At 40.7% G+C, this 252500-nt stretch overlaps 4 protein-coding genes across 6 annotated transcripts in view; all 4 read right to left on the reverse strand.

Moving 5' to 3' along the window:
• Positions 1–4287: 4287 nt before the first annotated feature.
• Trpm6 (transient receptor potential cation channel subfamily M member 6) lies at positions 4288–162433 on the reverse strand. Its single transcript, XM_027406549.2, has 39 exons — positions 162234–162433; positions 119846–119919; positions 115657–115695; positions 113231–113408; positions 109045–109258; positions 108382–108506; positions 101430–101604; positions 97267–97435; positions 96626–96749; positions 94173–94245; positions 93953–94053; positions 89431–89565; positions 88421–88474; positions 87223–87366; positions 84918–85052; positions 83115–83395; positions 81342–81570; positions 77687–77839; positions 73663–73809; positions 71386–71514; positions 69934–70185; positions 67376–67550; positions 67064–67178; positions 65816–66009; positions 61116–61248; positions 43881–45028; positions 42956–43065; positions 36527–36644; positions 34108–34199; positions 30163–30221; positions 28205–28230; positions 26315–26365; positions 24679–24744; positions 22154–22440; positions 21533–21615; positions 20607–20812; positions 15296–15347; positions 9373–9479; positions 4288–6145 (listed from the first exon to the last, which is right to left on the reverse strand). Exons 1-39 carry the CDS (start codon positions 162246–162248, stop codon positions 6012–6014), a joined length of 6102 nt encoding a protein of 2033 aa, XP_027262350.1. The 5' UTR covers positions 162249–162433; the 3' UTR covers positions 4288–6011.
• Positions 162434–171603: 9170 nt separating this feature from the next.
• On the reverse strand, positions 171604–177659 carry CUNH9orf40 (chromosome unknown C9orf40 homolog). Its single transcript, XM_027406550.2, has 2 exons — positions 177165–177659; positions 171604–172837 (listed from the first exon to the last, which is right to left on the reverse strand). The coding sequence occupies exons 1-2, from the start codon at positions 177507–177509 to the stop codon at positions 172676–172678; spliced, it is 507 nt and encodes a 168-aa protein (XP_027262351.1). The 5' UTR covers positions 177510–177659; the 3' UTR covers positions 171604–172675.
• Positions 177660–187743: 10084 nt separating this feature from the next.
• Positions 187744–220090, reverse strand: Carnmt1 (carnosine N-methyltransferase 1). The gene is made up of 8 exons (XM_027406551.2): positions 219706–220090; positions 213465–213660; positions 212545–212708; positions 201163–201303; positions 199913–200091; positions 197993–198106; positions 189235–189338; positions 187744–188550 (listed from the first exon to the last, which is right to left on the reverse strand). Exons 1-8 carry the CDS (start codon positions 219906–219908, stop codon positions 188449–188451), a joined length of 1203 nt encoding a protein of 400 aa, XP_027262352.1. The 5' UTR covers positions 219909–220090; the 3' UTR covers positions 187744–188448.
• Positions 220091–235614: 15524 nt separating this feature from the next.
• Positions 235615–252500, reverse strand: part of LOC100751894 (nicotinamide riboside kinase 1) — a 27034-nt gene continuing 10148 nt past the window's right edge. The window contains exons 5-10 of one of the 3 annotated variants that reach the window (XM_027406553.2): positions 248151–248298; positions 247992–248063; positions 247340–247446; positions 244135–244218; positions 240125–240176; positions 235615–236597 (exon numbers count right to left, since the gene is read on the reverse strand). In XM_027406553.2, coding sequence (XP_027262354.1) covers positions 240151–240176; positions 244135–244218; positions 247340–247446; positions 247992–248063; positions 248151–248298 — 437 coding nt within the window. In that variant the 3' untranslated portion in view covers positions 235615–236597; positions 240125–240150. Of the gene's footprint in view, positions 236598–240124; positions 240177–244134; positions 244219–246685; positions 247147–247339; positions 247447–247991; positions 248064–248150; positions 248299–252500 lie in introns of those variants that run through there. The other 2 variants (XM_027406554.2, XM_035441932.1) reach the window with 2 other exon arrangements.

The following is a 252500-nucleotide window of genomic DNA, read 5'->3' on the forward strand; positions in this document are numbered from 1 at the left end:
AGAGGTGGTGAGAAAGAGAAATGATGGGAAACCAGTATTCCCCCAAGCTGGCCTAGTTTTCCTGTGGCTCACAGAAGTGCTGTCTGGAATCCAACTGCCCTCTCTACAATCAGGCTGAGAGATTGCAGAATTCAGCTTCTTCATTCCCACCAGCAGCCCATTCACGCAGGGGAAATGAGAGAGAGAAAAAAAAAATCATCTTGGCACCAGTCACTATAGGTGCATCTGCCTTTCTTTGTCCTGGCTCTTCAAGCCATCTTTCTCACTAGAAATCAGCTTCTGAGACCAATGGGAACATTGAGGGCCAGGCCAATAAAGACATTGCAGGTTTCATACGTTCTGTGATTTCACTCTATACTGATAAACTAGCAAGGCACTAGAGGCTATCAAACTGTTGGGGAAAGAAGGAAAAGGCAGAGTTCCATGTGAAGGCAGAAAATTCCCCAGCGAGTCCAGTGCCAGGGTTACCAGAAACAATATACCCATCACCCTGCACCTCTCTCATGGCATGCCAAGAGAAACTGGCTGGCCTATGGACTTAAACAGATGTCCTGAATGTGCAAACTGAACCCATTAGAAGTAGAGATGGTGGTGGGAAATGTTCTACAAGTCCAGTTTGGATTTTCTTATCTGAAGGCCAAAATTAGACCCCAACTTTCAAATCTGTATTTCAGACCTTCACAGTATAGCACTAACTGTGCTAGCTAGGACCATGTAAATTACTGTATCAGTGATCTGCTGCAGGTTCAAATCTCAGCTCTCCCTGGATGGATGATGGCCATCAATGCCCTACTTATTTATAAATAGTGATTTTAGACCTATATAATACACATAATGGACTCAATGAATCAGATCATTGTATAGATATAATGCATTTTGCACACAGTACCTGTGAGATAAGGAACATTGGGTGTATCACCTATAATGATGCTGTCATTATGGTGATTTTCTGACCAATAATGAGCATCTATGCTGCAAATTCTTAATTTGTCTGGAAAAAAAGCTTGATGTAGGATCAGATTTCATCTATCCAATCTAATCTTAGTGTCAGTGCAGTATAGGAACACTCATAAAACATTTCTAGAATAGGACAGACACTGAACAATCAAACAACCCACCCTCACCCCTAGGATATATCTAGAAGTCCTCTAGAAGTAGACAGCATTTCATCTTACATTGTTTCCATCTGCAGCAGGTCTTCCAAACACTCTGCTTCCTCAGAGAAACCATTCACTAGGCCGGCCACCATCCATGACAGTTACCTCACCCATTGTGGACACAGACTTGGCCACTGTCCCTCCACCCACCACCTCTGCTTCCCCCAGTCTTCATCCACACATTTCTAAGGGTGATCTGGAAATTCTAAAACATGGCAACACACTGAAGGTTTCCTCTTGTTACCAAAGCATCCCAAGGCTCTGTGACCGGTTGCTTGGTTACCAATAAGATACAGAGCAAAAGATTCATTAGAAGCTAAAGTACAAGCCCATGATGCCAATGAAGAGTCCCCCCCAAATCCTTCCAACAAAAGGCAACTGTTATATGCACATTTAGACAGTCATTAGCAGAACAGTTTCTGCCATAATAATTGCAAGAGCTTTGTAACTAATTCAATGGATAGGATTTCTAAGGGTCTACAGTAAATGTTCCCTTGGAGGAGATGAAAGCTCAAAGGACTTTAGTTGCTAAAAGAAGATGTGGGTGAGTGAAAAACCAAAATTTTCTTATTACCAACCAGCTCTGTACTGACAAAATTTAAATCATGGCTTATAAAAACTTGGGGAAAAACTGCTTTGCAAGCATCAAACTCCCTATCTTCTTTCTATCTTTTCATGCCTCCAAAAATAACACCTAGGATGGTGCCGCTTTGGGATTGATTTCTTGTGCTAGGATGCTTTCTTCAGACAGAGGATGGCAGAACAAACAAGACAGGTAAGTCTAGAGCCTTCAAAGAGCAAAGGAGATCGGCTGGGAACTGGCGGATTTCCTGATTTGAAACTTTTAATCTTGAAACCAAAAAGGGAGCCATGAGCCTTTTCCCTCTAGAAAGGGAGAAAGAGCAGGAATCCTTTTGTGCTTGTGAAAGAAACAGGTCCACTGAGCATCATCTGTAAATACTCAATAACGATCACATCATGCCAAAATGAAAATCTCTCACTATTTATTGAACTAGATTCCAGGCTCCCAAGCAGTCTTTTAAGTGGGACTCTCTAAGGACCTTCTAAATGCTGTCTCAGTGTCATTCACCTTCATTTAGAAGTTAAGTATCTTCATCGCCATTTCAGAGTTAGGGGTTAACAGAAAGGTTAAACAAATTATATAAACTTATATTAAAAGTCTGAAATGAGAGAGACCAAGGTGTATGATCCCATGGGGATGGCATTCTTTCTATGAAAAATTAAGCAACATACCTAATTATTTTTAGGATAGTATATTTTATCTGTACATAGCACTCTACAAAGAAAAGGCAAAAAAATAATAATAACAATTGTGTTAACTGCACAGTGTCTCTTCCTGAATCCTTGCTATTTTCTGTCCCAACCCATGTGGCTTGAGATTTGAAATGCTATTTAAGTCTCAATTTCCTTCAGAAGCTAACCTCTGTGGAATAAAATGCTGTTAAGGGGGGAAAATCTTTTCTGTCATTTGACTTTAACTTATGATAAATTAGCTTCAACTAGTTTCTTAGAAAATTGCCCAAGAAATGACTACAGAAAATTAAATACCAAGACTTCAAAGAGGCAAACACACAGCCTTCAAATTCCGACCTCAGAGAATAATCCTCCCTTTCTCGTGCTTTGGTGAGATGCAAGTAAAGAAATCTTACTAGGGCATGGTAATGAACCATCTTTCAAATGACTTTTCTATCAATCTGCTTTTCAAAGGGTAATAAAGTGATGATTATTTCTAGGCAGTTTCTGGGAAGTTATCATCTCATTTTAATAGTCACCAGGAAAGGACTGCACTCAGGCATTATCACCAATGGTGATAAGGGTAAGAACTGGTTAAGAATTCAATAGACAAGGTATAGGTTGTTAAAAGCTATTTCCTAGGAAATTAAAACAGACAGACATCAAAAGAATCATACTGGGTCTTAAAGAGTTGGTAGTCATTTCCTTCTAGGTTAAAAATGTAGATATGATTTACTACCTAGTGAATGAAATTCACTATCATTTGAAGATTGTGCTATTTCTTTTTAAAAAATATTGTTGGCCTCATGTTGTGAGCCAAGTCTTATACTTGATCTGATGAAAAACATAAGAGGACCTGAGAAGGGCATGTGTCATTACTTCCAAACCCAGAGTTTTGGCTCTCATCTAAAACAACAGTCAGCAACAACAAAACATTCATTAAGTACTGACTGGATGGTTATTGGGAACTCTTGGCATTTGTTTTACAAAGTCAGAGTGAGGAATGCCCCAAATTATATTAAATCTCACTCCTCTGAGATGCGTGCCGCCTTAAGACAGCAAGGGGATGGGCACCACTCAGAATCCAGAGATGGAAAGTCCATTTGTCAGGAGACTCCATACACTAGATTACCTGCACAGGAAATTCCTGATCTCTTCTCAGACCCTCACATCCAGATCCCACCCAGAACCAAAGCTCTGCACATAGGAAAGGATTGTGTGGTTCATCTTCACTCAGAGGTGCTAGAATTTCCATGTCTTCTCATTTACCCTAACTCTTCAATCACAACCGGAGCCCACTGTTCTAGCAGGGAGGGTACAGGACCAGTCTCCAAATCTGACATCTGCCTGGAAGTCAAATATCTCAGGACTTAGTAGAGATCCAAACTTAGAACAAGAAGAGGAGGAAGAGGAGGAGGAGGAGAGGAGGAGAAGAGTGGAAGGAAGAGAGAGGGGGAGGAAGGAAGGAAGGAAGGAAGGAGGGAGAGAAGGAAAGGAAGGAAGGAAGGAAGGAAGGAAGGAAGGAAGGAAGGAAGGAAGGAAGGAAGGAAGGGAAAGAAAGAAAGAAAAGAGACATGAAGCTGTTGGAGAGCAATTATTTGGATCTCACCCCCACAATCTCACCAGTGCTGCTGCTGAGAAAGGATGCTTCACAAATAACCACTGAAGACCATTGGCTAAACAACCAAGCACTGCATTCTCTTGTGATCACAAGTCACTCAGTCAACACTGTCACATCATATGCAAGCAATCCCAGTGATCTTTGCCCAGCAGTTCTTTTTTTTTCAAATAATATTCTGTAGTTGTTTTTCTTAGTGTTTGTTTAAAAACAAAAAAGCACACCACAAAAGTTTGCAATCAAGTGTTTGTATTTGCTTTCAAGTTTCACTCCAGTTTACAGGTATTTTGGTCAATAAATTGGTGCATTTGGTTTGGCCCTTGCATAGGTAAACTCTGCCCTTTCTAGAGTTGAGCACAGCACTGAAGTGAGACCAACAGATCTCTTAATGATTTAGAGACTGGACAATACTGCTAAGCACCACCCCCCAACATTATTAATATTTTATCCTCACTGCCAATCACTGTCTCATGCAAGCGCATACTTAAGGGGCTGAGACAAGAGGATTGGGAGTTTGAAGGAAGTCTATGCTACACAGAGGAAGGAGGAGGAAGAGGGAAGAAGGAAGGGAGAGACGGAAGACAGAGATAAGAAATTGTCCAAGTTTCCCACCTCCTACCAATGAAACAAAACAGAATACAGATGCATCCTCAAAATCACATGAACCAAATACAATTTCTTTCCACCCCACCATGCAACACTTCCTCTGAAGTGCAGCCTAAGGAAGCAGGAGTCCAGATTTCTAAAGTAGACTTAGAAGTCAGTCAACGAATGTAAGTACTAAAGACAAAGATAAGCTGAAAATATTTAGGCCTAGGAAGTTTACTGCTGGCCAATGGGAATGCTAAGAGGGGGGTTCGGTAGGTGGAGGGGAACCATCTCTCAGTCCCAGGCTTTTCTGTTGCTAGTGTAAAACATCATGCTTGTTCCGAGGCAGGGCAACCATACCCAGCATGCAACAGGGAGCTGCCCCCAATGTAAGGTTGCTTCCAGGGACACCTTCCTTCAAGCTCCAGAAACTGATTAAGTGTTCAAGCCATCAGAATGCTGCAAAGGAAGAAAAAAATACATGCAAGACGTTTCAACCTGAGATGCATCTTTCCCCACAGGACTGGCAAAGGAGAATGTAGATATAATGGGATACAGTACCAAGAGGGAGAGAACGAACAGAGTGGCAATGGTCTCTACCTTAGTGTCCTGAGCTTAAAAAGTGAAACCTTTATTAATAGTTTGCAGGATTACATATCCTCATTTTTGCCTTTAAAAAAGTAAAGGGATGTAAGGAAAATTAATTTAGATTTGTCCTTTTCCTTTGTTCCAAGGAACTGAAAGAGCCCAAGCATCATGTGATTTGATGACATAATTCAAAGCATCTAGAGTCTACCAGTCTACTTGGACTTTTTAATGGCTATTTCTGCTCCAGCCTGGGTTAACAGACATTCATCCCAGTGTCTTCCCTATTGGTGCTATTCAAACCTTGTGCTGCTGTAGACGGAAGAGGAAATCACATATATTCTTAATGTATGCATAGGTATATGAACAACCCTTGGATGAAATGATGAGATGACTAGCAGTAGGGACAGAGTCTGCGAACATAGTGAAAAAATAAATTAATTCGTCCCCCAGTTCTTCAGTGCACAGCATTCTACTCCAACAGTTCCAAGCGGTCAGCTGAAGCAATGAGGTATAAATGAAAGTATTCCTGGTGGGCTCATCTGGTGTCTTCATGCAGAACCAGGAGATGAGAATGTATGGCAACATTCTGCTCAGAGGTCAATACCCAGGAGGAACCCTCCATTAGACACTGTGTCCTCTGGGCAACGAAAGATGAGGCTCAGGGGACACCTCCAGAGAGTTCCACATTGTAAAGCCATCCTGACAGAGATTCTGACACAGCCAGGGTCATGTCAATCAGTGTACATCACCTAGAGTTCAAGGCAAAAGGAGCTAAGGGACCTTTAGCCTCTTTCTCATCACCCTTTCTATAGGCGTGTGTGATCTTCCAGGGAACTTCTATTCCTGTCTCTTGCTGGAAGCCCCTCAGCTGGTTCAACGTTTTTCTCAAGTCCTGAGTTGCAATGTGCCCTCGCAAGGGAATAATCATTTCTTTTTAAATCTACAAAGAAAACAAGACAGTCTTAGTAGATGTCTTAGGATACATTAAATCATGCAGATGGACTGAACTTCAGGCTTAGTCAAAGTATTCAGGGAAGGCTCTGGCCACCACCTAGTGGAGCAAAATGTGTCTGACCAAAATTAAATGAGGCCCAAAAAAGACACAGTGTTAGTATTTAGGCATTTGTACTGGTCTGCCCTTGGGAGGCTCAGCTGGAGCCACTAAGAGCACCACTAGTGACTATTCACTACATTCCCTTTCAAAGGGGCCCTGCCCACCTCCCATCCTTCTCTCTCTTTCTCTCCTTCTCTCTGTTTTCTCTCTCTGCCTCTCTTTCTTCTCTCCCACTACTCCTGTCCCCCTCCCCTTTCCTCTTTTTATGATTCTTTTCCCCTAATAAAAAAAAAGCCCTCTGCTTGAACTCTATCTTTCTCTCCTGAGCCGCTTTTTTTTTTTTTTTTTTTTCAATTACAACACATGGGAACCTTAGGAAGGACCAGAGGGATGAGTCAAATTGCTGACTTTAGATTCCAAGGCTCAGCTTTCTAAAGAAAGCTGCCCACATCTCTTTGACGACCTCTAAAAGCTTCATCAAGCTGGACAGTGGTGGCACACACCTTCAATCCCAGCACTCGTATGGCAGAGGCAGGAGGGTCTCTGTGAGTTCGAGGCCGACCTAGTCTACAGAGTGAGTACCAGGACAGGCTCAAAGCTACAGAGGAACCCTGTCTCGGGAAAAAATAAAAAATAAAAGCTTCATCAATCAAAGGTCACATGAGATGTTTCTTAAGCCCTTCCCCTTCCATTTAAAAAGGAAATTGAAAGAAAATTCTAAAGGATCATCTTTGGGAGGAAACTATAAGGAAGGGAGCATTGAATGTTGAATACATCTTTCGTGCTGTGATTCACGAGTGGATTCCAGCCTGCAAATGTGGGGTTATTCGGATATTCATCACTTCCTGCCTCCCTCATTTAGAGCTCTGACCAACCCCAACCCCTTCCTGGCTTCCTAGTGACCAGTGCAGAAGACACCTGCTGTACATCAACTTCTTTGCCCATCCACTGTGAGCTCATTATCAAGGGCAGTTATAAGAGGATAGCCTTGCTCTTCGTTCTATTAATTAGTTAGCCTAACTGGGCTCAAGGACTGGGAGCTGATGGGTGATGGGTGTAGGGAACCAAGATTGTCACTCAGGGGTTGACTGTGCAGATAGTGTGTGTGAAGCCCTGGGCTCCACCTTTGGTGCCAAGAGGAAAACCTGATAGCTTTTGTTTTACTTTTTTATGTTAAATGGTGATTTTTCTAGACGAAAACATTAACATATATATAAGCATATATAATATATATTTAATAATATAACCAACGTTTACTGACCATATACATAAAATAAATCTTCACACCAACTTTGTAAGACAAGTACAATTATCTCTTGCTTGCAGATGAAGATACTGAAGGCCAAAGCCTTATAGCCAGTAAAAAGAAGAACTTGGGTATATTAGCCCTGCCCACCTGCCTGCCTGGATCTAGATTCAAAATTCTTATGCATTGCCTTAATGTGCCTCTGCCTTAAAAATAAATGAAACATGAAGACTTAAATGTACTTCTAATTCTATTCCCCAAACCAAACATTTTTATTCAATTGCCAATGATATGAAATGATAGTATTTCTTTATTTCCACTTCAATATTAATTTTTAAAACTAGAGTTTTAAAACTACAGACAGAGAAATCTGAGTGAGCACTCGAGAAATTCTTGCAGTTTGTAAATTATTCAACAATTTGAGTGAGTAGGGATGAGAGAATGTTAAAAGGAACAAACTTACATTTCACTAAAAAACAAAAACAAAAACTGGGTGGTGGGATGACTCATCAGATAAAGGTGCTTGCTGCCAAGCCTCATGACCAGAGTTCAATCCCCAGAACCCACATGGTGGAGGAAGAAAATAGACAATTCCAGCCTAGAGCCTACCATGGCATGCCTACATGAACCCTTAACCATACTCAGCAACTAACTGGGCACAAAGATTGGAAGCAATGAGTCTCCCTGGCCCCTGGCTGATCAGATATAGACCCAGGTCTTGAAGAATAGAAGCTGCTCTGTCCAGGCTACAGTGAGTCAGACTGGGCAGAGTACAATGCCTAAGGATGATGGTTCCTGAGCAGATTCTAGCACGAAACTGTGGGAGGATATTGTTTGTTTTTGTTTTGTTCTTTTTTGTTTTTTTGAGACAGGATCCCTCTGTGTAGCCTTGGATGACCTAGAACTCACTTTGAAGACCAGGCTGGCCTGGAACTCACAGAGATCTACCTGTCTCTACTTCTTGAGTGCTGGGATTAAAGGCATATGCCATCAATACCCAGTCAATGTTATTTTTTGTTTTGTTTTGTTTTTTATGTTGCTTAAAGAGGCAATACTATTGTTTACAGTAGCAGGATCTGGGACTAGTGAGATGTCTCAGCTAGTAAAAGGTGGCTCCCCACAAGCCTGGTGACTGCAATTTGATCCTCAGAATTGACACATTAGAAGGAGGAAGTCACATCCCCACAAGTTGTCTTCTGACCTCTTTGCAAGCCCAGTGGTGCTTGAGTACACACACACACACACACACACACACACACACACACACACACACACACACACACACACACTTCATCAAAATTCAGTGTATGAGGGCTGGAAGTGTAGCTCAGTGGTAGATTGCTAGCCTAGTATGACAAGGTCCTGGATTCTAAGGCTGCTGCTGTAAAACAAACAAACAAACAAACGAGCTAATAAAGGGTCAATTGTTACAGGATAAAGTAATGCTTTAACTGACAGTCTTTCCTTCCCTTTGGGTCACACCCTCTCTGGTGCCCAATGAGCAAACTGGAACAGGATAAAAATGCTACAGGCATGCAGTCTGCAAGCAAACAGGACCTGGGTTGGAAGAGAGGAATGGGGCCTTCCATCCCATTTCACTCCCTTTAAGTAGGTGGAACTTTTTTTGTGGAGCCACTGTGACAAGCATTGGGCCCAGGGTTGTTTTATCACATTTTGGCAGAACCTCAAGCAAATCCCTGTCCTTTAAATCCCTCCTGAGACTTGAAATGTTTCAGTCAGAAAGTCAAGCTTGTGAATGACTGCGAATGAGATAAAAATGTGGTTAAGATTTTTCGCTCGATCCTGAGTTATAATAACTGTTATTCTATGAAAGTTTCTCAGAAGAAACAGAGTCTCCGACGCTTACCCGGCAGCCTGAGCTTCCCACAGCAGGAGTTGCAGCGATGTTTTGCAATGAAGTTTCTAATTGCATCTTCCCCTAAATTGGCTGGTCCAAACACCATCCCTCTTGATCTAGAGGAAATATCAGAATATCAATTAGATCACAGCCGAGGAAAAGGGGTCCAACTAGGATTCTCTGAGATTGCGAACAGTATCCCATAGTAACCTAGCCACTTAAAGGAGCCAACAAAGAACAGAGCACTTTGGGGAAGTAACAATGTTAGGTTTGCAAATTTAAAATTCAAATGCACTTAAATCTTTGTACCCAACCCAAGACCTACTGTGAAACTCATTCCAACACTAATCTGATAGAAGAGTGAATTTTCGATGTGCTACATTAAAACAAAATATAGTGAAACCTTTTTTAATGCATATGGGGTGAGAGAATGACATTCATTACCATATGCTCTACTGAAACACCCCAAAGGTAAAGGATAGAGTAACTTTGCTACAGAACGCACCTTCTAAAAAGATGTGCACTGCGCATACCCAAATACTTTTTTGAAAATGACTCTCCCCAAACCAAAAGCCTCACTAGCCACCAGAGCCAGTATTCCTGGCTTTTTTCAAAGCCACTTTTGACTCTGCAAACTGGTTTAGCTGGGTTCTTCATGGGAAGTCAAGACAACTATTAGCCAAAAGGCTTTTAGAAATAGACCGCAGATACCCAGGGTACATAACAGAATTCATCACAAGTAGTCTCAGTATCTCTGAGACACGTTTTGAACATTCTAATATAAAGATCCTCTGCAGAGTCTAGGCTCACTGTTCACACAAGCATTATTGTGTAGATTTTGACCCTCCACCCAACACAGGACAGAACACACCAGGAGCGCCTCCAAAGAAAGTGTATGAAAGCTAATATTTTATTTTAATGACATGCATAGTGGAAACAGCGCATTTTAAAATCTGAACTCAATTACCGCTCTTAAATACCACGTCTTAAGAAAGAGGCGAAAAAAAATCCAGCCGACTATCACAAAGGGAAACAATAAACTTTGTTTCTGAGGAATGCGGTTTCTCAAAAGGGACATGGTGTAAAAATGGACTTTTTTTCCATCCGAGGATTGAAACATTTATCTCAATTTCCACTTCCTTTTGGCAGAAGAATAGTGGGTCTCTGAAGATGTGCCAAGCTCGGAATGAGGGCTGATGTCAATTTGATCTCAGATTGCCTCCCGCTCTGTGCCGGGGAGGTGGAGAAAACCTCTTGGGAAGACAGAGTGGAAAGACACTGGGGATTAACTTTCCTGGTCACTCAATGGCTCTCACAAAACACAGCTCTGGTGGTATTTACCCAGTAGCATAAGCCGCCTCTTGTTAACTCTGTCTCAATTTCATTCCAGCTGGTGAGACACTGCTTCAGTCAGGTGAAACCAAAGGTGGCAAAAAAAAAAAAAAAAAAAAAAAAAAAAAAAAAAAAAATAGCAGGATCACTCAGTATTTAGACCAGAACTCTCTGATCTGATAAGTGAGAGATGAGGGTATTTGTTCAGTCTTTAGCATAGAAGACTCCCTTTGGAGTCTCTCTGTGACCTCCCTGGAAAATTTCACTTGTTTGCATACCATACCAGCTATTTCTGTCCTTCCAGGAAGGTATGAAGATACCCAACTCAGATATATATTTTCAAGTAATATCTAGAAGCTATTTGTCTCTGAGAGCTTCATGAAAATGAAATGAAATAATCAAAATCACTATAAGATGTGTATGTCAGGGTCATGGGGGCTCCCGGAGCAGAGAGAGTGAAGGAGTTGCAGGGACATTCCATTTGCATGTACACCCCTCAGCATGCTCCAAGCTTTGCAGTTTCGGATAACTAAGTTTTCCAAGAAAACACAACTAGCTGTTTTCCAGATTTTTTTTTCACAAAACAGGAAAAGCAGGTGGTAGCTTGGGTCTACATACAAGGAAACGCTAATTAGTGCCATCTATACATAGTCACTAAAGAACATCTCATCACCATTTCTTTCTTGTCAAATGCTCACAACCATCAGGCAGTAGGCTAAAACGATACGGTCCCAAACTGCCAATAGATGAGGTACATCAGGGAGAGCTCGAGACAGTGGGAGGAGGCATGAGAAAGGATACCGGACTCATTCTACAAAGCCCTCATAACAACTGTTCCCTTCCATTGACTCTTTCACCTTGCAGGGATGTTGGAACCTTGAGCGAGCCTCAATTTTCCATTTGTAAACTAACACACAGAGTTGTTGCATGGGCAAACTCAGTCGCTAGAATCTGTGTATCTCAGACTGGAATTTATACCAGTTCACCAGAAGATTTTATGAAAGTTCAGATTCTGGTTCCTTAGGTATAGAGAAATCCAGAGACCATGCATTTCCAGCCTTGTCCCTGATGGTGATATTGACCCAGGGTTCACACTTTGTTTAATAGATTTTACACATACAAGGTTCACTGATTAGTTAGATACAATTCTAATGGAACTAATTGGTTGAGAGAAAATAAAACTAAAGGTCTCTGTGAAAACTAAATACCCAGAGTTGGTTGTTTCCACAGTGAAACCATTCCACCCATTTCAGGAGACACTATTCTCAAGTTATGGAAAACAAAGTTGATGTGATAATTTCAGAGGACTGCACTGAGGAACTTAAAAAATACAGGAGATAATGCAGGAAGAGACGACTGGAATTGGAGGGGGGGCATTTGGGAGACGATGTGAAAACCTAGTGCAGTAGAAACTCCCTGAAATTTTCAAGATTGACCCTAGGGAAGACTTCCAGTAATGGGGGATATGGAGCCTGAACTGGCCATATTCTATAATCAGGCAAGCTTTCCAGAAGCAGGACTGGGACCCCTAACCCAGCCATAAAACCTTCCACCTACATACAGTCTGTCCTGTCTCAAGATATGCTAGGGTAATGGTGGCACAGAACTTGTGTGACTGGCTAACCCATGACTGGTCCAACTTGAGGTCCACATCCCAAAAGGGAGTCCACACCCGACACTGCCTAGAACCCCAGGAACCAGAGGCTAGATAGCCTAGAGACTCACAATGTAACCAAAAATACTGGGAAATATTTCAATGAAATGATTACTAATGATATTCTGCTATACTCATAGATTGGTGGCTAGTCCAATTGTCACCTGAGAGGCGTCAACCAGCAACTGCTGGAAGCAGATAGACATCCATAGCCAAATACTGGGCAGAGCCAAGGGAACCCCACATAAGGAGGTGGAGGATGCAGGATACCCTGAGAACATGGCCCACAGAATCAACTAAGCAGGGCTCCCAGGGGATCACAGAGACTGAAGCAACAATCACAGACCCTATATGGGTCTGAGCTAAGCCTTATGCATATGTTTTATGGTTGTGTAGATGGGTGTTCTTGTGGACTCCTAACAGTGGGAGTGGGGGTGTCTCTGATTCTTTTTCCTGCTCTTATGACCCTTTTCTAATGGGTTGTCTTATCCAGACTTAATATGAGGGTTTGTGCCTAGTTTTATTTTAACTCATTATGCTATGTTCAGTTGATATCCCTTTTTAAGAGAAATGGGGGAGGAGTAGATCTGGGGAGAGGGAAGGTGTCAGGAGGCCTGGAAAGAGTGGAGGAGGGAAGAGAAACTGCAGTCAGATTGTAATGTATGAGGGAAAACAGAAAAAAATTACAGAGGCCAGGGCCCTATTCAGTCGATGCAATAGAACGCCAAGCATGTTTTTTTCTAATTCTGCAAGTGACTTTAATAGACATTGAAGCTCACTTTCTATAGAATGCAATTAAATACCTAACTGTCAAGTAGGATAATATAATCTTAGCTTTTTAAAAAGATGGAGTATTCAGGTCATATTAAGTGTTATATGCCAAGGTCAAAATTTAATGAACAATAGACAGAGTACACATAAACTGAGTTCATTATGTATGCAAAAAACTGAAAAATGTAAAGAAAGATCTCATATAAAAAAAAACTTCCTAATACAAGCCCTTGAGCACACAAGACTGCTGAAGAAATAATATGCTTAGCAGAAAACACTTCCGCTCTGCTAAAATAAAAAATAAAATAGTCCATTATACTCTCAAGTCCAACATGGACTCTATAATCAAATAAAAACCATAGGAATTGGATGCTGCATGGGAATCCTATGGGCCATCTGTCTCTTCCTCAGCCTACCCGAGCCTATAATAGCTAATAAGCTTTTAGTAGATGAGGATCTTCTTAGGGTACCTTGTAGATGAACCATATTCACATTCAGTAAAAATCACTCAGTGAAAGAATGGGGTAGTAAAATAGTGATTATTTGATGAGAACCAGGAAAAGAACAAGCAAAACTTTTACATTTTGTTGTGTCAGGAATTTCAACTTACTGAGTCCTACATGTTTTCTATGACCTGGCAACCAAGCATAAGCTCTCAGTTTGACTAAAAAAGTAAAAATAAAATTGTCAGCCCAGCATAGGTAATATAATCTCAGCACTAAGGAAATAGGGGCTCACCAGAGCTCAAGGCCACCACGAGCTACACAACAATGAGATGTCGTCATAATTAAAAAAGAAATTCTTTAAGAATTAAAAATGTCATTCGACGCATGGTTCTCAAAGTACCTGCAGGCCTGTGGCATCAACCTCTCTGGTAATTCTTAGAAATGAGGCTCATTTGGCCACACCTCAAAACAACTAGATCAGAAACTCTGGAGGCGAAACACAGCAATCTATTTCAACAAGTTCTCCTGGTGACCATGATGGCAGCTCACACACAAGCATTGTTGCTCTTCAGACTGATCACAACAACCACTGTTGTCCTCAATATTGATCAGTCACCAATCAATCACCACCACCCCCTCTTTGTATTCCACCTTAACAGAACGCCTAAGAGCCTTAGTGCCAAAAAATCACAAGTTGTCCTTGGAATTCAAAAGATGGGTGAATGATTCATCCCTCTATATTACTTGGTTCCAAATTAAGTTACACACTCCAATGATACCTCATATTTAAGCACTGTGGCTTTGAGTCCTCATCACATGGCTGTTATAGAAAGAACAGCACTTTGTGTTCTCTGCTCTTACCTGCTTTGCCTGTGAAGAGACTGCCTGGGCTCAAACCACCATTCCACAGTAAAGACAACAAAGGAAGTGGCTTCTGCTACAGCATCATTTTTTACTCCAAGCTAAACTTACACATTTTCCCCCTTACATTTAGACCAATAGAAAAACGAAAGAGTCAAATATGCAATGGAAGCTGGAAATTGCACTGTCCCTTATAATGTCTGCTCATGCTTACTAACCCAGCTCTAGAATTAAACTTATTTCATTCTCACTTTTTTACTCATTTCCTAATTTGAAGTGGCTTAGAAAATCTTGTTTTAAGTATAAGAATCTTCATTTAAGTCTAAAAATATTGTTTCATATCTATGTGCAATAACTGTTGGAAAACTTCTCTGGGATCTACTACACATATATGTTTAAAATTCCTTCAAGAAAGTAAAACAGTCCTCAGCTCACAATGTCCTGGCCATTTCCACTGTCTTATTTTGATTTTGAAAAAGTGCTGGGGGTCGATGGTTAACAGCACTGGGTGCTTTTCCAGAGGACTCAAGGTTTAATTCTTAGCACTCACATGGCAACTCACAACCATCTATAACTCCAGCTCCAGGGGATCTGATGCCCTCCCCTGGCCTCTTTGGGAACCAGGCACTCACATGAAGCATAAAAATACATGTGGGCATAAACATATATATATAATATAATAATAAATCAATTCTTAAGTTATAAAAAGCCATTAAACTTTATATAATCTATGCAAATAACAAAGCACTACATGATACACATTAATATATACAATTCTTATATTTTCTGCAGCAATTAAAAGTAAGGTTAAAAACATGAACAAACGGAATGCAATCTTCTAAGTTATATAGCAGGTAAGTCAACTCACTGTTTGTCTTCAGGTTTTATAACAGATGGGTCTGTCAAATTTTCTCCAACACCTCAAAAGAAGAAACAAAATTCATTAAGCAAATGGGGATTTGTTTTCTAAGAAATGCAGAAAAATAATAACCAAATTCTGCTTCCTTATTTTGAAGGTTACATTCAAGCCAGATGTGGTGACTCACTCCCGTAACCCCAACTAAGGTGGGAGAATTGCCACTAGTTCAAGGCCAGTCTGAGATATATAGTAAATTCTAGGCCAGCCTGATCTACAGTGTGAGACCCTATGTCATTCGCTCCATAGTAGGTAAGCTTAAAAAAAAAACAGCATAATTAAATGTGCTATGGAAATTGTTTAGGAAAGTTGGGAAAATTATTGAATCCAGTATCTCCAACAACAGCCCCCTCTGAATTAATGAACATCTGGCCACAAATTAGTGTTTTAATGGTGTTATAAGACTTGATGATAGTATTATCTGTCAATAGATCTCTGTATCTGCCATTCATTTACCAGTTGTATGCATTAAGACATCCAATTTTATTTTCTCTAATTCTCATGAAAGGGAAATATTATCCTCATATCCTCAATTTACATCTTATCCTCATTTACATCAATGAGTACATTGATGTTCAAAGGGATTGAGGAACTTGCCAAAGATGGTGTATCCCTTAAGTGGCCATAACAGGATTAAAGCTGGGGCAATGCTTGTGTTCCTCCCACTAGTTCATGGTCTCCTTAGATGGCCTCCATCAGTGCTCAGCAAGGGCAAGGCCCTGGGAGGTTTTGCAGATACAGCCTCTGTGCATCAAAGAGACACATCAAATGCTCTATCTATATACAGCACTTATAAACAGTAGAATAAAAAGGCACCAAATTCTTGATCTGAGAGCTGGCTCCACCTGTGTGTTCAGTTGAGGAAACTCTTTGAGGTGGATGCTTACGCTCTGTTCATTTTGGGGGATGTATCTTCAATAAAATTTAGTTTTGAAAGAAAAGAGCAAAGCCTCCAAAGACAACAGAGGTGCAGTTTAAGGTTGAACTTAATCAGAACTGGGTTTGACACCCAACCTCTGTGATGACGTGCAGGCAGTGAGGTGGCTAGTTCCCCCACAGTGACAACAGTTCAGGGATGCCAGTTAGACAGTGATGAGCCACCTAGGCACACCCAACAACTTCTGAGATTGTTTCCTGACCGGGGCTTTTGTTCTCTGCTTGCAAAATGCTAACTTTGTAGGGTGATTACTCAAAAGTTATATGGATTTTAGAATATTACTCTGTTTTGCTAATTGCTGGAAAAAGTGCATGTGTTGTTGAAGTGGAAGGGGCAAATTTCAAGGGACCCCACCCCACCTCTAGATAAAGAACTACAGAAAACTAGGGACTGCTGAGAGAGAGGGAGAGAGAGAGAGTATTGGACTTCTCCAGGGAAGAGCCCCCACATCAGTTAACTAATACCAATTGGTTCACCATTTGCAGGAGGGGACTGTTTCATGACTCTGTCAACCTGGTGAATGAAGCTAAGAGGCCCTTTCTAAAAACATTTTAGAATGTATGATTTAAATATATAACAAAGGAAATCTATGATCCTGAAAGGGATATATCAAAGCATTTTAGCTGCTGCATTACAATACAAATATGCGCTTCTTTATTAGTACATTCAACAACCAGCACTACCCTGGATCTTTTTTCCACGATCATATTTAACAATCGATAATTGCAAACAGTATTTTGAAATCTGCCTGCGTCACAAGGTGCTGTGTTAATATCTGCAGTTCCTCTTGCTGATAGTCATGGTGATGATGTCACTGTAGGTTGTGGTCTGGCTAATAATGGAAGATAGTGCAATCCAGTTATGGGCTAGTGGCAATAAAGTTTCTCATCAAAGTTTACAAACTCTCTGAGTGTACCTTTTAACAGCCCCTAGCCTGGCAAGTTTTCACATTGATTTTGAATAGGAAAAGAAAATGTTGGACTGAAACACAAACACAAGTTAAATGTACAAAGCATACCACACTGAGCCCTCATATTTTCAAAGCCACAGGAAGGAGCTCTTTGCACTTTTCTTGTCATCTAGACAAGGAGGGGCATCTGAGGGAGCCCCTGCTTCTCTACAACCATGGAGTGAACAAACAGAATAACAGGCAGAAGTGTATCCCCCAGCACCATGGGTAGACAGATTGATAGTTCAGTCTTTACCATTTTAATTAAACAGGACTGAACTTTAAGCCTGGAGTTTACAGCAATGACTCAAGTGTTAGGCCCATGTCTATATAAACTTAACTTGAATACACATTTTGAGGTGTTCTAATGGAAGAAGGGCTTTACAGCCTGTGAAGAGAGAGAGAAGGCCCCAAAGGCCAACCATTCAATGCCATCCACATCCCTTAGCCAGGCTAAGACACCAGGCTCTTCTAGCCACACAAGAACACCCAACCCAGTCCATTTGGTCTCAGACTCTCCTGATATTTGGAAAATAGAGAACAAGTAAGCATATTTGATATATAAACACCCTGATGATCTCTCTTTACTGATGTCATTATGAGCAAACACCCATACCCAGAGAATGTCCATGGAACTTTATCCAACTTGGCATCCCCAATGACCTTCTATTCCATCCATGTAAACAGGTTACCTCTTTGTAGTGACATCATTCATGGTGATGTGGGTGCTAACTTTTTGCTAGAAATCGCTTTTATTGAATAAAAAATTGAATACTGTATCTCCAAAAGTCCATTGAAAAATGGAATTAGAAAAGAAAAAAAAAAGCTAACCATCACTCTAATTTGAAATACAACTGTCTTTAATTTCCATTGCTGGGAATTAACTGTTGGACTTAAAATGTAATGATGATTATTCAGGCCCTCCCTTGTAAGACTTTTTAAGTGGAAAAAGACCAGAAAACTTCATTAGAGTTATAAATGATGGGAAATAGACCACACCTCTCCTCAGAGTTCAGCTTCCGGGAATGCTATGACTCTTTCTGAGTTAACAAGTTGTACCTTCTTGGAAGAATGGAAGAAGAGAAAGGGAAGGAGAAAAACAATCAACTGCCCTAGTATTTCTTCATCCTTCCTCCTCTCAAAGCAGTAACAAGTGGAGTCTGAAATGGAGAGGAGTCTCCCTGTGGTAGCCCTGGAGCCACTCGGCTAAGGATAGTGCCCTCATACCTGATGCTCAAATTCTACTTTAAAGGGCCATTCAAGGATTACTACTGACAACAGCAGGAAACATTTACTGAGGCCTTGATACATGTAGAGAACTTGCATTACTTGAGCTCTTTAATAATTTAATAACCAAATGACTTCAAGAAATAATATTATTTTTCCCATTTCCAACTGAGAGAGGTGGGGTTTAGGTGGTTGTTCCTCAGGGCATACAGCTAGTTCGAAGTGGAGACTGGCAGAAACCATCATCTTTCCAGACACTAGAAATGCTAGTAAACAAAGGGCATTATAAAAATGAACAAAAAAAATCTTAAAAATCACAATTTTCCTTTCCAGCCTTGTTTAGAGTTAACTAGTGACAGCATTATAACTTTATAATTACTATTATAGACTCATGTTTTTCCACGAATTCAGCCCAACAATTATCTAGCTCTCGGATAAGTTTCATGCATTTCATGACACCTATTCTGTGGTTCTGTGATGTCTGCTCGGGTCTTCTTTGAAGGTCAATGTTTTGACTTAGTTGACTTGCAGTGGCCTATTTCAGCAATTCACATAATTACTCAGGAAAAGAATAAAGTTAATTCCCTTTCCCCTCCAAGACTATAATCGCAGCATTTGTTCTGTTTAATGTCACTTTGGATTACTAAGAGACATAAAAATCCCCAAACATAAACATCATTAAACAAAACCTTATTCAAGTGAAATACAAAGCACACTGAAGAGTCATCATTAATTCCTTAAAGTTTTGCTTTGGTTGTTTGTTGTTGTTGTTGTTTCTGTTTTTGCTTTTTTAAACAACTCCACCCAAAATTCAAAGCAAAACACCAACAGTGGAGCACAGATGAAAACAATCAATGTCGGCCCAAACAGAACTATAAAACAGATGCCTCTGGCACCCCCACTCTGGGCGTGGAGTCATCAAGTGTTTGCTGGTATAAAAAGCTGAATTCTCTTGGACACACTAATTCAGTTTATATTCCTTCCTGAAAATTGTTTTTGAGCTTTAGAAATATAATACAGCCTTGAGAACACCAGGAATATCAAAAAGGCAGATGCACTTAGTAATATGTACAATGTTTTAAGTGTAGATGGATCCCTGAGCAGATGACACAGATTTCAAAGTGACTTCACAGAGTTCTGGACATTGCTCCTAATGCCCTCTGAGTGTCAGTTTCAGCATTCCCCAGCCTCCTAGCTTGGTTTTGCCAAGGACTGGAAAGGTAAGAAAATCAGAAAGAAAAAGAAGAAAGTTCAGGTTGTTTAAATATACCTTAAGATGGCCATTTCCTCTCAGAATGATACTCTTAAAGAAATCTAGGAGTGCAGGGAGGAGAAAACGATATGTAGGATGGGACCACTTAAGTCTGCTTCCTGCTTCCCCTTTAAGAGCTGTGCAACCCGAGGCAAGTTATTTAAACCTTCTGGTCCTAAATTCCCAATAATATATGCCTCAAGGTGCTGATTCTGGGATTAAATAAGGAAACTTTTATGACAGCTTCTTGGCCAGATCCCTTATTTAAATCCACAGCTCCAGTTCCATGAGCCCAGACTAAACTTGGGCCATAACACAAATTCTATGCCCTCCTTACAGGGAAAGCCTGCTAGAGACATGCTGAATGTGTGGGATTAGACATCCAGCAGGAGGTAGTGATAATGGGAGATACTCTGATGAAAGGTTTCCATTAAATAAGCCTGTACCACAGCCCTCTTTTGGAGCCAAGGACTTCCCTGAACTGTCATATCAAGGAATACATCAAAGAAAGCAAACTAAATCATAAATTGTCAAGGCAATAACCTCAAAATAATGAAAAATATCCAGAATTTAAGCTTTCCCATGTATGTAGATATGTGATTTAATTTTTCTGGGAAATAATAAGACAAGGCAAAGTGATGACACTGAAATGAATGGTACAAAAATCCTTCCCCATGTAGTTAAACATTTAAGATTTAAATAATTAACTTCCTGCCTATCTTTCACCCTCTATCTAAGCAGGAAACATCAGAGTGGGTACTCATGCTCATCATTGTGCAATGTCTCTGAACTAAATACCTGTATCTCTCTGCCAAGCCAGGTAGAGCAGCTCCACGAACCCACCCCAGTCTTTGCGTGATCTCTAGAAACTTTGCCTCCTGCATCTTCAATTAATCACCTTGCAAATCTAAAACCAGCAGTTCTCCCCGGGTATACTCATATGTCCAGTGAGAGAAAGCCAACATCAGCTCTTCCAGGGTGTTGGTGGGGGCAATTTCATCGCCATTGTTGTTATTGTATTTCCGGAACTCTCCTGTCATGTACTTCTCAATGGTTAACCATTGGTTGGCTGAATGGCAGTAGATCAAGAAAACTTCCAGAAACCTGTGATGGAAAAAGAAGTCAATGGTCCCCTAGAAGACAGCAAGCATAGCAGTTACCATACAGAGCACTCTGCCACACATATCATCTACCCTTTGGCCTTTCCATGGAAAGAGGGAACCCCAAAACTGGGAGGTTTGTTCCCAAGCTTATTCGCCTCCCTTTTCTTTGAGAAAACTTGTCAACTTATTTTATGAGTACCAGATCCAACTTTTCATTCTGGACTCTATAAAATTTCTTGTAAAATGGGAAAAAGGGCTTCATTCTAACTCCTCAGCACCAACTTATGATTTTCCTTGATAAATGAATACAAGCTTATCAAGACACCCAAGGGAAAATCATGAGGGTTCATGATCACAAACTTCCTAATTGGTTTAGGATGCTAGGTAAGCAACTAAGCTTTAAATAGATATGTTTGGGGGCCAAAATACTGCTGGGTGTTAGCAACTACACCCAGCATCTTCCTGTCTCATGTGACTGAAATGTTGGTCATCCATCTGTCTGAATGTTTTTTTCTGCTCACATAAGTTCAGGAACTTAAGCCCGGGTATGTCTGGAACATCTAACTATTGTTATACCAGTGTGTATAACTATGGAAGAAAGAACCCTGAAAAGGGTCATGGAGAACTTTCCCTTGGGTCTGATATTTCTCATGTCTAATGGCCTGAGAAGAGGTTAAATGGAATTCTTATAATGAAGAGCCACAATGCCAGGCTTACCCACCTTGGCGTGTAGGGAATGGTTTGTGGTTTGACTTGGTTGAAGGTATAGATGAGTTTTTGGGCAGCTCTTTGCTGTTGAATTTCCTTTAAAAAAGAAAAGAAGAAGAAGAAGAAGAAGAGCTGATTAAAGCGTGTGTGTATATATATGATATATGTATATCATATATATGTATGTATATATCAAACATGTGGTGTGTGTGTGATCCATATAAATTATCCATAATAATTGTAGAAAAAAGAGGTAATGAATTTTGGAGAAAACTTGGGGGAGGGAGGGCATGGAGAGAAAGAAAGGGATGCAAGCGTAAATGCAGAGCTCATGAAATTCTCAAAAAAATAAATAATGGCTCACTAACATATTCTTACTTAAAGATCAAAGATTCTTACTTAAAGATCAAACAGTTCCTAACTGCCCAACATCTAACATCATTTAGCTTCTAGTACTCTATACCCCAAAAAATAAATGTCCTAAACAACAAAAATAATAAAACTCCTCCACCACCGTCAAAAACTATCAAACTCCCTTTGGTTGAAGAAAAACCATTTTAGATAAGGATGTAGCCAGACCTCTATGTCTTTATTCTGTCCATCTTGGCTCTGGGTCTTTCAGCTTCAGACTTACCCTAAGGCAAAGATGAAGCACGGTACTCTCCTGGAAGATTTTATACCATGTCTGTACAACCTCCGGGAGAAAGGACTTCACAATGAAAACCTGCCCAGGCTTGATAACTTCATCCTCAGACCAGGTACTGATGACTCGCATGGCTTTACGGAGGCCCCCATCCATTTCCTCTTGGGACAGCACCTGAATCATGGCTGCTCTCCCATGCTGGGACCAAGAGGACATGCTCTTATCCAGAGTCAGAGGGGAACTCTCTTCAAGCTTGTAGATAGTCACTTCTTCTCCAGCTGCAATAAGAAATGAAAGCCAGTTCATTAAGATAGCAGGTCTGGGGTGTGATTGGTGCCCTAAAGATTGACTCTGAGTCAGTCAGTCCACTTGTCCCTGTGATCAGAGGAAGATGTGGCTAGCAGGAGCGGGAGCATGGGCAGGGCGCAAATCGGCCTGACTTGTCCTCGGATGAAGGTGGGGAGAGGGAGGAATAACGAAGCATCTAATGACATAGAAGAATTAAGTTGTACTTACTGTAAACTAATTAGACAAAAGTAATATTAAGGCTGTACGAATATGACACCACTGTTAGACTTTATTGGAGACATGATTTATAATTAAGGCTGACCTAGCAATCATTACATAGCCCATACTAGCTCCAAATTTCTGATCCTCCTGCTGTAGCCTCCTGAGTGATGAGATAATAGGCACATGCTATGACACCTGGCTCAAGACAACTTCATCTTTTTTGGGGTTTTTTTTTTTTTTTTTTTTTTTTTGAGACAGGGTTTCTCTGAGTAGCTTTGGAGCCTATCCTGGCACTCGCTCTGGAGGCCAGGCTGGCCTTGAACTCACAGAGATCCACCTGCCTCTGCCTCTCGAGTGCTGGGATTAAAGGCGTGCACCACCAATGCCCAGCAAGAGAACTTTATCTTTAGAGACATTTAACCTAGAGTTCATCATTACCAGTCCCAATAAAGGAGCAAGCATTTCTATAACTGCCCTTCATGTAATATTAACTATGCTGTGTACTGTTTGTGAGCTATATGTGTATCTTTGCTTTATGCATGAGCAACATGATGGATTTTGTTTTTGGGGTGTGGTTTTGCTTACATCTATTGCTCCATACAGTGTAATTTTAGCTCACCAATAACGGCATGGTTTTACCCAGTAGGAATCTCTCAGTACTAATGTCAATTCCTGAGCCTCTACTGTTTTCTTTTGTGCCCATTAACAAGTTATGGAAAGCCTCTATTTCCTTATTGGTAAAAGGGAATGATAACATTTGTTTCAGTGGTTTGTTATACAGATCACATATGTTATCGGGGTTACAGCAAACTAGGATCTCAGATACAGACTCGGCCCCACTTCAAAGGACTTTAGACACAACACATTGCTCAACTGCTACACAGCTCCCACTCTGAGCTTAGAGAGCAAGAAGGGATCATTGCTGGACTCAGACTTCACCGATACAGTGTCATAGCTGTGTAAGCAAAGTAATGAGCCACACAGAGTTCCCCTCAAAGTTGTAACTCACTGTGTTCTTATACCTTTACTTCAAATAGGCCTAATTTGCTGTTATCGCTGTTGCCACTGCTGCTGTTTGTTTGTTTGATTATTCTCTGTGAACATTGTATTAAGTTACCAGAAAGGAAGCCATCCATCCCCTCACCCTCGTTTCTAATTCCTTATCAATAATCATATCTGGAGAATGTGTGGTATATTCTCAAAAGTTTATTCTTGATGCCCATGTGGGTGCCACTGGAGAGCTCTTTGGAGTCCTAATTCCTCAAGGCTTCAGAGAAGAGTTATTGGTTTGCAAAATGAGCCAGAGAGCCAAGTGGAAGTAGGCATCTGCATAAACAATCAGAAGCCAACCTGGTCTCTCCCCATTGGAACAGTGTGGGGCGAATGAAGATGGAGGGCAGCGTAGGGACCTTTGTTATGCTGTCAACTGCTTGCACTTTATCCTGCTAGGCAGAAAAACTCGGATACCCTTAGCTAATGCCGACTTGTTTCTCTTGACTGTTCCAGCTTTATATAAAAAAAAAAACTACATTTGCCATCTGAAGAAAGAGCAATCCATGTACATGAAACAAAACAAACAAATACAAAACAACAAAGGGTTTCTCTGCCCATGCCTGTCAGCTTGCAGCATACGGCCGTGTAGTGCTTTCTTCTGTGTTCATTATATAAGGTTGGCTTGTTCTTTTCTTCCTTGTGCATGTCCAGCCTAGAATCACTGGATGCCAGGTGCAGCATCACGCTTGCTTCCCAACTGCTGACCCCTATAGGTCCCATCCCCATGGTCTGAGCGTCTGACCCTAAATGCTGCCCACAGTGGTTAACAAGAATTCCTACTTTGGGAAATGAATTTCCTTCATCCACCACATGGCCAAAATGAAATCTGTGAGTCAAGTGAAGCAACATATTTTTTGTTGTTGTTGTTTTGGAGGGGTTTTCGTTTGTTTGTTTGTTTGTTTGGCACATTCATTCTGCCCTCGCCTAACCTCCAGAAAGGGAAGATTACTCACCGAACAGCTGGATTGGTGTAAACGGTATGGTCTGAGAAAGCCTCATTAAATTATTCCTTTCAATGGCTACAAATAAAAACAGATTGACTACTTTAGGTCAGCACCGATTAAACTTAGAAAAAGCTCCACATATCAAAATACTCATAAATTCCAGAATATTTTATTCCAAATATCCTTTATTTTCTCCATTAGCAAAAATATTATAAATAATAGTTTTAAATATAAAATATGCCTTAGACAATAAGGCTATTTTAGTCTGGGGGAGACTTTCATGTGCGATTATATAACATGGTCTAAAAAGGTGCTATCTCCTTGCTCTCCCATATAGCAAATTAGACACTGACTCAAATACTATGCGAGTCTTTTTTTTAAATGAATTTGAATCTATGTTTCATATTCTCTGGTTTCCTTTTTCCAAAGCAAACCCAGTGCACAGTGGTCTGTGGGGACACCTACTGTTGGTTTTGCAGAGTTAGCCTTCTTTTTCCCAGAGAGAATGGAACACTAATTTTAATTAGAGGCAAGTGATCTGCATTTTCCTGCCAAGAGTCATAGCCTAACAGATCAGAGTCTGTATGAGTTACAGTATTCCTCGCCAGAGACTTCTCTACGGCTGGCAATTAGAGTCAAAATAACAGATTACTGCTGAGCTGTAGGACTCAGTCATAGGAGCCTCGAATGAGGAGGCTGAAATTCACAGAACCATTATTCACCACAGAGGAGGATTCAGGAGAGGACAGTCTATTATGGGACCCTAAACAAATGACCTTCATATGATAAGACTGGTAATTAAAGCCAGCAAGGTCTTTTTCACACTGACTGCTAGACTCTGTAAAAGCCTTGTCCTTGAGTTAGTTATCTCACCCACTGTGAGCAGTGACCATCCAGGAACCACACCAGGGCACAAGTCCAGCTGGTCTATGTTGCTTTGCATCTCAAAAGTATTTGCCTCTTAATTCTCCAATAGCCCTGTGGCAGACTGTCCCTCAGAAAGGGCAAGGACAATCACCCCCACTCTGAAGTGCTAGGAGGCATTGCTGAATAACAGAGTCGGCCCCTTGACATGTCTGTTTAATGGCCACTTTGCAAGGCATGTTTGTGGGGTTATTCTCTGAGGGGTGGCATCTATTCAGTGGTTATGTTCACTAAGGGAACTTTCAAGTTCACTGAGGACTTTCAAATCTGCCCTTTTCCCAATGCAAAACATTAGGATCAGACTGGGAAATGGCTCAGTGATAGAACGCTTGTCTAGCAAGGCTGTGGGTTCAAGCCTCAGCAAAGTAATTAAAAGGGAACCGTACAAAGGAAGTTGTTCCAAACATTAAGATATTTGGATTTTGGCTAGCACTGAGCTTGCAAGGAAGTTTTAGACACCAAGAGCATCATCTCCTTCAAAATGTGAATTTACCAACACACGCGCGCGCGCGTACACACACACACACACACACAATTTTTTAAGGTGAATTCTCTTACCCCAACAATTTGTTTTTCTGAGTCAGTGCCATGGTTGAGATATCTAATTATTCTGTTAGAGTGAACAGTTTTCTGAATTGAAGCTGAGGGATGTTCCTGTTTACAAGTGCAGGATTACACACATTTAGCTCAGCTGACCCATCTCTGCACACATGCTTCCTACCTGAATAATGGTGGTGAGGCTCTTGAGGGCTTTTCAACGAGGCTGAGATCTCTGAAATCATAGAAATGATTGGCACTTTAATTACTTGGCTGCAGATAAATACATGTTTGTACACTGCCTTCAAAGTTACTATTAAATGGCTTCATCAGAATAGCTTCTCACTATTCAGAAAAGCTTGCCCAATATCCTTTAACTCATTACAGCGCATGGTATCCTGACAGCTTCCAATCATCAGTGTAATATCTCCAAGCATATTTATACAGGGAATTGAAGAAAGACAGGTAATATTAGCCTCCAAGATGTATTTCCTCTGAACCAATTACATCTCTGGGTTACAGAAGGCACACAGCTGCCCATCATGCCATCCCAGAAGCATGATCCTTTAAGCTCCTTGCCAAGACACACCTACCCATGCAAAGACAATATTGATGCCAACTTATTAGCACACCATCTCACAGACTTAAACTAATGACAAAACATTAAGTATATGCCAGACACATTGGAGCAGGTGGCTAGTATCACAGCATGGGATTTGCTAAGCTAACCCAGGATCCTGTACTGGGAACAGCTCCTCCAATGTTAACCCTCACTTTTCTGTCTATTCCAGCCCTAAATCATAAGGCTCCAGGGAAATCCTTTGAAACAATTTTGCTGTTCCATGAAAATCAAAATTAAACTGGAGAAACTTCAGTCTCATGGCAGCAACTCCTTTACCCTACTAGAGTCAATAGCCAAGTGAGCCCAGGTTTATGGAGCGCTCTTGCTCCTACTGCCAGATAAAGAAGGGGGCAAGTATCCTTTGAGGGGCAGGCTGAGGATTCTGGTCAGCAGAAAAGGCTTCCATTTCTTAATTCCGTCAGTAATGTAGACTTTAAGCTCCCACTATGGGTCACACTAGGCATGAGAAGTGAACAGGACCAGGGGTTCTCCCTTCAGAAAAGTGAATGCAGTGTAGTAGAGAAAAACATGTCACTGTAATCACAACCATTTGCTAATTGATATAAAACTATGGAATACCAAGGTTTATGGATTTCCCTAATGCCACCTGGAAGATGGAATATCATGCTCATCCGATAGCGGCAAAGGTGAGTTTCAATCTAGACTTCAACATCTAAAGATGTTGAAATAATTTAGAAATTATTTAATGAGAAATTATTTAATGAGAAAATATTTAATTAAATATTATTTAATTATTAAATTATATAATTTAATAAATTATAAATGAAATAATTTAGAAAACACTGTTTTAAAACTTTTAATTTTGAAAACAATGAAAACATTCAAGACATTAGTGGTATTTATTTAACACATATTAACTGAGTGCTGATGGACTACATGCCCGACAGCACAGTACTCTATGTCAGAGAAAGAGCAAGAACACACAAGAGCAGCTGGCTATGTGACCAGGCCCTGTGGCAGACACTCAGGGCACAGCATCCAGGAAACCATATAAGAGAAAGCATGTGATTGACTCCTAGTGTCTGTAAAACATGATATTATCAATTGTTGCAGAGTCAAAATGAGTCCAGTGTCTCTGCTCTTATTCAGAGAAACAACAGGAAAATTACAGTCAAACCAGGTTATTCAAAGAATCTCAAGCTGGGGACATAGCCCAGCAGGTAAAGTGCTTGCCTAGAGTACACAACGCCCTGGGTCGAATCCTCAGTATCACAAAAATAAAACAAACAAAAATGAAAAAGCACATATCAGTCCTGATTTATCTGGGATATCTCTATTTTTCTACTGAATTTTCTACTTTGTATGTATATCTCAAAAACAACAACAACAAAAATTACAAAGTCGAGAACAACAAAAGTTGTAATAGGACAATGAACTCCATCATCAATAAGATAAAAAATTAAAAATAAATGTTTAAATATAAAAACTTACTGTCAGCTTCACTTGAGCTTCTTGTTCTGTTTGTGAAGAAAAATGAAATAATTTAGAAAACACTGTTTTAAAACTTTTAATTTTAAAAACAATGAAAAATTATACGAAGTAGCAATAGAGTACATATATATATGCATATATACTTTTTACTATATTTTATATGATATATATATATCACATATGTATATGAAAGGCTTTTCTCTGTCTTATCCTATTTTACCAATAGAGAAGTCTGTAACCATATAATTATTTTCACAGAAAAATTAATGCCAGTAGGGCATGTAAATCACTTATTATCTATGCCCCAAGCTAATTGAGAAATGGTGGTGTTAGTGGTTTTAATTAGCTGTGTGATCACACAACATATATAAGATTTAACTGTGTTTGTGTTGTTCGGGATCAATTAAACTAAAGGGTGCCTGAACTATGCAAAGCAGATGCCTACAAATGAGTCTGAGAATGTCTCTGGACAAGCCCACAAATCAGTTTCATTAGCCCACGTGGCCCCTAAATGTTCACAGGCTGAAATTAGCTCTCCTTAAATTGTTACTTGCCCTGCTCAAGTGCACAAGTGGCCACGGGCAAGTCTGACTAAATGCATTCAAAGAATATCTCCAGTATTTAAGGACCTTGGGGAAGAAAGGACAATTACAATTATTGTTTAATTTCATGCTGCAATAACCCACCACTCTGCATGAGCACAAACTACTGAACCTTTGGGAGAAGAAAGTCATGTGTCCTTTAAATCTAGAAACGGGCTACCATGGGGCTGTGGTGGCAGTTCCCAAGAAAGGCCTTGTCAACAGAGCTGAGGACCGCAACTGAAAGTCATCATCTACATTCTTTATTTCTACCTGCCTTCACAGGGGGTGATTTTCTCTACCCCCATGATTTTGTAGATGATTTGATGGTGTAACTAGAAAAGTAAGCACAGACACACACACACACACACACACACACACACACACACACACACACACACCATACAGGTAAAGTGGAAGCATCACCAGAACAGTGCTAAGTACCTGCAGCACTAGCTACTTGGATATTGACACAGGAGGATCCCTTGAGCCCAGACGTTCAGGGCCAGCCTGAGCACCATAATGAGACCATGTCTCTTGAAACAATTAAAATAAAATGGAAGCATCTTTACTTGGGTTGGGTTTCAAATTTCATTTCTCCAAATAAACAAGATTCAGGAATATCCTACAACCAGATTCCCTCCTTCCCTCTCTGCCTCAATCCTTGTCAAAGTAGATGCCTTGACAACTAGAATGCCACTGAAAACCAGGAAATAAAGATCAACCTCATTCTGTAAAAGGAACACACTGGGGGGGGGTGGCTTTTGAAATCTAGCAAACATGGTCTGGAGTGACAGCTTGGTGGCTAAGAGCACTTGTTGCTCTTGCAGAAGACTTATGTTCAATTCCAAGTATCCATCTGGTTGACCATAGCCATCCATAACTCCAGATCCAAGGGATCTTTTCTGGCCTCCATGAACACTGCACACACATGTATGCATAAACATATGCAGGGAAAACACATAAAATAAAAATAAATACATCACTTCTAAATACAGAGAATAAATTCAATCAGGCCTTTGGGGTTTTTTTTAAAGATAAAATACATTTATTTTACACTGTAAACCACATTCACAATCTTACTATCTGTGTAAAGATAGAATGGTCAATCCATGTATGGGTTTTTGATACTAAAAAGGAATTGTTCATTGGCTGTCAAAGTGTATGTTTTACCAAAATACTCTTTAAGGGACTTGGGTGAGGAACTATTACCAGAAACTGGAAAACTTGAAGAATATATTTTTCCATTCTTGTTAACATAAAAATAATAATAATGTTACCTCATATGCATTTTTTCTTACTATTTTGACCAAACTAAACTTTTATTGGAGGACAGAACCCAGAAGCTCTTGATGAGAGCCACACAGAAATACTCACAGGAAGTTCCTGTTGAGATTGCTGCTCCTGGGACTCCACGAAGGGTTTTCATCTGGGTCCTGAGCAGATGGAAACAGACATTAGGAGCACATACATCCCATCCCTTCAATGACTCATCAGCAAAGCACACTCTTTGCTCCTCTGACAGGCTCAGTGCCTCTCTTCAAACCAACAACGGAAACACAAGCTATAAAGATGCATAATGTCAACATGTAACCAGGATAGCTCCATAGGTGATGGTTTTAACCAAATGAAATTATTTTTATGGAGACATTGAAAGGAAAATGCAACTTTTATACGAACAGAGATTAATCAGCTAATGGTCTGAAAGAAGGAATGGAGGTCCAACTTGACAGATACAATAGATCATTTTTATCGTTAATATATTAAGAAACACATAGGGCAATAATGAGTATGGTAGTTTGAATGTAATTGGTCCCCATAATCTCATAGGGAATGGCACTACTAGGTGATGTGGAGTTGTTGGAGTGAGTATGGCCTTGTTGGAGGAAATGTGTCACTGTGGGGGCACTTTGAGGTTCCCTATGCTCGGAATACTGCCCAGTGAGTCAGCTGACTTCCTGCTGCCTTCTGGTCAGGATGTAGCAAGCTCAGCTCCAGCACCACATTTTGCATGCCACCACGTTCCCCATCTTGATGCTGATGGTCTGAACTTTTGACACTGTAATCCAGACACCCCAATTAAATGTTTTCTTTATATAAGAGTTGCCATGGACATGATGTCTCTTCACAGCAATAGAAACCTAACTAAGTCAGAAGTTGGTACCAGAAGTGAGGTATTGATATGATAGGCTTTGACCATGTGCTTGTCTGAAGGAATTTGTACTTTGGTACTTTGGGTTTGGAAAGCAGTGGAATGCTTTAAGCATGCCTAATGGGCCATACTAGTAGGAACATGGAAGACGGTGGTGCTAAGCGTTATTTGAACTATTGGGGGGGGTTGCTGACTCAAGAGGTTTCAGGGAAGAAAAATTTCAGTATGTAGCCTAGAGATTGTTCTTGTGATACTTTGGTGAAGAAGGTGTCTGTCTTTTGCCCTTGTCTGAAGTGTCTGCCTAAGGCTAAAATGAAGAATTTTGGGTTAATACCAGTGGCAGAGGAAATTTCAAAACGACCTCATATAGACTCTGTCATGTGATTTTTAGTGGTAAGTCTAATGAAGATTTACAACGAAAAGGAGCAAGCTGAGCTGGGTAAATTACAAAATGAAAATTTTGAGGAGAAAATGAGCACCAGTTATGTGTTCAAGGAGATAAAGTGACCAAAAAATGCAATAAAGGGAGTGGTAACCAAAGGGCAAGATCCCACCCAGCTAAATTTCCAATTTGTGAAAAGGAAATAAAGAAAAGTTTAGAGCTGGGTGTGGTGGGGCATGCCTTTAATCCCAGCACTGGGAAGGCAGAGGCTGGCAGATCTCTGAGTTTGACAGCAGGCTGGTCTACAGAGCAAGTTTCAGAACAGCCAAGCTTAGGCAGTGAAAGGCAGAAAGCTGGTGTGAATGTAGTTAGATGAGGGGACCATGTTCCAGCCCCAGCAAGCAACAGAACTTGGCAGCTTCAGCCACATGATTCTGGGTTTAGAGTTAAGGGTAGAAGAAAGGAATCATGGAAGAAAGCTGCTGAGGCCAGGCATGTGTCAAGGATGTCACTGAATGGAGGCCTAGTAGGGAAGCCATTATGTGAAGCTGTGAAGCTGAAGCATGGATTGCTTTGGAGAACCCAAAATGTTAGACATGCCCAAATTGTGGGATACCTGCTGAGGAGAGCTGCTAATAGCAAGTGGAACCAGCCCAAGAGAAAGAAATGTGCTGCAGTCAACAAAGCTGAATGGAGTTGGAGATCTGAAGAGCACTTTGACATCAGGCACGGAGAGACATAGTTTGGAGTTTGCCCACCTGGTTTCAGTCTTGCCTTGGTCCAGTATTTTCTTGCTATGCTACCATCCCTACATTTTGGAGTGATAATAAAAATCTTGTGCCATTACATGTTGGAAACATATGACCTGCTTTTTTATTTTGATTTTTACAAGTGATTACAGTTAAAAGATTGTATGAATCTCAGAAGAGATTTTGAACTGTGGACTTTAAAACATTGTTGAGACTGTGGTAGACTATGGGGACTTTTGAAATTGGACTAAATGCATTTTGCATTATGATATTGTTATAAGCTTATGGGGGCCAGGGAGTGGAATGTGGTAGTTTGAATATAATTGGCCCCCATAATCTAATAGAGAGTGGCACTATTAGGAGATGTGGCTTTGTTGGGGTGTGTATGGCCTTGTTGGAGAATGTGTGGGGGCAGGCTTTGACGTTCCCTATGCTCAGAATACTGCCCAGTGAGTCAGCTGACTTGCTGATGCCTTCTAGTCAAGTTGGAGCACTCTCAGCTCCAGCACGTCTGCCCTCACACCACCATGCTCCCCATCATGGTGATAATGGACTGAGCCTCTGAAACTGTAAGCAAGCCACCCAGTTCAATATTTTCTTTGTAAGAGTTGCTGTGGTCGGGATATCTCTTCACAGCAATAGAAACCTAAGATGATGAGGTACACCTCTGGCTGTGTCTGTCTGGGCATTTCCAGAGAGGATTAACTGAGGTGGAAAAACACATTCTGATGGACAGCAGCACCTTCCCATAGCTGGGCTCTCAAACTGAATTAAAAACAGAGAGACGAGAAAGCCTGCTGAGTTCCAGAATCCCCTTTCAGCTCCTTGGTCTACAGACTTGTGAGCAAGCATCCTAACTCTCTGCTACTCCCATCTCCCACTGTGCCTTCCAGACCCATGATTGACTGTATGCTCAAACTGCCAGCCTTAACTGCCTTTGGCCCCATGAGTTTCTTTTTGCTAGGAATTTGGTAACATCAGTCATTCCATCATCCTGTCATAAGTACACACCTGCTCCAGGTGATGGAGGGGCTAAAAAAAGTATCACACTGGATTTTCCTCATTCTATTTCCTGTTTATCCAAGTCATACTTCTTGAGATACAGTGTGCTCCAGACACTAGGCATTTTCCCGTGAGGTGTCTTGGTTGGATACTACCAATAATCTTATAAAGATAGCATTTTGCAATGATAGCACATGGCACTCCCAGGCTAACTGATATATACAGCCTTATCAGGGAAGATAGATTTGGGATTTGAACACAGGTCCTCCTTACAGTAATCCTCAAGTGAGCATTTTCAAATTCTTTTAGATGCCATTGCTACAAGAACACCTGAGGATATTTATACAGGCAGTGTTTATAGTGCCCAAGTTCAGTTATTCAAACCATGACCAAAATGAGTTTCCTTCCATTACTCTGTCACATGCCACATGTAAAGATGGCACTAAAACAAAGTATGTATTTGTAGGTGGTAGAAAAGCAGAATGCAAAACTAGACATCTAGGTATTAGAGAAATAGAGAGGGGCCTTTATTCTGCAATGCTTGAGTCCCCTCCCCATGTCTGAACACATTCCCACAGCCTATTTTAGATGACCAAACACACTAGAAATTCACTGTCTCCAACATCATTCATTCTATCCTTGAAAAGCTCCAATTGGTAAAAAGTATCTTCTCAAATCATCTGTGATCTGTCTTACAGTAATTCCTCCATGATTATCCTAGACCTGTCTCTGAAAAGCATCTTGGAGAAAACCCGTTTCTCTTAAATATGACAGTGTTCACATATCTGAAAAAGTGAGTTTCTTCTCTTGTGCTGGGCATCCCCAGGACAAGCAAACTGCACGAGGAGAAAGAGAAAAGACTGATGTGGAGAGGTTAGAAAACTAAGCCAGGAGTGACCTAAGCATGTAGTCCCCAAGGATTTCAATCCGAGGTCAGTAAAAACAGAGACCATTTATGGGCTGTAGCAATAAAGTTAGCAGAGACAAATGAAGTGTTACATGCACAAATTCTTAAAACACTATCAAAATATTTTTACCTCTTGAGCCTGCTTTAGGTAGTCACTGCCTTGTGTCATATGTTGTTCAATTTCCTTCATTTTCATTTTCTGATATATATAAGGTTCCAAATCTTGTTTTTAAAAGAAGAAGAAAAATTAGAAAGTGGGCTGAAATGTGTTACATTCAAATCACATTTCTCAAATAGAAAAATCTGGACACAGTACATTTATTTAAACAGATATAGTTTTCTCTATTTTTAGAAAGTTTCACCAAGTTTCATTTTTCCTTCTTTTTCCCCTTGTGATTGAAAACTGCATGTTCTATTTCTATTCTTCTATAGTTGTATTCACACTTATAATAACTTCTACTTCTCTTTTTTAAATGTATTTACTATTGTTGCAAAGCACGCACATGTGGCATTTGCACAAGGAGGTTAGAGAATAATTTTGTAGAGTCACTTCTCTCCTTCCACTTTTGCATAGATGCTGGGGATTCAACTCACGTCTCTGGATTTGCACAGTTAGCACCTCACCCACTGAGCCATCACACCAACCCTAACTTCTACTTCTCCATCAATGTCAGAAGTCAAATAATCCAAAGTAGCTTTCTATAACACACATTCAGTAGTTGTTTTTTTTTGTTTTGTTTGTTTTTTGTTTTTTTTTCATTCATTATCTCTTGCACTCGATTACCTGTACTTTAAAATATGTGTAATTTTAGTTGTAAATTAGTAATCCTTCCTTCATAAGGGCACCAAACACAAAAGTACAATAACAACAAAAGACAGAAAAAAAAATGAAGGCTATCTAAGAAGCTTAATTTTTATGCTTTTCTTAGAATGCATAATAGATGTTGTTTCATTATGTTTACACCTGGTACCTACAGAACTAAGAGTTGTAACAAATGTAAGTGACAATAATTAAGTTTTCTATGTGATTTTGTGCCATAAAAATGTATACAAGAAGTACAAAAAAATTACTGGCATATGATAAAATTATAATGAATATAGCTTCAATGACATAGCAGTATTTACAAAATATGTAAGAGTTTTTGGTTTTCTTTGCTTGCTTATTGGCTTGCTTTTGTTTTTATGAAACAATGAAGTTCTCATTATTCACCCAGACTGGCCTGGCAGACACAACCTTCTTGCGTCAGCCGCCTTCATGCTTGAGTTTGATATGTGGAAAGGTACAATTTCCAATTAAGTGTGAGTTAAGGCAAGATAACTAAACTCCTGAGCCATGCTTATAAAGCAACATCATTCCCATTGAATTTCTAATATTTCTTCTAACTTTGTGTTCACTTGATTCACACTGGCTTCAGAAAGGGCTCTGTATTTTAAATAGAAAACAGGGTTCACCTACTTTGGCATTGATGTTTTAGTCTGGATAATTCTTTGTCCTGAAACCTGTATCATATGTCACAGGATGCCTCATAGTATCCCTGGCCTCTTCTCACTAGATACCAAGAGCATTCCTCTTTATTGTGACAACAAAGCGTGTCTACAGACTTTGCCCAGTGTCCCCTGGGGAGGGCAAGGGGTTGGGGTTAATGTGAAAAACCAACCCTTAGTTGAGGACCATGGGGCCATCTGAGTGAGGAAGGTTTATAAAGAAGTACAGGACCCTGCAGTAACCAGTAACTACCAGTATTTTAAATTCAGTGTCTTAAGAAATTTCAAATGTGGTGTGTGTGTGTGTGTGTGTGTGTGTCCTGATCACATGATTTCTTCTTTTTTAAAAAGAAATTCTAGTGCCCAAAGTTCAAAGCTGCATTTGTGTGTGTTTCTGCTGACAATCTGTCTCATCTCACCCTGTCTCTCATATGAGCTCATCCTCACATATTTCATTAAGTGGGTCCACATATAAATACCCCATGTGGGCCACAATAAATAAGCTTTAAAGGTTCTGAAAATTAAGCAAACTCCCCTCCCTGTAAGTCAGACTGAAGGACCCCAATTTAGGGGAAGCACTCTTTGAATATAAAAGATTACCTAAATTTTAATATTTTATTTCTGTATCCTGATAGCAATTCCTTTAAGCAAATAAAATTTTGTCTATACTAGAAGCATTACTAAGTAGCAAAGAACTGTTCCTCTTAGAGGCTTCTGCCATCTCCTTACCTCATCTCTAAACGTAAGTTCAAAGACCACCACTGGTCTAAACACCACATGCTAGACCAATGGCTCTCAATCTTCCTAATGCTGTGACACTTTAATACAATTCCTTATATTGTGGTGACTCCCAACCATAAAATTATTTTTGTTGCTACTTCATAACTGTAATTTTGCTACTTTTGTGAATCATAATGTGAATACCTGATATGCAGGATAGCTGATATGTGACCCCTATGAAAGGGTTGTTCAAAAGGTCGGGACCCATGGGTTGAGAACTACTACCCTAGCTGACCTACAGGCTTCTGCCAGATGTTGGGGTCCAGGGCTACAAAAGCACATACTTATCTGACTGAAGTTGGATACAGAGAGCCAGTTCTTGTTGTACTTTTCAGTGATGTTTGTTTCTCCTGACTCTGAATTCAATTGGTCATTTTGATAGCAGGCATTGACTGTTATCACCTGGAGAGAAAGTCACTTGTAGGAACACCATGACATTAATCTAACAATATTTTGCATTATGATAATCGAAGCACACAGTGGAAGACAGTGATTAGCCTTGGCCACAGTTTGAATTACCTGGAACTCTTACAAACCCCATCAGTCAGGCTAACAGGATACACACATCTGTGTGCATTCTCTTTGTGGTCATGATTAAGAACCAGCATATGGTGTGGGACCTGAATAAGCATCAGAATCACTTAGGGCTCAGGACCAGTCACTGCCTTGCACCCTCAGGATTTCTATTCAAAATGTCCAGGGGAAAGATGAGATTCAGATATCTAAGGTGGTCCCAGGGGAAGCTCATGATGCTGATTTGAGATCATATTTCAAAAACTACTAATATAAAGAAGGGAAACAATTTCAGTTGAAAGTACTTGCATTGCAATTCTGCCCCATCAGAACATGTGCGAACTTAGAAAATAGTTTACTATTCCCATTCTTCATTGTCTCCAAAGTATACCATGACAGTCTTACCTCTTTCCCAGGGAGAGACACAGGCAAATTGGTAAATTACAAAGCCATACATAAATGAAAATTTGAGTACTTGAGCTCAGGTGGAATTCCTAGTTGAACTGAGACCATTTGAAATATTCTAAAATAAATCTCCTAAAATGTTTATCCCATGGTATTCCAACAGGCATTTTCTGAGATAGTAGCCTTCCTTATCAAGCTAACTGTCTCCCCTAATGGATGATTTTACATAATTGTCTCTATCATGTCTCTTTGCTTCTGCTTCTTTTCTAACTTAATTTGGAGTCATGTTTCCATATGAATACTATATTTACATCATTTCCAACTTCCAACTCCTCTCATGCCTCCACCTCCTCTCAAACTCATGACTTCTTTAATTATTGTTACATATATATGCATACATATACACATATTTATACATACAACATGCTGAGTCCACGTAGTGTTGCTTGTGTATATATCTGTTAAGGGTTGACCAGTTGAATTATGTATTGAGGGCTTGTCCCTAGAGAATACTGATTGTCCCTCTCCCCAGAGTCATTATTTGCCTGAACCTCTCCATCTAGGTGTCAGTCCTAGTAAGATATGCTCCATCCACACTGGCCTAACAACTGATGTCATTGTGTAGGTCTTGTTTAGACAACAATATTTTTGAGATTTCATGAATGCAATATATAGAGGACACTATCTCACAGAAGACATCTTGGTCCTCTGGTTCTTACAACCTTTCTGCCCCCTCTTCCAAAATATTCCCTGAACCTTACGTGTTGGGGTTGTGTTGTTGATGATATCTATAGTCTGGGGCTGGGCAACCCATGGTTAGTTGTTCTCTGCATTTTTTCCAGTTATGGGTTTCTATAATGGTTTCAGTCTACTTCAGAAAACACAGAGAGAGAGAGAGAGAGAGAGAGAGAGAGAGAGAGAGAGAGAGAAAGGAAAAAACTTCTTTGCTGAGGAATGAGAAATAATGTATTTCAAGTTCTAAAAGATTGAAGATGTCAGCATAGAACTATCTGCGCCAGCAAAACTATCTGCCATAGTTGGAGAAAGAAAAACTTTCCAAGATAAAAAACATAGTAAAAGGATTCATGGCCACCAAACCAGCCCTATGAAGATACCTGGAAGCCATACTCCAGGCTGAAGACAGGAATAGGCATCCAAGAGAGAACAGAAAAAGAACAAGGTAAAATTTCTAAAACACAAAATAAGGCTAACAACACAAATAGCAAAATAGCAACAATAACAATAAAATTACATCAATTAACCTTTCAATAATAAATATAAATATCAGTGGCTTCAACTCCCATTCACCTATAGTTAGTAGAATGGATTAAAAAACAAAATCCATCTTTCTGTTTTCTACAAGGAACACAGTTTACCTTCAAAATAGGTACCATCTTAAAGTTGAAAGATGAAGATGAAAAGAAGTATTATACAGGGAAGTGATGGTGCATGCCTTTAATCCCAGAACTCAGGAGGCAGAAACAAGTGGATCTCTGTGAGTTCCAGGCCAGCCTGGGCCACAGAAGTTCAAGGACAGGCTGCAAAGCTACACAAAGAAACCCTGTCTCAAAAAAAGAAAAAAGAAAAAAGAAAGAAGTATTCCAAGCAAATGAGATCAGGAAGAAAGCAGCTGTTACTATCCTACTATCTAAAAAAATCAAAATCAAACTAAAACTAATCAGAAGAGAAATTGTAGTCAAGCGATCAATTAACTAATAAGATATTGTGATCTTAAACAAACATGCCATAAACACTGGTGAGCTCAATTTCATAAAAAGCATAGTACTGGATGTAAAAATGCAAATAAACTCTAGCTCAATTATAGTGGGTAATTTCAGTACCCTACTTTATTTAGTGATTAGGTCATTTGGAAAATAAAATAAAATAAAGGGAGAAACATCAGAGTTAAACGACAATGAACATCAAATAGACTTAACAGATATTTATAGAATATTCTACCCAAAGACCAAAGAATATACACTCTACTCAGCATCCCATGGAATCATCTCTAAAATAGACCACATGAGATACAAAACAAATCGAAACAAATTAAGAAAATTGAAATAACTCTATTCATTCTTTCTGACCACCAATGCAATAAAGATTAAAATCAACACCAAATGAATCCCCAGTAATTACACAAACTCATGAAGATTAAACAACACATTAGTGAATGATGAATGGGTCCAAGAAGAAATGAAAAAGAAATTAAAAGATTCCTGGTACTAAATGAAAATGAAAACAAAACACAAGAAAAACATCTGGGACACAGTAAAAGCTGTCCTAACAGGAAAATTTATAGCTCTAAGCACTTACATTAGGAAAATTTTAAACACACAAATAAATGACTTAGTGACACAACCTAAGAATTTGGAAAGAGAAAGAACAAACTAAACACAGTGGATGGGAAGAAATAATAAAAATCAGAGCAAAAATTAATGAAAAAGAAACAAATAAAATAATACAAAGAATCCATGAATCTAAGAGCTGGTTCTTTGAGAAAGTAAACAGGATAGACAGGCTCCTGACCCAACTAACCAAAAGGAGGAGAGGACCCAAATTAACAGAAGCGAAAATGATGGGGAAATATTACAACAGACACAAAGAAATTCAGAACATTATAAAAGAATACTCTATTAAGTAAAAAATAGAAACACAGACAAATTTCTAGATTCATGCAAACCACTTAAACCAGCAACTTAAACAGACCCATAACAAATAAAGATATTAAAACAGTAATAAAAAGCCTTCAACTGCTTCTTACTATTGTAATAAAGAGAGCTGAGTGTTTTTTCAGTTTATTCAGAAAAAGAGATCTGTGTAAATGAAAACGAAAATAAAACACATGAAGACCATGAAATGTGAATTCTTGCAAAATTAGGTAAGAGTCATTCTGACAATATATTTAAAAGATTCACTGGACTAACATGAAAACGCCAGAGTTTGTATTCATGAATGCCTGCATTCAAAAACAAATGATAAAATATTTACATGTATGAAATTGTCAGTGAATAAATGAAAATATTCTTTCTAAATACTGGGAATTCCCAAATCATTAGCCAAGTTTTTTAACTTAAACTAGAAAGAGAAAATCAAGTCAAATCCAAAGTAAATTGAACAAAGGAAACAGAATTGAATTCCAGGAAAAAAAAATCAATAAAATTGAGTTGTTTTGTTTTGTTTTTTCAAAAAAAAAAAACTTAACAAAACAGATTAAAAAAAAAACCTATATTCAGGCTGGTCATAAAACAAAGAAAGATAGTATAAATTTCAAATTTCAGAATGAAAGAGACAGTGTCACAGAGACTATTAGAATGAGGCAGGTGGCACACACCTGTCATCGCTCAGGGACACTGAGTCACATGACAGGAGCATGAGTTTCTAGCCAGCCAGGACTAAATAGTGATTCCCTGTCTCACGACAGAGCTGGAGGAGGGGGCAGGAGAAGGGGGCTATCATATACAACACTACGCCAAATAATAAGATCCACAGACCCTTGGCCCAACTAACCAAAAGAAAGGAAAAAGATGACCCAGATTACCAGGAGCAGAGATGAACAGGAAACATAAACAAAAATGGGTAAAGTCTTTAAATGCAGAAATGATCAAAGCCAACTTAAGAATCTGACAATCTAAATAGCCCTGTGACTATAACAGACACTTAATATGTAGTTAAAAACTTTCCCACACGGATGGTTTTATTGGATAATTCAACTGAATATGTAAAGTTGAAAGATTAACAACTTTTTACAAACTCACACAGAAAACTGAAGACATATACCCAATGTAGCCAATGATCATGGGATAATTCTGATATCCAAACCAAAGCTATGACAATAAAGGAACTAAAGACAATGCCCCAGGAACACAGATGCAAAAGACTAACAAAATAAATATCAAATGTAAACATGCATAGGTGGGCAAGTGGCATTTATCCCAGTAATGCTGGTTTAATGTCCAAAATATTAACTCTGATATTATAAAATCAATTAGCAGGGTAAAGAAGAAAACCATCTAAACTGGTGTGCAACAATATTGGCAAATATCATATTTATTGATGAAAGACAAAGTATTTCCACCAGGAGCAACAAAAGTAAAAACAAAGGCCGTGGGTTCTGCCTCTATTATAGTTCAAGAGACAAAAATGGGAAGATGCCTGCTTTCATCTCCTTTATTTAACACAGTACTAAGTGTTCCAGTCAGTGTAATCAGGCAAAAAAAAAGCTAATAAAATATATCCAGTTCAAAAATGAGGAATTGAAACTATACCATCAATATCATCACTAACCAAAAACATTACCAAAAAGCTTTCGAAAGCAAAATGAGTTTGGCAAAATTATGAAATATAAGATCAAGACTTTACACACATACACACATGTACAAACATGCACACAGAGGGAGATTAAAGTAACTACAATTACAATAAATTTTAAAACTTTGATATGTGTTTTCAATACTTAACTACCCATGTAATGAGAAACACTCAAGATCGGAATGCTAAAAAACACAAAGAATTTCCAAGAAAGGGTTAAAAAAAGACCTACTAGCTAGACATACATCACTTCCAATGGATCAGACACCTAGTTGTGGATAAGATGTCAATTTTCCCACAACTGGCATGCAGATTCAGAGCAGTTCTATTCCAAATCCCAGAAGGCTTTGGTGTAAAAGCTGAAATCTGAGACTAAATTTATATATAAATGCAAAGAACATAAAATAGCCAAATCATTTCTTGAAAAACGAAGGATTTCTTTTATGTATGATTTCACAACTTATAAAGTTTCGGCAGTTGAGATAGATTTAGTATTGGCATGGAGATAGACAGAAGTAGAGCCACACACACACTGTGGGTCTATATAGTCAATTAGCTTTTGACAACTGTTAAGGTAATTCAATAGAAAAAAAAAAAGTCACTCTTTTACCAAAAAAATTATAGAATTTTTCGATATTCATGTGAGAGAAAAAAATCCAATCCTTTTGTATCCCCATATACAAAATTTACCTTAAAATGGGCTCTAGAGCCAATGTAGAAACTAAAAGTATAGAAATCCTATCAGAAAACAAGTCTTAGTGATACCTTGGGTTTGGGGAATGGGGAGAAGCAAACCTTTCGCTACAAAAGGAAAAGTCAAATATTTGATCAACATTCTAAAGCTAAATGTACTTGGGACACTAGTGATGACTTGGAAGGGGTAACTTGCCAGTGGGAAAGGGGGTTTACGGAAACACCCAACCAAAGACTAGAACACACAGCCAGAGTTTACAATTTCATAGGAAGCAAACAAATCAAATTTCTGCATTCTGTAAAAGACCCAGACAGGTGAGTCCAGATACACGCATGGAAGGTCTCCCAAGAGCTTGAGGAGACACTCACTACCCTCACTGCGGTGCACACTACAGGGCCACCAGTGTGCCCAAGACAAGACTGAGCACATGCAGACAGACGTGAAAGCAGGAAAGTGATAAACTCACAAGCCATAGGTGGGCACAGAAAGCCATGTGCTGATTTACACACCACGGGATGCTGGCATTCCTCACCCTTTCCCAAGCACTTGCCAAAGAGAAATTAAAACAAATGTTCGTGGAAGGACTTGTACACAAGTGCTCACTCAGGATCTCTTGTACTAGCCCAAACAGGAAACAATGTGAAGGGCTTTCAGCTTGTGAACAGGTAAACAAGTCAAAATGTGTGCCTTCACTCCTGGTACAATGTTACTATGTGTCCAAGGGGATCCAAGGGGAGATGCCACTGACTCAGTTGCTCAAACCCTAAAGTACAATGGGAAGAGTACTTACTGGCACCTGGAAGCCCTGGGTCTTCCGCTTTTTCTTTGACAGGTTCCTGTTCTTTGTTAGGAGTTTTGCTTTGATCCATGTTGATCCAGTCTCCGAGGATCTTGAATGGCCTGGAAGGGAAATGGCGAGCATATGAATGCTGAAGGCAGTATATGGAGACAGTTTTGCATTAAAGTGGGGGCTGGGATAACAAGAAGAATGTTATTAGATAATCACAGACATCTTCAGAAGAGTAGCAATGCAAATGACCACACTTTTTAAAATGTTTGCCCCTCACCCAGCCATAAACAGATGTTTCTATCACATCTCACCCCTCAAGATTCAGGAATCATGCAGGAAAAAAGGGGGAGGTGGAAAGGAGGACTGCAATAGACAGAGATGATAGGTGACTCCAAGGAAACAGCACTTTCCAGACAAAGCAGGGTTAATGCACATATGAACCCACAGGGTCTGTGATAGCATGCACAAGAATTGCACAAGTTCATGAGAGAGAAAAAAATGCCAATAAGAAGGGGAAGTGGACACTAAGTTTCACCCCTAACCAAGGAGCTATTGCAACTGATTGCTACTGAGAGTTGGGGAAGAATCTCTTTTCCCCATTGGAGTGAGACTAGCTAACAACCAAACCCCAGGCAGGGCGAGTCCCCCCATCAGGAACAATTGGCCACCACAAACAACTCCTGTTTTGTTTCAGGTTTGGTTTGGATCTGGGTTTTTTTTGTTGTTGTTGTTTTGTTGTTTTTTTGTTTTTTGTTTTGTTTTTAGAGAGAGAGAATATGAAATTGTGGGGGTAGGGGGAGATCTGGGAGGAGTTGGGAGATGAAAGAGAATATGACCAAAATATGTTGCATGAAAAGTTTTAAAAATAAGAAATCATGGGTGGAGAAAAATATATATACGCAAATTTAAAGCATTTGTTCCTTACCATTGTTCTTCCAGATCTTCCTCAGTTTCTCCTCCTTGTGGAATCTAAAGCTATGACTCCTAACGAGAGGTCTGTCTTTGCAGAGAGGATTGATCCAAAAAGATCTTCTTGGCTGGGTCCATGATCCTGCCAGCACTGAGCGTTCACTACTACACGGGGCCAGTCTTCTTGAGTTATCCAGTCTGGACCTGCTTCCAATCCGCAGCGGGCATCCTCTACCTGGAATGGAGTCACTGTTGCAAGTGGAGGGCAAACAGGTTTTCCACTTTTTTTTAAAACTAAACACATCAGTTTCATCACTTTCCGAAAAGGCCCAGTTCACATAGCCACCATCAGCTTGCATGCTGATGGCTCCAGAAGGGAGAGAGGTCATTGACACGGGAGCAGGTATGCCACTAATCGTGAGTGGATCTTCTGCCTTGTCATGTTTGTCTGACATCTGTGTGACTGCCTCATGTTGTTCCTGGTGTTCTGCTACCAATGCCTGGTGGGAGGCAGCAGGGGTTGGCACAGGCAGGTGGATGGTGATATCATGTTGGCATACATGTTCCAGTGCCAGGCCATCTATATCAGGCTCCTCAGATGATCTGAAAAGAGGTGGAGGTTTTTCAAAAGAGAAAGGAGGTTGCATTTCAGAAGATGGTACCAGGAGAAACTGACCATACTTCGAGCATGCTTGCCTGACATGAGACATCCCAGAAGCAACTGTCCTTGATTCCATTTCTTGTTCCTCCTGGTCTTCTCTTACATGTGAGGCCTCTCTCTTACCGTGTGTAATCTCTAAGAGGGCACCTGTCTGCACTCTTGGGGGAAGCTGGCTCCTAGCAAGACTCCGCAGCAAAGAAGGGGGCATGCTATAATACTGAACTTTCTGCTTTCCACAGCTCTCCATGCTGCTTAGAACATTTGCACAGATGACGTTGGTCCAGCTGTGGGGAAGCTTTCTACAAGCAGAATGCTTTCTATTGGCCAGAAGAACCTCATCTTCTTGCAATGTGTCAACAGCTGAAAGGACCTTTAAGGTGTCCACAGTCAGGGCGGAGAGATCTTGGAGGTGTCCCACCTGACTGTCTAAGGATAGCAGGGAATCCTTTATGAAAGACACTTTTTCATTCATTTCTTTCAGTTGGAAGAACATCTCTGAAACCCTAATGGTGCAGAAAGGAAGAAAACCAATAACCATGTTAGTCTGTTGGAATTGTTTCTGCTGTCTTAGTTTGTCTTTTCCATCCATAAATGAAAGCTAAATTTTATCTTCTTCCCAAAGCTAAGCCTGCCTCCTATGTTCTTCTCTCTCAAACACAGTATACATTCTAATCCCAGATGATCTTGATTTCCCCAGTCTTCCCACTACAACTCCAGGGAGGAATACTGAAAATCTATATTCCCAGCCTTCGTATCTTTCTAACATCTCAGGACCAACTTTCCAGCTGCCTGCAGGTCACCACTGCCGATTATCTGATGGATCAGCCCATTGTTATTCACAAATGTATTCTCTTTTGCATGACCAACATTGGAAAATCTTCTATTGGACAATCCTAGTGGGAGAAGATCCTGAGACAAAACCAAAATGATTGCGACAGAAAACTCCTCCAAAATAATGTGACAGACTTTTATGATCCCCATGGAAGGCCTCACTCTCCCTGGGGAGTGGGAGGGGGGTCGTAGGGGACATGGGAGGGAGAGGGAACTGGGATTGATATGTAGAATAAGATTGTTTCTAATTTAAATATTTTTAAAAATTAGGAAAAAAAAGAAAACACCTCCAACCCCATAGTTCAAATATACTTCTCACACTCCAAATAAAGTCCATTTTAGGAGATCTATATTCATAAAAGACATACGGCAAATATTTTTAATTATTTTAAATACATGAACTCAAATTATGATAGTTAGTCACTGATTTATGTAAAAACATGGCACATTCTTCAGTAGACTCATTTGAGAGTAAACTGCAAATAAATTGAACTGAGATAACATTTCCCTTCACAGAAAGGGAAGAGAAGAATAAAATCTTATTTGCTAAATGATTATCTGTACATATCACTGTAAACATCTCCAGTGGGGATGTTTTGTTTCAAAAAAAAAAAAAAAAAAACATATGTTGACATCTTAACCCAAGACCCTTATTTGGTTCTTTACGCAAGTAATCAAGTTAAAATTATGTCATTTGCTAAACCTTAGTTGAAGACAAGCAGCATAAATTTGAAAAGTCCTTTTGAGTCCATATACTGTTATGTGTGTACATGCTTTCAGAGGCTGACCATTCAGTCTTGTGTGCTCTTCCCTGGGGAAGACTCTTTCTCCTGCTGTCAGCCTTCCTTAGTTGCCTGTAGCTCTTTATCTCAGGTTGAGGCCTCCTGGGCTTTCCCTTTCCATATTACCATGTCTATTAAAGAAAAAGAGGGCACAAGTTTGAAAGAGAGGATGGGGCAAGGTACATGAGAGGAGGTGGAGGGAGGAAAAGGAATGGGGAAATTATGTAATTGCATTATCTCAAAACCAACATATATAGATTAGATATATCCCCAAAAGGTTCAAAAAGGAAGAAGAAAATGGAAAATCTCAGCACAGACAAACACAGAAAGAAGAAGATGTGAAGACATGTTAAGAGAAGATGGCATTGGCTCCAGAACTGTGCAAGAAAGAATCAAGAACTACTACCACTCACAAGCAACCAGAAGCTAGTAGGGCAAGGAAGGACTCTTTCCTAGGGACATAAGAGAGTGTGTGGTCCTGTGACATCTTGATTTTGAACACCTAGCTTCCAGACACATGACACAGTCAATTGTTTGCTGATATGAAACGCTGAGTCTGGGCTACTCTCCCTACAGTAATGCTAAGAAAGTAATGCAGTTACCTAAGCATAGAGAGATGTGGTGATTAATTTTAATCATCTGCTTGATGTGTAATTCAGAAATACCTGCACAGAGAGTTTCACTGAGGGATTATCTAGATCAGGTTGTCCTGTGGACACATCTGTTGGGGATAATCTTGATTATGTTATTAGAGGTGGGAAGAGTCACCCAGTATAGAGGGCATCTTTCCCTACTCAGGGATCCTGGAGTAAGAGTGGAGAGAGCAAACTAAGCACCAGCCTGCATGCACTTAGTCTCTGCTCTCTGCTCTCGACTATGGATATGACTACTTCAAGGTCCTTCTGCCCTGCCATCACTTGACTGCCCGATAGAATAGTGAACCAAATCATCCCATTCTTCCTTAAATTGCTCTTGTCTAGAACAACAGCAAGAAAAGAAATTACAAAAGGCATCAGGTTTCATTACTTAACATAAAAGCATAATACAAAACTTCAGAAACAAAAACATATCGACTCTTGGGCTGGAAAGATGACTTAGCAATTAAGAGCACTGGCTGCTGTTCTAGAGGACCTGGATTCAATTCCCAGCACTCACATGGCAGCTCACAGTCGTTAACTCCAATTCCAGGGGATCTGACACCCTCACATGCAAGCAAAATACCAATGCACACAAAATAAAAACAAGTAAATCATTTAAAAAATATTGTCTCTCCTCTCTTATGATGGCTAAAGTTATGTTTTAAGTTTAAATTACTGTGCTTAAGAGATCTATAAAACAAAAATGCCTATAACCTGCAAGTTTTGCCCAAAGACAGATAACTTCCTTGAATGCTGGTGGGGACTATGGTTCACATAAGATAACAAGCCAGATGTTTTCACTTCTGTAAACAAGCTTGGTTGCCCCAACTGTTCAGGATGTGCTTGCTTACATGCTTACATGTAGGCAGAAGTTATATAGGCACAAAGTACACCAGGATGTATGCTTGTCCTTGATTGGATGGTGGGTAATATGTAGCCTAGTGGGTTTTGCTTTTATAAGCCTCTGACTAATGTAATTCTGTGTCATACTCTGGGAATCTCTGGTATGAACTTTGCCAGTGTCCATTGTTCTGGCCAGTATTTAATAAATACTTCAAATTTGGCTCAAAAATTGTGGTAGTAGTCTTATTCTCACCTGGTGGGATTAACATCTTCCGGATGCCCCCAGGGAGATTAGACCACCCACCCAAATTCCAAAGTTGGACTTCTTCACTCCAGGATTGCAAGGTTGAAGGGCGGCCTCGTGAGGGGCATTGAAGCATTCCATGGCTCTGAGGCATGCTTTTGGTTTCACAGACTGTCAGAGTGAACTGCTGTGCTGAGAAAAGCAAGCATCTAAAGAGGCCTTCCCTGCTAAGTCATAAATTTTCTATGACATCTGGTTCTGTTGGGATCCCAATCAGGAATGTAGAAGACTTCAAGAAAAACCAATACCCTGCTATCCAGGGCAAAAGGCAAGACATCATACCATCTGCCTAGTTCTAATTGTTTGGATACTGGGAGCCAAAATGGAAATCAGTCAGATGCAGTTAAATGTAGTTTTGTCTACCAGTTTTGTGTATGTGGATGGTTTCTAGTGTGTCTTTAAGTTTTGTTGCAAATGTAGGAACCCAGACAGAAATGGGTCAGGCTCAGTTGAATGTGTGAGTGATGGTTGCACCACATGTTTTGTTTCTGAATGGTCTCCTTTGAGTGCATAGGCTTTCTCTGTTCTGTGTTTATTGGTTTTGTTTCTGTTGTTTCTGCCACTGCTGCTGGCCACCAGCTACCACTACCACACTTGCCATGGTTGCTTTGATGGCTAGTTTCAGAATGTCTTATCTCTGAGCTTTTGTTCCCTGGATTTGGTCTAGCATGTGCCACCGCACCCAATGAAATCAAGTATACTTAATAGATGGCACTCAAATCTTTTCAGAGATCTCCTGAATATGGCAACTTAAATATTTGATGGAAAAAGCTTCCTGAGATAGACAAATATACCAGATCCTAGAAGCAACCCTAAGTTCTCCAATGAAAACCAAAACAAACTGTGCATAGACCCGGATTGTGGTGACGTTAACCACTAGGGAAAACTTCCTCGTGCCTCACCAGCTGCCAGTGCCCTGCACAAACTGTGAACACTGTTGGATTGACTGTCCTACCTAAGTCAAGGTAGGACAATTTTTCCAAGTTCCTCATCCACAGGAAATTCTCTCAGACCTTCTGAGTCTGGCAGGCAAAGGCCTGTGCTATCCTGTGCAGCGGCTGAAGATGTAATGCTGTCCTGTGTAACAGCCAAAGATCTACAATCTCTGCCCAGCAATGAAGTCATGGAGACCATAGGAGCCTCCCAGGTAGCTGGTGCATCTCCGTCATTTTAGTCACTGCAAAGGCCATTTGGTTTATACTTCCTGCTATAATTTATCCTTCTCAGATCTTCGATGGTGTTGATGGCTAACAGTAGCTTTGTCAGTCTGGCAGCAGCAGACAACCAGCTCCTTCCCCAAGACTGCAAGCTACCTTCTTAGTTCATTTCATATGTAACACTCAAGCCTTCATTTTTCTAGAGCTCCTAGATCTCCTGCTGAGAAAGGCAGACAGGTTTGCCTTGCTAATAGGTTTCATATTCAAAGAATAAAAAGGTTTCAGGTATAACTTTTTACTATTCCTTATTTTTAATAAAAAGAAAAAACTTGTTTGGCAATGACTGCTCTCAGTAACTAACCATTTGTGCCTTGTGGTAAATGATTAGTTGGAAATAAAAAGGGTTTAAGATGTGTAAATGCAAGTTATAAAAGTCTAAGGACGTTATTTAAGGTATGTGAAAAATGAAAAATGTTTCAGATTTCTTTCCCTCTATGCTATTGTTAGGCAAAGGTTTCAAAGGTTCAAAGTTTTAACGTTGATCAATGGAGTTATGATAAGATGGTAAAGTACTGACTACATCATAATCACAAGCTCAAGAATTTAAATTTCCCGTGGTTGTCTTCTAAGTACAGACTTAAAGGTCCTTCTCATGGGGTTGAAAACATCTCTGTCCAGCCTATACATCCAGCCCTCTGGAAAGAGAAAATGATACTCATGGTTTTTAGTTCAAAGCCATAGCTTTTGCTGTGACTCAAAGGGATGAGGCTACTCCAGCTGTTTTACAGACACCTGTTAAAATGTTGCAACGCAGATTTCAGTGCAGATTACAAATAATGACAATGTTAATATATCTAAAACTTTTATCTCTGTTGTAAACAAAAAAAAAGGGAGTCATAAGACTTGGATCCATGACTCACAAAGTCTTAGGGCTCCTCCCCTCCCCCGACTGCCAGGACCGTGAAACTGGAAGTTCCAAATATAAGATTCCCTTTAAGTTTCTTAACTTTAACTTCTACCCTCAATCTATATCTGTCCCAGCAGATTTCCACTTGGCTAAGAGACATCATCCAGGAATTAGCTGAGAACTACAAACTGCTCCAAAAGTGATCTACAATAAGGAAAACCCTGGACTTGCTAAAAGCTGATGTGAACCAGTCCAACCAATGTGATTGTTCCCTGTGTCTTAAGCTGGTCAGTTAACCATATGCTTCCGATGAAGACCCCCTTTGCTCTAATCCCCTCTTGGCCTTTGACTGGCATTCCAGCCTTTCTGGACCCTGACAACAATGTGCTAATTTCAACAGGAAGTAGTTACAGAAGAAAGTACATCACCCACTATCCTCAAACAAAGGCTGGAATATTAGGTTCAAAGGAAACTTCCTGCAAAGGGGGACAAAATGGCTACCTATTGTGCCTGTTGTCATCCCAGGAGTCATGCTGGCCTCCAGGCTCATTATCAAAAAGGTACCTTTTAAAACTAAATAGATCCAGATCCATCAATAGATTCATTAGCTGAAATAGTTCTTCAATGTGATTGGGCATTCAACCTGTTCTGTGAAGAACAGGTTGTATGGCTTTAAGGAAAGAAAAAACTGTTTCTATGAAAACCACTTAGGAATCATTAGAGATAATCTGACTGTACTCAAAAAATAAACAAAAAAAAAAACAAAAACAAAACAAAAACCAACAACAAAGGACAAAAGACATGATTGGCTCCCATTCTCACTTTCAGGCTCCTCCTAGATAGTAATACTGATGCCAGCTTAACAGATCATCCTAGTAGGAGCTTGGAAGATGGTAGTGCTAAAAGCAATGTAAGCTATGGAGGTCCAGCTCAGGAAGTTTCAGAAGGTAGCAACATTAGCAACTTAAGTTTTGCAAAGAATGGGGCTGTCTTTTGTCCTTGTCTTAAAAATCTGCTGGAGGCTAAATTGAAGTTTTGTATAAATTTTCTTGGCAGATGTATCAAGAAAACCTAAAATTTATTGTTTGGTTATTAGTAAGCCACTTTTATGAGGGCTTTCAAAGGGCAAATGGGGCAAAAAGAAAAAATACAAAATGTAAAGTTTGAGGAGAAAAAAGGCATCAGGAAATCTAGTGTTGGAGCCCAGGTTTGTTCTGAGAGATGACAGGCTTGATACAGTAAGAAATAAAGGGGGTGATATCCTCAAGAAAAAACCCACCCAGCCAAGCTTCCAACATGTAGAAAGGAATGTTTGTGAAACAGGAAAACATCAACAAATCAAAAGCTTATGCAAATATAATCCAAGGAGGAAGAGGTTCCATCCCAAGCAGGCAAAAGTACTTGGCAGCATAGGTCACAAAGAATATATGAGTAAAGGGGTTGTAGACTCTTCTTCCACAATTAAGTAAAGCTGCTGAGGCCATCGGTGGTGCATGCCTTTATTCCCAGCACTCGGGAGGCAGAAGCAGGTGGATCTCTGTGGGTTCAAGGCCAGCCTGGTCTACAGAGCGAGTGCCAGGATAGGCTCCAAATCTACACAGAGAAACCCTGTCTCTAAAAAACAAAAAACAAAAAAAGAGAAAAGAATAGAAAAAGAAAAGGAAAAAGAAAGAAAAATAAAAAAGAGTGTGGACTTTGGTAGCCCATTCCACATAGAGGCCAAGACACACGGGGGTGGGCCCAGGCCCTATCCCAAAGGATACAATAGACTTTGATGACACCCTGTGGAAGGCCTCACCATCCAGGGGGAGCAGAAAGACTATGTGATAGGTAGGGTTTTAGTTGGGAAGGGGTGGTAGGGGGGGACAGGAGGGAGAAGGGAACTGGGATTGTCATGTAAAACAATCTTGTTTCTAATTTAAATAAAAAATCTGAAAAAAAAAGATAGAAAGAAAGAAAGAAAGAAAGAAAGAAAGAAAGAAAGAAAGAAAGAAAAAGAAAAGCTGCTGAGGCCAGGCATGTGCAGGGGAGTCCTGGCATGGAGGCCCAGAGAGGTCATTGCATGAAACCATGAAAGTAAAGCCTGGATTGTATTGGAGACTCCAAGACACTGGAGATGCCAGAGCTATAGGATATCTGTCAAGGAAAGCTGTGGACAGGGAACAGATCAAGCCGAAGAGAGAAAAGTATGCTGTAGTCAGCAAAACTGGAAGAACCATCTAAGCTCTGCTATCAGACATGGAATTACAGCATTTGGAGTTTTCCTTTTGAATCCTGATGTTGCTTTGGCCCAGTATTTCCTCACTATGCCCCCTTTCCTCCCTTTTGGAAGGGTAATGTATCTTCTGAGCCATTGTACGTTACAAGTATATAATTTGCTTTTGACTTTATAGGGGGGTACAGTTAAGAGATTACCTGAGTGTAAGAAGAAATTTTGCACTTTTAAGCTGTGTTGAAACTGTGAAAGACTATGGGGACTTTGGAAGAATTCATTTTGCAGTATAATATTGCTGCAAGCCTGTGGGGGCCAGAGAGGACAACTTAAAAATGGCTTCCATAGGCTCATATATTTGAATACTTGGTTCCTAGTTGGTGGAACTGTTTGGGAAGGATTAGGAGGTGTGATATTGTTGAAGAAGGTTTCAAAAGCCCATGTCATTTATTTTCTTATCTGTGTGTGTGTGTGTGTGTGTGTGTGTCTGTCTGTCTGTCTGTCTCTCTCTCTCTCTCTCTCTCTCTATATATATATATATATATATATATATATATATATATATTTCTCTCTCTCTGCCCCCTACTGGTGAATAAGGATTCAAGCTCTTGGCTACTGCTCTAGCATAATGCTTGGTTGCCTTCTACCATGCTCCCTGCCATTATGAACATGATCTTACCGTTTAAAACTATAAGACCCCAATAAACTTTTCTATTAATAAAAGTTGGGAAATTAGTATTCTAAAATTTATATCCCTTAATAAACCAAAATACATTTGTAAATCATTAAGGAGTAAATGAAATGAGGGGGTAATTCCCCAAATACAAAAGGTAAGAGAAAATGGTAAAATAAGGAAGCTCATTTGGCAATAAGAGACAAAAGTGAGATGATAATGATTTCCTCTATATTGTAACATTTTTAAAATTATTTACAACATATAAGGAAGCTGTAATTTCATTATGTTAAAATGACAAATGTTCCTTACAAGAGAAGATAGAATTATATACAATCATTAAAAGTGATAATTACATTGTTGATAGTTACTTTCTTTGGCTATTTCTGCTGGTAGGGACAAAGCTGTGGATGTCTTATGTTCTGTCTTACATGTTTTTAAAAAGTTGGCATATAGTTTTCTAAGTAAAGAAATAAAAACTAAGATATTAAATAAAGAATAATTCAGGGGGAGCTGGAGAGATGACTCAGTGCTTAAGAGCACTGACTGCTCTTCCAGAGGGGACCCATGTTTAGTCACCACACCCACACAGCTCACAACCGCCTGTAACTCCAGTTCCAGGGAATCTGACACTCTCTCTTCTGGCCTCTGCAGGCATACTTACACATGCACATGAAGGCAAAATAAATACTTTTAAAAAAATATTTCTGCAACCAGAGAGACGAATCAACAGTTAAAGAGAATAGACTGCTCTTGCAGAGGACCCAGGTTCAGTTCCCAGCACCCAAATGATAGCTTACAACTGTCTGTAACTCCAGTTCCAGGTGATTCAACACCCTCTCTCTTGAACTCCTTGGACACCATGCACACATGAGTGATACATTAATACATGCAGACACGGCATTTATGTACATAAGATGAAAATCTGTGATAATGAGATGAAACTGAAAACCAACAAGAGAGGAAACCCAAGCAGTGATTTCATAGTTGTATGGTCATCTGCAGTCTTGAAAAACAGTCCCATTCTACCTTGGGGCTGGGAGAAGGAGGAGCACTCCACAGAGAAAGGGCACTCAGTTGTAGCAAGCATTACTCAAACCAGTGCTCAATTTCCTGCCTCTAACACACACCTAAAAGCACAGGACACATGCAACCTCCCACCCCTTCTTTCTGAGAGCATTATAGATAGGAGCTTAATGAATAAAGCAGGTGGGTTTTTTTTCTATTTTCATTGTATTCTATAGGAGCAGAACCCTTTCTGGCTAATTTTGTATAAAATCCAACTTCTGTAACTCACCAGTGGCTTAAAACACATTTGCTGACCTGAAATCTAAAACGTTCGAACCGGCAAGGATGGTGTAGGAAAGAGCACAAAGTATATGTATATTTCCTTCCAAATATGCTTAATTGGAACATCTCCATCCAGTGCCCTGTTTCATCTAATTCAAAAACAGTACAGTCTGAGCAGCCGTAATGGAGACTCATTAAGTTCCATTAGCTGCAGACACACCGAATGGATACAATAGGATCCAGCTACTATTCACGGCAACAGGTGGCACGCCACAATAGAACCCTGTTAGACAAATAACCTGGTCACCTGAAATGGGCCCTCTTGCTTTTTACGGGAACTCATTTTCTAAAACACGCTGTCCTGTGAAGCATATTTTAATTATATTCCTAGACCACTGGCTGCATTAATTCAATTGTAGCTTTTCAGTCATTCTGACACATAAAACAAATTCTTGCTATTGTGGTTTCCTCTGTGCAAGGTCTGAGTGGAGGAAAGATGGGCCCAGTGACTGTTTTACCAGTGGGGCCATTAGCCAAGATGCTTCAAAATGAGATAATAAGAAACACAATGATAACCGCCTGAAAGTCCTGTCATGGAGTGCTCGCTATGAGCAAAGCATTCCATGGAGGTTCTGCTCTCACTGTCTTCTTTTCACCACATCACAACTCTGTAAGGTGGGCATGACTACCATTCCCATCACAGCAAAAGGGTTAGGTCATGTATCCAATGTCACGTGGCTGAGCATCAAGCCAGCCAGTCGACATCTGACCCACCATCACAGCCAGCCAGCTCCCTCCGAGAATCATCTGGAATCAAAGCACATTTTTCTGGGGAATCCTACATGAAGGACAAGCCCCTGGAGATGCTCACAGATGTTGCTCAATAAAGCCGCAGCCAGACGTGAATTCACTGAAGTTAAAGCTACACAGTGCAAATAGGGTGCACACGGTGCTGAAGCTTCCACAAATCGTAGAAACCATGGCATTTCCCAGACACAGTACTGAATGTGCTGAAAGGGACAAGGTACCACAGGCATCCTTCTCCACAGACGGGAGAAAAAGGACATCTGGCAAACACTGAGATGACAGCACCAGCAAATATTCCTGCTCTGAACTTAAAGGCCTTAGCGCTTTCCCTCTGTTCATGCCCCAAAGTCATTTCATTCTAAAAGGTAGATGGTTAATCCTTCCTTTGGAGGTAGGCAAACATGCAATGACTTCTAAAATCTCCTTATCTCTTAAAACCATTGCTCACTTATTCCCATAGCACCCCTCATTGTGAGCTCCTCCAAAACAGCCCCAACAAGGATGGCAATATAGAAAAATCATTGCCATGGGGGCTCATTCTAGGAAGAAAATGTATGATCATTGGAAGAAATTCTATTAGACATTCGGAGACAAGTTCAAAACCCCATATTTCTCAGTAGCCACACAGTCACTTAACATCTATCCTCCCCTCAAGTCTAAGAGAAAAGTGTCACATCAGGGTCAGAGTGCTGAACATATTATGGCCATCATCACCAAAGTACTTGTTTCTAAATCTCTTAGGTTCTTGGGTTCTCAAGTTCAAGAGAAAGATGGTACATGAGGGTTAGAGGACTGAAGGTCTTAGGACCATCACCACTGAAGTACTTGCTATAATCCCTGGTACCCAGGTTCACACTCAGTATTGCCTTGACTTTTAATTACTACCCCCTGTGAACACCATGTGCACTGCCTGGGCCTTGCCTTTCCAGTCTTCTCTGTAAGTCCCTCTTCTGCCTGCTTGACAGATGTTAGCACTACAACTCTCTGGCACTAGCTGCCTGCTTTCTACTTTGCTTCTCTGTCATAGTCTCTGCTGGAATTGGCAGCAGACTCCCATAGACCCTCTCCTGCTCCAGTTACAAGTTGCCCAGGGCTTCAGGTTCATTCATTCCAAGCCTGGTGGCTGTATCATATGTATCCCATGGTCAAGAAATATGAGCCCTGCTGCTTCTCCACATCGTTGGACACACTTTCCCTAATGACTTCACCTGTGTGGGCCAACACCTTTGTACACACTGTCTCCTAATGGCACCATCTTTCCCTGACGACTCCACCTGTGTGGATATGAGGCTCCATCGTGCCCTTTGGCTCCATCCAATCCATACTATACTTCATGAATTGTCCCTTTGTTCCATCACACTGTCACAGCCTTGGCTACACACCTTCTCTCACCTGGAATTCCTGGTCCCCAACTGACCTCTCAAATTCACATACTAATTATCAGGCTGACACGCCTTCCCATATCACAGAGTGTCTGGATTCCTTTCTTAGCACAGATAGAATTAGGGGCTCTCACTGACCCTGCCTTCATTCATCATCTCAGTGGGAACTTCTCTGACCTTATTTTATCTCCCTCCAGGACTTAAAGGGGGATTTGTGTTTGTGGTGATCAGTGTTGATCATCAGTTTGACAGGACTCAGAATCACCTGGAAACATATCTCTGGGTTTACCTTTGAGAATGTTTCCAGAGAGTTCTAACTACAGAAGAACCATTATGAATGTTGGTGGCACCATCCCATGGGCAGAGGTCCCAGACTGAAGTGAAAAGGAGAAACCAAGTTGAACACCAGCATTCATCTCTCTCTGCTTCCTGGCTGTGGATTCCATGAGCTGCCTCACTTTCCTGCTGTTATGCTTGCTCTTCTGTGAAGTACTATAGCCTCAAACTTTGAGCAAAAATAAGTCCTTCATCTCTTAAAATGCTTCTTGTCACTGCAATGAAAACTAAAAAATACAGTATTTCAAAAGAAATTTTACTCCTAATATTTGTGATTTATTTTTTCAACTAAGTGGCACTGTATCTTTCTACCCATCCATGCATGGCTTATTCCTGTTACCAGGGTGATCCACACAGCTCTAAGAAATTGGCCTATATCTTACACCTGTCAGAATGGCTAAAATCAAAACCACCAATGACAGTTTCTGCTGGAGAGGATGTGGAGAAAGGGGAATGCTCCTCCATTGCTGGTGGGAGTGCAAACTAGTACAGCCACTTTGGAAATCAGTATGACCATTCCTCAGGCAAATGGAACTCAGTCTACCTCAAGATCCAGCAATTCCACTCTTAGGCATATACCCAAAGGATGCACATTCACAAACAAGGACATCTATTCAACTATGTTCATAGCAGCATTATTTGTAATAGCCAGAACCTACAAGGAAACTAGATGCCCCTCAACCGAAGAATGAATTTTTTAAAATGTGGTACATTTATACAATGGAGTACTACTCAGCAGAAAAAAAAAATGAAATCTTGAAATTCGCAGGCAAATGGATGGAACTAGAAGAAACCATCCTGAGTGAGGTAACCCAGTCACAGAAAGACAAACATGGTATGTACTCAGTCATATATGGATATTAGACATAGAGTAAAGGATTAACAGCCTACCAGGCTACAATGCACACCTCCAGAGAAGCTATGAAACAAGGAAGACCCTAAGAGAGACACAAATGGTCCCCAGAGAAGGGGAAAGGGGACAAGATCTCCTGAGCTAATTGGGAGCATGGGAGGAGGGGAGAGGGAGTTAGAGAAAGAGGGGGAGAGAAGAGGAGGGAAAGGAGGACATGAGGGAGCAAGAAGATTGAGTAAGAGGAAGAATAGAGGAGAGCAAGAAAAGAGATACCTTAATAGAGGGAACTATTATAGGTTCAAAGAGAAATCTGGCACTAGGAATATGTCCAGAGATCTACAAGGATAACCCCAACGAAGAATCTAAGCAATAGTGGAGAGGCTACCTTTAATGCCCTTCTCCAATAATGAGATTAATGACTAGCATAAATGCCATCCTAGAGCCTGCATCCAGTAGCTGATAGAAACAGAAGCAGAGTTCCACAGCTAAGCACTGAGCCAAAAACCTAGAATCCAGGTGTAGAGAGGGAGAAGTGATGAACAAAGGGGTCAAGACCATGATGTGGAAATCTACAGAAACAGCTGACCTGAACATGTTGGAGCTCACAGACCCCAATCAGATAGCTGGGGAGCTAACATAGAAAAGAACCAGGCTGATAGGGAATGTACTGTGTGTGTTCATCTTATTGATTATTGAATAAAGTACTTGTTTGGCCAATGAAACAGCAAGTTAGACAGGACTACGTAGAGTAAAGGATTAACAGCCTACCAGGCTACAATACACACCTCCAGAGAAGCTATGAAACAAGGAAGACCCTAAGAGAGACACAAATGGTCCCCAGAGAAGGGGAAAGGGGACAAGATCTCCTGAGCTAATTGGGAGCATGGGAGGAGGGGAGAGGGAGTTAGAGAGGAGTTAGAGAGGAGTCAAAGAGGATTCTGGGAAATGTAGTAGAGAAGTGGTGATCCAGGCAGGAAGTGACAAAGCAAGGAGACTCATATTTAAAGAAGGAGAAACAGGAAGTGTCCCCTTTTTCCCCTCCGCTATTCCGCTAGTGGCGCAATGTGATCCACAGGCAATAAGGCATCCAATAAGATAAGTCTTATAAAATATATAGATTTATGATAATTGAGACTGAGCTAACAGATGAGAATCTTAGTCATTGTCCAAGCAGCCTTGTACCTAATACAAGTCTCTCTGTGCATTAATTGGGGCCCTAACTCGGGCGGGCAGCTGGCATAAAGCGCACACATGGCGATGGGCCTCCGCGGCTTATGGCGGGAAGATTTATCATAACACCAGGCTCCGTGAACATGGGTGTCAGCTAGGAGGCCTGGGCAGTCTATGGGGCCTCTGGCAGTGGAGCAAGGATATATCCCGAGAGCATGAACAGACTTCAGGAGCCCATTCCCCATGGAGGGATACACTCTCAGCCTAGATACACATGGAAGGGCGTAGGCCCTGCCCCAAATGACTTGACAGATTTTGATTGATTCCCTCATGAAAGGCCTCACCCTCCCTGGGGAGTGGATGGGAGATGGGATGGGGGGGTTCAGTGGCGAGCATGGAGGACGGGAGGGAAAGGGAACTGGGATTAATATGTAAAGTAAGATTGTTTCTAAGTTAAATAAAATTTACTGGTCTTTGCTGTTGAAAAAAAGAAAGAAAGAAATGGGCCAATGTTCACAACTATGTCACAAAGAAGACGACTAATGTTCAAAGCAGTTCAATACGTTTCTCCAAGAGCCTAGAGTTATAGGAGTATGAGCAGAGCTGTGTCCTGGCTTTGCCAGCTGCTAAGAAGAGCAGATACACCACATAAAGCCCAAAGCCTAGCAGGACCACAGTATTGCATAAGCATAGCAATCAAGAGAGCAAATGGAGGAGAAGGGGAGTTCAAATGGCAATGGTCTGAAGAGATAGTTGAGGTAAATTACAACTTCATGGGTCCACAATTACCATTTGATAGTCAACATTTTCTCAATATTAAATTTGACCTGGTGTTCAACCAGCTACACAAACACATATATAAATATATTATAAATAGAAAAGTACAGGATTACATACATAAGACATGCCTACTATAAGCCGTTTAGAAAGTTCCTAGCATAAGTCTATTTTAAGTGAAGTTGTGTTTAAGAAGTCACATCTATCTCTGTGATTTGGGGGCATCAGAAAAAAACACATATAATTAGATTAAACATTCTATAGTCAGTCTCATGTTTATTCAAAAGTGAAGGGATATATTTAACTTCTGTCAATTTGCTTCTACTTGCAAGAACAATTTCATTTCTAAAAGTCCATAAAATCATGTGCACACTTCCACACTTTAACACAATGCCATACATATGCAATTATTATAGTAATATATCCACTAGGCTTCCTAATACATTCCCTTTCTCTAACACATCTGTCCTCATTGCTCAAACCTACCCTACCCCCTTCCAGAATCTTCAGGAACCATAAGCCATCTTGAGCCAGTGTGCTCACTGAAGTTCCCCCACAGGCTTGTCCACTGCCCATATTCTATTCTGGCCTCTTATGGTAAAACCCAGGCAACTCATATCCAGAACCATGAAAATTTATTTTGTCATTTCCATATATAACAAAGGCAGATCACCGTGTCTCCACCCCCATCTATCTTTCCCTTCAGTCAACCTGCTCACCTAGGCTGTCCTGGTTGCTAATTCGACCTCTCCTGTTCTCTCTCTTTGGCAGTGAAGTTGTCTCCAGCCACAACACCAGCAAATGGTGACCAGAGCCTGCTACAGAAGTCCACCCCTCAATCAGCCATTGCCCTCCCTCTGCTGGGTTCTGCAGCCACTGCTAGACCAGCACAGGACCTGCAGGGACTGTGGGTGTCACTTCGCTGAGTATATCACTCCACCACATGGCCCTCCTTGAGACCTCTTCTCTTCAAACTCCTGACAGCAACCTTCCTGGACGAAGCTATGTGATGTAGAACAATGCAAACCACAGGCTGCAAGTTCTCTCTTCTCTGTGTTTCCTTTATCCTTAAACTATTTCATTTTCTTCACAGATTTTTATTTTATTGTTTTTTTTTTCTAAGACAGGGTTCTCACTCTGTAGCCCTGGCTCTCCTGGAACTCATCATGTAGACCCATCTGGCCTCATACTCACAGAGATATGCCTGCCTCTGCCTACCCAAGTGCTGGGATTAAAGGCGTGTGCCATGATGTCCATCTCTTCAAAGCTTTTATTACTAACCGACACTAATGTGTGTGTTTCTTGGTCTGCTTCCTTGATTATCTTGTGTTTCCTGCTCCTTTGTTTCCCTTAACTCCTCCACATGCAAACAATGGAATGAAAGTCCATCAGACAGGGACTCTTGTCTCCTGTCTCCACTGACCCCTTGGAAATGGAAGACTGTCCAGACCACAGTAATGTCCAATAAATAGATACAGATTCCATAAATCATATTGCAACACATGCTTCAAGTTGTACAGAGCTTAGACCTCTGGGGTTTGAAAGGGAGCCTTTCTATTCTTTTAGAAATTCTAGAACGATCATGTTGTTTGGTAGCAGTTTTGGAAATAAAAAGAAATATACTTCACCTTTCTGATGTCACTCGGATTTGTTCCTCAAAACTACAGTTCAGACCTTTCGTCTTCTCATGGAAATATTTTTCCACACACTGCTCCTCAAAGTCATGAAGCTTTTTCAGGTCCTCCTCAGTGAGGTAGAGCTCTGTGGAAATAAGCGTGACACATAGAAAGGACCATTCTTGGAGACTCAGTAGGGAGTGTGCCATTTCCTGATGTGGATTGTGTCCCCCATGGGTCATGTGCGGGAATCTTGGCCCACTGGTAATGCTGAGATGGTGGGACCTTGAGTGATTCCTAGATGGTGGAGACCACCTCAGGAATGGATTAATGGGCTGGTCACATAAAGCTAGATGCTCCTAGTTCTTCTACTTCCTTGCCTCACATCTCTTCAGGCAATGTTCTCCATTCCCCTTCTTGCTTCTTTCCCGACCTCATCTCCCCCTTTCCTACCTCATACACTTGCACTACAGTAGCCCTTCCACCATATTGTAATGTGACCAGAAGGCCCTCACCAGAGGCCGACCAGAAGGAGACTACAATCTTGGAATGTCGGCCTCCAAATACAGTAGATCCTTGAATGAAGGAGATACAGGCACTGATGGGCTTGCTGTCACAAAATCTGCATGTAGAATTTGGTTTCCCAACAATCTACACTGGCCAGACACGATAACAATAACATAGGTGATCAAGATGTCTTTACATGATAAATGTATTCATTGTATATGGTAAAATTATGAGAAGTCACTTTTGAACTTTTCAAAATTAAGAAAGGGGGTGGAGTAATAGTATAGTCTATAACAATCCTAGCCATGCAGGCATGAGGACCTGCATTTCATTTTCAGACCCCACATAAAATGACGTGGTGTGGCGGTGCTTTCTTTCAGTCCCAGCACTGGGGAAGCAGATGAGCTGCTCACACAGTGATGAGCATTACACAGTGTCTTAAGCAGATGAACTCTAGATCATTCAGGGGGCAGCAGAAGGTGACTATGAAGTGTCACATTACTACTACAATTAATATAATACAATTGCAATTTAATACTGTGTCTTTGTATTTGTTTACACTTCACTACAAGTGGTACTGCTGGTGTTCTATGATCATGATTTTTCGGCATTTTATGGGACAAAATGGTAAAATACATTATTGTCTATGCATGCATTCTATGTACTCATACTGTGGTGATATGTGATAACTTACGGTTTATTAAAGCTTGCCGGAGGATACAGAAAGCAAAGCTAGCCACAAGCCATAGAGGTCAGGCAATGGTGATACACATTTTTAATCCCAGCAGCCACACTAGCAAAACCATGGAGGTCAGGCAGTAGTGGCACATGCCTTTAATCCCAGGACTCAGGAGACAGGCAGATGGATCTCTTTGAGTTCCACCCTGACCTACACAAGAATGAAGAGTAACAGAGCTCACGCCTTTGGTCCCAGCACTTGGGATCACACAATTTCAATTACTGCACTAGGAAGATGAAAACAGGAGTAATATAGCTGAGCAGAGAAAGGAATGTAAGGCAGGAGGAGACAGGAACTCAGAGCTTTTGCCTCTGAGGATTTGTGATAGCATTGTCTCTGAGGATTTGTGGAGACAGGACAGCCCTTTCAGCCTGAGGGAGAGGTCAGACCTAGTGGCTGACTGCTTTGCTTCTCTGATCCTCAACTTAAATCTAGAACCCAATACCTAACTCTGGGTCTTTTGTTTTTCATGTTACAACATACCTTTTTCTATATGTATTTGTGTGTCTGTGTGTTCATAGGGAAGGCAAACATATGAAACACACATGTGTGCACATGCATATAGAGGTCAGAGGTCAACCTTCTGGTTGTGTTTCTGAAGTCAAGGTCTCTCACTAACCTGGGACATACCAATCTGTCTGGGCTGAATAGCAAGAGAGTCCCAGGGATGCCCCTTGTCAGACTGAGCAGGGCAGGACTTCTGAAGAGAGCTACTGACCACGGTCAGTCAGCACAGCACACCTTCCCTGAAGTAATTAATTCATTCATTAAAGGGTACCTCACCCAGTGGCACTGAGACCAACTCTGTCCTTCATGCAACCTCAGCATTCCTGTTCATACACTGCCTTGGCTCTCAGTGAGTGAAATCAGAAATCACCTTTAAATGTGTTCCTAATACTTGGGAAATATCAAGAGGATGTGATGTCACTAAGAGGATAACATTGGAAAGTTCTTTCATGACTTCACTTAAGTCAGAAGAAAATCAAATGTTACATTTCTCCATAATTTATTAATAATGCAAAAATTTCTTTATTTTCCAATCTAATGAGCAATAAGACATTAGTTTCAAATTGAAGATGTGTTTAGCTATAAAATAAATAAATAAATAAATAAATGTGCCCACAACTGAAGCACAAAGTATTTTGTGATTTGTATGGTGTGGAAGAATCTTTTAGACATTAAATGAAATGATCGTTTCCCACAGTCCCCATCTCTGATGTCCTATAAGCATGAAGCTTTTCAGGCCCAGGCATACAACAGCAGCCACTCCCTAACCCCACGACTCCCACACACCTGCCAACCCCCGCCCCAAACTTGGAGAATGCAGTTCCTGAGATTATCCACCAGGTGGCACTGCGGGCCCATGTGTGCTCCGCTCGATCTTTAAACTTTTTAAAGGGGAGGAAAGAGGCCAGGAGAAAACTTTTGAGTCAGGCATTCTCAAGCAGTGCCCAGACCTACACACAATCAACACACCTATACACATGACGTATAAATGAATAAGTGATTTAGAAAAAGAGAATCTGCTGTGGAAAACATCCTATAAACCGGAGAAAGGCTCCGCCACCGGAACTGGCCAGGTCTAGTTAGCCCAGGATCTTTCCTGGGGTTGCACAATGTACTGAGTCACTGTGGCTTTCCAATGAGAGCCAGGTTCAGCTCACTATCAGAAATGGAAAATTTTCAGTACGTGCCTCCACCTCAACTTCGGTTGTGCCTTTGTGTTTGCTTATTTGTGTGTTATTTTGGGTTTTTTGTTTTGTTTTAGTTTGGTTTGGTTTGGTTTTTTGAGACAGTATCTTGCCATGTAGTCCAGGTCTACCATGATTCAAGTCCCCCCACGGCTCACCTCTCCCCACCCTGAGCTAGAATGACAAGCTGCTGGTGGCTGGCTCTTTGCTTCCTTCTAATGGCCAAATCACTTGAGAAGAAATAAGGAGTATCATTAGGTGTGCATAGCAGTGTTCAGTGTATTATCAGGTGTGTATAGCAGTGTTCACTGTATCATCAGGTGTGTGTGGCAGTGTTCACTGTATCATCAGGTGTGTATGGCAGTGTTTACTGTGTTGTATCATGAGACTTCACTACAGTCTTCACTCTACACTACAGTCTTCACTACAATCTGCCACCACACCAGACAGTCCTAGTGAACACCCCAGCTCCAATTCCACACAACTACAGGTGGGGAACATAGTGAACTGTAATGTAAGGACAGAGTTGTCTGCTCATATACAAATGTAATTGTTTAATTATCAAAATAGCAAATAATAGTAATGTTTTCCCCAGCAGAAAAATACTAAAATAGCATGTCCTTGAAGTGTGTTATGTGATTTTTAAATCTGCTATCTAAGTTGCTGAGTTTCAAAGGAGTCATTAAAAGAATTTTGGCTTGGGATTATATGGCTCTAAATACACTTTTGCCTTTTGTACCATGTATTTATGGAAAGTGATTCCTAGCACTGACAATTACAAAATCAAAATGTCCATAAACACTGAGGACACTCTATACCATTAAAAATAAAATAGTCAACATTAAATTCTTTGTGCAAAACAACAAGCACATCCATCTCATCGTTATGTAAATTAGCTTTGTCTTTAATAAACTGATACCCAAGGATTTTTTTAAAATTTTTAATATGTTGGGTATTTTGCTTGCTTGTGTTATCACATGCATGCAGTGTCTATGGATGCCAGAAGGGGGAGTTAGATCCCTTAGAACTGGACTTTCAGATGGTTGTAAGCTGCCATATGGGTGCTAGGAATCACACTCAAGTCCTCTGAGAACGGCCAGTTCTCCTAACCACTGAGTTATCTCTACAACCATGCCCAGGATTGCTTTTAAATAAATGTCTTCGTGATTTGTTATTAGTATGTACCTCTTTTATAGAAGTACATACCCTGGGTCACACCCGGAAAAAAAAAAAAAAGTAAGTATCCTGATTCAAACAAAGCAAAATGAGAACACATATTTCCATGTTCCTGCATTTCATGTTGATGTTTTGAAAATAAGAAACATCCTTTTCGGACCCTCTTCTGTCCTAGGATGAGGAACCAGAGCTGTGATTCTGGCAGAGCTTGCTTCTTTGTTTCCCTGGACCCAGGCCTTTCGAGTCACCTTTTTACACAACAGGGCAGTAAGTACAGGTCAGGTGATAACTCTAAGAGGTACTCAGAGGAGTTCCCAGGTCAGCAGAGAAAAGCCAGGTTTTCTAAAAGGTCTAAAGCCTCCTTGAATTCAATCTCCTGCTTCTCTCCTTCAACATACCATTTAACAGGGGCAAAAATACTCTTGAGACCCCAGACAAAGGTGAGGGTCTGCAGCCTGTCTGCTGAGAGCCTTGATGCTGTGCCCTCACTGGAATGACCAGGCTCCAGTGTCTCCAGCCTTTATCTTCCTCCTTTCTTTACTCCCTGTGTCTCAACCCTTTATTTCCTTCCCTCCTTCTGTTCCACCAGAGAAACTTACTTAGCCCTACATCACCCTCTTCTTGGTCCTGTGGTGTTGGACGGCAGCATAGACCTCGGAGGAGCAGGCACAGGTGATTCAGCAGGATGAAGGGTGGGGGTAGCCAGGGCTTCTGGTGGTAGGTCATGATGTAGCGATAGCGATTGTATTTCCAGAGTTTATTGGAGATGGATTTTATATCTAAGTAGATGTTGCTGCAGGTTGAGAAAGGAGAAAGAGAGAACTGTTTAATATGGGACCCTGAAATGTGACAGACTCTATCTTCCGGCTCTTCTGATTGGTTAACAGTCATCAGCAGTCAGCCAATAAGTATTATCCACTTACAAGTTTTCTTTCATCAAATAGAGTAAGCACTTTTTACAGCTAAGTGTGTTCACTGGAACAATGAACAAAAAGCAGACATTGAAATCAGAGATTAGAAAAATGACAGCATTTTAGGCAGGGAACAGAAACTGCCCCATGTCACTCAGCACTGCATATGAGGCACCTTTGCTTGTCATATGTGATGCTCTTTTCCAAAACACAATTCATCCTTCATTATAAACAAGGGTGATGTCTTCTATGCTGTTGGCTTTATAAACATATCCCTCATAGGCAAGAAGCAAGCACTGCGACAATAATGCTAGCTAAACATTGCAACAGAATCATGTGAATGAAGAAGCCATAGGAGAGCGTTTGTCACCAGGAGGGTCAGTGGATTGATAAGCCCGGAGTGTCAGCAGAGCTGGATATAGAAATGTGACTTCCAGATATACATACAGGAAACTGAACACGAACGTGAAAAAGTACAAAAGAGAAAGGAAAAGGCGCAAGGTCTAGGGCCAAGAACTTTTGGGTGTGAAATGGTGAAGTTGAGCCAGAAAAGGAGACTGGGAAGAAGAAGCTGACTGTGAGAGAGAAGAAAGGAGGTGAGACAGACAGGGGCCACATGAGGAAAGCACACATAAAGCTCTTTGTGAGCCGTCAGCTCTGACCATCATTCAGCAGGACTCCGACTACACGGTGACAGCCCAGATCTTCTCTCCCCCACTTCAGTTACCACTTCCGCTATCCCTTATGGTCTAATGGTCTAAGAGTTCCAATTCTTTCCTACAAATAATTTTATGTCCTTGCTTTAAAGCCACAGTAACATAGCATGGGACACACGTAAACAAAGGTCATATACTCAACTCGCAGAGGAATATGTTCAACTTAGCTGCTCCTATATTTTGGTAAACAAAATGGCCATAGTTAATGAAAGTTACCTACTTGAAGCAGGCAATCAGCAGGTTCACCATGATGATGTACTGAACAAAGAGGTAGACAGCTTGCAGGAATGGAGTCAGGAAAGAACCCGGAGGGCAAGACGTTTCACCTGAACAAACTACAAACAAAGAGTTTAAGAGTGGGATGAGATAAATCACAGCCCTGGGGCCCTCTGTAAATATTTGGCCCCGTAACTCACAGCATGCCACACACTTTACATGTTTAAAAGATTCTCGTGAATTCTCTCCAGATCTGTTTTTGCTCTGAGTGTCTACAGGGGTTCTGTTTCTGCATGAGGGCAAACCCCGTATGTACCATCTATCTCTGAAGCATAGACTTCTCCATACATCATCCAATATGGCTCGAATACAATATCTCGAGCCAGGCGCCATGAAGGAGGCTCATGTGGTGAGAGGATGGCTTTGCGCGCCACGCCAAAGCTCAGCAGGACAATGGCCATCATGATCACAATGTAGAACATGTTTGCTGCCTGCAAAACAGCACAGCACAACCAGAATTTACCACACATCAAGCCCTAGCAGTCATCACTACACACTAGAGGCAGCAGACAGTCTAGTCGGTGGCTAAAATGCCTCCATCCAAAACAGCTGAGTTGTCTCTGGCTAAGCTCTTTCCTTTTTCCCTACACGGGATGTGCTTTAGGTTGGTGACATCTGTGGAGTCACATGATGTGCAGAAATTACAAATACTCTTTCTAGAAGCAGCCATCAAATGCTAACTGTTTTGACTGACTAGCCCCCAACTTATGACCAATTAAATCAAGGATGTGGTTAGAAAATACTTTAAAAGGATAAGACATTCGAATTATTCCAATGACTATTCCCAGAATTATGTCCCAGAGTTCCCAGAGCCATGTAGTATCAAGAGAATTGATTATATCAGTTTCCCTCCATCTTGCAAAATTCATCAACTCAACCCACTTGTTCAGTGTGGCAGACTCAGAAGTCACCAGTGTTTCCATTTCCTCCACATTTCTTACCTTACTAAGTGGTAACTACAAGATCCAAGTAGCCAGTAGTCTTGAGAGTGACAATTGGGACTTTGCCCAAGCTGTTAAACAGTGCTAAACTCTAACTATCACTGTTGTTGCTGCCCAAGGAGCCCTGGAAGGGTCAAAGTGGCATGGCTACGCCACACAAAGGGGGAAATTCTGCATCCTGGAGTCAACACTTGGAAAACCCATCATACCCAGCTTCAGGGAGAAAATACCTTGTGCCAAATCACTGAGATATCTCACACAGCTCCTCTATTAAATGTGATGTTACCAAAATCAGAGGATGCATTTATGGTAGAAGAGAAAAGTAGTAAAGGTAAAGAAAATCAGAGGGCTGGACTAGGAATCAGCAGTAGAGCGTCTGCCTTGCCTCTCATGCACGAGGCCTTACGTTTGATCCCCAGTCCTGCTGGGAGGAGAAAAAGGATGAGAGAAAGAGGAAGAAAATAAGAAGCAGGGAGAGATGGAAGTAGAAGCAGCAAGGTCCATCTTGAGGCTCTTCCAGTCCTTTATTTCTAAACTACCCCTGGTCCTCCAGAGCACTGCCTTTCCTGTATTAGAGAAGCAAATGCCAATATAACAGTGATGTTGTGCATAGAGAGGGTAGATGTTTGGGTATTTTCAAAATTCCAGATGGCAAAACCTGGTACAATGTTCAGCAAGCTCAGTGCATAAACTAGAGCCAGGCCACCGACTTCAGAAGGAAGCATGGATCCCCACATACGCTCATGAGGAATTTACTTAATGTCCATTTCCTTGTACACAAAAGTAGATAATACTACTTATTTAATTAAGTTGCTGCAGGCATTATGAGTTAATATATACAAAATACCTAGTACAGTGTGTGGTCCATAGTGAATACTACTTAAGAGTAAGAGAAAGCCAGTGATAAAAGAATTAATTAGCACTTTCAGAGAAACGTTTGGCCTCATACAAATCAAAGACAAACGTGACTCAATCTCATATAGTCAGGCCTCACCAAAGGCTAAACTAAGTGTTCCTATTAACTACCCAATGTGCTGTCCAGGCCCACTTTACATACAAGTTTATGTTTAGCCCAAAATGAGTCTATATGCCTCTAGAAACAGTTCAGACATTTGACTAGTTGGTTAGGGAGATGGCTCTGTTAAACTGCTTGCTGGACCTGAGAATGCACTCCCAGAAAGTATATAAAAGCCAGCCACAGTCTGGAGAGACAGATGGCTCCTGGGAATTTGCTAGGCAGCCAGTCTAGACAAAACAGAGCTTCAAGTTCAATAACTAGCACCTGTTTCAAAAAAATAAGGTCAAGAGCTATGGTGGTTTGAATGAGAATGGCCTGTATAAGCCAATGTATTTGAATGTTTGGTCCCCAGTTTGTGGAACTGTTTTGGAAGGATTAGGAGATGTGGCCTTGTTGGAGGAGGTGTGCCACTGGGGGTTAGGGGCTTCAGAGCCTATACCATAGTTAGCTTTCTGTCTGCCTTGTGCTTGTGGATTAGATGTAAGCTCTCAGCTCCTGCTCCAACAACATGCCTGCCTGTCTGCCTGCCTGCCTGCCTGCGTGTCTGCTGCCGTGCTCTCCACCATAATGGTCAAGGACTCTAATGCTTATGGAACCATGAGCCCCCAAATTAAATTCTTTCTTTGATAAGTTGCCTTGGTCATATTGTCTCTTCAAACAACTAAGACGAGTGCAATAGTGAAGGGAAACCAACATTGATTCCTGCCCTCTACACAGGCAAACATGAGTGAGGGCACCCAAAAACAAATACGTGTGCACACGCATAGATCACAAGAGAGAAAGTTTAAGTATGAGATATGAAACGTGGCAGTAAAGCCAATGGGGCATTTGTGTAAAAACATGAGGCTTACATACCATTTTTGCAATCATGGTCACATATGGACCTGCATGTTGGTTCACTGCAAAGAAGTCCATGAGCCGAGAGAACCAGAATATGATGTCTATGCAGTAGATGAGTCTTCCTGCAGTGTGCAAAGGGGGGTGTCCCCACCGTAAGCCAAAACCAACTGAAAATAGGCCAATAGCCACAGTTTCTATTAGGTTCCAGTATTCACTCAGCCACATCTTCACCTTTTGAGTAAACTTGCTTGGTTCTGAAATGCATATCTAAAGGGAGAAAGAGGAAAACTTAAAGAAGGGTACAGGGCTGGGGATTAGGTAGAGTGGTAGAGAACTTGCCTCCAACATACAAGGCCCTGGGTTTAAGCCCCAAAACCACAGCCAAAGGGGAATCCCATCAACATCATCTTTGTAAATTTATTAACCTTCACTTAAAGAGTAAAACAATTCCTACCAAATTTTACATCAACACCAGGGCATTTCTGAGCTCAGCACTGCAGCGGCTCTGCCTGTGATTCTGCTTCAGGAGCTGAGGGCAAAGAATGCTGATGGGAAACCCAGCAGTCCTGTGAGCTGGTCCTATTGCTGCTACTGAGTGAGCTCTTGGCACACCACTAAGAACATAATGTGGAAACTTACTACTATAAGAAATGCCCCTTGCAATGCTATAGCAGACACACCGCAATGTAAACAGTAAGCATGTTTACCCTAAAATACAAAAACAGTGGTAGAATTCAGATAGTGTTTCTCTGTTATGAACTTCATTAGCAGACGATGCAGTGTAATTTCGAAGAAGATGCTTACTGAGCATAGAATGTTGGCGAAATTACCACTGGAAAGACAAATGTATAGACATCCAGAGACATGCACCCATAGCTAGGACAGTCAAAATCATAACTACTTGGAATTATATTTACAATTGTATTAAGAATGCTAACTTTTAAGTGACCAGTGGCAATGTAGAAATGAAAATGTCGAGTTTTGTTTCTTTGACTCCTGGAAAACTCCCAGAAGGATATTTGGCTTCAGTTTTCTAAGGTGTTTACTAAGAACTTCCTCATGTCATGGGTGTATTCCTTACATATTGTGCAACTTTAGCCACTCATGTGTCACTCTGTTGGGTAAAACTGACAATGTGTAGGTAAGACTAGGTGATTAAAAACCCATGTGACCAAGAGAGTTACATCATGGGAAGCAAACAGTTGGAGAGTTCAATAGCAAATAGAAGGCATTGCCTATTTCTCTGAGTAACAAACACAATGAGACTGTGCTCCAAAGTTCAGCAGAAAGTATTTGGTAAGGATAAAGGAATGAAACCAGAAACTTTTCCCCAAGCAAGCTTCTTACAGCAAATTTGGAATCAGTGTGCTCTCTCTCTCACACACACTTGACATGAGTCCATTTTCATTTCCAGGACTTAGAACACCTCTTCCAGGGGTTCGCAGAAGACACAGAAGGAGCACTCACCTCCCTGACCTTCTCAATGGCATTGGTGAAGATGTAAATGATGACAAGCCACTCTTGCACGCTGGGTTCGGGCTGCATCTCCACCAACACTGTGTAAGTGAACAGCATGAGGAATGCCAAATAAGCCATCTGTGAGGGACACACATTCCCTGGACGTGAGCTCAAATGACCATGAGGGATGCCAAGCAGAGCTCTGCAGACAGAGCCCAGAAGCAGCATGCTTCTACATGACAACATAAAATATAACTTGAACCATCTTCTGATCATTGATGGCTCGATGTCAAGGAAAACGTAAGTATCTACAGTCTAGGAACTAAAATCCCTGTTTGCCAGTAAAGGGAGGAGATGCTATCCTATTAGCACTACTCATTGCAGCATGCACACCAGCAAGCTAGTAACAGCCTAGGAAAGACCCTCACGTCTTCCCTCCAGTTTCAGCTTGGAAAATACGTATGCCAAGACAGCCAGATGAACAGTGTCAGTAGATGGATATCTTCACAGTAAGCTGGTATTCACTACCACTAGAGTGTTAGTTTATGATGATTAAAATGTTATTCTGGCTAGAGAGATGGAAAGATGACTCAGCAGTTAAGAACACGTACTGGTCTTGTTTGAGCAACTGAATTCAGTTCCTAGCACAGCTTACAACTGCCTGTAACTCAAGTTCCAGGGTGTCTGGACCTGTCTTCTGGACTCTAAGGGATACCTACATGTACAAACATACATGAAAAGCAATCAAGGATAGCACTCTGGCATTCACATACACACATGCACAGCTGCACACACACACACACACACACACACACACACACACACACACACACACACATATGTACACATGAAGAGATTACTAATCTAGGTATAATATACAAAGTAACATAGTCGACCTGTTTTCAGGCAGAGTGTTGAGTTACATGTGCACACAGACCACAGCATACATGTGGAAATCATAGGACAACTTGTAGGAGTCAGTCCTCTCCTTCCACCTTGTAGAGTTTGAGGTCAAACTCAGGTTATCAAGGTTGGCAGCAAGTGTTCTTGCCTTGGAGCCATCTTTTTTAAGCACCTCACTTTATTTTTTGAGTCGTGGACATTCACTGAACCTGGAACTCACTGATATAGCTGGACTGACTAGCCAGCGAGCTGGAGGGATCTGTCTGTTTCTACCTTCCGAGTGCTGGGATCACAGAAATGTTGCACCAGGCCTAGGCTTGAACATGGATGCTGGGGATCTGAGCCTGGGTCTTCATGTTTGTGCTGCAGGCACTTCACCAACTGAGCAATCACCCCAGTCTTAGACTCAATATTTAGAAATGGGTAACTGTCATCCAGAGCTGTGTATTTATTATGTGTAGCAAGTATGTGGATGTAAAGTCAATATTCTGAGGTGCTAATATTATATATATTTAGATAGACATCCTGTTATAATCACACTTCAAATGATTTTGGAATATAAATCATTGGCTGTGATCAATCTATGTATAGGTAAACATTAGAAAAATAAGTACTACCAAATAAATGTGAGAAATGTTCAATACATGTATGCTTTCTCTGAATGGCCACTACCCAGAGCAGATCAGAATTTGATCCCACAACCCATGTTCTCAATAGTCCTCTTAAACTTAAAGCATATACTATTAAAGGCCAAAATTTAAAAAATAAAATTACTCTTACAAAACAATTGGTTCAAGTGATGATTTTTATTTATTACTTATTTATTTTGTCTGAGAAAGAAAAAGAACCCATCAGCTACCATTCATCTTTACATTCAGGGCTGTTAAGTTCATTGAACCTAAACATTCCAAATGCTCAGTCTTGGCTATGCTGAGTCTAAGCACTCCAAGAGAAAAACACACTCTGAGAATGGTCTCACACCTGTAATCCTGCACTCAGGAGCAGACATGAGACGACTACTGCAAGTTCAAAAACCAACCTAAACTCTATCTACCTAGTGAGTTCCAGGCTGGCAAGGGAAGACGGTGAAAGTCTGTGCCAAATTAAACACAAGACAAAGAAGAAAACTATCCAGGATGGTAGGGGCAGTGAGAAAAGGAGATGTTCATTCAGTCTACACACACACACACACACACACACACAATTTTCTTGTCTTCTTCCAACCCTCCCACCTGCCTACTTTGTTATCTTCCTCCCCCTTTTTTTAAAAAATGAAATTCCTACACTTTTATCTCAGGTTAGCAAATGAGACATACCATTAGTAACATTATCATAAGCTAATTAATTAATAATTATAATTAACACTATTGTAATGAGACCAACCGTGTAAAACCAAAACTTGACAAAGGGAGCACTGTAGAACTCGTAGACTCTCCTTGTCCAGGGGAGGCTCTGGGGCCCATGTCTTAAGTCAAAGTGCAGATTTTCATCCAGTTTCTCATCAGGGCCTCTTTCCAAATCATAGTTTTTCTGAAAAATACCAACAATGTTGTAAACTAAAGGATGTAACTAAATGGTAGAACTCATGTATTATTTGTGTAAGATCCTGGGTTCAATTTCCAGATCCTCTGTCACTACTAAGAATAATAAACAACAATACATATATATATATATATATATATATATATATATATATATATATCTCCCACCCTCCTGCTTTTTGAGATATGGCCTTACTATATTTCCCTAGCTGGGCTGGAACCTACAGAGATCTGCCTGCCTCTGTGTCTCTTGTACTGGTATTAAAGAAATGAACCCCTGAAGGGGGAAGTCCTTCTGTGTATATTTTGTCTTACTGGTTGATAAATAAAACACTGTTGGCCAATAGGAAAGCAAGATAGGGGAGGCTAGTAGTCGAGGAGGATTCTGGGAAATGTAGGAAGGACAGCAATTGCCATGTGATCCCAGGAAGATAGGATGCTAAGGCCAGCATCCTCAATAAGTCTTTATAAAATACATATATAAATGGTTATGGTTGATAATTAAGACTGAGCTAGCAAATGAGAAATACCATCACTGGCCATCAACATTGTACATAATATAAGACTCTGTGTTATTTAGGGGGCAGCAGAACTCAGGTGGTTGGTGGGAAGAGTTATCTTTACACACCCCCACTGCCTGCCATCATTATTTCTAGCTAAGACAGCTAATCTTAGTTACCAACTTGACATATCTGAGAAAAGGAACTCTCCAGTAAAGAATTGCCTCATCAGATTGGCCTGTGGGAATGCCTGTGGGGTACTTTCTTGATTGCTGATCTGTGTAGGAAGGCCCAGCCCACGGTAGGCAGTACCACCCCTGGGCAGGTAGACCTGGGTTGTATAAGAAATGTAGCTGATCTTGCCATACATCATTAATTTTCAGTTATGTTTGCTTTCTCTCTCTTGCCCATACCTCCTGCTCAACTGGCTTTTCATTTAAAAATCCCTCTTTTTCTTTTTGCATCTTTTGCTACTAATCTTGCCTGGCACCTTTATCCCTTCCAGTCTTGGTGGCCATGCTGGTCTATGTTCTCTTCAATTCTAGACTGTCTTCTTATGAAACTATCCTGTGCAATTAAGGCAATGACTTTCCCACAGCAGCTTGTCTCACTGTTTCCCTGGTGAGTAAACCAAAATGATGTTCTCTTACAAGACATACAAGAGTCTCACAACCGGCTTTTCATGTTTCCAGCCATGCTGGCAAACACCATCTGCTTGTCCAGTACCCGCCATAACCACACGTCCAGGCAAACTGCCCCACTTACCATGCTTATCACCCTCTGCCTCATTACTTCCTGTCTCTGTGACCTAGTTACAGTTTCATGAAGTTGTCATCAATCCCTAATCCTCACCCACTGGCCTACTGCAAACAGCCATTCCTCTTTCTCCAAGAATTTTCCATTCCATTGTCATCATATAGCATTTTCCTGGGCTAGTTTAGAGGTCACACTTTAAGAGATTAGCAGTTGAGTAACTTAAATTTCTCTTAACAAAATTACTGTGCCTGTGGAAATTTACAAAAAGAATTTTCACTTAGCATGAAAGTGTAGCCATGCAGTCCTAGCTACTTAGGAAGCTGAGATGGGGGAATTACTTGTGTCCAGAAATTCAAGGCCATTCTAGGAAATACAGCAAGACAGTGCAACACTCATGTGAGGAAGAGAAAGACGGAGACAGAGAGATGGAGAAGTTGGTTCAATACAGCTTCAGCTCCCCACAGGAACAAGAAGACTCTTCCCTTCTATAAACTTACTACCACAAAGACACATTAAACCACATCTGTTTAGATTGCTGCCTCCAGCTTTCTCCCACAGTGTAAACCATGTATTCCTCTGCTAATCAATTACATTTACCTAAGTAGTATTATGAACTCATATAGATTATCAAATCTGCCAGAAAAAAAAATAAATAATGATTGCAGGGAAGTGGGAATGGCTAGTGTACTCAATAATTTTTTATTAAAATGAATACAAAGAGTAGGAACAAAATCGATTTTTATTATCACAAGCCATTCATAACAGAATACACTTGAACAACTCTTTCACTAAGTGTTTCAAATTGAAGAATGCTAAGGTTTCATGGATATTTTTCTGATAATAAGCCCATCATGACAGAGGCCACATCTGCCTTAGTGTAACTATTGAGTCAATTCAACAATTGATACGGCCACATCTAAACCACCTAGGCAGACAACTGCTACAGCAGGACACAAGTCAGGGGGTTTCAAGAACTTTCTGTATTTTTTTAATATTAAAGGCACATTTCCTTCCATTCTGTGAAGGAACTGTGTCCCCTTTGAGAATAGTTCCAAGAGTAATGCACCAGTTCCCACAAAACCTTCAAGTGTTCGTGAGTCCACCATTCTACAGAGTGAGTGAGAGCTAAAAGTAGAATTGTGTCATACCACTGGCAAACTATCACCTATGTCCTGTGAGATTTGTGAGTACCTTCTAAGGTGATGTACAGCTTTCTTCTTTGTTCTGCTTCAACTACCAAACTAAACTTGGCATGCAGAATCAAGCAGGCATACATCCAAGCAGAGTACCCCTGCACCAGGCCTGTGTGATGTCACTAGGGGTGGGGACATCCCCGCACTTCTTCCCTTTGCTGTGTTTGGACCTGAGACCAGTGACTAGCCCAGAGATTCCTCATGCATTCTACAGACAGTAGACGGTATTTGGCTTCCTGGTTTCCAGGGATTAAAGATGGAACTAGGAAGAAGGAAGGAAGGAGAAAGGGGAGAGAGAAAGGGGGATATACACACACATAAGCAGAAGCAATAACTAAAATCCTTACTGACAGGGATGAGGCAGATCTCTGGGGCTTCCGAATGCAGATGTTCAACCAGTCACCAACAACTGTTAGCCACAAAAGTAATCTTCATTTAGTATTTGGAGAACAAAGACTGTTTAAATAAATGTGCCAAGTGCCAGAGAAGATATTTACCACACCTTGGGGCAAAGGCAGCTTTTGGAGCAGTGGTCATCAGAGTGGGAACAGAGAGCAAAGAGAGCATTCACAGCATCCTGGACACCTGGCTGTGGCAGTCAAATGCTGGGGAAGTGGCTCCCAGCCCAGGGGAGAACACACATCCAGAACCCACCCACAACCACTGGTGGTGAAGGATGAGATATGTGAGAGGGTCAACAAAACTCTTTTGTTACGTTTGCTTGAGAGGTACATGTGTATCACAGCATATGTGTGGAGGTCAGAGGACAACCTGTTGCAGTCAGTTCTCTCCTTCCTCCGGGTGAGGTCAGGTATTGAACTCAGGTTGCCAGGCTTGGCAGCAAGTACCTTCACCCACTGTGCCATCTCTCTCAGGCCCGTCAACACAAATTCTAAAGGCATCTTTACAGATGAGAACCGTAGGGGTGTGTGGCAGCGTTAATGGAGACTTGAAGTAGTAAGCTGACCTGTTCCGCTGCTCTCAGAGCAATGCTGACACAGTTGTTGGACATGATGACTTTGTCTTTGAAGCAGAAATGGGATACTTTGTTTACATGCTCTACCTAACTGGTATATAATGAGATGGAGATTACACAGAGAGAACTAAATGCTTGATTGATGAATCAGCCCTGGGCTTTTAGAGTAATGCGTAGCCCCAGGGTATTTTGTAACTTCACTGGACTGAAACATTGGCCAGAAATTCAAAGCCATTCTGGGAAACATAGCAAGACAACAACAACAACAACAACACACACACACAGGTGTGTACAGGGGGTAGGGTTAATAAATACCCTGTTAATAGTAAAAAGGCAAACACTTTGTTTAACAGATGCCTATTTACAGATAAGCTCCATGCTTGTGCGTCTCCACACACTGTTATGCCATGGAAACTCAATTGACTACAGAGGTGTACTAACCTCATAAGCACTTTCCTTGGTGTTGTTGAGTCCCTGGTCACTGTAATTCCACGTAAACTGGAAATCCTGGGATTGTGGGACATGGGACATCTCAGCTTTGCTCTTAAATTCCAATGTCAAAATCATGGGAGGTAATAGGATACTGATGATTATCTGCAAAGGAAACAAGGCAAAAAAAGGGTGAGCAGAAGACAAAGGACGCATGCACTATCTCAACAACAGATGGAGGAAAGAGCATTGTAGATAGTCGGATCCAGTCCTGGCTCAATTTCCGTCCCAAGTCTACATATATTTTAACTCAACTATTTCAGTTCTACAAAGGTGTCCCTTAGCTCTGTGCAAAGGTGAGGTGTTAGTGCACAACTGTTTGCAAAGGCAAAAAAGAAAATAATACTAAAAATCTAAGGGTCCACCTGTACAGCAATAGACAATATGGAACAACCTAACAGTAGAATACAATGTTCACATTAAAAAAAGGAAAATGGAAGGGCTGCAAAGATGTCTCAGTGAACCAAAGCCCTTGCTGCTCTTGCACAGGACCTGAGTTCAGTTCCCAGCACCTACATGTCAGCTCATTAGAGTCTATAGCTGAGTCCTCTGGAAAGGCAGGCAGCCAATGCTCTTAACTACTGTACAATCTCTCTAGCCCTGACTTGAAAGTTTAAAAAATACATATGTCACACTTGTTTCCCCTGGAAAAACCTGTACTTGAGTAGGAAGTTAGAAGTATTATTTTTGTGATGATTGCATTATTTTGGTTGGGCGTTGGTGGCGCATGCCTTTAATCCCAGCACGAGGGAGGCAGAGGCAGGTGGATCTCTGTGAGTTTGAGATCAGCCTGGTCTACAAGAGCTAGTTCCAGGACAGCCTCCAAAGCCACAGAGAAACCCTGTCTTGAAATACCCAAAATACTAATACTAATAATAATAATAATAATAATAATAATAATAATAATAATTTAAAGTCATTCAATAGAAATTGCCATATAAACAAATTTTACATCATAAATTTTAGAAAATAAAAGATCCATCTCCCGCACATCGACCCCAGATGCTGTCGGGGAGGCCAGTACAAGACTGATCCAAACCCCTGAATATGGATGTCAATAAGGAGGCCTCTGCACTCCAGGGAGCCTCTGGAAGTGGATTAGCATTTTTCCCTGGTGTAAGAAGGGACTTTGAGAGCCCATCCCACGTGAAGGGATGCACTCTGGCCCTGGACACATGGGGAAGGGCCCAGGCCCAGCATAGGAAGACTTGGTGGACTTTGCGGAGCCCCCGTTGAGGGCCCTACCCTGCCTGGGGAGTGGTGGGTGGATGGGGTGAGGGGTAGGTTGGGGGTGGAGGAGGAAGGATGTGGGTAAAAAGAGGGAGAGGGAGAAGGGACTTACATGTGAAACAAGCTTGTTCCCTAACTTGAACTAATAAAAAAATATTAAAAAAAAAAAAATCCATCTCCCACCTTGTACAAACCATCATCTGCCCCAGAAGATCTCAGTAGACCATCACACTTTACACATAAACAGTCTTTTGAGGGAAATTTTATGTTCAATTTTTATAGGCTTTCAAGATAAACAGTTTAAAATATTTACTACATTTGTTAAAGCCAACTTGGTGGATGGATGCTCTGTCTTTCTTCCAACTAAAGTTATGTCTCAGCATCCTGGAGTTCACTGACCAAAAGTTAGATTAACCTGTCAGCCGCCCTTCCTGATTTAGTGCATGGAGTCAAAGGCTTGCCAACCTTGCCTTCTTTCCCATGATGAAATGACATACTAAATTTTGTTTTAAGCTGTGATCTGTGAAGACTCTCTAGGCTTTAGTTCTAACACGATTGTCATTTCTGTCCCAAATATGTGTGAAGTGTAAAAACTCCATAGTCAGTCACAGTGACAGCATCATGTTAGTTCTACTTCCGGGAAGGCCTCCAATCCCACTGCCCTGGAGAAGCAGTATTCCACCACAGCACGACTGCAATGTTGGTGGCACACGCCTTTAATCCCAGAATTCAGGAGGCAGAAGCAGGCGGATCACTGTGAGTTCGAAGCCAGCCTAGTTTCCAGAGAGAGTGCTATGATAGGCTCCAAAGCTACAAAGAGAAACCCTGTCTTAAAAAAAAAAAAAAAAAAAAAAAAAAAAAACCAGACTTCTAAAGAGAAGTTGGAGCCTGACATGCTAAATGTCCCATCCAAATAGCTCTGCATGGTTCTCCTGTAATCTCATGCACTTGGGAGTGCTCTGACAAGGGCATCCCAAACTGATTTGCAAATGGGTAGGGAGTCTGGGGAATTCATACAGCAAGCTGCCTCAGCCTTGTAATCAGTGCGTGCATGTTTGGAGGAAAACATTAAGGCTTGCCTTACTGAAACCAATCAATCAATCAGTCAGTGTCTCTCTCTCTCTCTCTCTCTCTCTCTCTCTCTCTCTCTCTCTCTCTCTCTCTCTCACACACACACACACACACTCACACACACACACACACACACACACACACACAGACCTCTCACATTATGAAGTATAAAAAAGACAAACATCCATTAAGCTCTCAGTGACAGCATTCTGGAAGCTAATCTAAAGTGTGGACTGTAGGGGGCAAACGCTACCTCAGGCTCTCAGCTGCAGCCTTCTCAGCCAGGAATTTACAAGCAGCTACTTCAAAGCTGGGTAAGCAGAGGCCGACCCACCCCCCCCCCCTTTGTCACTTCCAGACCTGAAGTCAAAATGGATCAAAGGAGAACTTTGAGAAATGATGGCTTTTTCTCTGGTATGTTGTGAAGTTACAGGAGATAATTTTTGATGGACATTTATTTTTCTAATCTCATGGACAGAAATTAAAACACACACAGCCCTTCCCGATCTTGAAATACTTACTTTGTTGAGTTTTCTATAGTTTATCTACTAAAAATATTTATATTTTTATAATTGCCATTCTGTTTAAGATATACTATAATTTTAATAACTGTAGGAAGAACAGAATTAAAATGCAAAATACAGTTTTGTGTGCTCTTAACAACCTCATGTTCTTCCATTGATTTCACAAACACACGCACTTTGACATGCTCAGGCTACACAGCACACATTATAAATCTTGGCATTGAACTTAGGTGCTCTTTTAGATAACTGAGGCGGCTAAGAATTTAGATATGATGAAAGATGTGAGCAGTTGCTGGAAGAGAGCCTTATGAAACCACCATGCAGTCCCTGAAGCAATACCCTGGATGAGGGAAGCAATAAAAAATTGCTAGTTCTATTCAGTTTCTTGTCTATTAATATTTATTTATTGTGTGGCACTGGGGACCAAACCCAGGGCCTGTGTGTGTCGTTCAAACATGCTACAAGTGAGCTATGCACCCAACCCCATCTGTATTCTCAAGCCTTGTTTCTGTTGGAACTCTCAGAAACACTGCCATTTGGCACAGTGAAGTGTTGCTTTTGTTTGCTGTTAACTCTGATTGCCCGCATATGAGAATGGCTCTGTGGTGTCGGGCAGGTACAGTCATCAAGTTCTGAAAGTCACTATGGGAGAGTAGTTTAGAGATTTCTGAAGGATGGCTGAGCCATGCACCTGCAGGAAGGTATTGTTTGCCAGAGGACCCACCTGGAACTCAAGAGCACTGACCTTCACTGACAATATGCCATATGGAAAAAGAATGTACCTTCAGCCAGGAGTTTTTCCTCATTTTTAGACGCCCCATCCACATGTCTGTCAGCAGCATTTGGGTACAAGAATGTGACACAAAAGGACGCAGTCCTCCAGACACGGCCAGTTTCAAGCAGGTGGAATTGCTCCAGTTCTTGAGTTCATAGGTCAGCAGTTTCATGGCCATTGGCTCGTTCTGCTTGAAGGCCTTCTCCAATACATCCAGAGCAAGCTGGCCGAACTGCCTGATGATACAGTGATGAACAGAGAACACAAAAGGCCAGTCAGAGCCCCAGAAATGTCTTCAGAGATTGACTATGCACACAGAAAACACTGGTTAATTGGGCTGTATGACCAAAACAGAATTAGGCTGTGTAATAAACAGCAATTTAAGCTATTTAAGTCATCAGAAACTACGGCAGCTACTCAGAAGGTAGACAACTTGTCCTATTTTCCTGGTAGTGCAAAGTGGAATTTAATGTTTGTGTCAGAAGCCATTCCATGCTCTGTGACTCACTACATTCATACTGGTGTGGGTGGTTCTACATGAGAAGTCCCAGTAGAGAAATTCAGACAGAAGACACTGTGTCCAAGAAATATTATGCTATTATGTTTTTACTTTTATCATATATATTCCTTAAATACTTAAGAAGCTAGACCCAAAAACCCTCAGGCGATTTCCCAGAAGGCTTTATTCTCTACAAATGCTGCAGGTCTGTAAATCAAGCTATAGATTAGCTTCCATCATTCACTGAGCTTCCCTCCATCCACAGGACTATCACACTTTAGTAATCAGATTAATGGAAACATCTCTCTTCTTTCTCAGTCCCACCAGTTACTTTCTGGTTCTTCACTACAGTGTGTGTTTGCTCCCCAGCCTTAAAGACACCTAAGATAAGCAGCCATCTTAACTAACAGCATGGAAGACTTTGGGGCTCCAAAGGACTTTTATGTCATTCGTTTCAAAAACCATTAACCGTTCTTAAGGAACTAGAGGCTAAAATCTAATTGGCTGATCCACACAATAAAAAAAAAAAAAAGTTGCCCATGGAACACAGCACTCCTCACTGGAAAGTGACATCTCTCCTATATTCCAGAGTTCCTTCTGATCTTTATGGACCTTTACTACAGAATGCATGAAAGATGCAATGTGATAGTCAGCGTTGGTTGCTGGATGGACAGGATCAGGAAATAACTAGAAATCAGTATTACACTGTGTCTGTGATCATGTTTCCAGGGCTTGGCATGAGTCTGAGTTGAACTACATAAAGAAGATCCCTTTTCTAGGTGGATGGCCACCACCTGGTCCTCCAGGGGCCCAAAGAGGACAAGTACAGAAAGTGAATTGGCCTCTGTCCCTCAGAGGTGAGATAACTGTCATGTATGTGCCCTGGACATCAGCAGTCCAGGCTCTGCAACCTGAAGATTCTACAGCTTGTAGCAACAATGCCCTTCCCCAGTTCAAAGGACTTAAACTGAGGCTCCTACTACAGATTTCTCTGGTTCTGGGGCCTCTGGACATGGACTTAGCCATGTTTCTGGTCTCTCTGAGTCTCCAGGCTCCACAAAGTCTTCTCAGCTACTAGAATCACTTAGGCAATTCTCTTACAAATCCCCTCCCATGTAACTATCTATACACCCTACTGACTCTGTTTCTCAGGGGATGCTTGACTGAAACACACAATTCTAAGTAAATCTACTTGTCCCATGGTAAAGTGAAGGAGAAAGAAGTGTCTACACTTTCTAAAAACTGTTGTCCCTTAGTGTGAAGTGAAGACAGAAGACCTACTCTGAGTAATTTTTCAATTCCTCTGAGGTATCGTCCACCATGTTGCTCTCCTTAGCTTCCCGGGCCATGGCCCTATATAGAATACTAGCAATGACCGCCTTGACTGTGGTCTCCTCTCCATGCTGCCAGAAGAACATGGCCATCTTCTGCCTCTTCATCAGCACAGCCCATACCAGAAGATCATTGTATGGGTAGACAAAACCAGCAGACTCGGGGTCCTCTGATAGGCTGTGTATTTCCTTTGACTTCTTCTTTGACTTATGAGAGTCTCCAGGCTTGTCCTATTGCAAAGGAGAACAAAAGCCTAAGAACTCCAATACGTGATGCTTAGTTAAATATAACACAGCAATTATCCTAGAGATACTTTTTAAAATAATTACTGCCTATGTTAGATCCCAGCAAAAAGGCAAAACAAACAAAAAGCCCAGATAGCCACCATAGTAGAACTGTTAGTACAAACTATCTGGCAAAACTGATACAGTGTGCCCTTCTGTATAAGACAAACAAAAGCAATCAGTTAGGGATGTAGCTCTGTGGTAAGGCAACCAACTGATATGCACAAAACACTGAGTTTAATTCTCCCAACTATAAACAATGCATGCTTTATAGAACTACAACATAGGACTTAGACACCCATGAGGACTGAGTTCACAGTCCTGACTCCAAAGTGAGACCTTGTCTCAAAAATATGTTGAATATCATTAAGATAAACCAGCAAGCACAATTTGCACTTTGATGGTAATCTATTTGGGTAAGAATTTTATTTTAAATATTCTCTACTTCTATCTTAGCAAGTTGATTTGTCATTGCTCTTTTGAAGAGTACCACTAGTACTGCCAGAATACGTTCAAATAGATCACTTTGTTTTATTTTATTCTGGAACAAAAAGCATTACCCAACCCCCTCCACAAGCTGACCCTTTGCAGCTCAACTAATACAGCACTCAAACTCCCTGTGTGCCTTTGCGTGGCTTCCTGTCTCTGATTCAGTGTCCTGTATAATGTTATTCACCTTAAGATAAGTGGAACCATTTCTCAGTCACCATTTTATCTACCTCTACCTGCTCATGTCCCCAGTTCAACCAAGTACTCAGCATAATGCTTGAGAAATAATAAAGGTTTAAAAATAATTGTTTGTAATTTGAAGCATCGTGGCAAAAACCATTAGAATATTTCTCTTCTCTTTCTATGGATAAAAAGAATTTATTCATTAATGGTGGCAAAGGGCTGTGCCAGCAGCTGGGGGAAAGCAAACATCTTACAGAAAATAGAATATGATTTCCATGGAAATACCTAAGCAAAAGCATTCTTTCCCAGAGAAAACAGGCTAACGATACACATTCATTATCTTTGTTATATTGCAAAATTAGGATAAAACTAACTTCAAGAAAGACTTAGTTAGGGAAAAGAAGATACAAGAGAACCAGCTTCCAAAACCTGAAAGTTACAAATGGAATGGTCCTCATATCCAACCAGGCTTGAGTAAGGAAGTCAATAGTGCAGTGTTAGGCTAATGATTATGAATGTTAAATACCATGGCATACACAGCCTGCCTGAGTCACCAACTGTACAAGGCCAAGGTAGGAATAAGGAAGAGAACCCAAGGGGAAAGCCCAGACAATCACTGGGTTGTCAGCGCTCTGTATTGTTGAAGAATAGCTGTGTCAGCAGAGATGCTTGTGAATTATACCATCTGTTTATGGTCCTGAGGGATGATTCTTCATTGGCCCCTCCCTTTCTCCAGTGTCAAATGAAGGAGACATCTCAGTCTGCAAAACCAACTTCATCTTCCAAAGGAGTGTACCTTGGATTTGTAGGGCTGTGCAGTCCTAAAGAACTGGGAATGCAGTGTGCTTTCTGAAGATTCATGTCTACTTCCCAAGGAATGCCGCTGGTGAAGAGGGTGCTGGGAAAGGCTCTGAGAAAAGCTGGTCACACTCTGGTGTATGTTGGTATTTCATTTTATAAAGAAAGCAAAAGGGAGAGATGTTTTAAAAAAAGATTATAATAATAACCACACATTCTTTCCAGACAATGATGAAAGCTAAGTATGTGTCCCTACAAATGCCCAACATGATTAATAATTAATGTCTCTGGAGATCCATCACTCAATAGCCTCCCCCAATCTCCTTCTGATGAACACTACTATTTCCTGACATTTTAGAGAACATACTCTTTTGTTCTCTATTATATACCTAAATTCCTTTCCTATGTGGCAATTCCTTTATAATTAATGGATGGTCTAGCCTCGCAACAAGTTCAAAACAGGCAATACAATTTTATAGTTTATAGATAAGAAAAAGCTTCTATTCACAAAGAGCTCTAAGGTTTAGGTGAAGTTAGAAAGTTCTGGAATTTTTCCAGGTACCATATGATATCCACTGCATGGGGATCAAATGAAGTGCCAGCAAGGAGAAACACGAATATATAGAGACTGACATAAGAGCCTAGGATATAAACCCCAGCTTTTGAAAAACTCTACTCTCCTTCAGTTTGTTTTATATGGATAAAAAAATGAACAAAGAAAAAATGAAGTTAGGATTGCTCAGTGACATCACCCAAGTTACTTTCATCATTATTATCATAGAGAATTAATAACATCAACATGATGATAATCATGAGTATTGTTATTAAGTCACTCAAAGCTTGCTCTGTAGTAGGATGTGAAGGGGTTTTGTAATCTCATAAGTTTGTGAACAGGACATTGATATGCCCAGTTCATAGATGGGAGAGTGGGAACACAGATTATGTTTCATTATGACATCAAATGGAATTTGATGTCAAACCACACTGACGCCATACTACAAAGATGTTAGGATTGTGGTCTGGCTGCTGTCTAAACTGAAACACCAATTAGTGAAATGGGACATGTTATACTGAAGGGCCATTTCCAGAAGGAGCAGCAATGGAGTCTCCTAGTTAGCTACAAACCAGCTGCACCAAGGTCACACAGTGACCCTGTAGTCACCACCACACAGTAGTGTCACTTCTTTCAAAGGAAAAAGCTGATGCTGGGTGTCTTGTGGCCTCATAAAGCTCAGCAGAGGTTATTTCCTAGATGACATGTGGTTTTCCATATTGCACATGGTTTTGTGGGGAGTGCTTTGCTTATTTCTTAAACTTAAATTGGACTATCACTTCTCCCAATTCTTTATAAAGGTCCCAAGCAGCTGGATATTCCAGGTTCTTCATGGAACTCCTTCCAGACCACGTTCCAGTCTCATCCCTGTCTGCCCACAACAAAAGTCTCAGTATTGCTATAGAACCCTGCACTGATGTCTAAGCATTGTTCTTCTCTGTTCCCACTTTCCTCTCCTCTTCAGTGTCCAGTGCTCCTTTTCTGGTGTCTGTATGTCTAAAAAGAGCTAATCTCCTCTAATTATGGGTCAATGATGGCAACACTCCTTTTATAATCTTGGTCTTCCAAAACTACAACAGAAAATATATTATCTGTAAAACCTTTTCTCTTTTTAAGCTCACTCTGTTTTCATCTTCCAGTATAATTCTTACATGCTTAGCCCAAAATGCAGTCTCTGGACTATAGAGGCTATTGTTCACTTATAGAAATAAATTTATTAAGAGTTTGACCTTTGGCCAAGCGTTGGTGGCTCATGCCTTTAATCCCAGAACTCAGGAGGCAGAGGCAGTCGGATCTCTGTGAGTTCGAGGCCAACCTGGTCCACAGAGTGAGTTCCAGGATAACAACCTCCAAAGAAATACAGAGAAACCCTGTCTCAAAAAAAAAAAAAAAAAAAAAAAAGAGTTTGACCTTTGACCTCTCTGTTTTCAATAGGAAGAAAAGAAAAAAGCAGCTGTTCTCTAGCTAGATTCATCACACAGCACTTCTATGCTCATAGAGCACAGCATCCCGCTCTGTATTGTGGGTAATTTACCCATAAATCTGTTTCTTCTATGAGGTTTCTTTATATCTACCTCATGCCAGTACACAAACCCTTTGTACAGCACTCTACATACAGCGGGTGACATGTGCTCTCAGATGAGAGGCCCATTGACGAAGCTACTACCCCTGGGACTCCGTTGACCATTTTCTTAAAACTAAACTTTGCAATTCCCCTTCCTTGCACTGAGGCACTTTTCAGTGATGTTACCTTGCGTTGCTTTCTGTAGAGGTTGTTGTAGAGAACTCTGAAACTTTTCCTAGTGTAGCTGCTTCGATAGGCTCCACCAATGAGGTACTCTATTACCAGCCCAATATCGATGAGCGTTATTCTGTAGCTTGAGAGAAGGGTATGCTACAACAAAGATCAAGGCATCACAACTTTGTTCTTCAATATCTTCTATATCTCTTTTTCTATGCTCTCAAAGGGCAACACACTTAACTTATCCATCTCTTTCTCTTCAGCATATTGTGATGAAGATTTAGGAAATAATTTAGGCAAGTCATTTTTGCTATGGCTCAAATCAATGTAATTTAAATCTGTATCCTCAGAGACAATTTTTCTTACTGTAAAATTGACAAATAAATATCTTCCTTTTAACTGACTCTCCAACTAAGTCAACAGAAGCAGAAAGTCCACACTCTACCCAGTGAGATGCCAAGTTTCAAAAAAGGAGAGAATTCTTCAAGTGTACTGTGGGTGACTTTTTCTCACAGTGACAAATGAAAAACCTTTAAATTTTCAAGTCACGTGCTACTCAACATTTAATGAGAACACTCTGAGAAAAACATGAGCAAGAATGTTGAACCATCCTAACCCCCTGCAATGGAACTTAGACACACAAAAGCATGTTTGCATCCCTACACTGCCACTGGTACTCAAAATAATGATAACAGAAAACATCAGAAATCATACACTAGATATCCCCAAAAAGCCTGTGCTGCTGATGTTCTCACTGACTGTGTGATAGATAGAATCCATTGCTTATGTGTCTTCATTTATTTTGGTTGTTTCTGTTGAGACAGAGTCTAATATGTAGCCCAGGTTGCCCTTAAAACCTGGATCCTCATGCCTCAGCCGCCTGGGTCCTAGAATTATAAGCATGAAACCCACAATCTGGCCTGTTTCTGGGGTGCTGACAACTGAATTCAAGGTCTTACATAGAGCACTGTATCACTGAACTATGTAATCCTTCTGATCTGTGTTTTTCATAACTCGTATCACTTAGTTGATGGACCAAACTTTAAAAATAGAAATGAAGTGTGAAAACCTAGAAGAATAAAATTTTGTGATTAAAAAGTAAGTAATTCCCAATAAAATTGAAACCTACATTTTATAAATTTCATTCAACTATCTCAACTCTAAGGTAATAGGCAAAGAGTATTTTCAACTTTTATACTTAGGTTACCTGTTTTACATCTTGGACAAGATGACGTAAAAACATATTAGTTGGTCCTTGTTTCTGTGATTAAAAAAAGAAAAAAAAAAGAATCATTTCCTTTGACTATTGTGTGCTGGAGGCGCCTTGTTTCAGAATTACACAGGTATTTCAAATTACATAGGCAACCGGAACATTGGAAAGCTTCTTCAGCATCTTTGGTAATGAGACTTAAGCTACTTAATCTTAAAGAGGGAGTTTCCCAGGAGAAGCCATGATCAGTCAAAGTAGTTTTCAAAGCATGTATATACAGAAATAGTAAGATGTTACTTTTACGTAGTAAGAAGCACAAAATTTGAGCACTTATGACTATCCTTTATCATATATAAATTCTATCAAGTAATCAAATCTCTTTGCATGTGAGGGCATTCTATCAGTCAGTACTTTGTTGAACCCTTAACAATGCCCAGCTTCCTGGGGATCCAAGAGATTCTTCACAATAACAGGAAATGAAGAGTAATGCATATCCTAAGACGTGGCCAACAGTGTGAAGACGTGTGTGCTGAAAGGAATCCGGGAGTGCTCTAAATTCTAGAAAGAGATCACTGTTAAGTGACTGGAGCAATGATGAAGACAGAACTTGGATGATGCTTGAAGAGAGGACAGTATTGAAAGGAACATGAAGGAGAATTCAGGCAGTGGACATTTTCACAATGGATAAGCAGGTCTCAAGGGTCAAGTTTGGTCATCAGCCTTGGCCACAGTGCCTTTACCCAGTGAGGCACCTCACTGACCCAAGAAGAACATATTAATAGTGGCTTTAGGTCAAGATATTCCAAATAACTGAATAAAAAGCAATTTTTTTCTTATTCACACTGTTGCCTCTGTCTTAAGATAAAATATTCCATGGCAAGGGTGTGAGTTAACTTGAAAGTAAGTCTTCATTCTGAAAACTGTGATGGAACATGAGCATTTGAGGAGGCAGACAAACCTGAAGCTAACTAGCAAACAAATCTTGAGCAACATGACATGATACTCACTGTATTATAGAGATCTTCCAGCCGGGGTATGGTGAGGAAACGGTGGAGGTTCACTCCATTCTCTATCAAGAGTTTCACAAAATCCACCCGATCCATCACTAAAGCATCTAACATTGCTTGTTCTAGAGTACCGGGCTTCAGGAGGTACAAATAAGGAAGAGGTACGAAGATAATTAACATAAGAAAAATAAGAAACACAGATAACACTACATAGATACCATCATTATAAAATACAGTCTTCCTAAGAAACCAACTGAAGACATAGTCAACTATGATTCATGTTCTTGTGTGAGAAAACTAAACACTGTAACCACCTCAAAACTCCCCCAAACTGATGGTGAGTCATAAAGGTAATTCTAACGAAAATCCAAGAGTTTCCTGGTTTGTTTTTAATTTGTGGATGGAGGGAAATGTTTACTCATTCACTTGGCTGATGGATTTTTTTTTAATTTTGGATTTAGTTTTGTTTGTGGTATCCTCATTCTTCCATTAAACTTTACCTGCATAAGTAGCATGTTGGACATACTCAACTCATTTTCCCCTGTCAAACAAATCCACTAAAACTACATCAGAAGAATTTTTTTAAACAAATCAATTCATGAGCACTGGGGCTGGGGATTAGGGCTGAGGACAGCAGTGTGGAATGTGAAAAGTGGTTGGTCAAGTGGTAGTTGGCTTCAGTCCACCCAAAACCAAACAATTGAAATGAGAAGTGTCAAGGGTCACACAGATTGATGCCATGTAACAGCAAGGCCACAGTGAAGTCAATGTACACATACTGAGTCTAATGTTAGGACTTGGAAGTCATTATCCCCACTTGCCCCTTTACTGTGAGCAGTAACACTTGTACCTCCCAGCTGGTATAGGCACTTCTTTTCTGGCATTAGCATCAATGCAAGAGAAGACATGAGTGTGCTGACACGGAGGAGAGTCCCCCAGAAAATGGCATCAGATGACCTTTGCTGAAGTTCAAACACTTGAGTAAAAAAATTCAACACAAATGTATCAAAAAGCTTGGAGGAGCAAAATAATTCAGGAAGAAAGCCTCCAAAAAAAAACTACTATTAATAGTTTCAGACAGATAAAATAAGATCTATTCCAGGTACCACTGAACACAGAAGAAAGAAATCCACTCAGCAAACAAATGTGCTCCTGGGAATTGGCAGACTAACCCTCTGCTACCAGTAAAGCACGGTTTTACTGAGGCTGAGTTGAGAAACCCTATCAAACACAAACACAAGAAAAGCAAGAGAAACAATTATCAGCAATTGAGTAAATACTCAGGAAACAGGAATCCGAAAAAGGAGCAGAGAAAACAAAGGGGATAGAATGGAACTGTGAATGCAAGTTTGAAATTATGTACATACTGAATCTGTAGACCTGTGATGTTTTGAATGAGAATGTCCCACATAGAGTCATCTATCTGAATGCTGATAGAACAACTAGGGAGGGATTAGGAGGCATGGCCTTGTTGGAGGAGGTGTGTTGCTAGAGGAGCAGGCTTTGAGGTTTCAAAAGACTTGCACCACTTCCAGTGTGCCTCTCTGCCTCGTGCTTGTGGTTTTCACACTTGAGCTTTTAGCTGTTGCGCTGCCACCAAGCCTTCACTCCATCATCATGAACTCTGACCTGCTGAAACCATAAGCCCCATTAAATATTTTCTTTTATAAGTTGCCTTGGTCATGATGTTTTATCACAGTAATAGAAAAGCAACTAAAACAAGACCTAACACACACCATTGTGAAAGCTTAGAACTGAAGGGACCAGCTTCCCTTTTGGCAGCAATAATGGCCGAACACGTGCTTCTATGACCTTGTCCTAGAAACCAGAAAGTCAGATGCCTACCTCGTGACAAGGAAACAATCAGAAGTTAGTCACTAGAAAGTCAGATGCCTGTCTCGTGACATGGAACCAATCAGAAGTTAGCTGGTGGCACTATGCTTTACGACCCTGGGTGTGCTTTACGGACAAGCGCACAGCAATGATGTAGAGAGCATAGCAACCACCCTGGGAGGGCCTATGGTCCATAACAACCAGTTGACCAATCAACACAGGGCAAGCCCTCCAAGGCTGGAGGCACACCAATCGTGAGCCTGTGCGTACCCCTAGACACTCCCCTTACGCTGCCCTATAAGATCTTTCGGGAGACCCTAGGAGCAGTCTTTGCTAGCCATCCGCCATGGTGGGTGGATCAAAGACCGGAGCTAACATGGGGTTAGCTCGTTAAACTACAATAAAGCCTCATGCAATTTGCATCAAGCTTTCGCCTCTATTCTGTGTTTGGGGTGGCCTCGGTCCTGGGCTAAGATTCTGGAAGCCTCAGCTTTCCAAGGGTCTTACAGAACCTTAGAGAAAGAAAATATTTTAAAAATTCCAGGGAAGAAGAAAAAAATGGTCGCAAAGGACCTAAAGATGGAATTGTGTTCATTTGTCAACACCAGTGCTAGACGTTCAAAATTCTGCTGAAAAAAAAAAAATGCAATTCTAGGGCAAGCAAGATGGCTCATCAGGCAATGAGCCGATGATCTGTCCTGAAAGCATAGCAACCTGAGATGGAGCCATGAAACCTATGCTAAGTTGTAAGGAAAGAATTGACCCCACAAAGCTGTCCTCAAGTCTCCACTTGCATGCCATGGCTTGTGTGCCCTCCCATCCCACACACTAACAACAACAAACTAATAGTAACAAAACTTTAAAAAAAAATTCTAATCATGAATTAAAAAATACAGCCATATATCAGGCTCTCTGAATTTTTAGCTCCCATGTTCTTTGTTAGGAAGTTATTAATTCTTGCCATCGTTACAGAAGAAGAAGACTAGAAAAGGAGTCTTGAGGCACAGGAAACAGAGCAGAGGGGCAAGAAAATCCCATGCTGGTGAGGCAGATGCCAGAATGGCATCCAAGCTCCAAAACCAGAGGGCGTCTCCAACAACACAGAGTGAGCTTCAGAAGATAGAAGGACCAAGAAGTTCCTAGGACTCATGAGTTGGAAGAAATCTGTGTGGCATAATTTAGAATCTAGAAAGTTACAAATATCCGAACAGCCAAAAATGTCAAGTGTAGAAGACTCATGTCAGTAGAAAAAAATCATTATTTTCATAGCCTTCTAACCACATTTGATGTTTTAACCCATTTGTTAACTTGAACGAAATACAACTGAGGTATAGTTTAGTGAAATATTAATGGTGATTATCACCATTGTAATGCTGAAATTGAATATATATTTTCCTGCCTTTTCACTGGTTTCTATTATTGATAGCAGAGGATAGGAAGGAACACGTGGCATGTTAACAGTAGAAATGAGACCAAGCCAAAGGAGACCAGCAGCTCACTTCGGCAAAAGGCTGTCAGCTTTGGTTGACTCTTTTGTGGGAATGGTCCAAGATTTGGTGATTGTCCATTAATCAGGGATACTGTTTCAAACAATATTCTTCTTAGGCACAAGCATCCTGGTCTTGTACTTGGTAGACTAAGAGTAAAAGGTCATATCCTCATCTTGCACAACTTCTTTACAGGGATGAAGAACTATCGGTGCTTGAGTTGAAGAGAATTCAAAAGTAGAAGAAACATAGACCCATTAGCAATGGTCAAGCTAACCCTTCATAGTCTTTGAACAAAACATTTTTCAAATGATCAGCATGTCTCCATGCAGAGCAGAGTCTGATTCAAGACTGAGTGGCAAATGGACAGATGATGTGAAGACAAAGATACCAAGTCCTGTCTCCCACAGGAGAGCAGGCAGAGCACGTTCCCAAGCAGAGCCAGCATTTTTAGCTAAAGTGTTTGCAAAGTACCCTGGGCAATTGTGATGATAGCCCACACATCAGAAGTGTGACCTGCTGTAGACTGAGATTCACTCTGATGGGAGGCTGGCCTCTGAGGTGACAAGTCTTTCTGAGAACAACTTGTAGAATGAGGTTTTTCCTTGGTAATGATAACTCTCTTCATCTTTGTTTGCCTTTTAATTGTATGGTCATTTTAGAACACACTAGTTTTTTATCTTGTTTTAGTCACAAGGAGCTCCTGTAGACATCTCAGCCTTGTGATCTAATCTGGTACTTCACAGCAAAGCTGATGACAGAGTGTAGGGAAGGAGAGCACAGAGTCAGAAGACAACACTGTGTTTTCACTGGGTTCAGAGGTTAAAGGCTCAGAGTCTACTTGTTTTGAGTCTTCTAGTGGTAGTCTCTACATGTTTCACTATAAATGTCACATTTTAATTTAAAACTAAACAAAACACTAAGTTAATATTTAAGTTCTAAACAATAAAAAACAAAATCAAACTCATTAAAAATAAACATAAAATCTTTCTATCCATTCTTTTGGTCTTTTAACTTCCTATTTCATCTTCCATGAAACCAGGGAAAATTTGTTTTCAGGGAGGCAAACCAAGGAAAAGACATACCTTTGCTTCCCTGGCATCAGAGTGATACCCATCTCTCCTCAAATCTTCTCTTTGTTCCCCTCCCTAACAAACCAATATGCAAAATACTTCTTTCAAACAACCTCATTTTCATTATACCTTCCAATGTTGTCCATAAATTAGGATATGTTTCTTGGCAATGTCCATTCTGTCCCAAGCCATTGCCAGATTTAATTGTTCTGATATTGATAAGTTTGTGCCTAGGAGAAAAGAAAGTAATAATCACATATTGTATTCAAGTCAAGAAAAAAAGCACAGAAATCCTCTAGAATGTGAGAACAAGAAGTGGGGAGGAACTTCGAATCTGGTGGTCACTCACCCTTCAGCAAAGCCGTGAGGATTGCCAAATCAAGGTCTTGGTGCTCCTCAGACTCAGCATCAAATATGGTAATCTGTGATGGGTGAAAATCAGAAAGTCACACGGTTTACAAACTACCCAGAGATGTCTTCAAATGGTGTAAATAAGATGAACATCTCAGCTACTGAAGGAAATATTCCTGGTTTTGTAAATTAAAAACAGTGTGGCATTGTTTGACTTACAAAAGTAAAACTGTTTCAAATAGGGTGACAAAAAATTAGAGGCACATAGAAAAAAAAAAAACAACACTTTAAAAATCTCACATGTAGTAGAGCTTACTTTGCACCATCATCAGGTAAAGAGCCTCATTGTTGATTCCCAGTGCAAATCAACTCACCCCTCCTTTGGAAGGAATAACCGTGAGAGCCCTCTGCAACCCTCTGATCACTTAAACCCCAAAACTAAGACCTTTGCTTCATAATGAGAGGTGACTCCTCAAATGTTCGTCCTAAACTCAGTAAGCCGATGACCATGGAGTCCCTGGATTGTACAATGAACTGCAATCTTCACAGTGTCAAAGTGCCCAGGGCTTCCTAGGGTGAGACTGACTTTTAAAAACTCAGCATAAAATGTGTTAGATACCATTGTGACACTTTTTAAATAAGTATAATTTTTTGTGGCTTTTGTTCCCCCCAAGTCCCTATCCCTTGCTACTCTTGTGTCCCCCTGCCCACCTAACAGATTCTTTTCCTCTTTGATGTCCCATGTCTCCTTTGGCTCACCCCCACACGCCCCTACCCTTCTTCATCATCTGATATAACCATTTTTGGGTCTCCTTTCTAGATTTTTCCACTTTACCCACATTTATATCTGTTTATGTGTAGTATGCATACTTCCAAATGAAATATATTTCCTGAAATACAGGAAGTTACATTAACAGAAAAAGCCAGGAATGGCAAGGCCTGGTCCAAAGGAAGACTCTAACTGACTCACCTTAGGAACCTTAAAGCCACTGAATGTAAGTTATGTATCCACAAAATAAATAAGAATCTGGAAAAATGCCCAAGGTCCTATTTTAAAACTGTGCTAATGCATCTGCATTTGTTGGATCCTTTTGCCTAACATCCTTGTGTGTACAAACAAAATCAACCCTCAACCACCAGCTACACAGAGCCCAATGGCTGTGATGTGAGCACTGCAGTTTTCTTCCTTTGCCTTTCTTCATCTTTCTGCTCACTGCTCAGTAATTATACTACTTAATGACAAAAAGAAACAAGTACTCCAGCAATCTCTTTCATGTGGCCTTTTCTTCTAATTATGCAAAGCATGGCAGAGTGGCACCTGTGAGCTCAGATCAGGCCCGCCATTTCTTAATTGGATGACTGGACAAATCACTTAAATTGTCTAGCCTTCAGCTGCATAATTTCCAAAAGGGAATTGAGCAACCACTGACATCTTGAACTCATTCTTAGGGTTATTTTAGATGAAAGAGAGTTAAAAGCATGTGGCCACTTATAAACACAGTTGTGGTCACTGAAGATGCCAAAGGGTTTTTCATGTGAGTTCTTGCCAGGTTTGAACTTGTTCCATTGGTTTTGTAAGGTTAGGTGCTTTAGTACCAACATAATCTCTTCATGATTTCACTAAGCTTCCCATTTCTGGAGAGATCACTGCAAATGGCAAGACTTCTGCATATTCACTGAAGTTTTCTGCTTCATATCATCTAAGTGGTCATCAATAAAAATTTTGGAAACAGTCCCCTAAAACACAAGCAGTTTTCCTGAGTCTGCATTATAGTTGTAGCCCTTGTTTTTTGTTTGTTTGTTTCTTTGCTTGCTTGCTTGATTTGATTTGATTTGATTTGATTTGATTTGCTTGAGACAGGGTCTCACTGTGTAGCTCTGGGTAGCCTGGAATTCACCATGTAAACTAGGATGCCCTTGAACTCACAAAGATCCACTGCCTTCCAGTGCCCATGCCTGTGCCCCTGTCCATGCCCCTGCCTCCTGGGTGCTGGAGTTAAAGGTGTATGCCGCCATACTCAGCTGAACTACATTTTCTATTGCATGCTTTAATCTCATTTGCCCTTGTCCGTTGCACACATGAAGACCTGCTGCGAGCCTCATTCACAATGCTATGTTGTGATCATCAAACACAGCAGACTTAAGTCCACTGCACTCCCAGGGCTGCTCTTTCAACCTTTGCAAGTGTTTATGTTTGGTAACTTTTGTGTGATACTGTTTTTCTAAGTGCTGTGTCCCAGATAGACTCTAAAATGTAAAACATGAAAGGTTAGAGTGGGGGTGGGGCAGGAGGAATTCAAGTTTACACAACGGAAGGGTCAAATTTTGCAAAGTCATATGCATCCAAGTTCAAAATAGGTATTCCATGCACTTTTTTTTTTAAATGTGAAAATAAATATTTTGAGTTCTGGAAGGTAGCACTTTTTTAAGTCATCAACTCAGCATACTCACAGAATCCTTGTGTACCATGCACTCCATCAGAATTTGGAAAAGGTGCCTCGACTGCCTAAGGCTAAAGTTGAACATGCTCTGAATCAAACAGAAGATCTCTTCTTTCACCTGAGGGCGCAGCATCCTGGCAGAGAAATAAAGGGGCATAACCTGAAGCAAGCCAGAGAAGAGACCAACCAGTAGCACTGGTGTGAGTACGGTACTCCGTATGGGTACCCTACTGAGAAGGCTATCCTCAAGAGAGCCCATGAGCAAGAAGCAAATGCATAGCAGGGGAAGAGGGGTGCAGAGAAGGATGGATTTTAATGTGGAGTATTCATCTGCCAGGCCCCCTGAAATGATACATTCTAGGGTAGTCTCCTTAATCTGATGGGTTCCAGAAGGCAGTGAGTTTTCACAGTCCAGGCATAGTATTCTCAAACGGCCTAACCCCCTAAAATGGTAGGCCATTGCTCAACTAAGACAATAGCATCTCTCCCGGTTACAGGTCGAGGGTCTGGTGCACAAGCCCAGTCATTGAAAAGAGGAATGACCATCTAAGCATGTGGCTTGCATGGTCCATGAAAATGCACAGCTTGAAAGTCCCAAGTGGAAGAATGAAGAGTCACCAAGTTTTCAAGCTGGAAGAGTCAACAACTCACCCTCCATCCTCCCAATGTTTGTAGGTGAAGGCCAAGAGGTCAGCAGCTCTACCCGTGCCCTCACACACCACCACAGGTTCCTTGTTCTTGACAGTCTCCCATACTGTGAGGATGACATTGGGGCCTCCTTCCACCACCAGCCCCACCACGGGCACACCTTGTCTTGAGCCTATTTCAGGTCACAAACAATACCATACTGTCACAAGCTGTCCTGTCTCGGTCAGTCAGCCACCTTGATTTCTACACTTAAATCCTTCAACTACCACCTTTACCTACCTGCTCGATTAGCTCAAGACCAATCAGAAACTTGGACTTGAGAGAAAATGTAGCCCAAATAAGGTGAGGGCATCTTTAAGCTTTTGCCAGGTAAAAGATCATTAAACGTTCTCAGTAACTTACCAGGTTGTGGAGGGAGAGCTTAAAACGTTTTAACATTTTATTATTGAAAATTCTAAAGAATTTAAAAGTAAGCAGATCTATACAGTAGATGCCAGTGTCCCCATCACTCATTAAAAACAGTCAGGCTTTGTCAGTTCAATAAACTTTTAATGGTGAGAAGGGCAACCTTCAATGTCTTTTATATTTCAGTATAATACAACTTTCACTGTTTAAATTTCTTATCATGATTATGATGGGGAATGTACTTCTTTGTATGTTTATCTTGTTGATTATTGAATAAAATACTGTTTGGCCAATGAGACAGCAAGTTAGACAGGACTAGGAGTCAAAGAGGATTCTGGGAAATGTAGTCGAGAAGTGGTGATCCAGGCAGGAAATGACATAGCAAGGAGACTCATATTTAAGCAAAGGAAACAGGAAGTATCCCCTTTTTCCCCTTCGCCTCCTCCAGCAGCAGGATGTGAGCCACCGACAAGAGAGGGTGCCAACAAAAGGCATCCTCTATAAAGATAAGTCTTATAACATATATAGATTTATGATAATTAAGACTGAGCTAGCAGATGAGAAGTCCTAGTCATTGGCCAAGGAGCTTTGAATCTAATACAAGTCTCTCTGTGCATTAATTGGGGCCCTAACTCGGACTGGTGGCTGGCGTAAAGCGCACATGTGGCGGTGGGGCTCAATGGCTTTTGGCGGAAAGATTTATTGTAACATGATTATATATTATCTTATCAAAGCAAGGAGTCAAGAAAAGCTTTAGCAGGCTGGAGAGATAGCTCAGAGGTTAAGAGCACCACCAACTGCTCTTCCAGAGGTCCTGAGTTCAATTCCCAGCAACCACATGGTGGCTCACAACCATCCCTTATGAGATCTGATGCTCTTTTCTGGTGTGCAGATATACATGGAAGCAGAATGCTGTATACATAAAAAATAAATAAAATATTAAAAAAAGAAAAGCTTTAGCAACTACTGAGCCATTCTTCAAAGCCCTGTTATAACTATGAATTTATATATGTATACAGATATTTTTCTATAAGTGAATTGAAATCTGAGAGAATATAAATAAACAATTAACATTAAAACATTTTTGGTATTTTGAAACAAGTTGTAGCTATGTAGCTGCAGTTGGCCTTAAACTCACAATCCATTTGTTTTAACCTCTTGAGTGCTATATTGCAAGTATGAACTGCCATGCTCAGCATGACTTTAATCATCTTATTGATTTAAATTTTAACATGTTGCTTTTAAACTATAGATTTGATTTTACATTTCAAAGGAAGGAAAACTAGTGAACAATATTTTATATTCAACCTTGAGCAACTGTCCAGTTCTAAGAGGATTTTGAATGTGTTCCTCATAAAGAAGCAAGAGCAAAGTTTAACCTGATTTGAGCAGAATAAAATACACTCATGGCACCTGGTGACATGCTACAACTTTTCTCTTGTGTATCAGATTAAAAAATATTTTTTGTTAAGAATTAAAAACTCTAATGCAGAGAAGCCTCATTAGAGAACTACAGGCTACTGTCTGCCAGTAAGTATCAAGAAGACCATAGTTCTCAAAGTTAATGGTTCCTGAAACAGTCACCTTGAGAAACAATACTGTGGAGACTACACTGAAATTACCAGGAGAAAGAGGGGCCTTGGGACCTATGCTTCCTATCCTGACAGGACAATGGCTGACAAAACAACTGCCATTGACCCCTTTCAATGGCCAATTACTGAGGCCCGGATTCTTTCAGCAACTCTAATAGGAGCCATATTTCATTTATTATTTGATTTTTATAAGTCCTTTTTGCTAATATGAAATGCCAGCCAGCAACTTCAAAGACGCTTTGGTTATTTTCTAGAAATAAGCAATCAGTAGTTACATATTTTCATTCTGTCAAAGTAGCTATACAAATGGTAAATATGAATATGTGATCCTCCGTGGACACATCAGGTATGACAATCAGGCATCAATACATAAGAACTTCCATAGAGCCATACCAAGAGGGAGAAGGGAACAAAGCAACAGACATTTATTAAGGATACACTGTGCACCCAACACTTTTAACCACATCTATCATGGTCAGTGCTAGCTGTCAACTAGAAAGAGTCTAGAATCCCCTGGGAGACAGTCCTCTAGGCATGCCTGTGGGAGATTATCCTGGTTGCACTTATAGATGTGGGAAGACCCATCTTGAATGTGAACAGGGCTATTCTCTGGGAAAAGCATCCTGGACTATATAAAATGAAGAAAGCAAGCTGAACGCTAACATGCATTCGTTTTTGTCTGCTTCCTGATTGTGAATGTGATGTAACCAGTCTCTTTAAGCTTCTGTTGCCTTGACTACCCCACCATGATGGACCATACCCTTGAACTGAGAGCCAGAACAAACTCTTCCCTCCTGAAGTTAGTGCTGTCAGAGTATTTCATCACAGAAGTGGTGGAGGGCAGGGGGCGGTGGCAGGGGGGTGGGGTGGGCGGGTAACTAAGGCAATATTGAACACATTTTTTCAAAGTTTTAACAACAAAAGTTAGGGGTAGACAAATCCTTACACTTATGAAGTTTAAAAGCTTAGCAAGTATTGACCCCATTGCCCAAGCTCACAGACAGCAAAGAATTGTCCCTAATGCCACACTTACTGCTGCCTCAAAGGAACAAGAACAAAAACTAAAAAGACTTACTTTTCTAGCCACCACTCAAAGGATGCAAAGAACTTGAGTCCCTTGAAAGGTACAAATATAGTCGGGCGTTGGTGGCGCATGCCTTTAATCCCAGCACGAGGGAGGCAGAGGCAGGTGGATCTCTGTGAGTTCGAGACCAGCCTGGTCTACAAGAGCTGGTTCCAGGGCAGCCTCCGAAGCCACAGAGAAACCCTGTCTCAACAAAAAAAAAAAAAAGAAAAAAAAAAAAAAAGAAAAAGAAAGAAAAGTACAGATATCTTTTGGAAGACTTGGTTCAGTACAACTCAGGGCCCATTTGGAGATGCCGGAGTAAAAGGCCTCCATTTCTCCAAAAAGCACTCAGCCCTCCCCTTTCTCTAAGAGTTGTCTAGCCAGCCTGCCTAGAACTCCTGTTCCGAAAATAACACCAAACGGCCATTTGTTGTTGCTGTTGCTGATGCGGAAGTGAGGATGGCTCTTTGCAGTGCTGACTCCTCGCACATACTAGACAAGCACCCTACCACACAATTATAATGCCAAAGGATTACCCACAATCTGCTACCTGTATTCTCCTGCCAAAAATGGCATGCTTACAGCACTAGTGTGGGCACAGCACAACCTTACATACCCTTATTTCTGCAGGTTTTAACCTGTACCCTTATTTCTGATTTTAACCCCTTCCCTGCCAATAGTCATTGGGTCCACACACATGAAATTTATGTCTTCCTTGACAATCAGAGTTTAGATGGATATTCCTCTCAAGTTCATCTCTTTATTTCTCTCTAGCTATTTCCATTCACACATAGAAACTTCCCTCTAGCTCTGTCTGGCCCTACATTCTCTTAGAGGCCTTGCTAAAGTTTCATTCAGGATGAAAGCTTCTCTGACTACCCTGCCCCCCAAAGACTTCTTCCTCTGTGCTATTGTCACCAACAATTCTTTATCAACCGACACCCTGCTTTCTTCTTTCTTTTGGCTCCCATGTGTTAACTGGACACTCTGGATGCTCTGAGGTAGGGACCCACTTAGATCTGTCCACCCTGAGCAGATGGCAAGGGAAGCACCTTGTTCCCTAGGAAGCCTCTGGCCAGATGCTGAGCCCTGATAGAACTTACAGCTGTGTATCTTCTGCATCGAGAGATGCTTCTCCAGGTTCCGCCTGAGCTTCACCTCATTGCCATACTTGCCCACAGTGCCATCATCACACAGGATGAAGTGAGAGTGCATGCAGTTGAGTGTGGTGAGCTTGCTGAGGGGGTTGTTATTCAGAGTCTGGTACATGCACACCACCTGAGAAACACAAGGACAAGAGGGCATCAGAGCTCAAAGTCCTTCTCCAGACTTCACTGATTCTAAACCTTGTCCCTGTATGCTAACAGAGCATCTATCTAGATTAAAAGTATTACTCACTGTCCAGGACTGTATTTCTCAGCAAGCTTATCTTGTTTTAAAATTTCCCATTTCTTATCGGTCAGATAAGGTTCTACATCAATATGCACTTTACAGTATGTGTGAAAAAGACAAGTTGAACAATACCCACACATACCCTACCCTATTCAACAGGATAAGCACTGGATCATGGGCTTAGATGTCATGGTAGTCGTATTACTAAAATGGTTCTAAATACTAATTCCTCTTTGGTACTTACCTTGTTTCTGACCATTAAAAGACAGTTCAGGGATGGGAATCATCAGTCCATAGACTACACCACGATCCAAAATATTATTCTAATATACCTCAGAAAAACATTTTGTCACTATTTTTCACATATTCCAAATGAAATAAAGGATAACAAAAAGCAGCGTGGCTTCAGGGTCTTTTTACATTTATGGACTCTCCCTGAAACTGCTCCACTTATTTCCAAGTGTAATCTCAGGCTAATTTTAACTCTGAGTAATTTCTGTCTCCCTTTTTCTCGTGTATAAGTAAGGATAATGATCATTCCAATGCCATAAGGTTTTTGTGAGACTTCAAAGAAATAACAGACTTTGGACTATAATATTATGGATAACTTTATAACCCCACAGCATAATGCTGAGGCCAGAAACCAAAACCAAAGTCACTGGTAGGCTTACTACATGTTTTATATTTGTAGAAAGTGATGATAAATAATACAAAATAAAAACTGGGAGAAATGCTAAATGCTGACAATAATGTTGCAGGGCTGAATTATGATAGTGCACAAAAAATGTACAGAGATACTAAACCTCATAAACAATCAGAGAATGTATGCAATTCAGAAGAATTAGCTATTGTTCCCTGTCTATCAAAATGGTGATGGAGGAGTACATAAAAATGAACTCTATTAAACATTATTGGTAAAAATATAAAATTTCACCACTCTCTAGAAACCAGTGTGTCATTGTATACAACAACTGGCCCCAGTGATTCCTAGGGAAACAACCAATCTAGTACCAAAGATGTGTATCTTAATACAATATTAATATTATTGGCTGAAATTTTGAGAAACAGGAAACCACCTAACTGGACAATCACAAGGATAATTGGCTCAATTACAGTAAAACAGAATACTATTAGCCATGAAAAGTCATAACCCACAAATTGAAGCCTCACTAAAACCACAAAATATTTTGCTAGAGAGAAAAAAAAACATATACAATCATATTAAAAAAGCAAAAAAAAAAAGTCATGAGAGCAGATAGAATGTTTTTAAAATACTCAGGACACAGAAAGGCTCTGCTTGACAAAAATGATACATTTTAAACAAGAATCGGGATGAATAGATTGGAACACATCAAACAGCTTAAAATTCATGAGCTTAAAACAAAAAGTCATCTTTCACCTTTGAAGAATGATAGGTGAACATCTCAAGGCTCTGAAAACTTCCAAATAAAGTATCAGGTATTATTCTGTCCTTCCTGTATTCTCACGTACCATGAGATTAAACAGATGTTAATGAAAACGTTTCTCTTTACAGAGTGTCTAAGCTAATAAGTGTACAAATATTGCTACAATTAAATATCAATCCTAACCTATGTTGGTTAGTTTTTTTGTCAACTTGACACAAGAAAGAGTGATCTGAGAAGAGGAGGCTTCAGTTGAAAAATGCCTCCATCAGATTGATTTTTTAAATTTGATAATTGATGTAAAAGAGCTCATCCAACTGTGTGTGGTACCATCCCTGGGCAAATGGTCCTGTGGTGTATAAGAAAGCAAACTGAGCAAAAGGAGCAAGCCAGTATGCAGCATTCCTCCATGGTCTCTGCTTTAGTTCCTGTCTGATGGTGGACTGTAACCTGTAAGCCAAATATAGCATTTCCTCCCTAAGTTGCTTTTAGTCATAGTCTTTATCACAGCAATAACCTAGGACATAACACTGTTGAAATATGAATCTAGGAATGATTGCCAAAATTCATAAAATGGTAGATGTCAAATATTACATAAAAGAGTTACAACTCCTCTAAGGCATAAATTTGCACCCAAAAAAAATCTGAATGTGATCACACTTGTAGATGAAACTAGCAATCAACAAGAAAGATGAGACAAAAAACATGCTAGGCCTGCTTCAATAGGTTAAATCTGGAAAATCCAAACTGTGGGAAACTCTTTGTGGCAAATGGCTCAATTTCTTCAACAAATTGGAGGGGCAAAGAATGAATTATTAGTAGGTCAAAGAGGAAAATTAAAAATCAGAAGATGTACTGGTCTCTCACAATATATGAAACATTGTTGGTTAATAAAATCAAAAAATTTTTAAACTATATTGAATTTAGATTTTAAAGTCATTAAAGTAGAAGACTGTTTAGGCAGAGAAAGTATGGTAAGAGGAACAGAGGACAAGAGGGTAAAGGAGGACAGATATAAGCTAAATACATTACTTGCATTGTGAAGATGTCATAATGAAGTCCATTACTTTGTACAATGAATATAGACTAATCAAAATTTTTAAACTATGAAACAATGAAAAACTTGATAACATTAGAAAGCCAAGGTTACTTATGAATTACTGTTCATTTTTGGGCTTGTTAATAGTGTTGTAATGATATTTTCTTAAATTGCCTGTATATCTTAGAAATATGTTAATATAAGTCCTGAAACTCTAGAATAAATAAGCTACTAGAATAAAAAATATAGGAAGAACACTTTAGGATAAGGTAAGAGGAAGGCTTTCTGCCTAGATCTCCAGCCACTCGGGGAAAAGGACCAATGATTGACAAGTGGGACTTCATGAAATTTAGAGGTTTCTATGCAACAAAGAAGACTATTAATCAAATGAGGAGGCAGAATACAAAATGGGACAAAACTTTTACCACTTACACATCCTATTGAGGATTAATATCTGGAATATGGAAAGAATTCAGCAAACTAAACATCAAAAACCAAACAACCCAATCCAATATGAGTGAGGAACTGAACAAGGAATTTTAAAAAGAAGTACTGACTAACATAAATATTTTTAAAGTGCTCAATAGCCTTAGCCATCAGAGCAATGCAGACGAAAACTGCTTTGAGATTCCACCTCACTTCATTTAGAATGGCTATCATCAAGAAAATAAGTAACTACAAATGCTAGAAAATATATGGGGAAGAGGAATCCTTTTTCACTTCTAGTGTGAATGTAACAAGGGTAGTCACTATGGTAATCAATGTGGAAGTTGTTCAAAAAACTTTCTTTAAAAATAGAACTGCCATATAATCCAACAATACAACTTCTGGACATATGCCCAAAGGATTCTTATCACACAGGTACCTACACATCTACACGCATTGCTGCTCTAGTCGCAATATCTAGAAAATGGATTCAGCCTACTAGCCATCAATCGATAAAAGAATAATAAAACTGCCATGTGTGTACATAATGGACTTTTATTCACCTATGAATAAAAATGAAATTTGTGGGGAAATAGATGGATAGAAAAACAATTATACTAACTGACGTAACCCAGACCTAGAAAGACAAACACTGCATGTTCTTTTTCATTTGCAGATCCTAAACTCAAATTTTTGTGAGTTTTTTAAGGCTGAAAATAATGTTGTTTATTGAAATGTTGACACTAAGTCCATGTTCAAACACATAAAATTTCAGTTATAAATAACAAGTCCTAAGCACTTAAATAGCTCTTAGTATGAAAAAACTGAAGAATTATTTGCTGTACTTATGCTAACTAAAGAATTAAGTTGTTGTGGTTACCTGTGTGTTTTAGTTAACAAACCAGAGACACAAATCATTGAAGTTAAATGTCACATTCACAGAGCCATGGGAAACAATAGAGCTGTTTAGGGTGTGTGTGTGTGTGTGTGTGTGTGTGTGTGTGTGTGTGTGTGTGTGTGTTGGTAGTAGTAGTAATATTTTATAAATAGTACTCAGATCACATATTAATGGTCTATTTCTATATGGGATGTCCTTCTCTATATATGTTTCTCTTATTGGTTGATAAATAAAACACTGCTCGGCCAATAGAGGCAGGAAGATAGGTGGGATTAGGAGATGAGGAGAATTCTGGGAAAGGAAGGCAGAGGGCCTCCATAGAGCCACCAAAGGAGAAACAGGTCCAGACATTCTCCGGTAAGTCAAGACCACATGAAAATACTTAGATTAATAGAAATGGGTTAATTATTAAGACAGAGCTAGCTAGTAAGAAGCCTTAGCCATCAGCCAACAGTTTTTAGTTAATATAGTGTCCCTGTGTTTATTTGGGGTTAAAGTGGTTGTGGGACCTGCCGGGAAAGAAACTCCAGCAACACTTTCTGCATGTGATCATACTATATTTAGAAGGAGTTTGAGCAAAAACAAACCCTGTTTTAAGACAGGCTTTGTCATTAATTTTCTATAAGACCATGGATATTATATGACATACTACTAAAAGCAGGGAATCTGATAAGTATGTACAAGGTCATAAAAGCAAATATATCAACTTTAAGCATTGTAAGAGAAAGCATAAAAATAAAAGATGTTCAACTCTGGCTTTTATTTGTATATTGATTCAATTTGGGGGGGTTTCTTTGTTTAATCTGGAGTGAAACTCTATACAGGCAAGGAACCAAGAAAATGGACATGAGGTGAGCAAGGTGTAGCAGGGGATGGATACATGAACACATGTGATATGAAAGTAGAGGGGGGGGATTCTGGGGTGAAAGGGTTAACCTGGAATTAAGGAAGGAGAATAGAAAGAGGAGAGGAAACCTACTACTTTGTGAGTTGATTAAAAAGGGGAAATTTTTAAATACTTATTTTGAAGTATTTGATATCTGGAATATGATTCAAAATAATGAACACCACTATTTGGAAATAGGTAAAAGAATAAATGAAACAACATTGGACAACAAATTAATACCCGTCAAAGCTGAGAAGTGGTACACAAGAATTCATGGTTTGAGACTCAACATTTTTTAATGTGGGTTTTCCAAAATAAAAGTCAAGATAAACCAAGACCAGCCTACAGTAACTGACATGAAATAACTGTTAAATAATCAAACAACAAATATCAGATTCATAGTGTGAGATCCTGGCACGACTTTTTAAGAATAGACATTTTGGGACTGTGGCAATGACTCACATGGTAATGGACTTGCTGCACAAGGGTGGGGACCTATGTTCAGATCCCCAGTACCCACATCAAAAACCAGGCAGGGTGATATACATCTTCAACACTAGCACTGTGGGGACAGATGGGTAAATTCTGAGAGCTTAATGAACAGCCAGCCTAGCCAAACAACAAGTTCTGAGTTCAGCAAGTGACTCTCAAAAATAAAGGTGAAGAACAATAGAAAGTATTTATTGTTGACCTATGACCTCCACATACATACCCATGAGCAAATGCACATGTCCGCACGTGTACAGACTCATACACCATACATACAATGAGCATTTTAATTCTACATATATGCAAATATGTAACCAAATTCTAAAATGATATACCAAATGCTGTCAATAATTATCTCCTTATGTCTTTTTAATGCATTATATTTTTAACGACAAAAACACATGTACTTTATAAATAAGTTTAGGCAGTCAATTCCCTTTCAAAAGACAAAGATAGAAACAGACACAGGTCTGGGGAGATAGTTCAGGTGACAAAGAACCTATGAGGACCTGAATTCACTACCCAGAATGCACATTTTTTAAAAGGTAGGGCTGGGAGAGGTGGCACAAAAGCCAAGCATGGTGGTATATGTGTACATGTTTGCATCTTCTGCACTAGGGAGACAGAATTTGCAGATCCCTGGGGTTCACTGACTGGCCAGCCTAGCCTACTCAGTGAGGCCAGTGAGAGACCCTGTCTCAAAAGAAAGGCAATGGAGGATATAGGGCACCGGAGAAACAATACCAAGGATGTGTTCTGGCTTCCACACAATTCTACATACATCTGTCTGCACACACCACACCACACCACGCCACACCACACACACACATTCTTACATACATACACATTCTGACACACACATATTCTTATACACATACTCTTACACACACACAAAGAATCAACATGGGAATGAATGAAACAAAGCAGAGTATAAGCTCGAAGAAAACAAGTAGAAAGGGCCAACTTTACAGTGTGATTTATACTCCTTGTGAAACACAGTAAGGCTCTATACATTGGCTGTAGGATAGACCAACTGGCTGAAGGATAGACCCCCCTGAAGAATTTGACAAAAAGAATATCATGGTTTATTTATAAGAATTATTCTGTTGTTGCATTGAGGGTAGACTACAACAGAACACAAGAGTGAGAGAAAGGAAGATTCTTATAAGCATTTGGGTGTCAGAGCATGGCTGTTTGGATCTGCCTCAATGTCAGCAGAGGAAAAAAAGAAGTCAGACTCTGGTTATATTCTGAAGGTAGAGCTGAGAGTTTACTGACAGGTCAGGTTTGAGACATAACACAAAAGAGGTCACTCTAAACTTAACCCAGGGGTTTTTGGTTTAGGCAGTTGCAAGACAGAACTGGTATTTTATGAGATAGGGTGACAGATGTAATAGGCAGGCAGGTGCTGGTTTGGGATTTATTACATTCGAGGTGTCTTATCAGCTATTTGAGTACATTACAGAGCAGGCAGTCCAGAAACATTTCATTTCCCTTTGTTGTGAAAGGTGTGTCTACTCACATCTCTTCCAACCAGTTCTCTCTGGTTCTCAATCACACCCCAAGGAGGGATTCCAACTGTCCAGATTTTCCTCAAACACTTAGAGGAATGGGCTTTTAGGGCATCCCCAACATGCTTGGACACACCTATGAAACAACCAGAGTAGAAGTTAAATAACAGCTCACAGATCAAGCTAAACAATGACCCTCACAGACAAATCGATGATCATATGACATGAAAAATGTCATTCCTGAGGTAGGCTCCTAGTATAGGGAAATTGGATGCCAGCTTCTTGACTGTCTTTTTCCTCTCTTAACCTCTCTTTCTCTTACCACTGGACCAGGACCTGAATAATTCTCCTCTTCCTTGACCAATTTCTAACACAGTCACTACTCTTACCTGGCTGGAATGTTCCATGCACTGCTTGACATCATGAGTGTTCTAGTGTTCTCCAATGGACCAGTAAAATACCCTGCAGATTAACTCTGATGTAAAGGCTTGAGGTTCAGAGACCACTGTATGGGGAATGGGTTTTTGGTTTGGTTTGGTTTGGTTTGTCTTTCTCCCTAACATCACCACAGTTCCTGTGAGTGCTACAGAGTAGAGATTTGATAGCAGGCTGTTTGACTCATGGTTAGATGGGGGAAGGAGAGATGGAGGGATGGGGTCGGGCATGAGCTTTACCTGAGTTTATGCCTTCTGTAATTATCCATGCTCCTGTGGTCTCTGCAGCTTTGACCAGACCCTGGCTGAAGGTTTCTTTGAGGTTAGAGGACATCTTGAAGTTCTGGATACCCCCATGGACAGAGATCACAAGCTTTGGCAGTTCCATATTCCACTCTTTCAACATTAAATGCAACAGGTGATCCGATTGTGTATCCCAAGAAGTTCTAATGTACTGGAAGGACAGTACACACCCATGAAGAGAACACAGTGAAACATGCAAGTCAGTAAAGAAAATGAACACAGCCTGTGGGTGGCCACAGCCTAGCCGGAAGTATTCAGGGCCTCTCCAAAAGTGTAAATTCACCTAACAGAAATATTTTCTTTTAGAGGTTCCAAACTCCCTCCAACTTCCTTCTGGGAATTATTAATCACTATAGGTAGCTTCCTCTATTTGGAGGTTTGGTCTCCATGGTTCATTAAGAAGGCTGGAGGTGAGACAAAAACACTTCATCAGTAAAGCCACTGGCAGAGAGCTTCACAAAGGAGATGAAATATGGCTTTTCATAAATGTCATGACTTTGCATTTACTTGATCCTTTTCATATATTTGTATGCTCATGCTCAGGAGCATGAGCATCTATAGTATGTTATTAATTTACCTACCAATAATTTCTTTGCATACCACTATCCCTCTGAGAAAATTCTTTTGAAAATAAGTACACTGACCTCTGGGAGAGCCACTGAGTCTGATGTTACAAGGTATGACTGGCTACAGGACACTTAAGTTCTGCACAGTCAGGTGAGTTCGCCTTCCTCAGACAGAAGCCCAACCAACAGAAGGAGTAAGCCACAGTTATGAAAAGAAAGGCGGGCACTAGAAAACCATGAATTACATACAGATCTATGCCAAAAGAAAGTATGGGTGGAACTCTACATACAAGCTGATATAAATTGTTGCAATAGCCTCTAAAGTGATGACAACAAAGTAGTTTCCTATTCATCTTTGAACTTGTTAATTTAGGACCACTTCATTTCACAACTAAAATATTGGAATTCCTGATCATTGGTGCTGTACAGCTATCATAACACATATATAATAGGAAGCATAGAAAGAAAATCATAAATCCACATATGAGAGATGCCACTGAGCTGTCAGGCTTTACAGCACACTACAGCAGCAGGGTACAGGAGATGGTTTTGTTGCTGAGAGCAGTGGGTGAGGGCAAAGGTAGAACCTGGGTTCCATTCACCTGCCAGTGGCCCAACTCTTCTCTCAGGTGAGCCTGTCTTCAACTCTAAACCTTCCCCATACTAGAAGATACTGCTCTTTGGAGAAACATCTTCAAAGAACTAAGTCATTAGCACTGGCTTCTCCACCCAAAGGCCAACTGAACACCACTCTTCTATTTCCTTTGTAAACAACTCACTCCCCCAGACTGAACTTAATAGGCAGACTCTCGGGTCCTTTGTAGAATGAGGAGGGGGCAGGGAGGACTCTGGGAAGGAAACTGCAGCAGAGGGAAACAAAAGACAAGCTTTGGTGCAGCTCAACATGAGCCTGAAGGATAAGGAAGCCCAGGCTGTCCTCCTCTGCTGAGACATGTAGTAAAATGCGCTGATACAAAAGCTGTAATGACAGCTAAAAGCTGAGTCTAAAACCAGCGAGCTATTGGGGCTGAAGAGATGGCTCAGTGGTTGCTGAGCTGCCTGATCTTCCAGAGGATAAAGGTTCCATTCCTAGGGCCCAGATGGAGAGTTACAACCATCTGTAACTCCAGTTCCAGGAGATCTGATGCCTTTTTCTCACCTCCTTAGGTGCCAGGCAGACATGTGGTACACAGACATGCATGCAGACAAAACATCCATACACATAAAATAAAAACAAATTTAAAGAAAAAAAAAAAAAACAAGCTAGTTGTCAGGAGATGTGTCTAGCTATATTTTCAATTTTCCTGGCTGTTCTTTGACCTTTGTGCAAGCCAAGCGACTGGCTCATTGGGCCCATCCACCTTGTTCACCTTCAGATCTTAGCTTAACACATGAGCCTGTGTTCTCTACTTCGGAATGCCTACCTCATGGCGCCCTGTGTCCTCTCACTGAGACAGAAGGGGTTATCTTTTTCATTCTCTCAAAGAACAAGTACACTTGGTATCCTCCACTTTTGTGAGGAGTGTATATTAATTCCCTGTTGCCCTCCCCAAATGCCAAGCAATGTTAATACAAAATCCCTATCCTTTTTGGGCCATAGGGACAATATAGGCACACAATGAGTAATGAATGCACAATAAAGGTGGATAATAATGAATAAAATAATATCTGGAATCATGGTACAATAGTAGAGTCCTTGGCTTGCACATAGAAGGTCCTGGGTTCTATCCCCAGTACTGCAACAAACAAATAATAACTATGAGATAAGACAGACATGGAGCAGGGAAGTGATAAAGAACACTTGCTGTTCTTCCAGAGGACTCAAGGTCAGCTCTTAGCACCTACATTAAGTGGCTTACAACAACCTGTAACTCTATCCCCAGGGCTTCCAATGGCCTCTTCTGGCCTCCACCACATGTGTTACAGACACACACATACAAATAAATAACAAGTAAATAAAAAATGTCTTAAAAAAAAAACAGCAAGCCAGGTGGTAGTGGCACACACCTTTAATCCCAGCACTTGGGAGGCAGAAGCAGGCAGATTTATGTGAGTTCAAGGCCAGGCTGGTCTACAAAGTAAGTTTCAGGACAGCTGGGGCTGTTACACAGAGAAACCCTGTCTTGAAAAACCAAACCAAACCAAACCAAACCAACCCAAACAAATAAACAGCAAAAAGAGTGTCAAGCTTGAAGGAAAAATAGCACACAGGGCTCTCTAAGAATCAGGCTCAGAAAGGGATCAGAAAATGAGAGGGGATTTTTCTGCCAACTGAAATAGAAATAAGAATGTGTAGTTAAATGCAAGAGGATGGGTAACTGTATGTGTAGATTTCTCTAGAACTGCACTGCTGCTTTATTGAGTCTCCTGACAGTCACCTCCAGAGCATGACCGGCCCTCAGCTTTCCTGAGGCTGCTCCACTTGGGACATCAGGTGCTAAGAAAACAGAACTCGATTACTGCTCTCAGAAGATACACCTGAGGGACAGTTGACCTGTTAACAGTGTATGCTACCATTTGAGTCTGCCATGTCCCCAGAAGCATTATACTAAAGGCCTACTCACCAGCCTGTGGCATTAACAGGAGATGGTAGAAACTGTAGAAGGTGGGGCCCAACAGGAAGAAATGAGGTCACTGGGGGTGCACCCTGCAAGAATAGTGTGACCCTTGTCCCTATTCCCTGTTTCTTCCTGTCTGCTGTTAAGATCAGGCTGTGCCCTGTCCAAAGTCACTGCACATTGTGCAAAACCACCTTGCTGCAGTCTGCACCTTGCCCTGAGAGTTCCCACTTTACAAGCATTATTTGACTCCACTTTGCCTGAAAATGCAGACTCGGCACCTTGTTGGCCACATAAACAGCACCATCTCTCTGGCACCACCCACAAGGAACAGACTGATAAATAACCCTAAAATTTAAAAAGGTGCTACTCTATAAATTTATAAAGTTAACCAAGGCCATATGAGCACAGAGCTGTATTAAAGTCATTAAAGAAAACTAATTTTGAGAACTTATTAGAGATACCATACTGAAAAGAAAGGTATAACACTCTCACCTGGACCCCACAATGCAGAAACCACCTAGCAATAAAATGATAATGGACTATACTGATGTACCATCTGGCCACCCTCAGTGTATGCCCAGGGAACAAGCAGGGAGCTTGTAACTGCCCCAGGAGCTACAGCTCAGATCAGTCCCCACTGCTATAACCTACTTAGATCATCACCTGTTCACCCATCTAGACCTAGCCCTACACCTGAGATGCAGACAATGCCCCTTATACCAGCCAGATTTGACAATGGATCAATAATATGGATCCCTTTGCAATAAAGCCATGCCACATGACTCTCTCTCCTTAGAGGAATAGAAGTGGGGTTGGCTGCAGGGGAGACAAAAGAGGGAGGAAGGAGGGTGAGAGGGAGAAACTATGGTTGGGATGTAAAATGAAATTTAAAAGAATAAATATTTTTGAAAGTAAAAAAAAAAGAAAAGAAAAGAAGTACACTTGGAAGGTCTCTTCTGTTCAAAACTAGTGAAATAGTTTGGGTTATCTGCAGACCTTGGAGTGGTAGACATGTTCTCCATCTTGGAAATTAATGGTGCCAAAGGTATCTGTGGGGCTTTTCACTGTGTGCTTCTCAACAGACCACTGCTCATTTCCGTTGTCTTCAGCAGCTGAGAGGCTCCAAGCATGATCTAGCCCATGGTGGTCTTGAATCAGTCGGCCACAGTAACACCTAAATGCAGAAAAACAGTGACTCGGAATAGGAGACTGGTGCAATATTTCCAATCCTCAGACTGGTGTATAGATGACATGTAATAAATAACTCTTAAAAATTTGCATTCAGGCCGGGCGTGGGTGGTGCACGCCTTTAATCCCAGCACTTGGGAGGCAGTGGCAGGCAGATCTCTGTGAGTTCGAGGCCAGCCTCGTCTACAGAGCAAGTTCCAGGACAGATTCCAAAGCAATACAGAGAAACCCTGTCTCAGGAAAAAAAAAAATCACATTCAGTCCACCAGACTTGGAGTAAGCACCTTTACCCAGTAAGCCATCTCACCAGTCCCTACTTTGCCTTCTTAACCCTGATATCCACTCTGCCAGCCATGTCATGAAAGAAGATCATAAGTAAGTGGGCTTTATATCTTCTCTCTCTGTTTTCTGTTGTTTCATTTATTCTTTTGGCTTTTTGAAAAGATGGAACCTTACCAGGATGCTCAGGCTACTCTTGAACTCCAAGTTCTGTATCCAAATGATGTTTCTGCCCCAGCCTCCAAAGTAGTTAGATCACAGGGCGTCATCAGATGTGACTCTACCTTACTTAAGTAAAAGTAGCTGAGAGTGAGGGAAACAAAAGCTTTTCTGTTGATAAATCACTTCAGAGTTCTTCATCAATTCTTTCCCTTCACTCTAGAACTCTTTATTTTATTAATAGAGTACTATATATTATATAATCTGTAAATAAGCATGCATATAATGTATATGCATGTGTGTGTATATTGGGATTCATAATGCAAAATGTTTAATGATGTAGTATAGAATAAAGCATGTGAAGTTCACTCTTTCAAAGAAAGAAATCTTTAGCATGGATCACAATATATGTATACTCATTTATAAACAATATTATACGCTCATATCAGTCCACATAGTAAATATTAGTCAAGATAGGAACGAAATTACAAATGCATCAAATTGTTCATTGTTTTTCAGTTCATAATTTTAAATGACTAAGGAAAACCTGCACATTTATCAATAAGGATGCAAATACATTGCTAAACACATAGCTCCTTTGGTAACGTGTTTGTCTCAGTGTGAAAGAAGCCCTGGGTTTGATCTCCAGCACCATAAAAATCAGGCATGGTGGTATATGCCAATAATTTCAGCACTACAAAGGTGGAGAAGGGAGAATCAGAAGTTCAAGCTTATGATTAGCCACATGACAAGTTTAAGGATAGCCTAAGCTACAAGAGACGCTGTTTTAAAAAGGAAGGCTGTAAGGCAAGTGTAGTGGTAGCCACCTACAATTTCAGCTACTAGTGAGACTGAGATCAGAGAGTTAGAAATCGGCGTCCACCTTGGGCAATTTAACAAGACTGCAAGACTCTGTGTCAATATTTAAAAAATAAAAAAATCAAGTAATATAAAAGTTAAAGTTAATACTGCTTAAACTCACAAACTTTAGCATATGGTCAAAATGAAGGAAGTTTTATTTTGCTCCACTGATGGAAAGGAAAGGTAAACCCACTTGCTGACACATACTTCAAAATGTGCATCACTGTTAAAATTCATACAGCACTACAAAGTTTACTTTATTGTGCAGCGTAGGTGTTTTGCCCATTTTATGCAAATACAACATGTGCAACTCATATTCAAATACCACATGGCATACGAAGCACAGAGCTACATTTTATACAAATACAGTGTGATAGCAAAATAAAATGTAGTGTTTCATACATGTTTTAGATGGTAAAAGCTCTTGTCGAATATCCCAAGATGTTTGCATGTCTCAGAACTCAGGACTTCTATTAGAGTCCAGCACCATGCTCAAGCAAGCAAGAAAAGAATGACCACACAGACACACACACACACACACACACACTCCTTTTATACCTCCATCCTTTTCAGAGGAAATGGCAGGTACCTCCTGGGTCCATTCAACTTCTCAGAGTAGTCTGACACAACATCGTCACACTTCAATCAACAGAGCTGTTTCCTCCATCCAGCCCACTACAAGGATGTCCACTGTCCCCCTCACTATTCCATTGGTATTCTTCACAAAGCTTTGTGTTCCATGGAAGAGGACAACCTTCCTGGATAAAGGAGACTGTCCCTCAATCTAAGACTTACAAGGAGTTAAGCTCCCCTGCTAGAACCTCAAAAAAAAAAAAAAAAAAAAAAAAACCTCTGGAGATCTGAAGAAACTCTCCCAAGCACTTTTTGACATGCTACCTGAAAATGAAAAGAAGCTGATCTGACAAAAGTCTCACCTGACTAAATTCTGGCAGACTTGGCAGCCTTGAGTGCATCTGGGTTAAAGAAATAAAATCATTGTTAGTTTACCAATACATGTGGTAAGAACTTAATGCTTATCTAGTAAATATCATTATCCACAGTCTGAAAATTGGAATTTGCTAAATATTCATGTATCATTTACTTCCCATATTATCTCCTACGTATAATTATACTGCAGAAACAATGATAAAATTAATAAACCATGAACTATGAAACCAAAATACCTAGATTTGAATACCATTGATTAGGTGATTCTTCTAAGCTGCAGCTCTCACACTTAAAAAATAACTTCAAACACTTTATGACCCCTCATAAGGTGATACAAAGGATTATCTTAACTAATATATCTGAAGTAGTTCCTGCCACCTGGCCCATTGCAATATATGTAATAAAAATACACTAGTTACTTTTCTCACCCCTGTGACAAAATATCTGATAAAAGCAATCTAAGAAAAGAAGGAAGGACTTGTTGTGGCTCACAGTTTGAGGGGATACAGTCCATCAAGGTGGTAAGTCATGAAGATGGGAGTGTGAGGCAGCTAGCTGCTCACGCTGTGTCAGCAATCAGGCACCAGAGAGAGAAACACTGTTGTTCATCCTTTCCCCTTTTATTCATTCTGGGACCAGCCTACTGGAAATGTACCAACCACGTTCTGGGTGGGTCTGTCCTCCTCAGTTAAACTGCTCTGGAAAAACTCTTGTAAACACACCCAGAAGTGTATCTCATTAATTCAATAGGTGATTCTTAATCCAGGCAAGCTGATGATGGAAGCTAACCATCATAGGTACGTATTATAATTACTGTTGTTATCATTGTTATTAGAATTGCTAAACAGTACTCTAGGAAATCAAGTAATAAAACATAGTTTTTAAATATTTTAAAGTCACAAAACAGAACCGATGATGTAGCTCCCTCAGCTTGCCTAGCACAAAAGAGGCCTTGGATTCTATCCCTAGTCCCTCATAAACTGGGTGTGGAGGCACCCACCTATAATTCCTACACTCCAGTTCAAGGTCATGCTCTGTGACATCCTGAGTTCCAGTCTATCCTGAGCTCCAAGAGACACTGCCTCAGTTTTGTGTGTGTGTGTGTGTGTGTGTGTGTGTGTGTGTGTGTGTGTTCATAACACTGTTTTGTTGGAGTATTTTTTTATTTGTTTGTTTGGTTAGTTTGGTTGGTTTTTATTGGTTTAGTTTGGTTGGTTTAGTTGGTCTGGTTAGTTTAATCTGGCTTGCTTTGACTTTGTTTGGTTTAATTGGCTTAGTTTGGTTTGGTTTAGTTTGTTTTAGTTGATTTGATTAGTTTAGTTTGGTTTTGTTTGATTTGCTTTGATTTATTTGTTTGGCACAGTGCTAAGAATGGAATCCAAAGCCTTGCACATGCTGAGCTCTGCCATAGAGTTCTGGACCCAGTTCTCATCACTGCTGCTTAGTAATGCATCATGACATCTCAAAGGCAGGTTCTCTATGTTTTAATCTTCTTTTAAATACTGCTTTACTTCTCTTGGTTGGGGAGTATGTGAAGTCCTGTATTCGATCTCTAATATCAACATAAGGAAGAAAGAGAAAGAGAGAGAGAGAGAGAGAGAGAGAGAGAGAGAGAGAGAGAGAGAGAAGAAAGGAAGGAAGGAAGGAAGGAAGGAAGGAAGGAAGGAAGGAAGAAAGGAAGGAAGGAAGGAAGGAAGGGAAGAATTAAAATTGTTTTACTTTTCTAAACACATATATCCATATGATATTTTTCAATTCCCTTGAAAAATCTTTGATGATTTTTATGAGTATTTTATTGAATTTGTAAAATGATTTAGGATTTAATATCAGTATAATTATTTTCCTCATTAGTTTTCCTTTTTAATTTTCAGAAGAATTTACAGGATTTAGTCATCAATGATGATATTGTCAGTGTAAAGTAGTTTTTAAAAACTGTAATTAAGCAATAGAAATAAAGACACTGTTCATAAAAAAAAATGATCAGTCTAAGCTATTCAGAACATGGCATTCTAACCACTTTTTCCTGTTCCAACCTGTATGTCTTTTCTTAAAAGAAAGAAGGAAAAGAAGTTATAATCAAGCCAATTAGATTTCTTTCTTTATTAGGAGCTAAAAAAGATTTAATTGAAGGGAGAAATTTGTATTGGTATTGAATAGTGAAATGCTAATTTTACAGTTTTAATCTGGTCCCACCCCTAACCCAGGCTAATGTTTTGCATGTTTGATTTCCATCCGCACAGTTTGTGGTGCTGTTTGAAGGTGTACAGCCTTTAGGAGGTGGGGCCTGACTGGCAGAACTATTTCATTTATTGGAAGGCCCTTGAAGGTAATGACTTACCACTCATTCCAACCACAGTTTCTGTTTTCTGGTCTGAACAATGTAAACAAGATCCTGCCACACACAGGAGACCAAGCGTCCTACCCAACATGTTGTACTGAGACCTTCTGGAGTTGAAACTCAAAACAAGTCCCTCTTTCCTAACAGCTTCTGTCAGCTATTGTGTCACACGGATGAAGAAGTAACAAATACACTACTATTTTCCTATCCATTATAATGACAAAAACACATAAAAGCTGTTTTTCTTGAGACTCTTAGTAGAACCCAAGAAAATAGACTATATAAAAAGAATGCCCACAGTCATCTGTTACATTATTTTTGTAGTCACAAAAACATAGAGACTGAGTTTTCTCCATAAAAATGTAGGAAGTCTTGAATCTTTCATAGAATTATGTTCAGTGGAGCCAGGCATAGTGGCAAGTATCTGTAGTTGCAGTACCCAGGAAACTGATGCAGGAGAATGATGGATTTAAAGCCAGCCCAGGATGCATACTGATACCCTATCTTAGAATAAATATATGCCCAATGGTGTTCTTTTCTCAGATGCGGGGGGGGCGGGGTTTGATGGCAGAGTCCTGTGCACACTAAATGCATGCCCTAACACTGAGTACTGTTCCAGATTTAACATTCTCCTTGCATCCTAGGACTGACAACACTTGGTATTTTGTCACTTTTCCTGAGGTCCAAGGTGATTTTGAAGATGACTTTCCATTTAAAGAAGTGAAATGAGTTTCATGTCACATGACACCATAAAAGATGAATGGAAATATAAAATAAAAAAAAAGTGTTACCTTGGCATCCTATAAACACTTTGTAAACAGGTAAAATGAGAATTTCCAATCACAGGGCTTACCAACCATAGGTAATTCAGTGAGGGTGGGACTAGTCAATGTTTAACAAAGGCAAAGAACACCATTTTAATCCTTGCCAAAGGACCTTACCATGCTTTCCTTCATAAGCATGTACTCATGACTTCTAAACTTTAAACGAATGTAAGGCCAATGGCTCAAGGGAATCTAAAATGGACTGGCTACCCTAATTAAAATATTTCTCTCCTATTTCCCTATCAATTTTCCACCAGGGCAATGACATCCGGACTTAACTTCATAGACCTGATTACCCTGAGGAATTTTCCGTAGACCTTTCTTCCCCTGTTTCTTACCAGCTGGACTTTGTTCAACAAGTAGAGTTTCCATAGGGTTGTCCAGAATGTGGAGTTCTCTAACTCACCCCTGCTGCCTACAATCTGCATAAACACAAAGCCTCAGGAAGAAACCACAGTTAAATCTCCTGACCCCTTTGGATCTCTGCAATGTCCCTGACATTGGGTCCTCAACAGTCATCATTTCCCACCAATACTTTAGCTGGAATAAAGAATAGTCACAACATTTTGAATATTCAATATGGAGGAAGTAAAAATGATTTGTCCTAACTTGGTGGGTTATATAGCCTTATATCTCTAAGACATCTGTCCTGCTACCAAGGAGAACTGCAGTGCCACATGGAGTGGAATCCACCACAGTGTGACAAGTAAGTACTGTTATTATACATAAGTTTTCCCTCTTTTGAGCTGCTCATTTCTTTAAACAGATATTTAAGAGGAACATATTGGTGATAGGCACTGGGGCTGTCTAAGGTAACTGACAGCTTAGTAGATTTTCTACAGTACTCATGGCATGCTTTTATGTAGGACAGAAACAAACAACTTCAAACAAACAAATACCTTCACTTCATAGCTGGCATTAAACCCTCTACATAAGTGATAGTGCTGAATATCTTCAAACAGCACTCAAAGTAGTATTACTTCTAAAATGGAAGACTGTAATTTAAGATTGTACCTGTGAGGGTCTTTTGAGCTGGGTATGAATTTGTTACATTCTCTCTTGTAGAATACTCCTTCAATCCAGGATTTCTGAAACAGAGAAAAAATATTATTTTATGATCTGTCTTAATGAAATGAGCGTATGTTGTAACTATATAATTTAGGCAGGCAAGATATATGTCATTATCATGGTGTTCATTAAAATACCATGACCAGGAACTGGAAACACAGTTCACTCAGTGAAGTGTTTGCCTCACAAGCATGGGGACCTGAGTTCATGTCTCTAACACTCAACATAAAAGTCAGATATGGTAGCATGCACCTACAACTGTGCTCTGGGAAGGCAGAGAAAAAGAGATTGCTGGGGCTTACCAGAAAGCAAATCTAGCTCATTCAGCAATAGAGGAAGACACCCAATGTCAATCTCTGGCCTCCTCATTTACAACCACACATGTGTGCATTAATATACATACACACATACACACACACACAAACACACACACGGGGAGAGAGAGAGAGAGAGAGAGAGAGAGAGAGAGAGAGAGCCAAAAAAAATCCAAAACAGGCTAAGCACCTTCTACAGCCAAATTGTTCACACAAAATACAAAGTCAATTCATGCAGAATCTCGAGTAACAAGATCTTAGTAAAGCTGTAACTTATATGTTCTCTTAAACCTGTTAAGACTTACTTCTATAACTTGTGCCATAGACAAATAACACATGAATATTAGGCTCTCCATACTTTTTTAAACAACAAATACTATGATTTGCTGTTGACATAATAGGGAAGAAAGGTGCTACAGAGTTGCTATTTTTCTCTAAAGAGATCACGGGAGTATGGGAAATGAATCATTCAATCAGAAAAGCCAAGGCTAATCATATTAGGAAGTTGGAGACAGTCGCAAAATCTTCTAATCCAAATATAGACATAACTCCTTCCTGCTTGACCTTAATTCAACTTAATGAATTTTTTGTTAGACACCTATTAAAATAGTAGAGACATAGTTTTCTACTTAAGACAAACTGAAACCCTGTTCTATTGTCATAGATATTCAGGTATAAGAATGGTATTGTTCTCACAAACACTAATGGCACAGAAGTCAAGAATATGAGAATAAAAATGAAGAAACTGTAGATACTTTGGTAAAAAGAATGAAAATATCCACTAGATTATTGATTTTCAAATATGGATCAATGTAATTGAAAAATTACCCACTCTACATAACAACAGTGCTTAGGTATAGCTAGATGACGGTGAATTGCAGTCACAAGTACAAAAAGGCCTTATCACTTATTAAATCCCAATGCTGCTAAGGTGTTGAAAGACTGGAAAGAAAGTCAAAGAACAGGTATCATCTTGACAATATCTTTAGACAGTCTGTAAGTACAGCTTACCATTGGCAACTTCACTTCATGATACAAAACCTGTATGGAGAATTGAGACTCACTCATTCTTCTAACAAAGTGTCTTCCATTCTACAAAATTCAAATCATAGCTAGCCTCCTCTACAATCTGCATTAGAAGTCTGGAAACGAAAGACAAGGAACTACCATCGAACCCAACTAACTAATAAGCTTGGCTTTGTCATAGTATAAAAATACTTTTTTATTTATTCTTATTTATTCATTTTAAGATGTTATTTTTTTATGTATGAAAGTTTTTTGCCTGCACTACATGTATGCTTAGCTGCTCCAGAAAGTCAAAAGATGGCATCATATCCGCATGTTAGCCGCCATGTCGGTTCTGGGAACCAAACCCAAATCCTCTGAAGATAATAAGTGCTCTTACCACTGAGCCATCTCTCTAGCCCCCAATATGGAAATATGTTGATACCAAACAGCATAAGATTAGAAGTGTAAAGAACACTTCAGATATTCATACAAAATACAATAGAATGTGAGGGAAGTAATTTTATTCTAAATGCACAAACTCTAAATCCAAGTGTTTACTACTGAATACAACACAATATGACAGAGTCCAAATCTTAATCAGAAGAGAGAGGGGCAGTTGGATACTAATTTCTGTCCCTTTTGCATAGTCTACAATTATTTTTATGTATTAAAAAATCACTCAATAAACTGTGAAAATAAAGATCTTGAAAAATCCAAAATCATGGAATTTAAAATGGACATGAGCCCATGATGTGTTTATTATAGAAAGAAATGGCACAATCATTAAGAATAATTGAGAGAGGGAGAAGGGATTGGCATATGAAGCAAGTACAAAATGAATCATTGAACCCATCCCTATTAAAAACATTAACAATTTTACCTAGCTACTCTACAGACATGTTAAATCGCTAACTTTTTGTGAAGGTGCCAGCAAAAGTGCTACCATGGCATTATAATATGTCCTCAAAGACACCTTCACTCTGAACTTCAAAATATTTGAATCTATTAAATAATTCAAAACTCCTGCAAGAAATAAGACAAGATTCCTAATGTCAAGAAAAGTAGAAATGAAGCGGGGGGGGGGGGGAGGAGGGATAGATACAATACCTCATATGCACAATTGACTATAAAAGAGTTGCAAATAAGATACAATTATTGCTTCAGTTACTTCAGAAGCTGAGGTAGAAGGATCAACTGATCCCAGAAGTTTGATCCCAGACTGGGCAACACAAGATGCTATCTCCAAATACAAGTATATAAATGAATAAAACAACCAGCTGGTGCAAAGAACAGCCCTAGTTAGGAGCGTGTGTGTGTGTGTGTGTGTGTGTGTGTGTGTGTGTGTGTGTGTGTGTGTGTGTGTAGCCTATTCCTTTTTTCAAAGATGTATTTATTTTACTTTTTATGCATATGAGTGCTTTTCCTCTGTGTATGTAAGTGCACTGCATGTGTGTCTGGTGCCTCCAGAAGCCAGAAGAGGGCACAAGATTCCCCGGGGAATGGAATTATGGACAGTTGTGAGTGCTGGGAAATCAAACTCAGGTTCTCTGAGAGGAGCCAGGGCTCTGAACTGCTGAGCCCCGTTCAGCTACTCAGCCTATTCTTTTCAAAGACTAGATACCAGCTCTGTGATCAGACTTTCTGACCAAAGCACTCAATTTCTTCATTCACTGCTTGCTCATGTGCAAAAATGAAAATGATAGCCAAGACTAGCTCATCCAGGCATGTAGCCCAGTGGTAGAGCATGTGCTTAGCATGCATGGCCCAGGATTCAACCCTAGCACAAAAATGACAGTTACAATAACACTCCTTCACTGAGATATTGGAAAGATCTTTTCATTTCTTCCAAGGACTTATTTGGTCTCTATAAAGCTTAGCTATCATCATTAGTCATACCAAAGGTCAAAAGTAGTTTTTGATTGTTGGCATTTCTGATGTATTTTTACCACAGAACAATGTGAGAAAATCCAAATCTCCTTCATAGGACTCCTCGTGATATGATGTAACGGCCTTATACATCCACTTTCTCCTTAAAGTCCAGGTGGTGTGGGCCCAATGTCACTTATGTTTCTCTAGGTCCCCACCCAAGGATTATTGAATGAACAACAGTGAAAGGAACACACTCAAGGTGCTGTGGTTCCTCCATAGATCAGGCACTTTTTCTTTGTCAGTTTGTCTTTGGAGGAGGAAAAGGCAGAGCAGAACCAGTGTTGGCCTCAATTTCCTTCACCCTAAGTTAAAATTAGTTTTTACATCTTAGACTTGAGGTAAAGATGGGGAAATACAAAGAAATATCCAGAGACGGACCTTGTAACAGCCACCATCCGTGAATGGTCCCAACTCATGGTACTGGTATTTTCTTTACAGTGTTGGTTTGAACCCACACCTCACATGTGCTACAAAGGGGTTCTACCACCACGCCACACTCCCAGACCCTATCGATTAGGAGTATTTTCAGACACACATTCTTTCTGGGGAATTGCTGGAAAGACAGAATCTTAGAGGCATCTCTTCATTTTAAACACCAACCATTCATTTTAACAAGTAAAGGGTTAAGTGACTGTGGTAAAGGAAAATGAAGGAAACAGATTATTTCTTTTCATCCCAAAACATTTTCACACCTTCAAAAAGCTCACAAAAACTTCTCTGACAAAGATGCATCAGTAGATAAAGCCTTGCAATAGTGAGGTCCAAAGTTCAAATCCCCAGGACCCACATGAAAGTACGGTGTGTATGGTGGCTCACCTATAGTGCTAGCATGCTAGAGGCAGAGATAGGGAGTCCCTGGAACAATCTATGTAGCCAGCCGAGTGGAATCAATGAGCTCTGAGATCAAGTGAAAGACCCTGTCTCCATCTGTAAGATAGAAAGCAATCTAGATGCCCAATGTCAACCTCCAGCCACCATATGCACACTCACACAATGCACACACACACACACACACACACACACACACACACACACACACACACACACACACACACACGAGAGAGAGAGAGAGAGAGAGAGAGAGAGAGAGAGAGAGAGAGAGAGAGCAGAGAGGGAGGAAGAAGGGAGGGAGGGAGAGAGAGATCAAGCTAATTCTGGTGGATTCTACTTAAAGAGGATGTTTTAGAATTCACAATCTGTAGGAAACCACAAGAATGGCTCACATGAAACCATCATAATCTCAGACTTCACAGCAACATTGGATGTTTTCTATGTATGACTTCTCCCTTAGAGAAATCCCTTTATTCAAACTACGAACCTCTCAGATAAACCATCTGCTGGCTCAGGGAAAACAGGCCACTCCTTTGGGAGAATCAGCTCTGGGAAGCATTGTGTAAGTGTTGTGTGAACTCTGCAAGGATGCTTACTAAAGAGGAACAATCTCAGAACAAACAGCATCCATACCCAAAATACCAAAGAATTTATTATCTGTTTCACCAACACTACCATGAGTATGTTGACTGGATTTCCATTAAATATTCTTTCCAGGAGGCAGAATTTAGTGATACATGCAGAAAGAAACATAGAAGTAACTTCTTCTTTTTTCTCTTCTTTGACAATAAAGGTGAGCCATTTTTATGCTAGTAATTTTTTTTGTAACATCCCTACAATGGAATGCCAGCCAATTAACCAGTGCATCACTAAAATGCAATTTCTTCTGTGTAAATTAAAGATCTTCCCGAGCTTGCTTTGTTAGGGGAAAGCATTAAGAATCTCAGAATGAATTTCTAGGCTACATGAACTCATGGGCAAATACACAGTACATTTATGTGCCTTTCACACAGCCAAATGATGAGTTGGAGGCAGCAGCAGCGACATCCTGTATATAATAAAGTCGAAAACGGAAGTGATACCAATCCCCTTCCTGTCTCCTTACATTCTTTAAAGTTCTCAAGGGCTCAGGATTTTGAAAACCCAGTTTCAAAATATCAGTGAAAGATAACTTCTCCTCAGTTGTCACACACACGGTTGTCCAGTCTCTTAAGGAATAAGAAATGCAATTGTAAAGTCGCACACACCTTTAATCTCAGCACTTGGGAGACAGACGCAGGTGGATCTCAGAGAGAGTTCCCAGGTAGCCAGGAATACACAAAAGAAACCCTGTGTGTGTGTGGGGGGGTTATAAATCTCTTTTATTAGTTTTTTTTTTTAACATGTGTTCCTGGATAATTAAATGGTAGACCTTTAAAGGGAATGCAGGATATCTGTTGCATAACAGCTCTAACCTGTTAAGACCTTCCCGGCAGATGCATATAAACCTCTCCGACTTCCAAGGAGCAAAATACCTCCAAGATCAAACCCAGGGACCTATGCACGATGGGCCAGTGGTCAGCCACTGAGCTACATCCTAGTTCCTACAGATGGCCTTTGTTTATGCTCCAGAAAACATAACGAACTATCCAAAATGTTAGGAAGACAACACCCATGCCCACTACATAGTGGAAGACACACTTTCTGGGGACAATTGACTGCATTGCTTTTCATATGGCTGTGATAGATACATGAGTAAACAACTTGGGGAGGAAAGGTTAGTTCTGACTCATAGTTTCCAAAGTGCTAGCCTACCATAGAGGGAAGGCAGGGAAAGCAGGAGCACAGAGGTTCACACAAGCCAGGTGGATCAGCAAACACAGAGAACTCATGCCCAGGACATAGACAGCTATGACCTCCAAGACCCACCCAGGTAACCCATTTCTGCTAGCTAGCTCACATATCCCAAAATGGTTTCAGTGACACTAGTAGGATCCCCAGCATCACTGGGAACTAAATGTTCAGACACATGATCTGTGGAGGACATTTTTACATTCGACATGTAACACTGATAAAATTATATGTTTCAATAATTAACTGAAAGTTAAACTTAAAGGAAATGTAATTTTCTGATGGAATATATTAGGAATGTCAGGCTAAATGTTATTTTAATTAAATCTGCAATAATGCTTTTTTTCAGTATTGCATAGCAGGAAGAACATAAAAGATTTGGCTTCTTAAAGGTTGGTGCTGGACATGATACACTGACTTGTCAGTTCTGCACACATGAGTCTGAGGCAGGAGGACTACCAAGAGTTCCAGGCCTTCCTGGGCTGTACAGTGAAAACCTGTCTCAAATTTGGGGTGGGGAATAAATGGTAGATACCTATTCTACTTTATTAAAATTAGACAAGTTCCAAATCTCTTCAAAAAGCAGAACATGATGGTACATGTTTTTAAATCCCAGCAGTCAGGAAGTAGAGACAGGTGGATCTGAGAGTTTGAGGCCAGCTTGTTACACAGAAAGTTTCAGGACAACCAGGGCTACATAGACAGACCCTGTCTCTAAATAAATAAATGTATGTATAAACAAGCAAACAAACAAACAAACCTTCCCCTAAAACAATAAGAGAAAAGAGCTAGGTATGGTGGCTTATGCCTATAATACCGGCAGTCAAAGTCTAAATCAGAAGGCTCACTGTGAGTTCAGGACTAGCCTGTGCTACATAATTCAGTTCCAGGAAAGCTTGAGAAACAGATTTTAAAGTGTTGATACATCTAAGTGAAACCTCCAGTGCCAGGAATTGTTTACATCTTATTGAGTCACTGACTAAAGAGGACCATAAAACACCCCCAAACTTCACAGGCTATTGTCAAGACAATTGGTTTGCTTTCCATAACCTGATGGAAAAGCCCTATTGCTGAAGATGACACTTGTGTCCTTGAACATGGAGAAGTTGAGCTGGTGAAGCTAGAAGATTCACCCCTACTGACTAGCATTCATGGTTCTGGAAGGTACTATGCATGCAACTGAAAGAGGAAGATAATTACCAATGTCTCCCAGCTACAAACTGAGACATAAACAGTATATCTGCGAGATATACCAGGACAATACATGTTATGGGTGCAACCAACCCACCTAGATAGGTTATGGGCCTAGGAGAAAATGTATTACTATTATTCAGATAAGGAACATAGCAATCAAATGACTCCCAATGGCATTCTGCTATACTCATAGATTAGTATCTCACTCAGCCATCATCAGAGAAGCTTCTTCCTCAGTAGATGGGAACTAATACAGAGACCCACAACTGGGGCAAGGAGCAGAGAGTTAGAGACCTTGGGATACTCAGTCCTAAATAGGATGTCTTCATCACACTCCTCTCAGGGCTCAGGGAACTCTGCAGAAGAGGAGGCAGAAAGATTGTAAGAGCCATGATGAGTGACTCCAAGGAATAGCATCTTCCAGACACAACAGGACAGATACACACATGAACTCACAGAGACTGTGACGGAACACACAAGACTTGCACATGCGCACATTCAAGCCAGACAGGGTCCCAGCCTTGAGGGGTGAAAGTGGGGTCCTAACCCTAACCAAGAAGCTATTCGAAATTAATACCTACCTGATAACTAAGGGGTAATCAGTTTTCTATCCTGGATTGTCACAGGGAAGGCCCCATGCCCAAAAATAATTGGCCAGCACAAAATGAACTCAGTGGGCTTTGTTTTTTCTTTTTTGGGTTTTTTGTTGGGTCTTTTCTTTTTCTCTCTTTTTTTTTTTTTTTTTTTTTTGTCTTAATGGTCTTTTGAGAGTTCTGACTCTCCTCTTTGAGGTTTTATTGGGGGGGTTGGTTTTGTTTGGTTATGCTTTGTGGATTTTTTTTCTTTAAGAAAAGGATTATGAAGTTGGATGGGGAGGGGAGCGGAAAGGAATTGGGGAAGGGGAAAATAATCGAAACATATTATATGAAAAAATTAATTAAAAAATAGAGCTGGGTGGTAGAGGTACACGCCTTTAATCCCAGCACTCCGGAGGCAGGTGGATCTCTGTGAGTTTGAGGTCAGCCTGGTCTACAAAGCTACACAGAGAAAATAAAATTAAAAAAAAATAAAGTACAGGCATGACCAGTGAGCTCACCTCAGTGTATGCCACCAAGCCTGACAATCTGAGTTCAGGGCCCCAGACTCACATAGCGAAAGAAGAGGAGCATGCACGCTATCTTCTAACTACTATTCATGCTTTGTGGCATGCGCACATGCATACACACATAAGTAAATACATATTATAAGGTTTTCTAAGTGTGGGTGATATGTCTCCATTCCTCATCAGTTAGTATCTCCTGTTGAAGATCGATGTTTTTCAAATTTGGGGAATTTAAGATCCTTCGATACTCTAAAAACTACCAAGCATCCTTGACAAGCTTTATTGAGTTATGTCTGCTGGAATTGACCACAGTAACTAGAGAACCCAGAAACATTCATGTTAGGTCTTTTATTAAAAAAAAAAAGTGATCACGGAGGAACAGAAAACTGTAGAAACAAAATTCAAATTCACCTATAAAAAGACACAGGCTAACAGAATGGATATGAAGACAGAATCCATCCTTCTGCTGCATACAAGAAATACAGCTCACCTTCAAAGACAGACATTACTTCAGAGCTAAAGGTTGGGAAAAGACTTTCCAATCAAATGATCCTAAAAAGCAAGGGTATAGCTATCCTAATATCTAACAAATTAGACTTCAAACTAAAATTAATCAAAAGAGATGAAGAAGATCATTTCATATTCATCAAGAAAAAATCCATCAAGATGAAGTCTCAATTCTGAATATCTATGCACCAAATACAAAAGGCACCCACATTCCTAAAAGAAATGTTACTAAAACTCAAATCACACATTAAACCCCACACACTTACAGTGGGAGACTTCAACACCCCACTGTCACCATTGGACAGGACTACCAGACAGAAGAAACAAAGGAACTAACAGAAGTTATGACCCAAACTGGGTTTAACAGACATCTATAGAACATTCTATCCACACACAAAAGAATATACTTTTTTCTCAGTGCCACATGGAATCTTCTCAAAAATCGACCACATACTCTGCAATAAAGCAAACCTCAACAGATACAAAAAAATTGGAATAGCCCCTTGTTATCAGACCACTATGGCTTAAAATTAGAATTCAACAACAACACAAATTGCAGAAACCCCACAAACTCATGGAAACTGAACAATGCTCAGTTGCATCACTTCTGGGTAAAGGAAGAAATAAAAAAAGAAATCAAAGACTTCCTAGAATTCAATGAAAATGAAGGCACAACATACCCAAACCTATGGGACACACTGAAAACAGTTCTAAGAGAAAAGTTCATAGCACTAAGTGCCCACATGAAGAAACTGGAGAAGATCCACACTAGAGAATTAACAGAACACCTGAAAGCTCTAGAACAATTAGAAGCAAACTCACCCAGGAGGAGTAGATGCCAGGAAATAATCAAATTGAGAGCTGAAATCAATAAAGTAGAAACAAAGAAAACAATACAAAGAATCAATGAAACAAAGAGTTGGTTCTTCGAGAAAATCAACAAGATAGACAAACCTTTATCCAAACTAACCAAAAGGCAGAGAGAACATACAAATTAACAAAATCAGAAATGAAAATGGGGACATAACAATAGACAATGGGGAAATCCAGAGAATCATCAGGTCATACATACTTTGAAAACCTGTACTCCAGAAAATTCAAAACTTTAAAGGAAATGGACAATTATCTGGATAGATATCACTTACCAAAATTAAATCAAGGACAGATAAGCAATTTTAATAGATCTATAACCCCTAACAAATTAGAAGCAGTCATCATAAGTCTTCCAACCAAAAAAAGTTCAGGGCCAGATGGTTTCAAAGCAGAATTCTACCAGAAATTCAAAGAAGGGCTAATACCAATACTCTTCAAATTGTTCCACACAACAGAAGCAGAAGGATCATTGCCAAACTCTTTTTACGAGGCTACAATTACTTTGATACCCAAACCACACAAAAACCCAACTAACATAGGGAACTACAGGCCAATTTCCCTCATGAACATTTGTAACAATAAGTGTTTCCACTGAGCCGCCCGAGCCCCGCTACCACATGGGCACTTTCCACCAGGCCTCCCAAGTTCTTCCTGCTGCCACGTTAAGGTCCCAAGTAATATAAGAGAGACTTATATTAGGTACAAATGCTGCTTGGCCAGTGACTAGGATTTCTCATCTGCTATTTCAGCCTTAATTATCATAAATCTATATATTTTATAAGACATATCTTATTGAGGACACCTTCCACTGGCACCCTCTCCTGCTGGTGGATCACATGGTGACTCTAGAGCAAAGAGCAGGAGGAAGAGAGAGAGTGCTTCCTTCTTGTCCTTGCTTATGTATGAGTCTGCCTGCTATGTCACTTCCTTCCTGGATCTCTACTACATTTCCCAGAATCCTCCTTGGCTGCTAGTCCCACCTAACTTGCTGCCTCATTGGCCAAACAGTATTTATCATCCAATAAGACAAACACATACATAGAAGCACTTCCCCCATCAAACACTGATGCAAAAATACTCAATAAAATACTGGCAAATCAAATCTAAGAACACATTAGAAAAATCATCCACCATGATCAAGTAGGCTTTATCCCAGGGATGCAGGGATGGTTCAACATAAGAAAATCCATCAATGTAATCCACCACATAAACAAACTGAAAAAGAAAAACCACCTGATCATCTCACTAGATGCTGAAAAGCCTTTGACAAAATTCAACATCCCCTTATGATAAAGGTCTTGGAGAGATCAGGGATAACAGGAACATACCTAAACATAATAAAGGCAATATATAGCAAACCAACAGCCTAAAAATTCCTCTAAAATCAGGAGCAAGACAAGGCTGTCTACTCTCTCCATATCTCTTCAATCTTGTACTTAAAGTTCTTGCTAGAGCAATAAGACAACAAAAGGAGATCAAGGGAATACAAATTAGAAAGGAAGAAGTCAAACTTTCACTATTTGCAGATGATATGATAGTCTACATAAGTGACCCAAAGAACTCTATCAGGGAACTCCTACAGCTTCAACACTCCTACACTTCAACAAAGTGGCAGGATACAAGATTAACTCAAAAAAAATCAGTAGCCCTACTATATATAGACAATAAAGGGGCTGAGAAAGAAATCAGAGAAACATCACCCTTTACAATAGCCACAAACAACATAAAATATCTTGGGGTAACTCTAGCCAAACAGGTGAAAGACCTGTATGTCAAGAACTTTGAGTCATTAAAGAAAGAAATTAAAGAAGATACTAAAAATTGGAAAGATCTCCCATGCTCTTCGATAGGTACATCAACATAGTAAAAATGGCAATCTACAGATTCAATGCAATCCCTACAATTCAAGGCAAAGGACATAGTCAACAAGACAAAATGGCAGCCCACAGAATGGGAAAAGATCTTCACCAACCCCACATCTGATAGAGGGCTAATCTCCAAAATTTACAATCCCAGCACAATTCTTCACAGACCTTGAAAGGAAAACTCTCAACTTTATATGGAAAATCCAAAGACCCAAGATAGCCAAAACAACCCTGTACAATAAAGGAACTTCAGGAGGAATCACTATCCCTGACTTCAAACTCTACTATAGAGCTATAGTAATGAAAACAGCTTGGTATTGGCACAAAAATAGACAGGTAGACCAACGAATGGAACTGAGGACCCTGATATTAACCCACACACCTATGATCACCTGATCTTTGACAAAGAAGCTAAAAGTATACAATGGAAAAAAGAAAGCACCTTCAACAAATGGTGCTGGCATAACTGGATGCTGGCATGCAGAAGACTGCAGATAGATCCATAACTATCACCATGCACAAAACTTAAGTCCAAATGGATCAGAGACCTCAACATAAATCCAGCCACCTCTTAGAAGAGAAAGTGGGAAGTACCCTTGAACAAACTGATACAGGAGACCACTTCCTGAACAAACCACCAGTAGCACAGATACTGAGATTGACAATTAATAAATGGGACCTCCTGAAACTGAGAAGCTTCTGTAAGGCAAAGGACATAGTCAACAAGACAAAATGGCAGCCCACAGAATGGGAAAAGATCTTCACCAACCCCACATCTGACAGAGGGCTAATCTCCAAAATTTACAAAGAACTCAAGAAGTTTCCAAAACACCAAATAATCCAATTAAAAAGTGGGGTACAGAACTAAGTAGACAATTTTCAATAGAGGAATCTAAAACGGTTGATAGACACTTAAGATAAGTGCTCAGCATCCTTTGCCATCAGAGAAATGCAAATCAAAACAACTCTGAGATACCATCTTATTCCTGTCATAATGGTTAAAATCAAAAACACTAATGCCAATTTATGCTGGAGAGGATGTGGAGAAAGGTGAACACTCCTCCACTGCTGGTGGGAGTGCCAACTTGTACAGCCACTTTGGAAATCAGTATGGAGATTCAGGAAAATGGAAACCAGTCTACCACAAGATCCAGCAATTCCACTCTTAGGCATATACCCAAAAAATGCTCATTCATACAACAATGACATCTGTTCAACTATGTTCACAGCAGCATTATTTGTAATAGCCAGAACCCGGAAGCAACCTAGATGCCTCTCAACTGAAGACTGGATAGAGAAAATATGGTACATTTACACAAAGGAGTACTACTCAGCGGGAAAAAAACAATGGAATCTTTAAATTCCAAGGCACTAGAAGAAACCATCCTGAGTGAGGTAAGCCAGTCACAAAAAGACAAACATGTACTCACTCATATATGGATTTTAGACACGGAGCAGGGGTTTGCCAGACAAACACTGCCAGAGAGTCTGGGAAACAAGGAGGACTAGAAGAGAGACATGCATAGTACCCCAGAGAAGGGGAAGGGGACAGGATCTCCTGAGCTAATTGGGAGCATGGGGGGAGGGGAAAGGGAGCTGGAAGAAAAAGGGGGGAGAAGAGGAGGGGAGAAGAGGACATGGGGGAGCAGGAAGGTTGGGTCGGGGAAGAATAGAGGACAACAGGATGAGAGATACCATAATAGAGGGAGTCATTATAGGTTTGAGGAGAGATATGGCACTAGGGAGATTTCCAGAGATCTACAAGGATGACACCAACTGGCAATCTAAGCAATAGTGGAGAGGCTACCTTAAATGCCCTTCCCCAATAATGAGATTGATAACTGCCATATATTCCATCCTAGAGCCTTCATCCCGTGGCTGATGGAAGCAGAGGCAGACACCCACAGCTAAACACTGAACTGAACTCCTGGAACCCAATTGCAGAGAGGGAGGAGCAAAGGGGTCAAGACTGGGCTGGTGAAACCCACAGAAACAGCTGACCTGAACAAGGGAGAACTCATGACCCCAGACTGACGGCTTAGAGGCCAGCATGGAACTAATCCAGACCCCCTGAATGTGAGTGTCAGTGAGGAGGTCTTAGGTAGTAGATCAGTATTTATCCCTGGTGTACAAATGGTCTTTGGGAGCACATTCTACGTGGAGGGATGCTCTTTCAGCTGGGACACATGGGGGAGCACCTAGGTCCTGCCCTGGATGATATGGGGATACCCCATGGAGACCCTTGCCTTCCCTGGGGAGCGGAGGAGAAATGTGGTGAGGGTTGGGGGGGTGGGGCTGGGGAGGAGGGTAAGGAGAGGGAGAGGGAGCTGGGATTGGCATGTGAAGCAGGCTTGTTTCTAATTTAAATAAAAATAAATTTAAAAAACAAAACCAAAATCCAAGTTTAAGGTACAGGATAAGTGCTCAGGGCCTAAAGAACAGCTCTAGTCCACAATGATGACTTGACACCTGAATTCATGGCCATTTTCATCTCAATGAAAATAAGTGTGTTATTACAGAAGCGGGAAATCTCAGAGAAATACTTCACAAAGTGATCAAAGGATGACAGGTTTGCCCATGATGACCAGACTTGAGTGAGAGAGACAGCTGGGTAGAAGGAGGTACTCAGGGGAAAAGCAACAATGTTGTAAATGACAGTCATGTGCACAGACACAAATTTACACATGCATGTGTGCACACACAGTGTTCACTAAGTCAACAATATAAGCCCAAATCCAGCATTAACATAGCCTTTCATATACGCCGCCAAGAGCTAAATGTTTTGTTTCTTAGCTACAATAATATCTATAATTTCATGGCTAATATAATAGTTACTCCATTATGCAGAAGAACAGGTTCTATCTAGAACAGTTGTTCTCAATCTGTGGGTCACCACCCCTTTGGAAGTCAAATAACCCTTTCACAAGGGATAAATATCAGACATCCTGCATTTCAGATATTTACATTACAATCCCTAACAGTAGCACAATTACAGTTGTGAAGTAAGAGTGAAAAGGATTTTATGGTTGGGGGTCATCACAACATGAGGAGCTGTATTAAAGGATCGCAGCATTGGGAAAGTTGACAACCATTGGTCTAAAACCAAGGGCAGACATCTTCGATATTATATTTTATAGGGAAAGTTTATGTGAAGGAAAGTAGGACTTGTTTGTAGACAAAGGAGCAGTTCGTGAAAAAAGATAGGATGGAACCATCTCAGAGAGAAGGAAAGATTAAAGGAAGGAGGGAGAGAGGGACAGAATGAAGACATGAGAGCAAAGGAAAATGACTGTGGAGATCTTGGTGAGGGTTGGATAGGGGTGTACAGAAATGGCCTGGACAGTCAGGAAGATGGGCTCAGAGGCTGGTAAGCCAGGTCAGCAGGTGACGCCACTTGATGCCAAGTCTGACAACTTGAATCCATTTTGATACCTCAAAGCCCCACAAGATGGAAGGAGAGAATCAACTAACTGCTGGATGCTGTCCTCTGACCCCCATATACACAAGCATGCACTTGTACACACAAACACACACAAAAAAGCCATAAATGCAATTTAATTTAAAAAAGAAGGAGAAGAAGAAGAAGAAGAAGAAGAAGAAGAAGAAGAAGAAGAAGAAGAAGAAGAAGAAGAAGAAGAAGAATTGCTCAGAATTTCAGAAACTCTTCACTCCCCTGAGACACAAAGAGTGGCTGGCAAGCTTATCTTTCTTGGGAATTTTGTTCAAGACTCGATTTTCCATGTTCTACAAAATATCACAGTCAATTTAGCTCTGAAGGTTGTAAATCTGAGTGCTCACTTGTGTCACTCTCATCCAGAGAGAGAGAAAAAAAAAAAGGAACACACAATGAATTCACCATTCCCTCTCTTGCTATTAGCACCATAGAATTCAGTGCCATCACCGTGCGTTTTCACAGAGTTTCCTGTGACATGACAGCTCACCCTGCACATGGAATTTTCTTATAATCTCTGGTAATTTTATTGAGAATGACCCCCATACACTCAAGTATATGGAAGCTTTGTTCCCAGTTGTGGAACTGTTTGAGAAATATCAGGAAATGCAGCCTTGTTGCAAAAGGCATGTCTCTAGCAGGTAGATGGATCTCCCCCTGCCACCTCTTTCCCTCTCTCTCTTTCTCTCTCTCTCTTTCTCTCTCTCTCTTTCTCTCTGCCTTGTGATCATGGGTCAGATGTAAGCTCTCTGCTACTGCTCCAGCACCTGACTACTGTCAGGATCCTTGCCATAATAGCCATGGACTCATCCCCTGGAAGTGTAAACCCCAACAAATTTCTTCTATAAACTGGTCCCAATGCTTTGTCACACAGTAGAAAAGTAACTAGGACATAATGAAAAGCACCCACTAAATTTGATAGATTGGGAACATTCATAGCAACCTACTGGACACTCCCGGGGGAATACAATCTTCCTGCTACATAATAAATGGGAATTTCTCTTAAAATTGAGCTTAAAAGCGTGGGCCTCAAAATTCCTGCTTATGCAGCAACCTGCACTCAAGGAAACGATAAGACATTGTGAGGAGGAAGAGATGAAACAAGCTCACTCTCTTATGTGGCCCACAGGTGACTCCAAACAGAAAACCTCAGACGCCTTTTTAAAAGATTATGTATTAACTGTATGTCCGGTGAGGGTGGGGTGCATGTGCACAGGAGTGAATGTACCCACAAAGGCCAGAAGAGGGCGCTGGGCCCCTGGAGCCAGTGTTACAGATGGTTATGAGCCACCCAAAGTGGGTTCTTGGAGCCAAGCATGTGTCCTGACATAGACTAAACCAGGTTCTGTCAATTTTTGGCAGGGGTCTTTTCTTTTCCTAGTGTCAAAGATTAAACCCAAGCTTCACATATACTTTAGGCAAGAGCTCTATTTCTGAACTTTATCTCTAAAACATACCTTGTAATAGATAATGCTATCAATGGTACAGAATCCACAAAAAATGACAGATGCCTTGTGAAAGTGAGCTGTGCATCTCACCCCTGTACTACTCCAGCAGCCACCAGTCCCCCCCCCCTTCTTTTTTTGGTTTTTTGAGATAGGGTTTCTCTGTATTGCTTTGGAGCCTGTCCTGGAACCAATGTTTGGCTCAGTTTCCCTTTCCAAAGCTAAGCTCTGTTACACTTCAATGAACAGTTTCCCAAGATATCCTGTGCATTTATAAATATGTACAAAATTTCACATTAGTATGTATCTCTGTGCCTCGATGTTTTACATTAATAATGATAATAATAATAATCTTACACATTTGTTTATGGGAGCCAACTGATATTCATTTACACAGAAATCTTTATACAAAGCAAATAACCTACTCATGTAAATCTATTCTTCATTTTGTACAAAATGTCTCTGAAAGCATAGCTTTCAGGCACATTTATATTTATAGAGTAGAAATCTAAGGAAATGTGGATATTACTACATTGTTTTCCATGCAGATTTTCAGTTTATAAGTAAAAACCATGAGCTATATCCTAGTTTATTTCTCTATTAAGGTGATCAAATACTGACCTAAACCAACTTAGGGAAGGAAAGGATTTGTCTCCTCTTATATGCTTATTATGTATATTATTATTATTATCATTTGAATTTCCAGGCAGCAGTTCATCACTGGAAAATCCAGGGAAGACTCAAGCAAGTCAGGAATCTGGAAACAGGGGCTATAGCAGACATCTGAGAGGAATGCTGCTCACTGGCTTTCTCTTCCTGGTTTTCTCTTTTTTAAACAACCTAGGACCACCTTCCTAGGGGTAGCACCACTCACAGTTGTCTGGGCCCTTACACATCAATCATTAATAATAATAAAAACAACAACAACAAAAAACACCCCACAGACTTGTCTACACAGAATCAATTCCTCATATGAGATTCCCCCTTCCTAGAGGACTCCAGCTTGTATCAAGCTGACAGAAACACTAACCAGTACAAACTACTAGTAACTGTTAGGAAATCCGTTGTTAGAGAATATTGTCACCATAATGCATTTCAATTGCCTCGGAGTGCTGCCAACTCTTTATTATTTATGGCCAACTTTCTTCCAAAAGGACTTTGAAGTGACAAAATTCCTCCCACTTAAAATTAATACTAACAAATACAATAAGGAAATGGCTCTCTTTGCTGCTAGAAAAACAATCTCCCTGCACGGCCTTGAATGTTTAGAAGTCTGAAAGAATCTATAGCAGCGCCCTGAAAACATGAAACTTCTGGACAATAAATACAACAGAAGACGTCTCTAAAGAGAGCAATCTGTGCTCACTGACTTCCGACTACACATCAACAGAGGTCATGGACATTGAGGCTGTAGAGAAGAATGGAGGGCAAAGTGCAAAGACGGCGACCTCCTATTGGCGTTGATGATAGATAGTCCACTCCCCTGCCCACAATTTAACCAATTGCTTACATAAAACATACCCTATCTCCTTATCAGGCCTGAGAAGGAATGTAACCGTTGTACTGGGAACTTAGCCTGCCCATCATTTCCCCTACCAAAACTACTGCCCCTCTTGGGCTCCCTAAGGGCTCCTCACTGTACCCAGTGTCCATGTTAGAAACTAGGACATCCCCATTTTTTACTGAAGTTGCACCCTGAATTAAAAGGGGGGTTATTTTTTCTTCATCCCTTTCTTCTTCCCTATTGTTGAGTGTAACTTTGCTCCCTCTTTTCATCCGGCTCCAAATCTTTATGACTAACTGTGGAATGTGTTAGATGTACCAGCCACTTCCCCTGTGCTCTCCCTATTCCAGGTTCCAGAAAGTTCCCAATTAAAAGATAATTGTCAGAAAAGTACAAAGCAGTAATTACTGGCTGTAATGGAAGCGGGAATCATGTTTTCTTGGATACACAGTTTCAGGATACTCAGTGACCCTGGACTAAGACGCTCACAGTCCATGCTTCAGAACTGGCCACTTTTCAAAACTAATGAACCTCCCTGGCACCCACCTGCTGAACTCTCTAATGCATTCTCACAAATGATACTGGACACCTTCTCTCACAGCACCAAGAAAGATGAAGAGCTGTGTGCCACTGACCTTCCAATATCCGGCTTGTTGCTCGGAAAAGCTTTTTCTTCTCCTACCAGTCTGTTAAGTCATTGGGTCTCTCAAACAAGGGTAGAGCCAGACCTTCAGTCACTGCATTACTGCCCGTTCAGTCAACCACCAGGAGTGCTGGACCTATCTCTAAAATAGCTCATGTGTTGTCAATGGCTCTGCATCTGTATCGCCACTAACCTAGTTAATGCTTCCACTTCCCTAGCTACGGTGGCCATAAAATTTTGCGTTGATTATCTCCCAGACCTTCCTGCCTCTAGTTTGCTTTTCTTTGGCCCAATCTCTGCAACAAAGCCTGTAGTCTTTGTAGAGTGAATAAGTGAGTAAGTCAGTCTCACTTGAAACCACCCCGTGGACCCCCGTTGTTTTGGGGGTATTAGAAACCCTTCACAGTGTGCACACCCCACTGACTGCCAACCACATCCTGGGTATTCTTCTCCCTGCCTCAATCTCCACATTTTACATCCACTGAACAACTTACGGGCCCCCTAGATTTACCTCCAGGAGCTCTTTTCAGGCTGTTCGCACTGTAGGCTACTCGCCTCTCCTTTGCTTCCTAGAATGAAATCTGGATCAAATTCTCCTTCTGCGGGCCCTCTGAGCCTCTGCACTCACACTATACACTGTTCCGCTCTGACCTACTTAAACCCTCTGTACTCGGCCCACCTGCCGACATGGCAGCCCCCTTCGGGCCTAATGGGCTGTATGCAAGCGCTTGCCACTGCTTTCTATCCTGCAAAACAAAGGTACATAGAAGAAAAGAAAAGGTATTGTGACCATATAAGTGCATGAAAATATTGTGAATCTCTAGTGGGGATAGGGGATAATCTGCTGTCAATTCCCTCTGAACATCTGGCCAGGGGTTTTCACTGAGGAGGCCACAGGATTGTTTCCTTGGGACATAATCCTTGTCTAAACCTTTTTTCCTTTTTGTTTGTTTTGTTTGTTTGGTTGGTTGGTTGTTTTTCTTTTCCTTTTTTTTTTTCCTTTTTCTTCTATCATGTTAAGATTTTAACCTTAATCTTTGGGTGTCATTTTAAAATAGAAAAATAAAAATTTTCAGCTCAATTTGAGACATGAACGTCCTCTTTCATTTTGTTTTACTTGTGGGGTTTTTGGTTTGTTATGTTTTCTAACCTTTCCACCCTCTCCACCCTTCTGTTTGCTTTTGTTCAGATATTGGGGTTAAGCTCAGAGCTTCTTGTATGCTGGGCTTAACTCTACCACTGGGCTGCTGGAGACCCTGAGATTTCCCATTAAAGTGTGTTCAGACATGAGCACCTGAATTCAAGTATCTAGAAGCCACACAAAAGCTGAGGGTGGAGGCCTATATCTGTAACCCCAGAACTCACTAGCCAGTCAGTACAGGTAGATCACTGAACTCCAGGTTCATGAGAAACCCTGCCTCAAAAGATAAAGGAGCGAGCAATAGAGGAAGACACCTGACATTGACCTCTGGCTCCTATACAACTCACCACACACACACACACACACACACATACACACACACACACACATACATACATACATGTGCACACACAAACATGTATATACATACATACCAAACACAAAATAAATACAGTGTCTGAAAACCTTTAATATTTTAATATCAAATTTCCCATATTCAGAATAACTAATTCTCCTAAGATTCTATGAGGAAAAAGATGTTTTGTGAAAACCAGGGTGGTCCAGGAAGTGAACCCTCAGCAGTCGGCCAGTCAGTAGGAGAACAAGAATGCTGTGACTAACAGTGGTTGGCAGGCATGAAGTATTTGCTAGGCCCAAATTTCCCGACTTCTGTTTGTTGCTGTTGCTGTGGTGTTCAAAGCTCCGGTGTTGTTCTGTGGAGGCTGACTGCACACAGGGCTACTCAGGAAGGAAAGAGGGCACCGCTTCCACACAATACCTCCCTCTAAGAGTCACCCAGCAGCACCATTTTCACTGGGCTTTAATTCTTAAGATGTTCCTTTTTTGTTTGATTTCTTGTGACATTGTAAGATGAGAATACAATCAATCCATAAGGAAGAGACTTTGATTCAAAAGGGAAGTGACAAAAGAGGGATTAAACAAAAAGAACAGCAAACTGCCTATCCCCAAACATGTTATTCAGATGTTCATAACATCTTACCATTGTATTAGAAAGAGGAACATTTCACTCTAGCGGCCCCCGAGTGTAAGCACAAACTATACACATTAAAGTAATTTAAAGGAACCCACCATCATTGTCTACAGTCGGAGAACAGAGCTGACAAACAGGAATTCCAGTCCCTCCTAGAAGTGCTCAGACACCTGCTTCACCACAGACCTACTGAACAGAGGGCCCCAGACAACAACTTCACACCCCTAGCACAAGGGCTGTGAAGGGCTCCTTCAGGGTTCCTGGTCCTTCAGCCACCAACCCCGCTCTTCAGCTAGGTGTTTGCTAAACCTAAGTGGCAGCCAGCAAAACATAACTTCTGTCTGAAATGTCTCCAAGATAAGAGCTGCTTCGGAGGAATGCTCTCCCTCATACCGGGAGTGGCTGCAAGGAACTTGAACAAGCCAAATATGGGCTTGTGTAGCTTGTCTCTGTGTTCCCTGCAGGAATAAGAATCCAGTTTGCAAGTGTCTTGTGTCACTTTGCTTTGCCTGAAGCTGCCCTTTAAAACCTTGCTAATTTTAGAGAGATTTTTATTTGCAAGGTTTGACCGCAGGAGTCAAACACATCCGTGCTCTCCTGTGGTTCCACCCAAATGGAAGGCGGAGAAAAGAGAATCATTTAAGGACAAGAATTCAAGGACAGCCTGGCCAGGATATAGAAATGTTGTCTTTATTTTTTTTTCATTAAAGATTTAAAAGCTTTGCTGGGCAGTGGTGGCGCACACCTTTAACACCAGCACTCAGGTGCAGAGGCAAGCAGATCTCTGTGTGTTACAAAGTGAGTTCCAGGACAGCCATAACTAGAAAGAGAAACCCTGTCTTGGAAAAAACAAACAAACAAACAAACAAAAATCTACACATTCAAAACTACCTCCTTACTTGGTCTTGGGGTCAAACAGGAAATCTGGCCGCTTAGAAGGCCCAGTTATCTAGGACAGATAAGGTCAAAGACTGAGATTTGTTTTGTTGTATTTTTCTTGGGAATCCTTGTGAAGTGCAGGCTGACCGTAAAGACAAAGGCTGGAAAGGATTAATGAATACAAGCCAAGTGTCTGTGAAGTGCCCTCATGGACTTAGATTCATCTGGGAAGAAAGCTGTCTCTCAGAGATGATTATAAGGCTCAGTTTATAAAACTTCTTGGTCCTTAGATCAGTGGAGGGTATCTACTTTCTGGCAAAAGAAGAAAGAGGTCTCCATTTTGAAAGTTCAAGCCAGTTTGTAAAGGAATATTAGCAGCTAGCATAATAAGCATTTATTCTGCCTTCTCCACACACTCACCTGCACAATGCCAAGTACTTAATGTGCCCCAGAGCACCTGAGTACAACTATTATATTCTGTCTATCAATGAGATACTAAATATAAAGGAGCTGACTAATGTGCCCAAGGGACCCAACAGCTTGTAAAAGTAACAGTAGGATTTACCTGTTGACAATCTGACCCAGGGTTCATATGTAGGCACTCTGACCGAGCGTTCATATTTGGGCAGTCTCACTTGGGACCCATATGTCCTTAGCAACTAAGTGCACCATCCCTTATCTACAGAATTCATTACTAATACCAAGCTAAGTAAGCGGTGGCATACACTTGCACTTTTCACAGTCTTGGACATGAACTTAAAGCACTTGCTCTATAGACCAGGCTGCTCTCGAACTCACAGAGATCCACCTGCCTGTGCCTCCTGAGTGCTGGGATTAAAGGTGTGTGCCACCAACACCAGGCTATTTGCATTTTCTTTAACTAGGAAATGTAGGAGGGAAAAAATCAGGTAATAGAAGGCTGGGGCTGAGGGCACATAGCAAGACAGAACTTCAGAAATCAGTTTACTGTGGTCTTAGCCACACCTGGGTTCCACTCCATTTGTGATTTTAAGTCCCTCATCTATTGCTTTCAATGGATTCCAATGGAATCTCAGACCCAAATCACAGGCACAACTCTTAGAAAGAGGTGGCCTATAAATCGTGACTTATAAATCGTGACTGTGTGTTTCATAGGTCTAGTAACTGGGGTGACTTATGAGTCCAAGGGACACACAGCCAGAGGTAAAACCAAGGTTCTGTCCGTTACATTCTTTTCTTCCTTGCTGAAGGCGCTTTTGCATGCTAGACAAGTGCTCTGACACTGAGTTTCCACCCTAGAGCTCCTTGTTCTTTACTTCTGCTGCCGGTATCTCCAAATATTTATCATTGCTATTTCTTAATTCTTATTTCCTTCTAATGGAGAGAACTCCATGAAAAGGTAACAACACGCATTCTGAAAACAGCTAGTGGTTTTCAGACATTATGATCTAATCATGGGCAAAATGCTCTGCCTTGTCCCCAAATTCATTGTGGTTTGCACGGGCAGCTTGAGCTGCCCTTCCAAGCCAGATGCTAACAGCTCCCAACAATAAGGAGGGTGAAAAGAATGTCAAAATTGAATACACTCTAGGCAATGATCTGTTTCTGAGGTTGCTTAATGCATCTGCTATAGGAAGCACTTATTTCTCACCAAGATCTTTGCTTCCCTGGTCAGCTATTCTGCTTCAGTAAAATAGGACCATTCATAAGAAGTCACTCGTCCATAACTGGGCAAGTGAGGTAAGCACTTTGAGGCACTATAGTCATTCAATGACCGAGGCTTTGAGTCTGGCAAAGGAAACTCCATGTGATGTCTACACACAGTTTAAGGATGTGGCAGAAATAAAGAACTAAATTCACAAGATTAATCCTACCATTTAAAACCCTGTAGTTAGAAAGCTAGGATATCAGATGCCCATCTGGCTCTGGGCTATTTCCAGAGGATCTGGACCCAGCACTAGGCAGAGAATGACAATGTCTTCCACTAGTGACTTCACCATAATGCCAACCATTCCAGGCTTGCACAGGCTACATACCCAAGGTCAGTAGGGGAAATGTAACCACTCATCAGAAGTCACCTTGCTGAGCTTTGAATTCACTTCTTTCCCAGTCAAAATGGACTGTGGGGAACTGGACTATGACTCAGTAGGCAAATTACTTGCACAGCACAGGATCTGACTGAGTTTGATCCCTAAGACTCACAGAAGTCAGACACTGGATGCATGCTGGTTATCTCAATGCTGGGGAGGTAGAGGCTGGAAGTGTCCTGCACTCCCAAACTGGCCAGCATAGCCAGTCAGGAAAACAACAGATCCCAGTAGGAGACCCTATCTCAAAATAAAGTGGACAGCCATCCTGAGGAACAACACCTGATGTTGACATATGGCTTCCCTGTGCATGTCTACACAGATGGACTGTAGGCTGTGGCAGAAGGAACTACTGGCCAAACCCTAAGAAGGCATCCAGCCTCCAAGGCAAATTAAATGATTGCTTCTCACTGCTGAGAACTGATTGTGACACTCTAAAATAGTCTTAGAGTTTTCCTATACTATCCGGGACCAAGAACCTCTTCAACAGAAAAACAGAAACACAACACTCATCAAGAGTAAGGGAAAGAAGTTTCCATGGTGGCAGGTCTGTAATCTACAGGAGACCTGTATCAAAAGACAGTGAGAAAGAGCAAGTGTTGGGCTGCCCAAATCAAGGGGAAATGCTCCATTACCACATCCTCCCCACTCCTACCTGAGTTCAGATTACACAGTCATCTCCAAACTTTAGAAAAAAATCTCATTACACAGTTTATGTGAGCATCTTTCTTTGATGGGATGGTTGTTGGATTTTGCTACTTAGGTCTCCTTGTGTAACTGAAGTTGGCCTCTAACTCAATATACATACAGCCCAGGCTGGCCTGGATTCATGCTCCTCCTGCATCTGCCTCCTAAGTGTTGGGATTCTAAGCATGGAACATTGTAAGTGGTCTGTTTCTATTTTTAATTTTAATAAAAGATACATGACATAGTGTTTACTATCCTCATTTCTAAGTTTGCAGTTCAGTATTGACACGTATATTCACATTGTTAGGCAGCCATCTCTGGAACTCTTCTATGCTCCAAAGCTGGGACTCTAGACCTTTCCCTGGCAATCACCACTCAACATTTCATTTTTATGACTCTGACATTCTTAAATGTCTCATAAGTCATAAGTCTTTTATGACTGGTTCATATCACTTAATATAATGGCCCCAATTTCCAATCATCTGCTAAAAAATGTCAAAACTTCCACCCTTTTCAAGGCTAAAACTATTCTGTTGCATGTATGCAAGTGTCGCATAGTTTGTCCATTCAGAAAGTCTACTTCCTTATCTCAATGGCATGGTTCTCAGGGTCTGATGTCATACAAGCTAACTGTTATTACTTTACAGGGAGAGAGGTAAGGGACAGATGCTTGACTGTATGACGTACACTCCAGGAAAGGAGGAAAAAAGAAAACAAACTAACTATAGCTGAAGCTGTACTCAATCCCATCATGCTCATCATCCCTTCTTTATCTTAATAGTAAAAGTCTTGTTCATACTACATTCCCGGGTTCTGAGGGAGGACTCATCACATAGTTGGCACTCCACAAACATGTGTTGGTTGAATGAATCTAGAAGAGTGGTAGTCACAGGGAGAAAATACTGTATATATGGTCTTAATTTGAGCAAGCACAAATATATATATATATGGATTTTTCCCTAGAAACTATTAACAGTGCAATGTATACAATCTGAATCTTTTTACACAAATGTACAAATTTAAACAATGGAGATGTGTAAAACACATATGTGTGTTTCATGTGTATATGTATGTACTTATGTATGTGTGTATGTATGTATATATATATATGTGTGTGTGTCCTAAATAATTTGTTCCACCCATATGGTTACAGCCCCTCATGGGAAATAAAAAACAGTCAAGCAAATTCTCACAGGTTAAACTCAAATCCAATTAGTTAAATTAGCCAATCCAGATAAGAAGTTAATGATATATTGGCTGTGGAGGAATCCAAAGCAAAGAATAAATTAGTGCATCAAAGTCATATGAGAGCCTGAGAGATGGTTCACCAAGTAAAAGTGTATAAGATCATTATTGCACAAGCCTGATAACTCAAGATCAATCCCCAGATCCTAAAGGGGAAGGAGAGAACCAACTTCTGCTCTCTACATGCACACCATGGCAACCCACATGATAATATATGTGTATGCATATATATATACATTTATATATACATAGGCATATATACACACATTTGTGCACACAGAGACAAAAAACTGAAGAAGGCATTTCCCCTTGAGCAGTTAAGAGTTGTATAGTTCTCTAGAAGAAATTAAACTATCACCATCACATGTATGGCTAGATTTTTCCATGTATTCCATATCTTGGCATGACTTCAAATCTCCACTCTACTTTTCCCCCTCAGCTTCATTTTCTCCCTGAAGGAAGGAGGTTGGGAGAAGAGTGATAGCATTTAGGACATTATGGGATTATTGTCAGGATGAGGTGCAGGCCTATTAGCTTAGCTACTAGAGAGGCTGAGTGAGGCAGGTGGATTACAAATTCAAGGCTAGTCTGGGAAACTTGGTGAGTTCCTGCCTTGAAATAAAAAGTATTTAAAGGGTTGGAAATGTAGCTCAACGGTAGAGAGCTTGTATACTGGAGGCTGTGGGATCAATCCCCAACACAGAAGGAAAAAGGAAAACTCTTGTAACTTGTCAAATACATTATTCTAAGGACACACGACATAGCATATCCCACTAAATCTTCAAACAGTATTTTCCAGTTGCTTCAAATGCAAAAGCTGAATCTGGTAACTAAGCTCGCAGGGTCACAGGTGGTGATGGAGCAAGGATGCCAATTCGGGCTGCCTGAGAAGACAACAGAGAACGTGCTCCTAACAACCAACCCAGACTGAAAAGAGCCAACGCGGAGCAAGCAAGAACTATGCCTGTACACAACCGGCACGATAAATGTTATTTCTCACAAAAAGTGTGAAAGTAAAGAAAAACCGGTAGACATGACTGGCAGCTTGTGCCCCCGCAGTCTGAGAGGACACCCAGGCACAGCACCGTTTCCTCTAAAGCACGGGACTGGGCGCTGTCACTCTCCACGACCTCGAAACATCCCCCGGAGTGACAGTGGACAGGGGCCAACACAGACAACAGCAGGCCCAACTTTTACCTTGACCTGCATTCTCATCGCCACAGGAGCCGAAGCGACAGTGGATTCTTCCGGGACCCGGACACCTCCAGGACTCGGCAGACCCGGACTCACGCGCGCGCCCGCCACCCGGACCCCGAGTTTGGTTTCCGCTCGGCCACGACCCAGCACTGGCCGGGTCCCAACTCCGGGAGGAAAGGCTGCGGGTCCTGCCCTTCGGGAGGGTCCACGAGGTTGCCAAAACTTCAGCTATGATAATCATCTTCGGGTGGAGACTAGAGGACTTGAAAGCCAGCATTTCGCAAATCCTACCTATTCTAGATCGTTGTTAGATACGTGTGCGCCTGGCTCCACCCACAGCCACCTGGGGCCCCGGCCCTGACCCGTGCGTACTGGAGAGCTCTCTGCCGCAGGTCCTGCTTTCATCCTAGATTATCCAGGCCAGCAACCAAAACCTTGTTTGAGGACTGTGGAGTCAGAAAAGCAGGGCCCCACCTTCACGTGAACACTGCCTCTTACAGCCTTGTCACAATGCCTTTTGGGTTCTGTTACCTCCTGTGTAGCAAAGAGATGACTCCAAAATAAGTAGTCCGAGGATCAGACGGGATGATCACTGTATTCAGACAGATTTTAGACTCTTGGGTCAGAGCTGTAGATGAGGAGACAGAGTTTAGGTTCTCAGTGTTTCTCAAACACCTGTAAGTTGCTGAGCATGACGAGACCCTTCTGGGATTCAGTTTACTTACCTACACCTAGAGAATAATAAAGAAAATGCATCTTTCTCACAGAGGTTACACGGAACAAAGACCTTGGTTTATTTATGAAGTATCATACAAATGCTCTTTTGTGACTTCCGTTACAGGAGCAGGGGCAGGGGCAGGGGCCGTGGGGGGGGGGGTCCCTCTGACTACACAGTCTTGTCTAAAGCTGTGGTCAGTGACTCCAGATGTCTCTGTGTTGGAAGAGGTGACACATGGGCGAGACACAGAGGCTTGCAGATACTATAATGAACAATACTAGGCATTTATCCCGGACAGGTGACTTTATATTAGCGACACCACCTGTTAAGTCCAGTCCAAAGTTTTGCCTGGTGAGCTCACATTTGCAGACACAGTTAATAAAACTTCTTCCTTCACTTCTCGATGCAGTTTTAATGGTCATTTCCTTGTTTGTTAGTAAATTCATATATTGGCATTTTATTGTTTTGTCTATTAAGAAATGAGAAGCCCTTCCCTCTCGGTTCACCTCCTCAAATTGTTAATGATCTGTAGACATTTAATAGGCCCAGATGCTCTTATGAGGCAAGCCAGAGCCTCCTAACTTGTGTCCTCCATAGATCATTTCTGTTAGCTCTCTTCGGGGTGCTAAGGCCTGGGAACCAGAAATCTACAGATTCACCCAAAAGACTAAGCGTTTGGAATGGAACATGCTAACACCTCTTGGTGCCCTGTGACTATCATCTTCTGATTCAGTCTCTCTGCAATAGTGCATTTTTGGGTGGCCACACATGCTTTTCAGATCAAGCTTCTAGAAACATGGAGCCCAAGGTGACCCTAAATGCTTTGACCTTCTGAATGGCTGCTTTACAGGACACTTTGGTTCCAAGCTGTACCAAAAGTATTGGAGGCATTGTAATAAGTGTGTTACCAAATCCAGTGCTACTGCCCACTGAACAGCTGACCAGTCATGCCCAAGGTGTGAAGGTCAGGAAAACTGGCTCAGCCAGAGTTGGAGGACATCAGTCATAAAACCCACCTTTCAGGAAAGCTGACTTAGGAGTATCTTATAGGAGCTATTTGAGGACCTCCACAGATATGGAGTGGGAACAAGGGATATATATCAGACTGGAAGGCCTAGTCACAGATAAGGTCCTCTGCTTGTGAGTCTCCAAAACAAAGACCATTATTTCTTTGGGCTATTCTTGTAGCCCAATTCTGACTAATGTAGTTATTGCAAAATAGGCACCCAGGGGCTGCCTGAAGTCCTCTTGCTGTTCATCAAACTCATGCTAATTGAAGAAAGTATTATGTGACATGAATCGCCCAACAGTCCTGAGGAATGCTTTCAACGCTGGGCTGCACTTGGCAGATCCTCAGACCCTCCCCCAGGATTTCTAAGGCAGAGCCCAAGCATCTCTTTGAATTAGTTGAAAAGGGTGTCTGTAAAATGATTCTGGCCACAAACATGTCTCTATCTAGGAAGGCTAGGTTCCACAATGTTCATCCCTTGTATGGTGTGGGTTGATTCGGACCAACAAATGGTTCCCCAAGCACAGACTATTTGACAGACAATGCTGGATGCCTGGAGAGTCAAAGGTGAATAAGATATTGTCCAGCGTTCAGAGAGCTCAAGTTTACAGGAGGGTGAACAATCACAACTGAAAGCATGCCTGGGGCACCCTCCACAAGCCTCAGCAACTTAAAGGGCTTCCTTCTCCAGCATGGACCCACCCCCAGCCTCTCTGTCGTCCTCTGTCCATTCTTCTCTTAGGTTTTCTTCTCCTTTGTCTGATCTCTCCTTGGATCACCTTGGAAAACCCAGGGTTTTCCAAGCTTCAAGCCTTCTCATGGGCATGTGTGTTTGTAGAGTTTTGATGTCTGACCTAACAGCTCTTAAACTAGGGCTTCAACACTAAAGGTTAAGTTAGGGAATTGGGGTGGAGTTGAACAGCTGGTTTGTTTTCACTGGGAAGGATGGTGCCCCAGCCATGCTTTCTTTTCTTAATGAGCCCCAAATAACCAAGAGCATTAAGGGATAATTTCTAATATACATGATCAACTCTGAAGGAGTGGCAGGCTTGGATTTGGATTTGGATTTGGATTTGGTTTTGGTTTCATTTCCTTTTTTTGGAAGGATTGTTAGAGAGTTTCCAGAGGAATACCTCCCATTCTTTTCAGGACTAAAGGGAAATGAATGGCTCTTTTTCTTTGTACAAAGAAGAAAAAGTACCATGCATGGGAGTGGTCTGGCCCAGTTCAATATCATGCCTGGCTTATGATTCTCACTTTGAGTCACCACTCTTGCTTTCCGAAGCACAGAGAATATAAAGAAGTACAGGGCCATTCTGAAAGGTAATATACTCCAACTGCTACAAGCCTAGCTACAATCACAATAAGCAATTGTACAATTGGGGGAAATGTAGAATTACAGGTTATTAAGGCAATCAGGATAGGTATGATGACTTTACCTGTAAGCCAAGCACATCAGAGGCTGAGGCAGGAGAGTTTCTGGGTGTTTAAAGCCAGGTTAGGTTACAGAGCAAAACCTTATCTCAAAAAATATTTTTTAAAAGTTGGACAAAAGTCAGTAATAAAGGATGGAACTCAGCCCTTTCTGCATAGCTGTTTCTGGCTTTAGACCTTTGTCCTGCCTAGTTCTGTGTCAACTTGACAGAAGCTAAACTCATCTGGGAGGAGTAAACTTCAATTGAGAAAATGGCCTTCATAAGATCATGTTGTGGGCAGGCAAGCCTGTAGGGCATTTTCTTTTCTTCTTTTCTTTTCTTTCTTTTTTAAATCTTTTTTCTGTTTACCTAAAGTTTTTTAATTATTTCTTTTTTATTCTATTTAAAATGTCTTATTCATGGGCATTTTCTTAATTAGTGCTAGATAAGGAAAGGCACAGACTGTTGTGGGTAGGGCCATCATGGGCTGGTAGTCCTGGCTTCTACAAGAAAGCAGGCTGACAGATAGGGTCCCAGCACTGAAAGAGAAACTGTACTTGAGGCCTCAACCCTAATCCAAAACTTCTCCAGCTGACAGCCACTCAAAGGGAAATCTAGTTTCTTCCAGTGGGATCTCATTGGATGTACAAACCACACTTAAGGCAGGCCCCATGCCCAGCAGTAGATGGCCAACCCAAAATGATCTCAGTGGTATTTTTGGAGATGTTTTATCTCATAATGCTTTGCCAGGGTTTTGTTTTGTTTTGTTCCATTCCGTTTTACCTTACTTGTTTTTTGATTATTATGGTTTCTGAATTTGTGTTTTTATGGTGTGTGTGTGTGTGTGTATGTTTCTCATGCTTTTTCTTTTTTTATTCTGCTTTGTCTTATACTGATGGTTTATTGGCCTATTTGTTTCCTAAAGGGAGAGAGAAAAGGTTTGGAGTTGGATGAGACAGTAATAGTGGACAGTAAGTGGGGGTGGTCTGAGAGGAAAAACCATGATTAAAATACATTGTATGAAAAAAAGCTTATTTTCAATTAAAAATAAAAAAGCCTGCTGAGCAAGTCACGAGGAAGAAGCCTTCAGCAGCACTCCCTCCTCCACAGCCTCTGTATCAGCTCCTGCCTCCAGCTCCTTTCCCTGTTTGAGTTCCTGCCCTAACTACTTTCAATGATTGATCAATGATTGGGAGCATGAGTGAAACAAACCCTTTCCTCCCCAGGTTGCCTTTGGTCATAGTGTTTCATCACAACAATAGAAACCCTGACAAAAACAACCCTCCTGCTCAAACTCAAAGTAGAGACTAATTCCATCCATTCATTCTCTTAAACTGTTGCAAACCCAAATTCTTGTAGCATTGAAACACTGTATTTTTTTTCCACTTATAGAATAACACTTACCTGGTGTGCCCCAGCACTGTCTAATAGCCGCCAAAAAAGAAGACTTCTCCTCCCACATAAACAGAGACTACAATATTCTTAATTGGGGATGAGAGATTTTAGCAGGCTATGCAAGGCACATCCTTTTCCATCACAATTCCAATCCTTGGACTTCATACTTCCCCAATCTACCACAGCCAGGCAGGGTGGTGCACACTGATCATCCCAGCACTTGGGAAGCTAAGGTAGAAATATCATCTCAAGTGTGAGGGCCAGCATTTGAATTCCCAATACCCATGTAAATGCTAGGGAGTTGCGGCAGCCCACATGTAATCCCTCCAGAGTTGAGACAGGGATTCCCTAGAAGAAGATGGCCAGCTACACTAGCCAAAAACAGCAAGCTCTGCATTTGAGTGAGAGTGAAAAAGAAGGTACTGAACATCAGCTTCTGTCCTCCATATCCATATGCACACCCACATACGCACACCACACAATTTTTTATTTTAAAAGGGAGAAAAAATTCTTCCTTTCTTTCTTTCTTTTTTTTTTTTTTTTTTTTGTGCTAAGGATTAGACCAAAGGGCCTTGCACATGCTAGGCAAATATTCTACCACTGAACTACTAATTACATTTTATTTGCATATATTTATTATATGTAAATTAGAATGTTAGAATTTGTGTTAGGATACATACCAAAATTTAAAACAAGGGAAATTTGGACACAGGAATGTAATGACAGGAAACACATGAAGGGAGAGGGCAGCCTGAGCAGACTGTCCTTCATAGCCTTCAAAGGCACCAACCTCACTGACACTTGATTTCAAATTTCTAGCTTCCGGAAATGCAAGGCAATGAAATAATGTACACTGTCAAGGTTGCCAGTTACGGTGCCCTAACTGATTAACACATTTCCCTACCAGTACATACTTCCCTACCAGTTAGCATTGGAAGTTTTCCCAGCTCTATCTGACTAGGGGAGCCAAAACCCAATATATGCCTCTTGCACAAGCGTAGACATTATTTATACCCTCCTTTACCCTCAAAGGTATCTGTTTGCAAAGCCACTTTACCTTGCAGGCCAACCCACAACCCTTCCTGTAAGCCTTTAGCCACAAGGTTCTTCCAATCACTTTGATGTCTCTAAATACTCCAGATCTCCCTTGGCACAATGACAAACAGGATATTCATTTGAAAGCTTTCAACCAGTTTTGTTTTGACTAGTTTTAAGTTCCGTAAAGATAGGAATTTCTTCTCTCACTCAGCATTCACAATTCTCCTGAGTAAGCTGAGCCCAGGATTTCAAGCATGCTAAGCAGGTACACACTGCTGCTCCTTAGCCAACCTTTACGCTTTAATAAAGGACCACACTTCCTTAAAAGTACCCTCTACCAGCAGGGCAGTGACAGTATATGCCTTTAATCCCAGCACTAGGGAGCCAAAGACAGGAGGATCTCTGTGAGTTCGAGGTCAGCCTGGTCTACAGAGTGAGTTCCAGAACAGCCAGGGCTGGTACACAGAGAAAAAAGAAAGAAAGAAAGAAAGAAAGAAAGAAGGGAGGGAGGGAGGGAAGAGAGGGAGGGAGGGAGGGAGGGAGAAGAAAATTACCCCCTCTCTCTTTAAGTGGTATTTGAAAATATGTACAACATACGAAGTGTGTTAGCTTTCATTGTTATGACTAAATGCACAAGAAGAAGAACTAAGAAGCATTCTAGCTTATGGTGGCAGAGAGTTCAATCCATGGTCATTTGGCCTCATGCAATCAAACAGAAAGAACATCATGGTATATGGTAAAGGAGGTTCTCATCTCATCCAGACAGGAAATGGAAAGTAAGCATGACAGGAAGGACCCAGGAATAATATACTCGCCCCCAAGAACCCATCCTGAGTGACCTCCTTCCCCAAATCAAGTCCCATCTTCCCAAGTTTCTAGAAGCTCCTAAAATGCTGTTGCTACCCAGTGAACAACCTTGTAATACACGAGTAATTTTTAAGGAGATTCTTCATATCAAAATCAATACTAAGTCCAGTCTGTAGGACTCTCCAGGAGGTTTTCCTTAAGAAGCAAAAAGCTCTAAGAACAATTAAACTGATCCATGTTAATGTGTATTACAATGTTGACTCCAGCATGAGCACACAAGAGAAATGGAACACACTGCCTATGTGTTGGTATTAGGTGTCCCTAATACGTTTGACAAAGTTGAAGCAGCACAATAAAATTAAAACCAACAAAAGGAGATTGTTACTGCAGACAAAGCAAGACTCTGTCCAGACACAGGTGGCAAAACATGCTTATATGGGCTGAACACTATCAAAAATTGCATGGCATGCAGGTATTGTATAGCCTTGTTTTGTCCCACCCAGGCCAGCACAGACAGGACTAGGAAACCTAGTCACTGCTGCGTGAGACTCCAGTGGGAGAAGCAAAAGCCATTATCAGGATCATCGAACCGATTTCAAGGTCAGAGTCACCCAGGAAAGCAAAGTCATTTCAGGAGGACACTGCTCATTGCTGCCTGGGTACTTGCCCTTCATCCATCCCTGTCAAGGAGGATGAACACCTGATGACACAAGTTCCACTCCCATTCTAGAGAGCTGAACTGTTTGTCAGCATTTCTTAACATAAATGAACTGAATGATTTTCTCCACTCGGGCAGAACTCTGCCAGAAGGCATATGGGCATTCCACTGGGGGAAACAAGGCCAAGATAGCAAGAGCTCTTCCTGCACATAGATAACGTTCTTAGTTAAGTTCTAAATCACAAACCCTCGTGTGTGTGTGTGTGTGTGTGTGTGTGTGTGTGTGTGTGTGTGTGTGTGTGTGTGTGTGTGTGTGTGCAGGTATGTGCCAGACCTAGAAACCTCCTCACCTTTACCTCAAAAGAGTCCAGGGCTCCACAAATCTACCTCCTTTCTCCAAAACAGTGCTGAGCATTCTCCCAACAGTTGCACTTTTTTCAGCACCGAGGATCTCTGAGCTTTCTGCCAACAAAAGCAATGCACCAATACTGTAGACAGGAGGAAATCCAAAGAGCTTAGGAGAAAGAAAGGGTGGAAGGAAGAGATCCTGGGAGAATGAGTTACTGGCAATTTCTGACTATCTAACACAACAGAGTCCCCAGCTAAAGTCCATCTTTCCCCCTAACTCGCAAACATGTCTGCTTCTTTGCGGACCGCATCACTACGGACATGTACATAAACAACAAACACTCTCTGTGAAGGAATTAATTACAGTGCCGTCTGCATAGGTCTGGAGATAGAACAAGAAACTTAGGGTGCCAGTCTCTGCATAGGAAAATCTGTTCCCAGTTCCATAAGTCTTATTTACAAAGCAGCTATCCTAGTTTGCTTTGCTGTGATAGTGATAATCACCACGACCAAAGGCAGCTTGGGGAGAATAGAATATAATCGGGCTTCCTGAGCATAGTCCATCACTGAGGAATTCAGGGCAGGAGTTCAAGCAGGAACTTGGAGCAGAGACCAGGCGGGAACAATGCTTACTGGCTTGCTTCCCGTTGCTTATTCAGCTTACTTTCTTACACTACTCAGGACCATCCGCCCAGGGCCGCCCACAGTGGGCGGCACCTTCCTACATCAATCATTATTCAAGAAAATGCCCCGCAGACTTCCTAAAGGCTAACCTGATAGAAGGGATTTTTCAACTGAGGCTCGCTCTTCCCAGCTCACTCTAGTTTGTGTCAAGTTGACAAAAACCAAACAGCTCACCAGCTCATGCTCCTTGGGGGGGGGGGGGGGTTTGACCTGTTTCTAGGAGGAGTTTAGAGCACTGAAATAAAAGAACAGAAATAATGTTAGTGTGAAGTCTGAGACAGAAGGCAACAAGTTATCGCCCAGGGAGCAAAGCAAGGGTCAATTTACATAGGACCGTGTGGAATGTTTACAAGCCGGAGGACCCAGAAAGAGACTGACTTCTCAGACAGGTCCAGTTTAACCAGTGTTTGCCACGTTCCCTCCTCTCTGAACTCATTGATGAAAACTGGCCTCCACATTAGACTGCCGCTGTAACGCTACGAACAACTGGAAAGGGTTTCCACGTGGTCTAAACGTTGATCAGCTCTTTTGGGTATTGGTCTATAGATCTCCCAACAGAGAAACCTGCAAGAAAGGTCTATGGGACCTCTCTCTCTGCTAGTTTTTGTGAATCTATGATTATTTCTAAAGAAAACAGGGAAACAGCTCCAGAAATTTCTGCAGCTCTGTCGCCTCACATCCAGAATCAAATCGCTTTCCGGCCACTTTTATTTCCTGTCTTTTCACATAGTTTCCACTCTCATCATGCATGGTCTCTCTGCCACACTGCTTAGTGAGCGGGGTATTTCCATACATACTATAAAGTTACACCATGGGCCTGCCACTTTAACAGCAGAGACGTGTCTCTTATGCATCATGACTCAAACACACAGAAATACATGTTACTGCTACTAGCTGTGTCATACACAGAGATATCTCGACCCTTCCAAAGTTCTCTGTGTTTTTATCTCTCTGCTTCATTCTTAGGATACTGAACACGTCAAGAGTCATAGAAAGTTTGCAACAACCACTACTCTGGTGACTGAAAATGAGGAATATTAAAGGAGGTAAAGAGAAAGTTAAAACACTTGAATTTAAAAAAATAATAATATAATATAATTCAGTGCCCAGAAAACATTTACTAGCCCAGGATTATAGTTTAGAAGCTTCCTTAATCCTAGTTATTGCCTTGAGCAAGTTGTTATCAGAGAAAAAGCACAAAGGTTAGTCACCACTGTGTTGTTTTAACATTTGCCATAAAAAAATATATATCCAAGAGTTCATTGAGAGAAATGCTGAAGAATTCACCCTTCTCCCAAATGCAAAAGGTGAGTTGATTTGATTAAATTGAAAGAGAAAAAAGGACAAGTGTAACTCACATGTTATGAAGAACATGTTCCTTCAAAATCAGTGTGCAAAATCCCACCCATTTACTGACTAAATGGAGTATGTTCTCAGGACAGGTACTGGCTTATTTAAACTGCTGTTGACAGTTTAAAGACTACCCTACCCATTGTAAGGCCGAACTAGGAATTTACTAGTTCTTTCCCAGCTTGGCCTGTTGCAAATAGAGGAAAAAATATAAAATAGTGAAATAATCAAAGAGCAGAAGTTGCATATCTGCTCATTTTAAAATAAGACAATTTTACTCACTTAATAGTTTACTGTGCCTGGTGTTGGTGGCGCAAACCTTTAATCCCAGCACTCGGGAGGCAGAGGCAGGAGGATCTCTGTGAGTTCGAGGCCAGTCTGGTCTCCAGAGCGAGTGCCAGGATAGACTTCAAAGCTACACAGAGAAACCCTGTTTCGAAAAACCAAAAAAATAAAAAAATAATAAAATAAAATAGTTTACTGCACTTGTGTATATTCAGAAATGTTGTTTTTGTCTTTTTATTATGAAAAATGAGATATACAGAAAGCAATGGCCCTAGAGAAGTGTTACGAGGTAAACGTACTTATAACTATGGCCTGTTGAAGAACAAAATTTTTGCCAGAAACCAGCAGCCTCTCAGGATGTCACATCCCAACCATGGCACCATTTCCCACTCCAAGTGACACAACTTGGCTTCACTAGTACACTAATAATTGTTTCTGTCAGTAACCTGGCTTATAATGCCCTTGCTTTTTTTTCATTTGTTTAGTTTGTTTTTAAGACAGGGTAGGTCTATGTCTCCTGGGCTGTCCTAGAACTCACTATGTAGACCAGTCTGGCCTTGAACTCAGAAATCCATCTGCATCTGCCTTCTGATTGCTGGGATAAAAGCCACATCAGGCTCCTTGCATTTCTTTATGAGATTTTTAGCCATGTATACATCCCTAGATTCTATAGTTAGTTTCACCCTTTTTTTTTTTTTTGTAAAAGTGGTCTTTTGTATCTCGTTTTTTCCAAGTTGAATTTTCCTATTGTATTAGTTATTTGTCATTAAAAACTGGTGTAAACATTTTCTGTGGACTTATCTATGTACACAAGAGTCACATTTTAAATTTAGGTTTGTTCTTAGACAATTTCAAACATGTTTATGGTGCATTCTGATTACTCTCAGCCCTACTTTCCCTTAGCAGCTCCCACCCACCTTTATCAATCGTCAGACGCCCTGCAAGTCCCTGCCCTGTATTCATGTCTTTTTGTTTTGCTGGATTATTATGGGTTTGGAGGTATTCATTGGAACTTCATGGACTCTCCAATGATACACAACTTATGGCAATGACTTCCCCTCTACCAGAATCTATTAGTAGTCAATAGTTTCAGCAGTGAGGGCATGTATGGGCCTCTCTCTCTCTCTCTCTCTCTCTCTCTCTCTCTCTCTCTCTCCCTTTCCCTGTGTGTTTGAGAGAGAGAGAGAGAGAGAGAGAGAGAGAGAGAGAGAGAGAGAGAGAGACCCAGGTCTCAGCAAAAAGAGCAGATGACACCAGAAAATCAACAGTCTTAAGTCTTTCTAGGGCTCCTGACTGGTTCTTCAAGCCAGTGACAGGGAGGCAGGTGCAGGCCCCAGATGGGGAGAAAGAAGAAGCTGGACTGAGACTGGGTGAAGGGTCAGAACCAGGATGTCTACTTTTTGCGTTGTAAATGTTGTTTGTGGCTTCTTTGATTTGCCTTCTGTTCAGGTGTGAGGGCAGCATGGACCAAAAGTACTATACATCCATTGCCACCTCAGAATCAGAACTAACATTTGCTGGTTGTAAAGTGAGTATTACATACCTTCATTTCATTATAAGCATGTAAGAGGAAACTAACAAGAGAAAGTCAAAAGTTCCTTAGAAAAATGAAAAAAAATTACAAAAAGGCAACTAAAGAAGAAACTGGAATGTCAAGATTTCAAATCTTATTAGTAAATAATCATGCCAAGGAAGACAACAATGAAATGTTAATTTTGTCTCTGACAAGCAAAATTAGGAAGCTGGCAGGGCTGTGCTGTGAGTGTTGCAATTTATGCACACTCTGGACATTGGTTGGGAGTTGGGGGTCCATAAACAGCTAACATTTAGCAAAGTCGGATCAAACATATGTATACATTCTGAGATACAACAAGCCATTCTTGAATAAATAGTCCAGTGATTTCTCACATTTGTCAGTGCAGAGACAGAAGGGGGAATGTTCATTGGAGCTTATAGTTCGAGGAGTCAGAGGTAATACTGATTGCACTAACAGATGGAAACAAAGCATTTGTATGAGGTATCAATCAGAATCAATACATTTAGAACACAGTAATATGTATAGATCTTAAAATCTTGACTAGTTAAAAAAGAAAGAAAGAAAGAAAGAAACAAGACTTTACTATTCTTAGTCTTTGAAATACATTCCTCAAAGCTAAGAATACAAATTCTAATTTGCATGCTTCCCTAAGGTGTATTAAGGGTTTTGTCTCTGCACAGTGCTGTTGGGAGATGGCAGAGCCCACACATAACAGGTGGAGCCTGGTGAAAGAAACTTAGGTCATTGGAGACATCCCTATGATGGCACGGTGGGACCCCAGTCTGTTCTTTTCTTCTCTTTTGCTTCTAGGCATGAAGTGAGGAGGTTCTGATCAATCATTTCTTCCTGTATTTTGTCACAAGTCCAAAGAAGTGAGGTCAACCAGCCATGGCCTAGAACCTCCAAGACTGTGAGTCAAAACAAACCTCTGTTTTTCTAATTTGATTTCTTCAGGTGTTTTGATATGATAATGATAGTCATGCTTTCTTTTGCATATGCCTGCAATTCCAGCTGAGGCAGAGGGAGCTCAATTTGGAGCGCCCGCCCCCCCTACATAGTAAGCCCTCATTTCAAAAACAAACAACTGCGGGGTGGGGGGGGTGGGGGTGGAGGCACATGCCTTTAATCCCAGCACTTGGGAAGCAGAGGCAGGTGGATTTCTGTGAGTTTCAGACCAGCCTGGTCTACAAGAGCTAGTTCCAGGGCAGCCTCCAAAGCCACAGAGAAGCCCTGTCTCAAAACCTCCCCCACCAAAAAACAACTTTTAAGATACGTTTGAATTATTTCCTCTTAAATCCTGAGTTGCTTGAGAACACTCTAGTCTCTAACTACTGTCTGCCTTCTGATTTTTTTTTAGCAGAATTTTCATTTCAACCTTTTAGCTTATTCCTCTGCCTCATGAATCTATTTATTCAGCAAGTACTTATGTGTCCACTCAAATATTAACTGCACATAAATATTAAAGCTATTATGATGATTTGAATGAGAAATATCCCCCATAGGCTCGAGTATTTGAACACTTGGTCCCCAGTTGGTGGCCCTGTTTGGGGAAGCTTTGGGACCTTTAGGAGGTTAGAACCTTGATAGAGGAAGTACATCACTGTGGGTAGGCTTGCACCTCCCCCACTTCCTGTTCTCAGCTTCAAGTTTGCTAAAGATGGAATCAATGTCTGAGCTTCTCGCTCTGACCACCTCCTGCCATGCCTCTCTACCATTACAGACTCTCCCTCTGGAAATGAAAGCGAAAATAAACGATTTTTTTTAATATAAGTTGCCTTGGTCGTGGTGTTTTATCATAGCAACAGAAAAGTAAAGATGTGAAGGAGAAGTCTGCGAGACCTGTCTCCTGGAACTTGTAAGGTAACGGTGGATGAAAGGTTCAGGCATTATGCTGGCCTGCCCCTGTTACCTGGTGGAATCCACTCAGGCAATACCCTGGTCAGCCCAAGGTTCCATGGGAAAGAAGTCTGCACGCAGGTGCAGAGGACCTCTTTAAAAGATAGGCCCCTGCGCCTTTACGCTCTCTCTCTGTCTCTCTCTCTCTCCCCCTGTTTCTCTGTTTCCCACTCTCTCTCTCTATGGCGACCAGCCATGGCGGTCAGCCATTTACCCCTGTTCCTCTTCTTAGTCTCCCCATTCTACCGGGCCTTATAATAAACTTATAGTCAATATATCAGTCTTATCAGTATTTCTCTTTTCTTCTTTTTAAACAAAAGAATAACATGAAGAGTAGCCAGTGAGATAGTTCATACAGTCTGAGCAGCACTGATTCCAAAAGTAATAAGTAGATGACAGGTACAGCTAATTGGATCCCAAAACAGTACCAAGGGTATCTGTGAGGTGGGAAAGGTCTGCCAGGAGGTGTATGGTTCGTTGACCTTATATAAGAGTGGGCATGCCAAGAAGAAAAGACTGGTGGAATAACCCACAATCCTGGAGCAAAAACCTAGGCAGTAGCAGCTTAGCAGGCAATAAGATGAAGCAGCAGTGAATAAGCCATAGAATGCTGGCCTCCTTATTCCCGGCCTTCCCCCCTTCTCTTATTCCTTCCACCTCTGTAGCCCACTTTCTATTTATTCCCCTGGCTTCTTTCACTCACCCCTACTGCATGCATTGATGAATTAACCGTTCACCAAAGACTTCATGCAGACTGTCTGGACGGGAGTTACTACTATCGAGTGAATCTCCTAACTCTGAGTGAGAGTCACGATTTTTGCCTCTATAATTGCTCAGGCAAAGATTAGCTTTTTCCTGCTGGATCTGGAACTAAAGGAACACATTACAGTTCCTGGAGATTCTAGCAGCTACTTTGCACCCTCCTGAAGGAAATTCATCCAATAACAACAACAAAATAAAAGGATGGAGGGGAGATGGATGGCAGGAAAGGAGAGAAAAGAGAGAGGGGGGGACAGAGAAAGGAACAAGGAAGTGAGAGAGAGGAAGAGGGAGCTATTTTGAGCCATGCAGTCTGGCTATTTCTCACACCAGAAGCCGATTTTATTTTATTTACATTTTTAAATTATTTGAGGATTAAAATACTTATTTATTCTGTGTGTGTATCTTGCACTTGTGCTCATGCATGCACATTCCTGCACACCATGGCACACATGTGAAGGTCAGAGGACAACTCAAGAAGAGTCACTTCTCTCCTTCCTCTATGTGGACCCTGGGGATTGAACTCTGATCGTTATTAGACTTGGCAGCAAACATCTTTACCTGCTGAGCCATCAACCAGGCCCAATTTAGTCTTGCAAGTACAACATAATAGGTTTCTTCATGACATTTTCATACACATAAGCATTATATATGTATACATGTATTCATTGTACATTGTACATTGCTCGTTTTCTCTCTTCTTCCCTCCTGCTTCTTTCTCCCCCAAATAAGTCACCTTCCTGTATTATGTTTTCATTTATATATTCTCTCTCTCTCTCTCTCTCTCTCTCTCTCTCTCTCTCTCTCTCTCTCTCTCTGTGTGTGTGTGTGTGTGTGTGTGTGTGTGTCTTTTAATTCTGGTTATTTTAGTCACAGTGTTCTGTCACTGGCCACCAGAATGATCCCAAACACACATAACTGCCTCCTGTTTTACTCAGGGCCAAAAAGAAACAGCCACAAATACAGAAGCCCTGCACTAGAGATGAACAGCACTCTTTCATTCAGTAGATGAGCATCGTGCCTGCTGTGTCAACTGATGCACTTGTTTACTGCATTAAGAAGCATGAAAAACAAGAACAGCAGCCACAAAAGTGTGTGGGATGGAGCATCCCCACCCAGAGCAAGAGGAGTCTTCACTTCCCCAATCATATCCAAGTATAATTCTGCCGTTCAGGAAAGGAATTAAAATATTATTCTGCCATGACATTTTCGAGTCGATTTTAAGAAAAAATACTGTCTTGCTGAATAGAGAAATGCACAACCATGAGATAATAATATTTTTACTAGAATGGAAATTATTGGTCACTTGACATCTGACACCAGAGAATCCATACAACTTCTAGCCTGCTGTTTATAACAATCAAAATGATGTATGTCGTTTTCTTCTCACAAAATTATCTCCAGTGTATTTACTGGGTGGTCATTTATCACTATAATAACATGGAAGGACATTTGCTAATAAGTCAGTTAACTAAGCACACTGTGTCATCATTAATAAAAGAGAATTTTTTTTCCCCAAGAAATTGAAGCAATTTTGTTTGCCAACCATGCCTCCCTGTGTAGTTTGATTTCTTAGTTCAGACATACGTTCGCCTAAACAAAATCAACCACTAAATGCATTTGATTTGTGATGGCAGTTCCCCAGCACATGCCTTGAACATTTGGTCAAGTATAAAATCTCACATAAGAGAAATAAATGCAAGCAGGAGCAGTGGGAGTGTTCATTGACTTACCCTCATGGTTACCATAGCCAGTGTAAACTTGACTCAGTCTTCAGACACTGAATTTTTCCTTCAGTTTTCATCCACCACATAATCAGATAAAGCCCAGCTTGTGAGAATAAGGAAAGGGTGCTGTAAAAAAGAACTGCCCAACACATCCCCATGCACTTAATCAAGAAGGCAGAAATGTAATGCTCGCTGAATAAAAAGCATTGAACTCCACTTAAAGCAGAGGGGGTGATTTCACTTTTAACAGGAACTTGTGACTAAGGTTGTGTGGTGGGAAAATGATTAACATTCCTGCTGACATCTGTTAGAGCTCTCCAGCTGTAGACGCCTAGCTGCAGGACCTTATCAATTCTGGGAATGGAAGTTGTAAATTCCTTATCCCACTGAGCCTGCTGGCCCCACTTGAGCTCAAGTGCCCAGTTATTCTAAGTAAAAATGTGCCTGTAACCATTGCTAACTTGATGAGTGGCCATTTTTATTAAAGTGTATTTCTGAAGGAGCTTATTCCCATTCCGGCTTCTGGGCCTCATATTAAAAGATGAATTATCACCTTGACCCTTTTCTTTAAAACTCCAAAGGTTTACAAGTAGCACTGGCAGAATGTCTGCGTTCCTGCAGCTTGTTTGTCTTCTCAATGACACTTGTAAGCAAGTGGCCTTTTGAAGTGCCAGCACTTATTCCTCTGGAGCCTTGGGTCACAGACAAAAGGAGGAGGGTGAACAATAGGAACACTTAACAACTTACAGGCATTCACAAGCCCCCAAAGATCTCTAAGTTTTCTGTCTACATGGTTTGTTATGAATAGCAATATGAATAATAACAATAGGCCTGCACAGGTGCTTCTAGAAGAAGAAAAGAAATATACTCACCCCATAAGAGAAATGGCAGAGATTTATTGGATAGCTGTCTATGCAGTATCTTTAACCCAGGAGCCCATGAAGATGATCTGAGCACAGGCTTCTCTCTGCCTCTCCTGCAGTGCTTTAAATAGGGTAAAGCGAACCATGTGAAGCTGGCTTAATGTCCAGTGACAGTAAAACCTGGGTTTAAAATTTCGGTGCTGCGGAATAGCAAAACAGCTAGTCTTCAGTCGTGTTTATTGTGTTATAAACTTCACTTCCCTGATAGCCCTGCGACTGCTCTTTAGGAGGAGATTTGATGACTCAGAGTTCTTATCATTTTTTTTTTCTTGCCAAGTTAGTTCTACGAATGCAAAGACATCTTCCTAAGCTCACTCCACCACACCCTGCCAAGTAAACCAAGTTTTAATGATTTCAGTGCTGTTGGACATTTAAATGAATTCATCTCACTCCTTTCTCTTCACCTGCGCTTTCATTTCAGTAGCAAGGCTCCTATGGGACCTTCAAAAGTTCCATAAAGGCCCTGAAACGCAGTGGGTACTCACAGATATAGCTGCCATTCTCTCCTTCTTTTTGCCTAGCTACATTTAGGTAGGAAATAGGGGAAAAATGATTACACACACACACACACACACACACACACACAATCACACAATCACACATGTAGTTAGTCATTCTCACAATGCCTGCTACACTGTAAGCACAGAACAAAATCACTTTCCATCATTAGTCAGTCCTCGAAGATTGATGTCCACAAGTGTGTAAAAGAATTGGAAAAAATAAACATTTTCAGAACTTACTTTCAACTTTAGCCTAAATAGAAAGCAAATAAGGAGTCTTGAAAATACCCTTGAAATTGCACTTAAAACATACAGTTGTGTGACTATTTCCAGAGACACCATTGTTACAGTTTATAAGATCCTTAACTGAAAGGGTCAATGGCACGCAGGAAAAGTCAAATCCACTGCTGCAGAAAAGAACTGGAAATATGGAGGGCTAGAGAGATGGCTCAGCAGTTAGGAACACTTGCTGCTCTTTCAGAGGACCCAAGATCAGTCCCCAGAACTCAGGCTGAGACACTCACAACCTTCTATAATTCCAGCTCCAAGGGATCCAACACCCTCTCCATGGGCATCTGTACATACGTGGCAAAATCCACATAGAGACACATACATAAGAATAAATCTTAAAAAAAGAAAAAAACATGTAGTTGTCTGTGGTAAGCAAGTGGTATATATAAACTCACAACTGAATTACAGGTGTCAGAGAAAGGTGATGTCATCCCCACAAAATGGTAAAGCTCAATATTTACTATTTTGAGTAACAATGTTCACATTTTCATTGCAAACATTATAAGCTGAATATCATCAGAACAGAACACACACCACACAGACAGGTGATCATTGTACATGTTCAACTGAACCAGAGTAAGCTAATGATGACCATATTATTATTATTAGCTGTATACAAAAAGGCATGCAAGTGTCTGAAACTCATATTGCTTTTACATAGTTATAACTAGTTTCTCTCTTCTTGCTTTAACTTTTCATAAGCTGCAATAACCCAGAGGTATTACTTCAAGGGCTGTCATCCTCCTTCAGACAGAAGAGTTGGTGCTGGAAGGCCGAGAAGTCACAAAGAGATGAGATCGTCCTAACATCATTTGGGGAGACAGGAGGAATACCATCTGGCCTCAAGTGGGACAAAGAGGGCAGAAAAGCCACATTAAGATTCCATCTTCTAACATTCAACAGAGCTGAGGATGTATGTGGCTTGGTAGTAGAAATGCTTGCCTTGCCTGTACCTTTTGTGCTACAAAACAAAAATAAAATTATCTTAAGCTGAAAAACAAAAAAGATTCCAGTCTTTGCCGGGTGGTGGTGGCACACGCTTTTAATCCCACCACTCGGGAGGCAGAGGCAGGTGGATCTGTGAGTTCGAGACCAGCCTGGTCCACAAGAGCTAGTTCCAGGACAGCCTCCAAAGCCACAGAGAAACCCTGTCTCGAAAAAGGTGCTGAAGGCATGACCCATACGGTGCACCGGAAGTTGGTGAAACATCAGGAGTGACTCTAAGAGTATATTGGGGTCCTGGGTCTTCCCTCTTTTCCTTTTTGCTTCCTCAATTACAAGCTGAGCAACTTTGTTCCACCATGGACGTCCTGACATGATGTTCCACCTTGCCACAAAAACCACAAGCCAAAATGAATCTTTTTTCCTTTAAGTCCATCTACCCTGGGTATTTTGTCACTGTGCTGAAAAGTTGTCTGACACAGAAAATTGGCACTGAGAATTGGGGCTTCTTTCTGTGTCTGATATACTAAAAACACAGAATAACCATTTCCTAGTATTATTCAGAGAAATGGGAACGAAGAACAGAAAAAGAAATATTTGGGAAATATGCAATTTGCTCAAAATAGAAGTACATTAAAAAAAAATAGAAGCACGTTGAAAGTTGTACCCAAAGAGGATATAGAGGCTAAAGAGGTAGGTACCACTAAACAGAAATCAAAGGGGAATGGAGGAATGGCTCAGCGGGTAAGAGAATGCACTGTTACTGCAGAGGACCTTAGTCCATTCCCAGCGCCCAGGTCAGGTGGCTCATGGCCACCTATATCCAGCTCCCGGAAAGCCAACATCTCTGGCCTCTGGGGATACCTGCACAAATGTGCACATAACCCACTCACAGATACACCTACACATAATTAAATTAAATGAACTAAAAATAAAACAGCTAAATAAATCAAGTGCTTTGCAGGAGAGCTATAGGAAAGATGCTATGAGGGTATCTGAGCAATCAGAAAGACCCCACCCACTCACTAGCTCAAAGATGTAAAAGTGTGAACTCCTGAGGCTGGAGAGATGGATGACTAAGCAGTTAAGAGGACTTGTGCTCTTGCAGAGGATCTAAGCATTGTTCCCTGAATCCATGTAGTGGCTCACAACTGTACTTAAGGCCAGGTCCAGGGGATCCAATGCTCTCTTCTGATCTCTATGGGCATCCTGCATGCAGGTATGTGAACCCAGGCAAAAACACTTATACACACAAAACAAAATAAATATGTTTTAAATGCGAACTCATTTCAATGACTTTTGTTTGAAAAATCCTGAGGAACCCTATTTTTCAGTGCCACTTAGAAAACTGTCCCTGTGTGTACCCTTATGTTCAGCTGTCTGTGACTCAGGTCCGGGCAGCTGAAGTTTGAGCAGGCTTGAGTGGTGCAGTTCATGCTAGTGAAAGACCTTAGCATTGTCTACATGTTGTTGGTTTTATAGGCAGGTAAAATCCAGGAGTTTTTCAGCCATGGAGGAAGATATCAAAGGAAATCCCAAGAGGCCAAATGATATATGGCTGGGCTAGAGACTCTGAAATTGGCCCCATGAAAAACCAATGTGTGAAGCTATAAGACAAGGGTGGGACAGGTAAGCTAAAACTTCAGGAGGCTACACATGAGTTGACTGCTACTCAGGTAAATGTAATCGATTAGCAGAGGAACGTGGTTTACATTGTGCATTGTGGGAGAAAGCTGGAGGCAGCAATCAAAACAGATGTGGTTTAATGTGTCTTTGTGGTAGCAAGTTTATAGCAGGGAAGGAAGGGTCTTCTGTTCCCATGGGGAGCTGAAGTTATACTAAATCAACCTTTCTGACTCTCTGTCTCTCTCACACACATTCTCTTGCTTCACTCCTTCTCTCAATATGTTCTAAAGTGAAAGTATGCAGATCACAAACTGTTGTTTTTGTGTGGGGAGAGTGAATGAAAGAACTATATTGAAAGTGCGGTGAAATGAATCAAAGGTACTTCCCCTCAAGCCAAGGAACAACACTCCTGAGATGCAGTGGGGAAGATACTTGCATGTTTTTTGCTGTTTGCCTTATAATCTTGCCTTTTCAACTTCAAACTGTCCTTTCTTTTCTTTTCTTTTTTTTTTTTTTAAGATTTATTTATTTATTTATTATGTATACACTGTTCTTTCTGCATGTATGGCTGCATGCCAGAAGAGGGCATCAGATCTCATTATGGATGGTTGTGAGCTACCATGTGGTTGCTGGGAATTGAACTCAGGAACTCTGAAAGAACAGCCAGTGCTCCTAACCTCTGAGCCATCTCTCCAGCCCCCAAACTGTCCTTTCTTAAGCAAAATGAGATAGAGATTTTTTTTTTTTTTTTTTTTTTTTTTTTTTTTTTTTTTTTTTAGTTTTTCGAGACAGGGTTTCTCTGTGTAGCTTTGGAGCCTATCCTGGCACTCGCTCTGGAGACGAGGCTGGTCTCGAACTCACAGAGATCCGCCTGCCTCTGTCTCCCGAGTGCTGGGATTAAAGGCGTGTGCCACCAACACCCGGCTGTTTTTGTTGTTGTTGTTTTGTTTTTTGTTTTGATAAAGAGAGATTTATGTCTGGCAGATGATAGACTATGTGTGTATGTTCAAATTCTTGGCCCTCAACTCTGATGTAAGCCTCTGGTGTAGGCATTTTAACTAATCTAAAAGAGAGGTAAAAATGTAAAACATTTATCTGGGAAATAGCACTTTATTTCCTTCATTAGAGTAAAATTGTATATAAATTTTTAATAATAAATTTCATGTCAAATAATGTCCATTAATAAAACTATTTGTTTACCTCTCCTCTCTTAGTCCATAATTGTCATTTGTCCATCACAGTGCCCATCAAAAGGGACAGGGTGGGATGTTCATCTCATGCTAGTAAGCATTACTTCTAAGTTATATTGGTGTCATTTAAAAATAATTTTTTTTGTGTCCAACTCTTGGCTTACAATTTTACAAGTTGCTTCTTTTTAATAGACTGAATAGTTTAATTGTGTGTGTGTGTGTGTGTGTGTGTGCATGTATGTGTGTGTATTATCCTTGGACATTTTCATACCTATATATATTGAGTCTTGGGTTATGTTTATATACCACCATACCTTCTTCCATCACTCCCTCTCTCCCACTGATAATTTGGAAATTTCAAGCTCATACATAGTCCCAAAAGTATGATAAAATAATACAAAATCTGGGGGGCGGGTGGCAAGGGATCAAATGTGTTTAACAATGTTCATGAATTACTTTAATTAAATAAACCATAGTAGATTCAAATGCATTTGTATAATTATAGATAAATAACAAATCAAAGTATTGACTGGAGTTGTCTCTAGGAAATGGAATTTCAATTTTTCCTTTAACACTTTAAATTTCCTAAATAGGAATGGGCAATTTATATAATCAGAAAAGGAGTGCACACTATTAAGATGCTGGTAGATTTAGTTCTGCATAGATAGAGCTCAGCACCAGGAAAACAGTTTTGTCAGAGTTGACAGCTGCTACCCTAACCTGGAACTCAGTATTCAGAAGATGCCTATAAAGCAGGGCTGGAATGCAACTGGGCACCGATGAATGATCCCACACTTTTGCACCTGCAGTTTTATAGTTCACATTAGAAAAGCTATGTTAATGTAAGTAAAACTATTGTTTTGAAATTGTAATAAGCATCATGCAATAGCTCCACCTTTCATCTGGAGGGTGAGCCAGCATATTTGAAAGCTGGTGGCTGGCTTAAATACTAAGCTATTTATACACAGAGCAGTGTCAACAACTTGGAGATTCCAAACTTATTAGCTCTTATTAGTATTCAAAACATGTTCAGGACCAATCATGACTATAATATCTGTCTTGGATTAAAAAGCAAAATGAAATATGCAGATAAAATAAAAGCAATTAGATAGTAAAAGGATAAAAGAATGGCTATTAAACTCACCTTAAGACATCAAAGAGGAATATGCATACTTGTGTTAATGTGTAATCTTTTTGCTTTCTCAGCATTTTGTAGAGGACTTTTATGCTTATGCTTGTGAGAGAAGTTTGTCTAGTTTTGAAATCAGAGTGATAATGGCCTTGCAAAATGAACTGAAAAGTGTTTCTCCATGTTCCATTTTTCCAAAGGAAATTGTGTTATTTCTACCTTAAATGACTGGAAGAGTTTTCCAGTAAAATTCTATGACTTCAGAGTTCTACTGTTGGAAGGTTTCAAGCAATGGATTCAGTTTCTTTGACAGACATGAGACTGCTAAGGCTACTTATTTATTCATGAAGATGCCATTGTAATTTATGCCTATAAACAACTTTATCCACTTTATCTATGTCCTCAAAATAAAGTTGTATGTAATATCACCCCTGACCCCGTGTTTCTTTGGTATCGAACCCAGGGACTCGTCACACACATTCAGCAAGCACTCTACAACTGAGCTACATCCCCAGCTCAATGACTCCTAGGGCTTCAGTGACATATTCTGAGTTTCTATATTGCACCATGAGCTGCTGAGGTCTGAGGTTCTGTTCCTGTTGTAGTAACCTCCTTTCTTCTTGTTTTTGAGCTGTGATCATCTCTTTTGATGCACCATCAAGTTCACTGGCTCCTTCCTCCCATCTTTGTTCTGTTTAGCAAATCTGCCAATTCTCTATTTTTTTTAATCACTAAATGTAATAATTATGGACTGCAGGTGTGGCTCAGTTGTTAGGCCCTTGCCTGGCATACATGTTTAATTCCCAGCACCACATAAACCAGGTGTGGCGTCACACACCTGTAATCCTAGTATGGAGGTGGAGGCAGGAGGATCAGAAGTTCAAGGTTATTTTCACCCACCAAAGGATCCCATCTACACTAGAATCAGATTAGATCTAGAGATCTCAATTTGAACAAACTCAAGGTGAACCAAAGGCCTTAATTTACATGAAATGCTGAAACTGCTTGGGGGTTAGCATAGGGACAACACTCAAATGTAGGTATAGACAACACTTTCTAGATAGAATTCCAACATCAGAGAGAGCAGCATCAAGAATTAACAGGCGGGATTATATGACAGTAAAAAGCTTCTGCAAAGCAAAAATTTCAATAGGGTGAAGAGATGAGCTACACAATGGAAACTTTGTCAGTTACACTTCAGACAAGGAGCTAATTAATATCCAGTATACAAAGAACTCTTTCTCTCTCTTTCACACACTGCCAACTAATAAATGTGCTAATGAACTGAACAGAGTCCTTAAAAGAAACACAAGGACCAAAAAGTACTTTTAAGAGTTTAATGTCTCTGGCTGGCAGAGAAATGGAAATTGAAACTGATTACATCTCACCCCAGTCAAAATGGCTATCAAGAAAACAGATGCCAAACTGGGTAGTTCCAGGACAGCCAGGGATACACAAAGACTGGCGGGGGATGGGGCGGGAGGGTGAAAAACAGATGTGGGTAAAGAGGAATCCTTATTGTTTGTGGGAGTGTAAACTAGTACAGACACTATGTCATTGTGAAATCCTCAAAATAAATAAATAATCCCTAAACTAAAAAATAGAACTACTATATGACCCAACTATACCATTTCTGGACATGTATGCAAAGGACTTTGTAGCCTACTAGAGGTGTGTGCACATTTGTGCTTATTCCTGCTCTAATCACAACAGGAGTAAATGGAAATCAGCCTCCATGTCTATCAGCAAAGAAAATGTGGTACCTGTAATAAAATTGTATTCAACCCAAACGAAGAAGTTGCAGGAAAATGTATAAAGTGGAAAGTACTAAGTGAGGTAACCAAGTTCAGAAAAACAAATACCAAATGTTCCCTCTTAAAGTAGATCTGCTTCTAACTTACACACATATGTGTGAGGGGTTGAGCATGGGCATGTGTCATGACCAGACAGGTGTCTGTGATGCTGTTGTCAACTTGACAAGATCTATAGTCACCTGGGAGAAATTATTTTAATCCTAATTGAGATGGGAGGTCTTGAAATCGTGGATGGAACCTTTCTTTGGGCTGGAATCCTGGACCATATAAAAAGGTAAACCTGATAACCCGAATTTGGTCCCTGGGAACATAGAGTGGAGAGGACCCACTCTCAAACTGTTCACTGACCATCAATCACACAGTGACACAGAGGTCCACATGCATACACAAATAAACACTTAATTTTAAAAGTTAACTTAGAATACTGCCTCCTGCTTAACAGTGGATGCAGTGAGACCAGCTCCCTCAGGCTCTCGCTGCTGGGACTTCCACATGGTGAACTATAGCCTCAACATAGAGCTAGAGTAAACCTTCTCTGCCCAAAGATCCTTGTCAGAGCATTTTATCACAACAACAGGAAAAGAAACTAAGATAAGGCCCCCAGGAGGTAGAAAAGGTTTAAGGAAGGAGTGTGAGAAGGCTGAAAGAACAGTGACATGCAGAGAGAGCCCTAGGGACAGGAAAGCATCAGGGAAACCTGGGGAGGCAGATGTTGGTGGAGAGCAGCCACAGCAATAGTGTGTATGGAAATGCCACACATGCTAATTAAAACATAATTTTTTAAAAAGTAGTCACTCTGAGGTAGATACTATTTATTATTTCTCATTTTCCTCTCATTGACATGGGGTATCTCTTCAGAATTTTGAATTGGATTTTAGGTCAAAAATACAAACAAACGAATTATTCAGTAACAAAGCCAACATTTTGGATGCAATACACAAATTAGTCACTGATACATAACTCAAGCATAAACAGTGTACTTTATTAACAATAAAATTGTAACACAATAACTTAGTAGTGACAGATCCAATAATGTAACAAATTAATTAACAGGCATTGTTTCAGCTCACACTAGTGATCTCCTTTAAACAGGAAGATTACTAGTCTAGTGGTTCTGGCGGGTCTGCGCAGTACAGGAATACAGACTTGGTGCCAGAAACAAAATAAAATAAAACAAAACAAAACAACAACAACAAAAAACCAAACTGTGTAAAGCCCACCTTCCAATAACTGAGTGAAATCTCTAGGATGGGGCTCAAGCAGACTGGTAAAGTGCTATCAGTGTTGAGAACTGCAGGTCTAAACTAATCAACAAGAACAAAACTGTGCTCAAACCAAAAATCAATATACTGACCATATCCTTTCTTTTTATCTCAGAAAAGGGGAGGAGGGACAGGCATCTACTTCTTACTGTTCTTTATACAGCTTTTGGCTGCATCCATTGCCGATAGCATTTTAATAAACAGCAAATACTGAAGGTTAAAAACTAATTACCCAAATGGAAAGTCTCATTAATTTAAATTTACACTCTTTTAAAACAATATTAGCTTTAAGAAACAATCTCATATTTTAATTTTGCATAGATACTCAAGTCTATTTGTTCAACCAAGAGGAGCCAATAAAATGTACTAGAAAGTATTTTCTTAGCATCAGTCATATAAATGAATTCATTCGGAGTACCACAGATAAGCTTTCTGGTGCAGAGGGACATTGGCCAGAGCACGAATGAAAGAGCTGAGTGCTTCCTCTAAAGCTGCCAACACCCCCTTTTCCAAGATAAGCACCTTCCAAGTTAGAGCATGAACAAAAAAATCTATTCATTAAAAATGCATCCACAAAGTATTTTGCCCCCAGCTATACTATATCCTTAACAAAAATCTCCATTAGGATATTCAGTAGTAATTACAAGTTATTTAGCCTCAAAACTCTTCCTCATTTTTCAGGTTTGATAACAGTATCATGTCAAGTATGGAAAATAACATTTCCTTTAGTTGTCTCAAATTCAAAGAATCCTGCTTCTTCAGCTCCTCCTGTCAGGGCTCCATGTCAATTTCAACTACTTCATTCTTGTCCTGAAGTGTTTCTGTCAGGCCATCCGCATTTGCACACAAGTCTTCAAGAGCTGCTAGATCAATAGGTGGCAGAGGGTTCCTCCAGTACTGGAATGTATTATACTGCCAAAACTCTTCACTGGGCTTTAAGGGAAGGAGAAAGATAAAAATGGGTCACCAGCTTAGAAAACAACATAAACAACGTCTCTCTCTCTCTCTCTCTCTCTCTCTCACACACACACACACATTCATTCATAGTCTCTCTCTCTCTCTCTCTCTCTCTCTGAAATAATGGCTGTCTTTCAGTCTGGCAGGGAATGGAAGAGCTGTAAACTTAAGGGCATCCTGGACTACCCTTTCTCAAAAACAGAAAGATAACTATGTATTTTTTGTTGTTGTTGTTTACACCGATTTAGGGGTAGCACATATTATGATTGAGATCAGAGGACAACTTTCAGGAGACAGTACTCCCTTCCACCATGTGAGTTCCAGGAACTGAACTCAAGTCGCAGGCTTGGCAAAAGTGCCTTACCTGCTAAGACATCTTGCCAGCCCAATAACTACTTTTTAAATTCCTAGTTTGAAAAATATACTCAAATATAGTTTACATACTTTTTCATTTTCAACAAATAGTTTTGATTTTGAATAAAGTATTCCACATACCCAATCAAATCTGTGGTTTGTATTTGCTAATAGTTTAATTTTAAAAGAATTTCCTTCAATTATCATTATCACCTATATTTTCAAAAATATTATAATGCTTTAAAATTTGTATTTATGTGTATGGCATTTTGTCCAAACATATGTCTGTGTACTGTGGCATGTAGTGCCTAAGAAAGCCAGAAGAAGGCATCAAGTCCCCTGAGACTGGAGTTACAGACTGTTGTCAGCCACCATGTGGGTTTGGGGAATTGTACCGTGGTCCTCTGGAAAAAGAGCCAGGGTTAAGTTTCAATGAGAAATATGAGATTTAAAATACATATACACCTTTATGACCTACTTTGGTTTTTTTCCCTGAAGTTTAGTATTGAGACTAACATAGAGATCAAAATATTTCATGAAGTCCTATAAAGTTTAGGATAGGAAACTGATAAAGAGAAGAACACAGGGGGCTGGAGAGATGACTCAGTGGTTAAGAATATTAGCTGGTCTTCCAGAGGTCCTGAGTTCAATTCCCAACAACCACATACATGATGGCTCACAACCATCTGTAATGAGATCTGGTGCCCTCTTCTGGCCTGCAGGGATACATGCAGACAGAACACTGTATTCATAATAAATAAATAAATCTTTAAAAAAAAAAGAGAGAGAGAACATAAACTTAACAATGGGCATGACTGATAAATAGTTCTACCAAGCAAAAAGAGGGTTGATCCCTTAAACATTAAGCTGTTTACCCTAAATGATTACAAAATTACTTTAAGTAGTAAAGTTAAAATTGGCATGACATCCTCAAAATACTCCATGCAAAGAGAGCAGCACTAGAGTCCCACCCAGGCTTTGAGGTGACAATTCTCAACCTGAATACCCTTTTCAGATCAATGCCTTACTACATCCACTGTATTAAATTTACACTTGCTACAGCAACTCCATCCATGGGGAATGACAATCACACAAACTTACTGCTCCAATAACACAGAAATAAAAACAAATGAAAATAACTTTAGTGAGATATTCAACCCCATGCACCTGTATCGCTGAATATGCCTGTTTGGGTGTGGTCACAGGTTTGGACTTGACCAGTTAAAAGGATTGAACTGGGTATCGGAAAGCCCCTCCTTCAGGTCTTGGAGAGTATCCAGGTGGCAGGGTCTGACTGAATTGGAGTATTTGAGGAATTTCCTGTGTAAATTATTTTCTCCTAAGAAACTCCACTTCATCATACTGGTCAAGCACCCAATAATTAACTTGGATCTTATTTAACCCAATGTAATGAAAATATTGTTTGAATATGTGCTCAACATTTCAAAACAATGGCATAATACACTCTTTTCAAAACTAAGAATGTACCTTACACTTCTAGTACTATTGCTGTGCAGTGGCTACACAACACAGCAATGCTCAGGGGCTATGTGACAGAGTGGAGAGCAGTGTAAGCAGTCATCCTCTTAGGCTTTAAGGCAGATAGAGTTAGCCTTTTGGGAATTTTCTAATATTGGGCTAAAGATACAATAAAGTCAAAAAACATAGGGCTGGTTCGATGGCTCAGCAGATAACCAAATGCATGTGTGTTACACATGAAAAACTTTTAAAGGATGTATCACAAAAAATCCACTTTAATAATAAGCAAATGGGGTCAAAATAGTTACCTTCTAGTTCCCTCCTTATGAGTACAGAGCAAAATATAACCTAGTGACTGAAAACAAACTGCCACCAGGTATACCTTTGACTAACCATGACAAAAATCTCTGATCTTACCTCATTAGAAACATGGATTAGGATCTTTGTAAGAATTAAAATTAGCATAGGAAATACTACGGCTGGGTATAACATATCCTCAAATGAATGTATCAGTAACTCTCTCCCTAATATAACATTCCTGCTGTTACTGGGCAACACGATACAATATTGGCTAAGCAACTGATCTGCATAAAATTATACTATTAAAGATTATCTTACATATGACACATATGCACTCTTGGCTTTGTCTTAATTATACAAATACATTAAACTATCCCCTCTCTATATATACAGAGTGTACATACACTCGTACATATGGATGTGTGTATATGAAACAATACAGGACACATTCTGAAGCTTGACAACACAAAGTAGATACTATGCCTGGAAAGAAGGCATCTGTGGTAGTGTTTTCTAAATGAGACTATGAGGTTAGGGCAAGCATTTAAGTCCTAATCTGAGCAAACAGAAATCAGACCGACACTGATGTCAGTATGCCTTTTGTTATATCTTTTTTTCCTGGATGACAAGCTCTTAAAGCAAAACCTTGTCTTTGGAGGCAAGAGAGAGGGAGAGTTTTTATCTTCTCATTGTTCTGCGGAAGGGAAGGAACTCTAACCCCCATCAGTCATGCACACACAGATAGACTGCACCTACAATGCACACAGTGTATTCTGGTAGCAAAGAAAATCTGCATATGGACAGCTTGCCAATGATGGTCTGGAGAGGAAGATTTCACCCTAGGCAGCATGGGTCTTGATCCAATAGTGGTGGATGATTATGATTCTGTTTTAAGGAAGCTGGTTTAGAACTTCTACTAGCAATCTACCGAGAGTCTAAATAAGGTCCGTGTTAAATTATACAGTTAGATAACCTCTCCCTACGCTTGTAACTCCAGCACTCGGAGGCAGAGACAGGCAGATCTCTGAGTTAGAGGCCAGCATGGTCCAGGGCAGCCAAGGTTACACAGAGAAACCCTGTCTGGAAAAAACAAAACAAAAAAGAAAATCTCTCACAACTCCGGTGTGTTTGTGTGTAGGGGGTTGGGGGGGGTGGGGGGGAGGGGTAGTGCCGAGTTCCCAACTAAAAAAATTCTGTTATCAGATTTCTCACGAAAAACAATGGCAAAACAATCTCAATTATCTATTCATTTTTGGCATGATTGCTAACTTTGTCATAATATGCTTAAGACACTAGAGAAAGGCATTGGGCAGATGCATCCCAAGATGGTTGAGGAGGGTTTTCGGAGTTCAGAGAATTACACTTGCCAACCACCTCAACCCCCACCAATTTATACCAGAACTGCTTTAAAGAAGGCTCGGGAGTCTCTAAGTCAGGCCAAGCCTGTGCGGTACATATAAAATGTGGGTTATATGTTCATTTGAAGTTTTCCAGTCACATTTTACAAAGTAAAATTAACATTTCATTCCAGCAGATACGTGACAAATTACTTCGCGTGTAACACAGCACAGGACCTGAGCCTTTTTTCTTTCTTTTTTTCCTTTCGATTCTTCAGAGGGGGTTTCCCTGTGTAGCCCCTGAATGTCCTGGAACTCGCTCTGTAGACAAGCTTGGCCTCGAACTCAAGAGATCTGACTGCCTCAGCCTCCCGAGTTTGGGATTAAAGGCGTGCGCCACCGCCGCCGGGCAACTCTGAGCTCTTATCTTAACCAAATTTTAAGGGCCTACTCGTTTACACTAACAACACATACATTTGGATACGCTGCATTTTTCTAGTGTTTTTCTGGATCACATGGCTAGCAGACAGCGTAGAGCAAAGTGATTCCCAACGATCCTTTCTCATAGGCCTTGAACCTTATGAGTTAACGGGTCCTCTTAAGACCCGACGGCAGCCCTTCCCTTCTGCCAGACCGGCACCAGGCTCAATTAACTGATGGATGCTGCTGGAAAACCGACTGCAGGTTCTACAACACTTGCCGTTAAACCAAACATTTCCCTCTCGTTTGCATCGAGCTGACCTCCTCCGGGCCACGGGTCCAGCCCCTCGAGTGGGCGGGCCGGACTTGCGCAGCCCGGGACGCGGCTCTGGGCTTGAGCGGGGCGGACCTACCTGGATGGGCGCCCCGTCGGCTCCCCGCGGGCTGTCCGCACTCCCCACCGCGTCGCCGCCGCCCGGAGCTCGGCCGACCCGGGTTTCCTCCTGCTCGCCGGGAGGTGGCTCTCCGGGCTCCAGGCCGAGGCCCTCTCGCTCCTGGCCGCCGTCCCCGCAGCCTCGTCGCTTGCGGGGAGCAGGCGCAGGCTCCGCCATGATCCCCGCGTCCCCCTGGCGTTTGCGGGACCGAGCCGCCCCAGACGGCGGGACCCAGAGCGGCGGCTCCTCGGGGAAGTCGCTGAGCAAGAGCCGCTTCCAAGGCACGCGGAACGTGAGCGGCTCAGCCGCACGCCGCTTGGCCATGGGCCGGGGATGGGCGGCACGCGGGTGCCAGCGGGCGGGCGGAGAGCAGCGCGGAGCTGCGGGCTAGGGCGCCCCGAGGGCGGCAGGGACGTTGGGGAGTCCCAGCGAGGCGCCCGAGATTCGAACCTGCGCCGCGATGCGCGCGCAGTCGCGCCGGTCCGACGCGGCCGCTGGTTGGTGGAGGCTCCTGGCTTGCGTTCCCGAGTGCCCTTGCGGCCGGAAGTGTGCACCTCGAGGAGGCGGGGCGTGGAGGGGATGTGGCTGGTAGGATGCGGGGAACCACCACCTCTGCTTCCAGAAGCTGTCGGCCCCCTGTGCACCTGCCCTGTTGTTCGCTTTCCCCCGTGCGCTTTCCTGTCTGCAAACGGTCCCGGAGGCGAGGACACGGGCGTGGTGGCCGGGAGACCCGGCGCTCTCGGAAGTCCTGGCGGGAAGCGCGCTGGCTGCGGCCCTTTCACTTTTCATTGTGAATGTAGTGCGGCCGAGAGGTGACTGCTTAGCCCAAAGCCCTGCTCACCCTGCAGTAGTCCTGCCCGCCGGATTCCAAGACCTTCTTTCCAGCTGCTGGTATCTGGCGTAGAGAAATGCAAGCCCTGATGGATTTGCTTCAACCTGTACTTTAGTCGTTGGATAAAAGCAGTTACTAGGGGCTGGGGCCATAACTGAGTGATAGAGTGCTTGCCTACTATGACCCAAGGCCGGAGGTTTAGTCCCTAATGTTATAAAGAAGAGGAAAAGGAAAAGAAGCAGTAACCAAACAAAACTAAAGAAAAAAAAAAAAATAAGGCCATCAGTACTCCAAAGAAGCAATCTTGTAGAGCAAAAACAAAAAGCTTGCAAGGAAGTTAATTCCGTTTTAGCTATAGGTAGTGAGAATATTAACTACTTTAAAAGAAGAAAATGTGTTTGGGTATATTTGTGTGTGTGTAACAAATGTATGCTTGACCACTTGTATTTAGAGGTATACTCTAGAAGGTTGTGGGAGGACAGCAAGTTTTAACAAGCACAGACAGTAGTTTATCGGGAAGTTTACTATAGCTCTTCTGTTTGATCTCTCCAGTTCCTGTTTGGAGTTGATAATTCTTCCACCTGGAACATAGGAAAAGCTTGCCTTTTTCAAACTAGTGACACAGACCAGACAAGAAAGGACTTAGTCCTTCAGATGATTTGTTCTGCGTAGACCCTACTGTAAAACCATAGAATACAGCGTGGGCAGTGGCTCGTGCCTGGCCCCCTAATTGTGAGACTTAGCATATGTACACAAGCACGAACATGCCTGAAATAGGCATAAAAACATTCGAGTTGACTAACCCAGTTTCAGAAACAGCACAGTGCCAGAAGGGCTAAAGAGCATCTTGTATGCCTCCCTACTGGCACCACCTTCTCTTCTCTGTGCCCAAGTAGTCTTGTTTCAGACGTTGAGTTATTTATTACTTCTTTGTAATTTCCCAACTAGCCACTCGCCCAAATATATATATATTTGTAAAAATGTTTTTGGTTTCGCTGATATTTTAAGATTTACTTAGATCTAACTGACAGACAATAAACTGCTTATATTTCAGACATGACGTTTTGCCATCACATACGCATGACACACGTGATAGTACAAATATCCACCACCGTAAAAATCCTTTATATAGTGCCTTTCTGTAATCTCTCCCTCATGACCCCCTTCATGTCCCCTAAGTGTCAGATTTGCTTTCTATCATCTATACTACCATGCATTTTCTCCATTTTATATAAATGGATTAATACAATATATACTTTTATTTGCCTTTTTTTCCCTTGGCATAAGTATTTTGAGATCCTTCCATGTTATGTGTTTTTTATTTTTTATTGGCAAGTAGTATTCCACTGCATGAGAATGTTTATTCATTTGTTAATGGGCTAATTATTTTTCAATGAAAGTTATTATGTGTAAAGCTGTTAAGAACATTGGTCAAAAAGACTTTGTATAGACAAAGGCTAATTTTACAAAGTATTTTCCTCAGTTTAAAGTTTGTTAAATTTTTTTTTGGCATCGGAAGGCTATTATTATTTTCTTTTCTTTACATCCTCACCAGCAAACATTATGGTCTGACCTGGTCGATGTGAAATTGATCTCCTGTGGCCTCAATTTGCATCGTAGTGAAGTTGAACATCCACTACCTCTGCCTCAAAACCTACCTTGAACTCTAGTACCTACTTGGCCCAGTTTGGATGGCTAGACATTGGTTAAAGGTGTATTGCATCTTTAGCCCCTTTTAAAAACTAGACTGGGTGTCCTTTGTTTCTGGTTTGCAAGAACCCTTTTATTTAGTACTCTAGAAAATGTCTCCAATGGTAATAATTGGTGTTAGAAATACCAACTTCTGCCAATTTGTGTCTTATATTTTCATTGTATGGAGTATTACTTCTAACTTATTTTTGAAACAAGGTTTCAATAAGTATCCCTGGTTGGTCTTGAGCTCTCTAAATAGAGCAGACTGGACTCAAACTCAGAAATCCACCTGGCTCTGCCCCCTGTGAACTGGGATTAAAGGTGTGTATTACCAGGTCCAACCTTTATTTTTATGTTGCATTCATTACATTTATTGTGTTAGTACATGTCACAACACACACCTGGTGGTCAGAGAACAACTTGTGAAAGTCAGTTCTCTCCTTCCATCTTGTGGGCCCCAGGGATCAAACTCAGATGGTCAGGACTAGCGGCCAGCTCCTTAACCCATGGAGCCATCTTGTTGGGCCTGCCATGGCTTAATTCTAACATAGCAAAATAAATCTACCATGTCTGTTTTAGTTTGTACATTATGTTTTTTCTAAACATTTTGCATTTTCTTTTCTTTCCACACTTGTCTTTTCATTCACTTGGAGTCAATGGTGTGTGTGTGTGTGTGTGTGTATGCTGAGGAGTCAGTTCATTCTGTTCCCATGACAGTTGTCATTGCTCACTGTTGTATGATTCCTACTCCATGCTAACTCCATTCCTTACTAAACTTACAGGGTTGGGCACTCTATTAAGCTCAACTATTCTGTTTGCAGTTGTGTCTCAACTGCAGCTTTATAGGCAGGTTTGACAGGGCCAACAAGATGGCTTAATGCATAAAAGTGCTTACTTCCAAGCCTAAACCTGAGTTCAATCCCTGTGACCCCATATGGAGGAAAGACAGAACTGACTTCAGCAGGGTGTTCTCTGATCCATGCCATGTGTGCAAGTTTATGTGCACACACTTGTGCACACACAAACATGCACACACTAAATATTGTTGTGTTTATTAGGAGATTTGACAGCTATAAAGCAATTGCTTGCAGGACACTTAGCCCCTGACTCTTCCGTATGAAATCACCTATAGCATTTCCCTTTGTTGTTTTCATTGGTCTGTTGTTTTCATTGTTCTCGAGGTTTGAAATGCTTTTGAATTTTTTTTTCTTTTTCCTGACTTCTATTAAATAACAAGGATATCTTTAATTTCATTTCTGTTTAACCGCTTGGCACTTTAGCTATTCCTCTTTCCATTACTATTCAATGGTTCCTCTAAGGTTAATGTATTGAACTGGTTTTCAGAGTCTGTGTTTAAACTTCGTACTGCTTATGTAAAACATAACCCACTCACAACTCACATCTACTTTGATACTGACTCACTAGTGTCTTCTATCAATTGTGTCTATCCCATAGTTTGGTCTAAAATGCAGTCTGGGGCTGGCAAGGTAGCTCAGCAGGTTACAGTGCATGCCACCAAGCCTGGTAACCTGAGTACAGGCCCGGGTCCTGTATATAGTAGGAAAAAGCCAACTGAGAAGCAGTCCCCTGACACCCTAACACTCACCTCCACGTGTGGCTGGCAAGTTCACACATACACACAGTGAACAGATGTAACAAAATGTAGCCTCGTTTCTTTTTCAACACTACTATCAGTAATGAGCCAAAGTTGGGTTTTAATAACCCTCCCCCCATTTTCTTAGTAAAGAAGGAATCCTTTCTTAAGAATTCACTGTTTTGTTTTCCAATTTCATCCACACTGTCCTCCAATGCCTGGAGTCAGGCAGTCTTACCTCTGCTGTCCCCAATGCTGGAACTACCAGCAGGAGTCTCTGCACATGGCTTCATTCTGTATATCATTAAACATGTCTGTTGCAGACTGGTAGGAACCTTACCAAGTAGTTTTAAATGGTTGCTTTTTGTTTTTTTGCTTTGCAGACTTTGTACAGGTTTAATTTTTTAAAATGTTGAAACCTATTTCCAATTGAACAGGTAATCCTCCCCTGAGCTTCAAATCCTGGTCAACTTCTGTGTTTCCAACTCTGGTCACCACACTAGAAATAAGTTTCTGGTAATTAGGGCTCTTCTAAAGAATTATTACGATGTTTTTAGTTTTTGCTAGTTTTTGCAATTATATTATTTCCTCCCTTTCCTGTCCTTCTTCCCTCCTTCCTTCTACTCTTTCAAATCCATGGCTGCTTTATGTCTGTGTGTATTCTTAAATATGTAAGTACAATCTGCTCAGTCTGTTGCTTGTATGTGTATGTATGCATGTACAATACCATTTGGTATTGTATAACAAACTGATGTGCTCTTCCCTGGAGAAGACTATTTTCCACTCTCAGCATCCCTTAGTTGTCTCTAGTTGTTGAGGCCTTGTGAGCTTCCCCCTTCTATCTTAGCATATCTATTGGTGGTGTTCTTGTTCAGTTCATGTTTTGGCACTTACGTTCATGAGATTTCATGGATGTAGCTTCTCTGACATCAGGCTCTTTGTATTGTCACTGACACACTCAAGTGCACAGCATATATTAGGTGGTTAGTATTTGTTGAAATAGTCATTTCTACTTAGGTGTTTCACAGATGCGTCCTTATGTATTCCACTGTTTCCTATATACTGCCATTCATCCTCCTAGGCACTCATACCAGAAGTATAGCTGAAAGCCCTCATAATCTTGTATTTAATCATAGTTCACTCTTTGAGTGTCTGCTATAGACCAAGTTAAATAACCCCTGCCCTTCAATTCTCAGTGAAGCTTGTATTGAGGGAAGTAGATATTAAATAAGGATGTCTAATAAATGTTCATATAAATGTTCATATAAATGAACATATAAATGAAAATAAAGGCATATAAATGGAGTTGGTGGGCAAAAGGGACCTCTTTTTCACTGTCTGGTCAAGGCCTAAGGAGAGTGAAAGGAGTCATATACAGACTTAGAGTGATCCTTAGCAGAAGTAATGGCAAGTGTGAAATGTGGCCAAGACCAAACCTAACATAAGCATGACTACCTGAGCAAAGAATCCACTACAGCCTTCTCTCCTCAGTGCTAAGGTTTCAGACTATTTCTGTTTTCAAATCTACCATTAAAGCCAGCCCATTTTCCATCCCATAATAAATACTTTTCACTTTACAAATTCAAGTTGTATCATTTTTATTTTTCTCATGTACCTGAACATGTATGATCACAGTTTTAACTGTTCCCTGATAATATTAGATCAGTGTTAGTCTGGGGCTGGTCTCATTTCGCTAATCTTTCTCCATTTCCTGACCCACATAGTAACTAAAAAGATTTTACTTTTAATTATGTGTATGTGTGGGTCTGTGTGTGGATATGTGTACCTGTGAGCCCATAAGTGTTGTCAGATCCCTGAATCTAGAGTTACAGGGAGTCTGACATCAGTGCTTGAAATCAAACTGGGGTCCTCTCCAAGAGTAGTATGTGCTCTTAACTGTTGAGTCTTTTCTCCAGCCACATTTAACAATTTTTGACTGGCCACACATTGTGTATTTTATCTGCTGGGTATTAGATATTTTTCCATTCCTATAAATATTCTTGTTCTGAAAGGCTGTTACATAGTCAGAGCCCTATATGAAGCAGGATGGTATGTGTATGGACAGAAAGCAAAAGGTCTGGGAGGTTTGGAACTAGAGCCAGAGATGAGCTTGCCACTGTTAGAACAGCAGATTTAAACAAAATGGAAGTAACCATGCTGGGCAGTTTTATCACAAGCTAAGTAGTTTTTGAAAGGGAACATCAATGAGAACACACCCTCACCCCTTCCCCACTATACTGGCATTTTCTTGATGTGGGATGGCCCAGTTCACTGTGGGCTATGCCACCCCCATGGGCAGGTGGTCCTAGGAAATGATGGGGGATGTCCTTCTGTATGCTGTGAATGTTTCTTTTATTGGTTGATGAATAAAGCTGTTTCAGCCAATGGACAGGCAGGATGTAGCCAGGCATAGCAACCAGACTAGAATAATTCTGGAAGGAAGATAGTGAGTCTAGAGAGAGACACCATGTAGCCACTGGGAAGTTAGGATGCCTGGGCATTCTCTGGTAAGCCAAGACCATGTGGATATATAGATTAATAAAAATGTGTTAATAATTGAGAGCTAGCCAATAAGAAGCCTGAGCCATTGACAAAATTGTTTACAATTAATATAAGCCTCTGTGTGTATTTATTTGGGACTGAAGGGCGGTGGGACTGGGCTGTACAGAAAATTCCAACTATAGGGATATACAAGAAAGCAGGCTGAACAAGCTGTAAGGAGCAACCAAGTAAGCATTGGTTCTCCATGGCCTCTACACAGAGTTCCTGCCCTGTTTGAGTTCCTCCCAACTTTCCTCATTGATCTAGTGTGCTATGGAACTCTGTAACTAAAATAAACTCTTTCCTTCCCAAGTTGCTTTTGGTCAACGTTTTTACACAACACAAACCCTAAGACAGTAGCAGTCAAGGTTTTAATTACATGTTGAAATAGAGTAAGAGACTGTGTGACTATCTTTGGTTGTCAACTTGACTCTATCTGAAATGAAGTACAACCCAGAAATGGAGGGCACACCTGAGATCCAGACCTCGAAGCAGGATGACACTTGCCTTTAATCCAGATTTTGAGGTGGGAAGGCACATCTTTAATCTGGGCACACCTGCTGGAGGCCAAAGACAACGGGAGAAGGAAGTTTGTTCATTCTTCCTTTGCCTGTTTACCCTTGCCTTGTCAGCATATCTGTTCTTTCACTGGCTCTGGAGCCTACTTCTTTGGGATTCCAGCATATACGGAAGACCAGCTGAGACAATCAGCCTCCTGGGTGGATTAATATATTCATTCTAGAAGATCTGTGACTCTACAGAACCCTAATACAGAGACTAAACCAGAAAAGTGATCTACTTCCCTATTTCCCCCTCCCAAAACAGTACACCTAGGTCAGGTACATTAACAGATAGGTCTTCACCACACAGGGAACCCTGAAAAGACTTCTGCTGCAATATTGTGGACAGGCAAATGCAGTAGGGATGGAGTATAAAAAGGTCCCCCAGTGGTACATATGTTGGAGGCTCTGACCCCATGAATGGATTATTCCTTTGATGACTTCAGACTCGGATGGAGCATTGGGAGATGAAATCTATGAGCATCTACAGTAGCATGCCTCTGGGACTATTTCTATGCCTGCCCTTCTGACCTCGTGCTTCCTCTGCTTCCCAGCTGCCATGTGGTGAGCAGCTTCACTCCACTCTGCTCTTTACCTTCAAGTTCTGCTTCATTACCACACACACACACACACAGCCAAGTGAGCACGGAGAAAACTGTGGGACAAAAATAATAAATCTACCATCCTTTTTACTTTAAAGGCAAGTTGTCATAGTAACAGAAAATTGACAGTACAGAGGAGAAAGGACTAGGAGTGGAGAAAATATTAAGTCACAGTAAAGTGTGAAGTCCTCCCCAGTAGGCTTCAGAGACTGCTCCCCACCCCCAGGCAGTAAGGAAGAATTCAGGAAAATGAACCCAGATGATAAAAACGCTCATTCTGGAACTTTTTTTTTTTTTTTTGGAATTAGCCATTGTCAAAACTAATCTTCTTTCCTTGGGGGATTCCAAGTTCATTATAGTGAACATGAATGAAACATAGTGAAAATAAACACTTAGCAAACGTAAAGGTCAAATACTCATTACTAACTTTCTAAAGGCATAGAAAAATTAGGATGAGAGTTGAAAAGAATGTGATCAATTAAATAATATTCCCATTATGGCTATCATTACATAGAGGGAAACAACCAACAAAAAATGTTATAGCAATTGGCGACTTTAATATTTAAGAAAAATTAAGTCCATATACACATTAAAAATATAGGAAATTTCATGCAGACATGAAGCTTCCAATTCAACCTTCTGGCAACGTTTAGAATGTGAATTACATATAAATAGCATATCCTTTACACTTCTCAAACTTGATTATTTCATACTGCCATTTCTGCAGCTTCCCTGTATAGGATATGTCCTATCTTGCTCACTGATCAGAACCTAAATTTGCACCACCTCAAAGTCAGAATTAAAAACTAGCAAGCACATGATCACCTTATGAAAATGAAAAATTTGTGTGTAGAACAAATTTAAAAAACAGAATTTAAAATTTCAAGGCTTACACCCATCAGTGGCTAGATCTAAATATAAAAAATATAAAACTAAACTCCTCCAGTGATACATCTATTAATGATTTATACCACATTTTCAAGTTTAGAATATATTAACTTCAAAAGCAACAAGAGAAAGTAATGCAAATTTATAAGGAATACTTTTAAAAATATTCATGATATAAGGAAAACTAAAAATAAATGAAATAACTGATTTCAGAGTTAAGTAAAATATATAATTTAGAAATGTAAGTAGTATTATTAAAGAATAAAACATGACAGGAAAAAAAAAAAAAAAAACTTTAAGCCGGGCATTGGTGGCGCACGCCTTTAATCCCAGCACTCGGGAGGCAGAGGCAGACGGATCTCTGTGAGTTCGAGACCAGCCTGGTCTACAAGAGCTAGTTCCAGGACAGCCTCCAAAGTCACAGAGAAACCCTGTCTCGAAAAACCAAAAAAACAAAAACAAAAAAAACAAAAAAACCCAAAAACTTTAGGTAACAAAACCAACCCACTGGTGTCAGTCTGTTCTTGTCTTTGTAAGAAAAACAAAACCAAGGCTATAAAAAAATATTACAAAATGAATAAAAACATTCCTAAATCACAACTAAGAAAACAAAACAAAAATATGCAATCCTTGCTGTTCAATGAATGTTTTTAAAATACATTAATTTTTTTTTCCCTTAAAAAAATACCCGGGCGGTGGTGGCCCACGCCTTTAGTCCAAGTACTCGGGAGGCAGAGGCAGGTGGATTTCTGTGAGTTCAAGGCCAGCCTGGGCTATAAGAGCAAGTGCCAGGACAGCCTCCAAAGCCACAGAGAAACCCTGTCTCAGAAAAACAAAACAAAACAAAAAACAAACTGCGTGGTACATAACACACTGGGAAGGCAAAAATCCCTACCAGGTCAAGATTCCTTGTTGACCGAGCAGCTTAAAAAATAATAATAATAATTCGGCAAGATTTTTCACCCTTGCAAATGGTGAGAATTTCCACCCTTTTATGAAGTACTGAGCACTGGAAAAACAAGAAATACTTTGAAAAGGTAAGTATATGGCTCCATATACTTCATAAGGGGAGGAGAGATGACAAAAATTCCTACACTGTGTAGAACTCCCAATTAGAAGGACAGCAGGTCCTATAGACCTACAAACCTAAGCAACATAGAGGCCTAGAGGTTTACAATAAGGCTTCTTATTAAAGCACTGCAACATGGCAGTTATGCCACCAGTACATACTAAATCCATCTAATCCAAATGACACAGAGGTCACAGCCATCTGTGAAATAGTCAGCAAGAGCTTTTTCTTTCTTGTAGATGTTAAAACATCAGCCAATTTTGCTTTCCTGGCTAATGGAAACAGAGTAACAAACGTTAAAACTAACAGTAACAAGGAAAACTCCCCCCAGACAGGCCTCCCTAGAGGTAGAAAATTAAAGCAGCATGCAGACTGTTTAAACTTCAACCCTATCGGGACAAAACTGGTATTAATCTGGAATTCCATGAATGGCTGCTGCCTAGGATACTGAAGACACAGACCGTGGGTATTAACTTATCCCTGAATTTCATACTCAAAACTTCTCACATTAATCCTATCATGACAGTTTTTACTAAAATACAATTTAACTAAAAAAGTGCTTGCTTTCATAAGCCACATACTTAATAAATGACATCATTGTAAACATTACACTGACAAACTTTATAACTCATTGCTAAATTGAAGTTATGTAATTCAGATGGGCAGTTTTTATCCTTATTTTTCCAGTTACTTAACACTGATTAAAAAAAAAAAAAAAAAAAAAAAAACTTTTGTGCCTCTGAATGTTTATATCTTATACATTTCAAAGGAATCCAGGAGTTAACATAAGATTCATTTTATCATGGACAAAGACTGATTTTCTCTGTTGATTATATTTCATTGAATTTTCTTTCACCTGTGATACAACTGAATTGGTATTCCATAGAAGACATATTTGATGCCTCTTTAAATTCAGCTGAGCTAAGAAAAAAAAACAAATTTGAATAATGAAAGAACAGTTTCAAAGTTCTTTAAGTATAGGTTATTTAGGTCCAATGAAAACAAAGTTCCAGTTCCAGATGCTGAATATGACAGAGGATCCTTAGACTCTTCTAAAAGAAATACGGGCAACGTAAAACCTCAAAAGGAGATTAGTGTGGACTTTAGCACTATCGGTCATTAATATGGCAGACTTGCAACAGCTTCATGAAGATGGGAGTTTAGGTTTATTTTCTTAAAGAAAGACAATTCTGGGCTTCAAAGAAAAAAGTACTTGAAGATATTTCCTCCATTATATATCTGCACGGGAGACATTTTCTCTGTTATTTTTCTTGTGCAGTACAAATCTGCATCGTATAGTGTATTTCTGAAAAAAGCAATAGATATTATTAAGAAAATAGACACTATTTCTAAATTTTTGTTAGGAATAAGAAGGCACCACTGATTTGAGGTTGTGTCCTGCTGTCACTGATAGTTGACTGTGAGTTGTTTATTTCAGTATTTGCTCATATTAAACTTTTTTCTGGGTAATATCACTTAAGACCATTACTGTGGCTTCCGGACTACAAACAAGACACATTCATAGTAGTATTTCATCATGGAGAGATCATTCACAGTATATGTTGACAATACAGATTCTTTTTCCACCTGTAATACAAACAAAAATCATAATAAGATCATGATGGCAACACTACTAACAAATAACAAGAAGTTAGTGGTAGGTGGTATCATAACTATATTTAAACAATACTTCCCATAAGACTGATAGCATCCAAAATCTCACAACATTAATAGGTCATGTAAGATCAGCATCACACCACTAACATATGGTTAAAAATGGATTCAAATTCAGGCCATCTTAACTACAAAGTGCTACAGATGCATTGCTTCTCTTTATTCATAAATCCACTTTTGTAAGTGAGTATAATAGTAAATAATCAACTTAACAGCCAAAGTACAATAAAGTTCTATTTAATACAGGGGTGTGGGAGAGGAGAAAGGACAGGAAGTAGAAAGTAAGATACAAAGAATTGCTTCTTTGTACCTGCCTTCCCATCATCTGCCTTCTCCAGAGTCTAGTGTACTTGGTACCTGTCAGTGAGAGATTACTCAGGCCATTATCAGCTACCATTTACTGAAGGTCTATTTCAACAGGAATTATAATTTTCCCTTTACATACATATTGTTCCAAATCTTTACAATTAAGAAAGCCATGTAACAATAGCTTTTCTATCTGGATGAGGAGAAGTGAAGAAGTAAAGTTAGTAACTGCTATAATGCCTATATTCCTGTTTAAAGGCTTTCAAGTTAAACTTTGGTACTGTTTCTTACCTCCAGTTGGAATCCATACTGCAGAACAACATTTTTAATATCCTCATAGCTCAATTCTATAGAAAGTTCATTTGCCAGATTTTCAAAATGGTATAGTAGAGGACCTATGGTTTGAAGATACTATGAATGAGTTACATGAACATAAGCTTTGTACACTGAATTACAGATGTACTAGTCGAGTAGGAAATAAGGTAAAAATAAAAAGATCAACTACATTTGCTGAGGACAATCATCCAAACTTGTGGAACACAAACCCATCAGTTTCAGCCAAGAAAACACCATGTCACAATTGTAGCCTCAGATTAGTCTTGTCTTTACCTTTGATTCATTTCATCATAAATCCTACATACAGCTAGCTCCATTTACACTCCTCAGACAACATCCTGAGATGGGGGGGAAAAAAAGCTAGGAAGATAAAAGTAACAAGTGAGACAATTTCTGCTCCTAAGAGGCTTTGCCATCCTGTCATGCTGTGGGTAAACACTTACTTCTCCTTTAGTTTTGAGGTAGTGTAAATGGAGTTCTTAATTGGTCCAGATAATAAAAACTCAAATTCAGATATAGAGGGAAATGCTGAGAGATCAGAGAGAAGGAGAAAGCCACAGCCACACCTTACCTCCGTATCATCTCAGCAGACAAGACAGCAATTTCCTGTTTCTCCCTGCTTATATCCTGTTTCTGCTCAGCTACCTCACTTCCTGTAGGTCTGTACAGACCTCCAGACCTCTATGGTTAGCTAGTGGCAAGCTCCATTCTCTGACCCTCAGATAGGCTTTATTTGTATATGCAAGATATCACCACATATCCCCCTTTTTTGTCTAAAGTTTTTAAAAAGGTTTTAACTAATATAAGAAAAACTATAAGTACAATTACTATATGCAATATATACATGGCAACAAGTACATTAACAATGTCTAGTCCATTAGCATATGACAAATTCCAAGAAAATACTCCATTATCTATTCTTCCTTGATGTGGCCAAAGTCTTGTACCTAATTTACTTTCTATTCTAATTTGCATTATCAAATTATCTTGTGATATCTTTTAAATCTATTACACTTAGCAGATTGATAGTGAGTTTCTTTACTGATTATGGTAAACAAGGAAAACTATAACTAACTATACTATTTAGTCTTCAAGTCCCTCAGAGACACAAGAAGGAAATAACATTAACTGAGTAAACAGGAAGTGTTAACAAGCAACTTCCAAAAACTGTGGGAAATGACAGAAACAGCTGGCTGCCTGGACAGCCACCCCAGATTGCTCTGTAAGTTGGGGCCTCCATCTTCGGCCTATAGGCCTAGCATATCTGACAGCCTTTGACATGGCAAGACTAGCCACTTGGGGAAGAAACTGCTCTTGCCTGGACTGTTTGACTGTATGCTGTATAAACTGGACATGCAGGACCCACAGGAAAGTGACTGCTGAACTTGCCAAAACAAGATGGGATAGTCCTTCAGGGTTCCTGCTTCATGGAAGAGTCTGTCAGACATTCTACAGGGCACAGAGAAAAATGACTGACAAACTGCCAATGCAGGTGGGACAGTTTCAAATTTCCTGCTTCGCTGAGTAGTATTGCCAGACATTCTAGGCTTATAGGCTGAAGACAGATGCTTCAACATTACAGAGGAATTTTGGGTGACTGTCTAGGCAGCAGGATGTCTCTGTTAATTCTAGAATTTATATATTATCCTTCTGAGGTCTTTCTTTGATGGAGTTGAAGATAGATACTTATGGTTACGGTTCTCCTTAGTTATGATAGAAGATAAGTTACATATAAAACTTTAGACTCACAAAGATAGAATATTTTCTTTAAATGTTGCCAAATGTAAATGGACTAAATATTGTTAACTATAGTTCTTACTTGATAACTATTTTTGTTATATATAATTTTACTATGTTAAAGTTAAAACCTTTCTTTTTATTTAGACAGAAAAGAGGAGATGATGGGGGAATATCCTTCTGTAAATATGTTTCTCTTATTGGTCGATGAATAAAACACTGATTGGCCAGTAGCCAGGTAGGAAGTGTAGGCAGGGCTACCAGACAAAGAGAATTCTGGCAGAGAGGAGCTGCCAGAGAGACACATGTAGCTGCCAAAGGAGTAACAGGTCCGGATATTCTCCAGTAAGGTAAGACCATGTAGAAATACATAGATTAATAGGTTTGTGTTAATAATCAAGACAGAGCTAGCCAGTAAAAAGCCTAAGCCATCGGCCAGTTCATAATTAATATAAGCCTCTGTGTAGTTATTTGGGACTAAAGGGCTGCGGGACCTGGTGGCACAGAATCTTTGTCTACAAGGTAGAGTTTTTCAATGTAGCGCAATGCCTCTGCCTCTCAAATGCTAAGAATCTAGTTATTCTGTTCCTCCCTTCTATTTTTACCCTACCTAAACCACCAGAATAAATGACCATGAATATAATTAATGTTAGCACACTTTTCAAAACAACAGTGGTTCTTCTTTAAAAACTACTCTTAGCTGGGCATTGGTGGCGCACGCCTTTGGTCCCAGCACTTGGGAGGCAGAGGCAGGTGGATCTCTGTGAGTTCAAGGACAGCCTGGTCTACAGAGTGAGTGCCAGGACAGCCTCCAAAACAATACAGAGAAGCCCTGTCACGAAAAAAAAAAACAAAAAACAAAAAACAAAAAACAAAAAAACAAAAAAAAAAAGAAGAGAAAAAAGAAAACCAAAAACAAAAAACCTATTCTTCCTGAGACAATTTCTGGCCATCTGTTCAGTCCTAAACTACATCAGAGCCTTCTTAGCGTGCAGAGCTTTACAGCAATCTTTATAGCCTTTGAAGCTTATTTTATGCCTCTCCCGTTCCACTTCCTTTTAAATGTTTATTTTATGTGCATGGATGTTTTTGCCTGCAAGTATGTGTATGCACCATGTGGAGGCCAGGAAATGGCATCAGAGCCTCCTGGAACTGGAGTTAGTTAGAGAAGGTTGTGAGCCACTGCCAACATGGCAGTGCTGGGACTAAACCTGGGTCCTCCGCAAGAGTAGTAAGTTCTCTTAGCCACTGAGCCTTCTCTACAGCCCCCCTTGCTCTAGTGTTTTAAGCGCATCTGAAAGTACAGTTTTGTAGGTATACACGCCCGCAATGAGCCATCTGTATTGTCTTTCTACTTCCATGTTTGATCTCAAAAGCCTATAAAGCCCTACCCATCAAACTCAAATTTTAGCTATGCTTCAAAATTTTGCTGAAATCCATAATTCCAGCCTGATTGATCGATCATTCTTGCAAAAGCTAATCTTGGTTGTCAACTTGATGCACCTGGGAAGAGTTGTGTCTTTCAACCAAGGAACTATCCCCTTAAGATTGACCTTTGGATATGTTAATGAGGCATTTTCTGGTTGCTAATGATGCAAAAGAGCACAGTCCACTGTGGGGAGTGTCATCCTTAGACATTTGGGACCAGGGTGTGGCAAGAAAAGTAGCTGAGCAAGCCAGAGAAAGCAATCAGGAAGTAGAATTCCTCTGTTGTTTCTGCTTCAAGCTCCTGCCTGCCTTGGTTTCCCTGCATGATTGACTATAATCTGTAAGTTAAAATAACCCATTCACAGTACAACATCCTTTAAAACTCATTTACTGCAGTGTACCTTCAGGCAAGTATCAGGATTCTCTAATTTGCAAACAAATCATCAAGCAATGACACAGATGAGTGTGGTGCATATGAACATGTGTGGCATCAGAGGATGACACTGGATATCCTTCTCTATCATTCTCTACCTTATTTCTTCAAGACAAGGTCTCTTATTGAACCTGGGACCATCTATGGTAGTGGCCAGCAAGCCCCAGTAATCCTCTATCTCTGTCTCCAACAGCACTGGGCTTTCAGGCATGCTCATGGCAACATCTGCCTTTTCATTTTATAAGATTTATTTTATTTATGTGTATGTGTCTTTGTTAAGTGCACGCCACATTTCTGCAGATACCTGCAGAGGCCTAAAGAAGGAATCAGATTCATCCAGTGATTGAAATACAGGCTGTTGTGAGCCATGAAACATGGGTCTGGGAATCAAACTCTGGCCCACCGGATGAGTAGCAAGTGCTCTTAACCTCTAAGCCATGTCTCCAAGCTGAATATCTGGCTTTGTATATGGGTGCTAGGATTTAAATTCAGGTCCTCATGGTTGCATAGCAAGCATTCCCATCCATATAACCATCTCACCAGCTCAAAGATGATGTCTTTAATTTTCTTTTAAGTCTACCAAAATGACCAGTAAATGCTGACTATATAACTTAAGTGTTTATAGCATTATCAGTTAAGGACAATAACTGGTGTGAATATATTCTGTAGTCTTTTGTTATAAAGTCTGCTTTGACAGATATCTCCACATATTTCAGATCTTTTCTTATACAAAAACACTTCTTGAGATAACAAATATTTTTACTGACTTGGTTCAACCTGCCAAGAGTTACAGATGGAGGTCCCTTATTCAAAGTATTTAAGTACAGGTGTTTTAGATTTTAGAATATTTACATATACAAAAGGAAGTAGAGGAAGGGACTGAGTCCAACCACAAAACTAGTTTGTTTCATATATACTAAATTGCACAGCCTAATAGTTGTCTGGACAGTACTGCACAACCAAGGGCTTTGCTTGTAAGGCTCTACCAATGAGTTATAATCCTAAACTATAAAACTAATTTTGTACAGTACTTTTAGTGCACATACATGCTGCCTATGATCTGTCAGATGAGATCATGTATGAACTTTGCCACTTAGCATATCAACATTTTAGATTTTTGAGCAATTTAGACTTTCAAGTTAGGAAAGATCTGCATAGATTTTCATTCACAACTGCATGAGGAGTAATGTCTCAAAACCTTATCAGGGGTGAGAAGGAATGGAACTGTTACTCTGGAAAACAGGTTAGTAGTTTCTGGCAAAATTTGGTATCATCACACATAACTAAGAAATTTATTTACTAGGTGTTAAACCAAGAGAAATGAATTCTTCTTCTTCTTCTTCTTCTTCTTCTTCTTCTTCTTCTTCTTCTTCTTCTTCTTCTTCTTCTTCTCCTCCTCCTCCTCCTCCTCCTCCTCCTCCTCCTCCTCCTCCCTCCTCCTCCTCCTCCTCCTCCTCCTCCTCCTCCTCCTCCTCCTCCTTCCTTTCTCCTTCTCTTCCTCCTCCTCCCCCCCATCTCTCTCTTCCCGAGACAGGGGTTCTCTGTGTAGCTTTTTAGACAAAGCTGGCCTTGAACTCACTGAAATCCACCTGCCTCTGCCTCTCGAGTGCTGGGATTAAAGGTGTGTGCCACTACTGTCCGGCCCAAGAAATGAAACTTTATAGCCACACGTAAGATTTTGTGCCAAGTGTTGATAGCAACTTTATTCCTAACCAGCACAGTCTGGAAAAAAAAAAAATCAAATGTCCATCCACTGAGAACTGATAAATAAAATGTCACCCATCCATCCAGTGAAGTATCATTCAGCAATAAAAGGGAATAGCACACTGGTTATGTAGCAACCTAGGTGGGTCTCAAAATCATCATGCTAGATAATGGAGCCAGATACATTAAGTACTACACCATAGGGTTCTGGTTATATGATATTCTTGAAAGGGGGAAACTTGGGTTACAGAAACCCAAACAGAAATTGTCAGTTATTTTTTTCAATTATCATCTCTTTTCAAATTAAAAGAACAAAGATGTTTTTTCCTTGACCATAAAATATAGAGTAAGCTCAGACAGTTAAGGCAACATGAAAGAGCATCAAAAGAAAATAAAACCATCTCTAATCCATTCACTGACTCTCGGTAGCAAATATACTGTATCTCCTTGCAGGCTTTCCTTGATGCACAGTATAAAGTATTACATGCATGGTTCAGCGTCTTAAGCTTTGTTCATTATGTCTAAGGAATATGCTTACTGTGGAAATCTTAAAACTACTTATCCATTTCCTGCTGTTAGGAGACAGGTCCAGTCTAAAATTTGTTGGGCATGCCTGTTCATTAACTGACTTTTAGTGTTAGGCCTTATCTAATTATTTTCTTCTGACAGAAAATATAATTAAACAAATATAGAATATTATTAGCAAATACTTAAGGCTTTGTGGGCCACATATACTTCCCATATCACTTACTATTTATGAAGTATTAAAGTAAGGTAGCTTTTTCTATTATTGTAATTCTTCAGATTGTTTTGAAACCCTGTGGCTAGATGACTGGAAGGTCTAACTGTCCTCTTATAAGCTACCTGCTCCATGACTTCTCTTGCCCAGTACTGTAAGACATACTGTATCATAAACTACTTTCAGCTAACAGCCCTCCAGCTTAGAAAGGCCAACTTTGTTTCAGGCATTTATTATATAACTCAGTAAAATATTAATAAAACAAGTGTTCGTGAGTAAAATATTAATAAAACAAGTGTTCGTGCACAAAGTTGCTTTTATCAGTTAAATCAAGTACCTTAGAAGGACAACAAACCTTATCATAACACAGAACTAGAATCTAAACCTATATATATATATATATAGTTAATGCTAAGCACAAACTGACAGTGTCAGGCCATGGGCCTGCCTCTTGCCACAAGTAAACTCTGGGACCTTTCTACTAGTTATTTAAGCAAGACTCACTTTCTTTCACTATTAGTAAATACTGCCGTTTCATTAGGGTTGCTCAGGGAGGCTGAGGATATAGCTCAATGGAAAGAGCACTTGTCTAGGTACACAGGCCCTACCCTGATCCCTAGGAACACAAAACAGGATAGGATTGCTATGAATTTAAATTATTTATAAGGGTACCCAAATCACAGGAAACACATAGATTCTCAGTAGTGGCCTTCATTCCCTGGGCCAACTTTCCCAAAGCATTTACTTTTAAACTCCTAAAGTCTGAGGTATTTGACCCTTATGATGACTGGATTTTACAGCTGTTCTCATCTAATCTTAAAAATTCTGAAGAGAAAGTGGCAAGATTTACTACTTCTAGTCTTGATCCTGATGAAAAAAAAATTCTAGTATAAATAAAATCATTATACAGTACAATTGACAGAACCTCAGCAATAAACTAGGCCTTTAAGTATCTGTCCTTTTCTGTGGTAGAGTCCTCATCATGAAAGTCTCATCATATTCAAAGTGTGGTTAACTTTTTCAACATAGGGTATACATCACACTTAAGGAAGAGAGGCACACTTAAATGGACACTCCTTCTACCTTTAAGAGGAGAAAATAAGCAATTCCCTTTAGATTCTTGATAAACAACAAGTCATACTCATAATTTTGTCTAGTATCAAGCAGTAGACTCAAAGTACAAGGGTTTTTTGCATATATGAAATTGTATTTCTATTGCTTCTTAAACTCATGGTAGTTAGAAAAACTACCTCATCTACTGAGGAAGAGAATTCCATGATGGAGGTAAAATCCTTCTTCTAAAGATTAAAAACAATAAAACATTGTCCTCTTCTTTGTGTGTGAACTTTTTTTTTTTTGGAAAATAGATTCTACTCTCATACAATAATGCATCCCAACCAGTTTCCCCTCCCTCCACTCTTCCTAACTCCCCACACTTTTACCCTTTCTCAGATTCACTCCCCTCCATTTCCTCTTCAGGAAAGAGCAGGTCTCCATGAGACTCGAGCCAGCCAGGACAAAACAAGATACAGTAAGACAAGGTGAAAGCTCTCATATCGAGGCTGGACAAACCAACCTAACAGGAGGAAAAGAGTCTCACGAGCGGGCAAAAGAGCAGGATATACATACCCCCACTGTTAGGAATCTTTTTGTTGTTGTTGGATTTTTTGGGGGGTTTTCCAGGCAGGGTTTCTCTGTGTAGCTTTGGAGCCTATCCTGGCACTCGCTCTGGAGACCAGGCTGGCCTTGAGCTCAGAGATCCGCCTGCCTCTGCCTCCCAAGTGCTGGGATTAAAGGCGTGCGCCACCAATACCCAGCCACTGTTAGGAGTCTTGCAAGAACACCAAGCTAACAGTCATAAAATATACTCAGAGGGGAGAAACCCACAGAAACAGCTGATCTGAACAAGGGGTTGCTCATGGACTCCAAATTGATAGCTGGGAAACCACCATAGGATCGTTCCAGACTCCCTGAACGAGGATGTCAGTTTGGAGGTCTGGACAATCTATAGGGCCACTGGTAGTGGATCAGTATTTACCCCTAGTACACAAATGGACTTTGGGAGCCCTCTCCACACAGAGGGATACTCTCTCAGCCTAGACACACTGGGGAGGGTCTAGGCCCTGCTCCAAATGATGTGTCAGAATCTGAAGATTCCCCCCATGGAAGACCTCACCCTCCCTGGGGAGCAGAAAGGGGATCAGTGAGGGGCAAGGGGAGGTGGGGAGGCAGAGGGAACTGAGACTGGCATGTGAAAGAAGCTTGTTGCTAATTTAAATAAACAAACAAACAAACATGTAGTCAGAGGATCTGGTGCAGACCTATGCAGGCCCCATGTTTGCTACTTCAGTCTCTGAAAACACTCTCTTCTTGAGACTGAAATGCCACCACCTTCATGGAATGGGAAGAGTACAAGGGACTGAGTACTGAATCAGCATATTAAACTTAGTATGTGCTGAAGTTAAGACCCACAAGGCTGACCTAAGAAGGTTATCCCAATGCTTGGACTGCCACTGCATTCAAGCGGTATCACACGCTCGGACGTAGTCTAACGGAAAATACAACACAATTATAATGTTCACAAGCATCTGATACTGTGCCTCTGCCAAATGGAAAAGAGCTCTAATCCTAAAACAGATGTGTAAAATGTTCATGAACATGAAAACACTTACCAAGGTTTATCCAAATTCCACCTGGCTTGAGTATTCTCCATATTGTATCGATATAATCAATTACATTGTGAGCTGTGTCTATGAAGAAACAGGTGGCAATGCAGTCCCAGGTATCTAATCAACAGAAATCAGACCACTGCATCTGTTATTTTGTTTATGTTGTTTTTCTATTACCCTTTAAGCTTGCCAACTAACTCTTTCAGAGTATTAAGATTTCATTTACCTGAAGGGATATATCACTGTACTATAATTATAAACACTACAATCCAGATGATTATAGCACAGTAGTTACAGTAGTCAATTTGGAAATCATGTGTTATTAACACATCACTACATGTTACCAAATGATACTACTAAAGAGTTGCTTAGCGTCTACTCAACTGCTAGTCTTTAGTTTTACTATGTTTACTTCTGTGATACTTGTAATTAAACCTAGGGTCTTAAGCTAGGAAAGTGCTCTGTGACTGGGCTACCCTAACTCTCATCTAAAATCTGTTAAAATAACAGTCACCTTAAATTTTGAGTTCTGATTGAAACCAGTGTTAATCACTGATTCTGGCAGGTTTTAGAAGCAGGCCTTTCTTGTCATTGAGAAATGATGACATCAAAATACCCAAACACCTACCATGACTTGATAATCATCAGGGAGAAGATGGCTGGGGAAAACACAGGCAAACATGGGCCCCCAACAAGAACTCTGGTTAGCTCTTGGAAACTGTTGCCAGGCAGAGGTAGGGACCAGATTTGAGATGTAGTGCCTATTCTAGTTCTGATGTGGTAAAAGTGCCCTGCCTAAAAGAGATCACCTGCGTCCTCTTCCAGTCCCAGTCAGAGGAAAATGATTCTTAGCTGCATCGTGATACTTTCCACTATTTCTCTATTCTGAGATCTTGTTCCTAAACATTTACCCAACAGCTTAACCTCTCCCAGTGTTCTTTTCTAACTTCAGAATGCAGGTTGTCCCAATCTCAGAATTTAGGGGAAACAAAAACCTATTTTGGGAAATTAGATACACAAAATCTTACTGTGCTTTAAGCCATCTTCTGGGGGCTTCCTGTCCTTCTCAGAGTACAACTCAATTTCTTGCTCTGAGGTGGCCTAACCAACCCTCTACCCTCTTATCTCCCTCGTCCCCATAACCCATTTCACCATAACCCTCCTAAGCACAGCCAAGTGCTCTACCCTAACACCCTTGCCATTCCTAAACATGTAAGTGACAATTTCCTTCTTAGTTTCTATTTTCTTCCAAACAATACTGTACGTTAGGGTCTCTCAGTCACTTCCAGAGTGGCTAGGAACTTTGTCCGGTGGACCATTGTGCTTTGAATGTCTAGAATGTACTTGTCACTTCAGTTGGTAAACAGATTTGTTGAAAGAATACTCTTGCTACTGCTCAGAATTGTTTTCCTTCTTCCTGCTCCTGCCAGTTCATATTCTCCCCTTTCCATTACTGCCTCCCTCCAATAGCTTCCATAATCTGCCAGACTGAAATCGAACTTCCAACCTGAAGCAAGTCTTCTGCAACTGAAGCTAACCTACTTTTCAAAACATAGCTCTTTCCTTGCCAATCTAACCCTGCCACAGTCTCTGATGACCTTATTCTTTTGTATCTTTGTATCTCAAATAACTATTGGTCTCTGTCCATCAAGTCACAGCCTCTTTACCAAGAGCTCCATTCCTACTATTTTATTTCTACCTTACTCCAATCGGCACACATAATTTGAACTCCTTTGAACATCTCTTGAATGTACATCTTTTTCTTTACATTTCCTGTCACTGCCCTTTTCGCTACTTTGAAAATATTCTATAATGTCACTGACATTGCACACCTTTTATTCCATCATCAAAACAAATAGTTACAACACTGGGTTCACCATTTACAGTAACAGATAAGTTCTTAAATACTTGCTTTGAACTTACTGCATTCTGAGTAAATCTCCTGAAAGTCTCCTGCTGTCATTGAAAAGTTAGAACCTGGAGGAAGACTGTGGGGGTCAACATCAGGGAAAAAAATGGGTCGAATCTGATCAGCTGATCTCCGATTATTGCTAAACTGATGGATCCAGGGATAAAGTTGATATTTGTTAATTTCAGAACATCTGTAAAATATGAGCATAAGGTTCAATGTTAACCATTCATTTTACCAAAGATGAATCAACTTTAAGTACTAAACTATCTATTGATAGAAGGTTTTCACATGTAACTTATTAGACTGAAGAGTGTTAATCTATACTTCACTCAGTTATCTGAAGCTGTGTATACATGTAGATGACCAACCATGATTAAAAGAAATTCAGAGATTCTCATGTGCTATTAATTTGAATTTATTAAAAAATATTACATTTTTATTGGTTTTTCAGAAAGGGTCTTATGTAGCCCAGCGTGGCCTTGAACTCACTGTGTACTAAAGATGACATTAAATTCTTGATCCTCTTGTTTTTAACCCCACAAAAGCTGAGATTAGAGGCCTGTGCCACCACACCCAGCAAAAATGTATTCCTGAATCTCAAACTTGAGTAAAAACAAGGAAACTAGTCTTGTTACCTATTTTTACCATTTTATATGTAACCTTCTTCTTCCCCCATCTCACCAGCAACTCATACTGCCACCAGTAACACAGCATTGCATTGAAGAACTGGGTAAATTACCAGGAATGTGCTATTGAAACAGGCAGCAAATTCTTTGTCTCTAACACACTGTAACTTCTAACTTAAAAATAGTAACTCTTTTCCACTACCGTCTGGTAGAAGACAAAGCTTCTCAGACCTCATTCCAAATCAGTTATGTGAACATGTATGGCCACTTACTGCAAAGTCAGTTAGTGAAAATAGTTAGAGTTGCTATCATAAACTCTTCACCAAGAAACAAAAGGTGAAAAAGCTTAAAAAAACAATAAGAAAAAAAAAAACCCTATAGAATTAATTAATTAATTAATTTCATGGAATGCCCAATTACTTTCTAAACAGTTGTTTGATTGCCCTGTGTCAACATGTTAGCTAATTAACACTGGCTACATTAGCAATCAATATAAACATTATGAATTTAATGTAAATATGATCTACATCAGTGAAGTACTATATACTTTTCTTCTATTTTAGAATTGTTCAAAAATAGGTAAAGCAAATTGATTTTAAGAAGTTACTATTTCCAGCAAAAAGTAAATTAAATACCTGTTGAGTACAAAGTTGGAAGAAAAGAGCATAAAAAAACTCCATTCATTTCCTTGACAAGCATAACCTAGCATAGCTATTTCCCAGGCCAATCTTCCTAGTCCAGCACCAGGTACCAGAATATTTACTTTAGAAGGATCCCTGAAATGAAACAAGGCAATTATATCCAGCCCCTCAAAGAGGAAAAAAAAAATTAAAGAAAAAAAAGATAAGATCCATGTTAACAACTAAAAATTTACTGAATTATTCAATACAAATAAGCTTATTTGGACTCTTCTTAAGATGAAATATTTCCAAATGTCAATAAAAATGAGATAAAAGGAATCATTACATTATCAAATGAGGGTTTTATTCCCTCCAAAAAATACTTTTCAAGAAAAAAAAATGGAATCACATTGTATCTAAAGACTTATAGTTATTCTTATTTCTGGGAAGATAAATTATCCCAGAGTGATCCCCAAATTATATATGGGACATTTGAACAATTACTTCATCATGCAGCGGAGAAGGCGGAGAACACTTTACTTCTAAACTCATACAGTGCAACAATTTACAGAACCAAATAAATTAATTATATTTAGATTTTAATGTATAAAATCTATCTCTAAAACTTTATAGATCTCGGGTACAGAAAGGAAAAGGCCAAAGTTCTGGGCACAGTAGTTCATACCTGTAATTCCAGGATTGGGAGGCTCACAGTGCTACCACTGACTGTGAGACTAGCCTGATCCTCAGTGTAAATTCCAGAGTAGCTTGGTAGACAAAATAGGACTCTGTTTCCACTGCCCCTACACCTCTCTCAAAAGAGAGAGGAAGGAGTAGATGGACAGATATTCTCTTGGAGAAAATGGGCAATTGCCTTCATTTCCAAAGAGTTTCATTAAGTAGCCCCAGTCTGGCCTCAAACTCATGACCTTCCTGTCATAGTTCCCCTTGCAAGTACTTCTGGGCAAGCATTCATCACAAATACAAACCAGACCAGAGCCCTATTTATCCCATCACACAGTGCTAAATGTTCCTCTTCTCTAAGTTCTGCTAGTCTACTTTCACACTGCAATACGCTTCAGGAAAAAAAGAAGTGTGTTTGGGGATGGGTGGGGGACTTTCCTCGGGAACCCTGGCAAATCAAACTATAGGGTCAGAAAGATCACTCACTGGGTACAAGCTGCTGTGACTAAGGCTGACAAACCAAGTTCAATCCCTGGGACCATGATGGAAGGGGAGGACCAAACCTTTCGGGCTATCCCCTAACCTCCACATGTGTCCCCGAGTGCATGCACTGGTATATACATGGGTGCATGCATGCACACACACATAACTTTTTTTAATGTGGGGAAAATCACATTGGTGTAGGAAACCAAAGGAAAATGTGTGTAACCAGTTGGTATCGTTTCTATAAAAGAAATTTAACTGTTAACATTTCCAAACTTGGTTAACAAATCTAATTCTATTTCAAACCATTCAAATCTTAAAAACTACCTGTTCCCTGGGTCTTGCACTCTCAAAGAGAAACAGGGCATTTTCACTAGCATTTTATTCTATAGGGGAATCTATGCATATTCCATTTTAAAACAAACAAACAAACTTGGGGCCAGGGAAATGACTCAATCAGTAAAGCGCTTGCCATGAAGCCCTGAGGACTTGAAATGCATCTCCAAACAGCCAGGCAATCCTAGCACTAGGAAGGCAAAAACAAGAGGATGCCCAGGGATTGCTGGCCAGTCTACCTAGCTGAATTAGTGAGCTCCAGGTGCAATGAGAGACCCTATCTAAAAAATAAGATGCCGAACAATTGAGGAAGACATCCAATGTTACTTCCAGCCTCCACATGCATGTGTACCCACATACACATGTACACATAAACAAACAACTTAGGGGGCCGGACGCTGGTTGCGCACACCTTTAATCCCAGCACTCGGGAGGCAGAGACAGGAGGATCTCTGTGAGTTCGAGGCCAGTCTGGTCTACAGAACCTCCAAAGCAATACAGAGAAATCCTGTCTCAAAAAACCAAAAATAAAAAAAAGAAACAAACAACCTATGGAAGTTTGAAAATTCAGTCAACAAATGTAGTCCCAAAGGAATTAGCCTGAGGTAATTTGGTTTTATAAATAAATTTATGGAACACGTTTGAATAATACACCTGCCAGGAATGGGCACACATCTTCAATCCCCACACTCAGGAGACTGAGGCAGGTGGATCATTGTGAATTTGGGGCCACCCGTGACTACATAGTGAGTTCCAGGCCAGCCAGAGCTACACAATGAAAATTTTGCCTTTAAAGAAACAAAACAAAGCCCAACAAGAACAATGGAGAAACTTATAGAAGATTAGCTTTACAATTGCTTTTATCAAAATTTCCCTAACCAGAACCATCAACTTTGTGCCAACAGGTATCCTGGCATACTGCTATTAAAAGGCACCAAGACACAAAATACAGAATACATCAAACCCCTCTCCCCCAAGTTAGCAGAGACTACTATAGATCTTCAAACTGTTTGTATTATGACAAATAGGTATTTTCAAAGGGCCTTAAAACAAATTCAGTAGAATAAAAATATGATTGAACAAAAACCCAACAAGGAATGGGGAAGAGGGCATACATGCTTTCCTAAATGTGCAGTACTGACTAGGTGTTCCCCCAAAGGTGTACACGCTGATATGAGTTTTCACCAAGTCTCAAGTATTTCTTATCTTCATGGAGAAGAGAAATAAAATAAAACAATCAAATGTTTCCTGCTTGAGATTCTCAGCAAAAAAAGTAGCAAGCTGACCAAGTTAGTAAGGTGCATTTACTACAAATATGACCCCTAACACACGAGAACAGTCTCAGCAGTTCATTTAAGACAGGAGTGGCCGGGTGTTGGTGGCGCACACCTTTAATCCCAGCACTCGGGAGGCAGAGGCAGGCGGATCTCTGTGAGTTCGAGGCCAGCCTGGTCTCCAGAGCGAGTGCCAGGATAGGCTCCAAAGCTACACAGAGAAACCCTGTCTCGAAAAACAAAAAAACAAAAAACAAAACAAAAACAAAACAAAAAAAGACAGGAGTGAAGAAGAGGTGGACCTATGAGGACAAAACTAAACAGACACAAGCAGACTAGACTGTTTTACCAACAGTAAATGTTCTTGACAGAGCTCTAAGTAAGTAACTATACAAATTAGCAAAAGCTATTCTTTTTTTGTGGTATCAGCACAGTGACACTTTGCTGCCCCCTGGTGGCAGAAATATTCTCTATATTCCCTCCATCTTCTCTCTCTCTCTCTTTTTGGTTTTTCGAGACAGGGTTTCTCTGTAGCTTTGGAGGCTGTCCTGGAACTAGCTCTTGTAGACCAGGCTGGTCTCGAACTCACAGAGATCCGCCTGCCTCTGCCTCCCAAGTGCTGGGATTAAAGGCGTGCGCCACCAACACCCAAGGCCATCTTCTCTTTTAAGCTAACAAATCCCTTCAAATACAATTAAAGTCTTCATTTTAATATAAATAGAAAAATGCTTCTTAAAATTCAGTGTTTTTCCTAAATGCTATGAGAAAGATCAATTTTCACCAAGTCCGCCTGTCAGTACCTTCTTGGAGTAGTGACATACCCATAAACATCACCCCAAATAGTTTTAAAACAGGCTACTGAATAAAGATCTTAAAATAACTCAACAGTTCTTATGATAAAAACTGAGCCTTTAAGACAGGCTCAAATGTCTTTTTCCTTCACATCTGTGTTCTTCATAGCACTAAACCAGCAGACACTTGGGGAAACCGGGCATTTGTTTTGTTGTTTTTCTTTATGTTTGTTTGGGTGAAGATTTCAATATATACTATTCTACCAAAGTTTAGCATTATACTATCCTTGTGCTCATATTTAAGAAAACAGTTCAGACCTCGAGCTCACATGTTATGCTTGAGACAGGGTCTCAATACTTATTGGCTAGCATTAAACAAGCTATACCACAGTGGCCTTGAACTTGCGTTGCTCCTCCCGCCTCTCCCTCCTGAATGCTAGGATTGCTCATCTAAGAGCCACCACATTCAGGTAAGCATGGAATTTTTCTTTTTTCTTTTTTTGGAGACAGGGTTTCTCTGTGCAGCCTTGGCTGTCCTGGAACTCGCTCTGTAGACCAGAATGGCCTCAATTCACAAAGATATACCTGCCTCTGCCTTCCCGGTTCTGGGTTTAAAGTAATGCACCACCAACACTTGGCTAAGCTTTGATTTTAAATGAAAGTAAAAGAGTACTGTTTATTAACATCAATGTGCAACTGTTCACAATAGTAGTGCAGAAAACCACCTTAGGGTTAAAACAAAGCAGAGACCAGTGATCTGGAACTGGCAAAATATAGAAAGCATTTCCTCATCAACAAACAACCCTTTGCAGGATTTGTGCCTTCAAATTTTGTACTTAAAAATTCAAGCATTATTCCCAAACTTGAACAAACAGGTAAAATAAACATCATTGGTGGCACTCAGCAGGCAGGGGCAGGTGGATCTCTGTGAGTTCGAGGCCAGCCTGGTCTAAGAAGTTCTATGCATATTTGTTAAATAAGCTATCTCTATGGACATCTCAGGATGGCCATCACTGAAATCTCAGTTAAGGAAAGGCAGTTGAAACTGAGTCAAATCCAGCTCAAGTAGAAATAAGGCCGTCAAGTTCTTATGCCAGCTGTGGCACCATCTGAGACACAGATGACAATGCTTTATCCAGAACTAACTTGGACTCTGAAGGACTATAACTAATGTGCCTCATCCAGGTCCTTTTCTTTCTCTGAGACGGGGGTTTGCTGTGCAACGCAGGCTGACCTCAAAGTCACAATCATCCTGCCTCAGCCATGTAGGAGCACAGGTCCATGACCCCACGCCTACACCTGGCTCTGGGGGTTTACATTTTATGGGAAAGCTATGACTTAATATGTATGTGGCCTTACTGCTTAACGTTATCTACTATAAGGCAGCTAATCCAAGCAAAACAATACAAAATAATATAAAAGGAAATACATAATTTTCCCATCAGGCCTAAGACTAGTGGTATTAAGCATCCCCATCCCATATATTTCATTTAAAGTTTGTGAGTGTGTGTATGTATAACCTTATCATGTCTGTAGCATTCTTTGTAGTTTTCAGGGATGGAAAGCAGGTGGCTGGGGAGCAGTGACAGGAGATTCACATCCTTCTTAACCCTGAACTCTTCTTTTACCTACTAAAAAATACCTCTAATTATTCTTTTACTTTTAATGTAATTTACTAGAAACACCTGGAGTTAATTCATCCATTTACCTGCTTACACTCTGTCAACACTCTAATAGCAGAAAAGTACCTGTAAAACAGTAGTGAGTGTGCATACTAAGTGCCTTTAATAAGGACATGTTTTAGTTAGGCTAGTATTGAAAGGCTGATTAAACACAATAGCATATATTATTTAAGAATCTGAGTCTGAATAAAATTATAAATAATCAAAATTATGTTGACATAAGCATCTGATCTTTTAGCCTTTGAAATTCATTCAAACTTTGTTACACTCAAATTTTAAAGAGCCTTACTTTACAATCTACTTTCAGAAACAAAGATACTTTGAATTTCCAGGGCTATGTAGCCTTTAAAGAAGCTATTATCTAGTACTTTATTGAGCAAAGCACTGATGACATTCAAAGAGAATAAAAACTAGAAACATTAAAACAAATAATATCCCCACAGAAGTAATGATATTCATAAAGGTTCATAAACTTAAAGCAATTATAAAAACTATAAAAAGTTAGTAAAAGAGATTAGCTCATTACTCTAATAGCTATGGAATCCTTCATGAACTGCTACTAATAAGAATCTTAGGCAAGAATGTAGCTCAGACACTACAATAGGAGCCATTATATATAGGTTTAAAGAGAATTCTGGCACTAGGGAAATGTCCAGAGATCTACGAGTTTGACCCCTACTAACAATCTAAGCAGTGGTTGAGAGGCTACTTTAAATGCCCTTCTCTGATGAGATTGATGGCTACCTTATATGCCATCCTCGAGCCTTCATCCATTAGCTGACAGAAGCTGATGCGGACACCCACAGCTAAACACTGAGCTGAACTCTGGAATCCAGTTGCAGAGAGGGAGGAGTCATGAGCAAAGGGGTCAGAACCAGACTGGAGAAACCCATAGGGACAGCTGACCTGAACAAGGGATTGCTCATGGATCCCAGAATGATAGCTGGGAAACAAGCTGTTCCAGACACCCTGAACAAGGATGTCAGTTTGGAGATCTGGGCAATCTATGGGGCCTCTGGTAATGAATCAGTATTTATCCCTAGTATATGAATGGACTTTGGGAGCCCTCTCTACATGAAGGGATACGCTCTCAGCCTAGACAAACAGGGGAGGGTCTAGGCTCTGCTCCAAATGATATGACAGACTTTGAAGATCCCCCCATAGAAGGCCGCGCCCTCCCTAGGGAGCAGAAAGGGGATGGGATGGGGGTGAGGGGGACAGGGGAGAAAGGGCTGGAGAGGGAACTGGGATTGACATGTAAAAGAAGCTTGTTTCTAAGAAAAAAAAAAGAATGTAGCTCAGTGCTAGGGGCCACATGTAGCAAGCACTTAAACAGATAACTTGTAGTAGCACTAATCTGAGTGCAGCAGCCCTTAAGTACTGAAGTTTGTAGTATTTCAACTCAAAGTAAAAGTAGAGTCTTCAAGATGATTCTTACTGAAGATTGCTTCCTATCATCCAGAGAAGAATAAAAAAACAAGCTGTCATCACCTCAAAGTCCCATGGGTAGAAGGCAAGGCTTAGTCCTAGCAAAAGAAACTATAGGCCTATCCCTTATAATGAATAATTGTAGAAATCCCAAAGTATTAGCAAATCTAACCCAATAATACGCTTAGGAAATTACTTACCATAACCAAATACAATTTATCCCAAGAAGGCAAAGATGGTTTCACACAACAAAATGAGATTTTAATAAAATGGGGCAGGGGAGTGTGAAGTGGGGTAGGGGGTAGACCTCAACAAGGTTGTCTCAATAGACTCAAAAGGTATTTAACAATACCCAACATCCTTCTAAGAAAGATGGAAATTATTCAACAAGAAAAAGGGAATTGTGAAAACCCCCAGTTAGTATTATACTCGGTGGTGAAAAAGAGAAAGCTTTCTCCCTAAGAACAAAAACAAGGAATAAAAGGCATTCAAGTTGGGAAGGAAGAAATAAAGACTTTTTGCATGATGTCTTACACATGGGAATCCTCCCCACATCGAGGAGGGAAAAAAAAAAAAAAACTATAAGAATGCTAAATCCAGGGGCTGGAGTGATGGCTCAGAGGTTAAGAGCACTGTCTGCTCTTTCAGAGGTCCTGAGTTCAATTCCCAGCAACCACATGGTGGCTCACAACCATCTATAATGAGATTTGGTGCCCTCTTCTAGGCTGCAAGCATACATGCAGACAAAACACTGTATACATAATAATAAATAAATCTTAAAAAAAAAAAAAAAGAATGCTAAATCCAGCCAGGCATTGGTGGTGCATGCCTTTAATCCCAGCACTCGGGAGACAGAGGCAGGTGGATCTCTGAGTTCAAGGCTAGCCTGGTCTATAGAGCAAGTTCTAGGACTACCTCCAAAGCAATGCAGAGAAACCCTGTCTTGAAAAAACAAAACAAAAAGAATGCTAAATCCTATTAAGAAAGTACAGTTCAAAATGTCAAAAGCCCAAAGCATTTACACCATGATTTTATGTTTATTCTCCTGAAATTAAACTACATGGCACAATGGGGAAGTGAATCAATGCATATGTGCATAAAAATGCCATAATGAAACCCATTATGTTGAACGCTAACTTAAAAAAAAAATAAAATGAAGAAATGATACTTTGGGTGGAAAAAAAACAAAAACAAAACACCCAAATTGTGACAATTTTAAAAATAGTAATTAAAACACACACACATGCACATAGACAGAAAGAGGTATTTAAACCAGCTGAGATAGTCAAGCATTTTGTGTTAAGGGTGATCAGCAACAAAAATATCTTGCTCCTAGCCTATGCAGATGACACCATCAATAAGCCAACAGTTTCCTGTGGCACATAGTAGTTGATTTACTATTGAAGAAGTAATTGTTTTTATGCAAGAGACCAGTAACTATTTACTGTTGTAAAATTTTTTCCTATTATTGTCCGAGGAAGATGCTAAAAATCAATGTGTATAAAACAGAAGATAAAATGTAGACAAAACCTTATAAATTAGTTTATTTTCTAGAAAGAGGCAAGAATCCTGTATTTCTTGATACAAGGTTTACAGAAATTTTTCTTAAGAGACTGTCTGAAGCAGTAAGTACTTGCAAGTATTTCAGAAATTTAAAACAAATTATTTATCCTGCCCTCTATACTAGTGTCCTGACAGCAAAGGCAAAATATCATGTTTTTGATTAATTTATTGACACTCATCTCCACTTTTTTTAACATAAAATGTCCCACCAAAACAAAATTGTTAATGCAAAAACTCAAGAAAATGAAAGAAGTTTTCAAAAGAAACCTACAGGCAACAAAGATGTTGGAATTATTGAGTAGGAACTAAAAAAAAAAAAAAAACGAGAACAAGCAAAAAAAAAAAAAAAATCACTGTTAACTGCATTGAACTGAGATGTAGCAGCACCATGCCCATAGTCCCTACTCTGGAGGTAGATCTAGATGGGAGGATTTGAAATTCAAGGCCAACATGAGCTCATGAGCTACAATGAGACCTCGTCTCAGAAAAGCATAAAGTTAAGCATCTAATCAAAGAGATACACCATGTGTACAAGGGAGCAATTCAACACCGAGCATGAGTGTGTGTTTATGTCTGTGCGTCAAAAGACATAAAAGCAAATGACATCTGAGTAACAATGAACAGACCTCATATTTACTTTGGGGTTCTACATAGTATTCTATACTACAAGGAACCAAATCCTTGGAAAAACAGCCATGCCTCACAGGAAACTACAACATGGGTCTTAAGTATCTTATATTTTTCATAAAAAAAAAAAAAATCCCCAAAGGATAAAGAAATTTGAACAACAAACTTAAAACAACAGTAACAGATTATAGTTCACTGAATAAAATAGGAACTATGAATCATTGAAATAAATATACAGAGAGTAGACAGAAGAGCCTTCCTTTTAGTAGGAAACAGCCTGCAAACTCTGAAGATTAGAAGGACCATCACTTCACAGATGGCTTCATAAGAACCACCAGTGGTTGGAACAGACAGGAAATGTTCTAAGGACACTACCAGGGCAATTATGAAATCTGGGTATACACTATTAGATTCCTGAATCTCTGGTAACTGGAAGGGAACAAGTCTGCCCCTGTGTGGTGGCACACACTTTTAATCCCAGACTGAGGAGAGGAGACAGAGGCAGATGGATCTCAGCGCTCCAGGTTAGCCAGAAGTTCCAGGTCACCCAGGGCTATGTGGCGAGACCCTGAAGACTAAAACTGTGAATCTCTAAGCAGTAAGAAAGCATGGCAAATGCTAACGGAAGTCTCAAACGGCTTCACAGTAATTCTGAATGTGTGCCTGTAGATGTCCACGTGCTAGAAGATGGCGGGAAGGAGAATGGGAGAACGATACAGTGATGCTGTAAAGGTCAAAACTTGATGAGTTTTGGTAAAGAGTATATGGAAGGTGGTTGTACAATTCATGAACCATAATTCTGAAGTTATTTCAAAATTAAAAGTTCGAAGAGAGAAAAGAGAGACACAGGCACTGGCATTCCGAAAAGGCTACACCCTGAACACAAGGACCTATAGAATCCCAGTGGTCCCAGGACAAAATTCACTGAACTTATGAGCAGGAGGAAAACTTATATTTTATTATTTGTTAAAAATGGTCTACTTTGGGGGCTGGAGAGATGGCTCAGAGGTTAAGAGCACCAGCTGCTCTTCCAGAGGTCCTGAGTTCAAATCCCAGCAACCACATGGTGGCTCACAACCATCTATAATGAGATCTGGTGCCCTCTTCTGGTGTGCAGATATACATGGAAGCAGAATGTTGTATACATAATAAATAAATAAAATCTTAAAAAAAAAAAAAAAAAAAAGGTCTACTTTGGGCTAGAGAGATGGCTCAGCGGTTAAGAGCACTGACTATTCTTCCAGAGGTCCTGAGTTCAATTCCCAGCAACCACATGGTGACTCAAAACCACCTTGAATGAGATCTGGTGCCCTCTGCTGGAATGCAGGCAAAAGTCTTTATACATAATAAATAAATGAAAATCTTTAAAAAAAAAAAAAAGTCTACTTTAAATTGTATGTATATATATGTATACAAATGAGCTATGGGAGTGAGGATGCCCACAGGGTCCAGAGGGGGCATCGGGATCTTGTGGAGCTGGAATTACAGGTGATTGTGAGCCGCCTGATAGTGTTCAGCTGGCAACAGAGCTTGAGTCCTCCCTCTACAAGAGCAGTAAAGTACATGCTCCAACTGCTGAGCCATCTCTCCAGCCCCAAACAGATTCTAACTGCAATAATCTTTAATTGATACTTTTCCTCAATTACAAAATGCTGGCAGTGAGCAATAGGAATCCTATCACCAATAGGAATCACATTTTTATCAAAATAATGTACAAACTATTCAGCATTTTCATAATATAGTTCTTATACCCACTGTCAGGCTGTATTTAATAAATACATTGTAAAAAGAATATAATAGCACAGTATTTGCTTTAATTAAGACACATTACTTATTTTGTTTATATGTGTGTGTGTGTGTATGTGTGTTGCACTAGAAATTTATACTGAGTGTCTTCCTCAGTTGCTTCCCACCTTATTTTTGAGACAGGACAGAGTCTCCAAGCTCAAGGACTACAAAGGGCCTGGCTTCTTAAGCAGGTGCTGGGGATCCAAACACAGGCACCACCCCAGCCCTTCACAAGTCTGCTTTTTAAAGATTTCAGTAACTTTACTTCAAAATGACTGGTTCTTTGTAGCCCTGTGCATTTCACTTTATTCATTACAAAAGTTAGTCTGAAAAACCAGACCATGAGCTTCAGAATGCCCCAAAGTTCTATGTTCAAAAAAGTTAATTACTTCTCTATGGTATATATAGATCCCTGATTTCTTTTAAGTATGTCATAATGAGATAAAGTAAAATCAATCACTATTGCTTTGTTATAAAAACAACTTACAAAGCAGTGTGTATTATTGACTGTGAATACTTACCTAACTTTAGTTTCAAATTTCTCATAATTACTAGAGCAAATGATATGAAGATAAAACCTCCAACCTCACACAACGGAAGCATCCAATAACAAACAGCTCTCTTACACACGTAAAAACATGCAGACACAGTGCGGCTATGAGAATGAATCACAAGGTGAAATGTCTCAGCTAAGCGTTCATACACCTTAAAGAAAGAGGATAGAAATGCAGTAGTATTTACCATCTCTCTTTTGGAAAGTTTTTTATAATTTCTTTTATGATTGGCTTATAGCAGGCATCCCTTTCTGTTTTCCCAGTTTCACTCCAGTCTCTTACAAACTGTTTCAACGTAGATTTTAACTTGTCCATGTCAAAAGTAGATGCTGGCGTAATCTTTCCATTACCCTGTTTAAGGGGGAAAGAAAAAAAAAAAAGAATTATTTTCTGAGAGTCAATTTTGAATATGGCTAAATGAGCATTCTAAGATATAGGTGGATGAGTGGATAATTACTAGTCTCTCACCCTCGCCTAAGGTCTCAAATGCAGCTTGTGATCCTACATGAGAAAAATTTGGTGCTCTCATGTCTACCCTTAACAGAGGAAGATTCATTAATCATAAACAACCACAAAGTGAAGCAGTCCTTACTCGGGAAAGGACCAGCACTGAGAGGATGTGCTATGGAGACAGAACATCCCACCTTCCAGGAGAGGGAAGAAAACCCCTCCAGCTCATTGATGGGCAGCACTGATGGCTAATACTGGACTGGCCAAACTGCATGTAACATGTGGATACAAAGAGACTTCAGCTTCTATTACTGCCAGTCACTTGAGATTTACACGAAAATATTTTTATTTTAAAGTGAAAGGTGAATATTAACAAATGGGAGACACTGAAAAAGCAGCAAGGGAAACTAATATAGCTAGTAAAGTCGTTTAAAAATTTAAGTAAGTCCCTTGTATACTATAACATTCAAAATACCATGTGAAAGCATCAACAATTATCTAGGTGTTAAAAAAAAAAAAAACAATGAACAAATGCAATCTCTAGCATACTATTCTTCTAGCTTCATCACATCCTCAATAAAGTGGATGACCCGCTCAAGACCTGGGCATATAGACAGTTACCCTAAAATGAAAAGAGATAGAATAAGTTTCACATACATCTTCTCCATATTCTTTATTTTCAAACATATGTATGCAATCATTCACAATGGTCAGCAGTATTTCCTGATTATGATCAATGCATTTCCGGATCTCGTCCAAGTGAAGAGGAAAGCGAGGAAGCAGTTGCTGCTGGTTATGTGGAAGTGATCGAAATTGTCTTTCTGTTCGGTTCACTCGTTCGTGCATACTGGTGCTAAAACAGAAAAGGTGTTTTATTCTAATTGGCAAAAAGAATTCTCTCACCAGAGGCAACCTCGTTTTAAGATCGTCACCCTACATAACTATTTCCCAGTTATGCTGGACACTGCGCTTATTCACTATCCTTTGACTTTTGAAGGATATCAGCTTAGAAAGTTTATGTTTTTACTGCATGAGGAATACTTCTCAGAGCAATGAACAACAACAAAATGGTAAAAAGCAGACATGTGCACTAATAAGAGAAAACAAAGATTAATTTACAATTTTTTAATTAATTTCAGTTTTCAAATTAAATACTTTGGACAAAACTGGAGGATGGCTTTGATTCCTATTTCATCAAGTAGTAACATGTTGCTGTAAAAGTACATTAAAATGGCTTGGGTATATACTTCAGTGACAAAGTACTTGTCCAGCATGTTTGAGGAGCCTAAGTTAAATCCCCAGAATCAAAATAGTAGTATGTTTTGAAACTAACTAAAAGCCAGCCAAGTTGAATTTTGAAAAATATAAAGCATATAATACAAAAGTATTACACAAATAAAAATTAAGATTCTAAAGTGTAATATTCACAGTTTTCATTGCAAAGGTTTCCTAAATTGAAAGGTTGCTTTGGGGACTGCTTATTCAGGAAGTAAAAAGAACAGCCTTATTTTTAGAACCTAAGTATAATCACAACTAAGTGTCATTTTACATCAGCCAAACTGGCAAAAATCTAGAAATCCAACTAGACCAAATGTTGGTGAAATTGTGGAAAAATTAGAACATTTACCCACTAATGGTGAATGCAGAGATGAGTATAACCACTTTGCAAAATAACAACATCCTTAGTTAACCTTAATGTTCTACCTGCCCTATGATCTAAAAATTGTACTCCAACACATACTCAAGAAAAACAAGCTATCTTCACCACAGCACTGTCAAATAGCAAACATAAAATCCCACAGACCACAAAAAGCCCATTATTGGTGGTCAGGATAAAGAAATCATAGTTACATAGTGGAGTATAGAGAAATGAACAAAGTACAGCTACAACTGTAACACAGATAAAAATGAGAATACAAGTATTTGTTGAAGATAGCAAATTAAAGAACACATGATATACAACTCCATTTTATATAACATTAAATAACACATTGTTTAGGAACCAAGCAAGTATGAAAGGAAATGAAGTTTCAGAAACACCCTCTCTGAGGAAAAGGAGCGGGACAGTGTGTGTGTGTGTCTGCGTGCGCCCGCTCATAAGCATTCACTGCAGCATTCTTTATATTCTCTATATACAAATAAAACAAGTATTTCTTTAAAATGAAAAAGTAAATACTTTCTGTGAAGACTAATGACGCACAGAAGAAGCTCTTGCTATGCATACATGTCATAGTCACAAAGCATGGGTGGCACTCTGGTAGCGAGGCCCTGAGGATGACGTAAGAGGCCACCTGAGCAGTGGTTGCATGGACACTGATTTTTTTTACACTGGGGACAGTATGACCGTTCTCAAATCTGTTACCACTATGTGATCCTTTTACACCCCTAAGTGTCTTGATAAAACAAGGTAAAAATAATGATCATGGAAATATCATTTATTGAAATGTAATAGCTGCCAAGCATGTACATAGCCCACAAGATATGTATAATTATAGTCCTCTTATAAAACCCACAAGGTAGGTATCATGATAATAGTCCTCTGTTTGTTCCATCAGTCTTCACTGTATATGAAAACTTAGTGAACATAGTTAAGTACTTGTTTTGGTTTATATAAAGTTCCTTTCCTTAAAGAAGAAAAAAAAAAGCCAAAAATATATATTAAAGTCCTGGTTCCTAGCTAGTAGTACTTTCTGGGGTCGGTTCTAGAAAGTCTAAGAGGTAGCTGGAGATGATACTGGGGCATCTTGTGCAGAGCCTCATTCTTTCTGCTTGCTGGCAGCCAGGTTATCAGCTGCTCTGCTCAGGCATCTTTCCTCACAGCCAACTGAGACCTTTGAAACTGTGCATCAAAATACATTTGCAGCCCCCTCAAGTTGTTTACAATAAGGTTTATCTCAATGACTAATACAGCTGACTAATACAGCATGCAAAATATAGCAGGCAAGCCTACTTTCTACCTATTAACAAATCCACAGAAGAAGTACCAGAAAAAAAAAATGTAGAAAAGTAAAAAAAAATGTAGAAAAGTAAAACTACTCAGGGAAAGAGATAGCAATCTCTCTTCTAGAAAGAATTACTTCTAACCTTTCACATATAGCTATTAAAGGCACTTTAGCTGTTAAAGACAAATCCATTCAAGACTGAATTCACAAATTATATGCATTTGTGGAATATAAAGTGATATTTAACCCCCCCATCTTCACCCCTCCACTCCTATCTGGTGATTAACTACCATCCTCTCTTTTATCTGTGACTGTTTAAGATTCCACACATAACAACATGAGCTATCTGTCATTCTGGGCCTGGCTTGCTGTCATGTAACAGCTACACCAAATGCAACAGCAGACCTCTCAGAATGGTTAGGGATGCACATCAGGCCAGACCTATGGCCTACTGTGCTGGCCTTTGCCTTTAGCTAAGACTCACTGGTGATTTGGATACACCTCAGTGTTTGAGAGGCATTTATAATTCTTTGTCTGTTCAGGAAGAATTTTTGTCACGTTGGATAAATGTTCTCAAATATAAAATGATTGTTTAACATTCTGCTTTATGCAACCGAAATTTACTAAGCTATTTCCTAACTGCTGGGCATTGAGTAGTGAATTTTCTTGCGTTCACAATCTGTTTGTATTTACAATGGCTTGAAAGTAGCCAACAAAAATGCCCATTAAATTTAATCCTTATTGTGAGATACAAAGGGTCGAAATGTATTTGAAGGTAGGACTTTTGGGAAATACTAAAGTTACAAGGTACCTGAAGGGTAGCACTCTGGTCTGATGGGTGTGTGGCTTCAGAAGAAAAAGGAGACCCTGAGGATGGATGTCCAGTCCCTTCCACCATGTGATGTTCTACACCACCTCAAGGCTCTATGGACTCTCTCTCCACTGGCAAGTAAGACTTCACCAAATGTGGTCCACGACCTTGAACTTCCCACTCTTTCATAGCTTTTAACCCTTACAAGCAAATTACTTAACTTGGGAGATTCACTTATGGCAATAAATTGTTAGGGGGAAAGAAAGGAGGGGGGTATAAATTCCCAAAGTATTATCAGGTCTGAGTAAGTACAAAATGATTTTCAGAAAGTTGTTTTTTTTTTTTTTAAATCAATATCTATATAGTTCTAAAATTGCCTTAGTAAAGTTAGGCAAACAGAAGAGTGGCAACAATTTAAAGTTCACTGTGAGCAGCTCAAACAGTCTTCTTATAGACCTTTCTTTCTAGGCAATGGCTGCCCGTCATCTTCTCACCACACCTCAAAACCCACAACCAAAACCTCCAAACTCAATTTTAGTACGATGTGTCCCCCCTGTCTTAACAGCTAACACTCAAGTCAGAAGTTATCATCTCCAAATGACTTTTCTCAGCCTCACAGTGCACAGGCCCCACCCACCCATTATGGCTAAAGAGTACTGAAGGGCTTGCTACTGAGGAATACTGATGCTAGATTGTTGCTGTCTCCCCCTAAGGTCTCCCCAACCCTCCTCTGCCCTGCTAGTAATTCTAGGTACAACTTCCATTTGTATCACTTTCCAACCTACATTTCTGTAAGAACAACAACAAAATTGATGCTAGGCATGCTGTTGCTTTGGTTTTTCATGGAGACTATCTGCCCTGGCCGTGGGGGAGGTGAGCTCTATTTACTTATTACTTATTAGTAAGTTGTATTTCCTCAGATAGGTAATTGCACAGACTGGGATGAAAGGAAGCAAATTCCTTAACCCCGAGTGATCTAGTTATCTTCAGAGCTGCCAGAAACAAGGCACTTTGGGAAATTCTTAAAGGGTTTTTCAGCTGAGGGGGTGTAGCTTCATGAGGTACAACTCCTAGAAATGCTCCCTCACACACACAGTTAGGAAAGAAACAAAACAAGACAGACAAAAACATGGGGGTTGGGGGTGGAGTGCTGGGCATTTTACCAGAGCTGAAAGCAGCTTGATTTTATGATGCTATAATTGGGGTAACAGCTATCATGGAAACTACATGCTAAGGCCCACTAGCTATTTGGTCATTTTGTAGCCTCCTTCTAGAGCAGCCATCCAAGCTCCCTTATTCACATAATGCTCATGTGTCTCATTGGCCAAACAGAGAAACTTTGATGGCAATCTGCTTTTAAGGAATGTCTTCAAACTCCAGATTCTTTGGTATATTCAGGAGCCAAAAGGCATTTCTTTCTCTGTGACCTTTAACCTAAGTCTTCTATTCACTGTAACATTCAGTGTAAAACCAAGCTCTCCAAAATGTGCTAGGAGTCTAGAACAGGACTAGTTGTCAGAACTGACTGTGATGATGAAAAGACTTCTAGCCATACACTCTAATACAGTACACTAGCAACAGGTGGTGGAGAACTTGATATATGGCTAGTGAGACTGAGCAACTCAATTCTAACTTCCAATTAATTTATGTTTCTATCTGTCCAGATACGAGTTAGTGGCTGCAGTATAGACTCTTCAAGACCAGACTCAAAAAAAAAAAAAAAAAAAAATGCTGGAAAGCAACACAAAGCTTGCTATACCCCTCACCTCTAAGTGGCATTTTAAAAACCATAGTATTTATGCTACACTACTTTTCCAGAAGTTTGGAGTATTTCACACAGACAGTACATACAAATAAAGAAACATTTCAATGAAAATTCCCCCAAACTCACATTCAACCGTTAAAGAGAGATGAAAGCATGTCACAACTAGAAAATGCACATAGCATCCTTTTCTATACTACAACACTCAAGACGAGTTCTAGGTCAAAGGTCCTCTCCCCCAAGCTAAGGGCCCAACCCAATACCTAATAATAAGCACCAATTCTTGGCTTCAATATATTAAAACTGAATACAATTACGTAAGTTTAACTAAGTCTACTATATGTCCAGTGTTTCCCAAAGTTTCTACATTTTTCAAAAGTAAAATGTGCCACTAACAAAATAACCCCTCCTTCTGAGTTTAATTAGTAAATTATTTCAGCAAAATTTATGTCTCAAGACAGTCTCTCGTGAGCCTAGAAGTGTAGCTAAGCAGTAATGCTCCCAACTGGAAAACTGCAGACCTTCAGTTCCTCACGACTGCCACAATGTAACCAGAAGATCCTAATTAACTACTCAATTTAAACCAGTAACAAAGTAATGTAACCACTATCTAAAACTGGAGCCGGCTGCTTAGGAGTCTCTCTCTCTTTTTTTCTACTCTGTTTTATTCGTTAAAAATAGAGCTTCCACTACATTGCCAAGAGATGTGACATATAAATAAGACTCAGTTCTTGCCCTTGAGGGGGAGGGGGGCCCACAGCTGGGCAAAAGAATTACATATTTAAACAACTACAATACTATTAGCACGAGGGTCCCATCTTCGATGGTTTGACCTGCACAAGAGGTCATGCCGAATTTCTGGTTCGAATCACAGGCTCAGAATATAGCTGCCTATGGAATCTATCACTTACCAGAATAAATGAATTTATTCGTTGCCCCCAAATCCAGGTGCACGAAGACCCTCTCAGACCTGCACTTGCACACTCTGCCTAGGCTATCCGAACACCTATCTAGACGAAACGTTGAAGTTAGGAAGTTGGATTACGAATGGCAAGCGTACTTAGGGGTCCTACAACCACGCCTAGCCCACGAAAGGAATTCCATACTGACTCGCGGACTACAGGAAGAACATAAAGCCAGCTCCGGGTGCCTGCTCTCTTTCCCTTAGCAAGCTGCACATTTTGGAATTCCGGGATCACGTCTACCCTTCACCATCCGGCGAGAGCCACTCTAGCAGCACCCTTCAGACCTCTACAAAAGTGCACGCTCTTTCCGGGCGGCTCCGGGGAAAGTGGGAAGCCGTCCCCTAGGAGCGCGCGCAGGTGACCGTGGGCTCCGCGAAGCCGCCACGAGGCTGCGGGACCGGCTCCGGGCGCGCCTTACCCGTAGTAGCGGAACGCGTTGATGACCTTCCAGAAGTGCTCGCGCTCCAGCCGCTCCTCGTCCTCGGCAGTGCTGCGCGCGGGGGCCCCGGCAGGCGCGGCCGAGCCCAAACGCCCGGCGGAGAACTGCACCTCCACCTCCTCGCTGCGCCCGCCGTCCTGGGCCGGCTGAGCCGCGGGCGGAGCGCGCCGCCGTCGCTGCATCGCCGCCGCGGCCCACGATCTGACCCGCCTGCGTCTCACCGCGCCCGACTGCTTGGTGGCGGACGGCCGGGCCTCCTCTAGACGGCGCCAGCCGCGGCCACGGCCCCCGCTCGCGGCGCGCCCCGCCCCCGCCGCCCTCAGGCCTCCATTCGCGCTGCGCTCCGCCAGGGTTTCGGGACTCGCGGACTCGGCGCGCACGCGCTGACAACGAGGCCAAAGCCGCGCGCCGCCGCCCGCGCTCATTCGCTGCCCGGCTTCCGCTACGACGCGCTGACGTGCGGTGACGCGTACAGGGCGGGGCTTAGGGCCAGGTGGGAGGAGGGCCCCCTTTGGGGGCGTGGCTTGAGCGGAGGGCACCTGTGAGGGCCGAGTGGGCGGGGCCACGAGCCTGACTGGCGGGCGGGAGTAGGGCGGGCTCTGAGGCTTTCGGAAGCGAGAGGAAAGGGAAAGGAAAAGTAGGTTTCCAGAAATTGGTTTCGAATGTTTTAACTTTAGAGACTGAAAAAGGGAAGGCCTTACGTTTCCCCTTTTAAACTCATTTGATTTTAAGGGGATTCCCTTTAAGCATCCCAGGAGCTGGGAGGCACAATCACCAGTGGTTAGCTTTAAAAATGTTTCTTTTTATTTATATGTATGTGGGGTGGGGGTAATGCCACGTGTGTGGGAGTGCTTACAGAGGCCAGAAGAGGCCTTTGAACCTCCCTGGAGCTCAAGTTACAAGCAAATGTGGTTTCTGGGAACCACACTACTACCTTGGGGAGAAGAGTAAGCATTACCAACTGCTGAGCCATCTCTCCAACCCCTTATTTTTTTTAATGGAAACGTTACCTCTATTGATAGTTTAGGATTACCAGAGACAACTCTAAAACTAGGGGCAACAAGTTCCCAAACAATGAAGTGTAAAATTTCAGCACACCAGCTAATAACCTTCACCAGCATCCTGTCCTTTGGCACTATCTTCCAGCCTCTTAACCCTTCTCTAGGATAGCCGTATCATCTTGGGTTCCAGAAAACTCTTCTTCTACGCTCTCACCCACATACAAAGGTATGCTTGGCAAACACCATATCAAACTTGTAGTCTAGGGGAGCCTGAGTCTCCACGGTATCTATGATCTTGCCTAGAATGCACACAGCTCATTTTGTCTTCTCTAGGTCTCCACTAGGTCATGGTCATATATAGCCAGAGGGAAGTGATGTGAGGGTAGGGTATCAGGTTGGTCTGCAATTCTGTGGGATAAATATTTAGGGCTCCATCAAATCTGAGAAAGGCAGTGTTGGAAACACCATTGCCTGGTGAGGTGGTTCTGATCAGTGTAGGTTGGGTCTTGGTTATCATGGTTTCTCTGACAGATGTTTCATATCTGCCACGAAGACAATTCAGAGTGCTTAAGGAAAGACGGGTGGTGATTAATGGAAAACTCTCAGTTGCCAAAATCAAGAATGTCATCCCATCACCAGGGAGATGAACAAAATCAAATCAATGTTTCCAAACAAGGCTTTGGAAAAGATGAAACAAGCCCTAAAAACTTGGGAGCTGGTTAGTCATCTTGTAAATTCAGTCCACAATGACATTAATGATGACCTGCTTGCCCATGGTGTTGTGTCTACTGGCATAGTCACTGGCACCATCTTCCTTGCCTGTGATGAGCTACTCAGGGTGGAAAAGCTAGCAGTAGGTATTAGTGTGAACTTCATCCACGACTGTGAGTGCCTGTCTCCCCAAATAAAGTGAATAAGGTCTCCTGAGTGGTGGTCCTGTCACTTGGTATCTTTTAATTAGGCTGGATACCATGTTCTAGGCAGTAGAGCTCCCAGCAGGCATTGCCCATCTGGATCTTGGCACTCAAAATCTGAGCATTGTAACACTCCATGGCAGTAGAGGAAATTGGTGGATAGTGTTTCAGTGGTGTGTGTGTGTGTGTGTGTGTGTGTGTGTGTGTGTGTGTGTGTGTGTGTGTGTAAGGGTATGTAGTTGTAGCGGGCCCCTAGAAGTTGGTATGTCATCCTGATTGCCCTAAAACTCAGAGATCCCATGGGGGGGGGTGCATACCTTTAATTCCAGCTCTAGGGGGCAGAGGCAGGCGGATTTCTATATCTTTGTGAGTTCAGCCTGGTCGACAGAGCTAGTTCCTGGACAGCACATGATACACAAAGAAACCCTGTCTGGAAAAAGGGAAACCAACCAAACAAACAAACAAACAGAAAGACTTCAAAGATCTACCTGCTTTTGCCTCCTAAGTATTGGGATTAAAGATTCAAACCACTGCATTCTCCTTCAGTCTATTTCTTAAGAGTAACACACTAGCGTGTGGTTCAAACTTCTAATGAAGAATGCAAAGGAGTACAAATGTAATGTCTTTATCGTAGTCACCTATATCTCTTCTCCAGACACATTCCACCAATTCCTTGTTTGTTCTTCCAGATTTCGATTTAATTCCCGTTTTTCTTAAACACTGGTGTTTTGAAATTATGTGTAAGTCCTTATACCATTAGCTATTACTAATTCTGCACTCACACACACACACACACACACACACACACACACACACACAAACACACACACAAGTAACATATGTCATAATATTGACATAGACCAGAATGGCCTAATTGACACAATCCAGAATGTCATGGGTAAAGACAATCACTTACCTATTTTTCTACTTCCTGGGAAATAAAGTAAACATTTTGAATTTCTTTATGTAAAGGATAGATACTCTCTGTTAAAATACAATGTGTTACCGAGGTGCTTGAGTGTAAACACAGCAGTGATTTGCACATGTGGAAACCTAGGGACCACATGGGGCCATACTATGCATGCCTACATTTTATCAGTCCTCCTTATGACTCTGACTGTACTTATATTAGAATATGATATACATTATTTACATTTTTCAAACACTTTCCCCCTAATTTATTACTTATTACTTCAGTTTTGTGAAGGAGGTGACATTACCTTCCCTTAACAGGTAAAGAAACAGATTCAGAGGAATCCATTTTCCTGCCCTGAACACATAAACCCCAAGTCTGAGATTCTTCTCTTATTCTCTTTCTTTCTGTCTTTTTTGCTGTTGTTGTTGTCATCGTCAATATCCATATAGTCTTTATTTTTTGATATTTTCACATTAATGATATGCATTAAACTTAAGAATATAATTTTCTCATGAATTTATGTGTACTCCTTTTTAAATTTCATTTTTACATTCCAACTACAGTTCTCCTTCCCACTCTTCTTCACCGCCCCCACCTCCCTCCCATCCCACCCCCTATCCACTCCTCCACTCCTCCTAAAGGGTAAGGGCTCCCAAGGGGAGTCACGTATACCAGGGATAGATCCTGGTCATATTACAGGGGGGGGGGCTTAGATAGCCCAAGCTTCACACATTGTCTCCCACATATGGAGGGCCTAATTTGGTCCCATGGAGGTTCCACAGCTGTCGGTCTAGAGTTCATGAGTTTCCATGAGCTTGGTTCAGCTGTTTCTGTAGATTTACCTGACATGATCTTGACCTCCCTTGTTCATATATTCTACATCTGGTTCCATCAGTTACTGGGTGAAGGCTCTATGATGACAGTTGGGGTATTCACCAATCTGACTACAGGGGAAGGCCAGTTCAGGCACTCTCTCCACTATTGCTAGGAGTCTTTCTGTCTTTTTAATCAATGTGTTGTCTCCTATTTTTTACACTTTTGAGATGAAGGCCACTAGGAGCTTCTGGAAATAGGGTTTCTTCTTTTCACATTCTCACTTAATTCTACAGCTTGTTTAGAAAGTTACTCCACTTGAATTATTTGTAGAATGGACACAATATCTTTTTTTTCCCACTTTATTTGTTTATTTTTCCAGACAGGGTTTCTTTGTGACTTTGGAAGCTGTCTTGGAACTAGCTCTTGTAGACCAGCCTGGTCTCCAACTCACAGTAATCAGCCTGCCTCTGCCTCCTGAGTGCTGGGATTAAAGGCATGTGCCACCATCACCCAGTAAGATATCTTTTTTACAGTGTTGCTGTGATAAATGCATGAGATATATTGACACCTGTTTGACTTGTTATCCCAATAAATGCGTTTTCTTTCCTCTTCTCAGAGTCTTTTAGAATACATTTTCAACTTTCTTTAAAAATACTTTCATTTACAGTTAAAGCAACCAATTTATTTCAAGACAGAGAGTCCCCAATAGTCTAATTATTCATAAGAACCACAGGTAAGGGCTGGGGAGATGGACTCAGTGGTTAAGAACATTTTCTGCTCTTGCTGAGGACCTGAGTTTAGTTCCCAGAACCCATGTGGTGGCTTACAACAAGCTGAAAACACTTTTTTTTTCTTTTCCTGAAGCCTTCTTTGACCTAACTTGTTTGCAATGATTTTCCCCTATGGACATCGTCCCAAAACATGAAACTAACCATGGGGGCTAGAGGCTATGGATTGTTTTCATCAGGTCATGTCCAACCAGGAGGTGCAGTGGTGGTGCACGCCTTTAATTCCAGCACTTGGGAGGCAGAGGCAAGCAGATCTCTGTGAGTTTGAGGCTAGCCTGGTCTACAGAGATAGTTCCAGGACAGGCTCCAAAGCTACAGAGAAACCCTATCTTGGAAAACCAAAAGGAAAAAAAAAAAAAAAAAAGAACAACCAAAATAAGCAGTCAATGTCATATCCAGGAATAACTAAAAAGGAGACCTCCACTCTCTTCAGTTGTTCTACAGAGATGTTAAGTAAACTTTTAAAGTGCCTTCATTTGTCTGCTGTTGATGAGAATGTGGAGTGACAGGCCTGCCTGTTCTGGGAAAGTGTAGAGAAGTGTGATGTGTGATGGTTTCCAAATCCTGCCTCTACTGAGACAGAAAACTTGCATCTGTTAGTTACATGAAGCAGATTCATTCTGTACAGATGGGAAGCAAGGGTCATTGGAAGCCTGGAATTCATTACAAGCTGGTCCTGCCAAGACTCAGGAAGGCTGCCCAGGGAGGCTGGAGTCTCATCTGTGCATGTGTCATCTATATCACAGCTGAGAGCCACAGGAAGCAGACCACCGTGGCTTTCGTGTCCTGGGCCATATGACACATTGGGCTACAGTACCAAGGACCTTCTTGCTTCTAGGGCACAGTAACAGAGATGAGACTTATTTCAGGATTTTGAGTCCCCAGCAGTATCATCATTCATAAGAACCATAGGTAAGGGCTAGAAGATGGCTCAGTGATTCAGAGCATGTTGTGTTCTGCTCTTGCTGAGAACCTGAGTTCAGTTTCCAGAACCCATAGTGGCTTACAACTGTCTGTAACCTCAGTTACAGGGGATCCAATGCCTTCTTGTGATCTCTTCTGACATATATACACTCAGGCACATACACAAAAAATAAAATAAATAAATATATACAAGTGAAAAAGGGTGGGGTCCAGGTCCATTTCGGGTCATTCTGGGAACTGTTCAGCAAAGGCTCTGTAGTTCAGTAGTTCCTTACAAAACCAAACACACACTTACCATGAAACCCAGTGTTCACAAGCATAGATGCTCATCCAAGAAAACACATGTGTACACAAAAGCAAGTGTAAGGTCAGTACAATAGGCTATATTTATTCAAACCTATACATGAAAAATCTAAAGCCAGGAACTAAAAAGAAGCCAAATGTTCTTCAGCAGATGACAGCAAAGATAACAGGTAAAACTGAAAGAAACTATTTTGAGATGTTTTTCTTTCAAGAAAATTTACAGTAAAAATCCTACATACACTTTGGATGCTATAAAGTGTTGAAATCTCCTCTGACAGATAACATAGCCCATTGTTTTGTTTTCTCTTTCTCTTTTTTCCCCATTTCTGCCTCCCTCAGATTTTCAGGATGTATGGAAGGAAGTCAGATTCTTTGTCAGCATATAACACAAATGGCCTTTAGCTCAAGTCCCAGTTTGAGAATTTCTGTTCCTTTCTGTTACCTTCTGAGCCAGGCATGGTTGTACATATTGCCCAGCATTCAGGAGGCTGAGATAGAAGGATGCTGATTTACAGGCCAACTGGCACATTCTGCAAAGACAGGGTCTCAATAATTTTTTTTTTTTCAGAGCTGAGGCCCAACCCAGAGCCTTGTGCTTGTTAGATAAGCACCCTACAACTGAGTTAAATCCCCAACCACTCAAAAAAAAAAAAAAACCTTAAATTGTTACATATGGTATGCTGTATTTATGTTTTTGAATACTAAGCAGAACAGCTGGTAAACATATTAAGAATATGGTTGTGAGTATGAAAGACAAAGAACAGGGGCTATAGCTATGATAGGCAGCTCAAGTATGCCTTATGGTAGACTCTGTGCTATCTTTGACTTGTACTAGCTGGTTTTGCAAATAGTTCTTCATTTCAGTCATGAACTCTAGGCTGAGGATGTCATAATTTGGCCTTAAAATAATGACAATACACTGTGGGACTGGAGATAGGTCTCCAGGAAATGATCATAGGGACCTTAAGTAGATCATTATAGTCAAAGAAACCAGTATCCAGACCGCAACTGTGTACACACACGACATGGCCTCAAAACAAGGTGAAACAAACAAAAGCAAGTGTGTCTAATCTTAGGTATTACAACTATAGGATATGGGTGTCAATTGTGTGTACGCAGGGAGAAAAAGCAGGAAGACGGCGGAAGGTACACACTGCAAGGGGAGGGAGGAGGAGGGGGGAGGGAGGAGGGAGGAGGGAGGAGGGAGGAGGCTAGCACCAGGTAGAGTCATCTTCCTGTTCTGTTTTCTTTCCCTGGTCACTAGATCAGAGGGGCTGATTCTTCTTCATTTTAGAAAACTTGAGATCAAACATTCCAATCTGAAAACCAGGGTTCCTGTAGCTGAAGGAGGCACAGATGGACATTATGAGAACTTTTGTGTCCCAGCCATAAATCAGTCATTTCCCTGTGGGGTTGGAACACATCACTGTTTTCTCAGCTGAGCAACAGAGAGTATCTATAAAAAATTTTCTGAGACAATCCTTACTTCAGTGCCTCAAGATATTGATATGATACTTGGATTTGGTGGCTGATGGATGATGGGTGATGGGAGATGTCATTCTGTAACTATGTTTCTCTTATTGGTTGATGAGTAAAGCACTGTTGGCCAATAGGAAAGCAAGACAGGTGGGTCTAAGAGATGAGGATTCTGGCAAGTGTAGGCACAGAGAGACTCGATGTAGACCGCAATGGAGTAAGAGTCCCGGACCTTTTCTCTGGTAAGATAAGACTACATGGAAATACTTATATTTATAGAAATGGTTAGTAATTAAGACAGAGTTAGCCAATAAGAAGCCATAGTCAAGGGCCAACAAATTTATAATTAATATAGTGTCTCATGTGTTATTGAGGGGCTGAAGCGGCTGTGGGACCCAGGCGGCTGGTGGGAAAGAGTATTGTAAATCCCCTTCTCATCTCGTGGCAGCTGCCAGACATACTTCTGTTTCTCTCTCCTCTCTTCTCTCCCTTTCTCTTGACACTAAGTCAACACACATTTGAGGCAATTGTATCTGTTTCTTCTGCTTTTTTCATCCACACTTGGAAATAACTCTAGATTTGAGAAAAGTTGAAAGAGTACGTAGTGCAGAGTTTTCCTTACCTTTCGCATAGTGCCATCTTTTATTGGTGTGTTTGGGTTATTTTGGTTTACAGTTCCAGAGAGGTACAGTGCATCATGGCAGGAGGAGCAGGAGGCAGAGGGTCACACTGAATGAAAGTCAGGAAGCGGAGAGTGAACAGGAAGTGGAACCCCGCTATAAAACTTAAGGCCCGCCTCCAGTGTTCTACTTCCTCTAGCAAGGCTCCACCCGTGGTTCCTCAACCTTCCGAAACAGCATCACTATCTGGGGACCCAGTTTTCAAACACATGAGCTTATAGAAGGCATTTCACATTCAAATCACAGCATTTTGTCCCTGAGCCCCTACAGCCTCATGGCTATCTCATAATCCAAAATGAACTGTTCCAATTTCCAATGTCCCCGCAGTCGTCAATAGCCCCAACACTATTCAAAAGTCTAAAGACTCTTCTGAGACTCAACAATTTCTTAATTGTTATCCCTTATAGAATTCAAGAAACACATTATATCCTTCCAAAATGCAACGGCAGTTTTCACCCAGTATGCTCTAATGCTAATACATGATGATAGCACAATGATCAAAACAAGAAACTAGTACAATAGAACTAAGCTACAAAGTTTACTTCCAGTCAAGCTATTTCCCCATTACTGTTACAGTGTTCCAGAATCCAATCCAGGTTTGGCATTGTCATGTCTCTCTAGTGTTCTCCAGTTAGGGACAGGTTCTCAGCCTTTCTTTTTCTTTCTTGGCTATGACACTCTGGAAGAAGACTAGTTGATTCCATGGGGTGACTACAGTTTAAGTTTATCTGAGGTCTTCTCATGATTAGATTGAAGGTACACATTTTCAGCAGCTGTACTACAGAAGTGACAACCTTCTCAGTGAGTACAGGAGACAGTGTGGTGCCAGCGATGACAGGTTTCCAATCAAGCAAGAAGCACAAAGCACCCTACAATCTAGTAACAATAATCTTGCAACTAGGACTGACCTGGCAGTAGATTGTCAATGGAACTATTTGTGAAGAGGCTGTTGTTATTGATTAGGCAAGGGTTGATTGATAAACAATGGTTACCTGGTCCAAGGCTGGAGGACAGGGGTGAAAGTTGGAATATGAGACTTCTAAGGTAAAAATTAAGGGATTTGGGGAAGGTTCTGTATGTGAAGAGACAGGAATTGGGGAGAACTGAGACATTAGGTAGATTGATTCCTTTACCAATTGAGGCCCACTCTCACATCAGCTCACATCCTAGAGAAAATATACTGTCCACCCCACCCACTCGGTTTTACAGAACGAAACTGATTACAATGAGTATAACGAGAAGCTTTGAAGGGGGAAAGAAACATAATTTAAAAAACCCCAAGGGTTATAAGTGACTCACCTCTAGACATAGTGACAGGCTTAGATGTGTCTAATAAACTTTTAAGGGCTTTAGCACTTGCTGGGCCTCTTAGATGTTCCAGGATGATTTCATAACATGCTATTTGATCTTGAGAACAGTTTTAGGTCTGTAGGATGGAGTCAAGAGGGTTGGGATTGAAAGATGGATCTAATAATAGCAAATACTCGCCAGGTGCCAGGCATTTGATGACACTCTATATCAAACTGCAATCAATTTCATCAGGCACAACAGAATCATTTCAATTTTTTACTACATTCAAGTTTCTTTAGGCTTGGAGAGGTGAGCAGCACAAATGTGCTCAAGTTCCAAAGTTAAATGCAAACACAGGGTTATCTTTCTCTGTTCTATGCAATTTCTATTCACTTCTAGGAGTGTTTCATTGCAAACATAATGTCCAGGCAGTACACATCTCTATTAATGCCTCTAGCAGGTTAGTTATTCTTCTAACTTCCAGTTTCATCTGAATGTGAAGCAAATCGTGGTTTGCAACTGCAGCAAGTAAGCATTACTTCTTCATGTGATTTGTGATTTACTGTAAGCACTAATCTAGCAATAATCTGAGATAATCTTATTTAAGTGTTAACTGTACTTTCAGGTGGCTTCTGTGGTACTACAACACAAGCACAGAATATTAAAACATGGGAAGGTATCTCTGAGATCTTCTTAGATTTTAACTATTAAACTTTTTAATAGTGTACAAAATGGGTAGCTAAGGATGGTGCTGGTGTAATTGAAATGTGGGTTCAGGAAGCTGGGTGTCTTAGTCACTGTTCAATTGCTGTGAAGAGACACCATGACCAAGGGAACTCTTGTGAAAGAAAGCATTTAATTGGGGGTTTAATTACAGTTTCAGATACTTACTCCATTAACACCATGGCAGAAAGCATGGGAGCAGACATGTATGGCACTGGAGTGGTATCTGAGAGCTACTGTATCCTGGTCTGGAGGCAGAGGTGGGTTCCAGTGTGGGGGAGGAGGGAGGGAGGGAGGATATAAGAGAGGGAGAGAGAGAGAGAGAGAGAGAGAGAGAGAGAGAGAGAGAGAGGAGGAGGGGGAGGGCTGGCTTGGGCTTTTGAAAACTCAAAGCCCACCCCCAGTGACACATTTTCTCCAACGAGCCCATACCTGCTAATCCTACTAATCCTTTGGTCAACTCCCTGATGACTAAGCATTCAAATATATGAGCATATGGGGGCCATTCTTAGTCAAACCACCACACTGGGCCAGAGAGTTTAGGGACTGGTCTGACCTCACAAGACAGGATAGCATAGTAGTTAAGACTGTCACTACTTGAACCATAAAAGTTGGATTTCCAATCTGTCTCCTATGAGCGATGGAAGCATGACTTTGGGTAGTTATTGTACCATTTACAGTCTCATAATTATGTGTTTGTTTAAACATTAAACAATGTATTCTACCCTTCATACAGTTAAAATATGACTTGTAGAATATATAAAGCAAACATGTTTCAAAGATTCATTTAAGAAATTAATAATCTGGCAAGATAGTAAAGGTGGCTCAAAGAGAATTAGAGACAGAATTTGTGGTGTCTCTAAGAAAAGTACTGGAATAACATCACTTTAATATAAATCTGGTCCCTGTATTAGAGCAATAAACTGAGCTTTTAGAATTATTGTTTCTACCAGAAAAATAATTTACATTTCTGCCAGCCAAATTAATTTTGCGTCTTTATCAGCTGTTTTCAAGAGAGGAGTGATTTTTGTCCCCAGGGGACAATGGCAATGGGAAACATGTTAGAGTTACAACTTGGGGTGGGGTTGAGGGGTGTAGAAGAAAGGGATAGTTGTCTCTTCAGTGTGTAGAACACAGCCCTTAGAAAATCTCTCTAGATTCAAATGTCAGCAGGGCTGAGGAGAGAAAACCTGGTGATGTTTGTGTAGGTTAACATTTACACTTACAAGATCTTAACTATTCTACTTAGGAGAGAATTCCAGTCAAAGAGTGCCAGCAGAGACTTGGATAATCTTTGGCCGAGTCCTAACCCTGAAGGGACAGGAAAAAACAAAACAAAACAACACCCTTTTCTTTTTTTTCAGGCTTTAGAGTATGGTTCTTCCCTTCCTTTTTTTGTGTTTTTGAGGTAGGGAGGGTATCATTGCCTAGTCCAGGCTTGCCTGAAACTGGAAATTCTGTATCAGCCTTCTAAATGCTGGGATTACAGGCACTGTCAACAGCCAAAATAGAATTTTGTTTGCTTATTTTTTATTTTTATTTTTTGTTTGTTGAATTTCTGTTCTTGAGAGTTTGACCCCGGGGCTGACTTCAAACTCAGTATGTGGCCAAGGCTGGCCTTGAACTCCTGATCTTCCTGGCCCCACCCTGACCTACTGTGTGCCATCAAGTCAGGCAGCACATTTTCTTGCTAGCATTTGACACTGTGTAGATAGGAAAAATGCTCAGTAAAGGTTATTATTATAAAATTTCAGGCCGGGTGTTGGTGGCCCATGCCTTTAATCCCAGCACTTAGGAGGCAGAGGCAGGCAGATCTCTGTGAGTTTGAGGCCAGCTTGGTCTACAGAGCCGAGTTCCAGGACAGGCTCCAAAACAATACAGAGAAACCCTGTCTTGGAAAATAGAAAAACAAACAAACAAAAAATTTCAGGTTCTATGTAGGTGTCTGTATACTTGTGTGATAAACAAAATCTTCAGCATACTTGGAATCTTTCAACAACACCATACAATATTACTATCGGAAATGATTTTACTGTCAGATGATTTCTTCATGATCACTTTGAAATGTTAAGAAAAATCAATATAATCTTCAAAATAATGCATTTTGTGTTTAAAAAGGCAAACCATATCTTAAAAGTAACATGAAATACAGACTCAAAAAACCCGGCCTCTCATTTTTCCCAAGGACTGTACTGTCAAATGGAGAATATCCAAGATCTAGAAAGAAAACCCACTACATATCTGATGTGGAAAAGTTCTGGAAATGCAAAATCACAGAGTTGCAGTTTTGTGGCACATTAATTGGCCAGCTTATTGATTGATAGGGCTGGGGATGTTGTATACTAGGCAAGTCTCTATCACTGAACTGTATCTAGGCTCTGTCTGGAGCACTTCTGATTGTCTAACACATTTTTTTTTCTTATGGGCAAATGATATATGCATAATATCTCAGAAATAAGAAATGGAAAGTTAAAAAAATACAGGGAATGAAGATGCATAGTTTTCCAAATTCCTCTCCTATAATTAGTTGAACAGCGTGCCCAATAGTTGTATTAGTCTAAGTCCATCTGGCACATATAATAATGAAAACTAGAAACTTGTATATAAAGAATTGAGTACATTACTTACATAAAATCAATAATTATTTTAAGAATTAATAAATATGCTTATATACATGTAATATATAAAATACATAAATGATTGAAATGTTTAAAATAGATACATGTTTAAAGAAGGTACAATGTAAAACAATAGGATATGCACATAACTTCATAAGTACAAGTAGATATTGAAAGGCCCGCTGCCTCTCTGTCCCCCCCCCCCTATGCCAATGCTGGGTGTTCTCTCTGGAGCAGCCGGGATGGGCTGGGAAGAACAGTTGACTGAGGGCAGCGCGGCGGGGACTGAGCAGGGCAGGGCTAGGATGCGGCCAGGGGCTGGAGAGTGCAGCGCGGGCGATGCTGCTTGTCCGGGAGCTGCGAGCTGCGAGCAGGGAGCCACCTCCAAGGCCAAGGGCGGAGCTGCCCTGCTTCCCCTTCATCCCGCTGTCCCTGCCCCCGCCGGCCTCCACTTCCCCCGCCCCCACACCCCCCCAATGGGGAGCCTTCATCCCAAGGTCAGCCATCTGGACCGGCAAAAGATAAAGGCCATTTCGCCTGACTATTACGGTGCCTTTTTCCCCTATAAAAGGACTCCCCTTCCGGGGCTCGGGGCTTAGCCTACCAAAAGCTAAGCCCCGGGGTACCAGCGCTACTAATAAACCCTCTTGCTCTTGCATCCAAAGTTCGTGGTTTCGCTGATTCCTGGGTGTGGGTCTCCTTCTACGAAAGTACCTCTTCTGAGGTCTTTCAATATTTATTATATAAGCAAGAAATCATCAAAAAAATTGGGGATATTTATCCAGTAGCTGATAGAAGCAGAAGCAGAGACCCACAACTAAGCACTGAGCCAAACTCCTGGAATCCAGTTGTAGAGAGGGAGGAGTGTTGAGCAAAGGGGTCAAGACCATGCTGGGGAAACCCATAGAGACAACTGACCTGACCAAGTGAGACCTCACAGACCCCAGTCTGACAGCTGGAGAAACACTATCCCTGATGTTGTGTAGGTCATGCTGCTTTGACTAGAGCCTCTGAACTACTATTAAAAATTTAAATGAATTTCTTTATGTACCCAGAAGTGGTGAGCAATGCCTACCTTGCCTTTTCCATATCTCTATTTCCTTCACTTTGGACCATTGACAGCATATTGAAGGATCAGCCTGTGCCACAAACCCAAGGTCAGCATAGTCAGTATCATGGAGCTCACAGGAACTCATCATTGTGCCTTGCCCTATGGCTAACCTCATTAGCTGGCTAGCTTCCCTGACTAGGCCAAAAATCCAGAACAGAAAGCTCATTTTAGTAGGCTATTTCTCTGTGGTTCGTTGTAAAATGGAAAGTCTATGTCCATGCTGGTGTACTGTGGAGTCATGGCCTGGCCCTGCTCTTGCCATTAGCTAGCTGTGTGGAGTAGTCTACCTCACTAGCTCTGGTTTCAGCATCCATACTGCGCCAGAATCTGGACAGATGTTAACAATCTAACACTTTATGATTCCAGATAATAAACAAGCTGACTCTTAAAACGTAAACTGGTACCTAAAAGGGTAAAGCTTGAATCTTAACCATTGGTGAGAGACCGTATGTCTTAATGCACAGTCTTTAATCAGCCTTTGCTACAGTCATCTTGTCTTTATTTCTGTGTGTGACGAATACATGTGCATGTGTCTGCATATGTGTACATATGTATGCACGTGAATACGCACTTGGATACAAGGCCAGAGATTGACAATGGGAATCTTTATTTTTTGAGACAGGATCTCTCACTGCACCTAGAGCCCATCAATTCAGTTAGAGTGGCAGACCAGCGACTCCTAAGGATTGATCCTTTTGTCTCTGCCTCTCCAGCCCTCAGAATGCAGGCAAGTGCCACTACACATGGGTTTTTCCATGCGAGTACTAGGAATCCCAACTCAGGTCCTCATGTTTATGTGGCAAGTATTGCCAACTGGGAGCCTAAACCTTTAACAGCTGAGCTACTTCTCCAGTCCTACTCTTGTCTTTTCCATCTTCTGCCATGTTTAATAGTAAGTATACGTCTTCAGGCAGCACATCCTACAGGGATTGAGAAAGTGAGATTTTTAGCAGACTTGTTCCTTGTCAGTACAAAGAGCAGACGCTTGCTTCATGTATCTTTCTGGATTCAGAAAGATCACTAACTGATAAAGGGCAACTGTAATATGAAATGATACATACAGAAACCAAGCACTGGAATTGTTTATTTTAAATTCCTGACATTTCTTACTGATAATAGTAAGCAAAAGACGGTAGTTTCCCCCCCCCCAAACTTAGTACAATGTTTCCATTTTTTTCTTTCTTTTTTTTGGGGGGGAAAGAAGGGGGGGTTTCCAGACAGGGTTTCTCTGTGGCTTTGGAGGCTGAACTGGAACTAGCTTTTATAGACCAGGCTGGTCTCAAACACAGAGAGATATGCCTGCCTCTGCCTCCTGAGTGCTGGGATTAAAGGCGTGTACCACCACCGCCCAGCCAATGTTTTCATTTTTAATGACTGTTCAGTTCCCTTACATATTCCTCCACAAGGCAGCCCTTCTCTGATTAAGTCTTCAATGCTGAAACAGCAAAAAATTTGGAATAACGATTCTCTATCACACCTCATGGTGGAGGGGCATCTCAGAAATCCTTAATAAGCTTGAATGATCTACATACATAAAATGTACACTCAATGTACATGACAATATATATTATAGGAAGGCATGGTGGGGTACACCTTTAATCCCAGTACTCAGAAGGCAGAGGCAGGTGGATCTCTATGAGTTCCAAACCAGCCTGGTCTACATAATGATATCCATGTCAGCCAAGGTTGCATAGTGAGAGACTATGTCTCAAAATCAAACAAAAATATATATTACGTTTTCAACCTAAAAGCAATAAAATCTACTATGATAATAACAACACAAATGACAATCACTCAATTTTGACAGGATCTTGACTAGGGAGAAGCTGTGGCATATATTTTCAGTTTCTGTTTCACCATCCTTTCTTGCTAAAATATCCTTGCTCTGTCCTATGGCAATGTTCCAAATGAGGTAACAAATGAGGCAAGACTGGCATGAACTTATCATTGTGGCATCCTCTTCCCAGCCCCCCAGGCAGTGAGAAGTGACCATATATCCCAGTTCTGACAGGGATTGAGGGCAAGAAAGCTAGACCAGAGAGGGCCTTGGAGGCCACAAGGGGGATCTTGAAAGTTACCCTTTAATTAAGGATAATTAAAATCAGGACTTTAAACAGCTTGGCCAAAAATATGCAGGTAGCTGCTAATTTGAGCCCAGGTTTGGTTTTGTTTATGTTTTGTATTTTTTGTATTGTATACAACCAAAAACACTAGTTATCAATGAATGTTGGAAATAAATAACAACTGACCAGATGAGTCAATATAACTATAACTATACATACATACACAACACATACATACATACATATGAATGTATATACACATACATACATATGAATTGAGAAGATTGTGGGTAACTATTTTATTATTAATAAACAAATTTCATATATAAATTAGGACTGGTCTACACATATACATAATTTTAATCCCAACACTGAAAGAGGCATTAAGAAATTACACAATTCCCACCCACTGCCCACGCCTTTCAAAAAAAGGCCTTGGTTTTACATATGACTGAAGACTTTGTAATTCAGAGTGTTGGTTTCAGAAAACCAAGTGAAATACACCAAATCCTTCTGTGGATAAAAGAAATCTCATCAGAGAGACACCTGATATTGGACAAGCAGAAGAAAACCCACTACTACAAAGCACAAAGTCTCCAGATGCTGCAGTGACTTCTGACCCAGTCAAAGTGAGACCCTTATATTGGGTAATGGTGCTGGTTGCAGGTGGGGAGCATTGCTATGTGATTGCAGACAGCATTTACCAAATTAAAAATTATAATCGATACAAACACAATGAAAACTAGAAAAAAACCATGCATAGTGTTTGAGTGTGTGAAGACAACATAAATATGCAGAATAACATGGAGACACAACTTCATGCACAAATGCAGAAACACACACAACACAATATGCATTGTGGACTAGACAGCAATCTTTTTCTCATGCTAGGTCCTAGTCAGAAAAATCTGACCTCCGTTCTTATAGAGGAACTGACCCTTTGTGCGTGAGCTGTGCTGTGCCTTCAGCAGAGTGAGAGCAAGCCATCTTGTATTCATGAGAGGTTCCTGTCCAATAGCATGGGCACACACTGCTCTACACCACATTGTGAAAAGTGTGATAAAATGAACAAAAATACAGAAGAGTTGTCACTGTCCTGCAGGGCACACTGCAACCTGGTTAATGTTCTTCAGCACATCCCTCCATGTTTCTTTGTTTTTTTCCAAGATAGGGTTTTCTGTCTTTAAGTTTCTTAATCCATCGCAGGAGGACTTGCTGCATTCCATCGTTGCGCTGTTACTCACAAACCTTAGGAATAAAGAAAAAAATATGAGTACTCCAAGTCTTATTTGATTAGGTCTTCACACCTAATACCTAACAATGTTAAGATTAAAAGGATTTTGAGGCAAAAATTCTGCTTTCTCCGTAAAGAACCACATTGAATACAAATCCCATTGTTTTAATCCTTGCATCAAATTTTAAGCCTGTCTTTAGAAATTAGACAACCTCAACAGTAGATGAAGACTCATTATTGAGAACAGTGACTATTTAATGTTAAGCCACAGACAGGACATATTTATCCCTACTCTGCCTCCCAAGGCTCAAAGGACATTTCAGAAGAGGGGGCAGAAGGGACTGAGAGCTGGAACATCAGGAGGAGAGTGACACACTATCTTCTGGATTTGAAATGACTGTGGTACCAGTGAACTCACTGAAGCTATGGTTTTATGCACAAGACCTGCCCAAGATGGGGTCCACCAATACTATGTCATGATAGAGAGGGGCTCCTGAGACCCCATTTCTCTTGAACTATTTGTGGTTAATTGTGTCTTGAGGAGGGGAAGCTGTTTTCCTCAGTGGTGTAACCATTGGTAAGTTGACTATGTTCTGGTAAACACTGCCTACCTATGCTCACACAACCCTAATTAAACTCAGTGGTTCACAAGCAACAACGATAACACAACAAATTAACAACCAAAGTAAACATAGAAAAAAATGACATGAAAATAGGAGGGTGATGTATTGGAAAGAAGGGGTTCAATGGGAGTGGCAGGGTGATGAGAGAGCATTATGGGTGATGGAAATGACCAAGCACATTATAAATGTGTACATAATCATCAAACAATGAAAACTAGAAAGCCCAGATGCCCAATATCATTTACAGCTGGCATAGATACTTGACTATAGGAAGAGAAAATTTTGAGGACCAGAAGTTCATCAAAGGGCAGCTGCCTGCAGGCATGCTTTTTGTTTGAGTGTTGTCTGGATATGGGAAAGAAGTATCCTAACCTTCAATCCAGTGTTGTAAATGAAGGAGGCTTAGGTGAACTGTTCAGAAACTCAAGAAAAAACCTGATGCATTCTTACTATTCAGTTTTGTCAGAGAAAACATATTTTCTCAAGTATAGTATTTAATTGCTGAAATAAATGTAAAAATGTAAAATGTAAAATAAAAGCAAAATGTATAAATTATTGCACTCTGTCCACACAAGTACTAGTTCTGAGACCTTATTCTAAGAATGTAATTAAAAAATAAAACCAACAGTATGCATAGACTCTGTGTGTGTGTGTGTGTGAGAGAGAGAGAGAGAGAGAGAAAGAGAGAGAGAGACAGACAGACAGACAGTCAGACAGACAGACAGACAGACATATAGAGAGGTATCATGGGGATTAAACCCAGGGCCTCGTGTATGTTAGGCAACCACTGTGTGGTGGTTAGTTTTATGTCAATTTGATAGAAGCTAGAGTTATTTGAAAGGAGAGAGCTTCCATTGAGAAAATGTCGCCATAAGATCGAGCTTCAGGCAGTAGGACAATTTCTTAATTAATGATTGATGTAAGAGGGCCCAGCCCATTGTGGGTATAGCCATTCATGGTGGACCTGGGTTCTATAAGAAAGCAGGCTGAACAAGCCATGATGAGCAAGGCAGTAAGCACCCCTCCATGGCCTCTGCATCAGCTCCAGCCTCCAGGTTCCTGTCTTGTGTGAGTTCCTGTCCCCACTGCTCTTATCTAGGGACAAATTGCTTATCTTGTATTTGCAAAGGACAATGCACTTTGAACACTAAAGTACACACAACTCAAAACTTTGTAGAAACTTTGTAAAACCTATAGCTAAACACAACTCTAGTCAAATAATCAGTGAATCTTGACATACCATTAATGCTAACAACTGCTCCTGATACTGCTCTACTGAAAAATTGCTCAACAAAAAACCTCATCTGGCAGCTCCAATTTAGGAGCACCTCATAACCTCATGAAGACTTGAGTGTTATGAAAGGTTCATAAACCCTTTCTTCCCTAACTAAGGCACACTACATACAACACATATAGTTTTTTTTTTTTTGACTAGGTATTGATGTTACCACTTGCAGTAACAGAAGTAAGTATCCAAGACAATTAGAAAAAAGCTAAATGATGTTATGGGAACTGGGGCTATGTGGCAGATTGAATAGGAATGGCCCCCATAGACTCATGTGTTTGGATGCTTGGCCCATCGGTAGTGGCACTATTAGGAGGCGTGACCTTGTTGGAGGAAGTGTGCCACTGTGGGGGTGAGCTTTGTGGTCTCATATGCTCAAACTATGCCCAGTGTGTTACACAGTCTCCATCTGCTGCCTGCAGATCAAGATGTATAACTCTCATGTTGTGGAATATTCCTCTACACTGTGTGGGAGATATGTCAGTGTGATTGGCTTAACAAAAAGTTGAATGGCCAATAGTTAGGCAGGAATTCCATATACAGAGGATGCTGGGAAGAAGGGCAGAGAAGTTAGCCAGATGTGGAACAAGTCAGACACACAAAATGGGATAGAGGTAAAAAGCCACATGGTAGAATGCAGATCAATAAAAATATGGGTTATTTAAGTTATAAGAGCAAGTTAGAAACAAGCCTAAGCTATCAGCTGAACTTTCATCGAAAGTCTCCATAGGATTTGAAAGCTGGCTGGTGGGACAGAGAAAGACTAGATACACTCTTAGCTTCTCCAGCACCATGTCTGCCTGCACATTGCCATGTCTCACCATGATGATAATGGACTAACGCTCTGAAATTGCAAGCTAGCCCAATTAAATGTTTTCCTTTACAAGAGTAGCTGTGGTCATGGTGTCTCTTCACAGCAATAAAACCGTAACTAAGACAGGCTATTATGCCAGATAGTTACAGTAGTATTATTTGCTAGGTAGAAATTATATTTCAAATTCAATTTAGGAAAATACAAATACATGATAATAAAAATTAATTTTTCCATTTCTTTTCTTTCTTTCTTTCTTTTTCTTTTTTTTTTTTTTTTGGTTTTTCGAGACAGGGTTTCCCTATGTAGCTTTGGAGCCTGTCCTAGAACTAGCTCTTGTAGACCAGGCTAATCTCGGACTTACAGAGATCTGTCTTCCAAGTGCTGGAAATAAAGGCGTGCACCACCATCACCCAACTGATTTTTCCATTTTCTATCTTTCCATCTGGTATCAGCTATGGGATGTCTTTGTTCTATACTAAAGTATCAATGCCAAGTTTTAGATTTCATGCTGGTGTATAAAACAAGAACTCACTGGGCTGGAGAGATGGCTTGGTGGTTAAGAGCACTGACTGCTTTTCTAGAAGATGAGGGCTCAATTTCCAGCACCCACATAGCAGCTCACAACGCTGTAATTCCAGTTCCAAGGGACCTGACACTCATATTGCAAAAGACCAATGCACATAAAATAAAAATAAATAATTTTTTAAAAAGAAAGAAATAAAAAAGGAACTCATCCTTCGATCTTCTAATGGTAGTGATACTTAGCTTCATTATATAACATCAACAAAGCTGCATGAATACGGACACCAACAAACATACCAAAACCCATAAATCAGCATGGCTGGTTACCCAACGTGTTCACAGCATCCTCCTATAAAAGAGGGATTGATAATGAACATGATTATAATTTCTTCCCTTTAGAATCAATGTTTTTATAATGATACAAAAACAAAAGTTTTTAAAGGGACCTAGATGGTCCTGGTGAATAAGTTGCTTTGTTACATTAACATTGGGAAATGATTACATTTTACTTCCAGCTTCAGATTTTATTAGGACTACATTATACATATACTCTATATAGACTTACAGAGGTGGTTTGAAAGAAAATAGCCCCCAAAGGGAGTGGCAGTATTAGGAGGTATGAATTTGTTGATACAGGTATGCCTTGTTGGAAGAAGTGTGTCACTGTGGGGGTAGGTTTTGAGGTTTCCTATGCTCGAGCTATACCCAGTGACAAAGTTCACTTCCTGTTGCAGAACTCTCAGTTCCTTCTCAAGCAGGATGTCTGCCTGAATGCAGCCATGTTCCTCCATGATGATAATGGACTAAACCTCTGAAACAGTAAGTCACCCCTAAGTAAATGTTTTCCTTTATAAGAGTTGCAATGGTCATGGTGTTCTTCACAGCAATAACTTTCCTGTGTTATTTACCTTTTTATTTATGTATCAATTTTATTACCTTATCATAATCATGACTGTATATTCTTATAATGAAGAATTTGCTGAACAGGGTTACACAAAGTGAAAAAACCCAGAGTCACCATTTGACACCTTAGAAAGGTCACCCTGGTGTTCTGAGGCTCAAGGCTAAAGCAGGCTATGCTGAGGATCCTTCTGGCTGGAAGAACTTGGAGAGGTGCTGGGTTACTATATATAGCACAGTAATTTATCTGGGCAATGGAAGGCCACCATCAATCTTGGAGGCAAGCAAAGTGGATCTGTTTCCAAGTTTTATATCTTCTAGTGTTTCTATTATTATTATTATTTTACCTCTATCTTGCACACACACACATTTGAGTCCCATACACAGACATATACTATCTTGTGGGTTCACAGCATCTGCTGCAACATGCCAGCTGTTCTTCGCCCTTTTGGGCAGATGGCAAAAGAAGGATTTGGGGTGACATGGGGGTATAATGCATCTGAGGAACATGACCAAAGTATCCTCTGTCTTTATTGTCAGACAGATCCTAAGGCTTAAACTCCAGTATTTGACTTAGTCACTAAAAGGGACCTGTGTCTATGCTCTGGCCATTATTGGAAAAACAGATGTTAGTATCTGGGCACTAGAACATCTTGAGCCCTCTCACTGGGCCAGAGAGTATCTTGTCTTTCTCAGATAAGTAGTTCTGGCTCAGGGTTGTCATTTATAAACGCTGAGCAACTCACATCACCCACCATTCTTCATCTACTTATGTTGGTGGACTGGGCCGCATTATGGGAGGCCTACCTTCCATCAGAATAACAGATGGCAGGTGGGATGGTAGCGTGGGGCAGAAGGGGTGGGGTGTCAGGGTGGGATATTAGGGTGGGGTATCAGGGTAGGGTGGCAGGGTGGGATATTAGGGTGGGGTATCAGGGTAGGGTGGCAGACCTACCCTGATAAGGTCTGGATAAGGATTATTGGTAAGGATTATTAGTTCTATTTATATGAATAAAACTTAACATGGTCCTACAATTTCCTCAAAGGGCTTCCTGCCTATGTAAAGGGCTGACCTTACAACCAGGAAGTCAGGATCAATGGGAGGCCCAGATGGCTTGCATGGCTAGTCAGAGAGGAATTGCTGAAGAGAGGGTAAGCTTAATTCTTACTGAGTGACTAACATGTGGGCTACAGCAGGGTTTTCTCACCCTAAACCCTGCTACATTCTTCCCTGCTGTTGAGGCTAATACTGTTTTCTCTTAAGCCAGCTGACCATGACATTTGATCTGTGTTAACCACAAGAATCTTTTTCCTTTTTTTTTTTTTTTTTTTTTTTGAGATAGGATGTCACTCTATAGCTTAAGTTGTCTTTGAACTCATGACTCTCTTTCCTGATCTATTTGAGTGCTGCAACAGAGGCATGTACTATCAGTTCAACATAGGAATCATTTTTTTTTTTTTAAGATTTGTCTTTATTAGGCTAGGTGTGGTGGCATATGCCTTTCATCCCAGCACTATGGAAGGAAGAAGCTGGTGAATCTTTGTGAGTTCAAGGCCGGCCTGTACTATACAGCTAGTTCTAAGCCAGTTGGAGCCACATAGTGAGATCTTTACTCAAAAAAAAATGTTTTTAATTATTATTTGCATATGTGTGTGATGGGGGGAAGAAGAGGGAAGGGAGGGAGAAAGGAAGGGATAGGGGTACACATGTATGTGGGTGCCAGCAGGGGTCAGAAGAAAGTGTCAGATCTTTTGGAGCTAGAGTTATAGGCAGCTGGGAGCTGCCCAATGTGGGTGCTGGGTACTGAACCCCAGTCCTCTGCAAGAGTAGCAAGTGTTCTTAACACAGCCATTTCTCTAGCTCCCTCCTATTTTAATTCTTGTAATTCAAATCTCGCTGCTAGATCTAGAGTTCTGTCCTCCCAGAATGGTATTCCTTCTTTGTGTTTCTTTCCACTTTCTCTATGGAAAAAAATTTAAAAATCAGGTCTCAGGTGGGACCTTCAACCATGATGGGGTATAGGATTTAGTTATGGCCAATCACAGTGTGCCATTTTCTGGCCAAAGTGATAGCTTTAGCAAGTCATGTGATCCAAGAAAGATCAATGCAAAAATCTTCCCTAGGTCATTTCAGCTGAGTTCAATTGAAAAATTACTTAAAAAAATTGTTGAAGTCTGGGTATACAACTTAGTGACGCTCAGCACATATATGAAGTCTGGGTATATAATCTCTATCAGCACATGTATGAAGAGTGGGTATATAACCTAGTGGTGCCCAGCACATGTATGAAGTGTGGGTATATAACCTAGTGATACTCAGAACATGTATGAAGCCTGGGTATATAACTTAGTGATGCACAGCATATGCATGAAGGTCTGGGTTTAATCCCTAGCACCACAAAAACAAACCTGTATAAAATAAGTAATTTGACATCTAGGAAGTAGTAAAGACAATGCAGGAACATCCAGCTCCCCATGTATCCACTGATGGCAATCTTGGAAAGGTTAAGCTACCATTTCACATTGGATGCTGATAGCAGATTATCATGTTTGTGGGTAGAGTGAGTCTGATTTAAAAATAAACTCACACAGAATTATGGCAGAGCCCTGAGAATACTATTCTAGCCCCTTACTCCAGCTGAGCCAAAAGCTATGGCCATCTCTGGATTTTCTTTTCATTGGAGCCAGATTTAGGTGGTCTTCTACATCTTTCAGGAAAGTTGTATTTGAAAAACAAAAACTCCAGCCTGGTCTACAGAGCTAGTTCCAGGACAGCCAAGGCTACACAAAGAAACCATTTCTCAAAAACAAAACAAAACAGAACAAACAAAAAACAAACAAAAACAAAGAAGAAAATTAACCCCCCCCCAACCCAAAAACTTTATGAAAAACATTTAAGAGAAAAAAGAAAAAGGGGAGTTCCAGATATATGAAAACCATTTCTGGCCCATTTTGTTAGCCTCCTGCTAGGAATTTAAAGTAAATAACATACAAACCATTAAGAGATGCAACAGAGCTGGGCAGTGGTGGCATATGCATGCCTTTAATCCCAGCACTCGGGAGGCAGAGCAGGCAGATCTCTGTGAGTTCGAGACCAGCCTGGTCTACAAGAGCTGGTTCCAGGACAGCCTCCAAAGCCACAGAGAAACCCTGTCTCAAAAAACCAAAGGTGGGGAAAAAAAAAGAGATGCAACAGAAGTAAGTATTTCCAAATCTAAACCTATCTGATAAACAAAATGATCATGATCCAGACAGGCACTGTATCGCTGGCTCAGCTATTTTCAAGCAAAGGATGAATGAAGACAGTCTTTCCTTGTTGGTATTTGTGCACACTGACACTGGAATGCAATGAACTGTTCTCAAGATTCTTTTTCCTCCACCATCCGATTTGATAGAACAATATTTACCAGTTTGCTTCTCTAATTCTTGCTTGATATCTTCAAACACTTGGGAAAGGAGGTCTTCTTCAGATCTTGTTCCATCTAGGTAAACTAAGAAGTGAGAAATAGCAGTTCAAATATGCTGCAGAATTATCCTGCTATACATTGTGAAACTGTGTTGCTCTTGTTAATAAAAAGCTGATTGGCTGGTGGCTAGGCAGGATTTTTGAGACAGACAGGATGCTAGGAAGAGGAGGGGTGGAGTCCGAGGAGTGGCCAGCCAGACAGAAAAAGCAATATGGCAAGTTCAAAGGTGAGGTAAAAGCCACGAGTTTCGGGGTAGCACATAGAAGAATAGAAATGGGTTAACTTAAGCTGTAAGAGTTAGTTAGTAATAAGCCCGATCTATTGGCTGAGCATATATAATTAATATTAAGTCTCTGTATCCATTATTTGGGAATGGGGTCAGGGGGCAGGAAAGAAAAGTCCAGCTTATTAGTAAAGGATGCTTCGGCATTTCTTTAAAAGACCAATAGCTTTCACCAAAGAACCTAGAACTATGACCTAAGGAAGAAGGGAGGGAGGGAAAGAATGAAAAGAGAAAGAGAGAGAGGATAAGCATTGTCCATATGGCATGCACCGTGTACCTATTTCTTCTGCATTGGGACACTCCCTCCTAGAGGGAGGAAGGAGGCTCATCACACTCCAAAGTAAATGAACTAATTGGCTCATTGAGCTCCTGAGAGTTAGATTTAAAAGGCCCCTTCCAAAGGTTAAATCAGCAGAAACCAACTGCCAGAGACAGAGGACTCTCCCATGCCCAGAGCAGCCAGAAGGTTGTACAGGCAGCTCGCTTTGAGGAGGTGTTGTCATGGTGACATGCAATTGTCTTTGAGTCACCATGCTTCTTTAAGTAATCCCAATAAACTCACTAGCTCACTGAGCTGGACGTGGGTAGTTTCTCTGGTTTGTTCTTGGTGCCTGACTGACACATAATACATATCAGGAGACTGCAGGGGTGCCTGGCCCAAAGAGGAGCAATTTGAAATGCATGTCCAACTGGGATCATCTGTGAAGCTTTTAAACTATGTGTCAGTCTGGACTTTACGACATACTATAGAAGTCAGAAGTTACGTATTTTCAATAAAGCAGGCATGAACACTTTTGTAGAAAAAGAAGTTAACCTGGGTTAAAGAAAAAAAGGACCCTGGAGTCGTAAAACAGCAAGGATGAGGAAGTCTGAAGAGAGTTGCCTGCTAGGAAGTGTGAGTGGTGGAGGAAGGAACAGAACAGCACAGGAGATGAAATTTTGGAGAAAGGGTGTGCCTTGGTGTCTTTATTGATTTTATCTCAAAGAACCGGAAGCCATGGACCAGCTGCTTTTAAACAGGGTGTCTTATATATTTTTTTTTCTGGTGTTGTGATAAAACACTCTAACTAAAAGTAACTTGGGGAAGAAAGGGTTTATTTGGCATACACTTTGAGATCACAGTTCACTGAGGGAAGTCAGGACAGGGACTCAAGGTGAGAGCCTGTCACACGAACCATGGAAGATGCTGCTTACTGGCTTGCTCTCTGGATCACTCAGCTAGCTTTCCCATACAGCCCAGGCCCAACTTCGTATGGTGGCACTGCTCACAATGAATGGGGCCCTCTCACATCAATCATTAGACAGGCTTGCCAGTCTGTCACAGAGATGGCCACAGGCTGATCTAATCTAGGTGATTCCTCAACTGAGACTCCCTCAGATGACTCCAGGCTGTGAGAATTTGACAGCTGACATTAACTAGGCCAAAGAACAAGGACAAAGTTAGACTTGGACTTTAGATGGAGGGAACAAAGGGTGTAAGAGGATGTTTCTCCTGTACGGCACAGAAGCTGCTGGGACAGCACAACCCAACAACAACTCTGACATGGACTCTGTGCCCTTCTGCACAGATCTGAGTCCTTCCCTGGAGCCAACAAGTTCCATCCTATAGGAATGAGTCTCCTTGGCTCTGAAAAGTATGCCAGTCTGATTCTTCTCTCTTGTCCAACAGACTCATGCCACCGCTCCCCCTCCCCACCCCACGTGAGCACTGTACAAACACTCCAGTGACAGTCTCTTAGCTCGAGGCCCAAGTATTCATATTGCCTCCAAATTGGCACATTGTCTCTCAGGTACCTGAATCTTATTTCCTGCAAAACACATGTGTAGTCCTTCCTTACATATCTACAACTCCTTCATGTCTCAAATATCACCGGCTAGTTCCTTAGACACTTTTATGCCCCAGTTCTACTGAGTACTTGTGTTCAAAACTGCAACCTCTAAATGTACCCTTTGGATCAGGAGAGATCTTGCTGAAAAGAAAATGTGCCGGGCGTTGGCGGCGCACGCCTTTAATCCCAGCACTCGGGAGGCAGAGGCAGGCGTATCTCTGTGAGTTCAAGGGCAGCCTGGTCTCCAGAGCGAGTGCCAGGATAGGCTCCAAAGCTACACAGAGAAACCCTGTCTCGAAAACCAAAAAAAAAAAAAAAAAAAAAAAAAAAAAAAAAAAAAAAAAGAAAAGAAAAGAAAATGTATCAATCATGACTGTGTTTAGAGGCTGTCTGTAGAGAGCTTCCCGATTCTCCTAGGACATTCCCTTAGCATTAGAGGGCCTGGCCCTTGGCAGCAGCAACAGCACATCCTCCCTCTGCTTTTCTCTTCTAAAACAAAATGGCCTCTTTTAGGTATTGCTTATGCCTTCCTGTCCCTAGGTCTTTTCTCTGTTCTTCCCATGGTCTGGATGACAGTCATTCCCCCACCCCAAGGCGAGCTAAACTCATATGAGTTTAGTGATAGACAGCTTTCTCAGGGACCTTGAGGTAGGCAGTCTCCCTGGTACTTAATATCTGTGCTTACCTGGAGAAAAGACTTGTTTGTAATGCACACACTTATAATGTGTTTCCTGGTGAAACCTCAGCTGGGTAAGAGTAGAGACTGGATCTGCCTCCGTCACCTTCAACCACCATAGGCAACATCAGGCAAGGGTGGTTCAATGAAAGACCAAATGGAATCTGGCAAGAGGTACAAGAACCACCAGGAGAAAAAGAAACCAGCAAGGACCAGTTGTAGGAGAGGGGAACCCAGAGATTGCCTGAGCATATCTTTAAGAACTCCTTGAGAGAAAATATTTTCCAAGTAATCCTTTCTGTGCTTTGACATAAATGAGAAGTAAAAGGCCTTAAGAGAAATGGGGAAGGTACTTACCAATATTCCAAGTGATGGTGTTCATTTCTTGTCTGTGCTTTAGGTACATGGGCCACACATGGCCATCAAAGTACCCTGGAGGGTCAGGAGGCTCATATACCCTTGTACTAGAAAAACATGCAGGAAACTTGATGTTCATACAAAATTATGATTGACAAAATGAATCATGGTCAAGATAATGTGAAAATCATTCATGTTAACTCTAAAGAGGAACTCAGACTATTTTTTTTTAATTCAGTTGTACTAAGAAAGGTAGCAAAATGGATTTGGTTCTCTAATTTAAACAATAACCCCGTAACTCATTAATGTTCATAATTATCTCTTCTCAGTCTCCTGTGTTTTAGAAAAGAATTATGGAACACGTACAAGAAAAAATAAGGAGTGAAATATGGACAGACTGACTTCCTCTCCTATCTAGCTGGTGGTCTCTGCAGCGACAGCAGAGCATAGGCATGAGGGTGAGGAGGAAGGTGCCTGACAGGATGTCACCAGCCCTTCTTAGAGAAGTTACTGTACACTACTCCAGGTGATGAGCACTTTTAGAAAAACGTTTGACTTATGAGTTAAGGCTTGTTCAATAATGTCACTTTTCTTGTTTTCCCTGTATTTCATCTTTTGGATACCAACGCACAAAGATGGTTTTGAAACGTACCTCCGCCTCCTCTTACATTCTTCATATGGAATGGTCAGGAAGTAACTTCTGTTCCATATGGTGTCCAGTGGCCTAAGATAACAACACACTTGGTTCACAAGGCTCTCTCTCCCCTACCCCTGCATTCCTTCAGGTTGGTATTAGAGTGGGAAGGCTTACTTATAATTAAAGAGAAGGAAACCTTCAATAATTAAAATGGGAACCCTTTGAGAACTTTCCAAAGCTGCTGGTCCTGCAGAGTGCCCTGGGTTTTCCATCCAACATGAAATGGCTGACATCATTTCTTCCATGTTAAGAGCTTCAAGCACTGAAACAAACATAAGACACATGAAACTAATATAGCAAACATTTTTTAGGTGGTCAGCTTTTTTGTGATAAGTATCTCCAGAGCTCTGTAAATGTATGACATAACAGCATTTCACTTATCTTTCAAGGTACCTAATAATAGATACTTCTTTTGAGATAGGGTTTTTCTGTGTAGCTTTGGAGCCTGTCCTAGAACTTGCTCTGTAGACCAGGCTGGCCTCAAACTCACAAAGATCCTCCTGCCTCTGCCTCTGCCTCCCAAAGGCATGTGCCACCAATACCTGGCTCTAATAATACTTTAAACACCCAATTAAAACACTAATAGAGATATATTTGAGTGGTATATCCAAGACATTTTTATTATGGAAAAAACAAAGATGTACAAATGTAAAATACAATGAATAACATGACACTATTTCCAGCTGTTAATTTTTTTTATATTGATGTACTTATTGTGTATGTGGGGGGGGGGGGTCAGAGGACAAGTTGAGGGATTCAGTTTTGTCCTTCCACCACAGGGATCTTAGGGATGGAACTCAGGTTGTCAGGCTTGGTGGCAACCTGACCCCAGCCTTGACTACTATAAATTCATGGCTGACTATCCCATCAATTCTTTCCTGATACGGAAAAACTAAAAAATTATGGTACTGGAGACTAAATCCAGGATTTTGTGTGGATTAGGTAAGCACTCAACTCCTGAACTATATGTCCCAAGCAAGATCTTTAAAAATAAAACTTAAATTAGGGCTGGAGAGATGGCTTTGTGGTTAAGAGTACCCAATGTTCTTTGAGAGGACACATGGTCAATTCCCAGCACTTACATGGTGGTTCACAGCTGCCTGTAATTCTAATTTATGGAAGAAAAAAAAAACTATAGATACATTGGAAGGATAAATAACATATCATAATCTATTTGGAAAGTAGCCATATTAACAGTAAAGGATCTCTAATGCACGAAAGGCTCTTTTTTATGTTTATGGGTGTTTTGCCTGCTTGTAAGACTGTGCATGTGTGTTCAGTGCCCACAGATGCCGGAGGAGAGCATCGGATCCCCCAGAGACTGAAGGTGGATACAGTTTTAAGCTGCCATGTAGGTGCTGGGAATTGAACCCATCTGCTAGAAGGACAATCTGTGGCTAATCACCGAGCCTACATCTCTCTAGTTCTACATGAAAACCTTTTTAAAGTTATAGGATACAAATGTCATTTCAAACCCTGAAATGTGCAACTTCAAGAGCTAAAGAGTATGACTCTGGAGAAGCAGAACAGAGTATTCCTCATGCACGGTCTTCAGACCATCCCAGCAACTTGTCAGACACAGAAATTCTCAGCCTCATTCCTGGACCACTAACCACACCACATGCTCTCACAAGTGTTTCCACCGTAAAGTTTGAAGTGTGGGCTAATTAAGTTAATGGAGATAAGACTATTGAGATTTTCTTATGGTTATGCTGCTGGTTTGGCTAAGTGCCACTTTTTCCAGGAAAGTGCCAGTTTCATCAAAGTTTACAAATAAGTCTCATAAGAATATCCATGAATTAGGTAAGCACACATGTGCACAGACATACACGCAGGCGAATTATTTCTTGATCCATTTCTGAGGGGGTCACTCAGATTCTTCAAACAGGTGTACATCTCCTCTCAATATGAAGTCCTCACCATATGTCTCCGAGTCCTTGTTCTTCTTTCTGAAACCCTACAGGTTAGGTCTTTTGCATCTTCAAGTTACAGATCTTCTCCTGTCATGTTTATTTTTCTAGTGACTACTGAGAGAGCTGTAAGATTTTGGGTTATTACACTTTTTTTTGTTTTTGTTTTTCAGTTACCAAATTTCTTCCTGGCTTTTTTTTTTTTTTCACATTTCTATTTCTTTCTTGGGGCATTAAACGTTTCTCCTGTTTCAAGCTTATCTGCAGTTGCTGGCTGAACTCTTTTTTTTTTTTTTTTTCAAAGCCACTTTAAAATGTTTGTCAGACAATTTTTACGACAGTGTGGTCACAGAACTGATGTATATTGGCCATTATTTTTTCTAATTCAAGTTGAGACTGTCTTGCCTCTTTCACTGACATATGCCTTTCAGGTGTGTCCTCATGATCTGGGGTGTTGCTGTGATTTCATCTTCTTGTTTTGCAGCCAGTCACTCTGAAGTGTCCCCAGGTTCACAGGGGCATGTGTGTTCAGTGTCCTTATGATACTGGGTGGGTGGGAGGGGGGTCATAGAGGGAAAAGAGCATCATGGCTGCTGCACGAGGGCAGAAGCTCAGTGTTCCACTGTCTCCTGATGGCAGTAGCTGACATGGCCTGAGGGCCAGCCTACCCTGTCTCATTCTGACTCTGCTGCCCAGTTTGGAAGTTTGGCTCATTGTTTGGCTCTGTGAAATCTCCTGTGGGTGATGTAGAGGCCAAAAGTCCCTCCACATTGTTGGTGGTACGTGAAGGTCTTGGGGTGTAGCCTTCCACTGGTTATGACAGGGGAGTAAGACTTTCCTTTTGTGCCTAGCTAAAATGGGACCAAAGGACACTGTATTCCAGTAGCTACCATTGTTCTGGTCCTTTGGTTGTAGGTTTCTTGGTGCTTTTTTTGTTTGTTTGTTTGTTTTGTTTTTTGAGACAGGGTTTCTCTGTGGCTTTGGTGGCTGTCCTGGAACTAGCTCTTGTAGACAAGGCTGGTCTCGAACTCACAGAGATCCATCTGCCTCTCCTCCTGAGTGCTGGGATTAAAGGCATGCACCACCACCACCCAGCTCTTGGAGCTTTTTATGTCCATTGATGGTTCATGTTGCATACATTTCCAACAATCCAGGTGGTTTATGGGAGAAATAAAGAAAACACAGTGTCCCAGTTAGGGTTTCTATCGCTTGAAGAGACACCATGACCACAGCAACTCTTATAAAGGAAAAAAATTAATTGAGGTGGCAGCTTACAATTTCAGAGTTTTTGTCCATTATCATCATGGTAGGACACAGTGGTGTATACTGGCAGACATTGTGCTGGAGAGATAACTAAGTGTCCTATCTTGGCTTGCAGGGAATAGGAAGTGGTCTGATTATCACACTGAGGGAAGCTTGAGCAAAAGAGATCTCAAAGCCCACCCCAGTAGTGACACACTTCCTCCAAGATCACACCTACTCCAACAAGGCTACACCTCCTAATAGTGCCACTCCCTTTGGGGGTCATTTTCTTTCAGATCACCACACACACACAGGGAATCATACCCATGTGATCCCTTGAGTCACAAAGTCCTCAGCCAGCATGCTGTCTTCTTTCAGTCTTCCCTTCTTTGTTATATTGTATCACAGGTTCTGGCTAAATGAATGAGGCCCAGTGACAAGGGGACAGGGAGTTAAAACATTTTCTATGTTTCCTAGTGATTTATTTTTCAGTCCATGGAATCCATGTGTCTTGCTTCACACAAGATTTGATAATATTTAGGATTTGCTTCAAAAAATGTAGATGGAAAAGAAAAGTGGGTGAGAGTGGAGATGAAACATAACCGCCAAAGGGCTCATTATGAATAAAGCTGGTGATAAACTCATGACCATTTATTACAGTTTTCTGTCTACTTTTGTCCATGCTTGAAACTGTCCATAGGAAAAGTAATTTTAAGTAACTTAAAAGTACTATCCTTGCCTACTTACTCTCTATTTATAGAACTGAAATGTCATTTGCTATGACTAGAGCATCCTTATGCTCTTATTCACGTCTATGTTGGGAACCTGTTCTATGCACCCACTTGTTCAAGTTGCTTAAATATTATACAGTTAGTAAATTTTTTTCCCAGCTAGTTCTACTAGCTAAGAAGTGTACCCCCCTTGCAAATTCACATATTGAGGTCTCATGCCAAGTATGCTGGATTATTATCCTACCTGGAAGTACATTAACAAAGTACACAATTAGTTAAGCGGCAGGGCAGGGACCTCCTGCGACATGATTATGTCACTATAAAAGGTGGAGATTAAGGTACACATGCAGATGGGGCGATGGCATGTGAAGTGAAAGGAAAGATGGGGGTAATGAAGCCAAGGCCAGGGTGTGGCCCAGAATCGACTGTCTCTCGCAGCCTTCAACAGCAACCCTGACTACACCTTCACCACAGATCCAGCTTCCAGACCCATGGGGCAGAACCCTTCTGTGGTGTAAGCCATCCAGTATGTTATAGATTTGTTAACTCTCTTTTATAAACTGCCATTTTAGTGTTTACAA

Source organism: Cricetulus griseus, chromosome 3 (assembly GCF_003668045.3).
Source record: "Cricetulus griseus strain 17A/GY chromosome 3, alternate assembly CriGri-PICRH-1.0, whole genome shotgun sequence".
NCBI classification, from domain to species: domain Eukaryota; kingdom Metazoa; phylum Chordata; class Mammalia; order Rodentia; family Cricetidae; genus Cricetulus; species Cricetulus griseus.

Coding starts and splice junctions, on each gene's coding strand:
- Trpm6 (XM_027406549.2), bottom strand. Junction 34,200..36,526: donor ATCCAACTTCAGTCAGATAA/GTATGTGCTTTT, acceptor TTTAAAAACAAG/ATTTGGAACCTTATATATAT. Junction 26,366..28,204: donor AAGCTCAAGTGAAGCTGACA/GTAAGTTTTTAT, acceptor CTATGATTTCAG/AGATCTCAGCCTCGTTGAAA.
- CUNH9orf40 (XM_027406550.2), bottom strand. CDS start 177,509: ATGGCCAAGCGGCGTGCGGCTGAGCCGCTCACGTTCCGCGTGCCTTGG. Junction 172,838..177,164: donor CCGACGGGGCGCCCATCCAG/GTAGGTCCGCCC, acceptor CTTCCCTTAAAG/CCCAGTGAAGAGTTTTGGCA.
- Carnmt1 (XM_027406551.2), bottom strand. CDS start 219,908: ATGCAGCGACGGCGGCGCGCTCCGCCCGCGGCTCAGCCGGCCCAGGAC. Junction 201,304..212,544: donor AACTTTCCAAAAGAGAGATG/GTAAATACTACT, acceptor GTTTCATTTCAG/GGATCCTTCTAAAGTAAATA. Junction 200,092..201,162: donor TCCAACTTTGTACTCAACAG/GTATTTAATTTA, acceptor CATATTTTACAG/ATGTTCTGAAATTAACAAAT.